This window comes from Harpia harpyja, chromosome 3, assembly GCF_026419915.1.
Source record: "Harpia harpyja isolate bHarHar1 chromosome 3, bHarHar1 primary haplotype, whole genome shotgun sequence".
NCBI classification, from domain to species: Eukaryota; Metazoa; Chordata; class Aves; order Accipitriformes; family Accipitridae; genus Harpia; species Harpia harpyja.
This window is the reverse complement of record NC_068942.1, coordinates 43,262,836-43,544,993: the sequence shown is the minus strand read 5'-3', so window position 1 is coordinate 43,544,993 and position 282,158 is coordinate 43,262,836. Positions and strand designations below refer to the sequence as shown.

At 39.3% G+C, this 282,158-nt stretch overlaps 1 protein-coding gene across 6 annotated transcripts; it reads left to right on the top strand.

Annotated features, from left to right (window-relative positions):
- Nucleotides 1-47,983: 47,983 nt before the first annotated feature.
- On the top strand, nucleotides 47,984-278,544 carry SIPA1L1 (signal induced proliferation associated 1 like 1). Of its 6 annotated transcripts, XM_052782297.1 has the most exons (26): nucleotides 47,984-48,110; nucleotides 48,585-48,657; nucleotides 71,302-71,404; nucleotides 123,429-123,523; nucleotides 141,403-141,479; nucleotides 197,658-199,478; nucleotides 210,298-210,428; nucleotides 211,035-211,223; nucleotides 218,646-218,820; nucleotides 227,167-227,270; nucleotides 228,488-228,645; nucleotides 232,259-232,835; nucleotides 233,855-234,129; nucleotides 237,497-237,775; nucleotides 247,121-247,270; nucleotides 252,299-252,423; nucleotides 255,231-255,349; nucleotides 257,917-258,356; nucleotides 264,264-264,503; nucleotides 265,593-265,758; nucleotides 268,454-268,552; nucleotides 269,089-269,332; nucleotides 272,378-272,524; nucleotides 275,000-275,114; nucleotides 275,600-275,681; nucleotides 276,452-278,544. In XM_052782297.1, exons 6-26 carry the CDS (start codon nucleotides 197,981-197,983, stop codon nucleotides 276,593-276,595), a joined length of 5,457 nt encoding a protein of 1,818 aa, XP_052638257.1. In that variant the 5' UTR covers nucleotides 47,984-48,110; nucleotides 48,585-48,657; nucleotides 71,302-71,404; nucleotides 123,429-123,523; nucleotides 141,403-141,479; nucleotides 197,658-197,980; the 3' UTR covers nucleotides 276,596-278,544. The 6 variants fall into 6 exon arrangements, with proteins under 6 accessions (XP_052638257.1, XP_052638256.1, XP_052638262.1 ...); XM_052782300.1 differs by lacking the exons at nucleotides 47,984-48,110; nucleotides 48,585-48,657; nucleotides 123,429-123,523 and adding exons at nucleotides 48,764-48,864; nucleotides 128,146-128,217; XM_052782296.1 differs by lacking the exons at nucleotides 48,585-48,657; nucleotides 123,429-123,523.
- The last annotated feature ends 3,614 nt before the right edge of the window (nucleotides 278,545-282,158 follow it).

The following is a 282,158-nucleotide window of genomic DNA, read 5'->3' as shown; positions in this document are numbered from 1 at the left end:
GGGATTTATCGCAGCTGTAAGCGCCACTCCAGTTCTTCTGAAGCATTGTGAAAGAATGTGATGATGTAGCTTTATTATTTTTAGCCTATTTTCCTAAGTGAATTATGCTTACACAACTACATCTCTTCAGCCCTACCCTCCCTGCCCCTCACACGCAAGCACTCATAGCTTTTACATCCATATGCTAATTTTAAACAAATTTGAGAGGGAGCAGAGGTCTCGGAGCTGTGAAGGATAACTCACGACACTGGCATGTGGGTAGACGAGAGACACACACCCTGCTGCTGCCAGGTAGGCAGCAATACCTCAGCCCCGGTCTGTGCCAAAGGCAGTTCCCAGCCAGCCCGCTGGCACGGCTGTCCTCTCCGGGCTGCCCTTGCCAGGACTTGCCCTCGCAGGTGTGAAGGGGATGGGCATGGAAAAGACCGGGAAGGGTCAGGGATGGGGCACGTTGGAAATTGTGGGGAAGGCTAAAGGATATAGGATGCAAATCTGTGGCAGATCAGACTTCAGCAGTGCTGGCACCGAGGAGCTTCCTGCTTGGTCTGAGAGCAATCGGTGCCTTCGGCACAGGTCTAAAGCAGCTTGGCTAGAGTAATTCTTAGTAGGACTAAACTCTCCTTGATTGGACTGAGGAAATGGTGGTGGAACTTGCTCCGGCATGTTTGCTGATTCTGCTTCTAGCTTAGACAGGACAAAGGGCAACCTGAACTGAGGGAAAAACAAGGGGAAAATGAATGTGATGGTCATTCACTCTTCCTATGAAAAATGAGCCTGAAAATATAAAAGAAAGGACAAAAGCTTAAAGTCCCGGGCTTCATCCTTCCAGGTGAAGATAGCTCTTTCGTAACTGCAAAGACTACCAAACCTGTGAGACTTTTGTTAAAACACACACAAAGCCCTGGTGAGGTGAGAAATAATTTGCACAGCGGTTGCAAAAGGGGTTGAGCAAGTGTGTGTGTGAGTTGCTGCCCTGCTGGGTAGGGCATCCCAAGCCCTCCATAATACTAGGCCAGCCTGGCAAAGCAGAGATGCTGCCGTATGCGAGGTACTTCCCAGGGATGTCAACAACCTGTCTCTGGTTTCTGAGACTTGACAAGCCAGGGTGAGTGGGTGGTGGGACTCTCTGGGTATAAATTAACCCAAAAAAATGGTTGGTGCCTGTGTCGCTGTTCTAGGCATTTGATATTTAACATCCTCCTGAAGAGTGGTGGTCATGAGACATAAGATATATTGTGTACAAAGGATGAGGAGATAACTAGGTTCAAAGGGCTTATGATGAGTTCATGAGATAAAACATTCAGTATGCATACACACGGTACGCACCATTTATTTATGAACCCAATTAACCAATAAACATCATTATTTTCTCAAAACTGAACCAAATTAGGTATTTATCCTGATGGAAAAACAGGATACAGCATAAATGACTCTTCAGTAATGTGATCACCACTGTAATCTATTACACTGGGTAGCTGATGGCAGAATTACACTTGTCTTCGCCTCCTGCTATTGGTATGGTATTGGCTGTCCAAACAGTTCAAGGCAGCACTTGTTCTTTCAGTGTGGGCTTCTATTTTTCAAGCGACGCAGCTGCAGCAGTTTGGCCTTTTATTTCTGCCTTTGCATTGTTCTTCAAAATTTTCCCTAGCAGAGTGGTCCTGCTGGAGAATTGGGCTCTCTGAGGGGGGTATTTCTTTGATGGTGCCGGATACAAGCTGATGTTTAAAGGCAGAGCCACAGCTAACACTAAGTCTGTTTGGTGGCATTAAAGCCAGCCTGAGTATAAGCTTTTTTTGTCTATTTTATAATTCAGACTATTTTTAATTTATTTTTTTTAAAGTTGCTATGGCCAATAGCCAATCTTTCAACAATTAGGACATTATTTTGCTGCACCAAGCATAAAGCTTAGAGGAAACTCAATTCCATTTGAAGGACCGTAGTGTAAGAGAAAGAGACTCTTACCTTGAAACTGGACTGCTGCTGACTGTCAGGAGACCTGAGCTGCCCATGGGGTCAGCACTGCATGTGCCCCAGAGAAAAGCACTGGGATCAAGCCTTTTTTCTGAGTAACCTCTCATTTTGGAAGTCTCAGTATTTGTGTGCCTCTCCTGAAGGCTCTGATTTCTATTGTCAAAGTTGCTGACAATTTTCAGCTTCTATTATTCTTGGCTGCTTCCAGAAATATAGCATGTGTATAATTCTTTTTTTTTTTTTTTTTAAATTTTTGGCTACACCAGCTTTGTATAATTGTACTGCCATTACTATATTATAGTTGACTTTTATAATCATGAGAAGCTCATAATCAAAGAGAAATGTAAAATTACTAAAATATCAGCTTAGCTATTATTTTTAAACTAAGGCAAGCGCTTACATGAGAAATGTGCTTGAAAACAGTCAACTTACTCTGACATTGTGATTTCACAGTAGGTCAGATCCAAACCTTATTAGAAAACTATAGAAGATGATGCCTTGGTGACATAAAGCAGAAGGGCCATTTCTCAGTAGCTAAGTGGAGTTCAAAGGCAGCCCTTTCTGCATTTGAAATGCCAAAATCTGATACGAAAATATTTAGACTACTCATCAAAATAGAAAAAATCCTCTTTCCCTACCATGACTGCACGATATAACAACTCTTTTATATTTAGTCCACTTAGATGGTAAACTGCCTACCACTGGGCAATGCCATTCCCAGGAAGACAAAATAAAACCCACTAAAATCAGAGCAGTCAGCTCATCAATGACTCAGGCAGCTAAAATCAAGGAATTAACTGAAAGCACAATAGCTTTTAAAGCCATAAACCACTACAAAGATCAGTTTCTACCCATTGTAGAGGATGGTAAAGGGTGATAACGGATGTATGTGCCTCCTGCTATCATTCCTTTGCCAAAGGGGGAATTCCCAAAGCAGCCCAGGGAAAGCTGAGCTATGTAAATGGGACCTGCAGGGATCCCTTCAGGCACCAAGGGGAACAGTGGAAGGTGAGGGCGCCTGCGGAGGAGCAGGAGCTTGGCCGCAGCTTGATCCTGCTGTATCCCATCCATGCTGGCTGGACCTTAAGAAGCCACCTGTGCCAGCTGAGTAGTTTCCAGGCATGAACAAAAGGCAAGCTGTGACTGCTGGAGTTGGAGCATTTCTGAGCTCTGTATCTAAAATCTCTGCCTTTTAATGTGCAGGGAAAACATAATAGCAAAAGCATGTTCCTCTTGCCCTGATCGGTCTGCCCATTCCCATGCTCTGTTGAGGCAGCATGGCCAGATCCAGAGACACCACTTCATGTCAGTGAAACATCACCTCTGAGAGCCCCTGTGGCAAGTCCTTTGAACCAGACTTCAGCTTCCCCATGGCAAGGAAAAGGGACATATTTCTTACTAATGGGGATAACTTCACTGGAACGATAGGTACTCTAACTGTTTGAATGAAAAAATGAGAAAATCCCCTTATGGTCCTCCCATCCTGAGTCCCACATAACAAGTTTGTCTCCCTTTCCCCTTGCAATTATAATCCCACCAGTAACGGAGCTGTAGGCTCATTACCTAGCTGCATTATGAAGTACATTAGCAGGACAGATGGATAGCTGGCAGTAGAGGCTGAAACAGGCTAAAATCCAAAGTGCTCTAAAATATGCCCTTGGGCTTTCTCTGAAGCCTATTTGGTTTTGTAAGAGGATTTTAATATTCAGAAGTTCATAGGAAGCTTGCCTGCTTCCAGAAGGTGTCATTGTCCACAGCAGAGAAGCCCCAACTGATGTTTGGATTCGGTGTTTGTGAGCTAACACTGCTAGTCATTACGCTGCCATTAAGATTTTGGAGTTGAGTCACCCAGAGAGCAGCACCATTAGTGCAGTGGGCTGCACCCTCTGCGCTACGAGTGGTGCTGGGGAGGACTGGCAGGAGGCTCCACGGACACCAGCCACTCTTGGGACAGAAACTTCTCAAAATGATCCTGCGGTCTTCAGACCTCAAAGTAATATTTAAAAAAATATTTCTCTTTTTCCTCAACTGTTTTGGCAGCCATGCCTGTTTCCCTGTAAGGCGGAGAGGAATATCTGCACTGACAGGCGACACGGGGCTGTGTACAGACCAGCCAGGGGACTTGAATCCTGTCATCCTACACATCCGACAGTCTCTTTGTTTAACATTTTCCTACAGCATGTGCTGATTTCCTTGTACGCTTTAAGGTACAGGAATCGTCCTTACCAACGCCTTTGCTCACTACGTAGTGATGTTTCACGTCACTGGCAAAAAACGTACAGCTGCTGGACTATGCAGAAGGTGCCTTGCACAGCGATGTATGAGGCATCCCTCCACTGCAGGATGTGTTCCTTTGGCAGAGCCAGCTTTCGGCACTGCACGTAGCAGGCTGGTGCCTTCTGCCAGAAAGGGGTCCAGCTTGCTGTGCCACTGACTGTTTCTGCTGTCCTGAGTAGGAATGCCGAACTGCTGAATCACATGAAGCTCAGAGGCTACAGATCATGTACCCAGGAGGTGGCTACAGACCATCGTGAAAATAAAAAGTCAGGAAGTAGCAAAGACAAGCTGGTAGCAAAATGGGTGTTACTCAATAGTGTAAGTGAGTAGGGTAGGGATAAGCACTATCCCAGCTCCTGAGGTTGTCTGTACAACCAGGGAAGACCCCAGCTTCTCCTTCTGATCTCACGTGCTATGGAAGAGTGGAGTCTTGGGGCACAGTTCCATCTTTCAGACTCCCACCGCTTAGGCAATCGACTCCGTGGCTGTGCTGGCGTGAGGGACCAGAGGCAAAGGCCTGTTTTGCCTCTCATGTTGGAGCCCGCCCTGCCATGGTGAAGTGTATGGGCTAGGAAGAGGATTTTTGTTACAGACAATACCAGCATCCTGCACTGATGAAGGGGAACTGACGTTTGTCACTGCAGAGAAAGCAGAAAGCACCATCAATTGAGGCTACCCGTGCGTATGTGCTGGCAGTATTGAGACCAGGAAACAAACATTGCACATGTGACAGTGCACCTTCCACCCAAAGGTTTCAAAAAGGTTTGCAAATCCGGCACTGCTGAATTAGCCTGCCTTAATTCCTCTGCAAGACAAGCAAACATGATAGCACCATTCTGCAGATCACTAAAGTAAGCCAGATGGATGCTCACCTGAAGCACGTCCCATTTGGGGCTGATGATAGATAATCCCAATGCCACCACCCAGTTCCTTTGTCATCATTTGACCATATGGCTTCTCAAACTTCCTTTATCTATTACTTCAAAAGTGTTTCTCTTTGCAATGTTAACTTGAGCTAGAGCACAGGTGTTGCCCTACTTTAGCTGCCATCTGCACACAAAACCCTTCTGCAGCTTGGATCGGTTGGCTTAGATGGCCAAGTGGGCGTACTACGCTGCCTTGTAGAGTGGCTGCAGGCTACTGCCATAGACCACCCGTAGTCCTCCATGGCCTTCCAGAATTCCCTGCCAACTGCCCGGAAAGGATAAGCAAGTTCTCCCACAGTGTCATGAAAAGCCCTTATTGTGCATTTCAGCCTACTACATGGCTGCGATTTGTGCTAGTCTTGGTATCGCACGAAACTAAGTGCAGGGCTGGTACGGACCATGCAGTGTTTCTGCTGTCACAGGTGCCAGGCTCACTCAAGGTCAGTGATATGACCATAAGTAACTGAAGTTGCCTCTGCTGGGAGGACTTTGCAAAAATACAGCAGCCAAGAACAGGAATATCTTCATGAATGGTTTGTGTTACATAACTGGTTTAACAAAAAAAAAAAAAGAGGAGGAAATTAAGCAAAATAAAAAAAAAATCACAGAGAAGATTCCTTGAAACGATAGTGCCATAAAGCACTTTATTTTTTTTAACCGAAGCCTACAAAAATACTAAATAAAATGAGGAGCTTGGTCTTGGAGTTTTAAGGAGTGTCTAGGGCACTTGCCCCTCTGCCAAGTGTTTGAATGAAGGACTGAAATAACATTCAGAAAAAAATTAGAAACTGTGTTTTACTTAGGGAGGAGGAAAGTCAGAGTAATTAACCTGCCAGAGGCAATGCTCTTCATTATAATGAGTAAGTGTTTACTGTTCCTGAGTGGGGTATAGGTGATGTGTACTTTACAGCAGACAGTTATGAATTATCTGGAATAGATAGCAGACATTTGAGCGTATTAGGGAGGTGAGGGTTCTGTTCGTTTTATCTGCAATTGATTCTCTGCTGGGCTGTAAATAAACTGGCCAGCAATTCAATGTCATGCTACCTAGTCCAAAGACAATCTAGATTAACTACTTTTACCCCTTACTAAGGCAGTAGTGCATAACATTCGATTCAGTGTTGTCAGGAAGACAAGGGTATGACTCAGGGTTTGTTTTTTTCCCTCTTTCTTTGTTTTGATTTGTTTATGAAGTAGGTGGCCATGTTCCAATCTGCTTGTAATGAACATGCTGAGAGCAAGGTAAAAATAATTTTGGGGGAGTATTTTACAGAAGTCTCTATAACAACAAAACATATAGATATGTCACAGTAAACCCTCGCTAAACATGTTTATTATCTAGGAACGGACAGGCAGCAATAAAGAACGGAATGCAGCCCATATTTTTGAAAGCATTGCTCGTTTGCAAGATAGAAGCTGTACTGATGCTTCTTTCTGATTTTGATCCAAAAGTGTACATTTTCCTCTGTTTCCATTAAACCTGCCACAGAATATCACTTGATAACGATACATTTCATAACTGGCCCTTTTTTTGTTCAAGATCTACAGTGTCATTAAAGGTTTGATGTGACTTGCAGTGTAAAACTTGCATCAGGAATGAATTGACATCATCATGCTTTTACTTAGGAAAAAAAAAAGTTTAGTCTTTAGAAATATTACAAACAAATTATATTTTCAGAAGCTCTCAGGTGGTTCGGATGCCAGTTATGTTGAAAGTCAGTAAGGTTCAGGCCTCTAAATCACACTGTAAGTTTTTTCCCAAAGGCTTTAAGGGCAAAATCTGTGTCCCTACAGAGGATCTGGACAAGACTCTTCATACACTTTAAGATCTGGGCTCAATCTTAGGACCAAACTGTGAGAGAGAAGTCCCAGGGTGATGAACGGAGGCTCCTATCAGCTACAGATAGGCTGACCATAAGTAAGTTTTGAAGAAGATGGCTGAATCCATGCTTATAATGACAGTTTCTCTTGTTAAGATATGTATCAAGATGCACAGTGTTTGATGGTTTTCCTTAAAGCTGCAGTTCTGCAGAGAACTGGTGTGGTGAGCACCTCAGCTCGATTGTTTGTTTCCAAGTTTGAACGTGGACAAGAATGAAGGCGAAACACAATGGCTCAGACAGCAAAGAACACAATGCTGCTTGTTCTAAGACTCTGATAATTAAGCCATTGAAGATTGCTGGCGTTGGCAGTACCATGTCTACAGGGAGCTAATTACTTGTACAACTGGTAAAATACCATGACAACAACAAAGAACGACATTTTATAGACAAGTAACAGTGACAAGTTCCTGCCCTGCAGCATGCAGTTGGAAGGGCCAGCCTGTACCCTCGCAAGTCAGTGGGATGTCTCAAGTGAATAAGAGCAACTTAGAATCCATGTTTCTGCTGTGAAGGTGATTAGGAAGGATGCAGTAAACTCTAATAAATATACAGACTAGACATGCGTCAACCAGTGAGGATACACTGCAGCTGTACAGTCTGCATGGTTAGATACAGCTTCAACAGCAGAGCAATGGGTCCAGGGGCCTGCTGATTCACTCTGTCCTGTTTTTCATTTTGTTCCTTCATAGAGATTGTGGTTTTGGTCTACAAGTCTCTCCAAGCGCATCTGCTTTGGTGGTGGGTTGTTGGTTTTTTGTTTTTTGTTTTTTTTTTAATTTTCTCACCAATACCCCCAAAGGACTTCCACTTATTTCCCTTTCTGTGCAGCAACAGCAGCACAGAGGCTCTAATTTGTTTGCTGGAAGCATATTTTTGTGGTGAGAATGGCATGTCTTCCTCTGAGACCTTTCAAAAGAGCCCCACCTTGCATAATTGCAGGATTTCGGCCGAGGTCTGACTGCTGAAGGATCCCTTTTTACTCAGTAACCTAATATCACTTACATCTTTCCCTAACTATAAAAGCCTTGATTTTTAATTCATGTAATTTTCCCATTGAGAACAGAGACTAGTTGAGGCATCTGCTAAAATCTATTAATCTAGTTATTTGTTGGAAAAGAATTCGAAACAAATTTCTGTGAGGTGGAAGCTTAAAAGCCTTAAGGGGACTGGCAATAAAATATCCAATTTCATTTACAGGACACCTGTCAAAATTCAGGTAGCCTTGGTTGTGGCATTTATATATTTGTTATTAAATTGTCTTATGCCTGTTCTAGAAGGACAGAAATCAACCTTACTTTTGTCCTTTTTGGTGACAATCTCAATGGGGAGACCACTGGCTGGGTAGTATGGAGATTCTGTGGTACACAGTGTATATATATGGTTTGGGGTTTTTTTTTTAGTTGTTTTTTTTTTTTTCCAAGGGAAACACAAGATATGAGAAATGCCCCACTGGGTCAGATCAGCGATTCACCTAGGACACTGCCCGGTCTCTGGCGATGGCAGGAGATCCTGTTCAGGGAGAGTGTGTGAACCTGACCACTTTCGGTAGTTCACTCCCCTTTGAACTTTCCCAGCAATCACAGCTATTATATTTGGGGTGCTAGAGGTCATATAGCTCAGTATACCTTTTGGTATCTGTGTGCGAACCTGTTGTCCATGAATTTGTCTCATGCCTTTTTGAACCTGCTGACACTCTCAGGCTCCACACCCTCCTGTGGCAAGAAGGTCCAGAAGTTCACCACCCTCTGTGCAAAGGTGGACTGTTACAAATCTGTTTTAAATGGATCTCCTACTAGATTCATCAAGTACTCTCAGCCTCAGCTTCTTGTATTGTGGGGTTTTGTGAACATCTCCATATTCCTGTTTTACCTACTGTCTCCATGATTTTACAGACCTTGATCATATTCAGCCTCAGTCTTCTCTCCAAAGAGGGGAGTACTAGCCTTTTTAGTCTCTCTTCATAAGGCAGCTTCTCCATCCTCCCAGCCGTTCTAGCTGCCCTTCTCTAACCCTGCTACATCCTTCCTGAGATGTGGAGACCTGAGCTGCACCCGGCTGCTGTGGGTGCACCAGGCACCAGCAGCAAAATGTCACCTTTGGCCTTGATCTCAGTCCTCTTCCTGATGAGGCGGAAGCATCTTCACAATGTATGGCGGGTGTCTGTATTGCTATATATACATCAGGACTAATAGCAAAAAGCTGCATCTTTTTGCTTATCAAAACAGCACAAAATTCCCTGAAAAATCTATCAGGCGATATATGGATGCTCCTGAAGACTGAATTAGCCATTTATTCTGGTGGTTGCTGTTTCTCAAATGGCGTAAAGGAGAAAAAAAAAAAAAACCAAACAAAAAAACCAAACCCAAACTTGAAAACCTGCCTGAAGCTCTTTCATAAAGTCATGCCTTTTTTTTTCAGCATTGTGGAAAAACAACTCTCACCAGGAAAGGCACAACCTCTGAACTGATGCAAAATTGCTAGGCGCAATTTGAAATGAGGAATTTTTAAGTCTCTGAGACCTGGACTTCAGCCACTTTCCTGCAGCTCTCCTTCCTTTTTCTTGCCCCTCTGCGCAGCATAAGGGATCCAGAGAAAGAAAGAAGCTGTGGTGATTGGGGACCTAACTATGGGCTCCTGTTTGTGGACACCAGCTGGGAATCTGCTTCAAATTAATACCACCTTGTTTTTCCTCTTAAAATGATCCTCCAAAAAGGCAGCAGCCAGAAGCAGAACTCGTGGCAATCCCGCTCTGCTGAAAACCTGGCTTGTGAGCCTCAGGAGAGGGAGAATGGCTCAAAATTGTGAGACAGAAAGCTATTGCAGAAACCACACAGTTTTCCTGGCCCTCTCTGATGGATTTTTCCACCAAAAAAAAAGGATGCTTTGGCCTAGTAGCAATAACTTGAGGTTCTGTGTGCCCAGCAAAGAGCTCTCTGCACCAGGCTTCCTGTGAAACCCACGGGAGGAGAAGCTGATCTGTTCCACACGGGCACATGGAGGGAAGGCTTGATCGGACAGAAACCTGGCCAACTGCTACAAGAAAAACCCAGGTCGGAGGTGCACACAGTGCCAATTCAGCATTGAATTTCAACCATGTTGCTAACTAAACTTCCTGCAACTTCAGCAGCTGCACAGCTGAATCTGCGTGAACTCAGTTTTGTCTGGTCTCTCCTAAATGCAGACCCCCCCTTCCCTCTCCTCTGCCCTCGAGCGGCGATGAGTTCCCGAGGACTCCCCAGCTCAGGCTGAGCGGGCACGGCCGATCGAGAGCGCGAGGTGCCGTTTGTGCTTTTGAAGTAAGTCGTGCAGAGGAGGATGTCTGGCTGAGCTGTTTCTGAGGGTGCTGAGTGTTTGCTGCTCCGGCGGTGATGAGCAGGGCTGGCTCAGACAGCCTGTGAAGGCACCTGAAGGCCAGCACGGTGCCTGCTCCTCGCTCCTCCATGCTACTTATATGGACAGAGTGGGAGCAAGTTACAGGAAGGCAAGCATCTTGCCTCAGAGGCCCACGATCCATAAGGCTGGAAGGGCGTTAGCATTTTGCACCCACGTACAAAACCCCCTTGCAGAGGACACAGCCACGGGAAGGGCTACCTAGAGGGGTCAGAATCCTTGCCTTCTGCGGTTATTCCCTGCAAAGCCTTGCTTTGCCCTGCCTGAGCCTTTTTACCCTACTCCTTCCCAGCAATGCTGCCAACCCTCCTCCCTCTGCTCAATCTCCATCCTGTGGAAACACTTTAATTCTCAAGGCATGGCTGCCTCTGGGGCCACAGTTTCAAGGTTATCAGCTGCTTCATGCATTATGTGCCAAACACCCTGACTGAATCGTTCTTTCCTGATGCTGACAGCTCCAACCAAATAAATATTTAATAGTTTATGGTGGTGGGAACTCTTCAAAAGTTCTTGTCCTTGCTAATGTCCCCCAGAGAAAATGAAAAATCTGCCACTCCAAGGATACTAGCAAATGCTGCAAGCCCCAGGCTTCCATTTCTGGGTTTGCGTGCCAATGCCTGGGTGTGGTGCATGTAAACACGCATGTTCTGTTTTTTGTCTAGCTATGGGGCTAATCTGAGCACTCCTCGCTTTGCAACCTCCTTACATATATATAGATGAGTTCTTACAGTCCATGTTTTACATCCCAGGTGTGTATAATGCCTCTGTCTTGTTTACTGCAGGTATGGAATTTGCAAGTGTTCAAATGGCCTTTCTCCACACGATGGATAGATGGATGGAGTTCCTACTGGATTGGACTCTGCGTGGCAATCTGCTAGAGTCTGGTGAACATGATACTCCATATATTAGTCATTCACAGTGAGAATGTGCACTAACGTCTTGAAACACCTCTGGCTTTGGAGGGTGACCTTCATGCTACACAAAGAAAATAGGAATTGCTTGGGTTTTTTAATCCTGCAGAGTTACATGTGCCTCAAAGCTTCTCCTATTTCACTTTCCTGATAGGTCCCCATTGCTAATAAAGGACTGGATACAGTTATTAGAGCAAGGGTATTTTTTGTTGAGCTCTTGGTTTTTCTATTGGCCAGGAAGGATCAGCACTGGCTATTTAACCTTTGTGTTCAATGACACTATACTGGGTTTCCGTACGCAGACCTGTCTCTTGGTGCTTTTCTGCCTCTTGATGGTTGGGTGGTCAAAGGCGTTCTCACGTTTCCCTTAGACGTTTATAAACATGTGTAAATATACTTTAAACCAATCCGGTCCATCTCATTCTTTCTATAATTGCCCAAAGTGAACAATGCAAGCTTGCAATATCACTTTATGAGATGCATATGAGCCTTGCACTGTGCATGGGCATGGGAGAACCATGGTTAGCAGCTTTGAAGCTTGAAGACAGCCATATGAAAAAGAAATTATACAAAAGAGCTTATAATGCAGGAAAAGCCAACCAGTAATGTTGGAGCTAAAGACCGGAAATTAGCTTTCCAGAAAACACAGTGAAGAGAATCAAGCAGAAATTTAACTCAAACCCCAGTTTTTCATATTTAAAATCAACTCTTCATTAGTTCCAAGCTTTTTAACCCAGCACTTAATCAAAGGAAGAGCCTTTTTGCATCCTCTCTTTTCCTATTCAAGTTAAGCACTGCATCTTGACCACAAACTCTTACTGTCACAGTGATTTACCTTTCTGGCATTAGTTATGGCCTTTGCATCCATTTCCAGCTCACTGGGTGGTTAGTTCAGCCTTCCGGCATTTAGGGGAAAAGTCCAGTGAACATAAGTTTCAGTGGTGGCAAATCCAAAGATTTAAAAAAAGATGACAAAAAAAAAAAAAAAGGAGAGACTTTGAAAAGGGAAGGGAATTATCTGCATTTAATTTCTGCATATGAGCTTTTAGAATTCACGTTACCTAGTCTATCCCCACAACTCTGAGGGCAAAGAATGCAGATTTTATGTTCAACCCAACTAAAACCACATGACAATGCAAAACAAAACACTAGTGGTTGTTTTCTCTCTGATTCTCAGCTTCCTTCCCAAAGTCTGTAACAGCCATACCTGTTGCTTGTAGATGCCCATAACTACTTCATCACTTGGTGACTACAAAGAGCAGAGCATAGTGTCTTGTGGGAGCACTAGTGAGGCACTGCAAACAGCACATAATCCTTTTTTTGTGACAACCTCTAGCACTGGAGTCCCGGGAGGAGATGAACAACTGGTGAGCAACCTTCCCACAACTGAGTGACAGTGATGTGAAAATGGTCCAGGCATCTCAATGCCTGATTTTGCAGATGACTAAGCAAACAGGAGAAGCTAAGCCCTCCCCAAAAGCCCTGGATGGTTGGAGATCTGGCGAGGGATGCTCTCCCAGCTGCTTGCTGCTGGCTCCCTGTACTGAGAGCAGAGGTAACTGCTGTGGCTGAGGCCGAGAGCTGGGATCAGCTTCCCCTGGAGCCCACGTTGCACAGGCACGCAGTTGGTTGGCCCTGAGGCCAACAAGGTTGTAAAAATATTGGACTGTTGGGCCTGTCCTTAGAGAGTGAGCGTATCGATTGCTGTAGCATGCCAACGTATAATTGCGCTCTAGTGGCCTGCAGACAGCGGTAGGGCCAGGAACGTGCAGATGTGGTTACAAATATTGTCTACGTGGGCAGTTTCATTTACTTGCAAACTCTACCATGGCTTTATATTGAATCCCTATTTTAAGGTCACCAGAGCTCAAGGTCACCTGAGTCCTGCTGGAGTGTGAGGGTAGTGCTCCTCCTTCCTCCTATTCTCTGTAGGTCCTGTGTGCCACAAGGACAGAAAAAAGGAGCCAAGTACTGAGCTGGTGTATTCTCATTAATGCCAATCCAAGAGTCAAAAAACCCCCAACCTATTCCACCAATATCCCTTTGCTCAGTCTTATAAATGATCAGAGACTCCCAAGTTGCTTCCAGAAGCTTCCCAGACCTCTGCTGGACTTTGCAGTCCATCTTTCTCTAGCTTGTTACTTTTCACTACAGCCTTGCTTTATCCTTCCCTAGCTTTACCTTTGTCATCAATTGTTTTCACTTTATCTACATTTTGAAAAAGGGAATCCTATCTGCTTTCAAAATCTTCTTCACATGGACAGATTCCTGATGACAAAAAGAAGCATCTTACTCATTCTCATAATCACAAAAAGCCACAGAGGGGACTAAGAAAAGCAGGGAGTTTGCATGCTGAGGGTGTCGTGTGCTGCAGCTTTTGTGCGTTGTCTATGATTTTGGAAGATGCAATATACACAATAAGCAAAGAACAAGCAACAGGAAGGAATGATGTAGTTTTTGTAGACTTAGAAATAGTCTACAGAATTAATTACTTCAAATGGTTAGGCAAGCTGACACAATTTAACATCTGTGGATTTTTTTTTTTTTTGCCTGCCTCTTATCAGAGATAGCAGTGATTGGCCAGGCTTACCACGGCCATGTGCATGTCAACTAAATGCAGAACAGTTGTTAGCTCTAGATATTTGCTGAAGATAGGCTTTCTGAGCCATAGCAAAATGATGCTAACACAAATGTAGTATGCACGAGAGAGAGATGTGCACTCAAAGGATAGGACATCACGCCCATGTACACATATCCAGGGACTTGACATGGACTTGGTTTTTTAACTTGGCAACTTGAGTCACTGGTCTTTTGCACCTTTTGGTAAAGAGCTTTGGGATCTCTGCTATCTACCCATAAAGTGCATTATTACGAAACAGTTCCCTTGATTGCCCTTTCCAGAGGCAGACATTGGTCTTTTTCCAAAGGCGTATTGGATTTGCATTGATCATACTGCTGACTATATGACCTTGTCACTAGGAAAACATGAAACATAAAATACGATTTACTTGGACTCCTTCTTCTAGTATTATTCATTGTTTTATTTTCTGATCTCTGAAAGAGATTGCAGAGCCAGCAGGAGGTCTGTTTGAGACCTGCTGACACCATGGAATTCGTGGTACTTTAATTATCCAAATGATCTAAACAAAAGAAGTTAACAACTGAGTAGTGTATGATTGATTGTTAGCTGTAAACTGGAAAAATGAATTTGGCAGCTGGAACGGTTACATGAAACTCTGGAGGTTGCTCCTCCAACACCCTGACTAGGGCATCAGATTGGATGTGCTGGATGTAAATAAAGCTGGAAGCATTCACAGAAGATTGTTTCTGTACTCACAAGCACCCTTTTTTCTCCGTTATTTTGCTGTAATGAACTACTCGGTCATTATGATGGGCATCCTTATCGTTCTTCAGGTCAGTGTCCAGCCAGTAACCATAACGCTTCTGGGACTGGGAAAGAAAGATCAATATAAGAACACTGGGGAATCAGGACAGAGGGAGACCTGGAGACTGCACAAAGCTAAGAGTCACAGACTAGAAACAACACCCTGAAAATTAGTAATTCCCAGCAACATGGTGATAGGCCTGGGGCTATGAGACCCAGGACTTGTTGCCTATCTGTTGGTAGCAGAACGTCAGTGACAATACAGGACAGTGGGTGAGTTCATGGTCCCTGCATCCCCCTTCCTGTGATCCTCTCAACTGTTTACAATTTTGTGCTCACTTAACATGCACACTGATGCATCAAGCCCAGCTGCTCCGCGCATTCAAAAAGCGCAGAGGGCAGCACTTTCTCCCATAGCACATTAGTTTGTGGCTGTGAGTTCTGGTTTGCCCTGGTTGCTAGAAGAATACACATATTAAAAAAGAAAAAAACTAAAAACAAAAGAAAAAAAAAAAAACCCCAACCCCCCAAAACCCAAACCAAACAAAAGACAACTTCTTGGCTATATTTGTGGTAGAAAAGTCTGTCAAGGGTGGTTCAGTGGATGCAGGTACAGCAAAGCTCAAGAAATCCTTAAGCTGTAGCTTGCTAGAGAGTATCCTGGGGACAGAATAACCTTGTGCTTACCCTTTGCTAAGCATCCCTTACTGGCTGTGAGAGCCTGGCCTTTGCTGGCACCCAGTCTGGCTGCCCCCACCTTCTTAGGTCTTCTTCCTGAAGGTGGAAGCCAGGCTTGGGTCACAAGGACACTTTTCCCCCTTTCACCTCACTACCAGCCTGCTCTCATGAGCCAAGTCAGGGAATGTTAGGAAACACTTTGTCAGGAAACATAAAAACAAATGTAGCTATGTAGTTTGCAGTTTTTAGTAAAAAGTGCTTCGTTCTTCCTTGAAACTGTAAGTGTTTAAGGAAAGCCACATAGAGCTAATTACTTGAGTGCCTGCAGTGATTTTCCTCACACTCAGGATATGCAAAGCATCCTACCAAAAATCACAGAAAACTGCCTTAATGCAGCACTTGCAACAACACCCTGTGACAGGAGTTGATCTCAGGACTTATTTGTGTATTTTTAGCATGTAAAAATATGTTTGTCAAAGTTTGCAGTGCTGCCAGTACATGTGACTTTTAATCCATCTCGCAATACGGAGTATTTTTGTTAGCCAGAATTGCTACAATTGGCTTCTTAGGAGAATATCCATTTTCTGAAAATAGAAACTAATGGGTGGTCATGAAAACTGAATCAGAGGAGGAGATGGGGAAGAGGAATCTGAAGCCGACTTGGCAAAGATAGTCAGTATTAGGAGCTAGGAAGACAGAGCTTACAAGAAGCCAAGATTCAGAGGCAGAGTTCACATTGTTTAGGAGAAGCAACTACAAAACCGGCTGGGATGACTAACAAAATTGTACAAGATGGCCTAGATGGGAAACTGGGCGTTAGCCAGAACATGGGGGTGAAGCTGACAACAGGAACACACATAAAGTCAGAGAGCAATCTGGGCGAGGAGATGGAGAGGAGGAAGAACACAGACAGTTTGGAAAGAAGGAACAGAGGGGAAAAAAACCTGGGCGGAGAATCTTTTTCTGTAAGTAATCACCTTCCCCCAAGAAAGCCAAGATTTCTGTACCTTCCCATTGCTCCACATCGCAAGGGTGAGGGATTGTTACTGCAGTCAGTTATTTCCTTGGTCCAAGTAACAGAGGTCTGTGTAGGGGACCAAAGTATGCCAGATGATGTGTATTAGCTTGATGCTACAACATGGAATTTCTACTTTTATAATCTGGATAACTATATACCGCACCGTCTCTGTCCTCACCAAAAAGATTTCAAAGCCAGGCCTTCAGAAGTTGGAAATGCCAGGGTTAAGATTGCCTGTATGTGTGTGTTGAAAGACCACTGTTAATTTTATGATCACATAGCACTCCACGGGACCCTTGCCTCACCCAGTGCACAAGATGGATGGTGCTCACTTAATGAGCAGCTGCTCAGTATTTTTTCCCTTCATTGTTCAGAGTGTGTCTCCGTGCCTTATTGACTGCATACTATCCGCGCTGAAGGCAATTACTTTCCTCATGAGTTTTTCTGTGCTGCTTATTGCTATAGTAACTGTGTGCCTCACAAATACTAACTCATCTATTTTCTCTCTTCCCCTCGGAGATGGCAGGGCACTCACTACCTGTGTTTCATGAATGCAGAACTGTATTTCATGAATGCAGAGCTGAGGAATGGAGAGCAGAAGCTGAAGAGAAGTCTGTGATTTCAAGTGTCCATATTAGAGTGGGACTTCATGTTTCACACCACTCGGTGATTCACAGCACTTTGCATGCTCTGACTCCAGCTTGCTTTACCTTTAGTTCTTCAGTACCTCCTGCAATTTCAAATCCTCAAGTCAGGCACCTGGAAAATAATGAACACATAACTACTACATGACCATCTCTGAAAAGTTTGATGACTTAAGTAATGCCACATACAAAATCTGTGTCACAGATCGGGACAGTATCTATTCGTGCAGCTTGATGTTCATGTACCTCTAACCACGACACTAGTCAGTCCCTCATCTCATTCATTATGTACCATATGTTCTAGAAGCATTGCCATGGATTACAGGGGCAAGGAAAGCATCAGCTAATACAGGACTACAGTGAACTGAAAAAAAAGTATTGCCAAATAAATGTTGCAAACATTACACAACAAGCCAGTTAGGTATGCATTAGCAGTGCTTGCTTGCACATTTGTCCTTTTTCTGTTCTCCATTAGGTGTTTTAATTCTTTCTATACTACACCCCGTGGGGTCGGGACTGTAATTTTCTGTATTTGCAAAGCACCCTGCATATGCTTGAAATTATTTGAACAGCCTGTGAGGCAGGTAAATTCCACCAATTTAGACAAGGGGAAGGTTGAAGTATGGGGCCTAATTTTTTTTTAAAAAGGGGTTATAATGACTGCATATTTCTTATTTGTACAAGGAAAGAGGCCATCTGTGAGTGCACAATCCTGCTCCTGTAGCAGGTTGGACACACAGCTGAACACAGGAATGGGTTTTTTGGGCACTGATGTGCAGAAGGTGTAAATAATTTAGTGCATGCCCATTTTGGAGGGTATAGATATATGTGAGTCACTCAGAGTAACATAGGAAGTCAATCAATCTTGTCATCTAATCAGTATAACAAAGGAAAAATATGTTTCCCTAAAATAGCAAGCAAATAAGTCATGTGAGAGATAATACTTTAAATTTTGCTGAGAGTCTGTAAGTTCCAATAAGCACCAATCTTTCTCACTTAATTAGCCTCCTTAGGGAACTACATTGCAGGTGTTTTTCATTATTTTCAGCAGAAGTTTAGCAATTTCTCTTCACATTGCCTTTTCTCAGGACAAACCTCTGATTTCCAGCTGGGGATAGTTTTGTTTCTGAATTGTTTCTCTCTTTATCCCTCCCAGATCATTGGAGTGAAAAGCACTTTCTCCTCCCTGATCCTCCTCATGTATCTTCCTGCAGAAGAAAAAGCAAATGTAGGCTAGGGAAACAGTGCTACTGCCTGAAATGTCATCTGTCTGGATGCTTACCACAAGGACAAATCAATGAAGGAAGGGATCTCTTTTTTGTCATTAGTAGTATCACAGTCCCGGCCAGATGCAAGGGAAAATAAGAGTCTCTTGTTAGAAGGCTTGACCGACCCCCTAAAAGATTATATTAAGCTGTTTTCAAGGGCTTATGTCTTATTTTAGCAAGTCACACACTTGCATGCCCAGCTGCCCCCCATTCACACAAATCAGGCTGGGTCAGGTTACTTCGCATGCCAAAATGGGAGTGACCTATTGGCTACAGAAAATATTTGGGAATGTAGTTATGCAGAGCAGTCAGTCACAGGCTTTCTGTGGGGCAGTTCTTCAGTTCATGGAGCACTCAAACTCTATGGTTGACTTTGGTTTTTGCTATTACATCCTTGCCTTTAGGGCGGGTCTCAGACACCCGTTTTGTGCATCCGTTCCTCTCCTCCCAGGATGTTTGGGATTCAAAAACTTACAGCAAGATTTGTTGTAAGAAAGACTTAAAGAAATGAGTGCTTTCCACTGGCTTAGCTGGAAATTGGGTGCCTCTGAGAATGCTACTCCGTGCCCTGTGCTTCTAGGCATGCTGAATAAGTGACCTCTGGAAACTATGGGGTCCAAAGCTGCAAAAATATTCATGGTAAGTTCAAAACACGAACATAAACCCAGCTCTGTAGCTCAGGAGCTTCTCTGAGATCCTTCCCAAGGCAGGTGAAACTCCGATGGGAGGCTTGAAGGACTATGGAAGTGGGTGAGTGTGAAACAGATAAGATAACCGTAGACTTACAGTTAGCAGTATTAATTTTCTTTCCTGGCAAGGACAACAGCAGAAGGTCTGTTCAGTGATCTCCCCTGGGATCTGTGGCAGGAGGTAGCCTGGAGCGGGGTTTAGCAGCTTTATCTCCAGGCACTCCTCAGTATTTTACCACACTGACATTCTGTGAGGGGAGATTTATGAATGCTGTCAGCGGCCTAACTCTGGTCTCAGAGCAGGGCTTTGCATTTACAGTCCTTTCCCAGCCAGAAAACTCTCCTAGCCCATTGACTAATTAGGTCATTTTAATTTACAGAAGCATTAGGCCCTGATTTTTAAATCTGGCATTGAAATGCTGCCACTGAAACGTTCTTGCCTCCACCTCCAAGTTTCCTTCTGCCAACATTAAGCGTGACATAAATCAGTGGATCTCTGACTAGCTGCCTCTTAGCAGTTGCTTTAACATCTATCTGCGTGCTGGCGTGTGGGAGTGGGCAAGAGAAGACGCGTGCCTGGGGTGCGAACAGAAACCGAGCGGGCCAACGTGCCCTCTCCTGTTTGCTCGCTGGCCGGAGGGGCTGGCTCTGCTCCTATGGTGCCATGCTAGCTGAGAGCTGTCAAGGCCAGAAGGAAACGTTGCGAGTAGCTTACGTCCACTTTTTTTGAAATCGTGACACACGTTCCTCTTGCAATGGAAAGGAATGGTGACTACAGCTTAGTACCTTAGCCGCCTTCGCCTCCCCGGGAAGACGCTTTGCAGCCTCTACCCTAAAGGTAAAGATGCACCTCTACCCTAAAGAGAAAGATCTAAAGATACAAATTAAGCTGCTAAGTACTTGATAGCTACTTTGCACGGTGCGTGAGCAGACACTGTGCAGAGGTAAGGCAGTGGAGATGCCCTGAGGAGCAGCCGACAGGAGCTTTTTGTTGGGTACAGCCATTCACAGGAGATCATCCCAGCTGGGACCTGGCCCAGCAGTGGTGTGTAGCTCTCCTGTCTCCCTCGGGAAGCCAGAGAATCCCTGGCAGAATTGGGAATTAAACTCTAATTTTCATTCCTTAGCTTTTCTGGTCTTAGTCTGAGCCTTAGTTTTGTCACATTTTTGTCCACGCTGTTACAATACATTTGTTGCTAAAACCCTTTCTGGATATAACAGGTCTCTTAAAAAGCATGTAGGCAATGTTCAGGAAACTTCTGTGTGGTATTTTCTAGGTCATCTTATGGTATTGGTAAGTACAGTGGGGAAATTCTTTGGCATTAGTTGTTCGTTACACAAGTGATTTAAAGAATGGATACAATATAGGGAGTGTACGTATGTTCACATGTGTATAAATTCAGACATGCTCATATGTACACACATTAAATAAGTTATTAGTAACACAGCGGCAAGATTCACTTTATTTTTCAAGAACTGTTTTATGGGATTTATTTAGGACTGTAGCAGCAGCCAGTCTACAGCAGCTAGCTTCCAGTGCAGCCAAATGAGTCATTCCCACCTACACTAACACATGTCAAAATGGTTCCTACTGTGTGTCTACCTATTAGAAATAAACAGAAAATAACTATATTAGTCTCAAATTCTGCAACTTCTTTTACAAGAGGGTCTTAAAGCAGTGTAGAAATGGAGACCTCCCAGCCCCGCTATGGTGGTAAGGTGTATTATATATATTGAGGCATAGCATATACATTTTTAGGTGGGGAAACTGAGGCGCAAAATAGTTCATTTGCCTAATGTCACGTAACAACTCTGCCAACAGAGTAAAGCTAGACGCCACCTGCTCCCGTAGCTTTTCTGCCTACCTACTGGACAATACTGCCATTAAATTGCAGAAATGTATTTTTTTTGCTTTATTTCCAGCTGGAGGTGGTGGAGGTTTTTTCCTTTCTGTTGCTTAGCTACCCCCTGACCTTTGGATAGTCTTTCTCATTGGCTGTGTGAATGCATTTCCCTCCAGCTGCCTGGATGCGGACATGTCTCAAACCTCCCCCTCCGGCAGGATTTCATCAGCTGCCCTGCCTCGACCATGTGTTTCTCTTCCCATCTTGCTGAAAGAAATTTTGTTATTTTGCTTCTAGCATATATGAAACGGTGCTAGAAGGAATGCAGAAAAAGCCTTCAAGACTGATGTCTATTTTATTGATTCATTGTATTGCTTAACAACACACTGTTAATTAAAGCTAACCCACTGATTACTGTGATTCTGCTTCTCTGGACTTTTCCACAACCTGAAGATCAGTGGGATTTCCTGTTCAAAACAGCTAAAACTAGAAGAGTTAAAACTCTGAACAAACAGGGATTTCAGCTTGGCAACTTGAAAATGCATCCACTTGATACGTGACCTCATTGCTACTAAAAACATCTTGCTAACAAAAACTTGCATGAGAAGTCTACTTGATACAGGGGGCTTCAAACCTTCAGTTAAGACATTTGGGAGTGAAATTTTTGGTCTAATGGTACAGAGGCATTTCATACTACTACTTCTAGAATTTGAGTTCTAAACCTATTCTCGGTTTTGACTCCTGAAACAAAGAATAATCAGAGAACACTTTTTTTTTTTTTTAACCTATCAGCTTCTGCTGGTCACATTAAATAGAATAAAAGCGTGTTCACTCTCATCTGGAAGTATATTGCCAGTAATCACATTTGCTGGAGGTGGTGACTGGAACAGAATATACAAAAGAAAGAGAAGAAACATGCCTTGTCAGGTCATTCTGTAACATTTCTTGAATTATTTAATCATGGAGGATAATATCAAATGGTCTGCATAAAATCTAGAGCCCTGTGCTAGGCATCAGCATCCTACATACAGTGCAAGGACAGAGTTAAATTTCCTTTCTAATGGGACTGGAACAAACTATAAGATGGAGCTTCCTATGTTCAGCCTTTAATGAACCAGCCGGGAAACGCTGAGGATACATGAGCCTTAAATCCATCTCCTTGGGAGTCTTCCAGGAGGCATGTTCATCTGCTTGGGATCCATTATGTATGGCCTTCTCTTAACGAGCTGAGAAGAGGTCACCCTTTTCTTTACCAGAAGGCCAGGTGGGATATCTTCTTTCCCCTATCAGCGCACACTGCTGTGGAGAGGACCTTCCCAGAACACTGGGCTCCTGGGGTCAATTCTCACCCCAGTCAGAAGTGCTCAAAACTCTGTCTCTGACCTCTTAGGAAAGTGTCCTTGCTACCAGGGTATTTGGTATTTATCAGAAATAGCTCACTTGTGAGAGACTGAGCTTAATTCACAGGAATCTGTACAAACAGCCATGATCTTCAGATGGAAGGTACCGCAGAACTGCAAATTATTATATTTAATCATAGAACTCTTGAGACTCTGCCCTTTGAAGCCTAGAGGCATTCATTAGCAACACCGTCATGTAACGCCGAGCTCTTAGGAGAACATAATGAAGATATCCTCAGGATGAGGGGAAAAAAGAAACACCGCATTTCCTCCCATGGGAGAGAGCGTAAGAACTAGATGTGCAATCTTAACAGATACATTCCTTCAGGAGAGATGAGTTCGTGTATTTCTTCCAGCACCAAAATGAATTTACCAGAAATTTTAAGACAACCTTGTGCTCCTGCTGATGAGGCTCTCAGGATGTTTTCCTCTTTGTACAAAAGTGCATCCTGTCTCCCTAATGGACTATGCCAAAATCCCATCTGTAAGCATCCCTAAACACCAGGAAAGTTTAGGTCAGATTTAAATTCAGGCTCCCGTGCTAGCATCCATCCTGTGGTGGGAATGTGAAGCTGGAAAGCTTTCTTCATGAGGATCTGCTTCTCAGCTTTGAGCCTGGAGTCCCCTATGACCCTACACGCTTGCAAACCTGCCTGGTGACAAAAAGGGGCTCGTTACTACAGCAGAATCTTATAGCTGTGGTGCACCAGGGGACGAAGAAGGGACCCGCAGGCACAGGCTGTGCTCTAACCTACTTGGGCCAGAAGCCAAGCAGATGGGCAGGGAGCTGGAAGCAATCAGCAATGCCGGAATGAGAACTAGTCTCATTTTTTCGTGTGTACAGTTGAAAAATGTGGATTTGAAACCGATTTGCTGCAAAGAGCAAAGTGATTAAAGACAGGGTATACCTAGAGTGCCGTTAGAAGTGCAGACAGCATAGGCAAACACAGCGAGTGCTGGTAGCAGAGTAGCTGTAACAGCATAGACTTCAGCTGCTGACATAAACCTGCAAGTTATTTTCTTTTTCCTTAATATTCATCACCTACCCACTCATCCAAACAAAAGAAAAAGGCCAGAAAAGACTGTCAACTGCAGCATGTTTGCAAATTCTCTTCTTATCACCCATCTTTGCGTCTGTAAACAATTTCTGTGCATTATTAGCATTTAAAATACTGTACACATGGAAAAATCATAACTAAAATGTACTAGTCAGGGAACTGGTCCCAAGGACACATAAATATCAATAACTCCTTTGAAGTTTTAGGATCAGCTGGATAAAAAATTATTGGAGTGGCTACGAGCTTTCTCTTGGAAGGAAATCAGTTAGCAGTAGGCCAACGAGGGAGGCTTTGTGAAATTTTTGACCTTGAGGCGGTTCTGGAAAGCAGGGTATTTACTTAGGATTATTTGAGGGGCTTGGCAAATTGAACAGTCAGGGTCTTAGTCATCTTTGCGTGGGAATGGTGTATGCTCTCTGTGTAGCAACCTTGAAATGAAAAGCCTGCCTGCCTGCCTGCGGAGCAATGGGGCTGCGAGCTGATTCAAGATGGAGGCACTGCTCATTCTGGTCCAGATTTGTATTTTACTTCTCTCTCCATTCTTTCATTTTTTGTTAACCTGCAATAAATCAGCTGGTCTGGAAGTATATGTTTTTCTCTTTGCATTTGGAAACCATTACTCTAGAGAACCCTACTTTCAGTGCTGAGCTACATAAGCTGATATGTGTGCGAATGTTACAGATTATTAAAAGTTCAGGATATTATTAATAGAGTTTGGGGATACCTGTAGGCACATTGTCTAAATAGACAGATGAACTGGCAGTATCTTTACTTGATCTTTCTAGGTGGAGATTTAGGGAGTTGAGTGACGACTAGTACCGTGGAGCAGCAGGCAGTGTGCTGATGGCAGGTCTGCCAGCCCCCCCCCCCCCCCCCCCAGTGCTGCTCTCCACAGTTCTTCCACCGCAATGCTTCTGACACCCTGCTTTAAATCTCAGGGATATATTGGTTTGCCAACTGCAGGAAAAGTATTTCAACGGCATTACGGTGCACGAAGAATGTCCGACTTAAACTCTAGCTTGCCTGGCATTTTCTTTCACACCTCTTTGTGAGGATTTTTTTTCCTGAGTGAACAGCACAAAAACATCCCATTATTATTTTTTATTCCTTAAATTGGAATGCCTTGGCTATGTAATTAATAATATGGATAGGGCATGTGTTTATTAATGTGACACATCCTGCTTTATACATCTCCTGCACCTGTTGGAATACACCTTTCCAGCATGCAAAGAAGGAAAGGGGTCTCTGCCTCCCTTCACTGGCTGTTTTTCCTTCTTTCCTTTTTTTTTTTTTAAAAGTTGGTAAAAGTAAAGTAATGGCTCCTGTGGTGCCTCTGACACAGGATGATTTATCATGGTTGTGTAAGGATTAGCTGAATGGGTGGGTTTGGGTGTTATAAATGGGATGTGAAAGTCTGGATTCCCGGCTGTAAGCTTGGCAGGGTTAACTCGCTCAGCCCTTTGTTCTTGTTAGACAAATAAAATGAGTTTCCTCTGAGTGGGTGGTAGAAGGGTGTATTTTGGATGAAATCTCAAACATGAGGTTCTGTGTGGATGTTTAAATACTCTCTGGCATGTTGTGTGAGAGGAGGGATGTGCGAGAGGAGGAGCGGAGCTCTGCGGCTGCAGGAAGCAGTCTAGCCCGGCTGCTGGAAACAGCTTTGGAGACAGCCCACCGGGCAAATATTTGGCTGCTGAGAAACCCATGCCAGTGTGTTATGTCCTTGTACAGTGAGTGAAAACAGAGTTGCGTCCTTCTGTGGGCTCCATCCTGCCTTTCTGTATGTGAGCAGGGAGGTTAGGGAGAAGATGCCTGAAATTTTCCGTGCTCTACAGCCCACCCACAGCAAGGCCAGCTGGGGCTGTGATTAAACATCCCGCTGTTGGAGAGGTGGTAGCTGAACCCTCTCCCTGGCTCGGGAAGGGTCATTCAGCTTCCTGCTGATCCTGCTTTCCTGCTGGCGGGCAGCAACGGGGACTGGTGATCCTGTGTACTGCTCCTTCCTGGACCAGACCCAAGGAAGGCGGCTGTGTGCACTGCCCTCAGGGCCTCTAAACCATCTGGCATGGCTGAGAGATGAAGAAAGTCTCTAGGAACCTCTGCTTGACCACCACAGCTCTACCCTCCTCATTGCTCTGGGCGATGGGAATGGGTTTAGGGTAATGGGAACAATGGTCTGGGAACAAGGGCTAGAGCTTAGTCTGGTCAGCTTGTAAGATAGTTTCTGTGTAGCAAAAATTATTTTAAAAATGAGAACAAGGAGAAATGTGATAAAAATAATATCAACAATGTGCAAATCTTCCTGCAATGCAAGAAGAAGGGGTCGGGGAGGGGGAAAACACCCACAGAAGGAAGAAAATACAAGTTGGAGTACTGAAGAGGAGAGACTATAAAAGTAATGCAATCAATATCTAATAATTAAGAATGAAGAGAAACAGGGTAATGGTTAACTTTTTAGCAGTATGTAGTTGAAGGCTAATCCTTCAAGCAAAAGGAAGGCTGAGCAGAATTCAGTTTTCTAACCTCCATGTGTGGAAACTGGAGCCAGAGCTAAACCAGTCATTTTTAATTTTTTTTCCCTAAGGGTTCATAAATTAAAAAAAAAAAACAAAACCAAAAGCCTCTGAAACCTTATTAAATGTTTTGTAAAGGCTACGATGCTTTTACAGCCATTGTAAAGCTTCCTCTCGCTCCCCGTTCCCAGGTGGTGCTTTATTTAAAGGAATGGGTGACCTCTGCAATCCTGCCAAGGTCATGGAAACCTCCACAGCCTGCTCGTGAGGAGCTGTACTGAACAGGCACCATGGCAGAGTTTAGGCAGGTGGTTGCTCTGTGCTCAGAGGACACGAGTTTTGTTTCCGCACCCCGCTATCTCCTCTGAAGAAAGGGGCTCGAGCCTGCTTGTCTTACTCAGGGTTGGTGGTTGAGTCAAACTCAACAGAATGATCCACGTGAGTCACTGCATTGCCAAGTGAGTTACAGTCATAAATGGCTTATCCCAATTACAAATGAAAGAGCATGAACTGCTTCCATTGCTCTTCATCCTTAACAGCCTGCTACATTTTATTACAGAGCATGTATGTGAAGGAGAGATACACAGGTAAAGGAACAGCTCAATGATCACAGCAACTGAGGGAGGGTCTGATCTTCCAAACTCGTTACCAGATGCAGTGCTTCTCTGCTTTGTACTCTTGAGGCTTCCTCTCGCAATGACAACAAGCGCATGAAGGGTCAGGCATTTCCTGTGGCTTTTCTAAAAAGTGCATCGTATCTATTGAATCTTTGGAGTGTTAAAAAAATCAATGCTAAGCCAACTTCCACAGCCTTTCCCAGCAACATCAAATTAAAGGAAGGCATGGTGCCATCATTTCCCATAGCTGTGTATACTGTGTTACAAATAGAAAGCCTACTCATTATTCATAACCGACCAAATTATAAAATATCTGAATGTCTCACACATTTTTTTAACATGTAGGTTACTGTTTTTGGCTAGTCCTTTTAAAAGCCAGGCTTTTAAAGCAAGGCTGCAGTGTAAGATGAATGATGATCACTCCTCACTGTACTAGCAATTACTTCACCAATTCCTCTCCAAATGTGTAATATACTAATATGTGAAGATTATATTCAACAGCGAGACAGACTGAATGCTGCAAGGGAAGTAATTACTTTTGAATATAATTTTGCAGACATTATGAAGTCTGTGTTAAATGAATTTATGAATGTTATCAGAGCTGACGTAAGCACATCTGTTACCAACTTTGTCTAACTACATGCAAACTGCTTAGTAACACCACTTATACTGACAAATATTTTAAATGTCTGCAATTTTACAAGATAAGTTTGGCCTTGAAGAGGTATCAGTATAGTGATAAACTTTTTCAATAAAAGGTAAAACTTAAAACCACCTATTTTTTTTTTCTTGTCCCAATAATTATTGCTCTGTGTGGAAGACAGCAGAATAAAGGGAGTCATGCCTTAATAGAAAATGTCTGGGTAGAAGAGACATAATTATAATTCTCTTGACTGGAAATCTAATTTTAATAAGGGACTTGGGTTTGGCTAAATTTCTTAGAAAAGATGGTATGCTAAGTTAATTGTTTCCCCCAAATTAAAAACCAACTGAGAGGCTGTTGTTCTGTGGGAATAGAAGCACTTACACAAGATACTCATGGAAACATGTAATAAGCTAAGGTAAGCGATCTTTTGTTTGTGTATAGTTAGCTGTAGTCATAAAAAATGCTGGTATTTACAGTTCAATTATTATGCTATAGAAATAATGAAAAATATATGGTAACAATAAAATAAATTTTTCATCCATAGCAGCGTGGGTTGTCATCACCCCAATCTTTAACAAACTAGGTAGGCTCTGGCATGGCCAGTGCTCTGCCTAAAACAGAGATCTTTCGAAGGGTTTGAAATTCATTAACGAGTCGCTCAGGTGAGGCTCTGAGGGAGCTCCCGGTGCGAGCAATGGGTGTAACCCCTCCTCGGCTGATCACTCCAGGAAGGGGATTAAATAATGAGGTGTCTGTGAAACCTGAGCATTGGGCTTTTCCAGTAGCCCCTTCCAGCCTGGTGTTCCTCATTCGCTTTTGCCTGCGATGCCCTGCTTAACAGGGAAGGAGATTTGTGGGGAGCCTGCCCTTCCTTTGCCTTTGTGAAGGAAGAAGACAGCTATAGTCCTTGTGTTCTCCTGAGAGCACATTATGGCTCGCATTGGTGGAGGAGGCTGCAAACCAAAGGAGAGGTTGCAACTGGAAAGCTTTTTCTATGCTAGTCTGCAAAGACGAGTATTTATTGCAACTAATACCTACAGCACCTTGACCAAAACTGTAGCAACTCATGCTTTTATTTCTGGAGGTGTGTGAATCAGCTGTTCCCTGTTTTGGACAAATGTCCTCATGTGTCTCTACTGTTTCATAAGAAAGCAACACAAGTCTGTCCTGTAAAGATGTTATCTGAGCACTCTAGATTTCTGCCAAGACCATATTTGCAGCATTAAATTTTGTTTTAGATTACTTGCTAAGTAATCCATACTTGCTAAGTCATCCATACTTGCTGTGCTTCCTCTGTTTAAACAAAATATATTGAAAATAATAGAACTGAATTTTCTGAGGCTCCCGATATTCTTAAGGGTACTGCTTCTTAAAAAAAACATAGAAGAAAGGAAATCTTCAGCCAGGCAGCTGCTTTGGTGGTAGCTTTTCGTGCTGGAGTCCAAAAGACTTGAACTCAGATTTCATGAGTCATCTGTAATTTGTTGCATGTTGAGGTATATCTTGCTTTTGGGCTTTGGGTTGAAATGTGAGCTTTCTAATGTAAATAAGCATGCAGGGATTGGCTTTATAACTCACAGGTCTTAGACTGTCAGTGGCTTTGGATTATGTCCAAGTGTGACATACTGTCGGGAACTGAATGCTTGTGATAGTGGATGGTATACCAGCACCACAATACTAACAGGCTTCTAAATGCCCACAGTAGTGAATTTGTTACCAAAACTAAGAGGATATTCTGTCAAAATATCTACAACAACAGCCTTAGCTCCTCACTGCACTGCCTGCAGTGACACTACTTGGCTTCATTTTGCTCTTGCCTTTACTCCGCTTCCTCCTTCACTCCGCTCTATAGCAATGGCGTGCCATTATACCCACGATGTCCTCACTCCAGGAATGGAGAGAGAAGCAGGCAGACCAGAGCTGCTGCATGTATCAGGTCAACAAGTGTCTGTAGGTCCTTGGGGAGGGCTGTGTTGGGGACGTAGATCCCATAAGGTGGGATGGTCTAGGAGGAGAGCCCCATCCTGCTGCAGCCTTCTCCAAAGGATGACATTCTCCCAAGCTTCAGATCAGCTAGAAGTGACCATTAGGGAGAGGAAAGGGAGAAATTCCCTACCCGTGTGGACCACCTGTGGAAAGTTCACTGATTCTGTCTGAAAGAGTTAATAGCATTGAGACAGCTAGTGATATCGTGATACTGTGTTTTGGCATTGTTACTGGGAAAGAATCAGATGTTATTGCCTGTCATTACTTCTTGGTCCCTGGCAGGCAACACTCAGCACATGACGGGAAAAAGAACAGCAATTCCAGCATGGAAAATCTCCAGGACCAATCTTTCCCATACAAGAAACAGAAATCCTAGCTTGAATGCCTGAGATTATAGCTCCAGAAAAATATCTCTAGACGTTACAAAAGTCAAGAGACTGTCAGAAAACGTTCTTCTGCGTGAGACATTCTGTCTTCCATGTGGCGATGAACAGCATCTCTTTCCTATCACACTGGGCCATTTTGAGGCATACCCATTGATGTTGTTCATGGCAAATAAAGTGATGCTAAAGCAACAGACTTGTGCATACATTCAGCACTGGAATTTTTTTTTGGTTATTGCAGCTGCTATGGTTACCAGTCACACAGTTGGCCACCTTCTGTAGTGGAAGTGCAGAGTGATTACACTGTACATTGTGTGAAGAAGTCAGAGAGACCTTGGGGAGGTGTGGTGGGTGTGAGTTTCCTACCCACTGCAGAAGGAGCTGGAAGGAAAGTTCTCTGAAAGAAATACATTTCAATGCTAATACTGCCTAAGTGTTTGTAAAGCATCTGTCTTTGACTTTTCTATTACTTCTAAGGGAAAGAAAAAAAGTAGCGAAGCAGATATGCCCAAATAACTGATTACCCTTGCAATTAATGCACATTAATGTTGACCTTTTTATGCATTTGATGGTATGGTGACCTCACTGGAGCTGACACTATGTGTATTTCCCCTGCCATTCAGGCTAAATAAATAGTTCCCCTAACTGATGGTATCCTCCTATATTAACTAAACACTGGAGGGAAATAATAGATATTATAGCAGGTTATGTGTGGACCTACGTAATCTTGTTTTCTTGTATGTTCCTTCCCTCACCAAAACCCACTTTTTGGTTTGGTCAGCTGTATCTCTCCAAAAGACCTAATTAAGAAGCTTTTGTCATACAGAAAAGGTACTAAGCATTCTGTCCAAAGGAATTACTTATCTTCTGATGTGTGCAGTCGACCCCCAGCAATGAGGTGTATAAAATCTATGGTGTAACAGCCATCCCTGAGTTAACACATAGTTACAGATGGTAACTGTTTAGCAATAATCGGATATTCCTTCACTGTAGTGTAGAAGACTGAATTTTTCTGAAGTTGGTACTATAAGACCTTTGGGTACTAGGGTGCATGCTGCAGGACGAGGAGACCACTGTTGTGTCTTTGTATGGAAATTGGCCCTTAGAGAAAGGATAGAACGAATTTCCTCACAACTCCGTTGGATTTCCTAATATTGCCATAAGTGCGTCTGCACTCCTGGAGGCTCTGGAGTTACTGCAAAGAGCTCAGGATCTCAGTCCCCAGCATCCTTAGCTGTGGTGTGACACTGCACCATCATCAGAGATAAGCTGGCATAGGTGTCTTTCTACCAGTCATGCAACAAACAACTGCCCTTCTTTCCTTCACTTTTTCTCAGCCTAATTGGTCCAAGGCCACTGGAATATGTGCAGTCCTCTTTATTGGTTTTTCTTGTCATAAATAAAACAGCTGACTCTGCTTTGTTGACAAAGGTCCGCTGCTTCTCTGGGCAAGGGTACTGCTGCTCTCTGTCTGATTCTATACAGACATGAAAGCTCGTTCAGGACTCTGGCGTTGCCCACTAGCCCTGCAGAGGCAGGAGGTGCTGCCCTGCCAAGCACTTCTGCAAAAAGGCAGGGACAGCTTCCGCAGTGGCTTCTGGATTGACATGGTCTCTCTCATTTCTGTACTGTGATGTCCCCTCCCAGTTAACCCATCTGTCTCCCCACCTACTTCTGCTGCAGTAGCCAGTCTCAATTTTATTTGTAGGCTCATGGGAACTTTTGGAGTTGGGCATTGACTAGAGCTACAAGAGACACATAATGAGTTTGAATTACCATTGAGTATGTTATCATCCCTTTGGGCAGAGCTTCCCTTAAAAATTAGACTGCCTCCAAAGGTGGTTTTTTTACCTCTATAAAGATCAACTGCAAAATGCTCTTCAGTAAGGGGCCAAGCACTTTGTGCTCAGACTTCATAGTTTAAATAACTGTGTTAATGAATGAGCTGCTCACTTTGCCTATCCATGGATATTCTTCCTGACTTTAAGCTGGCAGCATGCAGTTGCTGATAGAAACTTGAATTTCTTCTTCTTGATGACATTGCAGATGTTTACAAGATAGGCTATTTCCAGGTAGCTCAACATCCTGTCTTTTGTTGCCGTGAACAAATGGTGCTGACACTTGTGCAGCTTTGATTGAACTTTCACAAAAGCTGTCACTGTGGATGAGACTGCCTTTGACTTTTTTATTTGTTTGCCAGTGATGCCTGCTTGTGGTTTTGTCTCCAGCTTATAGTATTTCCTTGGGTTTCAGTGGCTTCCCCCGAAGACTTACACCTGTCATGAGCTAAGTTCAACCGCTGGTAGTGGCTTCTGTGAGCCTGTTGCTGCCAGCAAACCCTCCAAGCCTTCCCATGTTCTTTCCAATTCACTCTTCCATTTCCCATTCCGTTACTGGTACATTAACTAGGTTAAAATGGCCGTGTTTATTAGCCTGCATGACATATAAGATGGCTAGCAGTAATGGGTTGAAGTCTTAAAGTTTCCTGCTTTCTTACCCTACACAGGTTTTCTCTATGTATACACACCCACAAAGGCATGATTTTATTTGCACTTCTACAGCTGCCTGATAATCAAGTCAGTCCATGGAAACTTAAGGTATCCTTCTTGCTAGTAAGCATGTAACAGAGACAATAGGGGCCCTATACTCTAAAGGGTATAAAGGCAAAAATGTAAAGTTATGCCAGTAACAATTTGCCAGACAATGAAATAGCACATAAAATGTTGAGAGGGAAATGGTAATAAATCCAGAAGAATTTTTTTTCATTTGTGAAATATTCTCACGTATTCATCTTGTCAGTTTTCCCTTCTCCATGAGGGTGAGAAAAATCCTTCTTTTTAAAAATTTCATTCTGCAAGTTTATTTTCAAAAAGGCTGCTGGCAGGTTGTCACAGAAGGGGAAGATTATGATTAACTGAAATGTCATCAGCCTGTTATTCTCCACAGAGGCGATATGAATGGGAACTAAGTAATGAACCTCTGCAAACGAATGATAGGAGAAGGAGAAGTAACAGGCTGATTTCTCAGTTAATGCAGGGCTTTGCTGAAGGAATGGAAACAGTGAGATTTTCCTTTTAACTTCTTACACCTCATCAAGTCCTATTACCAAAAAAAGACAAAACTCTCTCTTGTCAAAAAGAAATCTCCAAGATCATACAGAAAGGCAAAGGTGAATTCCTCTTTATTTAACCGAAAGTCTTGTATTTCTAAGCTTTGGGTTTTCTGCTAATATTGCTGTGGCATACATGCTGCTGATCCTCTTTCCAGCGTTGCATGATTAAATCATTGCAATGGTAACTGATGCATTTTCCTTCACAGCACTAGCAGAATGCTGTTTAATTTTATCCCTTGGGAAGCTCTTGCCTGATTCAATCAGGCATTCTTTAACTTTTTTTTGTTGTTTTATCAAAGGAAAGACAGAGCAGTACATGTTAGTCTATTATGTTACACGTTATAACTCGAGATGAGTTCAAGCCGTAGAATCTGGATATGAATTTCAAATGCCCAATACAACGAGAAAGGCCATTTTCATTATGCTGATCTGGGTATATGGCTGGTGTTTGAAGTGTTGGGGGGGTTTGGAGGTGAAGTCTCCAGAACCGTCTGCCCTTCTTTATTGGAGAAGATACCAAACTTTGCAGATGCCGCAAGAGAGGCAGTAACCCAGGCATGTAACACACAATGGGATAAAAAGTCTCATTTCAAATGGCAATAAAATTGCCTTCTGGCCAGAGGTTAGCATGTCTTTGCAAGTCCTTGTTGACGAGTTAGTTCCTCTGTATGTGCGGGAGTGAAGTGCACTTCAATACCCGTTGAAATGTCTGTCTTGTCGTGTGAGGGCTGAGGAGCCCTTTGGTGTGTGACAACCGTGGGCTTGGATCCCGAGAGCCGTCTGCCAGGCAGAGCAGCTTCGCCACGCTGAAGGAGCGTTTCCTCTGGCTGTGTGTTATGGGTGAAAACCACCTTGATGTGGCAACGAAGCTCTGGGCTGATGAACAGGCTGCAAGGTCAATACCGTGGGTTAGATTCCTTCTCTCATTGCTGTCCTTTTAGGGGTACTTGTTTGAACACACAGGCAGGAGAAACCATCTGCAACACTGCTGATAGCATTCTCAGGTACAGTGGAGAACTCATACGGCCGGTTCTTGTGACTGTCCCCGTTTTCCTCCCCCTCCCGGGCAGGTGGTAAAGAGGAGGACTGGCTCACGCACGCTGTGCTCCTGATGGCATCCTTGCTGTGTTTTGCACCAGCCCCAGTTAGTGCACAGCCCTTTGGGAACCAGAGCGGATGAGTTCGATGGAGATCAGCCACACTGGGCCAGGTCTGTAGTGGGGAATCAGCTTCTCTCTGCCTTCCCTTGCTCCTTTTCTTGATGGTTCTGTGGGAAAGGCATTTCCCTCGCCACCGGCAAAACCAATTGGGTTTCCATGTTGCTTTTTTGTAAGACCTCCTTACATTGTATGGGAAGCAACCAGCTGAGTGATCCATCACCGCCATCTCCACTCCCCTGGAGACAGAGAGAGCCACCCGTGGGGACAAGAGGAACCAGCTATAGCACAAAACAGGTAGCCCCAGCCTGCAGCACCACTGGGTTACGTCCGAGCTGCTCCAGGTAAGCTGCTGGTGGTGGACCTTTGTGAGGGGCTCCATATCTCCAGCACGTTGATGAAGTGACAGGGCTGGTTAAATCACACATTTTGAAACCTTCAGCACAAAGTCCGAGGACGTGTTGCAGTTTTGTAATAAGAATGTAATATTTCTTCTCCCCAGTTGAAAGCATACATTTTTCCAAGATCACAAGTGGCCTTGTAGGTCAGAGGCAGTTCAGTGGAGACATGCGTTGACATAGTTAAGAGAATTTTGTTCTAATTACTTAATATAAAATGCTACTAATATTATTTTATATAATAAACTCTTATAATAACACTTTCAAACCTTACTGGATTTAAGTGCCAAGATTCCATAAAAGGTCACTTTTTCTCTGCTAGTTGCTTTCTTTTCTTCTAAGCTGTGGTAATTAGAATCTAAAGAAACTCTAAGCTGAATAGGGGAATTGAAATCTTACAATTTCTCACAATCACATATCTTAGTGCTTTGAATAAGCCAAATCAATTTTTGACAATGTTGTCTTTGTGATCTCTCCAAAATGCCTTCCCATCCTTCCCCCAACCCTAGTGTAACTCTCCTCAAATATTTTTTTTTGTCTAAGTAATTTTACATTCATTGGCATTGCTCGCTTGTAATCAGAGAGCCATTCCAGCAGCCAGCAGATGTTTAGAGACAGCGTCTGCTGTTCTTATTTAAACCGGGGAGGGTTTGATCCCAGGAGATGTCCTAGCAAAATCAATGGGACTGTCTGCTGTGAAAGAAATGCTCAGTGGTAAGATAGGTAGAACTGAGCTGCAGAGGTTTCAAGGGAATTAAGCAGGTATGCAGAAAGAATTGGCACAAGCTGATTTCACAACAGTAATTCACTCAGTGGTATTGATGCAGGCGAACATTTCAGATGTATCGTGGAATAAACTGAGCTACTGGCAACATTCATTCCTGCCTCCTTCCTGTATGCTGCAATGAGAGCAAGACTGTTTCTGGACAAAGAGCTCCAGTTTCCTAGTTCTGTTGCAGTTCCTGTAATATGACAAAGGACAGTATACTGTAAAGTAGTTTACAGCAAGGCCAGGTGTGAAGATTGCGGTAAACAGGACTGCATCTTTGTAGAAGAACGAGGAGCTCAGACACCACTTTTATATCTTTATGTGATGCTGGGTTCTGTAACAGGGCTCCCAGCTAGCTGATAGCCATGTAACTTCATACCTGTGGCTAAAGTTGGTAATATGCAGCGCATTGCAAAGAGGTGCTTGTGTACTGCGGTTGTTGCTGAAATGCATGACGCAGTGGAAGATTTTAAAGATGCCCCACATGAACATCTAATGAGGGATTTTCACTCACACTAGTTGTGAAGATTCAAACAGCAGAGGAAATGAAACGCTATCTCCTCTAGAGAACCTGCTGAGATATATTTAAATCCTCCACTAATACATTACACAGATGCCTGTTCCAACGGTTTATAAGAATCCTCTGCGGCCGGTGGCACCACTCTTCAGGAATGTGATGCCCACAAGAGTTTTTCTTCAAGATGAATGAGATTTCTGTTAAACCAATTTGATGTTACAGAATATCTCATTTGCTGGTGGCATAGTACGTGATAAAGATGCCAAATGAATAATCACCGGGTAAATTTTACTATCACCAGGTTATAGCACACAATTTCAAAGCCCTGTTTATTCAGGTTTACTACTTTGATATTTGCTTGTTGACATCTTTTACTGTGATAACCAGCCACCTGCTAGTCTTGCTTCTCCCTTCAAAGGTTTTTTTTGTCTGATCAGGTCTTACAAAATTTTCAAATCCCACTGCTCTCTTTCCTGCTTTCCCATATTGTTTTAAGACATGGCATCAGATGCACATTATGGGTATGACGGCTTGTAAACACTGAACTGCTCCTTTTACAGCACTCTGGTAATGTAATTTATTCCCACTTTTCAGGCTGTCAGAGCCACAGAGGCATCTTCGTGTAAGTGACAATCAGGCCCCGTGAATCCAAGCATGAGGTCCTCTTGGCTACGGCTGTGTTTTTAGGAGTATGATAACAGAAATAACATTAAACAAAATGAGCAAATATTGGTTCATCTAGTGTCACATCAGCAGTACTTTGGTTGCCACGCAGGAAAGCAGAATGTTGGGGAGACTGAGTTTCAGAGTGGTGGGAAGCCAGGCTCATCAGGGAAGACAAGTGATTTAACATGGCCCTTCACGGTAAGTGCCTGCAGCTAGCTGATTGCTAAAGCAGCATTGAGAGGATCTGTAGAGGAGATTACACAATCAACCAGGCCAGCTAGCAGAAAGTCTGCTGCAATGGCAACACTTGCAGCAGTTTCCACTGGAAAAGAGGCTGATTCCTGCTAGTAGTGCTCTTAGACCTTTAAAGATCACCTAGAGTAAGCGTTACTTGGTTTACTTTGTTTGTAAGCTTTTTTTAGTTTGCTTTTTTTATGAGTCCAAAGAAAGAGGATTATATGAATTGTTGCTCCCTCACGTCTCTATTAGCAATCCTTAAGACGAGCCTTCCCATTTCAGCTGCATACAGTGACTTGAATCCTGAGCACGTGAGTTTTAGGACTAATATTAAATTCTGAGTTTTAGGACTAATATTAAATTCTGTGGGACTGCTCATGATTAAAGTTAAGCATGTCTCTGTTCTCTGGGGAAAGAGATGGGAGAGGATATCCTATCACGAGAACCCATATTTGATCAGCCAACAGAGGTACCTACAGAGTAGCTGCTCTTCAGGTAGCATTCTTAAAATCAAATAACCAAAACCGATTTTTGCGGTAGCTGCACAGAATGCTATCTGCAGACCATGAAGCCAATCCATAAAAGCACAGTTAATGACAATATTTGATTTTTTCCAAATGTGATTTTTCAAACCACCATCCATAAAAGATAATAATAGTCTCAAAAAATAGCAGATAGAGAGTGTCTTGTTCTTGCCTGGTCCTGAGCGTTGATGTTGGAGTGACTGGCAAGCACGAAACCCTGAAGGATTGCATATAGTTTATACAAAATACCCAGACAGAGTCAAGACTGGTTTCTGGGTAGGTTCAACAGCAAGGTTACTTGTGTCATATAGCTTTACCATGTTACCTAGAAATCCTTCTGCTACCAATAAGAAATTACTGTAAATGGTAAAGGTGTGCCAAGAGCCACAAAGCACTGTACAAACCTGATCCTGTTCCTGCCAGGGCTGAGGTGAGTAGTGACTCCCGCTGAACTGCGCTATCATGTGCATTAAGCTGTGACAGTGTGTGCATATTGACACAAAAAGGGCCTAGATCAATATAGCCACTTGCAAAATGAAGGGTATAGACTGATACGGAACTAATATTATACAACATAAGAGAGGAAATTTGAGCCATTAGTGCAAATACTGAAGACAGTCAGAAGCGTTATGGAAAGCTTAATATTCACACAGAACACAGCACTACAGTGCTAAAGCTCTCACCTGGAAGATAACGTCAGGAATATTTTACTCTATGTGCTTGCATTAATTGCGTGTTTACATTTTTAAAAGGGCAGCAGGGACCTATCTAAAAGCAGACAGAAAAGAATCCTCCACTGGCAACCATATCTTACTTCCAACCAAATGCATTTCTCTGATGTTAGAGCAGGAATCTGATTTCTATTAAACCAGCACAAATCTCAAAAATCCCCATCAGTCAAATTTTATGTTAGTGATGGATTTCACTGAACAACTTTCATCCTCCCATTTCTTAGAAGCAATAAAGATAGATGAAAAAAAAATGCTGGAGGATTTGCAGCAGGAAAAACCTGCAAAATTATTGCATGTGCATTTTCAGTTACGATGATCATGTACAATCATAAACTATTTGATTGGTTGCAAAAATATGTGTAGTGTTATTTTTTCCTTACATAATAGTTATATTTGTTTCATCTGGCTTCATCAAGGCTTAAAATCATTAATATAAGTGAATTTTCAAGCAGTGACTGAGTAGAAAAATAATTAATTTTTATGCTATTTGTCAATAAATTGTAATGAAGAGGTTATAAAAACATGAAATAAAGAGGAGAAAGCAAATTAGAAAAGGGGACAAAAAGTACTTGTACACAAAACTCATTTCTTGTAATTTTGAAAGCCCAATCTCAGTAAAGGCCATTTAAGTTTTTAGGCAAGAAATACAAGCTAGGAAAAATGCACTGCTGCATTTACAACTATCACCATCAATTTGGAGGGCATTGCCAACAACTTACAAGGAACTTTAATCTGCTTAAGTATAGATTTTCTAATGACTACCCCAGGGCAACTGCGACAGAGAATGGCCACATATAGGATGTCTAGACAACTAACGCTTACCTCATTTTTACAATACACTTACATTTCTATTCAGTCTAGAGATCACAGGAAGCCAGAATATAAAAGTTACTAATCCATCAATGTTCCCTGTTTGTTTCGTGTGAGGGTTATGAATGTTGCAGTGTTGAAATACAGTGACTTCAGGGGTTATCAACAGATGCCTCAGATTAATGAGTAATAGTTAACTGTGATTCAGCTAGGTTATGTTTTTTTACAGAGGAGAAATTAAGTCCACCACACAATATCATAAAAGAACAACCGCTGCAAATTTGACTAAAATATCTGCCTACTAGGGCAGGAATGGAAGCTTTATATGTATTCCCAGTACAGAAATGAACTATATAAAATAGAAATTGTGAAAAAAAAAGTCAAAAATCATAAAACTTGTAAGGAAGATGTCAAGACAGGAAGTCCTGCAACCTGTGTGCCTCATAAATAGATCAGCAGACCCATCTGTGTCATTAGGTGACATAAGGGACACTGAACTGAAAGAATATATATTATTCTGCTAAATGCATGTGAAATCCTGGGGGTTTTTTTAAACACAAAAGCTTGAAATTTGGAAAAGGAGGATAACATTTTCTTGAAACTCAAAATACCTATAGAGCCAGTGCTGAAAATGTTAGGTGTTTCAGGCCATTCAAAGTGAGGGGAAATGTAAAGTAAGTCTGGAAATGGGAAGTGCAATGATGTCACTAGGATGTCTCATTAAGACAGACAGGCTTAGATTTTAATCCCAGGAGGGCTTTCAGAAAACTGAGAAAGAAACATAAGGATTTATTCACCAGAAACTGGGACAGGGAATTCTACACTTATGACAACAGCCTGAAGTACAAGCGTGGCAGCTGCTCTAGACCAGAACTGCTAAGAATATCATGAACTCTTCCTCCGAGTTTTAATTGAGGGGAATACATACATACATACATGTAAAATAGCTCCATTAATTTCTGAATAGGTTTTGTATGGCATTATGTAGGGTTTTTACCTTTTCTTGAATGAAAATTGAAGACAACCTTTTCTTCGGTTTAAAAAACTTTTGACTCTTAAAATCCACTGTTTTCCAGTTTTGAAAATGGAAAAGATTTAAATATATTTCTTCCCTGCTTTCACCGAAATGAAATGCACATTTTGGCAGCAGGGCTTTGGCTGGCATTCTGAGATATAGTTCATTAGTCCCTCGGCAACTGCAGAAGATTTTTTCTTAAAACAGGGTCTCCAGGCAAATTTTTTTTCTCAGCTCCCTCCCCCAGATAATTGCCAGAGGCCCCATTTTACAAGCTCCTGTGTATTTTTTTTTTTCCTGAGGTTCTAATACCACCAGGATTTGATAGTCTTAAAATGTTGTCAGTACCTCAGGCTCTCAAAGCCCCAGCCTGGTATTCATGCTCAACAAGCTCTGTAGCAACATCTATCTAAGGTTTACGCAAATACACTTGGGCTTCCTCCTGTAAATAATTTTTGCATGATTGTATAAGCTAATTTAAAAACCATTCAGCATTGAACGAACATTTGTATCAACAAACCAGATTTCGGTACTCTGAAACCACAGTTTCCAATAAAAAATTTATTTTATTGATTCTGCTTGTGAAACTTCTGTGAAACTTGAACCTGGACGGATAGGCAAGACTGCATATTTGACCCTTGAGAAGAAAAGGCTTAGAGAGTAGCAAGAGGATATTCTCCCCAGAGAATATTGTTTTCAGGCCACAGGATACTTTCAAAGCTTCCATGATTCAGCAGACCCAGAGGAGCTCTGGGCTAGGCCAGACGCTTCTGTTTTCTTCCTTAGCAGCAAAAATGTATCTATATTGGTGTACTTGTATTACTGAAAAGTAATACATCATACTTATGTGCTTATTGATTTACTTTCAATAACTCCTTAGTTTCTGCAATTATGCTGGCTATAGGTATAGGTTAATATCGGTGTTATTACAACATAACTAGTTAATAAAAAGCTTGCAACACACATTTGTAACCTTACAGCATGTTGAAGAGTCATATGGTGAAGAAGTTCCATGGCACAAGACAAAACTGCAAGTCTTCCTCTTTCATACATTTCATATGAAATATAAACTGCAAAAAAGAAAAAAAGAACTGTGTATATACCTGGCACTTTCCCTTTAGAGATCCCTGCACTTGTGCTTTAAAGATTACTTCAATTTCCTACTTGTTCTTAAGTTGAATTCCAATTGCAGTTGTAAGTTGAATTCCAATTGCAGTTCTAACGTGCTCCTTTTTCAGTGGAGACTTCTTTGGCAAAATACCCAGAAGATGATTTCAAAGCAGCTGAATCCTTATGCACGTGCAGCAAGAGAAGAGGAAAGTGGATACTGAGTTTTGGACTGCACAAAGTGATCTTATGAGATATTAATTTATCAATCTCTTCCAGGTAACCTTCTAAGTCCTGGAATAAGATTTTCAGACCCTGTGGAGGCAGAAAGGCCAACCGGAACCTAAGGATGCAAGGGTGGTGCCTGGAGGAAAGTCACCTGGCTTATGGAAACCCTACAGAATGGATACCGGGGGAGAGGAAATTCTGATTTTTTTTTTTTTTCCCTTTGTGTTGACAGAGGGGACGCAAGATGGGAAGGTCTTTTCCCAACAGAAAAGGTGAGATTCAAGCCTGAGATCTACAGAAAAATCTGGTGACCCATAGTGATCTAGGACGAGCCATGCGCAGCTGAATAACCAAAAGAGAAGTATAGCTACTTAGCATAACTTGCTTTGTTGACTTAACGTACTCTTGAGTATAAATATACTTTTATAATATGCATAGTAACTATATGTGGCTTAACTCTTTCAAATAAGTGTGGAAAATAATTTCATCTTTTAGTCACACTCCAGAATCTTTTTGTCAGTTTTTGGATTTCAAGAATCACAAAATGTTTTTCCCTCTTCCTCCTGCTATATGAAATCCTCAGACAAACAACAGAATGACTAACACCCTTTGCTATGGAAAGAATGAAACTGAGTATTCAGAGAGTTGCCAAATGCAGAATAAACAAACTGATATAACAATTTCCCCCTCTCTATCTATTATGGTGATCTCAGTTTGAGTTTCAACATCAGTACAGAAATCCTCAGACAGAACAGATTTCCAAACAGATAACATCTCTTTAAATGCCATATTAGAAGAAGCAACTTACTCTGCTGAAAAGTCAAAGCCACTGATACCACAACATTACTCTCTCTTGGTAACAGTACCATCTCCTTCTCTGCAAAGTAATTGTTTCTTCCATAACAATTTAAGCCATGGAAGCCTGCGACTGCAATTTGTGATTCTAAGAGAGTTCTCCAAATATATCCCAGAACTCCCGGTGATTGGCAGCTCTGTAAAAAGTGATAGCTAGCCCAACTATCCATCAAACAAATGAGTGGTAAGTCATTTGGAATTTCTCCCAATGCTATTCAGTTTTCTGTAGAATTTAATTCTGTTGTGTGTAGGAGAGGTTTCCCAAAGGTTAATAACTGTGTCATTTTATATTTTTCTCAGAAAACTGAGAGCTAGAAAACCATATTTCAGGCTAATTGCATATAAAATAGTTTAGAAAATAGTCACCTTGAATTATGGACATACAAAAATGAAATGTATCTGAAGGCTTTTTATTTTATATTTTCTTCAGAATGAATCATTCAAGCTTGTTTAAGAATTCTGCTCAAACTGACTAGACATTGCTAAGGATACTGGTTTTTGTTTTCCTCTCTTTTTAAACGAGTCTACTATTAAAGCCCAAGATAAGACTAGGAGGTACCTCTGTTCCTTAGTATTCAGAGCCTGGAATTCTTTGTTGAAGATAAATGCTTACTAGAAGAAGAAAGGAGAGGCCACCCTTTCAGTTTGAGATGTTGCCAGCAGAAGGGGTGCTGCTCTTTTCTGCCTGGACAAAACTTGCCCTGAATACAGGGCACTTGGGTTACATTTCTCTCTGGACTAGATGAATCTCCAGCTACATCTCCCACTTCCCAGGCACATGCTGTAAGCATGCTGTTGTGAGCTGTTCTTGGTGGGAATGTTCTCCGTGACTTCTGCTGAAATTTTGCCATTTCCTAGAAAAGAAGACAGGATTTCTGGTGCTAGAGAAAGAGCATAAAAGTCAGTCCTGAGACACTGTCTTTGGACTGTTTCTGAATATCATCCAGAATGTGTTCTTCATAAAAGATAGAAACAACGCTTGGAGCAAGAACCAAAACACATTTCCTCCTTCCTGCTGACTTGTCTTAAATAGTACACTCTCTTGCAGAATAAAATGGACCTCCTTCTCTAGATATAAGCTGCTCAGGAAAGCTATGAAGAGGAATGCCAATTTAGATATTACATTTGAATTCCATGTGCGAGTCCCATCAGTGAAGAAAAGGCACAGAGAAAGAAGACTCAAGGGAAACAGGCGGTTAAGAAAGGAACAGTTGGGCAGAGTTCAGTAGTCTCAAGATAAAAGGGCAGCTGAGCTGGAGTTGTGTCCTTTCCACCCCTACCACGGTCTGTTCCAGCTTCTGTGTCTTTTCTCTTTAAGTCTAGTTCTTGAACAAAACTAATGTGTTTGTGCCCCTCATGCTAAAGTTCAACAAACACTTCTATCCAGAGCAAGCTGACGCTACCATTGAGCAAAGGAATCCTACCTACCTGCCCTCCTGGCTCTTTCTGTTCTTGAACTGTGTCCTCTCTTGTACCAAGACAAGCATTTATGAGGCCACACTCTAAACTGGATCAGGAAACTCATCTGGCTGAAAGCTAGTGGTGTTTCTCCTGCTGGGTGAGTTTCTGGAGCAGTCCTCTGAGTCAGTTGGCCGTAGAGTCCCATGAACATCCGTGTAGCACAAAGGTTGGGGAGGCACAGGGGTGGGAACGGGCAGCCAGGAGGGAGGAGGAGCAGGGTGTGGAGTAACAGCTCTACTTCTTCCCTCAGCAGTTCCCGCGTATGCTGTCCTGCAGTGTCACTTTGATTCTCAGAAGCATTCACAATTACAAGTGAATTCCTGGGGAGATGCGCTTCCTTGAAAAGAAGAGCTGCCCCTCGCTAACCGTATTGGAAAACCAGGTGCTAGCTGTTTGATCTGTAAAACGGGGATAACAATATCACCTTACGGGAAAGGGGTTAAAATGCATTTGTCGCTGTTCGTGAAACATTCTGTTCTGATGAACACTCTAGATCAACCTAGCTGGCAACGCATCTGCCTGTCTTCAGAGCTAGTGGACAAGAGTGTGCAGAAAGGAAGGTGTGGAGCTGTGCTGATTCCCCAGGCTTCACAGAAACTGTGGAGAAAGTTGTATAATCATGTAATTGCAATTTATATTATAGAGTGTGTGTGCCCAAGAAATCTGAAATAAAGGTATAAGCAGATGTCGTTTGGCATTTATTACTTCTGTTTGACTTTTCCCCCCTAATCTTTTAATGCATGGGAGGGGAGTTTTGTGTTAAACACAGTCTACAGAAGCACTTCGGAATTTTGCTTATGTTGTTTTTAAATACTAGAATAGTATGATTTGATGACTGACATTGTATCACATCACTTGAAAATTTGGAACAAAAGAACCTTCTCTCCACAAATGCCCCTTTTGCATTACCTTCTTGTCAGACGAGGAAAATTTCTGGGTTTTCTTTTCTTTCACTTTCTCCTAAGCCTGTAGTACTACGACTACTTGACACGTTATGCTGAATTAGTGGGCATTGGTCTAAGCAGATATGTCCTTGTTCCAGGTAATGAATTAAAAACAAAAGGTAACACTGAAATAATATGCTTAAGTATTCTGATGTGCATCCAAATAAAATGTGGTGGGGTGTTTTTTCACATTAAGGTTATTAACTGTGCCTTTACTATTGAAAAGCCTTCTTGATTCATAAAGTTATCATCTATGTGCACTGGTGCCTCTCTAAATGCAGACTTGAGACAGGTTCTGATTGAGTGTTTTGCAATTTCTTTTCCAAGGATTATATAGCTGTCTAGGTACTAAGTGGCTCCTGTTAAAACAGTTTCTGGGCCTCTTGTCTCTACTCCAGTCATTTGGCAGTTCACCGAAATGCAAAAGAATAATGCAGATCCTCGCAAATTATGAGAAAGAGCCTACTGACTGCAAAGCAGGACAGACAGGCTTGGCAGGAGGAAGCTGCAATGTGGATGGGTGCCTCTGTGAGCCTACGTACAGCTGAGAGGTCACAATTCTGGCCTGTCAGACTTGACACTGATCATTTCATGTTTTACTTCCTACCTGACAATCCCTTTGCACCAGCCTTCAAGCTCACCTGCACACTTTCTTCCATGCTGCTGCTTTGTTGCAAATGCTCCTCCATCCTTTCTTTCTTTTCAAATCCTTTTTGAGAGAAATTCTTCAACATTTCTACTACGTTAAATATACCAAAGTCAGAAACATTTCTTTGCATTTATTAAAAAATACATTTTTCCCACTTCTAACTAATGTGTATTTCTCTTCTTGAGTTTTAATGACTTCAAATACTTTATGCCCAATTAGTAATTACCCATGCCAATTAAATGGAATCCGTATTAAAAAAAATCCTTTAAAACCCCCAAGCCAGTAATGCTAGAAAATACTCTAAGACCCTAAAACCTTCCCTACATATACTGACTTCCTGGGACCATGAATGAGAATATGGACCTTTTCCATATCCTGAAACTCACTGATCTTGGGCTCTAGCAAATCATCTCTCCGTGAATTACTTCATCTATTTTTCTGGTGCATTGTATATCCAAATCATAATGCTTCTTGGAAGGGTGTGCTGTGCTGTATACAAACTTTCACATGTTCATTGTTCATCAATGAATAAATTATGCACTCTGTGTCAGGGTGGTTCAGATTCCTAGTAAGATTTTCCCTGTGCTTCCATTAGCTCTGGCCCGCCCTAATCAGACACAGTCCTACTACTTACCCTTTCATAAAGCCAAACCTTCAGAGAGCAGCATAAATGTTAATTAATTTACTCTCACCTCACTCCTCTGAGGTAAATAACTGTATCATTTTCCCCTTCTGTTTAAAGGAGAATATTAAAACAGAAATGAAGTGACTTCCCTACGGTAACATAGCAAACTAGTGGCAGAAGAAGGGTTGGCATTCGGAAATTCTTGGGGTTCTTGGGGCTTGTCTACACAGGGAAACCGACTGGAACGCCGACTGTGCATCCTTCATTCTGTAACAGTTAGTCAAGCAGAGGCCGATGTGTGAGCGCTCTGTCAAAGGGAAGAGAGTCCTTTTGTTCTGAAACTAATTGTGCATTATTGAGGCAAGGTGATTATTTTGGAATAAAACCCCTCTTATCCCTCTTATTCTAGATCAGCTATTCTGATGACTTCCTTATAAAGGCAGGAGGTAAACTCTACATTCTCCTCCTCTCCCCCCCACTCCCCAACCTGGTTAATTATTGTTTAATTATAAAGGCACAAAAATGTTTGTACTTCCACATAAAGGAAATAAACGAGTTCTGGATATCCTGAGACCTGTGAGAACATGCATTGTTCCCGAGTGCCGCTGCCCCCCTAACCGCAGCTCTAGCCACCACGCATGGAGACGACGTGGTGAGAACAGCGGCTCGGCCGAGCCTCACGCCGGAGGCCCCCACGCCGGCAGCCCCCACGCCAGGACCCCTGAACGACCAGACGTCGACCTCTTAGACCTGGGATTCAGGGAGGGACCGCAGGGGCCCGGGAGCAGGAGCCAGCGCCAGCGCTGGACTGCGGCCAAGGGTGTGTGCCTGCACCGCGGCCTCATCTCAGATAGCACGTAGGCTGGGCTGGTGCTTCGTGTTGGAGCCTCTCCCTCCCTACGTGACCCTTCTGAGTATCTATCTCCCTCATCTTATGATCTGACACATCAGCAGTGTGTGAAGGAAGATCATAGAAACGGTTTGGGAATGTGCTAGCCTCGTTAACCTCATTAAAGAGCTTGCAAGCCACGGCCTCACTATCTAAATTCTTCTGATGAAGACAAATTCAGTAATCGTGCACCACCGTTCCTGATGCTGCAGTCACATCCAGCGCTGTCGTGTGTGTATATACCCGAGGACTGCAAGCCTCTCGGGACTTCTCTTTGGGAGAGTGGGGCTAGAGCTGCCAATAAAAAACTTTTCATTTATGTAAAATACACTCAGCTTTTTGGGTGGGTGATGTAAGATAAATGTATTTAAATATCGAAAATGTTCCTGTTTGTTTTTCTGGATTGCCAATTCTCTTTTTTTTCATGCCAGAGCAGTTCTTCACCCATCCCGAACGTTCCTTCTACTCAGCAAGATGAGATAAGGAGTGGTTTTGTGACCCCGTAACACCTGCAGGAGTCATGACCTCAAGCTGGGGAAATCTGTAGGAGAGCGACTGCTCTCTGGAAATCCACCCAGGTATTTTTACAGTACTGAGCACTGTGCTATTTAAACACCACAGTACCAAAGATCCCTTAGGAACATCTTCAGAAGATGGCAAGCCATTTGGATCCGTATGTAAGTCTTGTCGGTCTCTGCTGTTCGGGCGTTCCCGGGCAGTGAATGGGGGGGTGAAGCTACCATCTCGGCAGCGGAGCAGCTGCTCACCACAGCTCAGTTGCTCTAGCTATCACCATGCTGCACGCTGCTGGAACGTCGCCAGCCCAAATTGGAGATGTTTTCTGGAGTGTCCTAATTTCAGAGACAGCTCAGGGAAAGCTTCGCTTTTACATTGTTTTAACTGAGATTGTGTTAATGTTGTGTCAAGCCAAGGACGATAATGACAACCAGCAGAGTATCCAGAATGGGTTACCCACAGCTGATTTTGTTCAAAATGTTGGCCATTTGAAAAGGCAGCGGTGTTCCTGCAGAACAAGGGGTGATGTTGATGTATGCTCATTTTTTTCATGTGCCTACCCATGTCGTTAATTTGTTATATCTGTGGTGGATATCTAGAGAGAGAATTCGGTTTAATTTGACTGGCAGTAAAAAAGCTCGATATATACCATCTGTACAGTACCGGAAGGTTTTGGCCGTGTGTCAGCAATTACAGTGACCTTCTCCCTGCGGGTCTCCAGGAGGCTGGAATGTGATGCAATGATCAAAATGGGGGGGGGGGGGTAGATAAAAAGCATTTTAATGCAAAAAGTTCTGAGAGGCGCAACACTAACGCGCATTGGGCATGCCCCAAGGAGTCCAACCCTGCCGACCCTACACATACAGGTCGCTGTTATGAGCGACCTTGGCCCTGTTCCCTCCCGCCGACCCCGGGCCACCAGGCGGGCGGCAGAGGGCCGCCTTGAGCCAACGGGAGGTGGCCTGAGCGCAGCCCCGCCGCCGCGGCCGCCCCGCGGGGCAGACGCCCACCACAGCGCAGCCGCCCGCCCACCTCAACGCCCGGGCTCCCGCCTCGAAACTCGCGGGTGAGGCGGGGAGGGGAGGGCCGTGCCCGGCGCGGGGGGGGGGCGGTTGGAGCGGGACGAGCTCGGCGCAGGCCTCGGCCGCCCGCTAGGCCCGGCGTTTGCCCGTTGCTATAGGAACGCGCGGCGGGGGCCGCTCGCCCCCGCCCCTCGCCGCCGGAGCGCGGGCGGGCGGCGGGGCAGCCTCTCTCGCGAGAGCTGCGGCGGCGGCGGGCGGAGCGGCGCGGCGCGGAGCGAGCGGCGGGGTGAGCTCATCCCGGGCGCGGGTGGGGAGCGCCGCGCAGAGCCCAGCCCAGCCCAGCCCAGACGAGCGGGGCCGCCGGCAGCCGCCGCGGCAACTTTGTTGGGTGAGTTGCGAGCGGCAGCGCCGAGCCGGGGCGGGCTGGGCTGCGCGCCGTCCCCCTCCTTCCCGCCGCGGAGCCGGGCTCGGGGAGCCGCCGTGCCGCTGACCGAGGGGGTGTGTGGGTGGGTGGGTGGGTGTGCGTGGCGGGGAGCGGCCCCCAGCCCCGGGGCTGCGCGGCCCCCTGCCCGACAGCCGGCGCCGCCGCCCCGGAGTTGGCGGGGGCGAGGGCTGGGGACCGGGGCGAAAGTGGCCCGCAGAGCCCCGCGCCGCCGCCGCCGCCTCAGCGCCCGGAGCCCCGCTCCTCCGCCGGGCGGGGGGTCGTCCGCCCCGTGCGCCCCCGGGGCGCCGGGAGCCCGCCGAGCCGCTGCCCGGCGCGGCCCCCCAACCTTGCCGGCAGCCCCCGGGCCGGGCACGGGTCCCCCCCAGAGCGAGCCAGAGCCGGGTGCTATTTTCCCGATTTGTGCCTTTTTCTCCTCAGGAAAGGCAGCCCCGAGCGGCAGCAGCGCGGCCGGCGCCCCGGCGGGAGGGCGGACGGACGGACGGAGGCGGCGGTGAGTGGCGGCGGCCCGCTCCGCTCCGCGCAGTGCCGCTCCGCGGCTCCCCGCGCTGCCCGTCCCCCGGCGGAGGCGGCCGCCGCCGAGGGCGCTCTGCGGAGGGGCGGGGGGGGGGGGGAGGGAACGACGCTCCCCTGCGGGCCCGGGCCCGGGACGCTGCCCGCCTTCGAGGTTCAATAAATAACTTGTCTCTTGTTCGGCGCTGTAAGTTGTACTTCCATCTTTTTTTTTTTTTTTTTCTTTCTTGACTTTTTATAGCCAGCGAGGGTGTAGTCGTGCTGGTTTTGTTCTGAGCCGGTGCGGCGACCACAGTAATGCTAACAATTGGGTAATTTGGAGGCAGCGCCAGTGGGGATGTTCTGAAAGCTCGGCTTATGAGAGAGGGGGTGGAGGAGCAAAATATTTGTGGATGGTTGATTTCTTCACTGGGAGCCGGGAAAAGTGGAAAAACAGGGAATGCCTTAAAACAGCTCTTGCTGGGAGGGAGGAGGAGATGGTGGTGGAGAAGCAAGGAAGGGTAGAAGAGAAGGGGATAACCTTCCTCAGCTGAGTTTGTTTGCTCTTCCCCCATTTTATGTTGCATGGAGTCTTGATATTGATGTTCTCATGCTATGTTTAAAAATAACTGTATTATTTGCACTGGATAACTGTGATGCAGCTTCAGTTCGTTTAATGAGGAATTCACCCATTCGTGTCTGGTAAAGCACTGATACAAAATGGGAATTGCTCAACTTAATGAAGATCTCCTTGTGTAACCTTGGCCACAACATCCATACATTTTAGATGGGGAGGTGCGTATCTTGCCCAAAGAAGAATACAGAGGCATTTTTTGGATAATATTGCTTACGAAATTGCTTTAAAAAATTTTGCCTGCAAAATTGCTTTTAAAAATTTTAGTGATGCTGCTTTAATGAACCCGTTACTGCATACTGAATGAAGTGCATCTGTGAGCATGGAACCTTAGTTGATAATAGAATGCAAATTTGTTTTCAGAGTAAAGGTGTCAGATTTCATTAGGTTCCAGACCTGTATGGATGAACCAAGATTGGCATTTTCTTTAGAAAGCAGTCCTTTCATGGTGGAATTTTGATTGAGGGTTTTTTTTTGTTCGTTAGCTATGGGAATTAAACATTAGTTTCCTTTAATTTAAGGCATAAACCAGTTTTGTAAAAGGGAAAACAGTCTCTCCCCCCCCCCCCCCCCCCCCCCAGCTTTTTGCCTGTTGTCGCTGCAAGTACTAACTGGATAATAAGGATCTGTGTTTTTTCTGGTGGACAGTTTGGTCATTATTTATTTGGAAGGTGTTACCGGACTAACCTCTGTTCTCCTTCAGCTGGGCTGGTGGGAGAGACAGGTGAAAGTACTAAGGTAGAAGCTTGTGGCAGTTGTAATCGCAGAGGGAGATCTGTAAGTTGTGTTTCACTGTCAAGGCTTTTATGCCTAAGGCCATCAGACGCCATACCAGTTATTAATCCAGAAACAGTGTGGGAACTTCAGATTTATTTTTTTTCTTAGTTATAAAAACACACGTGTTCTATTTAGGTAAAGCTAAAAAGAAAAGTTTTGTGATTGAATGTTTCTTCTAAATACTATGTCTTCTCTTTATTGATAGGTAACTAGGGACAGATTTCCACCCCCCATTTTAACAGGGTTTATTTATGGATGGTTGATTAAAGGATGTGCACTTAGTTGCTCAACAGTGTATTAAGAAGGTATTACTGATGCTAATAAAATGCTTAGTATTAATATTGCTACTTGGGATAGGCATACTTAGCTTTCAGTTGTGGTTCACAGAACCTCTTAGATCATGAAGTCAGAAGCAACATGGGATGTCAGCTCTGACTATTGTAGGGCTGTAAAAAGTTGCCTGACTAAAAGACTAGCAGGTATAGAGGTATGCACTGACACACAACTGTGAAAGGGTGGAGCTGCAGTCAGAAATAAAAACTTAATATGGGGACATGTAATTCATAATCTGTTTTTTCTATAACAAAGTGTATGTTTATCATTTCACTCATGCATAAGTGGTTTTAGGAGCTTTTTTCCACCCCTCTCATGTTTATCCAAAATGTTATTTTAAGGTTGGGGATTAACTTTTGGATAGCTGTTATTTTAAAAACGCTGTCCAAATGTGGCTTCTTCCCTACCCGCTCCCCCCCCCCCCGCCAAGGTTTTCAAGACTTTTTTTTTTTACCATGCTTGTAAGCATTCTGCTGCTGTCTCAAGAGCATTTTGTTCTTTTATAGCTCTTTTTGTTCTCTCAGTTTTGTAAATGTGTCTCAAATATATCCTTTCAAATGTCTATTCCAGAATTATTAATTCTGCTACTATGAACACATTTTTTATTTCTAAGATAGGAGAACAAAACTTAATTTTAAGAACATAAAATATTCCTACTAGTTATTTTGAATTTTAGTAAGGTCATGTTCTTCTAGTTAAGGCGGATAATTTTGGAAATACATTGGGAAAATCAGAGCTAGGTTTAGTAAGAGAAAGGGTTGAGGCCCATTTGAATTTCTTTTCTGTTTCTCTGTCTGTTTTGTCCTATAGCATGTCTATTGTAGAGAAGAAAAAGGAGCACTTTTCTCCATATCAGTAGTTTAATCCCTTCAGCAAGGGGGGTTGCTGCAAGCTATTGAGTTCTTACTTATACTGGTTAGACATCCTGGATACCCTACTGGGGTAAAGAAGCAGAGCTTCTGCCTTCATCAAAATTTCAGTCACACAAGTTGGTTTCCCTAATGCTGACATTTTCAGAGGTTTAAATTTATTCTCATTGACCCTATGTGTTGGCTAGCTGGCAAACAGTTTTGATCTGTTGTTTCCTTGGTTTTCTTAGCTTCAGGCAGATTCCTTTTATTCCTCAGCAGCTCCTTAATTTAAATATTTAAAAGCCGTGATTTCATTATCTGTTAATATCTTTTTATATCTTTGCTTTGTTTACTTCATTATCCATCTTTTGGACTTTGATTATTCATTTATTCTGAAACCCATTTGTTTAACTTCTTGTTAATAAGTTTTGACAGAAGTACAGCAATAGTAAGTGCAGTTACGTATTTGTTTTATCAGTGTAAATACGTATATTCTAAAATCTGCTAGGTGAGGCTTTTATTGATTTGGCATGTAAAATTAATCACGTGTTAAGTATCTTTCTGTGAGTGAGGGGGGAAAAAATGTTATATTGTTCTGTGTTTTATGTTTCCAGGGAGACAGGACTCCAATCCCTTGATTTCAAGTATAGCCCTCTAAATAGCAACTAATAAATAGTCTAAGCTTTATATTTCACTGAGCTCAGTTTAACATTGGAATGAGGACTCTCAAGCTGGCAGTTTATAAAGTGGGATTTTATGGGTCTGTGAGAGTTGAGATATCCTCTATTTAATGAAAGGTAATCAATGTTTTCTGGGAGCGGAACCTTACCAGCAATGGTTAACTGAAGGCACAGTTGTAAACCTACAGAATGTGGCCATTGGTGAGGCTGAGTGACAAAAAATTTTGTGGTTTTGACTAGTTCTGATTTTTAATCCTTATGCAGCTGGCAGTGCAATACTAACACAGTCTGTAACAGTTTCGGTGTTAGCTTTGATAATAGTTTTGCACTCTGAACTTTGGGAAACCCTTCAGGAGTCGCAGAGACACTAGAATTCCTTGGTTATTTAACTGTGTTTTTGAACATGAATCAGCAGATGAAATGGTTTTAGATGTCTGTCTTTGCATATGTAAAGCTAAATTATGTCATTGTCTCAGTCTCTTTAATTTTGAATTCTGTGGCACCAGTTTGCTGGGTGGGTTGTTTGATTTAGATTCTGCCACATGTCTTTTATGTGAAGTGCGACGAAGCATTTACAAGTCTTTGTTTTCTTTGTGGAAGCATGTTTTAAAGAACAATTCATTTGAATGTGGCGACATAACACTTTTCATAATCTTGATAGCTGGTGAATTGTATGATCGCTAACCAAGTATTCATCAGTGTTGTTTCAAAGGTCTGAGTCTGTAAGTGGATCCTCTCTTGCAAACCTGTGTTTGATTAGCAGGATCAAAAATCAATCGTGGCTTCATCTCTTTGTACGACTTCATCTCATGTCGCATACTGGAGTGCAATAAAGTAGTAGCTCTTGTTCCCTGCACAGTGGATGGATGCCTGTTTTGAAGAGAGAGATCAAGTTCCTGACAAATGCACGACTGTATAAAACAACTTTTCTGAATGTGGGTTATTTAAAACCATAATACAGAAGGAAGAGTTGTTACTGGGAATAGTGGTTCATGCTTAGGCCTGAGAGGCACTTAGGATTTTTTGTTGATGTTTTAATACTCTTTTGCCTTTGGTCTTGGGCTCTGTAGAAAGGGAAGAGCTTTGTTCAGATGGATGTTATTAAAGATGAGTGAAGTGCTTCTTGAAGACCAAGTTTTATTTCAGAAGTTGTCAAAATTTAAATAACTACTGGCGTATAGCATATAGTTGTTTTAAAGTTGGATTGTTCTTTGTGATTCCTTATGGTTTACCATCAGTTCTCAAAAACCTTTTGATCATGTTTATTTCAATTTTCATGTTGTTTGTTTACCTTTTGAGGTAACAATATTTTTACCTCAAAATACTCATTTAGACCTCGGAGAGACTGGTTTTTACTGCAGCTGTGAGAGAAACATGCTGATGTTGAACTTGTGCGTTAACATGAACTTTTATCTTCATGAAAGAATTTCAAGTTAACCCTGAAATATATCTTATTTTTCCTAATTGATGATGATACAGTGGATTAAAAACCTCAACTAGCCAAAATCAGCAGAAAACAAGCTCTTACTCCAGGCTGCTAGAAAGCATGGGTCAGAAGTTGAGCATAACTTAGCGGAAAGTTGTCTGTTGAGTCTGCTTGGGAGACATGTTTATGTTTAATATACTTGGCTGGTGTTATTTTTGTGAATTTTAATGCTTACATTTCTGGGTGGGGGAAATTGCCAAGCATCTTCCTTTACTCTGTGGCCTGCCTTGCTGCCTTTCTCTGTGCAGTGGATGGTGGGGTTCCAGGAGGTGCCAAGGGCTGGTTTTGTAGCATGGCTCTGCTCTCTGAATTTCTCAAGTCATGATGCGTTTTACAGTGCCATCAGCTAAATCAGTTGTCTTTCAACCTTTGAATTCAAATGACAGGCTTATTGTGTGCTGATGTGATGTGAAATAGGATTAATAAAGAATTTTTTTTTTAATAGCGGCAGATAATATCTGTAAAACAACTGCTGTGGTAGCAGAACTTTCTGTATGCCAGTTGTTCACGTCAGCAGCTCAGATAGATATCTTGGGTTTTCTTGTTGGTAATACAGACAGCTCTCTCTAAAGAGTTAACAAACATTTTAAGACATACATTTGTTGATTTGACCAAAAATTGCATAGCCCCAAGAACATTTTTACAATTGTTCTTGGGACTTTTTGAAATGATTGAAATTGTATTTTCATATTGCCTGGGGTGTGTGGTGTTGGGTTTTTTTTTTTTTTTTTTGGACTTATGATAAGCTACTGGTCTTACTTCACATTCACTCAAAATCGTAACTGTACTTCATACTGTCATCTGAAGTATTCAGTGCGCATCCGTGACAATTGGTGTTTTACAGGAGAGATTATAACTTTCTGGTTTATAACTTTTTTTCTCCTTTCCCTTTGGTTCAAAGAGTGCTTTTTTCCTTCATCTAATTTCAGAATTGCTATCTGTGTGTGTGGCTTTGTCACCTGGTCTTACACTAGCAAAGAATTTGGCAGAGTAGAAGTGGATGTCTGGCTGAAGGTGGGGGTGGCAAGTCTCCCAGATCGACACTGCTAGTATTGCAGTAATTTTACTTCAGACAGAATTTAGTCTGGTCTCCTAAATTGGATGTCCCCAGCACAGATGTGGTTTGTTGGTTTGGACCGTTATGACCATTAAGGGTTGGGCCACATTTGGTGAACCTCTGGGGATTTTTAGCTTAGTTTAGTTTCTTCTAGGAGAAATCCAGTTTATGCACACCAAAACAACTATAAAAATTAAAATAAATCATTATGAAGATGGTTAAGCATTGAATGGACCACCCCAGAGTGACTGGTGAATCTGCATCCATGAAGATTTTTAAAGCTTGACGGGACAAAGCCACGAGCAGCTTGATGCAATTGTGGTAGCCAGCCCTGCTCGGAGCAGGAGGTCGGTTGGACTCCTGGGTGAAACCGCTCTGGGCTCTGCAGGGCGGTAGCCGGTAAGAGCGGGACGGCCTTCTCGGAGGGCACCACTGTTCGAAACGCTGGTGTAGATATGGTTTAAACAACTTTTAAAAATCAAGACCATCCTTGTAGCGACTTTTTTAAAATTTCTTTTTACTAACGTGAAACAGTTTTACTTTGGTATCCAGCCCCTTTCATGTCTTCTGCTTGGGTAGCAGCACTACCGGGGGTGTCAGTTTATCACGGCTTCCTAGTGCTGGCTCTCAGGTTGCAAACCTGCAACAGGAAACCCGATTTCCTTTATCTGTGGGCACACAAGAAAGGGGGGGGGGTGGTGGTATTTATTTATTCATTTTCCCTCAGGGGGCTGATGTAAGAGGAAATGTACACATCTTGAACGTTTGTATTTTGGTAGGGCCAGAGCACAAATTTGCTCTCGCTGAAGAAACTGGCAAAAATCAGACTTTTTTTTTTTTTCCCACATTTCTGAAGTGTAATACGACTTTGTCTACATGTTTAAAAAAAAAAAAAAAAAGACAATGGGTGATGAAACTTAAACTGCAGGCTTAAACGTGTTACTGTTACTCAAAAGTCATTACAGTTCTTATCTCTGAACTATTTAAAGATCTCTTCTTGTTTTTGTGGACAAGGCGCTCTCTTCACTTTCTGAATTACCAATCTGATTTTTTAAAAATGTTTTAAAAACTAAACACTATTTTGGAGATATTGTTGCATGTGTCAAGTAGAAGACAATACTAGACCCCAGCAAGTAAATGTTAGAGGGCCTTCCCTGCTTCTGTTGGATGCAGTTGCGATTTCTACCCCTGTATTTTTTTTCTCAAATTGGAAGGGCTGATATTGGATTTTATGCTTTCAGTCCATGCAGGAGGACTGTATAATTGTGGAGAAGAAAGTTATGGTTTAATGTTCTCATGCCTTGAAAATAAACATATCTTTATGAATGACATGATACTGGCACTGATCTTCTACTTTGCAAATGTATTTAACAGCTTGTTGCATGAATCATAATAAAGTAGTTCAATAGACTGCACTGTATTGATTATACAGCAGCAGGAATAAAGAGTGAAACCTGATGCTTTCCCCCAGCTTTTGCTAAAGCACACATTTAGAAGCGAGAAAAGAAGGGAGATACTTATGTAAAAGCTATTTACATAGTTTGTCTTTTCCTTGGATTTTTTTTTTTCTTTCCTCTTTCCCTTCTTTTGCCCTTCTTCTGCACTCTTCAAAGAAGGCAGTGTTGACAAAGCAATTTTTTTTTTAACCTTCCCCCTGCTGAGTTCTGCAGCATCTTGCAGGGTGGTTGTCGACTTGTACTTGACATAACTCTGGAAATTCCCATCATGTCCCGAATCTAATATTGTTTATTGCATTGCCATACATAGAGATGGTAGGAGAATCTTTGCTAGGATGCCTTTGTTAATATAAACAAAAGGAAAATGCTAATATAATCTTAAAATATGCCATTCATTCAGAATTGAAAAGGCCTTTTTGGGATTTTAAGTTCTGTGTGGTTTTAGGGCATGTCTGTGCAGAGAAATGAATTGTCATGGTACTCTGGGGTACTGCCTGCCACAGACACTTCCGCTCTGCTATTTGAACTGTGGGATAAGCTCTGTGGAATAATTTGAGAGCCATAAGTTAATTCTTGCCTTATTATACAATTGCCTCCCTATCTAGGCAAAGCCAGAATATCCGCAGAGCTACATAGGTTTTTTTTATTGTGCATTAAAATTGTCAGGACTTTTTTTATTTTAACCCTGTACTATAGTACATTTATTTTCAGCCAGAAAATTTTTAAGGTTAATTAATGTGCTAGATAATAACCTCTTCTGTTCTCAAATGTTCTGTCTCCAAACAGCAGCATTAAAATTAGGTGTGAACATGCAAGTGTGCTGTATATTCCAGATTTAATCACTTGTATGTGTAGCATTGATGCAGTAAAGACTTTCAAATTTGTTGGTAATTTAAAGCACATCTCCAGTAAAACAAAGGTATGGTAATAAGCAGTAATTAAATATTTCGAAGGGTGCTCATCACTGTTATTTTAACAGAAGTTAGTCATTATCTGCTGATTGCTGGCATCATTAAATCTCAGTTTTTTGGTATGTAAGTCAGTGCTTACATACCTGAGCAGCTGAACTGAGGTCTTCCATCCTTGCATCGTTGAAGTATCTTTTTGTTCTTGGATCTTAAGTGTAATGACTTACCTCAAACTGCCAACAACTTTATGCCTGCCAAGGGCAAGAGTGCAAATGTTGTGAATGTGCTCTTTAACTAAGAGATATAATGCATCTCTTCTGAAAATTGGGGTGGGGGGAACAGTCAGTTTAATTCAGAACAACTTAGCAGTTGTGCAGAGCTGGCCACATGAAAAATATTCGTATGCAAGGTAAACATTGCCTCTTGTAAAAGTACAAAATGCCCAGAGAGAAAATGTCTGAAGTGCTGGGGGAGGGGAGAGACTTTTCCTGTTCCGTGTTTTTTGTAAACCTGCACTTTGCTTAAAACCAAAAAACCCGAAGCAATTTATAGTAGTTGCCAAATGCTCCTAAATATGATGCAGTCTAACTTCAGGTGACAGGTTTCTTCAGGTTCTTGAGGCAGGGGATTAAGTGACTTGGGGCTAAATAAGACAGGCCTCACAAACTGATATAAGGAGAGAAATTAAGGAACAGTTAAAGAAGGAATTTGTAGATAAATTCCTCATTTCACCTTTCAGTTATGTGTAATAGCAAGAGGTAATTAGAATTAAGAGAACAAGGATCAAACTTGAAATAATTGACATGGAGAGCTGGTGGACAATTTAAAATAAAGTAGCACTTTGATCACTTATTTGTTTGGAACATATTGGAAAGTAGTGCTGTGAACATTAGGGAAGCTGGAGAAGGGTAATAAGAATTGTTAGATCGTTGACTATTAGACAGAAAAATTTGGGTTCAGATGAGGAGGAATTGTAAATGATTGTAGTGTTGTTTGCCTTACAGTTGTCAGTTTTTATAATGTGGAGGACTAAAAGATTTTTGGCGGAACAATGAGCTTCCATTTGACATGGCATTAAAGCATTCAGAATAATCATAACTGATGCTTACTTTTTGGTAGGTAACAGTACTGAAAAAGCAATTTTTTGAATTGTGTTTAAATACTGTAGCTGAAACTGTATGAACAAGTGAATCATAGGTTCTGTTTCTCCCTCTCCCTCCCTCTTTTGCCCGAGTGTTTTAATTTAGAGAAGAAGGGTCCAAAGATTTTTGTGATTTTCCAGCTTTAAAAGTGAGAGAAGAATTGAAGATCTATTTGAAGGGAGGTGGGAGAAGAATCAGCACAGCTCTATAAAGATGAAGCTAAATGCTTAAAACTGTGACTAGTTTCTTAAATTTGATTCCTGCTTTCCTGCAGAATGACTAGCTTTCTTTCCAGGTATTGTCAGAAAACATGGCTAGAATTAATTCTTACTTGAAACTTAGCTACAAATTAGAACTTTATTGCTTGTAACAGATAAGTTGCATGAGGATAGAATAGACAGTGTACCTGATTGTGTGGTCATTCATACTCGCTTTTTTACATGGGGAAAGAAAAGGGCTTGTGGAACACTACTGCTCTACTTGAGTAACATCTTACAGGTTGCAGTAAAAACTCTTGGCTCTGCTACAGTATGTGGGTGTTAGGTGCTTGCAGGTAAAGTCATTTAATGTTAGTGTTTAATAGTACTTTTGAAAATGAAGTAATTGTATGCATAGTATAATGCAAAATACCCTTAAATAGTGGTTGGTTTCTGCATTACACTTGTTGCTTTCTTGTTGCTGATAAAGGAGGTACAAAAAAACCTTTCCACGTTAGAGGTTGAAAGCAATTTTGCCAGGTAGAAAAATTGCCTTTCTTAAGGTGGTGTGTTTTTTCTTTTTGAAGCTTGTGTTAGTGCTGAGTGACTGCTCTGTTTGCACTGAGTTTCTGACTTAAAAATGTTAATAGCAGTAGCTGTCTTGTTTGCTGTAACCCTTCTTCGTTATCACCTTAGTCTTAGCTGAGATGCCAAAAGCCCTTGAAATGTATGGAAGCTTCAGGTAGATTAGTCACTTGAATACTGGCACCCTGGGTTGCAAGGCAATGTGTTATATTATCCCTGTGGTCAAAATTTGGAACTGAAGACTTAGGGTACTATTGAAGTGCCACTGCTGTTCAATTTGTAACCATGTTAATTAGTGCTGAATGTCATTAAGATGAACATATGCAATATTAATAAAACTACTTGTGAAATTGAGCTGTTGTCATTATCTCACTGAATAGTTGTACTGAAAAGTTGCTTGGCTTTTCCCCAGAAGAAAGACAATTGAGAAGGGCTTACAGTGTGCCCCTTGAGCTGTAGCTGTCCCTTGGGAACAGCTCATCTGGTCTCAGCCACCTCTTCTGAGACACTAGATGGTCAGAGATCTGGCTGCAGGGGAAGGGACTGTTTTAATAGCAGTATACAGCTTTGAGAGTACCCTCTTCTCAGGGCCTTTTCTTGTCTTGTGAACAAAAGCCAGTTGTCCCAGTCTCATGATTACATGTGAGGAGCAGGCTGTTGCTTCTGGTAAAGTTAATACGATCTGATCTGTTCCTTTTTTTCATCTGAAAGGCTGCTGGGAAAGAAGGGGTATGTGTGGGGAAGGTCCTGTAAATTCTTTCTACTGGTGGCAGAAACAATTACTTTTGGGATGAAGTTTGATTTCCTTACCCCCCCCCCCCCTTAGTTTTAGACAATACTACCTAACAATTCAAAAAAAAAAATGGGAAGTGAATCAAGCAGGATAATTACAACATTGACAATAGTATTTTATACTTGTGTCTGTACCTTCATGGACTGGAAAGGGCCAGAGCCCTAATCTGACATTTTAGGCAAAATAAGGAATCATCTACATAGCTAATGTGGTGCAGCATAGTTGCATGATAATTGTGCTGCTCTGCATTGAGTGCGCTCCACTCGTTTATAGGTACTAATGAGATTGTATTTTGATGTGACATTACTGTAATATCAGTGCCTCGTATTCATTCATTAGTTTACCTCATTGACTTTGTGAAATAAGGAAATGCAGATGCCCTTGAGCAAGTTGTTTTAACATGCACATGAGAAATCTGTAATAGTGTCAGAGAAGAAGCTGCCTTGGGCTTTAGATTTCATCTTACTATGGATGAATTTATTCAAAACTGTAAAGCTGTGCTGGAGACTCTTGAGCCAGCTCTGAGGAATCTCGTGGCTATGTCCACGCTTGTCTGCAGCCCGCTTTCTGGTCTTCAGAGTGGCTCTGCATGGCTCAAACCCTTACTGTTTACTGGGAACAGTTCTTAACCTTATGGAATCTCCTGTACATCAATGTCTGTTAGTAAACTTGGAACAAAACCGTGACAGTTACGGGTTAGTGCTCAAACCTGCGCCCTGGCCTTATTTTAATTCTTACAGCTTTAGCTCACAGTGCCTACATGGCACGATGCAACACTGTGCTGAGTTTGTAGCTTGCATCCGAATAGCATTTAATAGCAGTAGCATAGCGTTGCATATGAGCTAACTAGTCTTCCTCTTCAGTGGGGCTTGCAGAGCTCACGGACAGTGTTGTGCTAATGTGGCTGTCGCGTTACTGGTTCTGGTGTTAGTCCAGCAGGTTTAGCTCAAAGGTCAGAAGATCAATGGGGCCAGCTTAATAGCTGGCATGCTACAAATTAAAATAATACTGGAATAAATTGCTCTTTGGATTTTAATTGCCTGCTAGACATCCCTATCTTAGTGAACTCTTACGCATCTTGACCTTTAGCAATAGAGAATGAGATGGTCTATAAAATTGCAAAAAGAATAAAACAGACTGCACACAGAACGAGTAAATGAAATGTGCAGAAATTGTCAAATCTAAGGCCATTGAAATGTATTTTAAAGTGTTCCTTTAAATCTGGATTAATATCTGGTGGGGGCTTTCAAGTTGTGTTCAGGAAGAATTGTGTTCAAAAGTTACATGTGAAGTACTGCCTTGCTGTACCTCAGAGAATGTCTATGCTGACACCATGCTGTGTGAGAGGAGGCCAGTGTGCCTCACATCGTCACTCTTGCAGCTTTTCCATTTTAGTTTTTGTCTAGTTCTAGCAAACACATGGACGGTGTTCTTTAGCTCAGAGCTAGCTCGAGTATCTGTGCTGCATGGCAGTCACTGCTGAGGTTGCAGTTGCTGTATCCTAGTTTTCTGATAACAGGTTTGAGGCAAGGTTGCCCTCAAAGTTTTTGGTTTCCTATGGAAACCAACTTGTGTGGTTATGCTCTGTGTGTGCCTGCCTGTTTGCTTTTCTTCTAACACTTCTTCCTTCTCCCCAGCCTCCTAAATATTTTGAATTTGATGGCTTTTGTTCTAGCCCCTTACGCACACCTAGAGTCCAACGGGCTTTGTAAAAGCAGACTACTGGGTGCATGAGATTGAGTTCCAGCGGTGGCAAGAGCTGCAGCATGCACAAGGATGTTGTTAGTCACCAGAGAAGCTGTGTGATTAACACAGTTGCATGGCAGAAACTTCAGCTGAGTGTATGTGTTCTTATATATCAAATCTGGTCAAATATGAGAGAGAGATTTGAAGGTACTGGGCTTTGTTAGTTCATGTAACTACTTGTTCTGTATAGGTTTCTGTCAAGCCTTCCAAAATAAGTGCAGAAGAGAAAATGTGATGGGAGCCTGTAGTGATATCTGTATTTAGGTTGCTTAATAGTTTCTGCTGTTAAGTGTCCTATGAGCTTTCTTCTTTTTTTACCACTTCTCTCCAGAATTGTTAACACTACCATTGTGTGAGCAGCTTTTGTGGTTTTTTTGGTAGAGGAAATCACTTGGTATCAGGGAGACGTCTTTTTCTTTTTTCTTCCTTCCCCCCAAAGTATAACAGTGTTACTGTTGAAAAATAGAATATTGGTTACCAGGAGCTTTCTCATACTAGCTTTTCTCAAGAGGAATCTTGTCTACATGCTCTGAGATGTATGAATGTTTTAAGGTTGGGCTCATCCTGCAAACTTCTATGAACATGTGGGATCCATCAGAGGAGCCCAAACACAAATGGGATCCTGCCCTTTCACTGTACCAATTCACTGTCACCAGATGCTCCTGGCTTCCTCTCGGCTGCCTGGTGCTTCCTGGCAAGTGTGTTTATAAGGCTTTGTTGAAAGGAGGTGATGTGATGAGTGTGAAAGATTGTTCTTGCTTTTGCTTGTCTGACCAGTTAAAACTTGAGCATTTTTCTTGTTCAAATTCTTCCTGTTCTGTTTGAGAAGCCAAGCAGGTTCCTTTGGTACCTAGTCAAGGGACGCAGAGGCTAATTGTCCTCACTGGATATGTGGTAGGGGAGACCATCCAAACAGGACATCCTGACTTTGAGAAAAGGTTGTATCTTCTGCGCTTGTAATGCTTTTGAGTGTCGGACAATAAGGCTGCAGGTAAAGCAGGATTTGTAATGATTTATTTTTAAACTTGGGATTGATTACAAGCTAGGTTTGCAATGTGAGATCTGTCCCTTTTTTGAGAGGCAAAACAAAGTGTATATATCCGAGATGCTAAAGTCTTTGAATAAGTTGCATATTGACTTTGGTTGTCTGTGACAGTGGCACCATGTGAAGCAGTAACTGGGCCAGACTCCTCTTTCTGCCTCTTGATCTCAGCAACTGCCGTATGATGTGCATTCTGGGCTCAGTAAGCTCTTGCCTTCTTCCTCATCGCTCCTGAGAGTGGAGATCTTTGATATCTCTTCCCTTCAAGAGTTGAGGAGGATACTGGTTTCTTCACCTGCACTGACTATTTGCAAGGCCTAATACTAGACCATAATGATTCACGAATCTTCTAGGGTAATAACTTTTTTTTTTTTTTGGCTGCCTTGATAACACAGTTTTGCAGTTTAGGTGACAGTAGTCTGTCAAAGTCTAAACCTTTTTCAGCTATTTGGCATCAGTCAGCACTGGAGCGTTAGGCTGTAGAGCTGCTATATCACACAGTGCTTTTAACTTTCCTCTTGGTAAAAAGAGGAGAGAAAAATAGCACAGAAAGCTATGTTAGTTGGTGGGAAGAGTATGTAATAATATATCCAAACTTATCTTAAGGTTATGAAGTTAGAACACTGGCTCAAGAGCGCTGCAAGCAGGGCTTTAGGACTCCCATTGCTGGGTCAAAAGTATAGTTGTCATACATAAAGTATCAATCTCATAAATTATTCTGTTTGCTTTAATTAAAGCAAAAAAACCCCAAACGTACCAGGTAGCAGCATGACGTATTTGCATTAAGCATTATTTTAGACCACTATGATTTTATACTGGATTAGATATTATGCACTTTCCTGCCACTGATACCAATTTGGTATCATGTTCTGGCGCACTGGATAAAATTTGATCACATACCTAAGTCTCCTTTGGATCAAACTTACCATGGTTGGTGATGTGGTAGTGCAGAGATTTGCTGTTAGTGGTCGTGAAACCAGCATTTCATCTTCTTTAACTTCCTGACAACTTTATCTCTACAAATGTTTGAGAAAGTTTACTTTTCAATTTTATTTGTAACTAGCAAATAACTTAAAATAGTATTTGTTTCTATTCAGTCTTTGAATGATTAAACGAGGGATGATCTTTGTGTATGTTGTACAACCACTATTGTCTAAAGGTATGGAAGGATGCTTTCAGATGTGGTAAACACTGATCTTTGTTACATTTATCTTCATTTTGTTCACCATCTATTTTTAATGTTATGCTAAAAACAAAGCCTATTTCTAATTCTGTAAAAGGGGAAAAAAATAATTCAGCCCTAGTGAAGCGAATTCTTTCTTGAATTCTCTTTAATATTTTTGATACATACAAACCCACAAATCTTTTGTCTGGAGAATGTTTAAAAAAAAAAGACAAGGGGCCATTAGAGGAAAAGATTTTAATGGGATCGTAAATGTTCTATTTGGATCTGTCTTATTAGGCTTGGCTTGGAAATTGAATCTCCTTCTGAAGGCATTCACATATTCGAAGTTCTCAGTTATTGACCTGATTCTACTCTGAGCTGCTATTTACGTTTCAGTTTTTTGACTGAAGTCAAAGTCTTTTGACCTTTCTTTGGAAACGGGGAAAACATACTCTTTTTGGGTTGTGACTAAGTATTTTCTTAAAACTCAAAAAAATTTGACGTAGGGTCTGGGAGCAGTTTTCTACAGAGTAGGAGATGCTGAGGTTCATAAGTAGTGTTGGGGTGCTACAGAACATGTCTGAATCTACACTGTCAAAGAGTGCAGGGTGAGGAGATTCAACTGTTATTATAACAGTGGGAAACTTTTGACAAAATGTTTGATAAGGACATGGTGTAAGATGAATTTTTTTTTGATTTTGATCTGTGGCAGGTTTTAAAAATTTCCAACTATTTGTGTATGCATTCCATTAAAAGTTTTACTTCCCCCCCCCCCCCCCCCCCCCCGCTGCTGCCAGTGGCTTTTATCAGCAATGTTTAGAAAGACCTAGAGAGATTTCTGTTTCTTTTAGTGTTTTTTCATGTGCAATGAAACAGGAGTGTCTTCTGTTTACATGTCCTGGTTTCAGCTGGGATAGAGTTAACTGTCTTCCTAGTAGCTGGTACAGTGCTGTGTTTTGAGTTCAGTATGTGAAGAATGTTGATAACACTGATGTTTTCAGTTGTTGCTCAGTAGTGTTTAGACTAATGTCAAGGATTTTTCAGCTTCTCATGCCCAGTCAGTGAGAAAGCTGGAGGGGCACAAGAAGTTGGCACAGGACACAGCCAGGGCAGCTGACCCAAACTGGCCAACGGTGTATTCCATACCATGTGACGTCCCATCCAGTATAGGAACGGGGAAGTGGGGGGGCAGGGATTCGCCGCTCGGGGACTGGCGGGGTGTCGGTCGGCGGGTGGTGAGCAATTGCACTGCGCATCATTTGTACATTCCAATCCTTTCATTATTTCTGTTGTCATTTTATTAGTGTTATCATTATCATTATTAGTTTCTTCTTTTTCTGTTCTATTAAACCGTTCTTATCTCAACCCACGGGTTTTGCTTCTTTTCCTGATTTTCTCCCCCATCCCGCTGGGTGGGGGGGAAGTGAGTGAGCGGCTGCGTGGTGTTTAGTTGCTGGCTGGGGTTAAACCACGACATTACATCTTCTACAAGCTGAGGAGTCTTTCCTTGGCTTGATTATTGGATGTTTATGGTATGACCATGTCTAGAGGCATCTAGCAAAATATGCAAAATACTATGCAAGTATAGCTCAGATTCTGCAGATGGATGTGTGTATGCAGACCTTCCTGTTTTCATGGAGGCTAACCTTCACTGACTCTGCAGCTGCAGTTACCTTAATGATTCTGTGTTCTTAGTTGGCAGGGAGCTCTGGAGATGGTCTAGTCCAACCCCACTGCTCAAAGCAGGGTCAGCTAGAGCAGGTTCCTCGGGACATTGTCTGGTTGAGTTTTGAACATCTCTGAGGATGGAAACTCTATAGTCTCTCTGTGTGACCCGTTTCAGTGTTCAGTCACCCTTACAGTAAATTTTTTTTAATGTTTATTGGATGTTTTGGATGTGTAACGTTGCAGTTTTAAGTATTTCTGAACAGTGCATCAGCACAGTGCCTGTCAGAAGTCGAGGGAAGAGATTCTCCAGGATACTATTCAAAAATTGTGTTTCATTGTTTGATTTCTATTCTCTTTCTGTTTGTGAGCTACATAGCAACTGCAAGATAGAGCTACTTATTGGATCTCTCCATTAGATAAGGAACAGAATGACAAATTCAGTTTTTGATCTGCTAGTCGGATACAACTCTTACCTAATGTGTTACGCTTTCTGAAAAGCTTTTAAAGAACATCATCCATATTGTTGGTGTTTTGCTGGCCTGTAGAAGCAGGTGACATAGTCCTTCTGCAGGTATGCACAGAAATGTCCAGTCTTTCTGTGGAAGGTTGACACACACATGATTTAGATCTACAGCTTGCATTTAAAGAGTTAGTTTTGATGCATACATGTGAGTCAGAGTCTGCTAGAGGTCTGTTTTTCTCTTTTCTGGAAAGAACAGCGTCTTTTTTCTTAGGAAAATGGGGGGGGAAATGCATAGAAGACAGTTCACTGCTTCATCTCTGTACCTCCAGAAAAGCTTGGTACTATAGTCTGAATTGTACTTCTTCAGGGAAACTGATATTTGTGTGCTTTGCTGTTTGTTCTTCTATTTACCACACTTCTAATGGTAGCTAAAGCACAGCTCAGATTTACAGCAAAATTTACTACTTATTTTTAGGTGATGGCTGTTTTGTATCAAATATGATGCTGCACAGGTGGTTTTGGAAACCCCACTCATTCCACACAAAGCCAGTATTTTGCAGATATATCTCTCTGTTGCACTGTAGTAATTCAATAACTAATTGGAGAGCAGCATCGAAAATTGGGATGAAAATTTTGATGGGTAGTCTCCAGAGTTGTAGACTGATTTAGTCTGAGAGGGACCTCGAACTCATCTGGTCCAACCTGTCCCACTGAAAGCATGGCTAGTGTAAATTGAAGGTGTACAATGATAGTGAGTTTAGCTTAGTCTTTGCTATAATCTCCCTTTAGGTAGATGTAGAAAGCAAGCTGATCCCCCAAGTGTTTTCCAGAGTAACAAACCCAGCTGGCTCAGCCTGTCCTTGTTCCATATGTACTTTGGCCCCCTAACTGCTTGATGGTCTCTCTGCTGAGCTTGCTTCAGTCCATCTTTCTTATACTGGGCAGTCTATGACTGGACACACTCCTTCAGCTGAGATCTCACTAGTGCTGAGTAAAAGTGTCACTTGCTAGGTTTAGACAGAGCACTGACAAGCACTGCAAGGCAAATATTGTTAACTTACCCACAGCCTGAGGTGGTGCATTTTCAGAAATGTCTATTTTTATTCCTAGACACATGAAGGACCTTTGATTGAGTCATTTTTTACCATATCACTGTTTCCAGAAAGGGTTATTTACGTTGTCTAGCTTGAAGTAGACTTTCTAATTCATAGCCAAACTTGTTTCACACAGCTGCAGCTTTAATCAATGTATTTCTCTGCTCTTTGAAGTTTCTTTCTGTCTAAATTGAACTGGGTAGTCACACGACATTTTAGTTATCCTACTGATGTATTTTGCCTTGTGTGGCATGTTATATTGGTTTATATCATATTTCTTCAAGCCAGCCATCAAACAAACCGTCGTGGTTGTCTGAGTGGAAAAAGTAGTTTTCTGCCCGCTTTATTCTTAGTGTCAGCTTTCAATTTATAAATTACTGTTTGTTTGATCTGCATGGAGGGATGCGCTTTGCACCATACTTTAATGTGTCATAGTTAAAATCAGTAAGTCATGCCTGAATAAATGCCTATGGGAGAAATGTGAAAGCGGGCATTCTTAGAAACAGTGAGTAGGGGAACGAAATGGTGATGGGGAGCAGAGACAGTGAATATATTTTTGTTCAGCGTGGATCAATCTTCCATGTGAACCTGTGGAAAGAGACACTGCCCTTGCTACTTGCATCTTTTGCCATATTGTTTGTGACATCTAGCGGGCTGCACGGTGCTGCCAGAGCAGGAGCTAGCTGCGGGTAGAAGCTGTCTTGGTCTGGAGTCCAGGTCATCCTGAATTCAGACCCTTGGCTTCAGTTCAGGTCTCTCCTACAGTAACATTTTCTTTCAGTCATACGACTCTGATTTTTGCCAAAGACTAACTTCAGCTAAAACTTGCTGGAACCTCCACAACATTATTTTTTGGCAACTGCAGCACTTGTGCCATGGGCTATCTGCAGGTTGGATTGCTAGCTTTGTTTATAAGATACCATGTAGTGTTTCAGGACATAAGGACAAATTAGCTTGCAGCCTGTGCTTGTCACAGCTGTCTTGCCTTTCACCTCATGGGAAAAGATTTATCAGGCATAATTATGTCTAATTGAGCCACTCTTGCTATCTTGCCAATGTTACTTTTTTCTTTTAATTTGATCAGTGGACACAGATGAGATAAAAATGTAAACAGTGTGTATTTGAATGGCTTCATGCTTCTTAGATTATTTATATGATTCTTTTAATCTGCCATGGAATTATGTGGGTTGTCACGTGGAGTTTCAGGTAACTCCAGTTTTCTACCTCCTAGAGTTTATTTTATTCCCATGAGGAAGGTTTATTTTTTTTATCACCTGTACAGGACAAACTTATTTTTGTAATGTAACTGCAACTTGCTTTCTGTGGTCACAGGCCTGGGCTTTCTAAACTATGATTTGTTCTTTTAAAACAACTTGTAAAAGTGCGTGCTCTCCATGAGAGACTTGTCTGTGTTAAAACTGCAGTAAAAGCCTTGTCGGGGCCTTTTTTTTTTTTTTTTTTAAACTGTCAGAGTAGTGCATGTCTGCTTTTTCTTTCCCTTAGTTTGCTTTCATAACGGCTTCAGGTGAACATTGACTTCCCCCTGCCCCCCCTTTGCTCTTTTCATGTCACCTGAAGAAAAAGAACATCCACAGTATTTATGGTTACAAACTTTTTTTAAAGTTTGAAACTATTACATGCATTTCTTACAGAAACTTCACTGTTCAGGAGCTTCTAAAATAACACTGGAAGTAAAAAGGCTTATCAGCTAAGATATTAGTATAGCTAATGGTGGTACTTTCTGCTTTTTTTAGTGGATTTTATTTTTGTTGCTCAGATTCCTAACAGTATGTTGAAATAATATTTATAGTAGATGTGGGTCAACTAAAACTCACTAAACTTGTGGCAACCTACTTTTTGGTTTATACATGTAATTCATGAACATTTTGGGAGAAAGCAAAGCTGCATTGTAGGGTGGGGAGTCTCTGCCTTAGTTTATATGAAATAGGGATGGCTTTTATATGGGAAGCTGTACAGACGTTACTGTTTCTGGGTGAAGGTCTGTCTGGTGTCCTGGATGTCTTGAAATACAAATGGTATTTGCATTTTGAAGACTGAGGGATTGGGAGATGAAAATAAAAGGAAGGGAAATAAAACTTGTTAATTCAGACTTGAGTTTCCTTTACATGTGAATTGTTCTGTCTGTGGAATTGCTTGTAGGATGGATAAGCTGAAGAAACTTGCAGTATGGTAAACTTGAATTAATTGTTCTTTCTTTGCCACTAAGTGCATTATTAAGCTTTTTTTCCTGTTAAAAACTGGATATTCTTGGTGGCAAAATATTAGAATAGCTAGAAATATTTGACTTGTAGCCTAAGTCAATCTTTAGTTGGAGAGGGAGGTTTGCATATGTGTGGGAATTATTCTAAAACTGCTTTCTGTCATCATTTTCTTCTAGGACAGTGGTCTACATCAGATAAACATTTAGTATATGTCTTGATTGTAATATGTGAATTATTAAGTCGGCTCATTTTTGCTTTTGCTAAGAAGGTTGAATCTGAAGATCTTGCTGGCTGTATCTGCATTTTCGTATATACCAAATGCAGGTTTAGTTATGGAAACTAAACCTGCTTTAAAGCAACTGTAGCCAAGGTGCTTGCAGTCCTGTTTCTCTTTAGTCCCTAGCTTCCCAACTAGTGAATTCAAAGAAATAATCTAATAAATGTAAATATGTGTTAGTTTTTGATTTCCACATCCTCAGAAAAAAAAAGCCTCAAAAAACCTGAACCACCACCCTCCCTCCCAAAAAGCTGAGAGGAAAAAAGAGAAATTCCTGGTAAAATGCCTTCTCTATCTTGGCAATCATACAGAGTGGTAGTGCTGCTCTTCCTGTGCCCATGTGCTTGTAGAAGGTTCAACATGTCTCACTGACAGCACGTGCAATGCTCTTATCAGGGAGTGCCTGGAAAACAGAGGTTCCCAGGCTGTGATATGCCTTTCACAAAAAGTAATGCATCAGCCTGGATTATTGAACTGAATGCTTTGCCTGTACATCACGCATAAAACTGTTAAGGGATGCCTGTGTTTAGTCTCTTGCACTTGATCATAAATTTGTGTTCTTAGTTGGTTGTGACTTCATCAGACTGATCTAAAATTGCTTGAGCAAATAGGAGAATTGGTTTAGTGCTGAGGAGCAGAAGGCACTAGTGGGGCACTAGTATTTTTTTTGCAAAGGCAACATAAGGTTCTGTAGGCAGGTAGTTGGCCTTGCTGATGCTTTTTTTTTTTTAAGCTGATGCTTTTGAAAAGTTCTGTGAGAATTGCTTCAATTAATGAGTTTCATCTTTTTTTGACAATTCTTTCTTTCCATTTTCACTGATGGGAGAATACATGATACAGAATACTAGCTTGATTAGTCTTTGTTTTCATGTGTTTTAGTAGATAAAATGGAGACTGTTCTTAAAAGCTAAATTCCACTTTGCGTAATTGCATCCACACTAAGTGAGTAGATCAAACAGTAATTAACTGAACCATTGGCTAATGACCACTGGAAGAGGAGAGAAATTAATGGGCAGGAGGGGTGTGCTGCTGTTGAACTCTAGACCTGTACCAGGTTGTCTTTTGGTTGAGAGCCTTTACTAAGAAAAAATGCTGCTGATTTGGCATACTATTTTATAGCGTGACTACTGGTCACTGCGTCTCCTGAAGGGTAAGCCTTAACTCCAGTCTGCAAAAAGAAGTAAAAACTGATATCAGAACATGTGTTCCAGGTATAATCACATTTCCATATTTTTAAATTGAGGCTAATAACAAACACTATTAATGGTTGCAATTTTCATACTTTATTGTGATAATGGCTTTCAGTTAAGTTGTATGTAAGAAGCTTCTGGCTGTATACATTTGTTGGGACATAAACATTTCATTTTTAAAATTTACTGATTCACAGTTCTGGTCATGTGTAAAGAGGGAAACAGAGTTAAACTTGAAGTAGCTCGGTACATCTAAGGCTACTGCTGTACCACTGCTGAGAGACTTTGGTAAAGGTCACCTTAAGTATCAGAGGAGGGTTAATTAGGAAAAACAACAAACCACCAAGCACAAAACCACTGGTTGTTTCTGCTAATAAACATATGGATCTGGCAAGTTCTCCTACCATCTTAAGGTATCCGTTCCTTCGCAGAACCAAGTGGTTCAGAGCGGTGTTATTCCTGTGCTTAAGTTGCTGTTATTACTGTGGGATGTGAATGGCTGATGTTTTCGTCAGACAAGTGTTCAAACTGATGGTTCAGCTAAAGGATGATCTTGCCAAAAGGGCTTTTTGTGTTTTGAACAAATTGCACAAATTGATTCCTTTTGTATACCTAAAGGAATACTGAAGCATATGGTGCATCCATAATTGAACTTGCCATGTAGTCTTACTCAGTTTATCAGTTCGCTCTGTGAATTGCTTATATGGTTACAACTGTGACTAAAATTTTTCTTGGTAAGTTTTTTTTTTTATGAAAGAAGAGAACAAGTTTAGAACACTTACTTTGGAGGAAAAAGGGATTTTTTTTGGGGGGGGTGGGGGATGGTATCATGATGCTGTTGCCATAAAATGAAATCTCCAACTTTTGGTATATTTTAGGTGAAACCCATTCTTTGGACTTGACCAGATATTAACTCTGACAGGAATGAAAATCTGAAGATTTTTGTGAACTTACAGCTATCTAAAGGAATTGATGAGCAGGGTAAGAATTCACTTATCTTGCATAAACCTTACTTTTGTGGATATTTGGCTACTGCAGTACAGAATGTGCCACTTCCTGCTACGTAAGTGGAAAGAACAAAGGAAATTATGAAGGGTAAAGACAGCAGTCAAGTTCAGTCTTTCTCTGTTCCAGCATAAGGCAAAATATCATCATTCTGAATACTTAAACCTGGAAAATGGTGGTGGCAGACATGAAGTGCTTTCCGCAGTACAGATCTATGGTGGCAGAGCACTAAGTTTATTGAGGGAAAGGAGGTGAATTTTTTGGGGTCTGTTTATTTTGAAATATAAGAATAAAGTGAAGTGCCCTGTTGGCTATGAAACCAAGAGGAAGCAGAGCATTTTTTGAACTGTTTTTAGTATATAGAGGTAATGACTATTACTAAAGAATAACTTCAGGGAGTTGCTTTGGATTTGAAATATCCTGAAATGCTTTTCATTTGAATTTGAAAAGATATTTTTTTTTCTTGTCAGATATTAAAGTTTTGCCTGATAATTTTTTGGCATGCAGTAGAAAGCTCACATTGTGAAGAAGCTTGAACAGAAGTGGACTGAGAACAAAACCTCCCATTTCTTTTGAAGATCTATTCCACAATGTATAGTTAAACAATATCTGGATTTCTCTGTGTTATACCACTTGACTTCTTTAGCTTCATAGCTATAGGTGATTCATTGTAACAGTTTCTGACCTTTTGTTCTTGTGGGCTCTGTGTTGTTAATGGACTCAAAAGTAAAATGACTTTTTAAAAAATTACATTGTAGGAATTTAGAAGGGTCTTGATGGACAGGAAGGATCATCCTGTGGCAAAATTGACTTAGTACAGTCACTTTACACTTGGAAGTTCTTTTATTTCTACCAAATAAAATGTAATTCCTGCAATGCAATGCTAGCATGGATTTGGCTTAATTTTTCTTTTTAAATATGAAGAGTTTCTCTGCTTGATGTGGTGGAGCAGGGGAAAGTAATTTGCCTGTGTGCAGGTGGATTTTTTTCATGTTTCCTAAAACAAGGACAACTGAGGGCAGAGTAAAGGTGGTTTTAACATACACTGTGGTGTTACAGGTAAGCTAACCATAGTTTAGGTCCTCTTTGCTCCTTGCGGATTAGAAAATTATTGAAAATGTTAACTTTTTTCCTTAGTGCCTTATTTTGAAGAGTACTTAGGCTCTTCAGTGTAATGAGTTCAGTTTTCTTCCCTAAAATGGTTTATACTTTGTCTTTAATTGCAGTTTGGGCTGGTTTTGATAGAAGGGTAGTTTGTGAATTTTCAAAATTTCTTAGGTAATTGCTACCTAAGTTGAACTGTGCAGAGATATCCCTTGTTAATCTGTTGTGCGCCAAATGGCCCTCTTTTCTGAATATTAGTGAGCCAATCTTATGTGCCCAAAGGAGCAATGCCTGGTTAATATAGTTTGGTTGTGGGTTTGGTGTGTGGTTTTTTTGGTTTTTTTTTTTTTTTTAATTTGAAAGCTCTAAGCTCATATAAACACCTAAGGCTGAAATGTGCTTAAGTGCAGGTTTTGGCGGCCTGTATTTCACTCAATCTCCTTTGCAGTTTTGATATTGAGAGATGTGTCTCCCAAATCTGTTTGCGAGTCCCTTTTCTAGGCTGTCAAACAACTTAACATAGTATACTTAATGACAAACTAGAGTGCCTTATGTGTCAGATCTACACCTGAAAGTACATTATGACTGGCCTCTTTTATTGCTAGATTTTGCTTCTGGGCCTTCCTCCCAGGTACATCACTGCTGCACAAGTCATTGAGTCATTTTGCTGTCTATCCTCCTCCACCTTGTACATGCTTGCACAATTGAGAAGGCAGTGGAAAGGCAAGAAGCTGCACCAAAAGATTTGCTTATCAAACCACATCCTAAAAAGAGTGTGGAAACTTTAGGTGTTTCTGGGTCTTTATATGTTTCCTTCTCTGAAGACCAGCAAAGCTAGTAAATATATTTTTAAAGAGCAGTGGATCAAACTGGAAAAGGAAATTGCTTATCTGAAAATCTGAAAGCTGGTATAACTTTTATCTGTAAAACAGAAAGAACATAGGTTGAAACAAATGCAACTTTGTGAGTGTAGTGCAGCTGCTATCTCATTCTGAGAGAATTCACAGCCACAACAATTCTTCTGTAATTCTTTTGTTTTTATATCTTTCTGCAATGAGGATGTTAATTGAGGCTGCTGTCTGTCATTTTGGGCACTAGAAACTGGGATGAGACAAAGTCTCTTTCTTTGCACAATACGCAGCTGTTGGATGAGAATAATCTAGTTATGTTTTAAGCTGTACTTGAAATCTATAGGTGGCAGATTCCTTCTTCCCCCCCCCGCCCCTTGGGACTGTGTTACTCCTTTCATTTCTGAGCGCAGTTTGGGGTGGGGGGAACAACCCACCTAACCAGAATCAGTGATCTGAGGTATTTATGAATTTTCTGTGTGTTCCTGTAATGAAAGTTACTATTCTGCTTTTTTTTCTTTCCTCTCTCAAATCTGTATTACAATGGCATGGGTAGCACTGCCAGCTATGTGCATAGCAGATTGCTTCTGTGAATGCATTCCAACAGGTGTGTTGTTTTTGTTTTCCTGGCATTTATTTTGCAATTTACTATGAACATAATACTTTACATCTGTATTTCAGTCTAGTTCGAACAAGTTTAGCTCAAGTAGTGGTTGAGCTGTGGTTTTGATGGAATGATTGTTTGGCAAGCTTTGTCTGTAAACACTTTGGTGCTTTCAGCACATCATATTTTGGGGCAGCCATAAAGCAATTGCATAATCTTAAATTATGTGCTTTACAAATAAGAGATGTTTATAAGGATTGCATGCAAGCCTTGAGCAGTTCAAAATTTGGTGCGTGAAAAAGGATCTAACTTCTTGTCAGTATCCGAGGCTTTATTTTAAAAACTTCTTTTTTTTTTTCATTACATGCATAGTTCAACCTAATATGAATCTTCTGATGATACAGGAATGTGTGGGACTTGTTTCAGGTTTTATAAGTGCTGCTTAATGAAGCATGTTATTCAACTTTGGTTGCTAGTCTGTAGTTTCAGGTGACTCATTTGTGACCCTTGTGACATTCTACCCTGCCCCAAATGGTGGCTAGAGAACTTTGATTTATTAAGAGAAAGTTCTGGTAGCATTCAGGAAATGCTGAATGTCATATGTACTGAAAAATGAGAGAACAACACTTCTTTTGATAATCTGAGAGTGACTTACATGCTTATTAATCAAAACTGTTTTACATGTATCAGTTTTGGGGACTACTAAATCTAAGCTTTAAATACTGCTAAAACTATACCTAACAGCTGCCCCTGTCCCTTTTTTTTTTTTTTTTTTTTAATAATATGAGGGGAGAAATATAAGAAACAGGTTATTACAAGCAGTTGTTTTTACAGTGTTCTACTAGCTTCAGGACTGCCAGCGCTGGAGATGACAGATTTAGGGTATTATATTAAGAAGTGCCTGATCTTCAGTGGATTAACTTCTTGAATCAAACCATAATTCTGACCCTGATGTTGTCCTGTGGTCACAATTACATATTGCAGAGAAGAAAATTGCTCTTAAGTTCCTTGTTAAACTCTGGTTATCTTACTGAGATTTCACTAATGCATGTATAGCATGGATAACTATTTCCTGCTCATGTTCATGATTTTAGCTGTGGCTTTTTTTTTTAAAATCCTTCCAAGGCCATAATTGTCGGTAATTTTTGTTTGTATGGAAGCCATGCTGTATTTCTGTCACTTTTTCTCTAGTCCCTCTCTCATCTTTTTGAATAATGTGATTGACAAACAGTAGCCAGGAAGATCCATGGTAGATTGTATGTGGTGATGATTACTGTTTTGTTTTCCTTTCTAAAACAGCCCAATTCTTTTCACTTGCCTTTTGATGGTGTAAAGCCGGTATTTTCGGTGAATTATCCATAGTGACTTCAAATCTTTTTCTGAAGGGTTAACAACAAATGTGAAGCCCGTTAAAATCTAGATTCACTTGAGGTTATTTTTCCCTTCCTATTGTGTTTATTGGCAATGGATTTCATCTAACATTTTATTTCATAATCAGCCCATCACTGTGCAAGCTTTCTGTAGCTATCCACAGTGACTTTCAGACAAGATTATTCTGACTAATTCTGAATTTGAATCTCAAACTTCTTAGCTTTGCAAAGTTTACAGAAGTTTCTGTATTTGTCAGTTTACTCCATGTTTATGAGCATAGGTCAAAGTGTAGATCCTTGAGAAAGGTTATCGGTACATCATCCTCTTCCCTTCTTTTTTTTTTTTTTTTTTTTTTTTTTCCTCCCTTGGTCACCATTTTAAAAAGCTTATTGCTTCTGCTTATCTCCCACTTCATATTTGTTGATGGTTTATAATTTCCAGTAACTTCTCTCGCTCTGTGAGAATCTGGTTTCTTTAAGACCCTTCAGTGAGAGATCTTGCTATTCTCCTAAACTTCCACGTATAATCTTGAACTTTTCGTATGTATTACATTGAATAGTTTTTGTATGCTTATTGTCTCCTTTAGCAAACCCTAAGTGGTTGGACTTCTCTTTATGGAAATCGGGGTGCTTTACTTTGTACTGTATTGTAAAGAAACTATGTTTTTCTTTCAACAGGCAAGCGAAGTAAGATGAATAATAAGAAGTATGTCTAGCAGAGCCAAAAGGCACACCTTGTAGTTGTGGCAATGGCATGAGATAACTCTGAATGCGTTTTAACCTGTTGCATTATGCTGCCTTCAACCCAAGCTGCTGCACAGTAGAACTGGAAATATTTGAAAGACACATGTTCCCTGCCAATTGTAAGGCAACCACACCCTGACTTGTTTGCTACACTTATGAAGGTGCATTTTTAATATATTGTAAACAGTTCCTCATGGTTGCTGTGTAATAAGAAGCTGATTTAATGAAGTTTCTGAAAGGAACCAGTACTGTAAATCTCAGCTTTACTTAACAGGTTCTTTTGTTTGAACACTTTAAACTGTTGAATAAAATGTGTGACTGCAGTTAAGTTTAACTGTGTACGTAGTAGTGTGATACAGCTGAGGCAGCTCTTTGTTTCTGTTCCCTGTGCTCAGGTGGTGGGGAAGTCTCCCAGGGTGCTGCCTTCCCTGAACCTTCCTCCTCACCCCCTCGCTGGCTGGGTAAATCAATATGCTGCAAATACACAGGTGTATTTTAGACCTGTCAGTATCCTGGTAGCTGGCTGATGGTCAGAGCTGTACTATGTAGAGGGGTGGCTAGTATGCATGTTTTGAGAGCCAGTATGGTAATGTGAAGTAATCATTTGCACTAGATTTTGAGGATATCTGAGAGGCATCATCTTATATTTCAGATAGCAAGGGGAAGATGCTGAGAATAATTCAAGTCTGTCTGCCTTTAGAAGTGTTTCTCTGAGACTTCTAAATGACATATAAGAAAGGAAATCTCTGTTGGCTGGGCTCTGGGGTTACAAAATGCCAAATATAATACTTGTGAAGTAGTACATGAATGAAGTACATATTGTATCTCATAGTGTCTCAAGTGATAAATGTTAATTCTAGAAAGATATTCTGAAAAATCACATAATAATCCTAATGTAATTAGTGTTTCATAGGTGATGTTTGTGTAAGTTCATTTTGCTTTTGAAAATTAATTACAAGTACAGCATGATGCTCTGTGATACTTCTGAGATAAATCTGTTCTTCGGTATTGCAGAAAAAAAAATTACATGACTACAAGATAAACGAAACAAATCCTCCAAGGTTTCATGTTGGTATCCACAAAGAGAAAATCCTCTTTTCTGATCTGTTCTTGGGCATGAAATTATGGGAATAACAAGGACACTTACTGCTTTTAGTTGTACCCAAAGAATGATTTTTTTTTTTGTGGTCAATGACTACATTGCTTTCTACCAAAGCATCTAGTCTTTTATTTCTAGGTGCTTTTATAGTTAGAAAATAGTGCCTGATGGAGAAAATATATAAGTGGTGTTCTCTCAAGATGTGCTCCCAGACATAATTATTGCTCAGTAGTAGAATAAGGAGATCTTTGTAATATAAATAATGTTTCTTCTCTTGTTCTGTAGGTTCCTATGGTATTTCTTTTACCAGTCCTGTTACCTTGAAATGAATTTTTACATCCCAAATATATCATTGTTGCAAATAGTCAGCAAGCATACATTTTTATTTTTGAAGTTCTTTGCTGCTTTAAGGGATCAGTCAAACTTTTTCTGATGGCAGCTCAAGTGCTAGAACACAAAATGGCAGTTTCCATAAAAATGTGCCAGCTCATAGAACTGCTGTGAAGTGACCAAATGTGGTTCTGTCTGAAGCCTGAAGAAGATAGGAAACTAACTGGACATGTCATTCTTCTGTGCACTTGAATGCCTTCAGTTTACCTGCTTTATGTTTTGACTACTGCTTGTCCTTTACTACTTTTGATATTCCATACCCAGGTAGGTCATGGGACTCTGTTGTGGTTCAACAGTAGTTCTGAGAATCTGCCTCATCTTTCATAGATGAGGTAGTCTGCAGATAAATGATAGATCTACCTACAATACTTGAATATTTTATTATTATGAAAGTGGGGACCCCCCCCCCCCCAAACTTTTACAGGTAAATTTCCATAATTAAATACCAGCTCTCTTGTATCTTCCTTTTTTTTTTTTTTTTAAATTGATGCTCATAAGGTTCTTGTAAGATATTTGTTGCCACTGACTTGCTCTGCTGATGCCAATTGTTAAGTCGTGACTAAACTTGTGAATAGGGAGGTGACATGTAAACCACAGGCTGACCATAAACTGCAAGCTGACCAGAAGGAGCTGAAAATAATCTGTGAATTAAATACTGTAAGGAACTGAAAATAATCTGTGAACTAACTACTTCAGCCAGGAAGTCACTGGGAAGCAAAATGGTCCCTCCAAAATACCGGGCTGCAATTATTTCTTGAAACAGCGGCTTTGGGTAATCTGGGAGAATACAAAATTTAGGAAGTTACGTGCTATTCCTGGATTTTGAGTAAAGCCCTACTATCATTGATGAATATTTACTGTATTTCTGTATGCACACCTTCCCCCCAATCCTTCTCCCCTGTTATAAAGAGCAGTACTACTTTCTGCTATTTATTTCTTGTTAAACATTGGGGGAGGAAGTAGAGAGTGTGATATGACTAACCTACATTAAAAATAATTAAAACCATAGTTGTATAGTGGTTCTTCACTGATAAAAGAGCAATTTAAATGTATTTCTCTTTGTTGTAATTAGCTTAATGTAAGTAAGTGATTACATTTCCATTACACTTCTAAAGTAATCTGAGTTTTAAAAACAGAAGCAGTATTATCTCAGTATGCCATGTTACTGTGTAATGGGCTATAATAATAAAACAAAATTCTAATTTTGAAACTATATTCAAGAAGACTTTTCTTAGCATTTGGAGTTTTTTGTGCCAGTAAAAAAATTTTAGCAAGTTTTTTGTAGAGGGGGAAGACATTAGTTAATGGATTTGGCAGTAAAAATATTTTAAAATGAATTCTGGTAATCTGAGGCATCCCTGACACATTCAGGAAACAAATAAATATAATGTATGTACATTTTAATTGTGCATGAGATCAAGCCTAGGTACGTGATCGTGGCAGTTGACACTATGTGGGATTTAGCATTGGAGTTGAATCTCTGTGGGCTGCCTGATGCAGAACAGTGTATTTATTTAATGAATGGTTCTATTTCTGAACTTGCCTTGGCAAGTTGCAGTTGGCTAGTGAGGTTGAAAGATTTAGTATAAGGATTTTTTTCTTCTAAAACTACATATTACATTTTGGCGTAGCTTGTAAGATTCTGAAATTGGGAAGTCGGTAAAACAGAAAATAGTGTTTCTTCCTAAAACATACTTGAAGTAGTCCACTTACAAAAAAATTGTAAACACGTAAAAATAGTAAAACTTGAAGCCTGCTAAGCATACATGACTCTTCATCTCCACTGATAATCAGGAACAGGTCTATGTGATATTTCAAGGTCTCACCTGTATAGTCTACTAAGGCCTCCTGACTTAAGAAAAGCAGCATTGTATTCTCAGATTTCTGGAAAGGTTTCATTATTAGATGGCTTTAAAAGCAAAACTTTGTTGCCATGACCAATTAATGTAGTACGGTGCTATACTGTCAAAGGTTATTTCTGTTGTTATTGTTGTTACACCTCATAACAAATTACATTGAGATCAGTATTGGTAATGAGAATTCCAATTTTAGACTCGTTTCATTTTTCACACTTTGCATTTCTAGGCTAGGTGAGTTTTTTTTATTTGACACTTTGAAATGGTTGTAACTAACAGTCTCACAAAAAGTTTTTCTTATTTCTGAGGAAGAATTTTCAAACACATCTTTTAATCTTGAGTAAGAAAATAGTTGAATGATTTGTTATAGTAATTTTTACTTACAATTGTACATTTGCTCTGATTAATGTCTTAACTTGTTTTTGTCAAAAAGTAAGTTATTTTATTGTTGCCTTTTGATAAAAATGGTTTTTCACTACTTTTTTAAAAAATATAACCCATAAGGAGAAAGCTGATCTCACAAAAAAGTGTTATGACTTAAGTCCACTTGTTGCCACAGCATAATTGCATGCAAATATACAGATGTTTACACAAGGATGTTTTGAGTTGATGGGAGCTCTATGTGGATAATGAGCAGAAGACTGTTTTAATATGTCATACAACTGTGGTGACCATGAATGTATGCTTTGAGCTTTTATTTATTGCCCTAGTTCATAACTTTCTGCCTTTTCTTTGTGGGGAACCCAGTCCTGTATTTTGCATGGTAATTTTTTTTTACTTTGCAGTGTAGAGTAGGGGTGGAAGATCTTTTGGAGCCAAATAATTTGATCCAGATCCAATTAGCTTATAGGTGCATAAAAAACAGGTATTAATTTAAAACAGCAAAGTTCAATTAACAAAGAGAATGTGTTGTGTTTTTTTTCCTACCAGGTTCCAGAATGATAGGAACAAATAGTAATGCAAAACCATGTGAGAACTTGGTTCATGTGCTAAACATTATTCCACCAAGACCAGCTTCTACATTATTATAACCATGTATATTATTATAAGCATACATAACCATGTATTTTATATATGTGTATATGCATATTTCAGAGTGCTTATGGTCTTCAGACTCTAGAAAAGAGTTGCTGTGTACTGTACCTGTAAAGGTTATTTACTCTCATGTCTGGTTAATGAGTCTGTTTCATCAAGCAAGTCCATTAGTTCCTGAAAATAGTATCTGCTCATAGAAATCTGAGTAGCAAAGTCCATCTCATAACTTGAGCTATGAGTTAAGCTTGCAGCTGTGTGGATGTACTGGATTTCAGGGAATAAGCTTTTGAGGAATCGGGGAATAGAAGACGGTACATCTCTTACCATGTTTTGTTTAATGTTTCTATACCCTGCTACTAATGGTCCTATCAGAAGTATGTTACTCTGCAAAAGCTGAGCTGAAAAACTTTTATTACTTACTATGCATTTATAAGGGAAAAAAAATTAATGCAGAGACCTCCGGTGCTGTTCTTTTTTAATTCTTATTGTGAAACAATCTTTCTTCTCAAGATACAATTCCTCATCTGTTTCCAATGTCAAAGGATAGACAAAGAGCTTTGAAAGTAATAATTACTTAAAGGCATGTGAGAGAGAAATATCTTGCATTGGAATCTTCATTCTATTTTTGCTCATGCTCTCCATGAGTGGTTTTTGTATTTTCTCGTTTCTTTAGTGCTTTTTTCCAGTTAAAAATGAAGTGTGGGGAGATACAAACTCCATAAATTTTTTTCTTTTGAGTTACAAGGCCTTTGAAGACTTTGTTACTCATCAAGAGAAATGAATTTTCAGAGTATGGATTCTAATGCTTGCATACATTTTATATACTAGGCTTCACTTTGGGGTAATATTTTACTGGCATCAGTCACTGTGTAGCACAGAGCTGCTTTGTGAGGAGCACTGACTTCTTTGTAGCCTGCCAAAAAGTGTATGTGGGTTGATGGCATGAATGCCATCCTTTGGATGAAATTTTCTGATGCCAGGATTAAGCCACAAAAAGTGGAAGTTAAAAACACCGATACTGAGTCTGTTATTTAAAAAAAAAAAAAAAAAATTAGTCTTTCAGTATAGAATGCTGAAAAATAAAAATCAACAGTTGCTTGATGTTTTTTCACATTTAGACACTTTAACTTTTTCCAAAACATTTTGAAATTTGTGGGTGCTTCTTTCAAAAATAAAGTAAGATTAAGCATTTCAGTGGTATGCTGAGTAAGCAGGAAATTTTGAAAGTAAATATTATCTAGTTCTATTAAGTTCTTTGTCTACTGTCTTTAAGTAGAATTTTAGAGTTACTAGATGCTTTGCAATTCAGTGTTTGGTTTGCTACCTCAAGAGGGAATAATACTAAAGTCATTGTCTTCCTTGACCTGAAGTTTTGTGGTGGTTGTATAAGGCAGTTACAGTTTGTGAGCACAAAAAATGGGGTGAAGGGCAAATCATGTAAGTTATTTCATGAAAACAATGGGATTTGAGATGTCTGAGAATATGTTTTCATTAAATATCCCATTTCCTAACTACATAGTTTTCTACTACAGATTCTGATTTCCCTAGTGGAAATGCATTGTTCTGAAACCACGAGCAAAAAAGTAATTCAGCTAAAATTTGACGAAGGATCCTAAAATTAAGTTTAAAACCTGTATTGAAAATGAGATTTGATCTTTGTGGTAGGTTACAGAACTGGCTGATTTCAGACCTTCTCTAAATGTACATCACGTTCAAAAGTCAACTCCCACAATGCGTGTCATTGGAGAATGTCCTGTGTAGTTTTTGTTTCAGCCAAAGCTAAAACAGGATCCCATGCGTAAGGTGAGGCTTCATGATGGAAGCAACCTAAAATTGCACTGCTGCTACATAATTTCTTGTTGCTGAAGCATTCTACTTGCCATTCTTGCAATAGTACTAACAGGTTGGTGTATAGACACTGAATCACATCAGCTCATGGATCTGCACAGATTTTCTTTTTTTGACTTCTTGAGGTGGGGTTTTTTTGTTGGGTTTTTTTTTTTGTTTTTTTTTTTTTTTGCTTCTCAGCCGGAGCAGCAAGTGATCCAACTTGCTGCTTACTACATACTAGTGTGGAAACAAGGGAGGATTGAGATTGTGTGGCTGAGACACAGCATCTTCTGCCAACCAATGCAGTGTTGAATGGTCCTAATGCAGTTGTGAAATTTCAGTATTTTACTGCTTATGGTGTCATAGAAATTTGCTTTTGCATATCTTAATATAAGATAATCCAGCTATAAAAAAAATTAAGCCTAATTAAGTTAACTTGTTCTGAAATCTTTTTAGAAAGGCTTCCACAATCTGAATAGCTCTTTTCCTTCCTTCCTTTTTGTCCTTTACAAAAACAATCTGAACTATTTTCTGCAGTTTTGTTGCATCAACTTCCTTTCTGTATCTGATCATTATTTCCACAAAGCAGAGAACTATGATAGGTGGGTGTATTTTTTTTGATTTAAAAAAATCCGTAGGATGAGAAAATGCTGTATTGGCTGGTACGGCCTGTGCAATTAAAGTAAAAAAGTAAAAAGTTTTGTTTTTCATTTTAAACTAGTGATAAGCACAGCATATCGGCACGAAATTTTTGAGGGAATGTATTCAAGTAAAAGTCATGTAAAAGAATTTTATCAAAATCGTAATTGCTTTGGAAAGGCACGCAGCATTTTCTGCATGTTTAATTCATTATTTTCTTTATATTCCTGTTTGGTATTCTGTTTAGCTTGCTATACCCCCATTAAAGATTACTGTGTTGTACCTTCACTAAACACTAAATGTTGCTTTTTATAAAATGCATTGTGTAACTTGTTTGTTCTTTGGCTTCCTTATGGAAAGGATATCCTGTATTTGTTTACATTTGTGGATTGCCATACTTTCTTGTCAATTTTGTAAATGCCATTGCATTTAATATCCTCATGCTTTCTATCTTATGATAAAAAGATTTGATGATAATGCGTTACCGGACTGTTCCTTATTACAGATGGTTTGAAATGAGAGCTAGACTAAAACTAGAAGTAAATGTGAAGTTAGCAAATATTTCTGAAATGAGTAGTGTGTGAGACTGGGGGGGGGTGTTTGAAAGGGCACGCATCGGCTGTGGGAGGAAAGGTGTAAAGCAGACAAAAAGTCACAACATGTAAGTATTGTTAAGGGAAGGAGGCTGTCATGTACAGGGCCTGTGTGACCAGGACGAGGAGGTGCGACAGCGTTGTGGTAATAGTGGATGTGCATCCTCCTTCTTTCCTGTTTGTACTTGGGGGGGGGGGGGCGGGGAAGTGATCAAGCTATTCAGTGGAGCTTCTTTTAGGCACCAAATATGCTCATTTGGAAAGTAAGAATGGCAGAATGTCTCTGTTTTTGTGTCAGTTTCTCTATCCCTTGCTTCCAGGAGGGTGGTTATCAGGAAATCTTGTAGTCCTGTGTCTGGTAGAGATAAGAGTAAAGCATGAGTGCTGGGAAACAGTGTAAGTCACTTACGTGAAATTTAACTTGAGATTCTGCTTTAGAAAAAAGGGCCATATGCTGAAGAATGTCAACACATGTTCACAGAAATGAGTAATTATGAAGTGGAACTTAGTCTCACATAACATTCATATCTATTTAAAAAACATAAAATTACTTTTTCTGAAGTAAATAGCTGAAGTTTGTTTGTCCAGCCCTTTAGATAGCCAAATCTTGTGGTTGATACAGAATAGTACATTATCAGACTGCGAAATAGAAAAGATAAGTATGATTTCTAAATGAATATGCTAAAAATAATTTTCCAGAGTGTAGACATGAGTGCTACTGTGAAGATGGTGCAGATGCTCATAACTGGATTATTGAACATGATGTATTCTTACCCTATTTAAAAAAAGGCAATGAAATGTGCTCAGTCACTGGTGTTGAATGCACTGTTGCATTAGGAATTCACAGTTTTGTCTCTCAGTTTAGGAGGATCTAGGGCTTTAGTTTGTCATGGAGCTAAAAGGATTACAGTGACTTTTGGATGGTGTGGGACAGACAGGGCTATATCCAGGGTTATCTGGCCTCTGTGTTGGCATGGAAGGGCAGCAGCTGCTTTTTTTTTCTTTTTTTCCCCCAAAGTATTCTTAACAGGCAGTTTACTGTCAGAGCTACTGCCTAGTTTGGAACTGGAGGCAAGAGGTTTGCCTTTGCATAGTAGCTCACTCATAACTGAATGTTTGTATTTTCTACAGCTATTGTGAGACTACCTGCAAATAGATAAGGAGCAGTGAGGAGCAAAATAAGGATTGGATGCTTAGGCTTGTTCTGAGATGCTTGTGTTCATAAATATTTCTTGTTTCCTTGGGTTTCTCATGTTTTACCATGTTTTAACTGCATTTTGATTTATTATAAAAAGTATTTCTAAACTCTCGGTTGGCATATTGCGTCTTCAGTTGCAATGCTAGCTATTTAATAATAGCTTGAACTATAGTGTAGTGAATGTTGTAAATTTTATTATGCATTTTTGAAGTTTTATTAATTTGTTCACCTTCTTTGTCAGGTCACCGTAAAGAAAAGGGTGTTGCCTTTTAATTTTAAGTTTAATATCTGGTAAATTACTTTTAGGCATGTGGTTCTTTTTAAAGTATAAAACTTTATAGAACAGTGAAAAGGAGAGTTTGTCTATACAAAGCTTTATTAGAGACTACTTGCTGCCTGTCTTGAGAAAATTTTATGAAAGTGGGAGGGATGATGTGAAGTGGTTTAAAATGTTGGATACTTTCATTAGCATTACCCTACAATTCTTCATCTTATACCTTTGTGCAGGTGAGAAAGATGTCTATTCCTGTTGGTGCATGCCATTGCAGTATGACTTCTCAAATTCTCAGAGAAAAACACTGTATTGAGAAAGACCAAAGGTGTCTTTGAAAAAGGCCCTGTGCTTATCCCACCACCACATAGTTGCCTCTCCCCATCTTCCCAATTTCAGCTGCAGGGATTGAGCGAGTGCTGTCTATCTAAGATAGGCTGGTTTGGCTCTTTGGCTAACCTGCCTGGCTGATTTTGCCCTTAGTACGTTAAGTCTCTTGTGTCATCCTTGGCTGTAAGCAAGTGGTTTGGGATATTAATATCACCAGCTAAACTGGCTGTGTATGGAACAAGTTTGCCTGGGACCTGGATTTGCACAGTGAGGTTTGGTTAGATTTTTCCTCTCCTCCTCTGCCTTCAGTGGGTTCTCCTTCAAATGCCTGCTCTGTAGGGCACAACATGACAACCAAGGTTGCTTTTATTATATGCAGAGGTGACAATAGCATGTCTAAGGAAGACAGCAAAGTGCCTTGTTTTCAGAATACAACCTTTCTTTTCTACTGTTTTCACGTGCAGGGGATGAATTTGATGTTCCCAGTTTTTCATTTTAGGTAGTGTTAATATTAGAATGGTTCATAGAATGGTTTGGGTTGGAAGGGACCTTTAAAGGTCCCAAATATTCATCAGAATATTGCTGAAATGGAGTCTGGGTTTATGTTTGTTGTACAGATGCGTTTTCCTTGTGGTGTGCTTTCAAGGAAAGGAGGGGGCTGAAACCTTAACTTTCTTTTCAAATGAAGCTAATGTCCGTTGTGGCACGTTCAGTTCCTACAAATCTTAACGTGCATTGCTGGGCTCAAGAGCTTGTTTTAGCCAGACTGGTTTTTAGCAGCGCTGCTGTTCAGATGTAATTAGAATGCTTTCTTTAATATGCTTTGGTCTTAATACAAAGAAAACCCTGCAGTTTATTTGAAGAACAGTTTCTCCACAACTAGATTGGTCTGATAAATAGTTTTAAAGCGTATGTTTAAATGTATATAATAAATGTTTTTAGAGCTCTCTGACGGGGAGCAGAAGGAACATCTAGGTGAGTGCTGGGCAACACAGCAGTGAGGAATAGATACACAGGTTCTGGTTGAGACACGGCGTTGTCTTGGATTGGGTCCCTGTCTGTGAGTCTTCTTTGTTTGGAAAAATGGAAAACTACTATTTCTTTTATAAGGCCCAACTAGATGTTTGTGAAAAGCTTTGAGAAGCTTTTGATTAATGACTGTATGTAATATGTGATTATATCACACAGAATAATAGAGGGTAGGAGGAGAAAAATTGGCAATGTAATTCTCACAGCATTGTGAAAACTTAACGCTTTGTTCTTTTTCAAATGCTGTCTTTACATTTAAACATCATTTCTTCTGCTGCTTCCCCCTAATCTTTAGCTCCTCCAAAACAATAACAAAACAAGAAAGAAGCATATCTACCTTTTAAAAAAAGGAGGAAGAAAAAGTGTAGGGCCATCTGTATGCAGTTTTGGCTAGTTTTGGGGTTTTTTTCCTGTGTGGTTTTTTTTTTTTTTTTTTTTAATACTTAAACTTTTTGCCATATTCTGCTTTTACCAACATTTGCAGCTGGTATATAGCAACTCAATCCATGAAAATTTACTGCTTTTTTTCTTCCCCCTCCCCCCTTTTTTTTTTTTAAAGGCACCAGTAACTGATTAAATTGTTTGTTTACAGGCTTTTCATTACCGGTTGCTTAACTTCATACAACTGTAGAGAAACACTCTACCCCTCTAAGTTTAAAACTGAGCGGATATTGGTTTTGAACCTCAGACACTGATTTCATCACCACCACCCTCCCCCCCTGTTGTTTTTTTCTGATCTTCATTTACCATGGTAGCCTCTTGGCTGGAGTTTTTTAGTTGTTTTTGCCTTTAACATGCACCCAGCTTTTTTTGCAACAGAAAAGGAGTTCCTGAGCAGGCTTATCTGAGGAGTTGTCTCTGGCAGCTGTGGATGACAGAACCTGGGCTAGGATTTGGTAGGAAACTTCTTGGGGGTGTGGTGGAAGGACTTGCTTGGGAGGGCCAAGGACACTGCACTGCAGAAGCTTGCCAGCAGAAAAACAGCAGACAAATGGAGATGGCTGTTCTGCTATCCATAACGTGCCACAGGGCAATGAAGTGGATTTGTTAAATGTGTCTTCTGAAATAAGAGCACTAGGTGGAATGCTTCTTGAAGAACTTTGGTTTCTAATTTTTTGCTATTAAAAAAAAAGGGGGGGGGATGGGGGACGGGGACGACACCCTGTAGGTGCAAATAATGTGCTGGAGGCAGAAGCCAGTGGGAGAAGTTAGAAACTTACCTGCCATGGTGCTGACCGTGGAGTACTTCCCTCAGCAAGAGTTTTGCCAGAGAGATAACACGTGGTTTGTCAGCTGGATGTAGGTGGCTAGCAAGTATTTAATCTGCATGCTAGTATTTTTTGTCAGTAGTAATGCTGGAATACAATGAAAACCAGTAATAATGGAGAACCATCACTTTTATGGGAGCTTACCTGGGGGAGGCTTGTGACAAACAAGAGACTTTCCTCTTCTGAAATTTTGTCATCGGTGTAGTTTGAGAGAAGGAACAGGTTGCTTTGGTAGAAATATTAACTTAGTCCCAAAAGGTTTTGTTTTTAATCTTCTAAAATCCTAAGTTGGTGCCACTGAACAATAAATTCTTGCTTTCTCCATGAAACTCGCCTTTGTATTTTTGAGAAACACACAGCAATATTAGTTTTTATACTGTATTTAAACAATGCCTTTGTAGTGGGTGAAGAAATGAAGCAGCTCAAGTATATGAACCTCTTGGGGAAAAAAGGAAAAAAAACCCAAACCTTTTGCCTTCTTCCTTAGCACATTAAAATTTTCCTTGTCTGAAGTGAAACGCATTTTGGTTTAGTTGCTAAACATTCAGCTCTGTTACAGTGGCACAGTTTCACAGACTGTTTCTCAGAGGGGCCTTGGGTAAGGGTAGAAATCCTGTAATCTAAATAGGTATTGTAGTTGAAGTGGAGGCCAGTAGGCAGTTGTAGATTGTATTTTGGCCATATGATTTAGTTCACAAAAATCCAAATTACAGGATTAGACTTATTTATGTACGTGTATGAAAATGTTTCATTGGCATTTTAGGTTTGTCTGCACTCTTTCTTCAGAGAAGAAACTTATAAAATTGTTAAAAATTAATTTACCATGCAAGAGACAACATTGAGCTGGAAGAGACATCGTTACACTTTTTTTCAGAAGATAAGACTCCATTATGTTTCATGTATCTGGCAATACTTGTGCAAGCCTTTATGGTATGAAGAAGATGTAAGACACCTTTCCGCTTCTTTGGAATATATACGTTCCAATACATAGTGTGGAATAAACGTTCCTCTTAACAAATATCTTGGTGAAACAAGAATTTTCAAGTAACTGCAAAAAATTAAATGGAAAATGCAACAAAGAGGAGGAGAGTATGAGGAAAGTGGAGATAAACTAGACCATAAAGGTATGGCTTAAAGCGTTCTTTACAACAGTTCATGTTCAGAGTCTTTCTTTCAGATTGTGACAACAGGGCAACAGCAGTGACAGGGTTTTTGTTCTCTTGAATGAACTCCAAATCTTCCTTAAAACCTGTCCATTATATTAGTAACAGAGTGCCAAAACCTGTGGTTTCTGCTATGTTGTCATTCTTATTGCCTGCATGGTTAACAGCTTAAGAGAAAGTTGTAGATTTCTTTCAGGTGGAGGTGAAAAAGGTTTCTAGGGTAGATTCACATTTTGATCTGTTTGAAATTTATTCTTTGTTGCAGTAGGACATGGACTGCTTTTTCTTAAGGATCAGTACATTCAGCTGTGATGGACTCAGTCTGCTCGTGGTAGAAGTCAAAAGCAGAGATTGCTTTGTTGTGAAAATAGATGGGTTTTCTATAGTAAGGAAATTTTGGTCAGTGGTAGGACAATGTTTACAGTAATTACAGAAAACAAAATGCATATTCATTCTTGATGAAAGATTTGGCTGATACATTGGAATTGTTGTATATAGAGACCAACAGTAATTACCAACTCATATTTCAATTGTCAATTGTTGTACGATTGTCAGTGGTGCCAAAGGTCAGAGGCTGGTGGCCAAGAGACAATTAGAAGTTTATCGCTTACCATTTCATTGGGTTAGCTTTCTACCTCTTTCTTGACTCTTGGTATTTTTTTTAAACTATAACAGTAATACATTATGTGAAATTAAAATACTTTATCAACCTCTTCATTTACATTGTAATTCTTGGCTTCCTTGCTCCATGCTTTTTTCCTTTTCTGGGAAACAAACAAAACCAAAAGATGTTTTAATGTAAGCTTTATTTAGTAAACTAACAGAGGTACAGTGCTGTAATTCAAGTGTTGAGTTTAGTCAATATTGCTTAAGTCTAGCTGATGTTAGTGTAACAAAATGACTGTGTACCACGCTAAAAACAAATGAGTTGCAATTACTTTCGGATGGGATAAGTCCAGGTTAAGCAGAAGTAAGACAATGGACAGAAAATACAGTATCACATGAAAATTATTCACAGTCTTAGCAACTTTAAGGTAAAATTTGCTTTGAAATATTTGCACTTTTTTTCCCTTCATGAAGTTCAACATATGTAACATATTTGATAAAATGGTAGGAGAAAATGAACTCTGTGTGCATCAGCTACTTGATAAAAGACCACGGAAGTCAGTTTGGGCAGTAGTGATGTCTTGGGGCAATGCTATATGACCAGGGAACAAAACCAGTAAGATGCAACAGAAGGTTTAACACTTGTTGTGTAATGATGAAAAGTCATAAGGTTTTAAAACTGAATTGTTTACAAGGAAGCATGCCTTTTAGTATAAACTTGAGGAGTTTCACAGGCCAAAACTCATGTGTACCAAATAACGCCAAACTTATTTTTAAAAATGAAATGTTTGTTACATGTTAACAGGGAAAGATTAGCTTTTCCCCTGAGCAACATGGGCAGTATTGGTACAGTTTCAATGTGCCAATTGTCCTCTTTGCTGTTAGAAACTTTCTCGGGCCCACTTGGAAAATTTGTTACTTCTTTTTATTTTGTCTTGTAGTCTTTTTCCATTTTTTGAAATTGAAAGGTAATGCTAATACTGTAATCTTCTTAAAAGTGAATCTCTTTTTATTAAACTCCAAGCCCAGAGTGCTAGTCAGTTGAAGCTACTATCACAACAAAAGCCTGAGACTCAGCAGAGTCTGGGAAACATTGCGTTTGTGCCCTCTGAAAGTCAGTCAGAAGCTTTCTGATTTTAAAGATGACCTATCAAAAAAAAACCTATGGAAGTTGGGCTTGTGCAGTTTTAATTCTTTCTGCTTTGAAAACCATTGCTGCTTGCTTTTTTGTAAAACCTTTTTTTAAACCGTGTGCGTCTGAGCGTTTTATGTGTTGGTTCCCTTTTTCTTTACGGGTTACGTGCTTTGTGGAGTCTGTTAGGTTTTACTTGTAAGTGATATCAGAGAGGCCTATATATATCTATTATCTATAAGTAACAATCCCCATTATGAGAGAATTGGAAAACCCCTCCATAACTACTTCTCTCCAGTACCTCATCTTTCCCCATTCTTCCTTTCTCACGACAGTAGCCTCTGTCTGACTTGACACTGTGCAGGTCAGCTAAGCCAGTAGAGAGGTAACCCAGAAGAACAGGGTGTAGGAGGGGAAAGCAGCTGCCTGTCTGGTTACAGCTTGTGGTGCTAGCAAACTGTTAGGTAATGTGGCTTGAATTAATCTGACTTCGTCTGTTTGAGGGTGTGTATTTAACTGATGATATTTCATTCAGATTGATTTTTTTTTTTTTTAATGTCTCCTCCAAGAGAGGGTGGTAGAAATGAGTGGTGAAGACACTGCGAGAGGAGGGAATCACACTTCTCTGTTGTGATGGGAGCTTGAAAAGTCAGGGATCTGGTGTCATCTTTCTTTGCTTCAGTTGTTATAGTTCACAAATACATGAATATTGCTAAATCTTGCTTTATAGATCTCTCTCTCTCTCTCTCTAAAGATATGCCATAACTTCAAGGAAATGCCACCTACCTTCACGGCACCAGGGCCAGCAAAGTATTTTGTGTAACTCTGAGATCGCGTGTGAAAATGGTGCTGCAGCAGTGTAACTGTTAAACTATTTCACTAGTACTTTGATTGCCTGTTATTTCATGCGCTAACACTTGGCTGAATGACTGCTAGCTGGGCATTATTTTTCTCTTATTTGCCAGGCAATAGAGCCTTACAGAGGGGGGGGCTGTGTGGGAGATGGCAGCAGGGAGGGAAAGTCTTTGTGGAGGTGAAATAAATATATTTAAAAGTTCAAAGAATCACTTTTTCTAAGCATAGGCTAATCTGTTATTTTCCCAGAGGGTAATCTGGCTTTCTCTAGTTAAATGGAATTAGCCAACAGTGTTTATGGGGATAAGCTCGAAACAATATGAAAGTTATATAGCTCTTTTTAAAGGTTATTTTCTGATGCTTATCTTAAACTGTTGAAGCATGTAGGTTTTTGGTGTTTTTTTTTTAGCCTCTTAAAAATACATTCTCCCATTTCTGTCAAAGTTTGTATGTAAACAGTCCCAGTGTGGAGTAAAAAGCGTGAAAGATAAATAGGACAGCTGCTACTTATAGCAGAAGGGAAAAAAATGTGCTTTATAATTCTTGCATACATTTAAGAATTGGTTCACTGGGATTTTTCACTGATTAATTTTGTAAAGTAATTTGGCCCTTGGGATAATTTTAGGGGGCTGTAAATACTCAGAGTATTGGAGTTGAAAGAGCATTTTTCATGTGTTTGCAGAACTAATTCATTAAATGTTCTCCTGACAGTTAATTTTTCCACATCATGAATGGTGGTCATAATCAATATCTCGCCTTTCGCAGCTACTCTGCTGCAGCCTTTTCGATGAAATGCGCCCCCCCCCCCCACCTTGAGTTGCAAGAATAGAGTTTTTCTCACTGAGAACCTGTGTACCAGTTACTGGGAAATAAATAATTTTTTTCTTTTTTTGCCTTTCTAAGAAAAAAATACAGTTTTGTTAATTGCCTGGATGATGAAAGAACAGCTTTCTTGTTTCTTGGAGGAAAAAAAAAGGCTCAAATTTTGCAGTATTAGAACAGAGTTTGATTAGAAGATCTGTTGTAACTGATGAAAGGTGAGATATTTGCATATAAAAAAGACTTTAGCAACATCTATTTTGCTAGGGAGTTTAGAAGGAGCCTGTACTGCTTGAGTGTGATGCTTCCCAGCAAGAAAGCAGAATCATCTGAACTTTTTCTGTATTTCTTGTTCCCATTCTTTTTCAAACTACGTATGCAGAAATAGGTGCTGTCGCTTCTGAGGACTGTTGGATGTATCGAATATAGTGCAGTCCTACTGCACCTTTTCTTTTCTGGGGAAATGTTAGCCTTTAGATGTAGTCAGGAGGCATTAAGGACTTGAATGTTCTGCCTGAATGTTAGCAGCAGTATTTGTTGGTATTTATCCAGGGGTCGTCCTCAAAGGGAAAATGAGGTCAGTGACTGGTGCTGGTATGGGAATTGGGCTGTGAGCTGGAGCTGCAGTGATGCTTAACAGCCAGGGCAGAGGATGGCACTGTCCTGCAACATGGGCCATTCAGGCAGTGGTGCTTGAGGACCACCAGGTCACAGTGTGCTGAGGTAGCTCTCAGGGATGCCTTGAGTTAGCCCCAGGTAACTTCCTTTGTAACACTGCTTCTGGTGGGATTACAAAATTGGTTTGGTTTGGTTTTTTCCATCATCAAGCAAGGATGGGTGTAGCAGTTTGGCTTAGGTTGGTGGAAAACACTTCTGAACATTGCTGGAGTGGAGGGGGCTTAAGAGCCTGAGGCTGTGAATTTAGTAATTTAAAGCAGATTTCCTTCACTGGTAGGTAAGGTCTTTTTAAAGTCACTTCCAGAAATTGCTTTTTCCTGCCTGTGTTGCTGTGCCCCAGTGAGTCTTTTCTGGATCAGGTGTGTGTTACTAGGGAGACAGTGAATTCCTGTGCTCTGACTGCAATGGCTTAAACCAACTGAAACGGAGGGATTTGCGTACTGCATAATTAAACGATAACTTTACAGAATTTATGCAGATCAGATAGAAGCAAGCAATCCAAACAAGGCATTGCACAATAGAAAATGAACTTGTACATCCTTAACTATATGGCATCTTTCCCTCTGGCAGAGACAACTCAGTTTCAATATTAATTGCCTAATGCTCGCAGTATGACAAGTAGTTTAGGTAATTATCTCAGGAGCTGGCTTTGGTTTTGTTGCACCTAATACAAAGTAGGGCCTATTTTGATTTAATTTGTTATGCACAATGGTAAAAGAAGTATTTAATAGTGTATAATTCTTACTATGTGTGCTTTAAAATCACAAACATGGGGAATTTTTATGTCCTTTGAGGAACATTTTGATGCTCTTATTCCAGAAATCTGAGTACTGTGTTTCACAAGAAAATTAAACGCCTTTATGCTACACCCTGTATTTCATGTAGCTGCTGTTCCCGAGCATGGTGTTCACATTACCTAATTGGTCAGTGACTACTCAGACATAACTCTTGTACACTTTCCTGTCTAAATCATCTTGAGGGTGGTGGGTTTTTTTGTGGAAATACGTATGGCGTGGCATGTCCTCTATGGTGTGGCATGTCAAAGCATTAATTTACTATCTGGCTGGCTGAAGACAGACTGCCTTTAGACACTCAGGTAGCATAACTTGTTACATGAGATTTTGTAGTTCACCAGAAGAGAGAATCATGATGTGCTGTATTTATGCATGCACACATCCTTCTTCTGGTGTTTGCCAGTGTGATTATATAATGCATTTCTTGAGCTTCATCGGCACGTCGAGGGGGAGTTGGGCTTTTCATTGCAGCTGGATGGATTTGAGTAATAGCCAAGCCTCTCTCAGGGAGGGACCTGCAAGCTAAGCTGCTCAAAGTTGAAAGCAAATCTTTCCTCTTATTTCTGAACTGACATCTGAAAGAAATAAGATTAGCTGGCTCGTCAGCCCTGTTTCATGGATTTTTAAAAATAGAATGCTTGAAGAAAATCCCTCCTTGAACCAAAAGCTCCATGAAAAGATTCTTCTCAAATAACATGTTATTGTTGCTCTTTCTATTCCGTGCTTTAATGGCCAAGGCTAAGGTAGAAGTGGTGAATGAAATGGCCACTTAATGTATTTTTCTGTCATACCCATGGGAAAAAGAGTTTATACAGTAAAATTAATTTAACTTTTTTCAAATAAGAGATTAATTGGTTTCACTAATTCATTTGAAATTGGAAAGTAACACTATGTATTTTTAAAAGGGGAACCAGTCATATTAATTCGGTGCTCGAAGAAGTGATCCTACTTACAGGCATAATATAAGCATTTTTCCCATGAGCCTTCAGCACAAATGCCTTTTAGATACATACATGCCCAATGTTCAGGCCATAAATGGTTATGCTGTGGAAAGCGAGAGAGGTAATAATTAAACACAGGAAACTGATACATGAAATGGAAGGTGAAATTCCATGCTGCTCCTGATGGCTGGAAGCATCAATTATACGATGGATTTTGTGCTTTAGGATGGCTGTGGCATTCTCTGGGTGTATAGGAGGGCCCCTAGTAGAGTGCTTTTTATTTCTGTTTTTTTAAAGCCTGGAGAGCGTAGTTCTCTAGGCTATCTGTTGTAAAGAGACACTAGAAATAAAAAGGCATGCCACAAGCTAACGTTCTGGGAATCACAGTTGGGGGAGTATTTTTTTTTTTTTTTCTTCAGACTATCTCCAAAATCCCCCATGTACCTTCCCACTTCCAAAACTGTTGTTATTCCTGAATCTTTATTATCATAGAATCATAGAATCATTTCGGTTGGAAAAGACCTTCAAGATCATCAAGTCCAACCATTAACCATGCCCCCTAAACCATGCCCTGGAGTACCCTGTCCACTCGCTTTTTGAATACCTTAATTATGTTGGTCCTCTCTCCCTTCTGGTCTTCCCTTCCTACTTAGAGGAAAAACACCATAGTTGTGCTCTTAGGATCCTCAGAATGGATACTCTTCAAAATCTCATGTGGCTTTACTTTCTGTTGTTTTCTTTTTAGACGTCAAGATTCTTCTACCTAACTTAAAAGCCTTGCCTAACTCTTCCTGGCTGTGTTTGCTGTTTTAGTGAGTAAGGCCTTGATTCTGGGGGTAGGAGGATATATATATATATATATATTTTTTTTTTCTTCTGCGAGATATATGCATGTGTGTGTGTATATATATACACACACACACACTTTTGATTATTATGATATATAAAAGTAAAATAAAATAGATCGGAAACTATGCACCTTTCTGTAAAGCATGCAACTACCTAGACAGAGATGCATTATGCTAATACAGGTTTCATTAATGCAGTGATTGTTTAAAAGGCTAGGTCTTTCTTGGTTTATAAGCAGCTATGCTTGATTTTTAAGTGCAAAAGTCAAGGTAATGATACAGTTTTTTGTGCAACAGTGCATGGACCTTCTCAGCAGTACTAAAGTTAAATGAAAATTTTAATTGCTTGGAGGAAACTTACACAAGCTGGAATATGGACAGTGTTTCTTCCTGTTGCTAGTAGTGAAACAAACTGGTCAGTTCTCTCCTTCTGCTATAAGACTATTTAAGGTTTGACAACAGCTAAGCTGATCCGATCCAAGAAGAAGAGCAAGTACTGACCAAAGATGTTTTCTTTCTGGGATGGGCTATTCCCATGAATTTGCAGTTTGAATGTAATTTTGTATGGCTTAAAGCTGAAGTGTATGGTCATAGTAAATGTGACACCTCAAGGCAAAGAGAGAGTTTTATTCATCGTTGCATCGTGAAATAGTGTTGTGATTTGGCACTGGAGTACACATTTGGCATACAACTTAAGTGCGTAAGTCATATTTCCACAATTGCTTTGGTCTTTTTCAGATGTTACAAAATGCATGCTTCATTGGTAACGAAAAATTATAATAAAATGAATGCAGAGAACATTAATTAGGAATGGTTGCTTTTCTAATTAGTTACGATAGAAATCAGAAGACTTGAGCTTGAAAATGAAAAGTCTTGGATCTAGTTTTTCTTCTTATCTGTTCATCTCTTGTCCAACATTTTATATTGTATTAATTAAATCAGATCTAATGTTGCTCTTGCCTTTCTGATGTATACTGGGGCTGTCTAATGAAGACAGTATCTGTTAGTAATGCAGTAAGTTTAAGCTGGGAAAATCCCTTCATATGGTAAGATTCATAACAAATGATTGTAGTAGTAAACTTAGGACTGTTTTGGTTGTAGTCTAATTCGCATTTTTTGAAGTACTGACAGAAGAAAATCTAGTGGATTATTAAGTGCAGTTACATGTGAGTTTACTAATAGTCTGGCTAGTATAAAGAAAGATTTGGGTTGTGGAGATATATTTCCATCATGTGGACATTCAAAATTGAGTATGTTTAAGATGTGAAAAGAATAATGGTTTGAAGGGACTACTAGAAGTCATGTAGTCTAATGCCAAGGTAATCCAGGTTGCTCAGGAGTTTTCCCAGGTAAGTATTGACTATTTCCAAGGGTGGAGTTTCTACAAACTCTCTAGGCAGCCTGTAGCAGTGTGTTTGGTGTTCGTGTTTTGTCCAGTAAACAACTTGCTCTGTATTCATTTCGGCATTTTGCTTCTGTGTGAGTAATGAAGGCTTCTGGATTCTTTGGGTCTGTAAGAACTGACTAGCACTGGACCTCTGTAGTAACTCTTGTTGGGATGCAGGTTTGGAAGACCTTTGGATCCACTGTAGTTGTGGAGAAGGTAGCCGGGGCTGAACTTCAGAGTTTATTGGTTTGCTCAGTGCTGGGAATGAAAGTCATAGCAGATACTTATAATGCATATAGATACAAAGCAATGCACAGATGGAAAGACCCAATGGAGAACTGAAATAAGTAACTGATTTTTGATTACCTGTGGGATGACTTATCAAGGTTAAAGATTACTTGTGCCTTAGCGCTCTTTCCACTTCGTTCTTTGTGACCTCATATTGTCCCTACTTTTGGTAAGGTAAGACATATGCGATATCTATTATATGAAAATGTAGGTTACATGTTTTGTTTTATTCATAGTTACCCAATTTACTATTCCTCTTTCCCCCTTTACTTTGATGCTTAACACCTGACTATATCTAGAAACTTTCCTGGATGCTTGGTACTCTTCTTATTAAAAGAGATGGAGCAGCTAGTCAAAATTAAGACTGCTTATGTCAAAAAGCGTATGCTTAATTATCCACTAAATGTTTCCTCAACTTTGGTCTAAACATACTTATCTGGAAAGTGTCATTGTCTTAATACCATGCTACTCCTTGGATGATTGCTCCCAGCATTTGGTAATTTAGTAGTTAGTTGCAGGAGGGCAGGAATGCCTACTATTTAAAGTAATAAAAAGAAAAAAGAAAATCTATTTCTGTCTTGATTTAGTAGTAGTATGCTTCCCTTTAGATAAAAATAAAAGGGGCTCTTGAGCAATAGTAAGTTGCTAAGTTGGTGTTCTGGGTTGGTGGTCTGGGCATGCTTGTACCTTGCCTGAGACCGTGAACGTGGAAAACCATAGCCCTCTAGCTGTGAACTCCCAGTAACTGGCTTTCTTCTTGTGTCCCAGCAAAGTGCTCTGTTGAGGCCAATTTCAGTAAGATGTGCATCTTTCTTTGGGTTGTACTGTGTTGTCGAATGACTAGGGTGGATGTTCGTGCCCATCTTGGATTGTCTGTTGGTTAGAAAAAGGAGTTGTAGTAAATTGTAAAATCCTTCTGTTACTTGACCTGCATCCAATTGTGTGATTTTTACAATAATCAGCTTGAGATTGCCCCATCAAAAAGCCATTCTTAACCTTAGCCTGATGCCAAAATTCCTATCTGAATCTTCAGTTTATGTTGCCATATCTATTGTGTAAACTGGAGCCCTTGCTCTTGTTACCGTTTGCAAGAGGGGAGTAGTGAAGGCTGTCCAGCTTCCAGAGGTGTGTAAATGTGACTGTGTCAACCATAACTGCCAAGAGATGTTCTAAGAGAAAGGAAGCTGTTAAGCTGGAGAACGATATTTAATTTGGCAGTAAATTTTATGTTGGTATTTCTAGGGAGCTATTAGCTAATATTATGGGGGGAAAAAAAATTGTAATCCAGGAAACACGTCGGGCTTTGAAACTTTGAAACTTAAGTAATAAGAAGGAGCACATCCCCTGTGTGACCAGATGTGGGTGTCCAAGCCCAGATTGAAACCTTGGTTACAAGATGAAAGAACCTGTCTGTCTATAACTGAGAAGGTTTAATCATACCTTTCTATCATTTCTGGAGCCTTTTACAGGTGACTGAGGCAAAGCTCTAAAGTGTTCTGTTTAACTTGGGTATTGCAAAAGTTTCCATAATCCAGATTTTATAGATTTGTAGATACATGTTAAGCTTGTAATACTGGGCATTGCATTCCCATCTATTCATATAACTTTGGAAGACAGAGATGCAGACAGTAATTTTAAAGAGTTTTTGCTTGTAATGAAATCTTTAAATGTTAATTCATCGTGTAGTAGGTAGATGTCCTGGTTTCAGCTGGGATAGAGTTAACTGTCTTCCTAGTAGCTGGTACGGTGCTATGTTTTGAGTTCAGTATGTGAAGAATGTTGATAACTGATGTTTTCAGTTGTTGCTCAGTAGTGTTTAGACTAAAGTCAAGGATTTTTCAGCTTCTCATGCCCAGCCAGCGAGAAAGCTGGAGGGGCACAAGAAGTTGGCACAGGACACAGCCAGGGCAGCTGACCCAAACTGGCCAACGGTGTATTCCATACCATGGGACGTCCCATCCAGTATAGGAACGGGGAAGTGGGGGGACTGGCTGGGTGTCGGTCAGCGGGTGGTGAGCAATTGCACTGCGCAGCATTTGTACATTCCAATCCTTTCATTATTACTGTTGTCATTTTATTAGTGTTATCATTATTAGTTTCTTCTTTTCTGTTCTATTAAACCGTTCTTATCTCAACCCACGGGTTTTACTTCTTTTCCCGATTTTCTCCCCCATCCCACTGGGTGGGGGGAAGTGAGTGAGCAGCTGCGTGGTGTTTAGTTGCTGGCTGGGGTTAAACCACAACAGTAGAATTATCTGTTTAATACATCTTTTCATAAAAATGGGATGTCTGATATTTAAAATAGTCCTCAGTTTGATTTTTCTTCCCCCCTGCTTCCATAAGAGGTCTTTTCTGTCATTTTCCCAATATGGCAGTTCTCAAACTGTTGACTCTTCCTTCTTTTCAGGGAGGTTCTTACTGTCAAGACTTCGTGCAGTCCTTCATGTTAATGTCAGATACTCCATTGAAAAAGAAATGTGTGATTATTTTTTTTTTCTTAAGAAAATGTGTGTGAGTTCCAGGGTGTTCTAGTCAGTTTTCCGATTAAGATGCACCTTAAAATAAAGCCATTTTGTTGGATTTCCCATTTTGGCAAAGCTTCTTTCTAGGAAATATTCAGAAACCTTCAGGTTCTGAAGTGCAAATGAAAGCAATTGCAAGTCAAAATTTCAGGTCTCTTGTTGAGGGGCTGCCCTGTGGTATCCTCGTTACAGAATGCCCCTGTCTCTCATGGAAATGTATCTTTGTACAATTGCATTTCAAAATTTTTTGGCTTGTTTTTGTTATGGATGTGCTGTATGTTGGGTCTACAGGTTATTTATTTGTGGGCTACAGTTTGGTAATACCACTGCAACGCTCAAACATTTAGGTATGTGCTGGGTTTGGGGGCTAGACTGGCCTGTTGGTTCACTGACAATTTTGTGAAGTATCTGATTCAAACAACTAAAGCCGTATGGTGTTTAAGGTCTTCAAGACCAAAACACAAAAACTCCACCCCTTTTCTTCAGTATCTCTAAACCCAGTTTGTTTATATGCCTTAGAAGTTGGCCTTATTGTAGCTCCTCTTCCAAATGAGTTCTGTCACTTTTAAGCATTTTGCCATTCTTTTCAGTGAAAGGCATGTCTTGTTGCCGTTTCCTCTGCAGTGTACATGTGCTTTTTTTCTCCAGGTGTGTGTTTTTTACTTACCGTTTGTTATAAGGGATACAACAATGCAATAGCCTAGGTGGGAATAGACTGCTCTCTAAGGCTTCTTCAGAGGGCTGCGGAAAATGCATGCAGAAGAAGGAAATCTACAATAGTACAGCAGAGTGGTTGTAGTAATGTGAGTGTGAACAAAATAAGGTCATATTTTAGATTACTCCTACATAAAAGCAGGATTTCTCAGAATTAGGGACAAAATACTAAGTGATACTGGAGTTAAAATCATATATAGTATGATGGTGCCTGGAAAGAATCTGAAGTTGGTGGAGACTTCAAGCTAGTTTTCTGCACTAACTAGCCCACTTTTTGGGTTATGACAATCCAAATCTATTGGCTTATTTCCATTACCTGCATTTTTGTAGTTTGATCACTAGGGTTCTTATGTAGATACTGATTTAAGTATTTTGACATAGAGGATGTTAGAAGGACCACAGCAGTCATCTTTTAACATATGTTTAAATCTCCATTCTGAGAGAGATCTGCTTCCTTTTAAAAAGGAGAGTGAAATACAGGCACTTGATATCTAGGCATGGGTTTATTTGTGGTCAAACAGTTATATTTATTTATCTCTCTAACCTGTTTGCTTTTTCTCATGAACAGGAAGGGAATTTGAAATGCACAACAATTTCAAGGAACATGATGATTTCAGTGACTCATCTGTTTACTCTAAAACACACTGTGAATGGGTTCCATGCTAACTGACAGGGTATGGCTTGAATGAAATTCTGGCTATTTGAAAATCAAGGCCTGAGTATACAAAACCAACTAATATGAGATCTGTCTGAGTGTGCCTTGCACGTTCTACTTCTGGGATGCAGCAGAGGAAACTTCCCCCGGTGCACTTAGGAGCACTCATGCACCACTTCCTACAGCTCTGTCATTGCTCCGAAATCTTCTAAGGGTGAGGCGAGAAAAATTAATATGGCAGTCTCTGTTGTTTCATTTCTGTCCAACCACAACAATTTTGCTCTTGAATTTCAGATCAGAACTGCAACCATAGGGAGTGCCATGTCCGATTGATGTGATGGGCACACCCAGGGTGTATGCTGAGGAAGTATCAGGGCTTTATAACTCCTACTCATGATGTTTCATTAGTTTATCTTCGAATAGAAGACTATCTCCTAGCTTGTCTGTTTTTACCCTTAGCTGCCTGGACTGTAGGACTGAAAAGGAAACTGCAGTTATCTCTTAAAAATGCAAAATCTGGAATCAATTATCAGGAAAAAAACACCCCAAAACAAAAAAGCAAACCCAAACCTGAAAATATTAACTACAGTGGCGTTCAGCTGAATCTTATTTATACAGGGCTGGGTGTAGCTGCCAGCTAGGAGAGAAGAGGGAAAGGTGCAGCTGTGCATACATGAGCCAGAGCAAATAGCTGCCCTGGGGATCCTGGTGGGGTTGCATTAGCCTTTCTTATGCCACTCTAGTAAACCTATACGTATCTCTGAACGTACACCTCGGACCAACAGCAGCATGGCATCACTGAAAATGAGCTTTTTATTGATAAATTTAATCTTGAGAGGCATATGAAAGTTGTTCTCAAGCAATAAAGAGTGCTGCTCATTTGACCTGGTATAGCTAGTGGATTTCTCAGGTCGACCCGGAGAGATTTGGATGGGGAAGTGAAGAGATGGTCCTTGCTTCGTTTGTCAGTTAACAGTTACAAAAGAGCTCTTCTATACTGGCAAAACAAGTTAGAAGGTTTCAGCCTCTCGTGAAAGACCCACCATACACTGGTAGGTATTAGACAGGATAATATTTTCCTTGGACTGCACTGTAGATTTTTCATTTTCAATTTGTTTACTAATATATATATATATATTTTTTTTTTTTTTTCCCCAAACCTCATGCTTATAAAGGAAAAACTAGGCAATATACCTGAGACAGTTTTTTCTTTTGTTTGTTTTTACTTAAAAAATAGGATTGGGATGGGATTTTCCACCAATGCTTTAACTGGAGTAGCTAAAATCAGTGTATTGCATTTCTCCTTTGGTATTTCAAATTTGGAGGCAGATTATATTGAAAGTACACCTTCAAGTAAAAACAGACTTTGGATTCCTGCTCTAGGTTTGAAGAAACAGATTGTGAGAAAATGGAAAGGTAGGTTTTATGCTCCAAGTATCTTAGAGATAGTGTTTTCTGGTAGATTCACCAGTTTGATTCCTATTACAGAACATTCAGATTTCTATAGACAACTTGTGTAATCTCTGCCTGCATACAGAATTGGGACATCCTAGGTGTATTTTTTATGTATTATGTAGAGTTCATTAGTACTGAGGAATGGGTGATTGTGTATTCCATGATAGTGGTGATGCAGAAACAACATTGCAGTGCAGCTGCTGATAAGTATTTTTCTTTTAGTCCTTGCACGCCCCTGTTTATGCATTGCTGTTTACCTGAAATATTTAATTTTGTAAATGTGACTTTGTCCTGCAAATATACTTTTGGCTGCATCTCTGATACTACTTCTTGTCAGGTGGGACTAAATACATTGTGTTAGTACAATGTAAGCAATGTTGGAGAAAAGAGGAAAAACTGACCTTGAAAGTATCTGATTTCTAGCTATAAAATGGCAGCCTTTTTTCTTTGAGGATAGGTAGCATTTCCTGAGCAGAGTATCTGGAATTCGTTCTAAATTCCCAATGTTCTATAATATTCTAATCATCTAGGGCTGACCCAAAGCAAAGACGCTTTCTTTTGACCAAACAGGAAAAAAAAAAAAAATATTCTGTTTTAAAATATTTTTCCATTTTATACAGTTTAGCAGAAATTTTATTTTACCTTAACAATCAGCAGCAAAGCTTAACTAGAATTAAAAGCAGGGAATAGCCAGTACAATGTATTAGGAATGAATGAATGTGTTAAAGGTACTCAGGACAACATGTGTCACCAGGTTTGCAAAATGAAACTTAATGAGAGTTTTCTCAAGTCAGGTATACATCTTTTTGCTTATTGTCTATTGATTTAGAGGTATTTTTTGGGAGGGGTTTGGGATTTTTTTTTACTTAGTGCATACTTATGTGTTCAAACCCCAATATGATAACTTTATGGTCACCTTTAATATTTGCTTAGAATGAATGAATCAACTTGTGCAAGACAAATGGATAAGCAGATGACTATTGCAAGATTTGTTTCATCTTGGATATTTTCTTTTTGTTTTTTTCCCAACTGACTTGTTTTAAGATCATGGAGAAGTTACTTAAAGTTCATTTTTGATCAAAGAAAAGGTATCCATCTTGAGGTTAATGTTAGTTCCCGATTGTAACAACGTGAGGGCACTTAATTTGTGAATGGTCCAGTTAACTTCAGCAAGAATATTCCAATAAGTAAAATTACTCATGAGCATTGCAGGCATCTGGTTGTAGGTTTTTTTGATGGTGGTTTTTTTTTTTTTTTAATTTGGGTTTTATTATGTTTTGTAGTAGTAGTTTGTCAAGGATTAAGTAGCATTTTTACCTAATGTTTCAGAGGTAAAAAATAACCTGAATTTGTTTTGTTTTTGGAAGCGAGTTTGAGAGCTGTTAACACCTTGTGTTCCATTCTGGTTTTGAGACATTATTGAGACCGTGAAGAACAACTGGCAAGCCTCTTGGGGCACTGGCTTCCGTCCTTGCAAAGCATGGAAGTTATATGTGCCTGAAGCTTTTATTTAATTTTAATCTGGCATAAGATGAGTGACCAGTTCTTCCAGCCACAAAAGCCAAAAACCTGCAACAGCCTTTAATTTATATTCACACATGAATGCTATGTAATTCTTGTTGTTGTTTGCTTGTTTCAGAACTTCAGTGCAAAGCTTCTTCCCTTATGCCTTTCTCATGAGACCTGGAAATCTAACCTTTTATAAAGGTCACGTGTTAAAGTGATGATTGTTTCTGGGGGTGTACCTTTTATGAGTGCTTTCTTAAAAGCAGGAAGAGTTATCTGTTATTTAGTCTTCACGCTTACATAGCAAGTAGCTTTCTCCATGTACTGTTTCACAACTTGCTCCAATTTAACCTGCTTTCTTCAGGCTTGTCCTCTTTACTCTGAGCTCAGAGTACCTTTTAAGGTGACCGCATGTAGCATGTTGTAAGTTGGAGGGAAAGAAAGATCAGACACTTTGTTCGAAAGAAAGGTATTTATGGAATCAATGCAATATACAAGTACTTCATCTCTAAACTCTAGTGTTCCCCTTGAGACTGGATAAGATTTTTTTCCTTGAACTTGGTTTGCAGAATTGTATCTATGCACTTCTTGTCTCTTTCCTCTGTTAGATGTTTAAGTGTTTCCAAATTCCTGCTTGGCTTACAATATGTTATTCCTACCAGTGGCTTGGTTGGTAATGGCAAGATCAATATGTGGCAGGCATAAATCTTCAGAGGCACGGATATCAGTCTCATGCAACTAGAAGTGATTTTGGTAAACGCAAGCTTTGCCTTGCTGCAGATGTGTAAAGCCAGGCAGGGTGGCTTGCCTGGTCACATGGGATTCTAGTTATGTTGAGTAAAGCATATGTGAAATTGTTTGTAACTTTACAAGCTATGGCACTTGAGAAGGCTGCCAAATCCAGTATTTGCTGCTATGACTTTGGTATTTTTAGTTCTAGGATTTTTCTGCTTAGCTTGTGGGAGAAAAGACTGTGATCACCAGCTACTCTAATGCCTTTTTGTTTGGAGTTTGGTATTAGGAATATTATCTGTTTTGTCTGCATGGCAGAAGGATGCATTTTGAATTGATGTGATTTTTAGATTTCTGATTAAAGGTTAGAATGACACAGCCTGAGGCTAAAATAGTCTTGTGTGATTTAACTTTTTGTTGATATTTAGCCTTTCTCCCTATTGTGACAGTAATGCCTGTATTAATGCACATGTTTGAGTAAAACTGACGGGGGTTACAGGAGAATTCAAATAATTATTTCCCTTCTTTCACCTCCCCAAAAGGAAAAAGAGTCAGTATAAATGAGCCACAGCAGTGTCCTGCAATGCCCTCCAAAAATCAGTCACTTACTGAATGTTTCTATTTTATTATGTAGGTAAAAAGGAAGATGGCAGTGTGCATTTTATTAACATTTGAGGAAATGGTAAAACTAGAAATGAGCATGGATTTAAGTCAATGTAATGTAGATTAGGTTATATGAAAAAAAATCTGGGAAATAAGCCCCTTTATTTATGAATAATTTCTTTGGATATGAGAAATAGAATAATGAGGAAAGAAACTTGATTTTGTCAGTGGTGAACTGATAGTTGACCAACCCATAGTTTGAAAGGTGGTGAGAACAGCTTGGTTACTATAAATGTCTCGGGCAGCAATGGCCATGTGGAATGCAGTAGGGTGCAAATGAGAGCTGTGAATGAAATGTCTAGGCCATCTGAAATGCAAGTGTCCACCACGTCTGGACTGATTTGTCAGCATCTTGTGCATGAATATATTATATGTCGGTTTACAAATGTAAGCGAAAGGTATCTGAAGGAAACATCGTTGTTCCAGAACAGAGAAATTAGCTAGTGCTCTTCCGACAAGATAGATTGAATGCTTCACCTCCAGCAAGAACTGAGACTACAGCTGAGCTGCAGCTTCCATCTCGTCTTGAAGGCCAAGCATTCTTCTTGCCAACAGCATGCAACCAGAAGATCGTACATGGATCTGTTTGGCAAAGTTTGCATTTGAGTTTGCAAAGTTCATCTGGTAACTTCTTGTGCTCTGTACAGGTCCTTGATGCTAACTCACTGCACTTGTTGCCCTTAGAACAAAGCAAATGCTGTTTCATCAACAAGCACTGGGTATGAAACATTTGGAAAAAGGTGTTAAAAGTAGAAGCAACAAAATAGGAAAAACTTAAAAATTTGAGGGTCAATTTGTTTTATGTATGCTATAGTCTTTGCACCTAAAAGAAACTTTTTTTTTCTTGATCACTTTTGATTTATAACTTCTATCACAATGGTGAGATTTTTTTAGTATTTTTAATGCCCTGTTTCTACACAGATCACTTCTTTGAACTAGCTCTCATGTTAATATGCCCCAATGTGCCCCTTCTATCCGAATGATGCACAATCCTTGCCTGTTCCCTAGAATCCAGTCCTCTGTTCTGGCCAGATCTGCTGGAATACGATGCTATGAGCACCTAACATTAGAGGAAGGTAATGCAGGAGTCTGAAGTTTTTTTTCTGAGACCTGTTAGCTTGCATGATAACTTATTCTTTGGGAGGCTCTTTTCCATGTAAGCTACACTTCAGCTCTTTCCCCATGACTGCATCTAGTTAAGAAATACAACATTTTTTTCACATGCATGGTGTTTGTGGTGTCCTGGTATGCCTTTTGTTCTTCTGAAGCACCAATAATTCACTTAACTAAACCTATCATATTCTCTTTTGGTACACATGACAGTCAAGTTCCTTCAAATACATGTCACTTCTCAAGTATGAGTAATGGTTCTTGCTGATGTGAGCCCTCTATTGAGTGTACTTACAGAATGTTTTCAAGTGCTTGTTAAACTCAATTCTATATTGCTATAACTTTGACATATGACAACACTGCTTTTTTCTCTTTTTTTTTTTTGTTTTGTTTTCTGCGTACCTGATTTTGTCTGTCTTCATCTAGTATTCTCTTTAGGAGCACAGATGAGTATGGAACTGTACAGGTGTCTGTATGTGTATGTATTTTGATCTGTGGAACAGATTTTGGATTTCTGGTTCCCTGATAAAGTGCATCTGCTGCTTAGGTGGCCTTCTGTATCTTTGTTACTGTGGCAGCTATGCTCCCAGTTCTTTATATGAAAAGGCTTAAAATTTACAGATTAATTTGCTTCCCTTTGTAAAGCCAAGTCACTCTTTAAAAGGTGTAACTTGTTGTCACTAATTTCAGAGCTAATGATGCCTTCTAGATACGAGGGCATTGACATGATGTGACTTGCATGGAAGCTTTCTTTTAAGAGCTCTGTATCTTCACATGGGAGCCTGCAAGTCATTTACCTGTTTCATCTGTCTATTGCTGGTAAAATTGGTGACAGCATACTGTTCAGAAGCAAATTGCAATTTGTTGATATCGTGTATTCTTTTTCCACCTTCCTCCTCCCCCCATACAGTATCAAGTCACTGGATACCATTATTAATTTATGGCCTCTTCAGGGCATAGTAGTCATTTGATAAGATCTGCTTTGGTCTACAGGGAAATTACTGGTGTTTCAATCAGTAAGAATGATACCCAGTGAGAAGTATACTAGTTATCCTTGCTAGGTCACAGACAATTAAAAATCCTTGATACCCTTTTGATTTCCCTTGTTTTAAAGACATGAATTTGTTTCCTAGAGCAAAATATATTAGATATTTACGATTAGTATGCCATATACATGTGACAATTATGCTTATAATCCAATTTGAAAGTTGCTGTACATGTCACCTGTATAATTTCATGGCTTTCTATATATGTTATTTTTTCTTTTAGAAGTATATTAAATTTAGAAGTTATTTAGAAGTTTCTTTTTCGATGTATATTAATATAATTCATACAAAAATGTACAAAGTATTTTATAAATTAATTTTGGGGGTGTTTTTAGGAGCTAAAATATAGTTTAACATATTTTAAAGGTGAAAGCCTTTAGTAGTTTTGTGAGCAGTCACTTTGTGAATGGTCAGCTCAATGCATAGTAAGTCTTAGTTCATTTATTACAGGACTTGGATCTACTGTTTTAAGGAAAAAAGAGTATGTGGGGCGGGGGGGAGGAATCAATTGCACTGTGTCAAATCTGAGAAATGCTTACTTACCTGTTGTAACTGGTACTACCCTCACCCTCCTGAAGTTTTAACTAGCAGTGTCTGTATTAATTGTTTCATGTGGATCATAGTCCTCTTGATCTGTGTGAGATACGCTTTTATTAAGCTCTGGTTTAATGGCTACGTGTTGGAAGTGCTGGATTAGGCCCTGGTGTACCTGGGGGTGTGATGGAAGAGGATTGTGTTTGAAAACCCAGATCCAATTTCCTGGTTTAGGTGTTGTTGGGCATAAGATAACAACAATTCTCAACAGGAACAGAAACTTGACTTGTGGAAATGTAGATGATTAATATTGTAGCTCCCCGGGCAATTTTAATCCAGCCTGAATTGACTCAGTTGCTGCCAAAACCTGTGGTCTTGTACTCCTCTGCACTTTCCCATGTAGCCTCCTGCTAGCATGGGCATTCTGGTAGCCATTCAGCAAACTTGACTGGAGATTGCTTTTTGTTAAAGCTAACCTTCCAAAGAAGACATTTCAGATTCCAGTTGAGTTGGCTCTCTTGATCTGGTTCACCGTGTCACCAGCTGGCTGTTGGTGACAGCACGTGAAAGGGCTGAGAGAGTGGGAAAAGCCAAGACTCCTGTCCTCTGCAGCTCCACCTTCTTCCAGACTAACACATGCATGGTGTTACCCTCTGACAGTTTAACTCTGAAGGGCAAAAGCAGGATTTTATGTGTCACTTGGATGTATGTGTTCAAGGGCTTTTTTAAGCAAGTGCATCCTCTTGGGCAGTCAGGCCTTAGTATGTGGTGGGTTAGTTTTGTTTTTTTGTTTTGTCTGGTGGTGGGGGTTTTTTTTGGTTGTTGGTTGGTTGGTTTGTTTTTAAAGATGATCCCTTTCCAATAGTGAGTAATTGGAGGATGAGCTGAAATCTTGTTGAAATGCTGTAGCACAAAATGGAGTGTGATTCCATAGCGGTGACAATTAACTCGTGTGTATGGTACTGGGCTGGGGGCTGGCTGCCTTGGGGGGGGTCCCTGAGGGGGCTGAGTGTGCCCAACGACAGACCCTCTGAACCTCAACTTGCCTACCTTGGTTATGTCTCTCTGAAATGGCATAATTCTTGTTTCACAAAAGGGCGATAAGGAGGTGTCCTGGTTTCAGCTGGGATAGAGTTAATATTCTTCCTGGTAGCTGGTACAGTGTGTTTTGGATTTAGTGTGAGAATAACTTTGATAACACGCTGATGTTTTAGGTGTCGCTAAGTAGTGCTTATCCCAAGTTAAGGATTTTTCAATTTCCCATGCTCTGCCCGCAAGCAGGTGCACAAGAAGCTGGGAGGGAGCATGGCCAGGACAGGTGACCCGAACTAGCTGAAGGGATATTCCATACCATAGAACGTCATGCTCAGTATGTAAACTGGGGGGCAGTTGGCCGGGAGGGGTGGATCGCTGCTTGGACATCGGTCAGCGGGTGGTGAGCAATTGCATTGTGCATCACTTGTCTTTTCTTGGGTTTTATTTCTCTCTTGTTTTTTGTTATATTCCTTTTCATTATCATTATCATATTTTATTATTATTGTTATATTTTATTTTACTTTAGTTATTATTAAATCATTCTTATCTCGACCCATGAGTTTTACTTCTTTTTTTCAATTGTCCTCCCCATCCCACTGGGAGGGGGTGGGGAGAGAGCAGGCGGCTGCATGGGGCTTAGTTGCTGGCTGAGGTTAAACCACGACGGGAGGAACGCTTGAAGACTCCAGTAAGGAAGTTATACGTAGGATATGGATTAGTCCTGGCCTGTAACCCATGCAAATCCAATATGCTAGTATAGCTTCTGTTTTTCTGTGGTTAGTGTGGTAAAGTTTATGCTGTGACCTGGTTAATAAGTTTACCAAAATTTCACTTTGTCTTCAAAAGAAAAAGGATGTTTAATCAAAATTGCAAAATGAAAACAACCAGAAATTCATAAGTGCTTCATTCTCAAACCCCTAAGTCATTGGGGACTGTTTACTCCATGAATGTTGTCGAGACTTTCTCTGAATTAAAGTAATGCTTAAATATGGCAGAGGTTGAGTGAAGACTGTATTTTGGGTATTTAGACCCACATAGGTGTAAGAAGGCAGCTTTGCAGGTGTGAGTTCAGGATCAGTATTTTCCAAGTATTTTTTTAATAGAATTATTTGAATGTATTACACGTTTGGTACTTTGATTGCTAAAAGGCATTGTCAAATGTTTTTATTAAGGCACCAGCCTCTTTAACCCATGAAAGCTGGTTGATAAACATCCTCTATTACTATAAACATTGTTTTGACCATCTGCCAACTAAGGCCTGAAAGGAAGGAGGAGGAAGGTGGAATGTTTTACTTGAGAGCTTGTTTTAAGGCAGATATCCCATTATGTATGTATTTTACTGAGAAACAGATGGTTTGTGAAATGAACCTAACAAAAATATAGCAGCAAAAAAAAAAAAAATCCCTTTGTGAGTCCTGCAGTGTGGTATTTGTGCTGTGAATATAAGCATGATTAGGACAATATTAACAACTGTAGTTAAAGGTAAATTGTTTGAAAGCCTTAGGTTGTATTCCTCAAATATAAGGACATATTTATAAGCTTTTTGAAGTCCACAAAAATTTCTGAAAAAAGAAAGTAGGCTTTAGCCAGTAATTTCTTTAAGTAAAGGGTTTGGCATCTTGCTGTTCTCCCATTTCTTCCTCTTTTCTTCCAGATCTAGGCACAATTGTTGGCAAATTAGTGAACGTGAATCAGAATTTGCATTGGTGGAAAAGTGTAAACAGAGCACACATATGCTGGTAGCCAATTTCTAAGAGGAGAGTTCCTATAATATTTTCTCAATAGCTAGATTTATTTTGTGTTCGTTACCATACAGCCAAATTAGTCTTCCATTACACTAAGCATGTTTTTTCTTGGTGTGAACTGGCTTGAAATAGAGTTTTTCTTGGTTTTGCTTAGAGGGTGAGGTCACCCCAGGGCCTCACAGGTGTCTCTGGTGCTTTGTCTCCCTGCCCGCTGCAGGGAGGAAGGGTTTCAGGACTTGGGTTGAGTGGTGACATCACTCACCTGAAGGGTTTTTTGTTGTTAAGTTACCTTTATTTTGAAGGGGTATTTTGTTTTAGTTACATTCATGTTCTTTATTTACCTCTGTTGTTAGTAATTACAGCTATTTCTTTTTCCTGAAATGGTCCTTTCATGTAGGCTCTAATAGTTTTTCTCCAATTACCATGCACAGTTAGTTAAGATTTGATTTGCAACATATTAAGATTTACTTTCTGTAACTTCTATAGCACAAGACTAAGTGACATGCTTGAGTGAGAAGAGCAGCAAAGCACTGAATCTATGAGCACGTGCTATTCTGGCAGCATGGTTTGGTGAAGGTAGTTTTCTTTTGGAGCCTTGTGCAGGGTTGATATTCCTGTCCTCTCCTCAGCAAAACCATGTTTGCAGCCTGCTGCCTGGTGCAGGGATCACAAGGAGCATTCTTTTGGGTAAAAGCAAACACTTCTCTCTGGAGAAGTGCACTCAAGTAACAGGTGGGTTTTCAGGTGAGTTTGGTGACATGAGTGTTTTTCATGTGTTGAGTCTAGATAGGAGGAAAGGAACCCTTACTTGTGCTTCACTGATACCAAAATATTTCAGAAAGCCAGGGAGGTGTGAGGAATACTTATGATCAAGGTATTTTTGTGTTTGAAAGCAACCCGAGACTGTAAATCGAGACCCTATTGCATTGTAAGGGAAGAACTGAGTGAACAGTGTAACAGGAGTCTCTTCTCCTCTGGAGTAAACTTTGTGTTATTATTGACAGCTTTTCTAGGGTATCTTACCAGCTATTGGGTATGCAGTGTGCAACCAATCTATCTGGAGATAATGTTTGTAAAATTCTTAGAAATGTGTTAAAGACCTGTGCGTCTTAGAGTGCTGTATAAACATGGTGATTGCAATCCTGTGCTGAGTATGGGTTTGCTGTGTGGTGTGTTCCCTGTGCAGCAGAGTGCTGTTTTCTTAACACTGCAGCTTTATATGGCTGTGGTGGTTGAGACCCTGGTGATGGAGAAGTCCTTTTAGGTCATTATCTTACAAAGTATGTGGTACTCTCTGAAATAGCATAAAAATGTCTTTAGATTTGGAAACATTCCCTTGTCAAGAAAAGACCTTTCTGTTTACCAAATCAAAACTACAACTGATAATTATTCTGTACCCAAACACTGAAGTGATATGTGGGATGGTGGATCTCTTTATCCTGGATTTCAAACACCTTTTGGTATAGCATGCCAATAATGCTGTGTTCTCCAAGTATTTGAAACTGGGCAGCAAATTGTTCATGTATGTAATTGCTAGATAACCATTTGTGACCTTTCTTAAAAACTAGTTCAGCAGAGCAGTTTTACATATGAATTATGAGATTGCTTGCTACAGGTCAGGAGGAGATCCATTAACAGAGTGCACTAGTCTAGGCTTATTTGATTTGTCTCCCATCTACGGGACATCAGGACTGTGGAATCTCATCTTCAATTCCCCTTACATCAGTCATGCTAAAAAAGGAAACTGTGCCATGTGGGGTAAGTAGATCTGCTGTGTTTTTTTCAAATGCTTCTGCTGAATCTCTTGGAGTAAGAGTCAAACTACATCTGAACCTAATTTTGGAGTCTATTGACAGATTTTTAAGCTTGCTTGTACCTGATAAAATTAGTATTTTAGCTAAAGTTCAGGTGTGTTTTTTCTCAAAGCAATGAATAATTGCCTGGGGAACTAGTAAAGCCAATGGGATGAGATTTTTTTCATTTGGGTGTCTCAGAGCTCAGCCCTCTCTTGGCAATTGCTGTTGTAGCAGTATTGGACAGGATCTGCATTTTCCTAGCAAAATTGAGAATTTTTCTCTTTAGAAGCTCAGGGTGCGGAGATGTGGCCTCGCCAGCCTGGCACAAGCCCATGCAGCCCATGGATCTTGCTTTTGTCCTCCCCCTGCTCCAACTCGGCTGTTCCTTCCTACCTCTTCTGCTTACAGATGTGTGCAGCTGCAGGGTGGGCTGAAGCGAGAAATGAATCCTGCTGAAAGTCAACACTTCCAAAGAAAGGGGGTAAGAGAGCTCTTCCCCACCAGCAGCGCATACATGCTTTATAATGGGTTTGACTGGCCCTGTATGGCCTTAGTAGCATGTTTCTGAAATCAGCTGCTACTTACGGTATGTCTGGTTTTCTTATAAGCAGGATTTGTTAAAGTTGTGCTGGTGCCCCACGTTCCTGCCCTAGATTGTTTGAATTCCATGTGATGCATTACTGACGTTTTCTTTCCCATGCTTTTCCTAATCCCATCAGAAGCTAACCATCACACATTTGTAGTAATGACACTGTCATATTATTAGGATTGGATAAAAATAATTTAAGACCTGCCTTAGGCTCTTTGTAGACGCTGTCAGAGGCATCATATAATAATGCTATAGATTTTCAAAATGGGTCTCCAAATGTATGGGGGGAAAAAAATCTGCTGTTAGGTAATTCCAATGGCCACAATACAGCTGAGACAGTCTTTTCTGTGAAATATTCTCCTATTTGGGAAACAATTTGAAGCTTTGTCCCTGTGTTCTCAAGACAGTGCTTTCTAAAGCTAATCTTGAAACAGAAAAATTTTAAAAAAAGCTTGCTGGGTTTCACTGCAGGCATGCAAGCAAGCTTTTTTAGATAGAAATAATGTGGACAGTCTCTCAGAATGATTACTTGTCACCGCGTTTGTTTGCTCTTATTTAATGTAAGAATAACTTTGTTGTTGTTGTTAAAGACATGTTCCTATATCTATGTATTCAAAGGAATGACGTGTCATGTGGAGTCCCTAGCTTCTACTTAATGGTGCTGATTTCTAGCTCTTCTGTTAGTATAGGTCACTGAGCTGTGCAACATTTCGGTTGTCTGATACGAATGGACAAATATTTTTATGAAAAACTAAAGAACAAGGTGTTAATTTTTTCCCTCAAGATTTATAGTTACTTTTTATTTTTACAGTCAACGAGTGGAATGTAAACCTTTGCTGGCATGTTTATTTGAATGAATCAGTGGAACAGGCTTTTTTCAAGGCTTTTATTTAGAAGAGTAGTCATGTTCTGCCCTAAAGATATAGGGAAGCAGGTGAATTGATTTGTTCCTGTGTATTCTTGACTGTGACGGACAATGACTCCAATGGACTAGAGCAGAAGATGCTATTTGGATTGTGAAAGTGCTTAAAAAGAAATGTTCATTTGCAATGTGTATGGGTTTTGTGCTTCTGTTACTAATTCTCCTTTTACATTTGAACTTTTTAGCCTGGCGTAACATTAGAGATTTTTTCCTCTTTAATGGAAATCTCTGGCATACAGAGTGTATTTGATTAAGAAACAGATGTGGATAGTGGGTGCTTCTGGGTGGTGGGCGAGTCAGGTGCTTCCGCTGTGACTATGGCTGAGCTGAGCTGCCGAAAACACTGTGGCTGCCTTCTGGGGGAGTGCTGCTGCTGGCGGAGCTGTGGTGCCTCCTCCACCGTGGTTCTGTGGCTTGGGGGAAAAAAAACCCAACATTATTTACTGGCCTCTCTAATTGCCAATGTTATGCCCCTCCTCCCTTTTTAGTTTTATGTTCTTTAACATCTGTAGCTTCTGCAACCTCTGTAACTGCTGTTCGATTACGTTGGCCTGGTGCTGCAGGTTTGCAGTTACTAACATTTGTGAACTTTTCCTTAAAGAGTATCTTTCTGTAAAGTGAAAGTAAACTCAGTTTTCTGCATCTAAACAAACAAAAAACCCCCAACAAAAGCTATGTTATCACCTTTTATGCTATGGCATTATATTAAGTTACTTTTTTCTGCTCTTGTACTTCTAGGTTGTGTTGTCTTCCCCAGCACTAATGAATACATACTGAAGTGCAGAATCTCAATTTGTGGCAATGTGGAAATGTTTCATGTACTTCATTAAGAATGGATAACCTTGCTGTTTTGTTTCTTCATAATCTAATTTCCCGTATTAACAATTTTCTTATTTTACTTTCTTTCCCAGAATTGCAGTTTCTTTAGGAACAAGGGTGTCTAGTTTTTTGGTATTCCTATTAAAATCATGAGTTGTTCAAAAGTGTGTTTTTCTCTGTATCCAAGGGTGTTAGTTACAAAGTATTTTAACTGCAGCATATGTAGATAAACAAATATGCTATTTTAGCCCCTTCCCACTGCCAAAAATAATAGCAAAAAACGTCCCTGACTTCCTTATAGCTCCATCTCCTAATTTGGGTTCAATATTATATCTTGTAATTACTCATTTACCTTCAGACCATGGTACTTTTAAAGGTGATATATCTAGTGTCAGAGTCTGTGTCAGCATGGTATGTATTGTACAATACGACGTCCCTCAATGCTTTGACAAAGACCATTTTTCTTAAGACTCTTTACTCTCTATCAAACATACTCCAGAAATAAATTCAAAATACCCAAAGTAATCTACCTGAAGTAGCCTAATTTCTCAGTGTTTCTTGTACTAAAAAAAGCAGGATAAGTATGTATTTGTGAATTCATACTTCTGTATATTTACTGATAAATAAGAGAATCCTATGTTGAGAGCCAGACATTCAAAATCACTTCATTTTTAACAAAAGAAGAAAAGGTGTGGACCAGATTCTCAGCTATACCTGGTCAGCCTGGGTGCAAATGGTTCTGTAATAGTGAGACCACCTTAAAAATAGTGTTTGAATAATTATGTAGCACACTGGGGTGGACTGAGTAACTTTTCTGGCCTTGAGTTGAACAGTTGAAGCTGGGAATAGATTTTCATGAATCCTTAATAGTTAGCTATATTAATAGTCTCTCGATTCATGAGGTACTTTCTTACATTTCTCTTTTGGTTTGGGTTTATTAAAACTAATATGTTCAGAGTGTTCTGCAACTCTCTTCCCTTTCTTCCGACGGATAAATGAGCACCGGGTTCTCAAAATGTTACGTCTCATTTTATTAGTGAAACTGCAGCAACTTTGGAATGGACAAGAATCAAGGCAGATTCCAAAACTTGTCTGTTCAGATAAAAATCTGGTGTTGAAGACTGCTGCTGTGCATGGCTGGGCATGTAGTTTGAGAGAAATTATATTAGCATTGAATTTTCTTTATTGTGTGTAATTTTGCTAGTATTCTTAGAAACGCAAAAGTAGCGGGTTCTGCTGCAACTCAAATACTTTCTCATTTGAAAATGAATATAAAATCTAATTTGTTTTTCGTTCACCCTCTCTCCTCAGAGATCTATCAAATTACCCTCTGTTTTAGATTCAAGTTCTTCATGGAAATTAATCGTTCTGACCCCTATGAAGTAAATATTACTTTCATTAATGGGAACATTGCAGAACAGACAAGTAAAATTGCTTGCTTGAATTATGCAGAGCTCTTAGACATGTGGTCAAATTGCTAGACTGTGCCTGTTTTCAATAAATTCTTTACAAAACTTTTTTAGTGTAAGCTGTAGTAATATTGATGCCATCTAAGCAGACAGAAAAATGCTTTTCTTGTTTCCTGAAGAGTTCTGTGACCAAAAGGATAACTGTGAAATAACTGCTTATAGAACAGTATATCTTGAAATGTGGATAAACGAGCTATCTACTGAGAAGAGGACAAAATAGTTTGTAATTTTCCTAGGGAAACAGGCAAAGAACCCTTTTAAATTTTATCTTAACCTGGCAAAGAGCATGAAGGTCCTTGAATGGGCAGAGAAACCCCCACTCTAATGGAAATTACCAGGTCTGCCAAAGGAGTCAAATGGGGATGGAGATGGAAGGTGCTTGTGTTTTATGGAATAACATATTATTGGTTCCCATGAAATGCAAGTGTCAAAGAGGCTTCTCCACTGAAAGTGGATACCTTGGGTGCGGCAGGAGAGAATATCTTGAATTACTTTGTCTCTTTCAGTAGGGTAGAATTAATGAGTTCTGCTTTATCTCAAAGGCAGTGTAGATGAATGTTTTCTTTTCCTTGAAGAAAGGCTTGTAACATAGGAAAGCAGAAGTTTGATTACATATGCAGTAAACTTTCTAGCTAAAGAATTGTCTTTTTATTATAGTTGAATTTTGAATTAGGGATAGAAGAAGATACGATTTATGAAGTGTCAAACTTGTTAGAGATTACTAAGATTTTCAGTTTGACACAGTTTCAAAGCTTTCGAAGACTGAATTCTGCTCAACAGAGTGCAATTTTTTATATTCTGTTGGATATTTTGAAACTATAGTGATGAAGTTAATGCCTCTCAATGAATTTTATGGGCAGAAGACATCTCTACAACTTTTATTGTGAAGCTTCCTTCTGTAGCAGATGTATGGTGTATGTTTCTGGTGTGCTGTGAAGGGGACTGGAGGCTTACAGAAGTGGTGCTCGCAGCACATATGCAGTTAACGGAAATCTACGTTTGGATATTCCTGGCTTCAACATTTTTTGAGGTAAAGGGTAAAGTAGTGGAGTTTCTGCAATATGCTGGTTTACTGTGAAAGATTGGGGAAATGTGATTTCATGTTTTGTTCGTTGACAGATGTTAGTACACGTCAATGGAAACCCACGGTGATTGGTGTGCAGGGATGCTGTTCAGTAACAGCGCTTCATGGCTTTTAGTTTGTTCACTATAAGGCAGTTCTCTGCCTTCTTGTTTTGGGTGTCTAATTTGTCTAGCTAATGTATTGTTGCTTACATTATGTGTATTATCAGTTCATCAAAGTGCTGATGAAAGCCTTCATATAAAGAGAAGTTGTTGTGGTCCTTCGCCATGGATGGTAGAAGTTGGAAGACTAATATTTCTGACTGCCACTTGGCTGCTGGATGACCTAGAGCAATACCTTTTCTTTCTCTTACCTTGATTTCCCTTTCTTTGTATTTGGTTTAATGATATGTATGTTATCTGCAAAGCACTTTGAACCCTTATCAGTGGAAAGCTTCCTAATGGTGGCAGATTCACTGCATCTTCCTCTGTTTTCACTGACAAACAGCTTTAAAATTCCAAATACAGAAGTCATTCGAGATGCCAGCTCAGTCTTTCATTTCTTTCAACAGCAGTCACATGGATTGAAAATATATGGCAGGCGGGGAATGGAAAAATAGTGAGCTTTCAAATTACGAATTTGCAAATTCTTTGCTGCATGTGCCCTTTATCCTTTCTCCCCCATTTTTTTCAGCCACAGACAGATTATTAGTTCTTTGATTGGCAGGATTAACTCCTCCTACAGTGGAAAACCCTGTCCTTCTCTTATAGCTTAGCTGTGACAGAAAGCTAGGCTGAAAAACAAGCAATAGGACAACTTTTCTGAAGAGAAAACTTAACTTTTGAAGAGGGAATATTGGACAGCAAAAAGGGTGGGTCACTACTTCATGTAAGGGGGGAGAAAAGTGGACTGTTTGCATTCGTTGTTGGTTTTCTGCATTTCAAACTTAAGTATTTGCATTCCTTACTTTAAAGTGCTTACTGTTGTCAGCAGTAACTCCAAAGTTCACATTTTCATGGTTGTGCTCTGTAAATGCCTTGATGTTTTACTTTGGTTAGTTCAGGACTGGACAAAAGCATTAATTCATAGATGAGAAGCTCTTTCAACTCAGCAGTATCTTCTTGGTATAGGTATTTTACTTGTAGGATGTGCAACTATATTAAAGGTAAACATAAAACTGTTTATATGCTATTACAGTCATACACTGTGTGGCTAGAAAAACTGCCTCAGTGTGAAAGTGTGTGAGCCATGGTGGTTGTGAGTAACCAGGAAAAGTTATGGCTTGCTGTACTAACATGATGTTGTGAACATCAGAAGAAGCCTTTTCAGGTTAAATGAATTTAAATGAAACTTTGTTCCATTACCCCTTTTGAGAAGAATGTGAAGAATTACAGCAATTGACTCCTGTTGACAGGGCAGCAAAGTAGTTAATGAATTAAATGCAATGTTTCTAATTTTGATTGATACTGTATAATTATGATGTCAAAGGTATTTGAATTTGTATCAGGCTGTAAACCTGCATCAGACTTCCAGTTTACCCTTGCTGAGAGGAAAAAACCAACACACAGAACGAGAAAACCTAGACAACCCCCCCCACCTGAGCCGAATCTCCCTTCACTCAAAAATTGAAATACAATTCAATTTCAAATCTCTTTTTCTATACTGCTATTTAGCAAAAAGGTATGAGAAGGTAAAAAGGTTTCACTAGTTCAGCTTTCTTCCTTGTTAGTAGCATATCTCTGAGAAATTCCTGAAGGTCTTCATTTCTGAAAAGCAAAAGATAAATACTTTCTCTGAATTTTGATGGCAGCAGCAGCAGAGAATCCCTTGACAGCCTTCCATGCTCTTCTAGGGTTTTTTCTTTCCTAATAGCCTTAGTCTGACTGGAGATCTTAGAGCCTGAAGGTAAAAGGCAGCCTTCCAAACTACTTGAGCTGTTCTGTTCTCACTAAGAAGAAATAAAACTTCATTTTACCTAAAAGTGAAATTTATGGAAGAATACAAGAGATCAGATCATTCTGGCAGTGACTCGTGAAGCAAATGTTCTTTAGCTTGACAAGCTAAGCATGAAAGGATACACTTTATTAGGATGCAAATTCTATGTATGTGATTCATTTGTTGTGTAATATTTTCCTGCACTTTTTGATTATTAGAATTATATGTGTATTACTATGTAGAGAGGCTTTATAAATGTGTCAGAAATAGTATTTCACTGTTTACCAGAGTGAAAGTCAAGATGGCTATAATTTCAAAGTTTAGTAGTTTATGTACCTTCTTTTATAATAAACAACTCCAATTTTCCTAGAATAAGGGACTTCATTTCTTACTTTTTATACAGCTTTTTTTTTGTACTTATTTCTACATCACCTTCTTTTCTTTTTGCTGTGTTTTTCAACATTTCGCATTTATTGTTTCAGATCCTCCTTTTTTCTGGAGGTTCTACTGCTGATGAGTTTTATACCTCTGTTTGATACTTCATCCCTACCTGCCTTTCTGACCCAAAAGAATTTGTGCCTCAGTAAGTGTCAGGAGCAGCTGTCTGTTTGATACTTCATCCCTACCTGCCTTTCTGACCCAAAAGAATTTGTGCCTCAGTAAGCGTCAGGAGCATCTGTCTTGTGTTTTAAGAGTAATTTTTAGAGCTTAGCTGTGACTCTGAGTGTGCTGCTTTTGCTTGCCATATAGGTTTGTGCAAGTCAGCTGGCTTGGTGCTTTTCAAAATCCTGTCTTACCTGTGTTTCTGATGTGTATGAGTAATAGCCATTAGTGCGTAACAATCATATAGTTGAAAAGATGTATAAAAATGGAGTTTACTTTGTAGTAATGTTATTTATCAGTTTCTAGCATTCAGCATCTTCAGTGACAGCATACGTTTGGCTGGTGATGAAACTTAGAGCCCTGCGAAAGCTTTGTTTGGAGGTGGCCTTTCCAGACTACTGCTCTAGGCTGTTCTCTGTTGTGGCAGTGTACTGTGGGTGCAGGAATTGCGTCATCTGCTAGGAACAGCGCTTTGAAAATACCAGCCCAAACACTGGAGGGAATTGGGTGCTGAAATCCTATCTTCTTGTGACTGGGGTTTGCAAAATAACTTGCAGGCTGGTGTCCAAAGCCATGGGAGCAGCAGCATCTTGTTTTCCATGCAATGCATCATCTCATGTTTGTTGAAGTTCATTGGTGAAGCTTGTCCTGGCTGTCTTCATTCCTCCGGTAGTAATTACAGTAACAATCAGCTAACGCATGTACGTCAAAAGCCTTTTGTTTTTATTATGAAGGGAAAGACAGACCTATTAAAAATATTTTCATTGGTTTATGATGGCACAAGAACACTTTATGTAGACTATTTAGAAATTACAATGGGTATAGGTGGTGCCTTCCTAAAGAAAACAGGATATTTCCAATGATGCGTGTTCCTTCTTTCTTTTGAAAATCTGGATTAGTTAATAATCCTGAAAGGCCTGCTCACTTTCCTTGGGGGATGAATGGACTGAAGGCTGTGTGGGCTAGGGAGGAAAATGGGTTTTTTAAGTGTCTATGAGAGAGAAACATCTGAACTTCTTGTAGCTATTTTTACAGCAGTTTCAAATACTGTTAGATTCTGCTGAGAATAAATGCTAGTTATTCTTAGTGTTGCTGAAGAGCATTCTCTTTCCCTTTCTTTTTTTGAAAAGGCTTTGGCTACAATTTCAATACTTCCTAATGCTATTAATTATATAAGGCTTCTGAAGCTTTGGACTGCTGTTCTGCAGGTGACTTGCTGCTCCATGAGAACAGCTTTTGCAGGATGCGGCAGAGATGTGGGGGAGGTGAAGCATTCCTTGGGTAGGTGGTGGATTCTGAAATCAGGGGGACGAATCTGCAAGGACTCCTAATCTTGCTTGTAGTACTGCATATTGACATCTGGAATGTAGCAAACAATCCTTTGAATTCTCTTTAAGTAACACATTTTAGTTCTTTCAAGGGTGATGTAAGAAAATAGCCTTTTTTCAGTAAAACCAAGTTCTTTCTTCCCTCCCTCCTTATGTACGCCTACACCAATGTTTTTTCAGCTCTGCAAGTGTGTTTTTTCTCACTCTCTCTGCTGTGTAGGCGGCCTTCCCAATCACAATTGAGCTTCGCAGGCAATCTTTAAAAAAAAAAAAAAAAAAAAAAGAAGAAAAAGTTGTCTTTACACAGCAGGTGTATAATTTCAGACCAAAGAAAATGGAGAGTTCTGGGTTAGAATTATGATGCATCTTAGTAATGCTTGAATAGGTGAAGAACTTCACCCTAAAGAAAACAAGGAAAATTTTTCTTGATGAGAAGGCCACCACCTGCAGAAATTATTTATTTACCTTCTGTGCAAATGACTTGCCAAAATGTCAGTAGCAATCACAAGCAGATAGATTTTAAACCTTTTACTTGCTTCATTAGACTGAGTTATAATTGAACTTTTCTACCCCAAAATTACAATGTGACTACTTGACAGAGACAGGTTCAGTTGGTTAGTAATATGAAAGTTAAAATGCAGTTCTTCCTGGAATGTTACCATATTTTATACATGAGTTCAGTTCTCTACCTTTTGGAAACTGCTTTTGCTGCACTTGATGACCATTTTTTTGTGTACTGCAGCTCTTTTGATAATGCTGCTCATTTTTCCAAGCTCTTAATTTCACACAATATTTTGTAAATAAGCCTAAACTTCACTTGCAGTAAAAAACCCAACTCTGAAAGCTATATTTTTAATTGCTTAAAGGAAGATAGCGGTATTTACTTTCTTGAGCTCAGTTGATAATGCTATTTGGCACTTAAAGAATTTTGGTTGATGCTAATGTTCTTGCCAACAGGTATTCAAGCTTAACTCTGTCTAGAAGTACTGTTGAGAGAGTAGCAAGGGGTGACTTGAAATTATTTGCTTATCAACTTATCAAATTTCAGAGATCATTTTAATAAAATAAATAGCAATTGTACCATGATTTTATGTGCAGCTTATGCTGGCATTGCAGCTGAAAGCAGCTGTCCTTGTCTGGTTATCCTGTCCCATACCTTTTCTGCCTCATGTCAGGACAAGTTCTTATGAAGCCATGCAGTGAACTGGATTGGGGAAAACCAGGTTGGAGAAATGATCTAGGTCTTTTCCTCCAGTCTCTTTATTTGGAATCGGATTTTAACCCGTCTCTTTGATATGATTCACCACGCGTCTCCTCTAACGTGTGAGCTTGGTGGGAGTAGAGGAGGACAAAAATTCATTGGTGGTATGTGCTCTACCTCCAGCTTGTGCCTCTGCGGAGTTCTCGGGACTGCAGCATAAATCTCCATGGTTACATCTGCTTGCCCAGTCTAATTTTAGAGGGCTCCTAACATCTACAGTTGCAAGCGTTTTGTAGCAACAGACAGAGGTCAGATGTTAAGGCTAATGCTGAAACAATACAGATTTTATTACAGGACCTGGTAAACAGGAAGGACCAGTTTCGAGACTTTTTTCCTCGCTACTCTTGGAGACTTAGAGGACTGCAGTTGGTGACTTAGGTAAACTCATTCCTGCTCTTGTGTTTGACAGGCTCTATGTTGAGTAGTGAGGAGAAAATTGGGCCACAGCACTGCTAGATGTCCCCCTTCTTTCAGGTGCAACCAAATGTTTGGTTAATCGCCAAATGCCTGGCAGAATGTGTTCTGGAAGAAAATAACTTGGTTCAGAGAAAGGTTGATAAAAGAAAGGTTGGGATTGTTTTAGTGAGAAACTTCTTATGCAGGCTTTCTCAGATGAGTAAGTTTGCTGCAAAAACTTAATAGGTTCACGGTTTTATAAGTCTTCATGGTTGCTTCTGGCTTCTTACAAGCACAATTTCCACAATACCCTTTACCTTTTGAAAAAGATTTCACTTGTTTGTTTCCCATTCAAATTTTGTTCATACCCATGGTCTTTCTAGGTTTCACTGTGGTGTTTCATCTGAAGCTGGTCATGACAGCCACCAGGAGTTTTTGCTAAAGCTGCATGTGCCTACCTTCGCAGGAGTTTGGATAGGTAAGAGTGCGTGCTCCGCTTCCTGTACCACCCGACAGACAGTTCCCCTTTGGAGTAGCACTAGTTGCCACAAAAATCAGCGTTGGCTTTGTGACTGCGGATAGCACGTAGTGTTTCACACAATATAAAAGGGGTGGTCTCCAGTAGGTTGGTTTACCCGGGTAGGCTGGCTGCTGCCGAGTGCCAGACTGTATCCCAGTCTGTCGCTGAACGCATCTTCTATATGCGAGAGCTTTTTTCAGGAAGGAGATGCAAGGGGACTAGATGGCTACTCCCTCCCCCCTTTCTACTAGGTATTTGTAGAAGTGTTCGTAAAAGCGGGTTGGACTCTGTTCAGACTGTGACAGAATGCCTGGTTTTGTCACATTTTCTAAAACACAGTAGTTCTTGTAGGTGGCTTCTTTTAATCTACTTGTGAAACTAAACTTGTGTTGTAAGGAAGAAACGGATGATTATTCTGAATGTGCCTCATTCTTGAAAAGGACTGGCTTTTAGTACATGATCTATCCTTTCACAGAGAAATATAATATGCTTTTAGGGAGGTTGTGTAAAGATAAAAAGGATGCTGCAAGCGTGAGATGCTGCCATTCTGCCCATGCAGCCTTGCCCTCTGTCTTCTATCAAATGCAAGCCCTTTGCAGGTGTGTAATGACCTGGTTCAAGAAGGCATATCAAGAAGGTTGGAAAACTGTAGCGTGTGGTTTTGGGGGGTGGGGCGAGGAGGGATAGGGAGCAGTGGTGTTGGTTTTGCAAAGATGGTCAGGGGTGGATTTATTTTCAGGTGGATCGGCTTCCTGAATTAACATGTTGCACAAGCTATAGTGCTGCCTGAAGGGAGGTGACCAGAGTACTTGCTAGGGACCGGACCACAGGGAGAACAGCATTAAGATCTGAACTTAGATGAGTTTAAACTGATTTGCAGCCAGGCAGTAAAAACACAGCCCCCTCCACTGAACAGATTTTAATGATCTGTTTATTAACAAATGTTGAAAGCTATAGGTGTAGGATATGCAAAGGAAGTCCAGTCTGGAAGTGACAAGCAGTGTAATAAACATTGCTACTAAAGAAAAATACCTCCCTTGTAACATCAGTTCATCAGTCTGTGGGATGTCTACAGGAACAAATATGTTTCTTATTTGAGAGAATCTGCCCTGTAGTTGTTGCAGTTGTTTTGGACAATGTTGTTGTATTGAAAGTGTCAATTTAAATCTGTTCTTCTGAAATACTGTCAGCAAAGCTGCATTGTGTTGGCAGAGGGCTGCTTAGCCTCTGAGGTTTGATTTATTGTAGCAGCAAAACCTTTTCTTCAGAGGACATATATATTGGAAACAAACATGTTTGTTTGCCGATCTAGAGAAGCCCTTGGAAAAGACTGTTTTAATTATTTTATCTTTCCCCTTGAGTCATCTTACCTTTTCACTTGGCACCATCTTTAGTGTTGATTTTTACATGCAATCGTTATTGTGGTTTTCTTTGATATGTAGCTCTCAAAGTTCCAGACAGAGGAAAAAAATGTTGTGTCCGTCTCTTTCCCACCACACCATGCGAAAGTTTGTTTTGTTTCGGTTTTGCAGTTTGTGGTCCCAAGAGACACTTTTTGATCTTAAACACTGTGTAGTGGGGCATGGACAGTGAAGAAGGGCTGTCTTGAGTGATGAAGTAAAAGCAATCTCTTAGCTATTCATTTAACTTACTAGTAGAAAGTAAGTGAACCAATTTTCCCCTTGCTATGTTTGGATTCCACAGTTTGGTTTTTTTGTCATATGCTTTCCATAAAGAATGTCCACGTAATTAAAACTAATTTTGGCAGTGATGGTGTCACCATGTTATACAACTGAAATACTTAACAAAGGTGGTAAGTTCCTTTTTATTATAATCATGCAATTTTTGTTCACTAATGGAAATTGTTTTGCAGTGGAATTTTTTAAATTGTTAAATTCCAGCTCGTAACAAATCTTTTTATACAAACTTATATTTAAAACTTAATTTGTTTCCCTAGTAACATTTCTAATTGTTTATGAACTCATAAGCTCATGGTCCTATAGACCCTGTCTTGTTTACTGAAATTCATGAACAGATTTTACAGTTGGGAGTTAAACGTTTTAGTAAAGCATATCCCTGTTAACAGGTAGTTTTTTTTAGAAATAGTAACGTGCTCCAATAAAGCTGATTTTTGCTTATGTTTCAAATATGGAATCTAATTGAATTTGTAAAGATATTTAGGCACAAGACAGCAGCATGAACTTAGTTTTGTTAGATTCCCCAGATTCTTCTGTTAATATTGACAGAATAAAACTTGTAAAATTCTGCATATAACTTAACCTGAGACTGCTTATTTCTCCTTGACCTGCACTTAAGATAAAGTGGAGGACTGGGGGAAGGGAAGAGGAAGGGATGGTCACTGTGCCTAAGTGGCTGATGTTGACCTTAAGTTATGTTTTGTAAGATAGCGTTTAAAACTGCTGGTTTTATCTGTACTATTGTTTGCCTTTTGACAGGTTGAAGCCCCGTGGCTTTGTTTATCACTGGTAATAAGGCCTGGTTGCCTGAGGTGGAGTTGCGGTGGGAAAGGTTTTGCCTCGGTGATCCTTGCTCTTTCACAGGGACATGTTTAAGAGTATATACATAGTGCCGTGCTCCCTGTAATGGGAGATGGCAGCTGTATGGGTACCCTTTCTCTGAATGGCCAGGAGGAGGTGTACAGAGTTGTGTTCCCTTCTTGCATTTTGCAGGTTTTCATCTTTTTGCAGAAATTTCCCAAAGGTTTAGTTGGTGATTTGTACAAAGGGTTTCTTTTATTAGGGTTGTGTAGGTCTGTACAGCTGTTTCCCTGAGGAGTGTGAAGAAAGTTAGGAACCCCCCCTGCAAGTAGTGCTTATAGTCTTGGCCTCATTATAAAAACAGGGTGTTGCTTGAGGAGTGCATGTATGTATTTTGTATGCATGCATGTTCCTGTGCATGCATGCACATGCCTGAGAGACAAAGGGAATAGGAGTATTAGATGCTGTTGTTGCCAGCCAGCGATTAAGCACCATGCAGCCACTCGCTCCCCCCTACAGTGGGATGAGGGAGAGAATTGGGGGAAAAAAAGGTAAAACTCGTGGGTTGAGATAATGACAGTTTAATAGGACAGAAAAGGAGGGGAAAATAATGATAATAGAATATACAAAATAAGCGATGCACAACACAGTTGCTCACCACCCGCTGACAGATGCCCAGCCAACGCCCGAGCCACAGTGCTCCCCAGCCAACTGCCCCTGGCTTATATACTGGGCATGGTGTCATATGGTATAGAATACCCATTTGGCTCCTTTGGGTCAGCTGTCCTGGCTGTGTCCCTTCCCGGTTTCTTGTGCACTCCCAGCCTCCGCTGGCAGGGCAGTATGAAAAGCTGAAAAGTCCTTGACTTAGTTGTTGCTACGCAATGTTTATACTAAAACATCAGTGTGTTATCAACATTGTTCTCATACTAAATTCAAAACACAGCACTATACCAGCTACTAAGAAGAAAATTAACTTTTTTTCCAGCTGTAACCAGGACAGAGGATAACTACATTTGTTATCTTTAAATGGAAAAGAAATAGAAAGAGCTTAGTGGTATATTTTTACCTCCTTCTGTGTTTAAAAAACAGTGCGGTGAATTACCAGAAGTTGGCACGTGATAGTTGGGAGATTATTTAATGTACTCTAGAACTGGAGAATTGCAGTTGGACCATTCAGCAAAACTGGATAATGTTCTTAATAGCTGAATATGTCCATTATAATATGAAATCGGTGTTCGTGAGAAAAGTCTCACCTTCATCTCATTGTTTATGAGGCTGAAAGAATTGCATACTCAGAAACTAAGTGTATATGAGTGAATGAAAAGAGAAAAGCCTGGATCCCATTAATTTTTGGCTACCTGTAAGCTGGTGAGGGTTTTAGGCTTTGGCTTTGATCACGGTTTTCTTGGTCCAGAATGACTGAAGACTCAGTGGTATGGATTTTAATGATCCATGTTCTTTTCTGTTATGGGCACGTGTTGACTAGGCAGGCCAAGAATGAGGGCACATACGCTATGTCTGCAGACTTCCCAATTTCAAAATGGTTAGGCACACCCAAGTTAGCTTTAATCTAGCTAGCCTGGATTAAAAAAGATTGCAAGGATTTAACAGCATGGATTTTAGCATAGCTTCTTTGAGACTGTCGGGGAGTTTGGCTGCTTAATCATGGCAATCCTATGCCCTGAAAATTGAGTGGGTTTTGTAAAACTCATACTGTTGAGTTCCGTAGCTTGCATAAATGTGGAGAGCTGTTGGTAGATTAAACACATATATTATTCTGTGTATGAATTTTTCCTAGTTTTACCTTTAAAATGTGGGATGTAGTATAACTTAGAACTAGTTAACTATGTACTTAGTACTACATATGATTAGAAATGTACACTGATTAACAAATAAGATGTTTTCTGTAGTTGATCCTGCTATATTAACATTTTGTGGGACTGGCTGGTGAAGAATGAGCAACCCTAGTATTTTGATTTTCTGCATGGCTCAGGTTGCATATTGCTAAAGTACAATGTGCTGTGCTTAAACTTCAATAGCAACAGACTTCCGCACTTAAAATATTTTTCGTTGTTGCAGGTTAGTAATAAGAATCAGCAATTAAATCTGAGACACTGAACAGAAGTGGAATCTGTGAAGCAGGAAAAAAAAGTAAGTTCATGGACTGAATTAAATAAACCACAAAAACCCAGACCAAAACAAACCAACAAAAACCAAACCACGCCCCCCCCCCCCCCAACCCAACAGAAGGGAACCATAGAGTAGCAAAATTGGAATTAGGTACTGTGAATTTCATTCCTGTGCTGCTCTTGGCTATTAGTGTTATTTCTCTGCTTTGTTTTTTACCTGTAGAGGGAAAATGCTTGGTTCCCTTGTAAAGTGTTTTGAGAACATATGCAACTGCTGCTACTACAGCTGCATTGACCATTAGATTTCCTAAATTAATGCTTCAGAACAGATACACCAAGGTGAAATACAGCTTTTGTTTGGAAAGCATCCAGTTTCAATGAGAACATTTCTGGGAATTTGGAAATGAGCAATGCTTAAATGATTCCATCTATCTGAAAACAAAAGAAGCTTCGTTTCTAGCCTGAATTTGTTTAGGTGTAGTTTCCAGTCACTGGTGGTTCTTTTAGATCTCTGCTTGATGAGAGATCAAATTCCTTCTTTCTCTTGCTCTCTATGTTCCTGTAGGCATTTTAATTTTTTTCCTCCAGTTTTTCAGCATCCTTCTTGACCTGTAAAATCAAGAACTAATTGCAGTTTCTCTGTGCTGAGCAAAGTAACGTAACTGCTTTGCTCTCTTATTTGGTATTCTTGCTTGCTTAAACATTAACAGATTATGTAAGATTAGCCACAACTACGTGTTGCAAGTTGTCTATTGCGTACAGATTCAAGGAAGCTAACTAGTAAATTGGAGTAGTGCACAGAGCTGTCACCTGTGAAGATCAGAGTTCACGCTTTCCACTTGAGATCAGAGATCAGCTTGCTTTTCAGTCTAATTGTATTCACTGCTTATGCATAATGCAAGACCACAACTTAACTCTGCTCCTTTTGATGAAAGATAAAGATCAGTGTCTACTAGACAGCGTGATGCTAGTTTTATAGATCCCATCAGCATGAGCCATTAGTCATGTCTTTTTATGTATATAACATAGCATACATGTATATACACATCATAATGTGAATGATGCTGTGTAATTTTCGCATTATCATAGAATACCGGGTTGGAAGGGACCTCAAGGATCATCTGGTCCAACCTTTCTTGGCAAAAGCATAGTCTAGACAAGATGGCCCAGCACCCTGTCCAGCCAAATCTTAAAAGTGCCCAATGCTGGGGAATCCACCACTTTCCTGGGGAGATTATTCCAGTGGCTGACTGGTCTCATTGTGAAAAATCTTCCTCTTGCGTCCAATTGGAATCTCCCCAGGAGTAAGTTGCACCCATTACCCCACGTCTTTTCGATGTGACTCCTTGTAAAAAGGGAGTCTCCATCTTCTTTGCAGCATTAGTAGTAATGCAATTAATAAATAGTGCTTCCTCTTAATTTGTATAAGGTTTTTTAGCATGTTGCTTCCTCATCTGGTTGTTGGGCCAATCTGTTTACTTGGTCCTGCACACTTGGAATTGTTTGGAAGCTTCTGGTTGTGTAGTTGTGACACAAGAAATGCTGGAGAAGACAGATCTTTTTCTTCTTATTTGTGGTTTTTTTTTGTGTTGTGTGGTTTTTGTTGGGGTTTTTTTGTGTGTGGTTTTTTGTTTTTAAACCAGCCTTGTCAGTATTGGTGTAGCATGGCTCCTAAAGACCTGCATTTCTTTGCGTGACAGTCATACTTTAGGGGAACAGCCACACCTTATGGGAACAGCAACTGCTGTTCTCGCTTCCTCATGCTGTTGTGCTCTTGGTAATGTGTTTGTAAAGCCCATAGCCCAGAGGTGCAGTTAAGTGTGTGTGTATGTATGTGTAGTAGTATAGATTGGGTTTTTCAGGATATGAGGAAGCACTGAATAATCATTGTTTAAACTCCAAATTAAGTTTAATATTATTTTTTCTTTGTGTTCTGTTTTCTTTTATTTTCTTATTCTTTTTTCCTTTATTTTCTCTACTGCTTTTAGGCATTTATTTTCTTTAGCATAACTTTCTATTTTTATTCCTCTCTTCCTCCCTTCTAGCACCCATGCTAGAGCTCTTGGCAGAGGCTGGCTGAGGAGGAAGGATGAAGCTGAGAACCAGTGTACCCTTCCTTCCTCTGAGAAAGGGTAACTGCTGCTCTAGCCTCTCTTCTCTGAAAATGAGTGGCTGTTGGGAGGAGGTTGTTTGGAAAGAGGATGAGCTGCAAAATGACTGGGGCCTGAGTGCTTTCCCAGCTGGGATTAATTTGGAATCAGAAGTTTGTAGCATTCTTTAAACATTTACATGCTGGGAGGGAGTGAAGGGAGACAGATGTGTTTTCTTTGCAAATCTTTGCTCCTTGCATCTGTCCTTGACTATAAAAGGGAAGCAGAGGTAAGTTTGGTAGATTTTGAAAACTTGAGGGAGAAGAGCAGGTAAAGGCAGTGGCTATTTAATGTTTTGGCTGTGGAATTAAGTTGTGGGCCAAGCATGCTCTCTTGGATTATTCTGCAAAGCAGTTGTCATTTCTTCATTAGTAAAGGCTAATCTGGGTGTTTTAGCTTTGGTTTTATTAACATGGCTTGGAAATAGAAAGGAATGTTGAGGCTCAAGACCATCTTTATAGATACTGGAAAGATATTCAAAAGAGCAGGTTAAATATTTGGACAAGTTGGATGCATTTTCTCATATGTTAAAATCTTAACTGTTGTCTTTCATCCAGAAATCCAGTGTTACAGTTAGCTTACTGTATTTGGTCAAATCCAAGTTCTCTCTAGCATGCTGGTGCTGCCTCTGACAGAGCATGGCAACAGATGTAAATGGAGGAATATAGGACAGCTTTGTAGCTGTTGGTTTAAGGTCTGGTGATTTCTAGGTCAGGACTTCCTGTATCAGGAAATCTAGTACGTTTTGCTCTTTGTTGCCTTCCTCTTATTCTTTCTAATTCTGCAGTAGCTTTTTTTAATTGGGAAGAGCAGAATTGCATTTGGTACCAAAGGCAGAAATTTAATACAGTGGTACGATAAAGGACTGGTGTTCTTTTCAGAATAATTCCTAATGCTGTCTATGGCTGGTTTTTGTGGGCTTTTTTTTTTTTTTTTTTTGAGCATTGGAGTATAAATTGATGGACACAGATATTTTCATAGTCTTCCTATGCTGACGCCAGATGAATAATACCTCTACTGACATGTCCAAAGGCGTGCCTACTGCATTTTTATTACCTATTTTTACTCTTACTCCATGTTCACCAAATAATATGGCTCTTCATTTTTCTAGGATAGCTATGCAGTTAGGTACCTTCAGTCCATAGGGACCCTCAGAAAATGAAAAAAAAAAAATGGTCTCGGTGCTCTAAGGACACTTCTGGAATTGTTCATCCACAGAGCAAAGAGGGTTGTGGCTGACCCTCTTCTAACATTTTTATATAATCAGGATTTAAGCTGTTTTCTAATTTTGCCTATTAAATGAAAATGGAGATTTAGCCTTTCCCTTAAATGAGTGAATTCTGAAGCAAATCAATGTAAGAAACCTTTTGAGACCCTTAGAGCTTTATGGTGCGTGTGGGAAATTGCAAGAGTGCATTAATACATACTTTGAAATTCTGGTATGGAAGGTGTCAACAAACATCACCATTAGACAGAATTTTAAGGTGCTACAAAAGCTGCTTAGTCTTCTATAACTAAAGGACTACAGTTACTGGTTTTGTTTTTTCCTGACAGACTTTTTTTTTTTTTGGCCATAATTTCACTCTGGCAAAAATATGAGAAGTTTTCTTCCTTGTCCTTTGGTAACCTGTAGAGAACTGACACTTTTCTCTTCCCTTTTTTGAACAGAACCAACCCTTGAGGCCAAGGTTTGGGTTTGGTGCTTCAGCTATGAGCCTTATAGAGACTACTGCCTATTCTGTCACCTCAGCTGCAAATACAATTTACTATAAAACAATTTTAATCTGTGTTAATACCTATGCAGTGATTATGCTTCGGTTCTAAATTGATCAGTGAGGCATTGAAATAGTACCTCTTGCTTGGCATTCAGATTGTCAGTGCAGCTCAGGATCATCCTAGTTGTGGCCAATATGAATTTAAAAATATCTTTCTTTCATGCTTTTTATTTCAGCTGATCTGTCTAGGCATAAAACATACTTTTCATCATCTTCTTATTTAATCTGTATTTGCTTGCTTTTTTACAGTTTAGCTTTGTGGCTTACAGTATTAGTTTATTTTTAGCACAAGTGCACCAGACCTGCAATTTCAGATTTTGTGTTTGAAAAACAGCGTTTGTACAGTAAGTACTTCTGACAAGGAATTGCAGAACTATATTGAAATGTTTTATTAGTAAGTATTATAAAAAATCAGAAACAGCCATGTCAAAATGTTTTTGCATTTTGTGGTAGAGGAGCATATATGAGTACATTTGGTTTCTTTTCAGTTTCATTTTACCAAAAATGCAAGGTATATTAAAACATAGAGGGCACAGAGATGTTACCATGTATCTTGTTTTCCTAAAATATTATACTTTGAATTACACAAGAAGGTGGTGTTTGGAGAAGTCTTGTTCCTGGTTTGAGCAGCTGATAAGCTCATTTATATCTCCAATCTAGCCAGCCCCCCCCCCCTTTTTTTTTTTCCTCTTCTGTTTTTTTTGCTGCTCAGAAGTAGGGGAATCTCCTGGGATTTTAAAATAATGATGAAAACACTGGAGGTAATGTCCTGTTTATTTAAAGTGTTTGTTGTAGATTTTGAATCTGGAGCTTTTATTCCTGTGGTTCATTTTTTTTTTCCTGAATCAACTATTTTATTTTTTATTTAAAATAACACAGAATTCCTTTCAACAAGGCAGTGTTTCTGAAAGGGGAGGGTGTGGGGGAAAAAGGGGCATCTTTTTTAACTGGAAAAAAACCCCAACATTGCACAGATTTGTTTTATGAGGTGCTGCTTAGAAGGCAACAAGGCAGGTGTCGTGTTTTGTGGTGGTGATGTTTTCGCAGTGTTGGTTACCATGCCATAGTACGGAGGTGCCAGTGTTCGTGAAAATCCATACTGCTGTTAGTACTTCTTTGCTGATGCAGTTCAGTTACTGCCAGGCACAGCTTGCCCTTTCAGTCCTTGCTTTGCAGAATGATAAATGTTGCACACTGTGTCATCGTTTTACAGTAGCTCTTCATTTGTTATGGTCAGGGAAACAATAACCTCACATTCCTGCATTTTTCCATGTGGCTCTTTATCATGAAAGTATCCCACTTGTCATGCTACTGACTTCTGTGCATCTCTAATTAAACTCTTACAGCCATTTAAGAATTTATGAGAAAGTAATTCTGTAAAATGTTTTTTCCTGCAAAACAATGGATAGTACACATTAAAATGTACCTGTGTTCTAGTGTATATTCAGGATGAATGTCCAGGATGCGTTATTTGACTTTGTAAATATAGACAATTCAAATCGAAGAAAAAATAATTGCAAGGTGCTTTCTTTTGTAGCTTCAGGGTTTGGGAGTACATTGTCACAAAGGTGAACAAATAAAACATGTTTTGATTTGTTCTCTTATTTGGTTAAGATATTTTTGATAGGGGAAGTCTAAAACAAACAAACAAAAAACATAGTTTCTGTGCTGGACAGAAATACTCTTACTTCGCATGTATGTGCTATTTTTAAAACGTGCTTTAATGTTGTCTAGGCTTTCCTATCGCTTTCAAACCTGCTGATTTCTGTCAGTTTGATGGATAGATACAAGTCTCAATGACATTAAGTTCCAAATGGTTTGTGCAAAGTGGTAGCTTGACAGGAGAGAAATCCAATGTATTGTCCTGATGGGGTGTGCAGTGTGAGCAGTTCTCGGGGAATGGAGCTAAAAGTATTAAGTTGTGGAGATGGAAGATGCTTTGGAGCATAGGGCACAAAATCAATTAAGAAACTGAGTTTTACTAGTCTTTGTTAGTCATGATAGACTCATTTTTATTACTTTGTTTTTCCTTTTACCCTGTGTTCACCAAATAATTTGGCTCTGCTTGTAATCTAGTGTTGCTCTAGGATAGCTGTGTAATTAGAATTCTTACTAGTGGCAAATGTGCATCCGGATGATCTTGGAGATGCTTTGATTATATAGGATACTCTTTAACAACAGATAAACAAAGTTCCCTCAAATTTTGGCAACAAGAGTCATGTTGGATGTTGATTTGAATAAAAACACAAAGAAATTGCAAATTGTACTGAAGATGCAGAGGCTATAGATATGTCAGGTAGTAGAAAGATATTTATATGCCTTCTCCACCTCTCCATGTTACGCAGATCTGATGCTTTTTAAACAAAAGCAACAGTTTTACTTGTCTTTAACAGTAACACTCTACGTTGTGAGTTTACATGAATCAAAGATGACCCTGAGTGTTAGATAGTGCTGTAAATTCCTTTCTCAGGGAAAGTGCTTTGTATTATCAACTAGATTTAGTAAATATTTTTTTTTTAGTAAAAGTCCCTTTTTTTAGCCTGAAAGTTTTTGCAGTGTGTGTTTTAGTGTATGAATTTTATTGATAAGAGTATACAGGGTGATGATAGATCTGTCGCAGCCAAGAACAGGAGAAACCTCAACATTGTTTACCTTTATCATAACAGTACGATCGATATAAAATGTAACACATAGGCCAATATTTTGTGGTTTTCATATAAACTAGATGGTGCTTCTTGTATTTGGACAGGTACAGACTTCTAAATCCACTAATAAACTAATTTTTATTTGTCAGAATGGGGTCTAATGTAAAGTCATGTTTATTCTGACAAAATACTTTGAAAAAGAAGCTTAATTACCCCTACCCCTATCCCCAAAACAAAAAGCAAACACCAGTCCTATGGAGTTTTATTGATGATACTGTGAGGCCTCTGGCTAATCTTCTCAAGACTGAAATCCCTCACAATGATATAGGATTTCTTTTTGGGACTTCAGTGGATGTTTAGACGGCTGTTTATTCTCTAACATGAGTATTTTCTTCTTTTTTTTCCTTGGTGTTTTGTGGGTAAGAGGGTGGATTCTTAAAGATTCACCTGATATGTAGAAAAAGTGTTGTCTAAAAATGGAAATGTTAGACCAGGAGCCATGAGCTTGAAATCATGCTACTGATTTGACACAGATTAATAGTACTACTGTCTCTTAATCATCGGTCTCTCCATATAAAGTGGTTTTTTGCCTTCTAGAGGCATTGAGGCTTCACAAATTTCTTTTTCGTACTTGGGAGCTGGTGGTTATGAAGTCTTGTTGGTGAATAAGATTGGTGTTGTGATATGTAAGAGCTCACCACTGTTTGTTCAGTCTCACAAGTTCCCACACAATAACAAAATATAGGAGAGAAATACTTCAATAATTTTCTGATGGAAAATGCTATGTTAGGAGAGAGATCAGCCTTCTGTAGGGCAATGATATCATCATCACTATTCCCTATTTTCCATAGCATTTATCTCCCTTCAGGTGTAGTGGTGCCACCCCGTTCAGGTGGATGTGGTAAGTTGTGGTGGTAACTTGTTTTGTTTTACCATGTTGTTTTATGTTTTTCTCCAACTTGTTTGCCAGATTCCTGATGTTTTTTCTGTTAATGCAGATGTAAGGCAAAAGAGAGATGTTAAGAAGGTTTGTTTTTAGAACTTTACAAAATCTATGGTACCCACCAAATAGATAATTGGGGTGTTTTGAGTTCTGTTTCTGAAAATGTGTCTGAATGTATCTAGTGTATCTGAAAACACTGCATTCTGTCCACAGTGTAAGAGAAATAGCACTCTTTCGTATGTATGCCAGTGGTTACCTTCTTTCCTCTTGCAGCACTGCAGGTACTCTTCCTGTAAGTGGAGGAGTTTTGCATTCCTTCTCGTGCGTGTCTGTTGGACCCAGACTTCATGGTCTAGTTTCACAGATGATTTAGAATAATCCTGGAGATGTAATCAAAATGTTGTTCTGTCCTTCAGCAAATATTTTCACATGATATATAAGGAGTCTTGGGTTTTCAAACTGCTTTTTTATGTTATTCTGGCTTTTAGATCTCTGAACTAGTAAATATGCATACATACTTTTAAAGCAAAAGGGGAATGCTGTCCATTTCTAGTTTTATGGCCCTTAAGTGTGTTTGCCACTTTGTTTCGATCTACTGGTTCATAGAAGCTAACTTGTGTATGTGAACAACTTACTAGTATTAAATTTCTGGCAGAAAGGAATGTTGATGAAGGAATTGCGGGGGGGGGTGGTGGTGTAAAATCTAAACAAGAGTTGCTGAAAGTCTGAATTCTTTAAAAGGCTGAAAGGTGGTGTCATACTTTGGTATGTGCTGTTGACACTTCAGCTCTGATAGATGCTGTGAGTCTGTGTACTGATGTAAATACATGTTAGTCTTTGGTGAAGTATGAGTTGGAATATTGCTGTTTCACAGGAAAGCTGAAAAATAAAATCAGCTAAAATACATGCGTGATCAGAGCTAAAATAAATGTGTACATACAAAACTATAGGTAAAGTTTAAATTCTTTTATATTAAAGGTGTAAACACAGCGTATGACATCAGCTGGGGTCAGAACGTAACTACTTTCTAAAAGGAAAAAACCCTCACATTGAAACTTGGTTTAAAATTGTGACTGCTTAGAGATAAATTGCCAAATGTGAAAAAGCAGTAGAATTAGTATGGGTATCAGCATTACTGTAGAATGTATAATTTTTTTGGTAACTGCACTGATTAATTCTATATAAAGTATTTCATGTTAGTTTTACAAGAAGACCAAGAAAAGAGGGGACTGAAGTTGGAAGGAATTTTTCTATTTTAGGAGGGTCGAGATGCAGGGGAAGAGAAATCTGTTCATGTGCGTTGTCGTTTAAAAGTAAGTCACAAAAATGAGTTTCTACACGAAGACCGCTTTTTATATTTTTCTTTTTTTTTTTTTTTAATTTACTGTAAACACCTCTTGGAAAACCAAATATATGTAACTGTATTAAGATGATGAGGTTTTGTTTTCAGTTGCTGTCAACCTGTTTTTAATAACCTTAGAACCAGATTTTAGGATCTATTCCTTAGAATACATAAGAATGATCTACGTGGTATTTCATAGTGAGGACAATGGTGTTGAGTAGACTTGAAATACTTTAACTTCTTGTGCTCAGTAGTCTCAACACCTTGCAGAATGATACTTGGCTTTCAGGAATAACATCAGGTTTGACTCTTACTTAGTCTGTGATCCAGTATAGCTCCCCAAGTTCTTTTCTGCTTGATTACTCTTTAGATGGCTAATTCTGTGTGTGTGCGTTTTATTACTTTAATTATCTTTTTCAGTCTTAGAGCATTTTGTTTTGCTTTTACCTGCATGGACTTTTATCTGGTCAGCTTTAGAATCCCTGATTTCCCAAGCTCACCTGGAATCAGGATTGTTTCCTCCATACTCCTTGCAACTCCTGCCCCCCAGTTTGGTGGCATTTGTGGATTCTTCAAGGGGGCCTCTGTTTGGTCACCCAAATTAATAATGAAAATATTAAGCAAAACTTGCTGCAGGTCAAGTTCTAGCTGGACTGGCCTGAAATGCTTTGTTTTTTATACTGAGCCACTGCTTTAGTTCTCTGAAAGCAAATTTTTCCAGTAGTTATGCTTATTTCTACACTGATTATTCTGGATCTACGTCTCCAGGTCATGTTGAACAGTGTCGTAAGTGTCATTTACACTACAGCTGCTGCTTCACTAAGACATGTACTGAAGCGAGAATATTATATTGGTTTGATGTGGCTTCCTGACTGTAATTTATCTTTCTCCTCTAACTTAAATTGATTTTTACCCTTCTTCTTTTTCCCCAGCAATATATCCAAATCTTCCTAAGCATCAGAATTACATTGTCTTACCATTCTTAAGTTGTCTCCCACTTTTTTACTATTGTTAAAGGACATGTATCCTGTTTCATATTGCTCTGGGATCTCCTGTGTTTTACTAGCTCTCAAAGCAAATCAGTAATAGTTTAGAAATTATTTAGACTGGTTATTTATATACTCTAGTACACATTGTTAAATAGCTGGATTAAACTGTGTGTTAATTTTCCTAATTCAAAGATCAGGGTTTTTTTTAAAGGAGAATGTATTTTGAGTGTTACTTTTGCTAACTTTCTTGCTGCTTCCTTGTGGAGCCCTAGAGTATTGGGGTCCCTCATTATCTAGACCAGATCCTAAAATTGGCTGGTGGTGCTATGTGCCACCACAAGTTTACTCGTCTCTGTAGGCTTTTATGGCCTGGGTGAGATCCAGAATCAATGTGGGCTGTCCAAGCCAGCATGCTATTGAAAAGCCGCCATTAAGTAAGTAATTCTTAATGAATTTGAGAGCAGTGTTGGTATTTTTCAAAATTAAAAAGATAACACCTCTCATTTTTTGTTGTATGTGAGTGTGATTTGTAGCCCACCACCCCCAAAACTATCTTGCAGAGCTTTGCTGGACTGGTATTTCACTCGGGAAGACTTGGAGAGAATAACTAATTCTGTGTTGGTATTGCTAACCACCTACTTGCATGTATGATGTTTTTCTGCAGTTCCTATCTGGGCAAGACTAGAACTGACTTAAAGGTCTTCTTGCCTGAGTCAGAACAGTATAAAAGAGCGCAGAGAAGGAGGTTCTTGGCTTGCAAAGATATAAAAAGCCAGACAAATGAGTGGCCTATGTGACTATTTTTGTTGTACTATATATGTCATTTGAGCAGACTTGCTGTAACTTCAGCAACTTACAGCATGGCTAGGTGTTTTATAAATGTATGCTGTAATACAGATCTTGGGACTGTCTGGCTGATAGGTCTCCCCATGTGATGACTGGAACCACTCAGCAAAGGACCATAGTTCAAAAACTCTGTTCAAATAGCTGTAACGCAGCTACATGTGCTGAAACCTGAAGCCATGGTGACTGGAGACTATCCAGAAATCTCTCATGGCTCTTTTCCTAAATTATGGCTGTTCGTTAAATTTCTTCTGTGAATTATGGAACCAGTATTGAACATCCTTTGCTGGTGCTGTCAATTACACCACTCAGTACACTAAAAACCCGTACTCCAAGAAGATGCTGTATCTCTTTCCTTATTTATTTCTATGAAATAGGCTATACTAGTAAAATCAAGACATTAAAGAGCAACGGAAGAGAAACAGATGCAAATTCAATCTGGTTCAGTATTTTTTTTCCATGCAGGTTTTCTGATAACTTCTACTTGACGCATAGGCTTCTGTTTAATCTGTTATGTCTCGGAAGGTGTTTTAAGTGCAAAACAAGTAGAAAATAATTCTAAATGGCTGGAGGACTGAAAATGTAGTTGCGCAGCAGAGTTTTACATTAGTTTGCCTTTTTTAACTGGAAAGAAAATTTAAGGATATTTGCTAAAAATAAAAATTGCAAGACCTAAACCTACAGAATTAGCTACTGACCTTAGGAAAATGTTACACTTTTAAGTGAAGGTTGATTTTTCTTTTCTGTGTTCTTTTCCCCATCATTAGTGGACTTAATCTCACTTATGAACAGCTGTTGAAATAATAAATCCTGCTACTCAAATTGTAGTCATAGTTGTTCTGTTTTCTTGAAAGTCCCAAGCAGATTTAAAAAGCAAAACCAAAAGCCTCAGCTGGTAAAGCCATCAGAGGATACAGTAGGCAGCTTACACAATAGAAGTTGCAAATAGAAAAAATTATGACGTTAAATAGAACATCCTTAAGTTTGGCCTACACATTAATTCACTGCTTTTAAGCTGGTGCTCCCTTTGGAAGGGGTGGTCCTGGCTTCCCCCATCTGCTGATTTGATGGTTGTTTGAGGGTCTTTCACCCAGGAGTAGTGGGAGAGGATGGGGGTGTGACATGTGCACAGCACATGCGCTTGTATTGCCTTGTTAAACACAACGGGCATCTCTTAGATGTCTTGATTAGTCCACCTAATCAAATGTTTCATGGTGGGTTGTGTTGCAGCACAGGTTCTGATGTGTTTGGATAAAACTGTCCCGCACAGTATGAAGCTGTACAGTTTAGTTCTTGAAACTGTTACGTTGGGGTTTGCTCGAGATTTTTTACTACTTAAAAATGATCTCTTTCTGTGTGACTCTGATGAATGAGGGTAGTGTATCTTGAGTTGGCTGCCTACAGCTGTGTGCCCTGTCCTGCCCTGCTGAACAGGAGGCGGAGTTGCTCATTAGTCAGTCCTTAATCTGCCGAGGTTCACAGCCTGGTGTTGGAAGGCAAGTTTGCATTGGTGATGGTTTGCCTTAAATGCCATTCTGGAAATGTTAGTGTCTTGACTCATTGGTCAGAGCTCTGGGACTTGCAGTGCTGGAAAAAAAATCAGTATTTTGTTTAGCTTAATCTGCAGTTATTTAGGTGAGTAGCTCTAGTAGACCCATCAGTTGGAACTTACAGAGGGGCTGTTGCACTGTGAAAGAGCTGTCCCAATTTAAGCCCTTTTTGTCAAAGACTTCTAGCTTGGACGGATTTCACACGCTCAGTTTAGGTTTACTGTTCTGGCAGCTAAGTTTGCCAAGGGACCCTCACTTTGCTTCGCTCACCGTTTGTAACACCGGCCCCACTTTCCAAGGGCCGGTAGGGCACCTGAGCTTACCCCGGTGTGTGGCTGCAGGGCCTGAGTGTGTCTTCTCCTTGCATCACTTTCCTCTGAAATACTGGCCTCCGTGAGCTGTGGGTCTCTGAAATGAGAGTGCGGGGACAATCTGTTCGGTACTGGTAGTGCTGTCTGTGTTGGCATCCAGTGCAGCGCAGAGGGAGGAAACGACTGTGATTCAAATACCACAGGGCTGAAGAACAGAAAGGAAGGAGAAGATGCTAGGCTGGGAGACAGAGGGCTGGGCGCTTGAAGGGGAGGAAGGAAAGACTGTTAAGAGCCAGAGACTGTTTAAAAGAAAAAAGGGGAAAGAAGAAGAGGGAGGGAACAGGACAAGGAAAGGTGGGAAGAGTTGATTTATAAGCAGCGAGTGGGAATCGGTAACAAAAGGAGGTTCTGAGGACAGGGAGAATGCAGATAATTACTTGTTTGGTTTTAAAAAGTCCTGGATGGCTTGGACCATTCTTCTGTGAAAGTACTGCTGTTTGGTACTGCTGAGATTTTGTGGCCGATGCTATCAGTGGAAGGTTCTTTTTTTCAGGAATACTGTTCTTCAACTCATTGGCTATCTAGATCTCGAATTAGTTAACTCTGAACAGGAATGTTTTATCTGTATATTTTCTTTAGTTTTGTCTCTATTTTACCAGCTGCTGCATCTTTGAAGAGAGATTTCCTGTGCCCTTCTTCAAATGCTTGTGATATTTCCACGAGGAACCACCTTTCTGTAAGTGGAGGTCTTTTCTATGAACATAAAATTCATAATATGAATTAGTTGAATGCATTAGTAGGAATGTGGGTGTGCAGAGAAGTCTGAGCAGTTTAAAAACTGGATGGTTTTAGTACATAATATGATTTTCGTGATTCATAATTGAGAATAATGATCGATGCTCAGGGAAGCTCCTTTTTTTTTTTTTGCTTTGGTCATTTGAAATGAATAGTATACTTGTATTATAAGCTTAGACAGTGATAATAAAAGCAGTACTTGTCTCTGTCAACATTTGTGAAAAACAAGTCTCTGGAGATTTCTGAATGCTTTATTTAAGCATGAGAATAGTAAATCTGTCCTGTGTAGTGTCTGGGTGAGCTGTCTTGTATCAAAACAGTATTAATTAATTTTTATACTTTACAGCTGTGTTTTGGGAATAAGTACTGGAATGAAAGCCAAAAAGCTCCATTCTGGATTGTAAGAACCATATTGGGGAAGAGTTAAGGGATTGATTTATTTTTCTGGTTTAGAAATTTTGAGCAGGAGGAAAAGGGACGGACTTGAGCTGCCTACTTAACTTGGTTTGCCAGCAGGCTCAGAACTAGTTAGGTCATCACAGGAGTACGGCTAGCCAGATCTCTACAAATTTCTGGGTGTATGAAGACAGGCACCCAGTGAGATCTTCATTTGCACTTAGATCCATTATTAACATTGAATTGTGGAAGTAGGAATTTACTGGGATTGCTGAAGAACTGTGTATTTGCTGCTTCAGATATGAACAGTTTTCAAAGCTTTTCTCTTCTAGAAATACTGATTTTTACACTGTGGATGCATTGTATATGTTAATCAGTTCCTTAAACATTGTGTTTTGTCTTAACTTTGTTCTGAAACTCATAGTGTAAGGTCAGCAGTAGTCAGTGGCTATTGAGGTGGTGTTTGCAGTACATGGTACAGTGTGCTTATAAGAAAGCTTGCTTCAGCTTGAGTAAGAGGAATTGTGAGAGTTTTCTCCTCTCCCCAATTTAGAAACGTACATTTTCAGGGAAATAAGCAGCTTCACAAATAGCTATGTAATAGGAATTTGTGGGGTAAGTTGACCCTTAAGTGTATTTTGCTGTCACAAGGAGACATTCCTTTGGGTGTTGTAATGCGGGCTAGTTTCAATTCAGTTGAGCCACGAGTTTTCTATATACATGTTCTATATTCTGCTTTTTCTCCTCTAACTTGGAAGGCATGGACAAGTTCTTAAAATCTTTAGGGTATAGTAAAGTTTATTGAAAATGTCTGTAGACTTAAATTACAGCTAGTGGTTTTGCATTACAGGTAAGCAGTACCCCAAAAGACTGAAGTCTTTTTTCTGCCCCTCCTCTCTCTTCGTTCCTCTCCCTAGTTCTCACACTTAGCGTAAGTTCATCTGTTGCATCATCTCAGCAAAAAAAGACTGATTTAGTTTTTGTTACTGGATTAGTTTTCTACTGCTTTGGAAGCTGAATGTGTCTGTAATGCAAGGAGATGACTGTGGGGCAGAAATAGAGAAGAGAGGAATGGAGGAGATGGGAGGACGCAGTCTCCCTGTTGCTGGCAGCGGCAGGCCATCAACTGCGCTGAAGCTGTAATGTTAAACTGCAGCCCCGGGCTTGGCGTGGCCCTCCAGCTCAGTCCTTGCAGGCCTCGTAGATGTCAATGTCTGTTTTGTCCCTAACACAGATTGGATAGATCAGTGGGGTGGCATTTAGACAGCTCGAGACTATCATAGACACGTACAATCAATGGTGGTTTGCAGTGCAGAAAAACATGGAAATCTAGGAGACTACAGTTGCGTATTTTCCCACTGTAAACTAATTCTCAGAAATCCTGTGCTGCAGCACATTTTAGGAGACTGTTTAGGTGAAACATTGAATTCTCTGGAGTCGTGGCTATTCAAAGCTTAAGACTGCGTGTAGTACCATAATTACTTCTTTTTGCATGTGTGTGTTGTGATGTAGGTATCTCATATTTCCCCAGCTGCTTATATGCTTATGGAAGAGTCTTCCCGTTAGGACCCCATGTGGTCTCTTGAAAATAATACAGTGTTTATCTGATAAAACAGCAATTCCTTTATGATAAGGTGGGCCTACTGAAGACATGCAGCGTGTACTTGTAAAGGGTTTTCCCTTCTCTCCTCTTCAGCCCTTAGTCTTTTCCTTTCTGCAAGCCAGAAGAACAACGCTGAGCAGAGTGGAGCAAGGGACAAGTAGGGCCAAAGTTTGGAAGGGGGGAGTTGGGTTCAGAGTTCTAGGGATTGGGGTAGGAGAGAGAAAAGGGGTACAGAAGGCTGTTTGACTTGTTAAATTGGGGGGGTTTGGGTGGGTGGGGATTGCAAAGGTTTCGGGCAAACCAGAAACAGTCCTGCTTCCTCATCAACTATGGTGTGAGAGGGAGGACAGGTCTGAATGTGAAGGTTTTGGGAACTGTGGCGGTAATGGATTGATGTTGTGCTGCTTCATACTTGGATTGAAACATCTGTGGTTGTATACTCTGTTCCGACCTTTCACTAACAGCTTCTACCCAATTGTGTTTTTGTACATGTGCTGATGTTTGGAAAGAATTGTGTGAGTGAGGTTTTTTTTAAATGAATAGTGGCTGTTCTTTATACTAAGTTTCACATAGAAAAAGAACGGAAGGGTGTTTTGTACTAAAAACAGGCCCTTGTATTCATCTGTTAATAGGAAGGATTTTCATCTACTATAATGTAAGTAACAAAAATAATTAAACTGAACAGTTTGTGCAGCACCCATAGCTGAAAACTGCATCCAAGTGGCTTAGAGAGTAGCTAAGGAGTAGGACTTGCCTCTCTAAAAATCAGAATCACTTTGCAGACTACTCCAAATGGGGAAAAAAAAAAGGTCTATCTGTACTAGCTATCCTTTGAGAGGGAGCTGGCCTGTGGTTATGAAAGCAGATGTATGAATTTAGTAGTTGTAGTAGTGGTACCGTAAAATTGCCAGTTGTGACCTCTGTTGCTTTTTATTGTAGTTCAAATTTTAAAATCCTGATCAGGCTTTTTGGTATACGGAATGAATGACAAATATAGGTGGCTTACTGCATAAACCTCTCAATGGTAAAACCAGCAAATAATAGCAAGGTTATTGAAGCCTCCAACACAGAAACTTTGACCTTTTGTCCCATCTATAAAAAAACCCCATCCCATGTCATTAGTGACAAAACAAGTTGAAGCCTTAGTTTTTGGCTTAATTGCTCATATTTTATATAAAAGGATTTCATAGTATTTCAAGTGATCTGGTTTTCAGATGTAAAAGTATAGGAAATAATTTAGGTGAAGGAACTTGAACTAGGAGTGGATTTGACAAAAGGCTTGTTTTCAGTGCATCTGACAAAAACTGCGTAACTTCCTTTTTCTTTCACATGCTTTATGTAAACACTCTGTGCTTGTACCAAAACTGTGTTGGTTTCATGAGTATAATTGTCTTACCTGCAATTTCATCTAATCATTCAGTGTTACTTTTAGTTTTTAAAAAATGCACTAAATTTATGGTTAGAAGTTCAGACTTACAAACTTGAAGATATCAAAGGAGTAGGCCAGTGATTGGGGAAATGGCCACAAACAGTCCAAAGTATGGAATAACAGGAGAATGGCTAAGAGCCTGTGCTGTTGCATTTCAGTTTAAAATAACTGGAGACTTAAGGAAATAAGCAATTATTTTATGGGTTAGCAACGAGCGTACTGCAGCAACTTGAAGAGAAGCAAGGGCAGCCAACAGCTTGTCAGTTTGATGGATTACACCCCAAAGTTTACTGAAAAAGAAATCATTAAAGTAAATCCATTGCTTTCATATGGTTTACCAGTGTTTGTTCTCACGTTGTGGTGTGTGAACCAGCAGCAGAATTTAGAGCCTGTCCATCATCAGTAGACCAAAGTATTTTTGATAACCATGCAATTGAGCAAAAGGATAGGAGTAATTCAGCATGTCTTACAAAATGCTGAACAAAATAATCGGAAAGAAAGAAAATAGAAAACCTGAAGGTCAACTTGGAAGCATCTGATAGTCATCTAGGTGGTCCCCAGACTAGGCAGGATGACAGCTGATATCTCTTGACTTCTCATCAGTGGCCCTGCTCCCATTTAATGTCAGGCATCAATCTCCTTCCTTGTTTGTATTTTTGCATCATATTGTGTAGCGCTGGTGTTGTGTATGCTTATGGTGCTCTGGTTGCAGAAGGTGCAGAGGGTTGTGCATGTTCCCCTCCCGCCCCAGAAACTTGTCTCTGATGCTTTTCGGAGCTCTGCCCTTCGACCTTTGTGTCTGATTAATGAGGCCAAGGTGTTGCTTCATGGAAGAATTGTCTTGAAAGAAGGCAGGTAGTTTTTCAGGAGCTGGTGCTAACTACCTATTTCCTCCCAGAATTTCCCTGGGGAAAAGAGACCTCACCTTCTGAAGTTTCTGACAGTAAAACAGTTTTCCAGAAATTGAGTGGCTGAGTGAAGAGCGCTTTACAAGTTCTTAAGAGTCCTGAGAAGACTTTTCCTTTTGCTAAGCTCATGTGCACGTTAATGGAAACTGCCTTGCATATAAAGATACAGGAGAGGTTTCTTTTAAAATACTAGTATGAATCACAGATATTAGTAATTCTGCTTTCCAGTTAGTGTTAGCTGAGACATCAAATATACTTAAAATTGCTGTGTGTTTAAGAATATAATTTATAACTATATAGTTTAATAATACATTAATATATAGTAATACCACTATATAAGAACATGTTAGTTATATAATATATTATATAACTGGGTTTAACCAATTACTCCTGTTGTATGGATATTTTCTTTTTTTTAATCACTGTAAAATATTTTTCTTTTCTTCTTTAAAAAGGTCTGCTGGCTGTCAGTATCACCATAGCTCTTTTCACGTGTGCACATTAGAAGTTACTGTATCCGTAGGGAAAATATTTTAATTGGGGAATTTCCATTTAAAGTTTTATGGTTGAAAATGTACCCATAAATTGCTCCCTCCTTAAAAATAGCAAATACAATAAGGTGTAGGCTAAATCAGAAATGTGGACTTAATTCATCTGGGCATCAAGTCACAATATTTATATTTTACTGTGCTATAAAATCTATATAGAATTTACCTTTTGTGGCTAATACAAATTTGAGAAGCAATAAGAACTTTCAAATGCAAGTTTTATAGCACAATTTCTGCATCAGCATAACAATGCATTTTAACTGTGAGTATGTATTCGGTGTGTGCCAAGAAGAGGACCTCAGAAAGCCTTAAAAAAAGAACAGAGGGGGCGGGCCACAGTGATTTGTATGTTACATGAAAGACTTATAAATGAGGCTGGTGTTGCATTTTATTAGTTTGTTATTGCCTTATGGATTCATATTTTAATGTTAACACTCTTAAGCATTGCCTTAAAGAACATGCTGCAGACTTTTTGTTTTTTCTTCCTTTTGCAGAAGTTTATTTTCCTTGATTAGATCTAAAGGCCTTTCTTGTGTCCTAAATAACTTAAGAACTGTTAAACCTCATCTTTTCCTAACTCTGTTTTCTAGCTCTTTGATGAGTTGTCTATTGCTCTGTTTCTCTTTTTACTGATGCCCTCAAGGGAGAGAGCAGGGGGTGAAGATGTTGCAGGCAGCGTAATGTCCTCAGAACTTGACCACAGTGGAGTACTACTTTACCAGGATGTACAGTGGCAGTTTGAAAACCCATATTATGGGGTGAGAATGTAGTCAGCTATCCAAAAGGTGCTTAGGTTCAGAGGGAGTCTGTGATGATTGCAGATATCTGTATTTTCTTAGAACTCTCTGCACCAGACTGCCTGAAATGTGCAATCACAGCTTTTGCTTTTTCACAATAGTCTCCTTTTTATGAGTTTCAGTAACGTTTTCTGTTATGGATGCATTAAGCTTTTTTTACTTTCTATTTTTATACTCACTGGGAAGAACTGGAAAAATAAAGACTTCGTAATTTCAGAAATGCGGCATTATCAGACCTGTCTTTCTAATATCATCCAATAATTCAATACTTAGTGCAGGTATATTTAGATTGATACATAAATCTGTAGTCAACCAGCTGATTTCTGCATAGTAATTTTTTCAGCTCATATAAGGTGCCCAGTTAATTGTGTGTCCATGCTGTGGAATGGCAAATCATAAATCCACTGTAGAAAATACATAGGAATGTCTTGCGTCTTTTTTTGTACAATTTAGAAAAGATGAGATCAGTCCTGAAGTAAAAATATTCCTGGTAAATAACAAGATAAACTGAGAAACGGGGTTAACCTTATGTAAGAGCACTCAGGCACAGGGATGACATTGGTGTAACTAAGTCAGCACAGTGTGACTTCATATATTCAATTGCTGTCATTTGTACATATTGAACTCACTTTCCCCCAAGGTACTTTCGGACAACCATTTGATCTGTTTTCTCGGTGTCAATTTTTCCATATTTAAGAATATCTTTGAATATTTTTCAATTAATGAAATTAAATAATGGATTCAAGCCAAATGTAATTACTTCTGTATTGTTCCTCCCGCTGCGTGTGCCCCCATCAGGTACGCACAAAGGGGATGCTTAGCTTCATACAGTGGAATGAATTTTTGTGAGGTTTGGGGGTTTTTAACTTCTATATAAAGTAGAAAAGTTGCTCTTCAGTGGTAAATGATTTGTGAAATGTTCTTTTTAACTGTCACCCTGGTGAGTTACCATCCCCGACACCAGAATTTGTAGCTCTAGTAAGTGTGTCAGGTAACCAAACGATGGGGAACTTGACTCGAACCAGTCACATCTAGTGGTCTTCCGTATGTGAGAGTACACTTTAAGTGACAGCCATACAAAAGTTGATCACATCACAGCTTACTAGTTATGTTAGAAGTAGATTTTAAATATTAGAATAATAATGCTTGACAAAGTAAATGACTGGTACAATGGTCTGAAAAGAAAAATGGCAGTGAAAAAAAGTTTCAGTAATGTATTTTAAGGCTTTGTTAATATACAACCTTAAAACTATAAATTAGTTCCAAGATTGTGGTGAATATTATGTTAAAAAAAAAGCAGATAAATTAAATTAAGCATTATGAATGGCTTGACTCCACCTCCCCCTCCCAAGCACTGAAATTTTTATGAACTAACAAATGCAGAAAGTTGTGGGCAGTTTTTCTGTGGTGCAGGTTAATGATGTCTACGTTTTGTGCCCATCACCCCTTCCCTACTAGAGAGTAGCCTTCCTCTCTGCACCTTGGAGATCTGCATGTCTTGGAGACTTAAACTTTCCTTTTGAGGAATTGTCTGGAGATTTTTCATTAAATTCTTCATGTGCAAGAAATCAACTCATCTGTCTGGTTTATTTAGAGAACATTAGTAAGATTCATATAGAATGCTCAAAGTACTTTACTTTCCTTGGTAATGGTATCATAAAATTGTATTAGCCATAGAAGAGGTGCTTTGCTGTCATATATTGCAAGGAGGCTCTCTTTTTTTGACTAGTTCTCTGCTGTTGCTGGTACCAGATGAATGCTGCTGCCGAGTTAGGCTGAAGAGCATCTTTCTGGGGTCTTTACACAGAATGCCCTAGTAACCAGCTTCCTTGTTGCTTTGGTCTCCTTCAGGTGATTCTTAATTTAAGAACATGTGTATTAGCTCATTCCCTGTGACTGTTTCTAAGTGGGAAGGGCAGTTTTTATTTATTTTGCTACCATAATAATATCTCCTGACAACTTAATGAGGTTAGTATGCACATTTTCAGAACACGGGCTCATCAGAAGCTCCCATGACTCATGAACATACAAATTTTCATCCATTTTAATTTTTTTTCCAACAGAATATTAAAAAAAAAAAAAATCCATTCAGGCACATACTACCAGAAGTGCCTTTTTTAACAGTAAAGCTTGAAAGATTTCTTGAAGAAAGAGGGATATCACTCATCTTAAAGAAAAGTGTACTTTCTTTCACATGCTACTACTGCCTTATTGGTTAACACCTGCTTCACTCAGATTCTCTTCTTGTGCAGATTAATTATTTCAAGCTGTCGTCTTCTTTTATCAGATTTGGGAGTGCAGCTTTCCACAGTGCATCTGCATGTTTTCAACCTGCACTTAAAACATACAGGCAAAAGTATACCTTCTTATGCTTTTTATTTCCTTTGCCTATGTTATTTTCTTTGTTTCTTCTACTGGTGTGATGACCTTATCAGAAGTTTTTACTGAAAATGGCCTCTAGCTTTTATCTGAACATGCTGACTTCTTCCACTTCTACAAATTTCGCTGTACAGCTGGAATAGCTGTGCTTCACTAGTTTAACGTGAAAAAGGATTCATTTATTAGCTCAATCTTCTGTGTTTCTGAAGTTAAGTCATATTTACATCTGGTGGAGTCTGTGGAAGACTGTTTTCTCGATACAGAGACTGTGGAAAATATATCGTATGTGATCTTCAAGAATATCATTTTCAGTAAGTGTCATATACCAGATGGCTTTGAGACCTGTTTAGCTATCTGTTTTTGTTAATCTTGCTTTGCTTGCTCGAGACCTCAAAACTTAATTTCCCCACCTGCTGATAAATATAGGGTCATAGGAATTGCCATATTGGGTCAGACCATCTGTTCTTTAATTAGGAGTAGTAACAGATGCTTCGGATGATGATGCAAAAAAATCTACAATAGGCAGTTATGGCAGTAATATACTCCAGGGTATATATCTCTAGGATCCTGTTAGTTTGGCTTGTGTCATAAAACTCAAAGACATTTGTATCTTTTCCAGCTCTTTGTTTTTAAATATTTTCTATTACAATGTAATTTTATGTTTTATTCTCTCCTTTAATGCTGCTAAGCTTTTGCCTTTGCAGTCCTGTATCCCTCAGCAGTGCAGAGGTATGAAGAAGTATCCCTTTTTGTTGATGGTGAACTTGTCAGCTTTCAATTTAGTTGAACACCTTCTCTTGCTCTTGTAGTATTCTGGGAAGGAAATTCTTGCTCTGCCTTTTGCGTGCCATTTTCTGTGCTTTTGGGAGAGGGGGGGCAGATCTTATTCTTCCTGACATTCCACTTCATATTGATATTTCCATGCTGCTTGTTATTCTTGGTTCCTGTCTCTGCAAGCCTTTCAACTAAACTGCAGTAACTGGATGATTCAAATTTCCCACCATGCTTCAGTTGAGAAAACACCATTGATTCCTGTGAGAGAGAATTTTTCTCATTTTATGCCACTGGAGATACATAATTTGTAGGAAATACTTACAGAATTTTAGCTTTTAGTTGAGGAGTATATGCTTCGTTGTAATGGTGAAGGCGGCTTTGCAGGGGAATGTTGGCTAAACCTGCAACAGGGCTGCAGCAAAGTGCTGCTCTGAGCAGAATGTGGCACAGGACTACAAGACTGGGGGAGAGTCCCTTTTTGGTGATATGGGGGTGTCTGTGCTTCCCTTGGCAGTCCTACATCCAAAATGAGAAGCAGTACTTTTTTTTTTCTTGCTGCAACTAGAGTGGTATTTAAAGGATTAATGAACTGGGGGGCAAACACTGTTTGCCGGTAGTAGCAGCAACATTAATATCTAAACAGCAGTTGCCAAACTAGGGGTTATGGCAGCTACTGATGGGCATGGAACCCACAAGAAATTAGTTTGCTGTTTTTTGGTATCCTGTGCTGATCAAGAGCAATTGGTATAGAAACCAATTGATGTAGATTAAGATTATAGCTTTAAATATCTCTGCAAAAGGGGTCTTAGTTCTCTTCATTCTTGCCAGTTTTGCAGGGGGAGGCTTAATTCTTAAGTCAAGTATTGCTTGGGTATTGCCAGCCTCCTCAAATTGTGTACGTTTTTCTACATAGATGCTTAGAAAACTCATTAAACCTCAAGGTGAGTGCAAGTTAGTAGTGAAGGAGTCGATAGGATTTGAGTGAATGGCTGTGAAGACAAGTAAGAAAATTAACAGGTGAGAGAGATGGATTCTTGTTAGATACATTAGTAAAGAGAAATGAAGTGTTGAACCCTATCCGAACTAGCAAGGGAATGCAGTTCTTTTTCTAATCTGCTTCTAAGCATTAGAGCCAGCAGTCTTTGTTGTGTTGTGTTCAGGTTTCCAAGGAGATGTGAGATATTTTTGTGAAACTGAGAAATCATGGGAAGAGGAATTTTAAAATGCATGTCAAACCACAAAATAGAGTGGCAGGGAGGACCTGTAATGTGCAGTATTTTAAGGGTAGAACTTAAATGCCATATGACTGAAATTGTCTTTTTCACCAATGGTAATGATTAGTGTTTAACTGAGAGCTATTTTAGGATGATAAACAACATTCCTTTCATTTTTAACTGCTTGGAGGGGAGACTAAGTGCCTAGTAATATATGCTTTTTATTCCAAATTCTGCAAGAATTCTTTACTGGGGATCAAAAACCTTAAAACATTACTAAGAAATTAAGTTTGTTTAAAAATATTGGAGATTTAATTCTTGAGCTAGCTGTTTGGATTGAGAGTATTTAATTAATAGATCTTACAGATTGAGCAACCCAGGAATGTTCTGTGTCTAGGACGTTAAGAGCTGCGTAAGACTATATGAAGTGCTTAAGTGAACTTCTTGAGGAAACTGGAAGTTTTCAGTTGATAACAGCATGTGTTGCGTGCTATTGTATTTTGCATGCAAAAAGTACGCAGATGCTGGCTTAAGCTTAGGAGTTCTGGGTAGTAGTAAAGTCCTGCGAAGCTGCTGGAAGAGTTGGCTAATTTTGCTAATTGTGAACACATGCCATGTTTTGTGAAAGACCTCACGAATTAATAAGCAAGAGATAGACTTCTGTATTGGTGGTGGCATGACAATTTTTATGGTATAGAATATTTTAGTTCAGCATTGTTAAGATTAGATAAATGAGTCTACAGCTGACACCAACAAAAGGAGACACTGAGTAGCATCTGTGCTTACGTAGTGCAAATTATGGACTTGCTGCTGTATGGCCTGTTTGGACTTAAGATTTATTCTATTCATACATTGCTGTAGATTTGTAGTGGTTCTCCTGGCTGTATTTCTATTTCATCTGTGTATTTTAATTTTCTTGTGGTTTCACCTAAGCTTTGGCCGATCAGTGTCTTTATCACTCTGGTTACAATACCATTCACGGACCTCTTGTATGGCTGGCAGGTTGAGCGGACAGGTAGGGCATGTAGCAGGAAATCATTGGGAGATTCACTATGAATTTCTATGAATATTCAGGAGGAGGAAGGTAAGTGGAAACTAAAAATACTGCCATGGGGATTAGAATTTGAGCTGGAAGCCTGCAGGGATTGCAGTAGGGACTCTAGGTGGTATTGGTGAGGGGGGAAAACAGAGGAGATTTAATGGACCTGGGGAAAACACTGGCTCCAATTTAAGTATAATTAACATAGTAAATCAATCAACAATGAATGATATGTCTATTGGAAATTAGTCTTCCTCAGTACTACTTGTTTAGCGGAGCCAGCAACCCATGGCATTGTTGGATCCCCAGCTGTCATAGTTCTGCTTCTTGTTTATTCCATAGGTTAATGACGGTTTTCTTTTCAAGCAGGTAATAATGTGACTTTTAAAGATACATGGAATACCTGATTTATTTAAAAAAAAATATATATTTTTTAGAACATCACAATGTAAGAAAAAACGCAAAGCACTGTCTTAAACTTTTTGGTAGAAGAGTCCTAACGTTTTATATGTTTAAAATCTCTATTCTGTAAAATATGCTTTTAGTTGGCATATCTCTTTGTGGTGGTTTCATGCCGATTTTTACTTTTAAGACTTAGGTTGTGTTTTACTGAATATTCTAGGAGGAAGTATTCACCTACGTTTACTTTGTAATGTGTCAAACCTTAATTTCACCCATTAAGATATTTGAACATTGATGTAAAAAAGCAAATGAGCTGAAAACTTATTTTGTTTGCATTAGTGAAAATATTTGTAAAATTATATTTGAAAATACTGTTGTTCTTGGGAAATCATAGAACACAATGAACTGCAGAAGTTTTGAAGAGTATGAAATGGTTAAAGGATGTTTTATTGATGCAGAAAACCAGACATCTTTACCAGCTATCTCTGTGGTTTTCACTTAAACAGACTGATTTCTTAAAGTAGCAGGCCTCTGAACTGCAAAAACGGTGATGTGAGTTTTGTCTTTGCTTGAATAATATATGTTCGAGACCAAGATAATAGAAAAAAACTTGAGTAACTTCAAAAAAGGATTAGTGGATGAGGGAAAGGCTGTGGATTTTATCTTCCTTGACTTCAGCAAGGCCTTTGACACTGTCTCTCATGGCATACTCCTTGAGAAGCTGGTGTCTCATGGCTTGGACAAGTGTACTCTTCGCTGGGTGAAAAACTGGCTGGATGGCCGAGCCCAGAGGGTTGTGGTGAATGGGGTGAAATCCAGTGGGCGGCAGGTCACAAGTGGTGTTCCCCAGGGCTCGGTGTTGGGCCCTGTTCTGTTTAATATCTTTATTGATGATTTGGATGAGGGGATCGAGTGCACCCTCAGCAAGTTTGCAGACGACACCAAGTTGGGAGGCAGGGTCGATCTGCTTGAGGGTAGGGAGGCTCTACAAAGAGATCTGGACAGGCTGGATCGATGGGCTGAGGCCAGTTGTATGAAGTTTAACACGGCCAAGTGCCGGGTCCTGCACTTCAGTCACGGCAACCCCATGCAGCGCTACAGGCTTGGGGAAGAGTGGCTGGAAAGCTGCCCGGCAGAGAAAGACCTGGGCATGCTGGTTGACAGCCGGCTGAATATGAGCCAGCAGTGTGCCCAGGTGGCCAAGAAGGCCAACGGCATCCTGGCCTGTATCAGAAATAGTGTGGCCAGCAGGAGCAGGGAGGTGATTGTCCCCCTGTACTCGGCACTGGTGAGGCCGCACCTCGAGTACTGTGTTCAGTTTTGGGCCCCTCACTGCAGGAAAGACATTGAGGTGCTGGAGCATGTCCAGAGAAGGGCAACCAGGCTGGTGAGGGTCCTGGAGCACAAGCCCTACGAGGAGCGGCTGAGGGATCTGGGGCTGTTTAGTCTGGAAAAAAGGAGGCTGAGGGGAGACCTTATTGTTCTCTACAACTACCTGAAAGGGGGTTGTAGTGAGGTGGGTGTTGGTCTCTGCTGTCAGGTGGCTGGAGATAGGACAAGAGGAAATGGCCTCAAGTTGAGGCAAGGGAGATTTAGGTTAGATATTAGGAAAAATTTCTTTACTGAGAGGGTTGTTAGACATTGGAATAGGCTGCCCAGGGAAGTGGTTGAGTCACCATCCCTGGAGGTATTCAAAAAGCGAGTAGACGGGGTACTTCAGGACATGGTTTACTGGGCATGGTTGATGGTTGTACTCAATGATCTTGAAGGTCTTTTCCAGCCTAAATGATTCTATGATTCTATGATTCCATGAAAATCCAAAAGCTTTGGGAAATAGTAACAATTAAATATTACTGAAAATTACATTACCTAGGGTATGGGGCAATTATTAAGTTGTTTCTCATTAATTTGGCTTTATATGTGTAGAAATGGTGAAAGTGTAGGGGGGGGAATTATATAGGTGCCAACTGGTGAGGAGAATATCTTTTTTTCTATTGGTTTTGGCACCTGAGTTACCTGGTGCAGAGTGAGCTTCAGTCAGCACTTCAAGTTGCACAGACATGGTTTCCCAGCTTCACTGTAGACAGCAGTGAAGATTTTTTTTTTCTTTCTTTCTTTTTAAGTAAATAAGGTTCCAGTGAAACCTCAAAGCTGAGAGGAATTTCAAAATGAAAATAAAACGATCATCTGTCGGGAGAGATTAATTGGCTGCTATTCAGTACAGAAAACTGTGCAAAAATGCTTGTGGCCAGCTAAATCAATATGAATGTGTTACATTATTTTTATTCTTATTTCCCTTGCATGCATAACGCAACATGCCTAAATCATTTTGATTTAGGCATGATTGCAGTTCATTAAAGCCCAATTTGTATTTAAAACCTTTCTGAAAGAAAATATATGCTTTTTCTGAAAAATCAGTGTTAAGCTGAAGGAGTGATAAAAACAATTTTTTACATACATGATGAGTTCTTGTTTCTTCAGTTATCTCCCATATAAAACTGACATCAAGTTTCATTAAAGGTATGGTTTGCTGCTGTGAACATTTAGCTTGTTAAAGCATGTGGGGACAGCCCTTCCTAAATGTAGTTCTTTAATAATTTTATCCTTGATGACCAGCACTTAGGGTATCTGAAATAGCACACATCTTGTCCAAGGAAAAGTCTTGATTGTGGTATGTATTTTGATACAAAGTCAGCAGATCTGCTGTCTGTGTTAGATTTAGTAATTAGTAAATATAATTCCGCCAAATGCTTTTATTCACTCTAGAAATCAATGTGGTGAACGAGGCAGGGATTTTGCAGCAAAAAGTGGCTATCTGAAGAGTTAATTGAGCATTTGTATAGTAATAATCTATGTATGGAAGAAAAATTTGTCTAAATGACAATGCAACAGCTTTTCCAGATTCGTCTTTTGGTTGTGATGTTTTAGAAGTTTTACTTGATCTCTTGTTTTAGAGAAAACTGAAAGTGGATTGCAGTTTTAATTGCTAGGCTTCAGCAAAATGCGGTGGTCCCCACAAAGGGTGTATGTCAAGCAGATCTTCTGACAGGCTTTTTTTTTTTTCTTTGATGTGAGAGAGCTCTCTGCTCTTACCTGCGTGCAGGTGTTGTACAGGTGAATGAAAATTGGTGTTCTGAACAATGAATGCTAATTGTGTAATAATGTATCAGCTGTCCCCAAATCTGCCCATTCCCATATGAGGTGCTGTCTCCTGCCTGCGTGCAGGTAGGCATGCACACCTGCCTTCTGGTGACAGAGCTGTGTCCCGGGAAGTTCTGGGAATGCAACAGAATTCTCAAGAAAATGGTGAACCCTTCAATTTCAGAAGGTGGTTATGCACTCCTCCTATAAAACAGAGGAGAGAGGAGGTCTACCTGTAAGTGGTATTTTTAACAGGCACAGGAGCTGTAACAGTATAGGCTTAGTGCTTTTCCCCTCTGTCTTTTGGAGAAGATAGTGTGTACCTTTGCACAAGCATTTGTCTTTGTTTTCAGTTGAGAGAAGGGGGAAGGCAGCATGCTTTCCAGCTAATTGCATTTTATACTTTGCACAGGGACTTTTGTGTCATGTCGTACTTCCAGGTGCATTTCAGAGCCGCACTGTGGCTGTCGCTCTTGTACAGTCACTTCTCACCTCTGGCTCTGTCTTCCTCCCTGAAATGCTGCCAGTGGTTAGTTGAGTGGGATAAGAATTGAGCTCAAATTTGTCTTCATAAAGCCATTAATTAGGTGCATATTTCAAATCTGGATCAGTTCTTCAGTCTATGCCCGTATGTATAGCTGACAGTAGAGGAGAGGGGGCATATTATTTGGCTGCTGGTTTTGGTGGTAACACTGGCCTATGCTGGTTTGAAGGGCTTGTGGGGTGGCAGCGCACAGGTGCTGTATTGCCTCCCTGATAGTGACTGGTGAAATGCAGTGCTGTCGTATCCTGGGAATTTAGAAGAGGGATGTCCACGGATCACTGTGTCCTGTGTAGCTGTTAACGTGGCAGCTGTTAAGCAGGTATAGCGTATACCCTTTGGTACTTTGGTTCTGGTGAAAGGAGTTTTGCTGGGCCAAGCAGGATTGCTAGCACTGAAGTCCAGCCAAGATACTAGAAAACTTAAAGCAGCTCTGAGTTTGTCAGTGTTTGGTCAACTTTCAGATTCTTTGTAGATAAAACTTTAAAAAAATATAAAAATGGAGGATTTTAAGAAAAAAGTACTTTTTTGCTTCACCTTTATTTACTAGAATTTGGGGATTATGGTTCTGCAAGCGGTGATCGTTCTCTTACACTTTCTGTCAGTGAAATCCTCCTTTTTCCTTTCTAGCTGTTGTAATCTTATTGCAGCAATGTCGTGCTCTTTACTTGGGACTAATGTCTAGTTCTAAACTCTCATCAGCTGTAGAAACGTGATAGAATAATGCTCTTTTTATGAAAAATGCTATACAGAGTACTGCATAGTTAGTTTCCTCTTCCTTTCTCCCACTTCTTTTCATTTGCTGTTGTCCTTTTAGTGTGAACTTGATGTATTGTGCTTAGTCCAAACAAAAAGGTGGTAGTTTGCAAAAATTACCTGCTACTTATTTATATTTACTTTTTTTATTTGCAGGAGCAAGAACTATGAGAAAGGGTCAAAAGCAGGCTAAGAACAAAATATCGATCCCTTTTTGCTTTCCTGATGTCTGATGTGATTTTTTGTGTGTTTACAAGCAAAGATGTAACCCTAGTCTGTCTGATGGCTCTGAGTCATGCGCATCTCTGGCCCTGATAGAGAAGGCACTGAGGAAATTTTCCCTCTTGGAGAGCTCCATTTTGAAAGGACTGGGAATTTGGCTATTAGATATGTGTTATAATGCATAAGGTTGTCACTGGGGAAGAGAAATATTTAGCTAGGGCACATCATAAACTTGCCCATTGCCAGTGAAATCATCTATAAGGTGGACTTTACTGGCTGCTGGCGTTAAAAAAATGCCAACGGATTATGAGGAAAAAGGAGGGAAGCATACCTGTTATGACAAAAAACATGTCATATGAAGTAGTGTGATACAATAATACAGAAAAGATTGAAAATGCAGTGTTGTGAGTCAATGCATATAAAAAATGCTGGTGAAGCAACATTGCTTTCTTAAGTAATAGGACATTGTCCCTTGAGATCTTGAATTTGGCCCTAACTGTGGTGGCACAGCATCTACATCTGCCTTTTTCCCTTGTCGTTCTCCTTGAGGCTTTCCACTACTGTGCAGTGCAGAAGTCACCTTTATGGTGCTCCACATATAGGGTTACCTGTGCCATTTGCATTATTATTCAGTTTGTAAAACAAGTACCTCGTTGGATGTCTTTGGAGCTAATTAAACATTGTCCTTCCAGGAACCAATTCTCTGTAAGCAGAAACAGCAGAAGCATGATACTGTGCTGTGTCCCAGCGAAGATGAAACATTTCCCTAACTGCTGCTTCTGCCTTGGCTAACAAGTCATATGCATTTTATCAGTCTCATTTACATGTGAGAGCTCTAAGCAGAAACCTCAGGGCATAGTAGTGCTTAATGTATAATAAATACTATTTGCTTTTTTTAATGGCTAAATGAAATGTGCATTTTAAGCTTTTAACGAGAATCTTTGTAAACATTTTATACAGCTTTAAAATTAATCTTTAATGTGTTTTTTAAGAGGTCTGGTTAATAAAATGTATTTTCTTACTAATGCTATCGCCCACAGATTTAAAGAAAAAAAAATTGGCTGCAGCTGAAAGCTGCTTAACAATTTCCTAATGGAGTGGTGTTAAGAAGAAAGTAAGAGTATTCTAGCAGTTCAGACCTTTGGCAGTTTTGGAAGGTGAAAGTAAGTTAATCAGTGATGCCAAATCCAGAAGGTGACTATATGCAGATCAGGACTGGGGCATATCGATGGGGCTCTGAGAGCCTTGCAGTATTTGTGCACTGGTTCCAGTGGTCTGTTTCCTCTTAAGTTAATCAGATACTTAGGACTTTTTACAGCTGTTTAACCTGCGAAGGGCTGACTTTAGCTGCTTTATGACATACAAGAGGCATGCCACATACCACTCTGGTTCTTTCTTCTCATCTTTACATTAGGGAAGTATTTGACTGAGTCTTACCTAATTCCCCAAAACATGTTTTGACAAACTGTTACTGAACAAAAAGCAAGCTTTTTTTTTTTCCCCTAAAAGGTCTCCCTTGGCTATTTACTGTTCACCCTTGTCTTGTTTGTCATCAGTCCTCCATTTGGTATGACACCATACAAAATGCTTTCAGCTGCTAATATGAATAGACAGTGGAGAAAATATCTCCCTTGTTCTATTATCTATTCCTTTCTATACCTGTAGAGAAGTGTTAAGATCTATCTCCATATTTCATGAAGTTTTTAAAAAATTAATGAGACTGTTGTTTCTTTGTAGGGAAATGGCATTTTCATTTTCTGCTTTTAGCTCAGTGTTACGCTGCTGTAATGATTACTCACTGTTAGCCCTGTAGGTTGCTCTGTTGAAAGTGTGTTTGTAGAACTTTTTAGTGCATCTTAAAGAAGCTGCTTGAGAGCATGTTTCAGGTTTGTGTGTTTGGTGTTTTTTTTGTTGTTTTGTGGGGTTTTTTTTTTCCCCCCAAAGATACTGCACGCTTCATCCACAAGAGTTTTCAGTGTTTGAAACTGTAGATTCTAGCAAACAAAATGCAGTACTTATGTAAAGTGGATAATATCTATAATGGATGGCACGTGTTATGTCATGGTGTTAAGGAAATCGATTCCACCAGATGCTCAGCTGTCTCCTAGCCTTCAGCTGCTGCTTTCCTTATGCTTCACACCCAAATTGCTTGGAAAGTATTTGTGGTAATAGGGAAGGTGGACTTTGGTGTATTTTAGGCATCTTGGACTAAAAAAAGAATTTGGTATTTCTTGCTGGCCTGTATCACTTTAGAATTGTTTGGTCTGAGTCCATTTTTAAAATAGATGGTATCATTAGAAGAAAAACAATAGCAACAATCAAAAAGTCTATCTATTTCTTTTTGATATACTACAGAATTTCTTCTGACACATCTTCTTATGGGATAATCTTTTTTCTAACATGGTTCCTCTGTATTCTAAAAACAAACCACAAAAGTGGTTACTGTCTTCAGGGTTGTGTATGTGCACAGTTTCCTTGCGGACCTTAGAGCGTTCAAAAATATTTTCTACCAAATAAAATATCTTTTTTTTTTTTGCTTTTATTTTAAACACTATTCTGTACTAAATCTTACTGACATTAAAGTTCTCTTGTGATGTGTTTGACTCTAGTGTTTTTTTAATATCCAATGAGCTATTAGTTTAATACAAAAGTGTCTTTAAAAAAATCTGTGTCCTGATTATCTGTTACTGTCATTCTCATTGACAGTCATGAGGGGTGGTGAAGTAAATAGTTGAATCCCTGAAGATAGGTGGTTTAATAATAAATTCAGTGATGGCTTTAATGATAATACTGCATAGGCAGTCTTTTCGCAAGGAAATTCGGTTCAGTAGTACCAGTAAAATTCACAGCACAGTGGAATAATGAAAACTGACAGTTGCTTGTTCCAGTGTAAGTGGCATAATAAAAAATTATGATCCGTGCGAGAAATTTTAATTGATCTTTTTATACATAAGTATTAATAATTATCCTGACATGCTACCAAAATGAAGGTGAATATGAATGAAATTACTAAGGTTTTTAGTTAAATGTGTGGATTTATTTCTCATACCCTTCTCCCTGAAACAACGCTTCTGCAGAAGGGTGAATTTAAAGATGCTTACCAGATTTTTGGGATTCTCCTTTTATTTAATTATCTAAATATTATTATATATACAAAGGTATGGTTTTATATATATTTATTTGAGAGGTTCTTAAATTGGCTTTGTGCATATGATTGTCAAACATTGGAATGGGCTGTCCAGGGAAGTGGTTGAGTCACCATCCCTGGAGGTATTCAAAAAGCAAGTGGACAGGGTATTCCAGGGCATGGTTTACTGGGCATGGTTGATGGTTGTACTCAATGATCTTGAAGGTCTTTTCCAACCGAAATGATTCTATGATTTTATATTTGGTAAAATCTGCCACCTTTTTCCCCTTTGGTAATGTGTTATTTGTGACTTTTTGTGGAGCTTTTACCAATACTGTACTGTACTGAAATTGTTGTAGAACTGTTGCTGTACAGTGATGTTTGTCTAAGTCCTTCTTCCTGGCCAAAATTTTCTTTTAGGTGTCCAGTGAGCTATGTAGGATATCAGCCTCCATGTAGATAATTGATCTACCTTGAATATATATATATATATATATAAAAAAAAATAAAATTTACATGGATGTATCTACATTGATATATCTGTGCAGAAATATAGTCGTACATATTATATATTTCATAGGTATAATATAAATATCTTAAATTTTTTTCCGGAAGCTTCTCAAATTGACTTCTTCAGTTATTAGGTTTGTCTCTCACCTGCCTAATTGTTGTGGTTTAACCCTAGCCAGCAACTAAGCACCACGCAGCTGCTTACTCATGCCCCCCCACCCAGTGAGATGGGGGAGAGAATCGAAAAAAAGTAAAACTCATGGGCTGAGATAAGAACAGTTTAATAGAACAGAAAGGAAGAAACTGATAATGATAACAACAACAACAATAAAATGACAATAATAATAAAAGGATTGGAATATACAAAACAAGTGACGCACAATGCAATTACTCACCACCCACTGACAGATGCCCAGTTAGTTCCCGAGCGGCGATTCGCCCTGCAGCCCCACTCCCCCCAGTTTATATACTGGGCATGACATCACATGGTATGGAATACCCCTTTGGCCAGTTTGGGTCAGCTCTCCTGGCTGTGTCCCCTCCCAACTTCTTGTGCCCCTCCAGCCTTCTTGCTGGCTGGGCATGAGAAGCTGAAAAATCCTTGACTTAGTCTGAACACTACTTAACACACTGGTGTTTTCAGTTGTTGCTATCAACATTCTTTTCATACTGAACCCAAAACATAAGACTATACCAGCTACTAGGAAGACAATTAACTCTATCCCAGCTGAAACCAGGACACCAATCTTTTGCCAGGAGTTGCAATAAATGTCAGTATCTGGTGTGCAGGAAGATGGGAAATTACAAGAATAATGTATAGAGAGGAATTTTTTGAACTGCTCTTACTGTGCCATGTTCCTTTAATGAACCAGAATTTACAAGTATGTCTACTCAGAGTGGAAGTTGTAGTCAACTAAAATGAGGTTCTGTACTAGAATTTTTTGACAGTCTTCACGATACATGGTGTTGATATCCCAGCTTTTAATGCTGCAGATGTATTTTTTAGAATGCTTTTCATGATGAGTTATCCTTAAAATGTTTATCCTTGTTTAAAATATTGATACGTTTGGCAGTTCACAAGGCTAGATAAGCATGCCAACATTTCACACTCTCAGACCTTAAGATTCCTCCAGTTCAAAAAGTAGAGCATGTTAGAAGTTTTGGTTACTTCAAAGAGTTAACTTCCTTGATTAAATGGATTTTATGGTTTTGAGATTCAGAAGCTGAAAATAACTGTACTTTAACACATCTACCTAATTTTCTCTTCTGCTGTACTCATCACTTGTGGAGCTTCACAATTAAACTGAACGTGTCTCACATCCAGGTTCCCATTGCTGCTCTTTTTCTGATACATATGGATTTTTTCAGTGTAGCTCATATTGCATGGAAAAGCCTTGGAAGGCAGCTACAGACAGGGTGAAGGATTTCATGTTGGTGTGAAAGTGATGCTGTATCTGCTAAATAAATAGCCACCGAGCTCATTTATCACTTTCTGCTGTGTGATAGCTATGCCAGCTAGAACAGAGTGAGTATCCCTGGTTAAGTCTGCTGTTTTGGATGCGCTTCTGCTCTGTTCTCTGTGTTACTGTGTCAATCTCGTGTGTCCTTCACCGTGGCTTTCTGCATTTCTCTTTGAAACACTCTGCTTTTCTCTCTTCTTTTTGTGCTTCATCTCTTGCTGCTGCTCGGTATTTCTGAAGGGTGTAGAGTTACTCACCCCAATGTGTACTCACTGTTTAAATGGATTCAGCTGCCCACTTAGAACATCAGCTGTCTGAGCTGATCTGTGATGACTTTTCTAAAAGGGATTGTACTGCACTATGCTTGTGTCTGTGCATGTTTGGAAAATTGGCGAACTGGTGAATGGTATGCTCTGTTATATTTCAAGTGTAGGTTATATAGTTTTTGTTCTGTGCTCAGTTTTTTTTTTTTTTTAAATGAAGTTAATTCTTCTGTTGATGTGAACTGTTGGTAATTTGGCATCAGTTAAATATTTGTGCTGCGGGATTTAAAAGCAATTTCTATTCTTGCCTTGCTGTGCTAAACTTGATCATTGCTCTAAAAATATGGATTGTATTTTTTGTACATTAAAAAATCCTGTAGTTGTGTCTATATAATTGCTTGTTGACAGAGAGAGGATGCCGGTGATTTTGGAATCCTTTCTTAGTGCGGTAATTTGATCTTCAAACTCTGTTTTGTACTTGGTGTCTGAAAATGACCTTTTGGAGTCCTGTCTGGAACCTGGAGTTTTGCATCCATCTAGAAAGCAGTGGCCTAACACGGGTAAATGGACCTGCACTTGGAGATTAGATACCTAAGGCACGTAAGCGTGCACTGTCACGACAGAGGAGGGGAAGGAAGACTCTAGCCACCTGCAATTCTTCTTCAGCTAGAGTACACAGTTACCTGCAGCACCGTCACTTTGTGCTGTCTCTGGGATTAACAGAACTATGGGCTGCATAAACGTACAACTGTATGCACCCAGTCTACAGTGATATGGTTTTACCCAGGACAGTAGTAAATCTAGCAAACTGCTAAAAGCTTGAAAATGCATCTTGAGTATACACCATTTTTAGTGTTTTTCTTTCCTACGTTTCCTTGCATATCATTTAACATCAGGAAAAAAAGACCAGATTTGAATAGAACTGTCTGTACCACATGTCTGAAGTGCTTAGGAGGAGAAAGAGCTTGTGAAATGTTGTCTGAGCTAACTTCATTACTCAGGCTTTTTTTGGTGGGAATTTCTATATTTTTTTAGGGTTTTCTTAACAATTCACTTGGCTGGTATCTGTTACAATTTTCTTCCACTGTCAGTGAATCTGCTCGTTCCTGTCCAAGACTGTATCAGATAAAAATAGTCCCAAATCTACCAATTTGATACAGGAATTCTGCGTGATCTGGGTTGTCAGGTCTTTGCTCTGCACCCTTTTGGACATCTCAGAGTTGGGACTGAGTTTTCTAAACAGGGCTGTTACTGCTCCTAATGTCTCAGAAAGAAACCCATTACGAGTATTTTTACATGCCTCAAATCAGCGCATTTTTTATCTCTGTCATGCTTCAGGGTCCTCTGAGTTGGTGGTTTGTTGAAATTTCTGGTTTTGATCTGGTATTCCAGTAGATGAATCTCAGAAATTTCCTGGGAACCCTGTAGAGCCAGCGGTCTCTGCTCTACTCTCCCTCCGGACTGATGGGAGGCAGTTGCACCTTCTCTTTCTCTCCTTGGGACTTTATTTTTGCAGGGTAGGAGCTGTCGTAACTTCCCTGGTACCTCACAGGATGACAGCATAGCTGCACAACGCTGGCTGAAACATCCGTCTAACTCTTGTTTCCTTTCTAGTTGGTCTAAAGGTTTCGCTTCAGGACTGCTGGATTAATAAGTCTGGTTTTAATTCAGAAGGATGACTTTGAGTTTACAGAGGCTCATTGACTATTCTTTTGTAATTTGAAGAAATTTCCTTTCCCTCAAGTGAATCAGAGGAAACTTCACCTTCTTTCTATCTCCCAAGGATATTTCTCTCATCTTTTTGATATGCTCTAAACCTACTTGAATCCTACATTTCTGCCCCTGTGTAGCCAAGTCAGTTATGCAACTGTTGCTTTATTAATACAGCGCTAGAAAATCTGTTGTTTGAGCTCCTTAAAGCATGTGAGGCATTAATGTTCTTGGAAACATATCTTTATTTGATCATCATAGGTAATAACCCTTCCAATATTTCATGAAGAGAAATTAAATGTCATGCCTAGATGAGATTTCTCTGCCGCAGGAAATCAGTTTGTTTTGTCATTCAGCAATGACTTCAGTCTCCATTTCTAAGGTTTGGTTTTTCCTAGAGAAGACCCTCCTTATCTATTCTGCTAGCAAAGTAAATCAGCCAAGCTGTTTAATATGTGTGAATTAAAATAACATACTGTTTTTTCTGATCGCTGGGGAAATTACTACAGTCAATAAAAATTGATGAGTTGTTCCAACTTTTACATTTTTGACAGAAGAGCAAAAATTGTTGCTGATTTTTATTTAGCAAATTCAATGCTAATATTTGACTAACAAGTGTGGCCGAACTTCATGATTTTCCAGCTTTCATTGCATTAAGAAATGGACAGCACTCTTCAACTTTGTATGAAAGTATTCCAGCAAATTAAGAAAATTCAGGAGTCCCCTGGGAGTTTTGGCTGAAGTGACTCTTCTAATCTGCTACAGGAGTCCTTTGGGTTTTACTAAATACTTTTTTCCTGGACAGAAGTCTCTTTATACCATTGAGTTGTATGCTCTGTTATTAATTTCATGATCTTTTTTACAGTTGTCTTGGTTTCTTGATCACTTAATGGGATAAAGTAAGAATCACTGAGGTTAGTACTGTTTCAATTTTCAATCCAACTCCAGTGGTTTGGGGAAAGCTATGTGGTGTGGTTCAGAGTTTAAATGGCTTAACCCTTTTTTGCCAATGTTTAGTTGTATTGAGAAGTTGAAGCTGTTGTATCACTTCCTTTTTGAAAATGGTCTTTACCATAAATGTTTTGCTAAATAAAAAATATTAAATGGTCAGAGTAAGGAGCTCATGTTTGAAATGTGATTAAATGAAAAATCCTGTCACTTTCCAAGTGATAGGGAGGTAGTAAAATATTTACATGTAATGTGGAACTGCACTGACTGTAAGGGGGCAGGTGGGATGGTATCTCCCATGATTCAGTGATGGGCAGAAACCATTGCTTGGTGTCATTTTTTTGGTATACTGACTTCTCAGAGCTTTGAGAACTACTTTAGTTCTTTGAAAATAATTGCTTTGTAAGATTGTGCCTTTGGGGGGCTTGGGTCAACAGCAGTAATTTGAAAGAATATTAAGGTGACTGAGTAACAGTTTAATAGATTGAGTTAAATCTTTAGGAGTTGATGAGCTCTGCTTAATTTACTCTGTGTGATTTCATATGCGTATAATTGCCTGGACCACCAAACTCTTGTCAAGTTAAACACTAGCTTCCCTCCATCCTTCACTTAATACGCCTTTTAAAATCTGGCTGTGCTACCAAACAAAATTACAATGACAGGGCCTTTTATACCTTTTTACAGCTATCTAGCAGATCTAAAAGGGTTACCAGAACTCAGCCTAATTTGTAGTTTTTAACAAAATTTGAGAGAAATTCTGACAATGAACAAGTATACGTCAATGGTAAAAGAGTATGTCTGGCTTTACAGCTGAGGCAGTCTTTGTAATCTTGTGAGCCCCAGAGATGGAGAATGTCTCATGCTTTATGTCCTTCAGTTCTGGGTCCAGTAACACAACATCTTGGCCAAAAGATTGACCTCACAGTTGAAAAATATTTATAAATATATTCATAATCCTTGCTCTCAGCACCTTTGCTGTTACTCACACCTGAGTCACTATCCTTTTCCTAAAGCATCCCCTTGAAAAATAATTTGTATCATAGTGAATGTAAAGTGTGAGTATATTTGTAATCTTCGTGAGTTTTGCAAAATGACTGTTCCCCAGAATTTGTATGTTTTGCTTAGGATTCAGGTCAGATGATGTTCTGCCCCAAAGACACAAGGTTTATGTTTTCACTGTGGTCTCCAGGAAGAGAGGAGAAAAAAGGCAAACTGTAGTAGTTTCATGAAACTTCCCTTTGGTAATGTCAAATTGTCATTAAATGCTGCTTTCAAGGGCCTGAAGAATAAACTCTTCCAGATTCAAAATGCTTTAAAGATTCCGAGAATTTTTCATGCTTGTCATCATCAGCCTAGATGGAGCTCTGAAGGTACATTGTTGATGTTAGTGAACTTTGACTTTACTGCAATTTTGTGTATTATGTAAAGTGAGACTTTAGCCTTCTATTAATCGTTGTCTCTTATTCTCACGTTTCAAGGTTATATTTGTCATCAGCATTTTTCTGTCTTAGCTCCAGTTGCTGGAGTATCTTAAGGGTCACGATTAGGGATGCTGTCTTACCTTTTTCATTGTTTAAATATGCTTTCTATGGCATACTTTATCTACAGTGTGCAACGTTATCGTGTTTTGGAAAAAATTTGCCTGAAGTTGTCCCTAAACCGATGGCTCTGTAGTCAGTTCACTGAATGGCAGCACAAAATGCGTTAAGTGGCAAATCATGGTAATCTTCCTAAAGTTCTGGGTAAGTTGGATGACAGTACCTGCTGTGAATGTTAAAAACAGTAGCTTCCCCTCCCCCCCCGCCCTGATGAATGATATTGCGGGTTTGTAAAGCACATGCCAGGTACCAGGTTAAGCAGTTAAAACAGCAATTGGTAGACAGTACAAATGATATACCATTGCATTTTTTACAAGGTTAGTAACATTGCTTTTTACAATGAAGTTTGAGAGTCCCCACTGTGAGTCCTTGATTGCAGTCACTTAAGTGTTTCAAGTGACTTCAGATATGATCCAGCAACTTCCAAGAATGAACCTCAGGGTTTTGGGTTTGATGGGGGTTTTTTTTTGTCTTTAAGTTCAAAAAAATATGTGCTGTTCTTTGAACCTGGACTGTAGTTGTTTAAAATCTGAAGTAGGAATTTAACATTTGGAAGATGCTGTAAGGGATGTGACTTTTTTCAGTTTGCCTCAGTGAAATTTTTCCAGAAAAGTGGTAATCTTCGTAGGCCTTAAAAAATTGTTTGCATTTATGCAAAGGGACTCTTGAGAGTTGAAACAATATACTGGCAGATACAGTCTCTACATATTCTGTCTTTGATTCTTACTATTGACTGTACTGTTAACCTAATGTCCCCTCTGCAGGAAAACTGAGCAACTTTCCTTATGTGTAGTCATTCAGATGTGTTTACTAGTAATTCTGTAATGCAAAACTTTCTGATACTTGCTTTAGAGATACTGAACTTAAAACAGAAGACTTCTAATTCCAGAAAAGGACACCCACCCCCCCCCAACCCTCTCAGACACTCAGAATGGTTCTTGGTTGGCTAAAGCAAATATTTGAGTCTATGGTTGTCGCTTAAAACCACAAACTTCTGTCCCCATCCATCGTTGATAAAAATATATATATATATATTTTCAAATAAATCTTCTTGACACTTCATCTTAATTCTTGCAAAACAGACTCTTGATTTGCTTTGTATTTTGTTAATTAGGTTTTATGTTTTCTTGGATACCAGTTAAATCAGGATAACTTCACCAAAACTTTTGGAAGCAGGGACATAGAGGGTGGGAAGAGAGATCTTGGCTTGTCCCTCTTCTGTGTAGTATTCTGTAAGAGAATAGTTTTGCCCCCTTTTAGCTGTGCTAAGCTTTTCTGGCATTTTCCAGCTGTGGGCTCCAGAGAAATTGCAGGACAAGTTTCCTTGGGAGCTTCTTAGAGGACACCTGGATTTGGGAATTTAATGGTCTCATGGAACAGCTGATTCGAGCAGCCACCCTCCTTGTAGAGGAATCAAATTGTGCTTCAGCTTCATGCTTCAGTATCTCCATCAGCATTTTAAAATGTTTACCTACATCTTGGAGGGGATGTGATGCTTAGAGCAATACTGCATTCCTTTGAATCTACAGTGGAGAAAATATTTATATGTACAAAACTTACAGGAGGATTTGCAGTGGGATTTTTTCCATTTTGTTCTTGGCTTCTTTGGAGATGTTTAGTTACCATAACAACACAAGCTAATTGTTAAATGCATGCTTATGTTTGAAAGTATATTATATGTAGAATGAAACCTCCTCAGTCACTCAGGAGCAATATGATAATTCTGTTAATGGCTTTTATTCTGAAACTAAAATATTGAATTGATAAAAGTGATGAAATATTTAGGAATGGCACCATGCTTTTTATATTTTGAAGCTAACCTTTGGTGTAGTGCTTATTAATGTGTAAATCTGGATTGAGGCTAAAAAAGGACGTAAAAAAAAAAAAGTCTGTTGTCAGTCTTTCAAAAAAGTAGTCTTAAACTGTCTGAGATGTTACTAGGGCTTACACAACCATAGCATTGTGATATATTACAACTTGAATAGTTATCTCCCTGACTGCTTTTCAGATGGTAGTGAAAACTGCCTGTCTGAAATACCTATCCAAAAAAGTGATGAAAGGGACTTCTACATTTATTCTGGTTTCCAGCACATGCTGTCTGTGTCTTTTGGTTTGTTAGGGTAGAAACTGCAAGTAATTGTCTCTAACAAAAGTAAGCATATTGTTGCTGATGAAGAAATGCTTGTGTTTATATGCCGAACTCTTTGGCATTGGCTTATGAAGGTGAGGGGAGCACAACTGGTTACTACACTCAACAGTAGTTAGAGCAATCCACCATGTAGCTGAATGGAGCAGAATGTGATGGTAGGAAATACATCTGTTCTTCTTTGCGTGACTTGGTAGTGGGTAGACTGCTGCATTGGCTTAACTTCAAACTTCCAGAAAGGACATAAGTATTGAGAATTCAAGCCAAAACGCTAAGTTATGAAAGAAAGCAAATGTTGCACTTCAATTTCTGCTGGGTGCTGAAGCTGAGGAGCTGACATTTCAGCAGCAGAATGATGTCTTCATAGAGATGAGTACAGGCTGAGTCATGCAATCTTCAGCTTCAAAAAATAAAATTAATCTGCCATACATAAAGTTTTTCGTCGCTGCCAGCCCACTCTGAAAACTTAGTTATGCCATATTTGTTAGTGTAATTGCAAGTTTTGGCTGGCTTTTCTGTTTTTGTTTGGGTTTTGCTTTTCTTTTTATAAAAGAGAATAGTGTACATAATTTTTTTAGCAACTTGCCAACAGATTGCATCTAAACAGCCACATTTTTACCTTTTCTTTGAGTTACTATGCCAGTTCTGTATGAACTTTAGGCGTTTCCTCTCAGCAAGCTTGATTGATAGCTAATTCCAGCTCATCAAAGTCCCAGTGAACATTTTCTCTTTGTGGGTCAGTTACAGTCACTTTGAGCTTAAACAGTAATGTGGATTTGGTTTTGTTTCATTCTGGGATTTTTTTTTTTTTTGTAGTTTAAGCAAATATATTTTATCCAACATTCATATTTTGCTACAGGTCAGTAATATAAGGTGGAATCAAGTTTTAGGGTGTTTGATTTTTGCCTGAAATAAGGTACACCCATGTCTATAAATGACTGGATAATCAATTTGGGAAGGGAAGGGGAAAACATGTTCCTCTGAGTCTTATTCTATGAGGTATAATACCTATTGGTCTGCTGTTTCTGAGGTGGATTGTGTAGTATCTTTGTACATCAGGGTGTGTTAGAGGAACAGCTAGAGCGTGTTGGATGTATGGAGTACTTTTGAAATCTGGGTGGCCAAGGAAAACAAGGAAGGATAATTTAGTGGTTCGAGATTTGGACTGTCTAGTGTAGGAAGTTGCTTGTTGTGTTTCCATCATGGTTTTTAAGAGCAAAACAAATATGGAAAACAAAAACCAATCTGGAGGAAATGGTAGCAGTAAGGATCAAGATACAAGCTTGCTTTTAAAATCTTTTGGCTCTGTCGGCATTTTGGTTTATTTCTTATTTCACTTACAACAGAGGTTCTGTTTTCCTCTCAAGTTGTTTAGATGTCTTAAATTCCTGATGGTTCCACGTGGTGGAGGTACCATATACGAATTTCCTGACACTGCCTGTGTGCCTGGGCAGTGTTTCCAAATTCTTGCTTGCTAGCCTCTGCCTGCTTCTGCCTCCTGTATACTGTTTTGTTTTGCCCTGGAGCTCAGTCAGGGCTTCCCTATTTAGCCAAGCTGGTGTCTCCATTTCCTGTGGGGTCCTACCGACTAGTTCCCTGAGTAAGGTGAAATCAGCTCTTCCAAAGTCCGGGATCTGTGCTCTACTACTCTTCTTCCTCACTGTCCTCAGGCCATTAACCACCTCTGTTTGTGGTCACTGTAGCCAAGACTGCCACTGAGCATCACGTCCCCAGCCAGGTCTTCCTGGTTTCTGAACAGCAGATCCAGCTGTGTACCAACACTGGTTGGCCTTTCCAGGACCTGCATCAAAAGCTTATCCCTATTGCTCTGTAATTTTGCAATTAAGTTTGAAATAAAAACATTTTTCCACTGTGTTAGATACTAAAATGAGTCCTAGTTGATTAAAAAAAAAGTGATATTGTATACAAAATTGAATATAAATTGGTATATTCTGTAGCCATTTGCTTTTCTGTGTACAATAGAAATTGGGGACACATCTTTGTATGATGGTAAAATACAATAAAGGGACTTTCTTCGCACATACCAGTATTTTATGAGGCAGAAGCAGAGGCAGATTATCTGGAATCAATACAAGCTTTAGAATCAACAAATTGTTTTTCATGTGTGTTAAATAATCATGTGGGAGACATTCATTGCAAACAAGCTGGTAATATTTTTCTTCACACAATTCTGAAAAGAAATTTCTGTGGTAACAGTGCCATTTGCCAATTTGGTCTTAAATTCCTTCTTCCTCTCTGGCAAAATGTAGTTTGTCCCAATAGGGATTACACAGCTATTCTGTAGAGGATCTTTTTATGGAGAGATGAATGTTAGCCTTGCAGGCCATTTAAGTTGTGTTTTTCTGTTGTTCTGGTGGGTTCCCTTTTTTTTTTTTCTTTTTTCAAATCTCTGTCCTTTTAATTGAAAGGATTTGAAGAGGAAAACCATGAAACGTAAAATTTATCTTTAAAACTTGATTATTTTACCTCTTCAGTTTACCACCAAATTTACACAAGAATTGTGTGTAATCTGTGGTTCACATTTTCAACTGTGGCTTCCTCAGTGATGTTTTAATGGAGGCCATCAATAAATGGCTCACTGCCAAGAGGTGTTAGCATCATACTAATGCAGTTTATTTGGTGGTTCTTGCCTAAGTGTAAATGCTGAGGTATAAATAAATAACCTAATAGTTTCTGTGGGATTGAAATTTATATAGGTTAAATATCCTTATCACATGATACCTTCACCTCTCAGTTGAAGCTTGCCCATAATGAAAGATCCTCTCTCTATGATGCATTAATGTTAAATATTAATTATCTTGTTTCTGATAATTTTTAAGTTTTCTATTTAATAAATATTTGCTGACTATGAGAGGTGGATATTTTTCACAGGCAATGATTATTAAATTCAGGATATGTTATGATGAGGAAAGTTCTTTCAGTCTGTTTGGTGTTGGGCATCACATCTCAAGGCTGGTAGGGGAAGAACGGTGAAATGCTGTAGAACCAGTCATTTAACCTATACATCACCCGTTGGAGATGAATGTATGGAAAAAGTGAGCCTGAGATAAGGGGCAGCTTTTGAGCCGCAGTTCTCTTGTCTCTTAACCACCACCAAATCTCCTTTCTCTTCTTAAGGAGTTGTCCATATTTTCTTTAGGTCTTCTGTCTGATCTCACCTTTTGACAACAGCACCTATGATCTGGTGATATACTAGTTGTACAGGACAATGTATTTGTTGCCAGTGGTCTCATCCATGATGTCTTCTTTTCTTTTTAAAATTTAAGTTTTTCGTACAACTGAGTAACAAACGGAGTTTTGGCTGGCTTTTATCTTCCTAGGCAGACAGAAGTTTCCTTGTTATCACCTTTGAGGGGGAAATCCAGACCTGTAGTTCTTGGTATCTTTTCTTAATCCTAACCCGCTTGACCAGGTAGGGCAGTAATCATCTTGTATCATGGCCTCTCTCTTTTAAGAGCAACTGTAATTAATGTAAAGTGTTTCTTCTGTGTGACATAGGTCAGCTATCTTGTAGACTTGAAGTATGGAGTTCATTTGGCTTGCCTACAGAGAACAGGCTCAAGGTTGTTTGTGGGTTTGGGGTGGGTTAGTGGTGTGGGGTTTTTTTTGTATACAGCATCTGACTTATCCCATGGAGCCTTTTTTTTTCTTCTGTATTGGAGAAAAGATGAGAGTTTTCCCACTGTAAACTTAGATCCTTTTCTTAGTATTTATTATAAGGCACAACTGAAGAAAATCTGTATGATTTTTATCATCTAAGACTTTTTCTTACAGAACTAATTAAGACATTGTTTTTTAAAATACTTTCTCATCTATTGGTTGCTTTTGTGATCTGTTAGACTACTCAGCTTTCATTTAAAATGGGTAAGAACAATTCTCTTGGAAGACTGATACTTAGTTACTTGCATCCTACATACAAGCTACTGAGTGATGTTTTTGACAACCATATTATGTATCATATTCAGAAAAATTAGTAAAGGTACTTTCTGCTCTTTTCCCGATCCTTCCCTCCCACCCTGACCTGTTAAGTCTGGTCTGCTTGCTAAAGGCAAGATTCACATACTAGGGAAAATGTCATGAATTGCTGGAACATTTAGGGGGTTTTCTGTTCTGCTTTGTCATCTCGTGTTTATTGACAACTTCAGCTTTTAGCAGCTGCTATACACAAATTGATGTTGGTACTGAATTATTCCCCAGTATATAAGTATGAACATTATTACTGCATGCTGAGATGCAGGCTGTGGAAAATAGTAAAATGAACAAAAAGTAATATTGCATGCTGCCGTTTTAACCAGACACCTAAATCTCTAGATAGGAGATTAAATCCTCTGAAGTGAAGTCTGGACATCAGCACACCACAAGGTTGATTAATATCGCCTTCTGTCAAATAGCCTCTCAGGCAGCTTGCTGTAGATGCTAATCTCCGTTTTATTTTTAGCAAACCATTAGTCTCTCACAGGGGAGTGTGGGAGTAATTGTCAAAGCTGCTGAAGGACTGCTATTAAATCGAATTGCTGTAGCAGGTGTTGGGTGGGATCTCCTTCACTCTTATCAGTTAGCAACTAGTGGCTTCACATCTTAAAGACATGTGAAAAGCAGCCCTGTCATGCAAAGATTTCCTAGCCTTCCTTTCAGCGTTGTTAGATTGGGTCTTTTGACAAGTATTCCTTTTGAAGTTTCTGTTCTTTGTCAACATACAAGAATTTGTACTATGTAAATCCTTTTCCTAGTCTTTTGGTTCATTTTTTGAGGGGATCTTTTATAGGGGACTGCGTTTAGCCTGCCTTTGCTAAGGAAGTGAGGCTTTTGTGACTAGACTTGCCCATCCAGCAATCCCTTTCTTTTACCCCTCCTCCCTCACTCCAAAAGGAAAAAAACCCACCAACTTTTTGGGTGTTTACTGGCTGCTGATTTCCATTGGTGACAGAGGTGTGAAGCCCTCGGCATAGAGTAAATTGTTGTGAAAACTGGTGGTTAAGTAGAGGTAGGTAAAATCTAGACCATACCTATCCTGGGTGGTCACAGGTGCTGCTGCCCCTCGCTTTGCCAAGCAGTGTGCATCTGCAGGCTTGGTTATAGCTGTAGTGTTTCATGGTATGGAAAGGATATACGGATGTATGAACTGGGGAGAGTGCTAGGAGTGTACAAATAAATGGGGCCTGTTGGTCTCAGCAACCCTCGGTAATGTGAGTTGAGTCTGCAGGGAGGGAGGTGATGGGTTAGTTTCTTTCCATCCTGCACGTTCTTTTCATACCAACGCTTGATTTGTACATCTTTTTCAGTCCACTTTGCTCTTCTGAAGCCAGTGGTGTTTGGGGACTTCGTTCCTTCAATTATCTTGAAAGTTGGAGCCTACTGCTTTGTTAAAACAAAACAAAGCTGTGGTTGCATAGAAACTCCTCAGTTATCTTTGATTTACCGTTGTTGGAGTCCAGTTAAAAAAAAGCAAAACAACAAAACACTGAGTTTGAGAGGCAAGATAGGAGAGGAAAAGATTGTACAAAGCAAAATGCAGGCTCCTTGCTTTGTGTATACCTACTCCTAGTCCTGCAGTTTACCCAAACGGCTCCTCCTTTTGAGAGTACTACAATCATGACCAATTATATTTGACAGGAGACTTCTGTAACTTTATTGATTCCTTTATTCCTACTTTCTCTGAGAAGCTTGTTACACAGATGCGGATATGCAGGAAGCTCATGGCAGCACAAGACAACAACTCAAAATAAACACAGTTCCCAGCAGGGGAACTCTTAATCAAGCACTAAGTTGAGAAATCTTCTGCAGAGTGATGATCTGGCTCTTCTTGGCGATGGGATCAGAGCTAATTAGGATTGATGCTCTCCTCCAGATCGTAACTGCCTCAACTTCTGTAAAGGAAAAGCAGATGTTAAAGCACCATAACCATTTGTCAAATAATTACTGCATTACTGAGATTTCACACATGAATGTTCCGAGTAGGATTTTAACGGTGTGCAGGACTTGTGCTTCAGTCTCCTGAATCTCTGTAGCAAATTCTCGCTCGGTTCCTAAACCAGGGCAAATAATAGACTTCTGCAAAAGGCGGAGAAAAATTTTAGTTTCATGCTGCTGTTCTCCAGTTTCAGTGGGGTTTTTCGCTCTTACTGTAAGTTTTTTATCCGCATAGCCATAAATGTTTGAAATACCACTGGCTTTTAAGAACTTTCTTGTCTCTTCCCACTGAAGTAGTGGATACATGGTGATGAAGACATAGTACAGGAGTACTAAAAAGTGAACCTAAAAATGAAGGTGGCATGATACATAGGAGGATTAATGCCCCTATTGCTGTAATAGTATTTTTATATCATTTTTATTTTGTTCTAATGAGACATTAAGGTTGAAAACATACATTTCATTGGGATTTTTTTTTTTCTGAAACAGATTACAGGTTGGTTTTGAACGTTGTCAGGTTTACCAAATGTGAGTAATCAGGCAGAGATATTGACAGTGTTAGTTTATCTGTTACGATATATGAAAATACCCAATTTCACAATGCGAGAGACACCTGATTCTTGAGGTTTCTTGAGATAGTTTAGTAAGAGGTTACTGGACAAAGCAGTGTTTTCTGTTTTCATTTCTAGTACATTCAAGTGCTATTATTTTGTAGAATAAAAAAATTAATCTCCTAATTTGGAAGCAATAGAGGAGGAGGTTACATTTGCAACTCATTGCTCCATCTTTCAAATACATGGTTGTCATGTTTCTATTTTGTTTTTTTACTTGGTAAGTGAATCAGAGTTGTGCTTTTGCCTATTGTGAAAAGCTTTGATACATTACAGCGTGCATCCTTAGGAAGGACCATGGAAAGAAAACCAGTTGCTGTGCAGGTCATCAGAGCCACTGGCTAAAGTTTCTGTCTATACTTCACAAGAAACTGTATCGTATTCTTGGTTTATTAATGCTGTATGCACACCTGCATATGCTAATTGCATTTCTAGGGCTTGATTGTTTTGTTTTTTCTACAAAGGATTACCACTAAATCCATAAAATATTTTATGGATATAGAAATCAACTTTGGCCCTTGATTTTGGAGAAAAAGGAAATAACACTGTGGTTTTGAGGTAATGGGAAGACTATTGAAAATAAATGTATGTAATTAAATTGAGTATACCTGCATATTTGTTTCTTAGGTGGAAGATGAACTTGTGGATCGTTTCACGCTAGATTTTTCTGTCTTACATTAATGGCTGACTGTGCCTTTCTTCCTATTTATAAAGTGAAAAGATACAGAAGGGACCCCTATCTTGAAGAGAAATCCATACTGCTAAGAAGTCTGTTTTTATTTTGGCTAATGACTTCATCAGAGAAGCACTGCATAGCATGCTGCATACCACAGTAGTGCGTTCTTTGGCCAAAAACATAGCCTGTTGATAATGGGAGCGCCTTAGTAATGAACATTTTTTTTCCATTTGCTTAAAGAACTTAATACCTATCTATTGCATTTCTTATATGGCACAGTCCAGTGTACTGCTTGCTTTGGTTGTGTACAAAGTGGTTATTTTTAAGTAATTATTTTACTTAAAAGTCATCTTTGTTATACTAAAAAAAATAACATTTTTTTAACAGTAGAAGACCTGTCATTTTCATCCTATCCCCACATTTATATTTTAAAGGTTTAACAAGTTAGAGGATGAATTACATTAATTCAAGTTCTACCAGTGAGGCTTTTTTATGCAGAACAGTAGAGTGAGTATGGGTTGAAAACAAATCAGTCCACTTTTTTAAAGCCAAGTGCTTATGAGCCTGAAGTTTGATTTGGACTTCTTAACCTGTCAGTTCCTAGACGCTTGTCGTGACAATCTGCTCTCAACAATTAGAAATGTCTTTTTTTGGCAGTGCGTGATAAATGAGGTTGCTTAAAAAGATCACCAAGTCATAATGCAGTTATGAGTGTAACCAGAAGAAAAAAAAGAATCTTTGTATCTTTTCTTCCTCTTACCCAAATCAAGGCTTTTAAAGCCACTTGCAGGAACTGTGAATTTTTGTAGTGTCCCTCAGTTGTGCAGTCATAACCCTTTTACCTGACAGCATGGGAGTGTTTGAAAAAGACTTAAAGAATTTCTCAAAGCTTCTAAAAGGGCAGAGGAATCTTTTCAAGAGTTTCCACTGTATGTGAACTGATTTTAACTGCAAAATAATTGTAGTACTATACTGTCTGGTTACTTATGTTCTGGTTTGAATACTGATATGGATAATAATAAATTATTTACATTACCAGTTCATGCATAAAAATACTGTGTTTTTTACGAGAGTGCTGTTTTCTCCCCCACTCTTGTTGCCAACATGTTTCATTTTGCGCAAGTATTTCAAGATATCTGGTAATTCTCTCTATGCACCAAAGGCTTCTCTCTGCTCATTTTCTCCTCTGCTGATTAACTATTGATCATTAGCTGCAGGAATTATGTGCTAATACAGCCTCTCTGCTGGAAGTTAGGCTGTTGATCTAAAATAATATTTGTTGGGATCAATACCGTAGAAATACAGCACTTTACTGCTGTCACTTCTTCTCATTATCAGTCAGCATCTGTTCAGACTACTCACCAGATTGTTACACCACTATATATTACTAGCAACTCAAAAACCAGTAGAGTAATTTGTTATCCACTGATTCTGTTTCTCACAAATGCAGGTGTAATTTTTTTTGGCCTCTCGATATAGGAATTCCTATATAGGAGTGATGATAAAGGTGTATTTTTTATGGTGTTTTAAGTACGTACTCTTTAGCTGCTGTGCTGATATATAACTATTTCAGTTAAGAAATATTTTTCTTATTAAAATTATTAAAATTTTAAATAGTCTTCTATTTAGGAGCTTTACTTTTCATGCTAGATTTGAAAACTGGAAGCTAATCTTTCTGGATGTATTCACACTCCTTCACAACTAGATCTTATCATAGTTTCTGTTTCTCAGACTTTTACTTAATCTCTGCACTGTGGGTTGCCTTCTGTCTTTGTAAAGTTCAATTTTAGGTCTCTGGTCTATGTTCTTGATGCTTTTGGTTTTCTTCTGTGTATATATCTTAGAGGGAGCTCTGACCACTTGTTTGAGGGCACATGTGAGTTAGGGGTGGGTGCGTTATTGTGGATATGAGTTGGGTTCTGCAGGTATCACTAGCGCTGCGGGTTAATGTACTGCAGCAGAAAGTGTATTAAAATGAAAACAGTGTCCAAACAATGGAAATAAATGAAACTTTTGAATTATTGTACTTTAAACATTCTTTTTTAGAGTTAATTTTATGCCTTCTACAAATTATGTAGTCAGATAGGATTGCCTTAATTTACTTTGGGTTTGTAATTTAGATGAAAACACAGTGCTAAGTAAGAACTGAAGAATTAAAATATTCTTCCATTCCTCAAAAATTTTTTTTTTAATCTGTACTAGGAACATGAGTAGTTTTCACAAAGATTTCAGATGTAACCAGGCTCAATAAAACTTAATTCTTACAGGAGCAATAATCATCATATTCATTCTATAAAATGTAATGAACTGGAAAATTTTAACATCATGTAACTGAGGTTATTACGTATATTCAAGAGGATGTTCTTCCATGATTCCCAGATGCTGTAATATCTCAGTGATCATTTGCAGGAGCAGTGGAAGGAGATCCATTGTCTTTATTTTCACATATATTAGCACTAATGCAGCATCCCAGTTTCTTTCCATGTGACTTTCATCCAGCTTACATTCTGCTTTTTTTCCTCTCACTGCACTTTCTTCCTTTGTTCACATTCCACATATAGTTATGACTAAAATATTTCCTCATGCCATACTTGGAACTGATGACTTTTCTCCTTGAAGTTAAGTAAAATAGAGTTAGTGGGGGCTGATGCAATGACTTTGTAAGAATGGGAAGTTATGATACCAATTCTAAAACAATGTGGTTTGAAAAATGGTAGTATCAGTCTGCTCCCAGTGCACTGTTTGCTCAGTTCATTTATAATATGGCAACATCACAAAATGGTTTGGTTTTTTTTAATCAGTTATGCAGTACTGTGGCATAGTAGCAGTGCACAGCTCTGTAACATCTCCTAGTGTATTCTTATTTTTCCATTTAAGATAGGTGCTGTTGATGATGTAGGTAGGTATATAATGTACTTTTCACCTTGAAATCAAAGCTTTCCTTTCTCTTTTAGAAAGAAAGCTTTGTAGCAGCTTCACTATTAGCTGTGATAAATGAATGGATGGGATAAATAACATTAAGGAAAAAAAAAGCTATTATGTTTCAGTCTTCCCCAGGCACGTCCTTTTTGTTCTCTGTTTATTTTCTTATTATCCAGATCCTGTCAGACTCTTAAAATAATCTTGTACCTTTCCACTCTTCTGCTTTTGATTTCCATCTTTCTATTACCTCACATGGCTTTGCCAAAAGGTTTGCTGTTTGGGAGCTGTGGGTGAAGGGTGCCACTCACACTAGCTAACGTTAGGCTAGTGAGTGTGGTTTTGTGGACTTCATCTATAATCAGTGAGGAGAGAGCCAAAGTCTCCTTTAGGGGGCAATTCAGAGAAGACCTGACTTAGATGCTCATGTTTTAGATTCAGTAGGGTAAAGACAAGATTTTCAGGGAAAGAGCTTTTTGTTAGAGCAGTTGCTGTGATAGGAAAAGTCCTCAAACTAGCTTTTAAAACACCCTGCTAGACATAGTCCTCTTACTGTGATTGCATGCATTTGCAGATTGCCAAAACATGAAAATGCTTATTTTTTGTGATTTGACAGACAGTCTTGTGAATAGGTGACATCTGAGCAATGCATCTTAAATGAATATTTTGAAGTCAACTTAGTTCTGAAAGTAATTTAGCTTCCAGAAGCTGCATGGTCTATACCTCCCTAAACCTGCTGTTGGCATCCTTTTGTAATATGCTCCTTACCTTGTTTCTTATTTTTCTTCCTTAGTTTATTGGCTGCTCTGACCTAATGACCCCTTTTTTTAAGTCACTCCAGTAGAGTAGCACGATGATTTTAGGAGATAAATTTGCAAGACAGAAGTAATAGCCAAGTTTTTAATTCAAACTTACAGCCAATGTAAGTGTAACAGTCTTTAAGGGCTTTACTACTGCTTTTCATCTGAGATAGTAATATAAAGAGCATCTATTCCTTTAAGCTAGTTTCTCATATTAATAAAACTTGATAGTTTAATAAATCTTAGGTAAGAACATAAAAATAGCTGTTCTGAATCAGACAACTGCTATGTCTCTTTGTATGGAAGAGAAAGGTGGGAGCGAGCAAATAGTTACACATCTTGTGGTATGTTTTCCTAGTTTCTGGAAGTTTGACTGAAGAACTTCCTCAACTGCATGTTGAACTATTTGCACTTGAAGGCCTTGATGAGGTTTTTCTTATATGAATTTATCTGACAGCTTTTTCCTCTAAGTTTTGGCATCTATAAGTCATGGGTATGAGATTCATAGTTGAATTATGCATACTTGTTGGTTTCTTTATAGAAATTCTCTGTTTCTAGGGTAACAGAACTGCTTGTAATATTTCAGCAGACACACCGTGACTTCGTAGCACGTAACTTCCCCTCCCCTTTCCTTTCAGAATTTCTAAGGTTCTTTTTGCATTTTGGTGCCTAGGAGCATTGAACTAAGGTTTTCAGAGATCTGTCTGCAGTATCTGCAAATGTTTTCTTAAGTCACAAAAAGTTGATTAGGACTTACGATTCCATATGTATAGTTAGGGAATGTCTTTCTCCTCTGTGTATTCATCAACATTGAAGAAGCAATAAAGTGATATGCAATTCAGCCATTATCAAGAGCTACCTCTGCAACTCTTTGCATTCCGGCTGTTGTTGAATCTCTTCGCTGTTCAATCTTTTTTACCAGCTCAAATAACTGTACGTCATCAGCAGACTTTGGTGTCTTACTGTCTTTTCCAGGTTATACACAACAGTGTTGAACTGCATATTCCCCAGTGCTGGTAACCTCTCTCCTCTGTGGAAGTGATCGTGTGAAAGTGCTTTCCCTTATAGCCTGTCCTTATTCATTTAGTCATTCAGGAGGACTTCCCCTTTCATCTTCTAATAGTCCTTTTTTCTTTCACAGTCCTTTAGCAAGTTATCTTATTAGAGGATTTAGGAAATCAGTCACATATGAAACAGATGTGTCTCATACTGAATGATTCTTTGCAAGAATTATAATAGATCTGGAAGGCCAGGACTTCTTTCCCCATTATATCATTCCATTTTGATCTACTGATTTTGGTGAAATTAATTACTGTATTTATTTTTCTTACGTTTAGTTTAATGATCACATAGGACACTTGCAACAATTTTTGACCAGTCAAGAACATCCTGGGCAGTATAAATGTCTTGTGAGAAATCTTACTCTATGTTATATTACATTCTGAAGCGGTAATATTTTCAGTTGCTTTCTTGGTGAATCTTATCTTTGCAGTATAAAGGACTATGAACTATATGTAAACAATCAAATTGTCTCAGGACTATGAATTCCTCTTAAAACTACTTGTCATTCCTGTTAGCCTATAAGAAAGGATGACTTGCAACTGTTAGCCTATGAACCAAATAAAATAGGGTTAGTTGCCCTGAGCAGTTGTTGCATCTTTAATAAAGATTAAAATGAATTGGAAACATCTTGTCTGGCTGTAAATAGTGATATTTTTACTCTGGTGATATTTTTACAGCAACAGTTTACAAAGAACAGACACTTATGTATGTGAAGAAGTCAAAAGACTCAAAAATGTGTTTTGCTCCATTGCAGAATTTCTGCCTTCCAGTAATTGTATTTTTTTCGTTGTATTAAGAAAAAGATTCAACTTTACTCCCTCTTCTGAGGTAATGAACTACTCAAGAGTATCAGAAATTTCAAGCATTTAATTTCAGAGAGAGATCACTTATTCATTCCTCACAGTTTATATGTTTGAAATTTGCAACTAGAATGATCGCTTATCCTCAGTGGATCTTCTGGCAAGTCTGTATTAAAGTACAGGTGAGCAGAAATTTATCTAAAAGCTTAACTTTGGGGAAAACAAATATTTTCATTATAAAAACCAACATTTTGAAGCACTAATGTGATCTTAGGTATCCATGCTCACCAAGCAGTTTTAAAACTGTGGTTTTATTTTGAGCCATCTCTAACTACCCAGAAACCAATTTTTTGGCTCACTGAATTTGGTAAATGATGACTGGATGGTTAGGATGAAGGACAAAGCAGAAAGAAGAAAAAAGTATCTGTAGAACTAGCCATACAATGTTCTTAGGTGTAACAGCTTTTTGCTGCATGTGACCTACACATAAGTCAGCTTAGTTACACTGGCATCTTTGCGTAAAATCCTGGAGACTTAAACTTATGGAGGTATGGAAGAGGATTGCCTTCAGTGAAAAGAAAAAAAAAAAAACCAACAAAAAAACCAACTTGTGGGTTGAGATAAGAACAGTTTAATAGAACAGAAAGGAAGAAACTAATTAGGATAACAACAATAATAAAATGATAATAATAATAATAATAAAAGGATTGGAATATACAAAACAAGTGATGCACAATGCAATTGCTTACCACCCGCTGACAGATGCCCAGTTAGTTCCTGAGCAGCAATCCCTCCCAGGCCAACTCCCCCCAGTTTATATACTGGCCATGACATCACATGGTATGGAATACCCTGTTGGCCAGTTTGGGTCAGCTGCCCTGTGTGATGGGTTAACCCTGGCTGGATGCCAGGTGCCCACCAGAGCTGTTCTATCACTCCCCCTCCTTCTCAGCTGGACAGGGGAGAGAAAATATAACAAAGAGCTTGTGGGTCGAGATAAGGATAGGAGAGATCACTCACCAATTACCGTCACGGGCAAAACAGACTCAGTTTGGGGAAAATTAACTTGATTTATTACAAATCAACCGGAATAGGGTAATGAGAAATAAAACCAAATCTCAGAACACCTTCCCTCCACCCCTCCCTTCTTCCCAGGCACAACTTCACTCCCGGATTCTCTACCAACCCCCCAGCGGCACAGGGGGACGGGGATGGGGTTTACGGTCAGTCCATCACACGTTATTTTCTGCCGCTTCATCCTCCTCAGGGGGAGGACTCATCCCACTCTTCCCCTGCTCCAGCGTGGGGCCCCACCCACGGGAGACAGTCCTCCACAAACTTCTCCAACATGGGTCCTTCCCACGGGCTGCAGTTCTTCACGAACTGCTCCAGCATGGGTCCTTTCCACGGTGTGCAGTCCTTCAGGCACAGACTGCTCCAGCGTGGGCCCCCCACGGGGTCACAAGTCCTGCCAGAAAACCTGCTCCGTGGGCTCCTCTCTCCACAGATCCGCAGGTCCTGCCAGGAGCCTGCTCCAGCACGGGGTTCCCACGGGGTCACAGCCTCCTTCGGGAACCCACCTGCTCCGGCGTGGGGTCCTCCACGGGCTGCAGGTGGATATCTGCTCCACCGTGGACCTCCCTGGGCTGCAGGGGGACAGCCTGCCTCACCATGGTCTTCACCACGGGCTGCAGGGGAATCTCTGCTCCGGCGCCTGGAGCATCTCCTCCCCCTCCTTCTTCACTGACCTTGGTGTCCGCAGGGTTGTTTCTCTTATATGTTCTCACTCCTCTCTCCAGCTACCGAATACCTCCGTCCCAACTTTTTTCCTTCTTAAAAATGTTATCACAGAGGCGTTACCACTATCGCTGATTGGCTCGGCCTTGGCCGGCGGCGGGTCCGTCTTAGAGCCGGCTGGTATAGGCTTTTCTCGAACACAGGGGAAGCTTCCAGCAGCTTCTTACAGAAGCCACCCCTGTAACCCCCTCCCCCCCCCCCGCTACCAAAACCTTGCCACACAAAACCAATACACCCTGGCTGTGTCCCCTCCCACCTTCTTGTGCCCCTCCAGCCTTCTTGCTGGCTGGGCACAAGAAGCTGAAAAATCCCTGACTTAGTCTAAACACTACTTCGCAGCAACTGAAAACATCAGTGTGTTACCAACATTCTTTTCATACTGAACCCAAAACATAAGACTATACCAGCTACTAGGAAGACAATTTACTCATGCTGGTTTTGGCCAGGATAATCTGGTTTCCCCATCTGCTTGGGTTAATCGTCTGTTGGAAATCTCCCTTCCGCAGGCCTGTGGAAGTTCAGAAATTGCCCCCACTGGCAGCGAAGGGCCTTTGTTCGGTCTCATCTCGTGAGAGACACCTTTCATGTATCTGCTTAGATTCAAAGGCTGTGGCTTGACACCCTGTGGCTTACTAGTGAAATAATGGTAACACGACAGAGTTCTTAAAAGTATGTCAAATGTGAAGTTTAGAAGTCTGCTGGTGTTGTTGCTGTCTCTGTGCACTCACAAAGCACCGATTTAAGTGTGACATTATTACGTTTGCCTGTGTTCAAACCCCCCATTTTGGGGGTAGGTTTTGTCAAAATAGACCCTACACTGCTGCTATCCCAACCAAGGGGAAATTTTGCTTTATGATGAAGACTTAGCAGTGCTAACATCACACTGGTTACTGAATCAGCTACTGAAATTGTCATAAAAGACAAGCATTTTTCTTAAAGGTTGTCCCCAGAAAAAACTGTGTTCTAGTGCAGAAAGATGAGTTGCTTTCAACAGTGATGGTATCACTGAGGAAAGTTTCCCTAATGGAAGGAGATATAAAATCATTTAGTCTTTACAGGGTGAAATCAATACCTAATTTATTGTGAAATATAACAAGCAGATTGTGGAGCACAGGTATGATCCCTTTCTGATCAGAAATCCTACCAATAAGTTATTTGCGTTGCTTCACAATTGCTGACATTTTCAAGTAGTTTTCAGATACTGATGTGCCGAACAGGTAGTATGTGATATTGATAACATTCCCATTTCAAAGTAATAGAAGAGTATATAAAAACCAAAAAAGAAAGTGTGCGTGCTTAAGAAAATGCAGCCCTGCGAGTTGAAGAAGGCACATTTGGCTTCAAAGTACTGTTTGTGTTGCTAAAAACTGAGAAATCTTAGCAGGGCCTTCAGCTTGTGAACAGGAGATGTGGCTCCAGCTGGTGCAGTGGGAATTATTTCAGCTCTGTGAGCGGGGAGGGGAGGTGCGTTAACCTTCAAAGTCTGCTTGCTGTAGAGGCTCTGCAAGGACCTGCGTGTTGCGGTGGCAAGCAGAGCTGAGGACTCTGCAGCTGTCACCGTACTCGGCATAGGGACGAGCCGCAGCCTTTATACTGATGGATGGTTTAAACCGATTCTCGCGGTTTGAAGTTGGCTGTTAAGGCTTTCACAAAGCTGTGCACGGCTGGGGAAAGTCACCCCCCATGTGCACACCTCTAGGGTGAAAACTGGTGCAAAAATGTATTTCTGTTTTTCAGAAAGGGTTAAGAAACATTCTTGCTGTACTGTTATCAACGTGATTTTATATAATGAACCATAATCAGGAATAGTATGCAAGGCTGATTAAGGCTGTTGATGCAGTGAAACAGGAATACACCCACACATGTACTTTCTGTAGGTAATTTGCTTTTGAAGGGTTAGTATTGGAATCTAAATTATTTCAAATCTATTTTCATTTTATAAAATGTTTTGCATGCATGTAAACAGGAAACAGATGTAGATATTTCCCTGTACTGACCGTGGCCGGGGAAAAAAAAATCACATAAGGAGAAAAGGTTTTCACATCGTACTTCCTTAGTTTTTAATGCAAAACCCTCAAGTAGACATGCTGGACTATGTTTGAGATTCAGTTAGAAAGAGGTAGCTTTATTTTTCTTGTTTCTGCCAGATATTGTAGCCCAACTTAGAGAAAACACAATAAATCTTCTAAAGAATAAATTTACTGGTCTTGGGCTGGAAGGGCAGTTGGCAGAAGACATCTATAGTGTTGTGAAACCTGAGGTGTACCTGCATGGAGAGGTGGACAGGCTGGACACACACAAGTTTACTTATGCTTTGAGATAACTAGCAACATCCAACCATCCACCTAAATTTGTGCCTTATGTTTAAAGATGTCTGGATGAAGTGCCAGTACTGCTGGCATATGTGTGCTTGTAATAGACTGATTCTTATTTAAATTGCAAAGTGTGTTTTTTAGGTGTCAGTGCCACCTTGCTTGCTCTTTTCAGTTTGTATCCTGCTTTGCCAGCTTGACTGTCTGGATTCGTGACCAGAATTGCTTATGTTGCTTCTTCCTGGTATTCCAGTTTGGTGTAGGTTGCTTTATGCAATGGGTCGTGCACAAATTTTCACAATCACTCCTTAAGAGTTGATGTATATGGCCAGCTAGGTATTATTTTCCCTTTGTAGTTGCTGGAGATAGCTGTGTGCCTTCAGTGGGTCACTTGTATAGCTATCTTTAAAACTTAAGTACTGCCTATTTGGATGTTTTCAATTGCTTTTATTATATAGTATATGTTAGAACTATAGAACATAATGTACCTATGCCATCAAACCAAAGGGTGTCATCTACCTGTCGGTCACTGCTGAGATATCTACATGAGAGAGAATTTCTAAATAATGAAAAAACCTTTCTCAGGCATGTACAGAGTTCTTCCTCTGTTTAAGTCTTCTGAAATCCAACCTGAACACCCACTCATAGCACAGTGCTCACAAGAAATGAATCAACCAAAATATTTATATCTAGCTTTATTATTTTCAAAACCATAAATGTTGCAATCCTGCAGTGTGCAGATTTCTGCTGAGTAACTGCGTATTTTGGCCGGTAATTTTTTTTCTTCTTTCCACATTGTTTTATTCACTCTTATTAGAACTTGAAACATTTTAAATGTAGAATAGTAATTTATGTACAACTAGTCTGGCTTTTGTCTTGTGTTCTTGTGTACATTCCCATATGTAAAAGGAGAGTACCATTGGAATATTCATTCATTTAGCAAAGTACAAGGCTTGTGTAGTACTTTGCTCTCTGCTAGGTTTTTAGAGCTGTTTACTGGTTTATCCATCAGTCTTCTGCGTTTCACATTGAAAGCTTCAGACATCTCTCTCAGTTTTTAAGGTGATACCATTAACAGATGCAACACACTCATCTTTATCACCAGATGCTTAGTGCTCAGAAATTCATTTCAGTTGTTTACAGATCCCATCCATATTTTTCTGATAGATTTTCATACCCCCCCAAATTGGTGAGTGCTTGCTTAAAACAGTGTTTGTTTTAGTTTTGAAGGATGTTGGAAGTATCTACAGGAAAATTAACAAGAAAAGCTATATAGAGTCCTATGTAGAGGCTGAGCTGTTTATTCCTTTATAGCCATAAAGATGGTATTTTTGAAAATAAATGTATAATACATGTGGTTGTCAAAAGGACAAAAAAGCTCTTTATATGTGTTTTCTTAAAAATAGCAAAGTGAATTATCTCCAGGGATCTCTGATGTCGTGCCTGCTTGTGTTATATAAGAAGCCTAAAAGTTTTTTTTTTTTTCTGGTGGATTTATGGTGCCTCATAAGTTTAGGTATACACAGCATGTGTGTCAAATGGTAACCTGACATGGTTTTCTTTTTTTGGTCTGTGGGATGATCCCCATGCTTAGCTCTGAATGAAACCAAATACAGTAAAAAATGTATTCATTGTACAAAGTTCGCAACCTTTTTAGTTTAGGAATATCCATTATATCAGAGGACTGAGAGGGGTTGCCATAAGCACTGCTGAAAGAATAGGTAGTGACTTAATGAATCGGTTGCCATGCCTTCTAAGTGAACAATGTAATTGTCTGAAGAAAAATGTTATTTCCTCTGGTTATAGTTTTTATTTGCATGTATGCATAAAGTAGGCTTCAGACAACACAAAACATTGTTCCAGAAGGAAGATTGGGCCCCATGTTTAGTTTCCCCCTTTGGGGTGGAATACATTGGAGAAATTCAGCATACAGTAATCCATCAACTGGTCTAGATGTTTCTTAGTGGTAGTGATTTAGAGTCCTTTGCAAATTAATCCATAACTAATTTTGAAGCCTGTTTCAGTGTTCCACTGAAAGGACACCAGACTCCGGCTTGTAAATGGGATTGCATGTTTGTGAGTTAAATGATCACAGGCAAAGTATGAAGCTGATGGTCTAAGAGAAGAATGAAAAGGCTGGAAAACATGAGAAGGTGAAGAGTTGCTGGAAACTATTCTTGCTTTCATATAAAATCTGTTGCTTACTAATTTTTGGTTTTATGTTCTAAGATCAGTATCTAAATAAGAACACAGTTAAAACTTTTTTATTTTTTCTTTAAACCCTTTCTTTTAACCTACTTTTATTATTAAGGGGGGGTTATTTCTTTGGGGTTTTTTATTCTACACTTTCAAATCAAGTTCTTTACACTGATATACCAGTATTCTTTTGAGGGCTTATAAGTATAGTAATAAAAAACTTGTCATTTAAAAAAAGTAAATTGGCATATTGTTGAAAAGAATATTACTGAGCTTTCAGGGTTTTTTTTGCCAAAAGGATTTATAGTGGAAGGCTGTGGAGAGTTCAGCTGAGTGCATTTCAATTTGAATGTTCCAGTTGTCCACAATCATTTAAAAAAAAAAAAAAATTCCAAGATATTGTCCAAGTTTTTGCTTGCAAGTCTGTATCTTCCTTTAAGGTTTTTAAATGACTTCCTTTCTTGGTGTTGCACACTTGACTGAATGTGGCAGTCACTTGAAACAGAAGCCGCTGTACTTATTGCAAGGATTATTTGAGGATTACATGCTTCCTTATCTGTTCGAACATGTGAACTGTTAAAAGGATCTCTCTCTCTCAATCTCTGTAGCCCTTGTGTGACTTTATAGTCTGGACTATGATTTTTCAGTATTGTTATTTTTATGCTGTCTTTACATGACCAAAGTTGGAATAATCTGAATACCTAATACATTTCTGCTGTGGACCCTATCGCAGGGTATTAGGTTCCGTAATTCAAAATTTCCCGTAGAAACATACAATGAAAATTCAGTGGTGTTAGGTTTATATTTGTTTGTTTTTCTTCATATAACAGTAGTGAATGCAGATTCATTAAGCATGTAAACCATTAGTAGTTGTGGGAACTATTGTTTAAATGACATGAGGATTCATTATGTTTGCTTATGTTATATTTATGTACTTCTGTCTAGACTATTCTCAAACTTGCTTTTGAGAGATAGCATTAACATCTTGTGTGTAAATACATGTAGATATATGTATACAAAAATATACATGGTATATATACCTACACACAAAAGCAAAACATCTTTTTTAGGGGAAAATACTTTGTGTGTGCTATAAAAGAACACCATTTAGATAGACCAATGGACATTTTTTTAATAGGTTATATGGGGGGGGGGGACCCACTTGTTTTTTAGCTGTGTGCTTTCAAAATACTGTATTTCAGTGATAGCTTGAACTTGTTTTTCACTTTACAAACATAGTGCTGCATTTTATCTGTGTAACTTCCAGTTGCTTTCTGTTAGTTTTTCTAATATACAGGAACTGTAATAGACTTGAGTAATGACCTACTTTGTATTTTCAGGTCAGTAGATAAGGAAGCAAATTCATTGAACACCTATTATTTGGAAGCTTGAAAAAATGATCTTTTGCTTGATGAGATGCTCAGCTGTCTTTGGAGTGGGTTTTGTTGAGGGAGCAAACTGAGGTTTGAAATTCAAATCTGATGTTGTTTGTTCTGTTCCACTGGGGGCCGTGGCCAAACAGGCTGCATGGCAGAAGGAAGGGTCGCTGGGTTGAGAAGGAAGGATTGTGGAGGGTGATAGCTGAGTGTGTCAGCAGCTGGGCTTACACTGAGAAGTCAGTGTGTGTCTGGCTGCTGAGGAGGCCTGGGGCACAGATGATGGAGTGATGGTGATGCAGGAGTCAGGAACACCTTGTGTGGGCATCTAGTAATAATCTCCCTGCTCTTCGTTCTCCTCTCCAGCACTGCAGCAGTACCTTTAAAGCAGGAGCAATAGTCGCAGGGGCATGTTCAGGAATGTGAATATGAAATACTCTCTAGATGGTTAATATGGGGGTTGTTGGAAATAAAGGCTATTAATTTTAGGTAAAATTTAACTTTCACTTCTGAAAAGCTGCTTTTGTTTCTCCGTTAAACACATGACTGTGTGATCAATCAGCCTATGGAGAAATGGTGCTCTGTGGAGGTTTGGGAGCTGGATGACTGTCACGAAGACAGCAGAACAACTCTTTGCAATTCTTTTGCCAAATCATGAGTTTAGGGAGAAGCAACTGCAGTGGTAGAGCAAAGGAATAAAACAGCGTTGGGAAAAATATCTTAAACACTAGCAAAATGATGGGTTTGTATTTTTTTAATAATCCTATTATCAAATTAGTGACACGGTCTAACACCTGTCATAAAAAAATAAGCTTTGAGTTGCACTCCAGACTACTTAGAAGCAGCTGGAAGTTTAGAGGTAGTAGGTTAAACACCCTCTTTTCCCCTCGTCCAAACTGAGGTCTCTCACTCAGCTCTGATATTTGTGGGATGTCATGAGACATGTGGTGATTGCCAGCATTAGCATGCCAAGTGTGGCCAGCAGGAACGTAGCCAGCGGTGCAGCACAGAGACCACAGGCTGAGCTCTATCTTTGTATTGGTACCAAAGCTATGCCGGAAACAAACTTGTGGCCAGGCTGGAGGAGGAGGGCAGTGTACGAGCCTTTCTGCTATGGAAGTATGAGAAAGGATGCAAACCTCAGGAAAGTGCGTCCATGGTGCTTACAGTAATGTACGGCAATTACACTGAACTGTACTCATACCAGCAAGTATCAGCCCATTTCCTTTGGGGTTTGTTTCTTGGTCTGGGTTTTTTTGTGTTTGATTTTGGTTTGTGACTATTCATAGGTCAGAGTCTTGCAGTATGAGAAATTAGTCATTGATTAACTTGGGCACTTTGCAGGTGAGTAACTTTTACCAGAGTCCACACACCAGAGAGAGCAGTCTGTTTCTGGAACCATTACCCAGGGATGCAATATATCAACAGCTAGAAACTGAAAAAGAAACACAGAAGAGAAACATTCTTTTTTTTTTTTTTTTTTTTTTTTTTTTTTTTTTTTTTTTTAAAGGGGTGGGGGACATAAGTGGAACTCTCTTTTGTAGTTGCTAAAAATTTTCTTTCTTGAGAGATGGTATCTGTGAGCTAGAATATTTTGCTCTCATGTTTTGGCACTGGTTTAGAGTTGCTTCCTAGAGAGCAAGCGCTGCTATCAAAAATAAACTATTGCTGTTAACAGTCTCATTCCAGCAACAGAGTACAGTATAGCATACGGTAAGACTTGTCAGCATCTTTTTTTCAGATCCTGTAAGTTAGCTTCCAGGAAGGGGATTCTGCATTTTATTAACCAAATGAGTGACACTGGTACCAAAACAGAACATGAGTGTTGAAGTGGGAATGACCACGTGCAGTGCCTTTTCTCTCTCTCTCCCCCTCTCTGTCTCAGTTAAAAGGAATTTTAAAGGGTTTGCTTCAGCAACAGCTACTTGTACACTTGAGTATTGTGATATCCTTGTCTTGATTAGTGGTTACAAAATCGATGTGAAAACAGAGGACACAATTCTGGCTTGAGGTATTGTAGTGTTTACATGGAGAATAATGAGTGGAAGTTCATAATGGAACAAAATGTGCTGAAATGCGTAGGTAGGGGATTACTGTCCCGTGTTCCTATATCTGTCTCAATTTGGTAGCTTTTATTATGCTTCATTTACCATCCTGTTACGTCATGAACATTCTACCACTGACTGCAAGGGCGTATGACTATTGAGTGTGACTTCATGGTCTTCTGCACAGGGAGGCCAGCTGGTTCACTGTGCTCCGAGATGACTGATGCTTTATGACTGTGGTTAGCAGGGCTCGAAACCTGAGGGAGCAAATTCTGCCAAGCACCACAGCGCATGAGCTCAACCTCTGCACCCTTCTCTAGTGACCGCACACCCTCCAGTTGTTTCACCATATTGCAGAGCAAACTTGTGTTTGCCTGTAGAAAGGCATACTGCAAGAGTACAGAAACTGATGGTAGTAATTCACATTAATTACTGTTGCATCTTAAAATCAATGTAACTTTGCCTAAGTTCATATAATTTAGTGTGAGCTACTTCAGCAGAGAATGAAGTTAAGAATAAAGCTCTGTTAAATCTCAGCAGATCAGTGCAGGTGATTGTTGTGCCATCTGTTGCCATATACACTCAGTTTCCTTAGAGCAAAGGTTTTCTTCTGAGGGTTAGGGACCAGGGAAGCATTCAGAAAAAAGGCAAAAATGCAGACTTGCTGATGTATAGATCAGTGGCAAATTTTGTAGATAACATAAATTGGGGAGGTGGGGAGAGAAGAAAGAAAGGTTAGGGGAATCTATCTTTCATCCTATGCAGAGCTGACAATTGTTGCAAATTCAGTTAACGCAAAACCAGCAATTCCTCTAAGTGTAACAAAAATAAAACTGATAAGCTAGTAAAATACCAAACACTATTCTTCAAAAAGCCTTTCAGTTGATAAAAACTTCATCTGAAAGATGAACCTTCTAACTTTCCTTCAATTATAAAGATGAAAGTAATCCTGTGAAGAAAAGGATAAAGTTAATAATAGGTAACCACATAAAGCAAAGTATTTCTAAAGACTAATTTGAATTTTTCTCCTCTGGAGAATTAATTTTATGAAATTAGATGTCAATTTGTACCTATAATAACTTAATTGGCTGATAAATTAATATTTTCCCCCCCTGTGATTTGATCTTTGTTGTAATTCAGGTAAGAATTTGTGACAGAAATAGATAAGCTTCCATATATAAAATATTTTTTGTTGTTCTCGTTTATTTTTCTGGTTTCAGAGGACCTGCTAGTTTTCAGGTTTTATGGCGATGCCAGTTTTTTTCCCAGTAAAAGTTAACAAGGGTTACTGCTAGTAACATGTGTGTGTTGCATTGCATTTCCTAAGTTGGCTAAATTTCAGTAAACCATGTGGAATAGAGATGATTTCATTTACATTTTTAAAAACTGCTTGCTGTAAAATGTTAATTCTGAGCTCTTATCCTACAGTTTTCAGCATTTTAAAGTATCCCTGGTAACGTGGTCCATTTACTATCCTCTGTTATATTTTATTGTTTGGCGTGGGGCGGGGGAGTGGTATGGAGGCTTGGCAAAAGTGAGACTTTTCTAGAATTTGAAAACCAATTCCCTCACTCCCAAATTTTTAATTATAAAATGGCACTTTTTAATGAGGGCTGATGGTGAAGTATGAAGTCTTTCCTCTGGAACATTATGAATCATAAATAATTTGGTGCCCCCCAAATCTATCACTGTCAGCATCATAGTATTAGGATCACTGGCACCTGCAATCCTACAATCTGAAGTCTCAGCATGTTCCCAGCAGATAACAGAGTAATTATTAAATCTCTTCAATAAGACTCGGTTGTGGGTAAAGTCACTACTTTGTAAGGAAAAAGAGCATGATCTCACATAAAGGTAAATCTAGGAAAAACTGTAATAGAAGGTCTCTGAATTAATGTGTCAGTCTTGATCTCCTTTTTTCCATTCATCTGAACAAGTAGATGTTGTATTATCTTATTTGGCTACCTGAATCCAAGACAGAAACTGATTAGTGTGCTGTAGTTGAGGATTTTTTACTATCCTGAGCTGATTTGAGCGAGACATTTCTTCTTAATCAACTGCTTCTGTTTGCTGCTTTGTAATCCAAAGGCCTCTGGATGAAGTCTTGACTCGTAGGTCTTCATTTTCCTGGTGGCTAAATTCAGTCACGAGGAATAAGAAACTAAGAGTTACCTGCCTTTTAAGAATGACGTAGAACTGCAAAACTATCTTGGGATTCATCTACAAGGACCTTTTAAGTTTGATCAGCATGGTCCTTTGTCCTACAGGTGGAACCCCAGTTTTGGAGGAGGGAGCAAAGTGATGAAAGAGGTATGAATAGAAAGGGAAAGAATGAAAACAGGTTAGTTTGTAGCTCATTTTGAGTTGAGAATGGACACAAGGTCCTCTGGTGCTGGTAAAAAGGAATGAATAAACTTTGTCATAAGGATTTGAGACCCATTTTGAACAGATCCTTGGACTGCTTTTCTAGTTACCGCATGCAATCTGATAAACAGATCATTGGTTTTCCAAGCTTGTTCTCTTAACAGGTTTTTAATTGATACAATCAGTACTAAATTTTCATGTATCTCTTTTTTTTTATAGTTTTTTGCATATGTTTTTCATTTACAGCTTTTTATATGTAGCTCTTCATCTGAATATTTTGTTGGCCGCCTCAGTAAATTCCGATGAATTGGAGAAGCACACGTTTTCTTGGTTATGCTAGTTTGTCCTCACCATATTCTGTTCACGTAGCAATTCTGCTACTTAAATATTTAACTTCCTGCAGGTTTTCCAGTTCATAATATCATCTGATTATTGGTAACTGATGGTCATTTAAATCAAGTGTAATTCACCCTGTCTTTGATGCCTTCATGTCTTGCAAGTAATGAATACAAGAAGAAGTACAGATTGTCATTATATTGTTCCTTTTCCATTAAATCTGATGACCAGTGTACCCAGGACGTATGCATTAGCAGTTTTTAATGTTATCAAATGTAATGTTTTTACTTTATTGAAGCTAATCGAACCTTTTAGATCAGACTGTTAGGTCTCAAATTAGACACCAGGACAGGAAGGTCTAGGGAAGCAATCACAGACAGGTAGTTACTGTGTCCAGAAAATCTGACTGAAGTGATTTAATTCATATAAAGATAGACACAGGCAAGGGGGGAGTTCAGTTCTTCAGACTATGATATTAACTATTACCTTAATCATTTATTGCCTGTATTCCAGCTGCTACAGCAGATGAAGTAGGACAGTTGCAAAAACCTGCAGAGCATGAAACAGCTGGTCCCCAGGGTGAGACATCCTTAATGCTGAGTCAGGAACAGAGAAAGTATTTTCTTTGGAAAATGTACTGTGTGGTCATGTAACTAATGACTGTACTACACATACAGAAGGTCAAGAATAAGTTCCACATACCACTTAGTTATATTTTTTTCATACATGATTTTATATATAGGTGTGTGTGTATATATATATACACACACACACACATATCTCCTTAATTATTTAGGATTGTTGTCCTACATTTTTAAAGGGGAAAAAAAAAAATAATTTGGGGGTGGGGGGAACTGGTAGCATTTGGGATGCTTATATGGTTAGCACCAAGATTGGCAACTTTTAGAGCTGCTGCGTGAACTTGTGCCCTTAAGTTAATGAGAAACTTGTACTAGTAGGTTATCTGTTGCTGTAAGGACCAGCACTCCAGGGGGAGGAGATGTATACTTTGCTGTCAGAGATATTGATGGTGGAAGGGAAATGGTGAGGGACAAGAGGTCTTGGGTTTCATTGCAGGCTATGAAGAGGAGCATGTGGTAGTGGACACACTTCTGCCTGTTTTGTGTTCCACCCTCATCTTGACTCTTCCTTCACTATCCCTTTTAGCCTGTCTTCCTCCTGCCCTAAATCCTTACCAGTTTTCATACAATTTTCCTTCCATTCTGCCTATAAAAAGCAAGCCTGTATAGCTCTTTAGAAAGGGCTATGCAGTGTTCCCATTTCACAGAGCTTATTGCATAAATGATATTTGCTATGGCACTGTTGAAAAGCATAGACAGAACATTAGGTTATGTGATGGCGCACAGTGTTTGCATTTTTCCTTCCTTGATCTGATTTGTGCACAAAGTTGTTTCACCAGCTTCATCACTTCTTAGACTGGAGAGTGTTTGAAATTTGTGAAAAGTTACAGCTGAAAATTCAGTAGTTTTGCAACAGCTGCATGGATAGACTGCCTTTCTAAAGTTATTCTAATTATATAGGTAGAAAAACCTGTTATTTCATCAGTATCATTGTAGCAGAATTACAAGGAAAGTAACTGTAAATGGCTGTGCAAATACAATAATACTCTAGATCACTTGCGCTGTTCTTATGTGTGATGCAGTCAGCTTGCATTTTAAGTATTCCTTATGTGTTCAGCTTTATATAAATAGCAGCTATTTCAAAGAGGTGCTGCCTATGGCAAGTGAAGTTAAAACATGCTGCGTTTGGAGGCAGAATGTGCCCTGGCCTGATATTTAATTGGTGTGGAGGAAAGTACTCCATAGTTTTGAGAAGAGACTGCAGAAAGTACTAGTTTCCCTGCAAGCATCAGAAAGCCTTGATTTGTAGACAATACTGTATTGTCAACGCGGTGCTGGTTCAGCAGCATCTCTCTGCACACATTTGGCAAATATTTAAAGGCCACATTTTGTGTAATTGGTTTAGCCTTTGAAAATTATTAACCTCTTCGTTAAAGGATGCACACAGCAGTGCAAGATTTTATCTTGACAATCTCATGTTTTTGTCTTCTACTAGCAAGGATGTATTTGTGGATTATTTTTTTTAGCTCCTCAAAGGGTAGTATACTAAATGCTTTGTAATCACTTCGGTACTGATGAGGTATGGGAAAGCATTTAATTTGCATGGCTTTGTAAAGCTGAATTATACAGGAGCTGTGGCAGACAATATTTTGTTAGACAGGGAAATCAATGGAACTTTTCATATAAAGTTATTTAAAAGTATGTGTTTCTGTTTAGCTTTAGTCTTTTTATATGTTGTGAAATCTGGGCAGAGGTTAATACATGCTTTCTGGATCCAGCTAATCTGCAAATAAGGCTGTGCAAAACACAGAATAAATGTTATTGACAGCCATTCTATTATCATTTGGTAATCTTTTTGCAATTAACTTCCTTCCTTTTTTTTCTTAGCATATCATAGTTATTTACATTAATGGAAAAGTTGAGTAGGCATTGTTAATACCTAATTGTGACCAAGGATGTATGACTTGTAAATGGTAAATTCTTTAAAGCATTTATAAACAAAATTTGGAGTACTGATCTGGCTCCTCTATAGTTTCTACAGGAGATGTATGCTATATGTGTCCTTCAGCTGAGGAAATTAGCTCCCTACTTGTGCTTTGTAAGACTGTCCACTAACACGGCTAAAAAGTATTACTTATCAGTCCATAAGGAAAAGATTGTATTTAGGTGTGGAATCCAAATGTAAAAGTATTTTTTCAGAAAGCAAACCAACAATATCTAGAAAACTCTTCATCACTGTATAACACAACAAAACTCTGCATTTTTGAGATGATCAATGAGATTTAAAAGTGTGTTTGTTAGAAATATTAATTCTGTGTAATAATTACTTTGATAGTTTCAGTTATGAAAAAAGTTATATATGAAATGATTAATGCATTTATCTCCCTTTTTTTCTGTTCTAGGCTTAAAAGAAGTTTAAGCGATTGGATTACAACTCTGACATTTTGAAGCACAAGTGATGTTAAAACAATTTGAATGTAATAGAGCATGGCTACTTCTTAAAATGCAGAAGTTAAAGGAAATTATTGCTTATCAAAACCTACTGAATATCTGAATTCTCTAGACATCCTGCATTTAACTGTGTCCTTAAATGTCAATGATTAAGATCTCATGCAACCATTGTATATTTTGGAGACTATTCTCCAAAAGAGAACTGTGCATTTAAAAAGCAGAAATGACTGTTTTCTCTCTTGGAACTTACTAAGGTTGAACATACTGAAAGATCATGACCAGCTTGAAGCGGTCCCAGACCGAAAGGGCCGTTGCCACTGGGGTATCGGTTGGAACAGATGGCACCTCAAAAGTCCACTCGGATGACTTCTATATGAGGCGCTTTAGGTCACAGAATGGCAGCTTAGGATCTGCAGTCATGGCGCCAGTTGGACCTCCTCGCAATGAAAGTTCCCATCATGTTACCTCTACGCCTGGAGTCCCTAAAATGGGGGTCAGGGCCAGGATTGCTGATTGGCCCCCAAGGAAGGAGAACATCAAGGAAACAAGCAGATCTAGTCAAGATATTGAAACATCAAGTTGCCTTGACAGCATGTCTTCTAAAAGCAGTCCTGGGAGTCAGGGAAGCTCTGTTAACCTGAATGCTAGTGATTCTGTCATGTTAAAGAGCATCCAGAGCACACTTAAAAACAAGACCAGACAATCTGAGAATCTAGACTCCAGGTTTCTTACACCTGATGGCTATCCCAGTTCCCCAAGGAAAGCTCTTCGCAGAATAAGACAGCGCAGTAACAGCGACATTACCATAAGTGAGCTTGATGTGGATAGTTTTGATGAATGTATTTCACCCACTTTTAAATCTGGACCATCTCTGCACAGGGAGTATGGCAGCACATCTTCCATAGATAAGCAGGGAACTTCAGGGGAAAGTTTTTTTGACTTACTGAAGGGCTATAAAGATGAAAAGTCTGATCAGAGAAGCCCAGCCACAACTAAGCTCAGTGAACTCCTGATTGCCAGTGGAAGCAAGGGTTCAGGATTCTCTCTAGATGTGATAGATGGACCTATTAGTCAAAGGGAAAACCTGAGACTCTTTAAGGAAAGGGAGAAGCCACTCAAGAGACGCTCAAAATCAGAGACAGGAGATTCATCCATTTTTCGTAAGCTGCGCAATGCCAAAGGTGAAGGGGAGCTTGGGAAGTCTTCAGATCTTGAAGATAACAGGTCAGAAGATAGCATCAAGCCTTGGACTTGTCCAAAGTGTTTTGCTCATTATGATGTACAGAGTATTTTATTTGATTTAAATGAAGCGGCAATCAACAGGCATAATGTTATTAAAAGAAGGAACACAACCACAGGTGCATCTGCTGCTGCTGTAGCATCACTTGTCTCTGGACCCTTGTCCCATTCTGCAAGTTTCAATTCTCCAATGGGCAGCACTGAAGACCTGAATTCAAAAGGAAGTCTCAATATGGACCAGGGGGATGATAAAAGCAATGAACTTGTGATGAGTTGTCCTTATTTTCGTAATGAGATTGGTGGGGAAGGGGAGAGGAAGATCAGCCTTTCCAAATCTAATTCAGGTTCCTTCAGTGGATGTGAAAGTGCCTCATTTGAGTCGACTCTGAGTTCTCATTGCACGAATGCTGGAGTAGCAGTTCTGGAAGTTCCCAAAGAGAATCTTATTTTACATCTAGACAGAGTAAAAAGATACATCGTTGAACACGTAGACCTTGGTGCATATTATTATCGAAAATTCTTCTATCAAAAAGGTAGGTAAATTTTATTTCTCCTTGTGTTTTATTGATGATTTTTTTTCTTACCGACATACAAAATTCAGCTGATATATAATAGTATTTGCAAGATTTTTTTTTTTTTTTTAATCAGCAGTGCTTAAACATGGTATATTTTACCAATCAGTACATGCTCTGTCTAATAGAGTCTTTCACAGTGCTGGAGTAAAAAAAAAGTTGATGATTTTTAGTACTGATACACATAACAGTTAGCAATGGCTATGAATTATAAATGTCTTGAAACACAGCTTTGGTATCCATGGGAGTGGGCAGGGGTTGGCACTTGAAAGATTAAAAAGGAAAGTAAAATCCTAAAATATGAGAACTTTCTTCCTTCCACGTCAAGGCTTGATGTACTGAGGTTTTAATGGAATGTGCAGCTTGGAAAGTTAGCATTTACAATAATCTTTGGACATTTTAATATCTTAATTATCCATTTCAAAATGGGGGGTCTGTTTATTTTAAGTCTATGATACCATATAAATAAAGATTAAAATCTTACTATTTTCATTATAGCCATCACTCTAGAAAGAAAATTCTAATTTGTCAGATTTTGCAGAAAGAAACTATCATTGTACATACATAACTAGATATACACACACATATGGGTTGCAGTGACAACAACGTGTCTGAAAAAACAGAGTACAATTCTGTATCACATGGCTCTTGAAACCAAGGATTGTAATTTCCATCAATGCTTTTTGACCTATAGAAACAAGCAAAACTCAAACATTACCCAGATACCCCCCTCACCAAAATGATGCTGGCACCATGAGATGCAGTTCTCACTGTCTTTTCTTCCTGATTCTGAAAATGATCAAAAAGGAGTGCAGACCAAGGTCCTTTAAAAGAGTTCTGTCTGCAGGATTGTGTACCTTGCTATGGTACGTTCTGATGGACAGAACTGGTTTAATGACCAATGCTTGTTCCTTAGCTACCAATGATCAGGATTGGGTTTCATCTCTTCAGTGAAAGCAGCTCAAAAGAGCTCATTTCCTGCAGATTAAAGCAACAGTAATGCCTGGTTAAAATAAGTGGATGGCCAGTTCAAAAAAACTTCAACTCATTAACTGTATGTTACATACTGCTCATCTCCCATTTTTCCCTTGCCTTGAAATGGGTCCATCTCTTGCCTCTTTTTCCCTGCATTGTCCCTTGGTTGGGTGGCTCTTGTCACACTTTCCATAGTCTCCTTTTTCTGCAGTCTTTCTGGGACTGAGAGATAGCCTTTGCTGCATGGTTTTTGAGGGTGGTGATCCACATCCTTTGGAGAGAAAGGAGTGAGGAAAAATATTGGGTTTCTGAGAACAGTAGGCCAGATGCGCAATATAGGATGAGGTATGTTTGGAGGGTGTCCTGGTTTCAGCTGGGATAGAGTTAACTGTCTTCCTAGTAGCTGGTACGGTGCTATGTTTTGAGTTCAGTATGCGAAGAATGTTGATAACACTGATGTTTTCAGTTGTTGCTCAGTAGTGTTTAGACTAATGTCAAGGATTTTTCAGCTTCTCATGCCCAGCCAGTGAGAAAGCTGGAGGGGCACAAGAAGTTGGCACAGGACACAGCCAGGGCAGCTGACCCAAACTGGCCAACGGGGTATTCCATACCATGTGACGTCCCATCCAGTATAGGAACGGGGAAGTGGGGGCAGGGATTCGCCGCTCGGGGACTGGCGGGGTGTCGGTCGGCGGGTGGTGAGCAATTGCACTGCGCATCATTTGTACACTCCAATCCTTTCATTATTGCTGTTGTCATTTTATTAGTGTTATCATTATCATTATTAGTTTCTTCTTTTTCTGTTCTATTAAACCGTTCTTATCTCAACCCACGGGTTTTGCTTCTTTTCCCGATTTTCTCCCCCATCCCGCTGGGTGGGGGGGAGTGAGTGAGCGGCTGCGTGGTGTTTAGTTGCTGGCTGGGGTTAAACCACGACAGAGGGGAGAGCCTGAGATTGGAGACCGTGGCCTGCTATTACCTTCCTTTCTGTCTCCCTCCAGAACAATTTGATTCCTTATCACTCTGGTGAGTTTTGTAATCAGCAACTAAGGGTGCAGTTTTGTGTTACAGCTGACCTGATTTAACAGCATTTCAGCACTAAAAGGGGAAGACTTATTTCTCCCCCTTCTTTGTACTAGTACTGTTTTCTGAAAACTTGATAAGCCAGTTTAGTTCACTAACCAGGCAGAAATCTTGCCATCACAATAAATTTGCTTTTTGTTGCTGGGTTATTTCTCTGCAGTTTTAGTGAGTCAAATCAGCTTTCCTTGCAGTCAGAGAAGTGCTAAAGCCTAGTGCCAGGTAAGCAATGAGAGTGAACAGCAGAAGAGGAAGGAGGTGTGAGTGGGATTTCAGCCATTAGGCAACAGCAATTTATTAGTTTGGCTTATCCTTAAGGGAAACCCTCACCCTCATGCTACTACAATGCCAGTCACCATTATATCTCCATTTTTTTCTAGTTGTAATTGAGATTAATTAGATAAAATCAACACAACCTAGTCCTAAGGGTATTGGTGAGGGGTAACCAGATATAAAAGTGTCAGTATATGTATGGAGTGGGTTTGGAGGGAAAGAAGCATCTGTGATTTTTTTTTTTTTTTTTTTTCCTTAAGCCCTAAAACTGGATTTTAAATTCATTATGCTCATGTTCAGTCCAGCAGGCACAAGCCAGGGGCGTTGTTCCTACCATAGATTTTTTGTCTGAAAAGAGATGTACTTTAGAAGCCTCATCAGATATGCCCAAACCCCACTTCTTACAAGTACCAAACACATTTTGTTGACCACCCAGTGTATCGTCTTTCCGCAAGCAAACTTTAGACTGATCTGAATGTGATGGGATAGTGACAAAACTTAAAGGAGCAGGAAAAAAAATCAAGTTAGTTAGTTGTAACTGGAAGTTTTTATACCATGAAGCAAGTAATGATGCAGAAACTTCCTTGTTTAAAGAGGTTTGATCTTTATGATGTTATGAATGGAATAGACAGTGACGAAAGACAGTTTCAGTGGGATCAGCTAGTCGAGTCAGCAGGCCTTGGGTAATTTTATAGTCTTGAAAGCATGAAGCAAAGAATTCTGATTCAGCAACGATAACTTTTAAAGATCTGAAACCAGGAAAATTTCACAGAATTTGAGAACTACTGACATAATCCTAGAGCTTGTAAAGAATAAAGTGATGACCCAGAGAATTGTAAGCCTTTAGTTTGTTTTCATGCCAACTTGAAATAACAAAGCAGGTAACTATCAACAAAGAACTGCCAGTTAAAAATCGTTAATGATGCCAGTCAGCATGATTTAATGAAAAGTAAGTCTTGTCACAAAACCCCCCCCACACACTGTTAATCTTTTGTGTCATAGAAAAAAGAAAAAGAGTGAAAGCCATTGCATTGATATAGTCCATTTTAATTTCTCCAAGGTAATTTGGTGAGATGCTGATGGTGACTTGACTGAAATCTTTAATTATATGGAAGTAATAGCTCATTCTTTACAGGTATTGTTACTTGGATGATAGATGCATCTCAAATTTTAGCTGTGTATGGGGGAGGTACCAGTGAGCTGGAATATTACTAACATTGTCCAAATTAATTAAAATATCCTAATCTAGTTACTGTAAAATATTTGCATGTGACATTTATGGATGAGTCTTGTGTAAGTTCATCGATGAACGCAAATGGATGAGCATTTGTATGTGAAAGAAATACTAAGGTGAAATCAACATATTATTTGACCCTTTACAGAGCAGTGGTAAAACTATTGATAAATAATATTCTGGCCTGGTGTCCAGACTTCTAAATGTGAGAATACTGGTGGAGACAGTTTAGAGGAGGTTAGAAAAATAGTACAGATATTGGGAAAAGAACCTTATATCTGTAGTTCCCAAGGTTGGATTCGGCTCCTCTACTTTATATCTGAGCTAATTGTGCAGACTTCGTTTGTACTGAGTGGAGAGAAATGAACCTTGCAGGATGATACGAGTTGCAGTCTTACTTCCCTCAATTCTCTACAGAAGCCTTATACACAACTAACTCATGTGGAGATGTTTATGCTTACAGGAGACGAATGCTACTCTTATATTGCAAAAGATGTATTTGCAAGGTGACTATTTAAAGGTCTGTTTGATAGGGGGACTTGTAATTAGAAATCTTAGTCTAGACGTTTATAAGCACTGAGGTATGTGGTAATGCTAGTGCTTAAAAAAACAGGGGGGAGAGCGAAGCCAGCAGAAGAAAAATTTGTGAGGGTTGCACAAATTTGACCTTAAAATAAGATTAAGCTTTGAACAAAAAGGATAACTATACATGGGAAAAATTTATTAAAGTTGTTCATTTTACATGGCAGTCATGGGTTTTTGTATGATATTTCCCTTCTCTTAACTTCAATGCCTGAAAGGACAGTTTCTGACCATTTGAGTTAAGATAACAAGGTCTATTCTGGCAGCTCTGTTTCTTAGTCTGACAGAGTCCCATCTTTTAAGATGCCTCTTTATTGGAGGGGTTTGCAGTTCGTATAGATGTAGTAGGTAGTTGGACAGAGTGAGGTTGGCTTCAGTTCAGTATTGGTGTGCTTTCTCACTTGTGCCATAATGTATATGTGCTTTCAGCTCTTACTGCTTGGTTGTGTCGAAGGGCAGCTTTGTAATCTGGACCTTCTGGAGTGAAATCAGAATACTGGCTGAAATACACAAATGAGATCATTAATAACAATAAAAATATTTCAAAGTATGCTGGTACTGGGCTGTCCTGGTTTTGGCTGGGATAGAGTTAATTTTCTTCCTAGTAGCTGGTACAGTGCTGTGTTTTGGAGTTAGTGTGAGAATAACTTTGATAACACACTGATGTTTTAGTTGTTGCTAAGTAGCGCCTATCCTAAGTTAAGGATTTTTCAGTTTCCTGTGCTCTGCCAGCAAGCAGGTGCACAAGAAGCTGGGAGGGAGCATGGCCAGGACAGCTGACCCGAACTAGCCAAAAGGATATTCCATACCATAGACCATCATGCTCAGTATATAAACTGGGGGGAGCTGGCCAGGAGGGGCAGATCGCTGCTCGGGTATCGGTCAGCGGGTGGTGAGCAATTGCATTGTGCATCACTTGTCTTTCTTGGGTTTTATTTATCTTTCTCTTTGTTATCTTACTTTTCATTAAAATTATTATTATTCTATTTTATTATTAGTGGTGTTGTTATTATATTTTATTTTACTTTATTTATTAAACCATCCTTATCTCAACCCACAAGTTTTACTTTTTTTTTCTGATCCTCTCCCCCATCCCACTGCGGGGGGCAGTGTGTGAGCAAGTGGCTGTGTGGTGCTTAGTTGCTGGCTGGGGTTAAACCACAACATGGGCAAAATTTAAAAAAAATTGTGGTTATTGAAATAAAAGATTTTCTTTCTAAACGTGGTGCTTTTAGAATTAATCAGAAGGAAAACAGGTTGGACTATTTCGTTCTTTTTTTTTTCTTTTTTTTTTCTACACAGTGGCACCAAATGTAAGGGCTGGGAGGGGGAAGGGAAGATTTCAAGAAGCTACCTGTGAATTGTTTTGGGGCTACTTTCTGGACTATTTTTTTCCTTGTAGAGCATTCTAACTTTGTTTGTCCTATGATTGTGATGAGTATAAAACCTTGCAACTACTCTTCTAAGAAAATACATGTTAAGACAGCTGATGAACTTCAGTTTTGATGAAAAGTATATTTTTTGACAGAAAGGAGGAACAAGTTGTTCAGGCCTTCTTACTGAAATGTAAGAGAAGATGTCTTTTTGTGTGAGACAGTGAGGTTCTTTCTTATATAACTTTCTACCCCCCACAATTCATTTCGTACTATGGACTGCAATGCTTCAGTTCATTTAAAAAAAAAAAAAGGCAGCAAAACCCTCAAACTCATGGCTTCTGGACATAAAATTACAGTTGCCAGAGAAAGGGAGAGTCGTCTTAGGTCAATCCAAAACTTCTAGTCCTATCTTCTGGCAAAGGCCAGCAACAGATACTGAAGGAAGAGTAAGAACAGGGCAAAGGCATAGTGTTACTTTCCGGGTGTACTTTGCCAGCCTCTGGACATGCCTAGATAATGTACTTCATAACCTGGTGATAGTATCATTTGTATTTAGTAGTCTTTGGACTTACCTTTCAGGCATTTATCCAGTTGTCTGTTACCCTGAATAAACTTTCAGCCTTCACAGTACTCCTGCAGCAGCAAGGAGTTCGGCAGCTTGACTACAGCTTGGTCATAAAGAGCCAATTTTTACTGGCTTTGTCTACCGGCTTCCAGAATGAAAACTAGGGTCATCAGACTAAACAGTCTCACTGCTAGGTGAAAAAGTTTGGTTTTCTCACCTTTCCTTGCTATGTGTTATTTCATAAGCCTCAACCATGTTTTATTCCTCTCAATCATGTTTTGTTGCCCTTCTCTGAACCTTTTCCGATTGAGATCAGGGCACAGTATTTAAGACAAGCAAACGACAGATTTACATACTATCATAATGTTTTCTGTTTTCTACTTAGAAATTCTGAATGTATGGCCATAACTTATAATCGAGACTTGAATTTCTTTCCCATACATGGGTAAAAGCTTTGCGTATGTATTCTGGATGAAGTCTTATAAATGTTTGTACATTTAGGGAATGGATTAATTATTAGCAATAAAGTATTTTTCAAGGAGAACCATGCTTATTAGCCTATCTATAGCACTTGATATTAAAGACTTATTTATTAACAATAATAAAACCATGGCGATGGAAAAAAATTCTTCCATCAGCTTGTCTAAGTGCTGCTTAGAAAAGAGACCATATCACTCTGGAGGAGCAGTCTAATTCTCTCTGTGTCCCCCCAGTTGTGTCTGGGAATTACGGTTCTCATGGAAAGAACCTAGAGCATCTGTTTAGCTTTGGTCATCCTCAGGCAGTAGTCGCTAGCATTGTTACCATTTAAGACAAATTTGAGTTACTGGCTTAAAATGAAAGACTTGACTGAGAAGTAAATAGTTTCCTGAGGTGGTTTTATAATGAATGAGCTGTTGGTCAGCTTTCCTTTAACTGTTGGCAGCCAGTAAAAAACCCCTTTGCTCTAATGCTTTAAATTTCTGCATATTCTATCCCCAAAACAGTACCTTTCAAGTATGTGGCTAGACTTAAAGAAAATTTACAGTTAACAGTCTGGTCATGAGCAACAGTCTGAAGACATTAGGACTGAGCTCTAAAAATGCTGCTCTCTTGTTCCCGGAGAACTACTGGGCAGAGTTTTCCAGTGCCGTAAATGCTGCGGTAGGATTAGAGGAAAATGCTTGATGCAGAGTTTCATTCTGAAGCGAAATGTTTGGGATTTTTACTTCTAGTCTGATTACAGAAAATACATCAGTTGAACACGATATTCAAAGGTAAATATGATAAAAGCACAAAAAAACTCACTCATATCAAGTGCATTTACTTGGATTTCCTTTGCAAGGGAACTCATAGATATCTGCCAGGAAAATGAGTATTTACACTTAGGTTTTTTCACTGGAAGTGTCTTTCGAATTCTATGATAAATATTTAACTATTTTTAAAAGTATATATAATCTGTTCTAATGACCAGGTACAAGCAATTAATTACTTCTTTTTGGCATGGATTTATAAATTAATTTATGACTGTTGCTAGTTGTCTCCTGAATGTCTCTTAGTTAAATAATATTTCAACAGTAGTTTAAATGAAATAATGTCAAGCTTGAGAAGTGTTGCTTTCAGTGAGGTTCTGTGTGGGGTGGAGGAAAAAGCTGTCTTCTATGCTATTCATGTTTGGCATAAAATTCTTGAATTATAGTTGTGAGGTAGCCCTTGTTTTGACAATAAAACTCCTTATTAATTACCTTTACATTGGATATTGAGCTTTGTGCACTTAAATTCTGGTACTGCTTTTCCTGCTACAGGAAAGAGAAAATGGTTGGATGCAAGGAAATTCAGGATGTAGTGGAAAATCAGGTGGAGATGCACGAAACCCTGTACCACAGGGAAAAGTAGTCAGATGCGGGGATATATACTGTAGCTTGCAGAATGAATACAGACGCGGGGGTAGAGGAGGAGAAAGAGAATAAAGACAAAGGTGAAGATTGAATGACTCTGTAGTAAATGTGAATGGAGGTAAGGACAATGTGAATAGAAGAGAGGACTGAGGAGATGCCTAAGAGAGCAAGACAGACAACTGCCCAGTGTAAAGTGAAGGGAAAGAGGATAAAAGACATTTCCTATTAGCAGAGAAGTGTACAATTCCACACTGTGCGTTTTTCCAAATAAATAGGAGCTAGATAAAAAGCTTAATCAAATGATACAGAATTGTACATGTGTGTTAATGCAGCTTCAAACATTCCTCTTACCAGCCTTCCTAAATGTGTTTTCAAGATGTAGAATAATTTCTCCTGAGAAAACTCTCTATCTGAATTGCAGGCTAGACTGGTTACAAGATACACAAATTTTATCATCTGTGCAGTTGTCAGTACAGAAAACTAATATAATTTTTGGACCCTTCTAGTATGTATTACCAACACATCTTTTTTCTTTAAAATTTTCTATTGTATAAACAAAGGTACATCAATGTTTTTAAGTCACTAAGTAGTTTAGTGTGGAGATGGCCAAACTATCTCAGGTTTTGGAAGCTGCATAATATGCTGATAGAAAATTGGTCTCACATTCTGAATGACTGTGCAGCTTCTGCATTGACCATCTCTGCCATAAACCAGTGAGCTATAAACATCCTGAAACAAGCAAGTTAGTTAGTGGGGGAAGAAGAAATGCTAGGGTGCTAATAAGATGGTTTGGGTTTTTAAACAGTGGAAGATCTCTGTCGTGTTTACAGGGCTCATATCAGTGGAGTAGTATAAAGATTTAATTAGGCTTATGTGGATGGTCTAATTTATTCATAATTTCCCCACTCATGACTAATTCAGTCACCCAAAACTTAAGCCAATATTATTCCACAAGATATTAAAAGAATTTTGAATCTTAATTACCTCTGTGCAGAGTATTGGCTTTTGACGACTTGCGGAGGAATTTGGTAGAAAGCAAGCTTTTTAATGCTGTGAGCATGTTTCTTTTAAGTCTTGCATGCTCTGAAATCTTAAATGGAAGACATTGAGGAAAGGGTAATAAAATACCAGATACTCAGGAATAAAATAGAGCCCCCAAGGGCTTAAAGGGGTGGACAGCTGTGTGAAGACAAAGGTGTAATTCTAGGGAGAAGTAAGTTCATAAGGAGAGAGCACCTACTTGAAAAACATATAGTGTGTTGGAGGAAAGTATAGCAAGAACCAGCAAGTATAATTTTAAAAAGAAATTGGATAAAAAATGAGGCACTCAAATTTTTAATGCCGCAAGTGATTATTCATTGGAAAAATTACGGCCATTCACTTTGGCTGGAGTGTATTTCAGTATCTATTTTTTTGGTATTTTTAAAGATGCAGTTCTTGGTGATGACATTATAATATTTTACATTTTATCTCTATAGCAGAATAGTTCATATTAGACTGCTTTGAAAGTTCTTGGTAAGTTCTGGTTGTTCTAAGAATAATAAGTAATCTGTATATAGTAGATCAGGCAGTATGGTTACGTTTCCTTTCAGGGCAGTTACATCTTTTTTTCATTCCACTGAATTTCACATTTCTTCTTTGAATTGTTGAATTTTCAGATAGTTCTAACTTTCTATTTTTGTGCATGTTTAAATTCATTCATATATGCAGATATGCAGCGTATGGAAAGTGATGACATAGGACTTATTTTTCTTGTACAATGCTTGACTTCCATTTTCTGACAGTTTCTCTTAAATTTTCCTTTCAGGTATTGTACGCTTAAATTCAGTTGTTGTCACTTGAGATATGTGCAGCTTTATTTGTATGTTGCTGCATTCATGGTGATATACCTCTGTCATCAGTCAAGATAGTCTGTAACACTCAGAAGGCTCAATAGAAGAGCCTTCAACACCAATCCCTTAAATTGTTGAGCTTTAATTTTTGTAAACATACTTTTCTAATACTTTTTCACATAAAGCCAAGCTTTACGTGGGTATAGTTAAACAAATATAAAAATGTATCTCAAATAATCTACTGTTTAGTTAGTGAGCAATTTCTCCAGCCCTGTAGTCTCCTTTCTGCCACCTTCCCAACCAGTGTAGTTTTAGACTCAACTCTTAGCACTTTAAATTTACTCTTAGGGTTGTTTGACATGTTACTGTTAAATATTTATGCTAGTCAATTTGTTTCTTGTGCTTTGTTCTATTTTTCTATGATATTGTGCTTTGCTGCCTTTTTTTTTTTTCTATGAACAAGTCTTTAACTTCTTTTTCAGCTTCATCAGTTTTTCCCCTTTTATAATTGAGTAACTTGTTTGACTGTTCTTTGCTTTTTCCATGCAAAAATAAGTAAGTTGCATCCTTTGCTAAGTACAATTGTTTGTTTGCCACTCCCATTTTAACAAGGAGTGGCGAATTTCCCACCTCGGTGCATTTGGCTTCTTTGTTTTTATTTTTAAGGGGGGTTGTACTTATTTAGCTCAATGTGAATGAAACAGATTTCGATAGAAGAGCCAATGTAAGTGGTGTATCCTGTTTTAGGCCTCTTTAAGCAGAGATGCAATGTTGAATTTCAGCCTTCCTGTATAAATGGAGCTCATTAGAGAACTGAAGCATGAGAATGAATTCCTGAAGACATGCTCTTACTGACTCTAGTGGAGCTGGCAGTTAATTTCCATTATAACAACTAAGCATGAAAATATAGTTGAAGTGTAAGAAGTAAGATGGACTTTTATTTGTGTGTTCTTTTTTGTTTGGTTTTTTTTTTTTAATTATGCAAGAACACTGGAACTATTTTGGGGCAGATGAGAACCTGGGTCCAGTAGCTGTGAGTATAAGAAGAGAGAAGCCAGAGGAAATCAAAGAAAATGGACCTCAATACAACTACCGGATCATATTCAGAACCAGTGAGGTAAGCAGTTCAGGAATGATAGTAAAAGACACTAGAAGTCAGCAGGCAAAACCAGGTGGTATGTGTGAGGTTTGTGTGCTTTTCAGCAGAATCTCCTGACAAAGTTATGCCACATGTTTATATTACACAGAATACAACTAAGTGTATCAGTGAGTGAGTTATTCCATAACATCCAATACAGAGGAAATTGTGAAGGTTGTTTTAGTTAAAGCTTGAGAAACTTACAGAAGCTGTATTAGCTAGAAACCAGCAAAGAGGAGGGAAATTACTTCCTCCACTTTTATACGTGACAGTGGGTAGACCTGAGAAGCGTACTTTTACAATTTGAAATGCTTTGCTAGAAATGCTACTACTGATCTTTTCCAGTTATTAGTTTCTTGTAAAACTTAAATCTGTTGAATCATTTGAAATATTCTGACTACTCTTAGCTATCAGTGAGTGACATTTTGTGTATCAGTGTCTGTTTCATGCAACATAAGTTATTTAGTGTCCTCAATCTCTATTGTGAATTAGAAAAATAGTACGTTTTGCTCTACTGCTATTGCTAATCAACCTTTTCTCAGGGCATAATTCAATATATAAGCTATTTTTGTTTTGTATGCTTAGCTTATGACACTAAGAGGCTCTGTGCTGGAAGATGCTATCCCTTCAACTGCAAAGCATTGCACAGCCAGGGGACTACCCCTAAAAGAAGTGCTGGAGTATGTGGTTCCTGAGCTGAATATACATTGCCTAAGGCTGGCCTTCAACACTCCGAAAGTCACAGAACAGCTTATGAAGCTGGATGAACAAGGGGTAAGTGCAGAGTTATAGAATGAGACAAATTGTCTTAAACTGTCAGATTATTGCCAGGAACTGCAAAATTACCTTTTAGCTTTAAGTGATTATTGTCAGTGTATTAAAATGCCTCATTTAAACTAAAGTTTGTCATCTGCAGGGAGAGTTATGTTGCATGTCTTTCCCCCAAGTTTTGCAGAATCTTTGGTATGTGTCAAATTAAGTTCATTGCTCTAAGTAGTCTAAAGTTTTAGATTAATGTTATGGCAATTGTCCATTTTAGTTTCCTTTAAAAGAGACTAAGTGATTTATCAAAGACTGTGGGGAAAAGGGAGTTCTGTTCTGGTTTTCTTATTGCTGTTGTAATGAGAATAGAAATCTCCCATGTTACTAAATGTTCTGTTGTAATATTCTATTGGGACAACCTTTACCAGGGTGCTGCCTGTCTGTCTGTTCCCCCCCCTCCTTCCCTCCTTCTGAAACAAACTACATGGTGAAAGATCGTAAGCCTCCTCTTCATACAAGTGTTTTTCAATTAGGTGATAGTCCCCTGGTCTCTTAAAGATGGAACCGAGGCTCGTTAGCTATATAGCTTAGACTTAGCACAATGAAAGTCCATGAGTAAAGTGAATTTTATGATTAAAAACTTCGACAGTGACATTTAACAGCCCTGAGTAGAGACTGTCTCTTTCTCCTGGTCATTTTTGCTTCTCATGATCAGCCTTTCCTGCACAGAATTAACATCTATGTTGTTACTTCTTCTTGCTGTCAGTCTAACATTGCCATCATAAAATTGAAAAGGACTAATCATTATCTGCTCCACAAGGGACAGAATATAGCTATTCTAAACGGGTTTATGAGTGACTATCACGAAGATTTTGTCAGCCTCCTTGTGGTTTGGTTATTAAAATGGACAAGGTAGAGAATCCCCAAATAAATACCTACCACAAGCAAAACTTGAGCAAACCACTTTGTCCTCTAGTTAGTTTCAGAACCTCATCTATTTCACTAAGAACACAATAGAAGAGGATGAAGAAATGGGTAGCTGTGGCTCACAGAGCATCCAGGCTAACATGGGAGTGGTTATGTGTGATCAGCCCAAGGTAGGTGCAGCACAGAATTGTCACTGACCATGACCAACAGTGCCTGGCTAAGAATATGAGAACATGACGAGCATGGAGTGATACCTTCCTAGCTCCTAATAGCTTGTAGGCTTTTATAGGGCTCTCCATCCTACCCCTCTGCTTTACCAGTTTCATGAGTCCTGGTTTAGTTAGTTCTTTCTCATGTCGAAGTTGTTCTGTACTTCTGGTCATGCTTTTGCCTCTCTCTGGAGTTTTTCCAGTTGCCCTTCTCCTCTCCCACATCCATTTTAAAACAGTGCAGTTTTGAAAATGGGGAAAAATTTTGGTTTAGTATGCTTTCTTATCTCTTCCCTCTCTAATAATTACTGATATTTTATTTGCTTTATGGCTACTACTGAACACTGGAAGTATCTTTTAATGAACACCTAGGATCCTGTTCCTTAGGGGTATAAGTCAGAGCTCATTGCTGTGGATATAAAGTTGGGTATCTTTGTACCACATGGATCACTTCAAGCTTTACTTGCCCTAACGTTCATCTGCCATTCTTTTGCCCAGTTATCCACTATCAAAGGTTCCTTTGGTAGCTCTCATAGCCAGTCTTCAACTCCAATACTGTAGAGTAATAACTCAGTAATGTTCGCTAACTTGGTGACCTTACTGCTCATCACCTCTATCAGATTGCAGAAGTGTATGTTGAATACTGTATGTCCAAGTTCGGATCCCTGCCTTACTCTACTGATCATTTTCTTCAGCTCCTTTTTGTCCTTTAGCCAGTTACGTGTCTAAGTTAGTTCCTTTTTCTGTACCCTGGCTAATGAGAGTTTTTAAGACTTTTTGAAGAAAAAGCTTTGTTAAATGTCTCTTGGAAATTCAGGTATACTCTGTATCAGCTGTATCCCCTGCATGTGCCTATTGGCTCCTGCAGAGAACAACACTGCAATGATCCAGCAAACATGTAAAGTTTGAGGGGAGATGGGTTTACTGTATAGCCTGCTAAAAGAAGGATGGAATCTTTAGATGCTTATGCTGCTCAGTATAACTATTCTCTTTCACATGATGAGATCCTAATAAGTTGGAGGCCTGAGTGTTTTCCTTGGATGATTAGAGCAGTGATTCCAAATATGCACATATTCAGTGTTTATGATTTGTTACCTCAGCCTAAACCTAATCTGCACTTCATCCAGAATCAAATTTATCAGGCTCTTGGATACTCAAGGATATCTTTCAAATCTCTTTCCAAAGTTTTCTGTTTCAGCAGAGGAAGAAATGGAATTTAATTCAACATGGCTCCATAAGTGAGCCTTTGGATTCAAGGATCAGTACCTTCCAGATATGACCATCAAGAACTGCAATGGGAAAATTTTCACAAAGAAAAAAAATCTAGCAGAAAGTTCTACTTAAAATAATAAATTCCAAAGTTATTTCTGGTAAATATCTAATTTGAAAAGCAATTTAGCATAATTTGCTTCAGGAATCGGTTATCTAAAAAAGTGTGAGATTAAATTATCCTTATTTCATATCCTATATGTCATTAAGCTCCCACAATATGGTGTATAGTATAGTTTTCTGTTACTACTTAAACTTTTGAAAATCATTAAGGATAAGCGATAGTTAAAATTGTATTATCTACATCAAAGTATTTTCTGTTTTCGCAGTAATGAAACAGTTTGACACTTCCAACAGAAAAAGATAAGCACGCTCTGTACTAATTAGAAGCTGCATTTTTTATCAATTCCAAGCTAACAGAAAAATTTGGGTAACAGCTGCTCTACTAATTAGGTACACAGAATATTTATCACTTCTTGCTGAGTGTCACACTGTTTCATTACAGTACAAACAGGTGCCTGTTTGATATAACAAATAAGATGTCTTGTAATTTTAAGAGTTAAGACTATAAAGTGACATTAGCCTGACTTAGCCATTGAATTTCACCCAGTAACCCCTTCATTGAGCCAAATTCACATGCGCCAGTTTTCATCAAGGTAGGGAATCTTTTTTTTATATTTGAGTGAGGTTTTAAAGCAGTTGGTTGTTTTCATATTTAAGAATTTGCAGTTCTTTATTTGAATTGATCTGCTTTCGGCTTCCAGACTTCTGATAGCTTTCTCTGCTACATCTTAAGAGTCATTTTGGTGTGAGATTTTTTCCCAGCAAAGGTTTTTGTGTGCAGTGATTGAATCATCTGTTGGTCTTGTTTACGATAAACTAAACAGATTGCACTTTTCAAGTCTTTCACTGCAACATATTTTCTCTGAATTTCATATCACTTTTATGGCTGAGCTCTGTCTCTTCTACTCTTTCAGTATCTGCATATGATATCCAGTGTCAGAATGGGAATATTCTTCTTGCCCCAATTTTGTACCAGTGTTGTATGTCAAGCTGCATGTTCATTACTTCCCCTTAGACTGCTAGAGTCATAGTAACATCTGCTGTTCTGTACATATGGCCCCCATTGTCACCTAGCTGTTCTTTTATTGGCTTTATTAAAATGCATTCATTTGAATGGTTCTGTGTTAAAAAGCAATGCAATTGTTCCATAGGGCTGTGCTAACTTCCTGGCTAATTACCATCTACTAATCTTTGCCTTGAATGCAGAGTTCATGGTAACTTACTTTAGGTTTACTTCCAAGTATTATTTAAAAATTTGAATATCAGGGCAGTTACTGATTTATTTCAGTAGAAGTTTATCTTTATGGCAATTCCTCATTCACAGAAATACTGTGAAACTTCAGTCGGTTTTTAGTATAATTCCATATTTGTAATATAAACTTGCTGACTGGTTAAATCCAAGATATGCTTTCCGCTGTCTTGCACTGGGTGCTAGGCAAATACTTGAAGTGTACTTTTCCCACATATATAAATATGTAAATACTTGTAGATTATTAAAATGAAGCTGCTACTTTAGGAGGTTTACCACAGCAGAATTCATCCTTCAACTCCTTTTTTTAGCTTTTACTTGGAGTTAATACACTTCTAAGGACCCTAGATTTATCAGAAGGAGGTGTAGTAATGGGGACTGCATGCCTTTCTTCCCCCAGATCCGCTTTTTTGAATCAGAAATACCAGCTTGTGTTGTCCTTATGAAACTTTTTTTGACGTTCAGCAAATCTAAGAACATAGCTAGAAGGCATATCCTGCTCTTTGTGTAGTCCTTATTTAGCTTCTTCGCTAAATTTTCATTTTCAAAGCATTTTTCAAAGCAATAAAGGACAGTTGTTTGGTTGCTTGTGGATGCTGTGGATCCTGTTTATGTTTATGCCCTTGAAACTACTTCCTTCACCAGAAATTGAAGCTTAAATAGTGTAGGTGTGCTTGGTGAGAATGGTTTTCTTTGTCCTTATTTATTCAAGTAAAATTACTAGAAACTATTGTAATTAGCAGTGCAGCTAAGGCATTGTGGTCCGATGAAACACTTCCACCCATTTTATTTCTCTGGGAGTGGACAAAGAGCATTATCTGAGCAGCAAACATTGCCTGAACAGTCCAAGACAGGATCTGCTACTAGTGATAGAGAAATTGATGGCAGTGGTTCTGGCAGGAGTGGCAGCAGTGCCACCTCTCACCACCCTTCTTCTCTCCCCTCCCGTCTCCTCCTTTCCAACATGTCAGCAGTAGCTGGTCCAGGTTCTCTGTGAGAGCACATAGCCCTGTCGGCAAAGGCACTAAGTTTGGCTGCTGTGAGGCAATAAGCTTGCAGTGAGTGGGATCACGTAGTTTGCTAGCTAAGCAGAAATCATAGAAATGTACCTGCAAACTTCATCTAGCTCCCATGATTCCTGAGCAAATTTAAATCTTAATCAAACAGTCGTCATGCAGAATGTTTTATACCAAAAAAAAACCCAAAACCAAACCAAAAAGCATGAGCCATCCATCTGTATCTGGGTTGTTTTGAGCATTGTGTACACTGATGGTTGTTTTGATTTTTTTTTGTATTTTTTAGTGAATGGAGAGTTGAAATAATAATAATAATAATAAATTGTAACATTAATTTGCATGTGCTCAGTATTTGTTTTACAAATAAGTATCTTTGCTTCAAGTCTTAATACTTCGATGCCCAAAATATGCAGTTTTTATTCTTAAAGGTGAATGTTTTTGGTTTGGTCTCTAGTGCTGAAAGAGCATATTTCCTTTATAGTTACACAGAAAGCATTTCAAATAGTTAATGAGAGAAAAGGAAATAGAAACATTACTTCAACGCACAAAATTGATTCCCCCCGCCCCCCCCCGCTTTCAGTTGAAATTTTGGAAGTTGGCCCGTGAATGTTTCTTTCATAAGGAATAGATTGAGATGAGCATGGGTAGAGAGAGTGGGGGTTGTTTAGCCTAGAGAAGAGAGGGCTCCAGGGAGACCTTATAGCAGCCTTCCAGTACTTAAAGGGGACCTACAGGGAAGACGGGGAGGGACTCTTTATCAGGGGGTGTAGTGATAGGATGAGGGGTAACGGTTTTAAACTGAAAGAGGGTAGATTTGGATTAGATAATGGGAAGAAATTCTTTACTATGAGAGTGGTGAGACAGTGGAACAGGTTGCCCAGAGAAGCTGTGGATGCCCCATCCCTCGAAGTGTTCAAGGCCAGGTTGGATGGGGCTTTGAGCAACCTGCTCTAGTGGAAAGTGTCCCTGCCCATGGCAGGGGGGTTGGAACTAGATGATCTTTAAGGTCCCTTCCAACACAGACCATTCTATGATTCTATGCTGTACTCATATTTTATTATAAGAAATTTAGATATATTTAGAAGGTGCAAGTCAGGTAGTCACTGTGTCGAATGATAAAATAAGGGACATTCTGGAGGGGAAAAAAGAAGCCTAGAACTGTGACTTATTACATATGCTTAACTTCTCCAACAGGAGTAATCAAGCCAGGTTGCTCTTCACCCTTTTTTTTTCCCCTCCTTATTTTCCTACTGCTAATACTTTATCCCTGTCACCATTCATCCTTGGTAGTAAAAGAAGAATACAGTAAAGTTGCGATTTTCAGAGGTTTTTTAATTTTAAAATTTACTTTTAGAGACAGAGTAGGATGACTTCTGAGGGCTTTTAAATTATCCCACCATAAACATAAGAAGTTAAAATCAATGAATTTCAGTTTAATTATGTGTATTCACATCGTCCCAGCAAGTTCCAAAACCTTTTGTCTTGCGACCTGTGATAGAAGCTTTGAGAGCAAATCACAGTATATTCAGATGACACTGCTTCCAGTGCCCTTGCAAATAACTGTTTTCACTTCCCACTAACCTGTAGCCCAAACTTGCAAATCTCATGTCAGTTTCGAAAGACTTTCTTATGATGTTGCTCTGGCAGATCTGCTTGGTATTTAAAATGGAGCCTCTGCAGAAATTTGTGTGGGGGAGGAAAGATTATTTACCCTGCAATAAGTATGCATTTTTACTAGATGAATTTCATGCGTAAACTCCAAGGCTCTCCTTTGTACTCTGCCAGTCAGAGCTCCAGCCTGTGAAATTGGTTTTGGTGATTGCAGTAAATGGCTGTGGGTGCTGCTTTCTTCCCTTCTGTTTCTGTAGTCCAGACATGAAGGGCACAGATATGGTCCTTTTTGCGTGTGCATCAATTTGGAATTGGTGGGAATAGTTTGCTTTGAAAAATCACAATTATGGTTGAGTAAAAAATTACTTTATTCACATCTTCAGTTTCTGCTGTATTAGGAACATCCAACATCAAATTAGAGGAAAAATGGAACTAAAGACCACAAATATATTTGAAGGTCTATGCTAGTAAATAGTATCTCTAAAGTATTACCAGCATTTCTCAATTTAGCTGTTCTCTTTGTAACTGCATTTCTAAGTCAAAGGTGGCCAACTGAATGCCATGGCTTCTTTCAACATTGCTAACAGGTGAATGCACTAATAGGTGAATAATTTTTATCTTGTCTTTGAAGTGAGAGAATGTTAATTTTTTCACTTACTATAGAAATGAGCACATGCTGTGCCCTACCCTTCTGTGTGGAAGGTTTAGTATAGGATAGTAACCATGGTACCAGCCTAGGGGTGAGAGTCAAGTTCTGGCATTACTGAGCCCAGCGCTTTCCATGTGGCTCAATGCAAGACATTCACCATTGGCAAGCTGCAGTGTTGTCTTCCTGAAAATAAGGAACATAAATGTTTGTTTCACTTCAGAAAGCATTTTGACATCTTCAGATGAAATATGCCATCATCGAGGCAATTATAGTGGAAGACAATGAGAATATTTGGAACTAGGCTAACATTTGAAATCAGACTGATAATTAGGTATTTTTTCTTTGTGAATTATGAGTTTATTAAAATATGTGAAGAGAATTCAATAAGTTGCTGCATAACTTGGTATACATATAAGATTTTTAACCTTCTTCTCTTTGCAGTTAAGTTACCAGCTTAAGGTGGGTATCATGTACTGCAAAGCTGGGCAAAGCACAGAAGAGGAAATGTATAATAATGAATCAGCAGGTCCAGCCTTTGAAGAATTTCTTCAGCTCTTGGGAGAACGAGTTCGACTCAAGGGATTTGAAAAGTATCGTGCTCAGCTGGATACCAAGAGTAAGGCTTTTTCTTTTTTTTTTTTTTTCTCTTAAGTGAACAAAATGCATCATATGGTTGCTAACTGACTTTTTATAGAGAGTTCTTAAAAATAACCTCTTAGCTGTAGGAAGACAGTTGCTCAATATTAGAAGTGAAAGCAGAGCAAGTACGTAATTTGACCCATGCCCATATGGTCTTTCAACTCTGGTAATTATTGGGTTTTTATACTAATTTGGTAGGAAATTATCACTAAAGCTGCAACAAGAAACCAGTAACTATGGAACCATTAATGGTGTTGCAAATCCATCATCAGTGTCTCATCTAAAGAGTAATCAATACAGTTGGTATGTCATAATTTTTTTTAATGATACGCTAAGAGACTGTCACCAAAAAAGTTTTGAGAACCCATCTATGTAACTCCACCTTGACAAGTTGATCTATTGCTTTTGTGCTGTGTCTGTTGCATGTAGTTTTTCTTCTAGGCAGTTTTGTCTTCCTCCTGCTATCAAATGTATTCCTCTGTGATTTCTTTCTTCTGAGTTATGGAAATTAGACTGGATTTGTTGGTTAGATTATCAGCTTTAACTGTAAAACATATTGGAACAAAAATGCAGCGGAAAGATGATCTTAGGTGACAGTATCTATAAAAGAAAATCCCTACTTTTGGAATCAAGCTTGTGAAATACCTGTTTATCAGCTAGTGCATGCTATATTCAATTTGTAAATCTATGTTAAATACTTGGGGGAATTTTTGGCCTGTCTTCCTTTTCTTTGAGTATTGGAACTAACCAATTCCTGTGGAAATATTGCTATTTTGCTCACTTGCAGCAAAGGAAAATAATGAGTTGATTTGTGAAAGCTGAAAAGCATTCATCAACTTCAGTGCAGCAAAAACTGTGCTCTTGTTATGGGTCTCCTATCACAAAGACAGTAACTTGCTGTGCTTTAGTGCTGCACCATTCTACCTTGTGGCCTTAATTCTTACAGGGATCATGTTGCCATCTCTTCAGGCTGTTCTCCATCAGTCTTAATCATCATTCCTCATAGGGTTGTTGTCATGGTTTAAGCCCAGCTGGCAACAAAGCACCAAGAGGCCACTTGCTCACTTTCCCAGTGGGATAAGGAGGAGAAAATATAACGAAAAGCTCGTGGGTCAAGACAAGGACAGGGAGGGATCACTCACCAATTATTGTCATGGACAAAAAAAAGACTCCACTTGGGAAAAAACCCAAATCAATTCAATTTACTACCAATCAAACCAAACAAGGATAATGGGAAGTAAAACCCAATCTTAAAACGCCTTCCCCCCACCCCTCCCTCCTTCCCGGGCACAGCTCCACTCCCCATTTTCTCTCCCTCCTCCCCCAGCAGCGCAGGAGGACGGGGAATGGGGGTTGGGGTCAGTTCATCACGCGCTGTCTCTGCCGCTCCTTCCTCCTCAGGGGCAGGACTCCTCACACTCTTCCCCTGCTCCACCGTGGGGTCCCTCCCACGGGAGACAGTCCTCCACGAACGTCTCCAACGTGAGTCCTTTCTGCGGGCTGCAGTTCTCACGAACTCCCCTGGCGTGGGTCCTTTCCGCGGGCCGATCTTCAGTCGCAGGCTGCGCCAGGGCGGCCTCTCCCACGGAGTCCCGGCCATCTTGGGGGGCATCCCCCTGCTCCGGCGTGGGGCCCTTCCACAGCCTGCAGGTGGGCGTCTGCTCCCCCGCTCCCCTCCGTGGGCTGGGGGGGACAGCCTGCCGCCTCACCACAGGCTGCAGGGGCATCCCCTCCTCCCCCGCCTTCCTCACTCGGTGCCTGCACAGGGGTTTCTCTCACATCCCACCCCTCTCTCCGCTGCAGGTTTCCCTCTTAAATCCGTTCTCCCAGAGGCACTGCCGCCATCGCTGATGGGCTCGGCCTGGGCCAGAGGCAGGTCCGACTTGGAGCTGGGGAAGCTTCTAGCAGCTTCTCACAGGAGCCACCCCTGTTAGCCCCCTTGCTCTGCTACCACCACCCCCCCCCCCCCAACCCAAAACTGTTATAAAACTTTCAGTGGTTTTAAACCTAAATTAATACCACTTTTGCACACATTTACCATTGAGCCTGCTTTCTTTTAGTTGCAATACTTATATTCCCTCTGTTGTATTTACTCCCTTGAGTGCATTTACACATTATGGTTGTATCCTCTATGCTTTTATGATGGTACCCTTAATAAGCCAAGTCTTTCTTACTGGTATGGGAGGCGTGGATTTATCTGCTTCCCACACATACGCACACATGCAGTATTGCCTGGTAGCCTTCCTCTGCACTCATCCAAGTCTGAATTCAGTCTCTTTAATTCTAGTGGCTAGGATTATATACATGGTTCCAGATGAGATCCAGGCAGTTTATTGCTGTAACGGTTTCTTCCCTTTACTGGAAATGTATTATACAATAATTCTCAGGCTGGCTTTTCCTTTTCTGTAGCTCCAAAGTGTTATTTTATCAGTTATAAACATAAGCTAGGTCAAAAATCAAATGTGTATGGAAAACAGAGAAAATGTTTATTATTTCATAGCTTCTGGTTTTATATTGTGACCTCCTTGTTACTTTCAGTAGTTAAAGTAAAATCCTTTCTTCCCTTTCTTCTAGTTAAGACACCTGAAAAAAAGCCCTCTTTTTGGTGTCAGTCCGCACACACTGCTTTCTAGTACATGTAAATGCTCTTATGATTAAGGGTTGATTCATCTGTTCAGATATACCCATGAAAGCTGTAACTGTGTCTTAAGTACTTGCTTGAAATTTTCTTCTAAACAGCAGAATTTTCCAGTAATGTTTGTGTTCCTTCTTGTTGCTTCTGAGTCGATGAAAGAATTTTGTCAGGTTTTCATTCTGTGTACTACAATCTAGCACCTGTTGAATGGACATTTATGTAAACTTTTAGTTGACTGAATCTCTCCTGGTTTTAGGATTTGTCTTGTTGTAATGAAGGTTTTCTACTCCATGTTGAGAGCCTACACATCTTTTTACATTGCCCCCTAGACCTGCCAGCTCCATTCTGTATCAAAAGATACAAAAAGGCTTTACATGAACACTTCACTGTGGTCAGAGAGGAAGGAGGATGCTCTGGGTGGAAACTGCTGCTTTCATGAAGGGTTTCCTACATTCTCTTTCACTCAAGGTTTACAAGCTCATGTGTGGGACTGTGGGACATCTAGCTGATGTGGGATCAGCTAGAACTGCTTAGGAGCTCCTAAGTTGTCTGAAATCTTTCGGGTTATGTTTTCTGCAGGCTTGCTGAGGAAACACGTGACTACACAGCATACATGAGTTCTTAACGAGCAGGTTTAGACAGCAGCAAACGTTAACAGTGGCAATAATTTTTTTTAATTGATCTTGATGGTGCTATGTTTTCCTTTCTGCAAGTATACAAAGCACAGACTGGAAGTGGTGGAAGAGAAGGTGGTGTTTTGGGGCCACAACACTAAGCTCTTTGGATAGCTACGTTCAGAAACCCTTATTGCGTATTCTGCATAGGAAATGGCAAGGAAAAAAAAAGCCACCTTGTGGTAGGCAAAATGTTAAAGACCAGAGATGGTCACAAGAGCTGCACCTCCGGTGTGGGGAATATGTGAACAGCAGAATACATACAGGTAATACATCTTTGATAGCTACCCTAAGTAATCAGTCAGGCTTTTCTGCCTTGGCCCTAACACAGAAAGGCCTGCATAGGAGGAGATTGTGGTTTATACCATGACATAGGTTTCTAGGGTTTTGTTGAAATGGCTAGGTCTACAGCTAGGAAGCAAGCTTCTCCCTTCTCCGGCTCTGTGCTCTTCTCTTGCTAAAGATTGCTATCATGAAATAGTTCTTGCGGTCTCATTACTCAGGAAATTTTCCTGCATAAAAATTCTGTTTAATGTCAGCACAGTTGATTGCAAAGATGCTCTTAAAAACAAATGTATGTTCATTAACTTGCAAGAAAGGTCAGAGCTATGTAGGCTACTTTACTAGTTCCTATACCTTTGACAATACTTTGCAACCTATGAAAAGCAGATGTATGATGTAAGATATGATGAAGGATTTTCTCAGCATGGAAGGAAGCTGATTTGTATACATACTCTGGAAATTTTCACAAGATGTTTTTAATTTATGCAAATTTAGAAAAGTAAAGTTGCTCTAGCAAAAGGCAGTTTCACAACAGTTGTTGTTCTTAGAAATTTTTAGAATTAGGGGCCTAATTGGTAAGTATCTGTAACAGAGCCAATTTTAAAAGGAGGAATCTCATGCATCCTATTAACTGAAAGCCTATTTAAGTATATTGGATCCTTCAAGGGTTTTAGCTTTGGATCTCTGCCAGTGCCACTGTGGAAAAGAGCTGCTACTTCTAAAGTTTTGTTTGTATATTTCTAGAATTACCAGAGGGGAAGCAGTCTATCTCCTGGCAGCCTGCAGACTTTGGATAGGAAATAGAGCTTGAAAATGTCATCTATCCCATGGTTGCTAGGAAGTTTATGGGCATCACTTTAAAGTAATAAACATCACAGTAATCTTTCAAATTATAACTTCAGTCATTTTACTTTATTCTCTAGTTGTAATGCATGCTTTATTTCCCTCCCCCTCACTTAGTCTTATTTCTCAATGTTTTAAATTGGTAAATGGGATCAGCTGGATAATGCTAGGCCTGGTAACCTGGCATGTGTCCAGCAGAGTGGTAGCATGGTTGGTGCAGGAAATGAAGGAGATTGATTAATGTGAGTTATAGGAGTTTATGAATTATCTGTTTGATGGGATTATATATATAGCTAATAATGGTAGATTTCTGTATTAGATGTTTATACTGCATGACTTTTTGGTTAAGACATGAGAAGAATATAAAAACTACAGAAGATACTAAATAGATTAAAAATCTAGGGAATTAATGGACTTCAAATTGACATTTCATTTAGGGGTTGTCAATAACCCCCCATGTTTCTAACGAAATAAATCAAATAGATTACCTTATCTTGTACTATTTAACATCTTTCAACCACATGGAAGTAAGAGTAGACTTACTGTTGGGTCTGAGACATCTGCTGGGAGAACAATAGCCAATGGAGGTCAGAGGTTCCTCAATTGCTTAAGAAGCAGAAATGGGTGTGTGGGAAGTCCATCTGCATTTCTCTGTATTTGTGTTACACATATACTTTTGTATGTTACAAAATAAAGGATTCTGTCCTCAGAAATAGTGTCTGGAAACAACTTGAATATTACAGAAGTTGAACACGAGTGCTTGGTGTAATCCTTGTGTGTAACAGAAAGGAGAGCAGGTTTGACAGGTACTGAATTTGGGCCAAATAACTAGGAGAAACTAGAAGTAAGGCAGGGCTTTTTAACAGCAAAGGTAGACAGGAGCAACATTAAGCTCTGAAATGACTTGTTCTTGTGCCTTTTATTGTGAGCACTGCTGCAGTTTGTAGCAATGGCTGTTCCTTCTCCTGACTCATCAATATAATTTATTTTTTGTTTTCCTGGAACTCCTTGCAACATGTTTTCCTTTGAAACACTGAGTTAGATTTTCTACTCATACTGGGTTTTATACAGTTTTCTAGTACGGAGGTTTTAAAAGCTGCTGTAGAAGCAGGATGACAAAGTCCTGTGGCTTCAGTGAGGTGAATTGATCAGCAGTAGTTTGTTAGTGTCAATCACAGTTTTCAGCACTGTTGGTGTTAGAAAAAAACACTTAAATGGGAGTCTGTTAAGAAAGTCCTTGTGAAGATAGCTGGGAAACATTGGAAGGACAGAAGAATAAGGTGAATTTTTAAAGGTGAATAATGATGGAAGGAAAAGAAGATCAGATAAGTCCTCAGCTAAGTAACCAAATCCAGCAATGGGACAAGACTGAGAAAAGCAGCATTAATAGGTGCGCCATAAACTAATGGCAGGAAGAGATGTCTTCAGTGTAAAAAGGTGCTAATGAATTTGTAGATCCCTCGGGCCTCTGTTAAATGTAAGGAAATCAAAGTAGATTGTAGTGCTGGCTTACAGTTCTGACCTTGAAATGATGGATACTATTCCAGTGCACAGTCTTGGATTTTACTGCAATGGCAGTGATTTGATTTAAAGCAAACACCTGTAATTATTGTGTTGTACTTCAGAAAAAGTATTCTAGATTTGTAAGAAAGAAAACATTTGAATGGTGAGAAAGATGCACAGTCTGTAGTGGATATGGACTTCTGTTTGTAGTTGGATTTGAATAACGGATTTAAGCTCTGCAGTACTTGGAAGTAATTGGAATCATTAAATGTGTCATTTGGATTGTAGCCTTATTAGTTAGTTTGCAGAATTGGTGCTGTTCTGATGAAGAACCCTTTTCTGCCTGAAATGTAGTCCATCCAGGAAAGTTGAAAGTTTGGTTTAAATGCATAGGTGTTGTTCTAGCATATTATTTGTCAAAATTGCTTCATTCTTTTCTTCTTCCCCTCTTTGGCACCTTCCTTCCCCGTCTGTCATCTGACCCACTTCCATTTCTTTTTTGCACCTGCTCCCCCTTTCTAGTTCTTCATAGTATTTATGTATGCTTTGTTTATGAAAGGTGGTGTACAAATTAGCATATTTACAGTTAAACACAAAAAAGCCAGTAAGGAGTTATGTTGATGTTTAGGTGACTTTCAGGTACATCTGCCTCCTTCAGCGTGCATTGTAACGATCAGGCAGAGGATGGAGGCTGCTGTGAACTGAGTGCAAGATGAAGTTATTCCCTTTCAGCCGTTGTGCTGTTGTAATTAGCATTAAAAAGAAAATGTTTAGCAGGTAGCTAGTTTTTCATAATGGCAGTGTTGGACGCTGGAAAAGAGAGCCCAATCTCCTTGAAACAGTAATTGGGGGGGGGGGGGTTTATAAGATTCCAGGATTTTTTTTTTTTTTTCTTATTCCCTTTTTATTCTATCTAGATGATTTGGAAATGCAAAATCACTATGCAGCTATAATGTAGAAAACTTACTATTTAATTTTATGGATGATGTTGCAGGTTTTAATTTACAGCAAAGCTACCTCTACTTTATTATTACGAATTTGACAGAAAACGAAAACTTCTTGTCAAAAGCTTATACCCCAAATCTGGGTAAATAAACTGTGTATTTATGCTATTGTAAATGCCTCGCAAATCTCAGAGCTATTATCTCCTTAGTAACATGATCTCTCTGCTTATAGAAACTGCCAAGGTGTCATACTTAACAGCTTTTTAAAATACATTGCTATAAATAGCTGGGATTATATAATATAGTAGCATGTTTATATAACTTCAAATAACCAGGATGCTTTTTTCCATATATAAATCTAGTTACTTTTAAAATTCTCTTTGAAAATGGGCTTTTTTTGCACTCTGGACAGCAGTTATATTTAATAGAATATATTCAGTATTTCAGCTTTAAGTGTGTTACTACTTAGATTTATGGAACATTTTTCAAGGCCTCTTTTTTTTTTGTGAGAGAAAGAAAAAGTAAAAACAGAAGTTCCCAGTTTGTCTGTAATCAAGTGTTGTCTTCAACCAACACTTTGTAAACTTTAATAATATCCCCTCTTCTTTTTTTTCTTTCTAAACTTCATAATCCTAGTTTTTATCATTTTCTCTCCACATGGAAGTCTCTCCATCCACGTATAATTATTTTTGTGGCCTGTTTCTGGATCCCTTCTCTTTCTTCTATAACTTTTAAGATAGGGTGGCCAGAACCCAAAACAGGTGAGAGTACCTTTGATTAATATACCAGCATCATGATGTCATTGTTGTGGGCTTTTTCCATCATCAGCTGTAAGCATGCTAGCATCCTGTTTGGGTTTTTGACTGCTCCTATCCATAAAGCACCTGTTTTAGTGAAGGTTTTATCTGACTTCATTACAGTTAATGTAGAGTCCTGATATTTATGTTTAAAAGAACCCATTCTGTTCTTTCATATATTGTGGGTTATATGTCCATTGATATTTAATTATGCATGAAATCATGGTATTCATTTGCAGTATCTGTCTACCTTCCTTTCTAAAGTCCTTTTCACATTCCTTACAGTTCAGTTTCATTCCGATTAGCTTGAGATATTGGGTGGTGTCTGAAAATTATTTCAGACTTTGTTATCACTTTTCTATGCTTAAATAGGCTTTCTTCAGGGTTTTCTGGTATAAATTCCCTATTCCTAACAAGTTCTTCATTAGGAAAAGTACACAAAATTATACATGCCATCTGTTTGTGTCATTTGCTTTGGCAGGTGAATAAACTCTGGGTAAGTTTTTACTTGCTGACATTTCAGCTAGGATCAAGGATGAATAGGAATTCTTGTCTTGCCTGATGATTTTCTTTGGTAATAATGAAGCTTTGGTTTTAAACTTTTTTAAACAATGCTTTTATTTTCTCTTTTTTCTTTAACTGAAGCTGATTCAACAGGTACTCATTCTCTATACACAACGTACAAGGACTATGAAATCATGTTCCACGTTTCTACTATGTTGCCATATACTCCAAACAACAAGCAACAGGTAAGGTGGACCATGACTATTTAGAATTAGTTTTTCCTCCATCTCAAAAGTAGCTGAACTATTGAACATTTATGACAACTTTCATTTGTAACTAGCAAAGAAAACACTTAAAGAATCAAAAGTATCAAAAGTAAAACTGGCCATCTTTGTGTCAGGAAGATGAGCAAAGCAGATCATTGTAGGTACATCATAGGTAGATTTTCTGCATAGGACTGTTTTCTATTTAAAATGCATTATTTACTGAAACTTTGATGTAAATATTATACAATAATGTCAGTAGCACATCCGAGTTACATAAATAGGAGTTCATATCTTATGTCAGAAGGACCATAGTGTACTTTACATGATTTTTCAACCTTCTGCGGCAAAGTCCACTGTGCTTTAAGGATTGCATTCAGCAAATTGTAATACACACAGAATCAGAGGTGATGAGTGGGTGGTTCAGCACACTACACAAGAAGACATGAGACAAAATACGTTTTTTGTTTTAAATTTTTTTTGCTATACTGAAGAGCTGTGTAGGCTGACCTTCTTTGTTACTCTGAAGGACCTGGTCTTGTTAAATACTAGGCCATCTTGTTGTGTGTGATGTATATGCATTTTACTCTAGAAACTATGTTATTTTGTGTTTCTGTGAATAAAATAGAATTTTCCTTTAACAATAAAAGATAACACAGCATTCTTTTTAGTTTGCTTTTGTCCACTAAATGTTAGACTACTTTGTAGTTTACCTTTCTTTTTTACTGTAGTCTTGGATGTACTGAAAGAATCCTATCAGAAAATTATTATAGTGTGTCTTAAGCACAATGACAACTATTTTCCACGTGAAATAGAGCCTACTTGTGGCTTGTAAAAATGTGTGAAGTGGGGGATGTTTTCCAGCTTCCATGTATCACTAACTACTCTGATACTAGCAGGTTTTGTTGTTGGTTTTCCTCTTTCTTTAGCTTAAAATTTTCCTTAACGAGATCTTCCTGTATGTTACATGTAGAAATTAAATTGTTATGAAAATGAAAATGTCCATGCCTGAAATTTATTAGATGAGTAACTAACATTCTGGTACTTGTCATATAAATCCTCAACTGTTTTCGTTTCCGGCTTGAAGTATCATTTGAAATAAAAAAATTGAACAATAGTAATTTATAATAATGAGAAATAAATAATTGAAAATTGTGAACAGCCTGTGTTTTAACCTATGCATCTTTTTTTTGTTAAAGCTTCTGAGAAAACGACATATTGGAAATGATATTGTGACAATAGTTTTCCAGGAGCCTGGAGCACAACCATTCAGCCCAAAGAACATTCGATCCCATTTCCAGCACGTCTTTGTCATTGTAAGAGTGCACGGTCCCTGTACTGACAGCGTTTGTTACAGGTAGCTATTGTTAGTTGCACTGAAAACATGGAATTTGAGTGCAAAGGGAGGTGTCATTCCTCTTTTAAATTCTCAGTAGAGAAACATAGTGAAAGATAGGGGTGGAGGAAATTTGGGGTCATGTGAATTTAGAACACTTTAAAAAGTCAATAGACACACATGAGTATGGAAAGGAAACACACCCAATAAGGAGATTAATGCTGTCAGTATGTGTGTACACACACACACGCGTGCACACACAGGTGCACGCACATACACACACATCAAGCATTTGGGAATGATTTTGAAAATCCGTTCTCACTTCTTTTTTGTTCTCTTCATTAAGAGTATGCTAGAAGAGTATTTCTGTATTGATTCTTACGAATTCACTTTTTGTTCAGATAATTGGGCATCAGCTTATGTTCCATTTTTGAAATTTAGACAGTGAAAAAGTATGACTAACCTTTCAGAAAGCAGCTAAGCTCTGAAATATTTTGTCTGAAATATCTTCATTTATTCTCTCATTTCAGTCCAACAAATAAATTCCGCAGCTTTATGCAGCAAAAAAAAAAAAAAAAATCTTAGTGTGACCTTAAAGTCAATATGATTAAAATGGAAGATGGTAATTGATAGTAACATATAGTAAAGAATTGCAAGATGAGATTCGTATTCAGCATAAATTTTTTAACCAAATTGAAAGCATAATGTTTTTGAGTTACAGTTCTTTTTACAGTCAATGAAACTTTTTACCTTTGGTGTATCCTGAACTCTTAATGTATTTTTATTTTAAATGTTGACTGTCCTCAGCAAACTTTTCTAAATCTTCTTTATTTAAAATATGAAGTATCAGAGTAATGGATTTAGAATGGTTATCTTGAAATGAGGTAGCCTTAAAATTAGCTTGTCTTTACTGAAATACAAAGGTTCACCTAAGTGTTTCATTTAGTCAAGTGCTTATTTAGAGGAAGAGCTAAAACTGCAGTGTCTGAGATGGTGTATTCATGTTTTTCAAGTAAGGTTTAAAGGCTTTTCCCTCCCCCTGAGTTTTTGGTAAGGCTCACACAGCACTTCTGGAACTAGTGCTGAACTTTGTACATGTATTAAACTCTCCTGGAGTGGGCATGTTTGTGTTAATACTCATTTTAAGGCAGCTTATTGACAGATTCCACTGCTACATAATTTATGTGGACATACCTTGTTCTTAAACTTTTAGACATATGTTTCGGCTCTTATTCTGTACAGAAGCTGATTTTGAAGTAAAGGAAAAGTAGGAAATATATCCACAAGGGCTACAGATGCATTTCCCATTTGAATTGGGTATTACAAACACAAAGAAATATCTGCTTTTGGTTATTATTTTAAATAATATAACCACATATTTTCAATTTCTTTCTTTTAAAAGGCATAGGAAAGATTTATATACTGTAATAAATTTAAATATGTCAGGGTTCTATTTCTGACCTTCAGACTTCTGAATTGCTTTCATTTTTCAAGTGTTCACAACTACAAGGACTGGAACCTTACTGGTTACTATTAGTAAATAAAATTTGAGAATTTCATCTTTAGTGATGCTACAGGCTTAAATTTTAAGGGGAGGGGGAGCAGGTAGGAAAAAAAATTGTGAGAGTGTCAGTGTTCATTTCGATACAGGAGACCACCAGAGCATTGTATGTTCTGTGTACTGTCTTTAAGATTAAAATCCTTTCTTTTTTTTTTTTTGTCCTCTCAGTGCAGACACTTCATTTAAATTTATAGAATTCCATTATAAAAAGTTTTTCTAGGAAACTTTTCAAAGTAAGTTTGACCTCTTTTTCACTGAATTATTTGGAACTGTGTCATAGATTCATAATTCTAGACAAAACAGGAAGCCATATAGCATAAAAATGTACTGGAATTTATATTAAAAGCTACATAAAAGGAATAAAATCAAGCACTGTCTTGGCCAGTGATTCTCCCTCCCAACTAAGATAAACAGTATTTCAAAAGCCTGGGTTCTCTGTCGGCATCATTCACTTTTTAAAACTTCTCTAGCATATGTTAAAGATTAAATTCTTATCCCTATGATTCATGATACTCAAAACCTAATCAAACAAAATGTCACTGGTAGATTTCATTACATCCAGTAATTGTGCTTAATGCTTAGGCTTCTATCTCTTAATAACAGACCCTTTAGGACCACTGGAGATGACCACGATTCAGGTGGTTGCATCATGAGCACCCCCTGTTGCATACTTCTAGATATATTGGCATACATTTGAAGGAAATATGACAGTCAATGACATCTTTCAATATCAGTTGCCAGAAAATATAATTAAAAACAACAAAACCAAACACACAAATAAAACACCCCGCCACCCAAAACCAGAAGATACGGTTAAAGATTGGGCAACTTAATTTTTATTTTTGGTGTTCCTGTGTGTGCCCCTGCCCCAAAAGCTTTAATAGTATTTCTGCAATCTCAGTTGCTGATTTTTGCGGGGGGTTCTCTGATTATGTTTAAGGATTCAGATAAGTTAGAGCAAAGCGCGAAAATAATACCAGCCAGTCTTCCAAATGAAACACCACATACATTTCTAGTATGTTCAAGTCCCACCCTATTTTTCTTTATAAAACTCCATTACCATGAAATTTTTGCCAAAATTTGTTAATGCTTTTTCAAATCTAGTTAATAGATATGTGGTAAATCATATTCGAACTGTTGGAGCATTTCTTGTCACAAAACTGTTGAAGTGCAGTTGTCAGTCTCTTCTTAGGACAGACTGCCAAGGGAATGATACTGGACTGGAATGGCAAATCTTCAGTAATAGCAAACAACTCTCATCTGCTCTGTATCAAAAGAGAATTGACCATGGAAAATAGCTAAGCTTGTTGGCATTGCCTAAGGCAAGCTTATTGTCAGTCCATCATTTGCTACGGAAACTAAAAGGAAGAGTTGAAAATGAAAGCATCTATTTCTAATATATGTCTCCAAACTTCTAAGAGATTTCTTATTTCTAATCTTTTTGGAGTCTGCTTCTATCACTAGCATGCAGTATCAGCTACTGCAGTTTTCGATCCAGAAACTTAAAACATAATCAGTAGCGTGATGTATATATGCATTCAGTCACCAGAAGATGATTCTCAAAGTGAAACTGGCCTTGTGAGATGACTTTATTGTCTTTATCTTTTTAATGTGGCCATTTTATCTGTATTTCTAGTATTGATCATACACTTCGCATTGCTTTCAGATGAGCCTTTCAGCTTTAGGTAGCTAAATTGTAAGCTAGCCTTTGTAATAGTGTGTGTTAGAAATTTTCTGTTTATAGTAAAAACAAAATTCAGAACTACCATACATGAGTGCTTACTTTGTCAAAAAAGCACTATTTTGCACTTGAAGCTCTCTTTAAGCTGTGGTACTGAGGATGACTCAAAAATGCCTAGATGCAAAAATAAGTGGCCTTGCGTTTGTACAGTAAGGGGGACATAATCTCCACACTGGCACCATTAAAATGTAAATATAGGCATATTACTGAGAAAAGGAGAGAAAAATTGAGGGCTTAAGGAAAAAAGGAAATGTATTTTCTGTATTCAAAAACTGCTGAATTTGCATACACTGAAACGCTCTGCTTCTTCCTTATTCTTTTATTTCTTTTAGTGTTGCTGTGACAAGATCCAGAGATGTACCATCCTTTGGACCACCTATTCCAAAAGGTGTCACGTTTCCTAAATCAAATGTGTTCAGGGACTTCTTACTAGCCAAAGTCATTAACGCAGAGAATGCTGCTCATAAATCAGAAAAGTTTCGTGCGATGGCCACCAGGACCCGTCAAGAGTACTTGAAAGACTTGGCAGAGAAGAATGTCACCAACACACCTATTGACCCTTCTGGCAAATTCCCCTTCATCTCACTTGCTTCAAAAAAGAAAGAAAAGTCCAAGCCTTATCCAGGAGCAGAGATCTATAGTTCTGGTGCTATTGTATGGAGTGTCCATGCAAAAGACTACAGCAAGGGTATGGAAATAGACTGTCTCCTAGGCATCTCTAACGAGTTTGTAGTCCTCATTGAACAGGACACGAAAAGCGTGGTGTTCAATTGCTCCTGTCGAGATGTGATAGGGTGGACTTCAACAGACACAAATATCAAAATATTCTATGAGAGGGGTGAATGTGTTTCTTTGGAGAGCTTCATCAGCAACATTGATGATATCAAAGAGATCGTCAAAAGGCTGGAGGTTAGAATGTGTTCTCTTGTTTGGCTCCCCTTCTTTGCTTTCTCCTCTCGCCCTCTGCCAAGTAAGGCTTCAACTTAAGTAATGCTTGGGATCCCTAAAACTGTTCTGATTGTCTTTCATGAAATCTATAAGGACTTTCCTGATTTTATTTCTGAAAATCCAATATTGCTTTCACTTTTATCAGGTATCAGCCAACCTCAGCTGGTTGTGTGTGTGTCAAAAAAGTCTCAATATATTAAAAAAAATAAATAAATAAAAAAAGCAAGCAGGGCCTTCAGTTGCTCCCACACAATAAATACAGAAGTATCACCTTATTTCTTTTCCTTGTTTTCCTGCCCTTTCTCTGTTTTATAGGCTTTTTGTATCTTGTTTCAAATGAAGCTGTAATATCTTTGATACTGACTATGTTGCCAGCAGGGTGCAGTCCCAATCCCTATTGCAACCTTCAGATATTCTCTGAATGCATGTGATAAACTAAAAATGCAGTGAATCATGGTATCTGTCTATAAAACATCTGTCCATGCGCATTTTTTATCCGATTAAGTTCTGAAAGAATGTGTTACGTTTCACTGTCTTCCCTGTAATTTCACGACTGTAGTTGTATAATGACCAGGAAAAAGGGAAGACCAGGCCCCATTAAATTGGTCTTGACAGTTTTCATGCTCATGGTATGTAGAAGAGTTGTCATAGACCCCGGTTTACTGTGCTTAAAGTAGAGGTGCTTGTGTAACTCCATGTGTTTTTCTGTTGTGTGCTGCCATGTATCTTCTAAAATTCCTGTGGTTTCAGTAAAAATTTCAAGGCAGAACTTGGGTAACGAGACTCTACTGAAAATAATAGTTTGAGTGACAAGACCCATTTCAGCTGACTATGTACCCAGGACTGTGATATGTATTCCTTGATTGTGTCCCACCATTGTCTTGGGATTTGGTTGATAGTACAAAAATGGAGCCCTTAAACCTCTATTAGCACTGAAGGTCTCTCCGTGCGTTAAATTCTGTCCTCATTTCAATTCACAGCTTGTGACTAAGGGCTGTGAAACAGTGGAGATGACTCTGCGTAGGAATGGTCTGGGTCAGCTTGGTTTCCACGTAAACTACGAAGGCATTGTGGCAGATGTTGAGCCCTACGGCTATGCGTGGCAGGCAGGACTGAGACAAGGCAGCCGGCTGGTGGAAATCTGCAAGGTGGCTGTAGCCACTCTGAGCCATGAGCAAATGATTGATCTTCTCAGAACATCAGTAACAGTGAAGGTCGTCATCGTCCCTCCATATGAGGACTGCACACCACGCAGGTATTGTATAATAGCTACATTTGGTCTGAAATTACATCTTGATATATGGGATCGGGGGGGGAAGAAACACCACAGAATAAGTGTTAACCTCCAGAAATCATGGTATAATCATAATACAGCATCCAGTATTGTAAGGTGAAAGAGAAGGGCAGGAAAAACTGCTCATATCCAGACTCCAGACCCCACAAAATATTCATTGAATACCACAGTTCAATAAAATGTGTGAAGAATCTTGTGTATCCTTTAAATTCCAAGGAATTTAACTTGGAAATCAAACAACTTTTTGTTGACAGTTGCATGTTTATGATGCATCAAAATTAATTGTATATTTCCTTTCCTGCTTTCCCGTTTGTTGATAGTTTGCAATGTCTGTGGATGTAATTCTTGAAAGCTATGAATAGACTTATGTTCTTCTACTTCTGCAAAAGAGTAAGGCTGTAAATGATGAGAGTTTATCAAAGGTATGGATCTGGCCAGAGAAATTGCTGCAAATTGCAATTCTTCTTTACTCAGTAGTAGATCTTGCTGCATCTCTCTTGTATCCCATCTGTGTTAAGCTTGAGGCTTGTGTCAACTGTATTACTGCTTTTATAGCTCTAAAATGTTGTTTGATCAGAAATAAGCAGTAATACGTGCTTTTTTGTAAGTTGGACATTGTCCCTCCATTTTTCCTGAACTCACACTAAAGCTTTTTATAATTTTTACTGCTCCCATCTCAACTCTCCACAGTTGTGTGTAGCATTCAGCCACATCACTAAATCTGATTCCCGTATTCCTGACATCCTGTGTTAATATCTTGCAAATGCTATATGATTAAAATGGAATGATCTTTAATAGACTGAATTTGCCTGCAGGCTAGCTCAAGGTTTATGCTAGATTTGCCAAGAAGAAGCAAGTATAGTTATCAAAGTTAAATGTGTTCCTTGCAGTGAGAGACTGGGAGAGCGTTTTGCACTGCTGTTTTCTAACCAAGCAATATCTTTGTATACTTAACGTTGGGGCTGAACTTAAATGCATATTTATTACATTGATATGAAATTGTGTCTCCGAGCAAAGACTTGTACTTGCATAAAAGAAGAATCGATGTTTGTTTTTACTGTGAGCCATGTTAACTCCTTTTGTCACTGGTAGCAAAACAGGAACATAGAGAAAAGGAGTTTTATTTGTCCTTTAGCTGTCAGTGGAAAATTGAATACATGTCAGAGATTAAAATGAGCAGTGGCATAAGGTCACCCATGAGGTATTTGGAAAGCTTTTGTACAGTATTTAGCGGTCTGAGCAAATGGAAAGTTCAGCTGCAATCATAGCAAAAGGATTAGAGCAGAAAAATCTGTGTGGAAAGCACAGATCCTATTATTCCTGAACTAAATTAAGTACAGCCAAAAGTAGGCTTAGCTTTAGTGTATCCAAACCCATAGCAGGAAGAGAAATTACTGCACTTTTTGAAATACTGTACTCGGCATCAGAGAGTGGTGGTGTTGTCCAGTAGTGAGCAAATGTTCATGGTGGATTATTGCCTAGTTATAAAATTTCATAACACAACTCTTTGTCCTGCTTTTGGTATCCAAAATCATTAAGGTTTAGGAACGGTGTCTTGAATTTGTTGCTATCCTACATATATTACTGGAGACTTGATTTAAATCTTTGCACAAAGCAATTTCTCTTTTGGCAATCAGTTTTCCAAAATTGGAGTCCTTTCATTGTGTCCTCTGGAGGTCATTCAGTATTTCTACTACAGTAACTTCTACAGACCGTAATTAAAATGAAGATCAGTTCTGCTTGGTATAGCACATTCATATGAGAACCAGTCCCTATCCTAATGAATTGATTGGCATGAAGTTGGAGGAAGAGCAGGGGTGCAGTTAGATAAGATGACTTGCGAACACTCACATGTACAAGGTCAGTAGCAGACACAAAAATATATCCAAATACCATGATTCAGAATCTAATGCCCTACACAGAGGCAGGCATTGTTATGGTAACATCTCTACTAAAAGATGGTCATTAAAATATTGCCACTGAACTCATTTAGTGGACTGATTGCTGACCTTGAAGTAGGGACACAGCAGCAAGATGAAATTTTGTCTTCTTGCTTCTTAAACTGTAACTATGTCTGCAAAAAAAGAAACCCAAACTACTAAAGTGTATAATCACTAGGGAAAGAATAGCAGAGACATAAAATATGAAAAGAAAAGAAAAAACAAGGGTATCGAGATTTTAGTTAGGTTGTGAGTGGACTTTGAAAACAAATCTCCTGATCATCCCCATCTACCATGCAGTGGTTCACATCAGAATGGCCTGGGAGCACACAAACATTTCCTTCACATGATGCTGAACTACATGTGCTTCAGAAGCACACCGTGTGCCTTCGAACTGCTAATTTAATTTGCAGATGAAGACTAGAGGGTAGGTCAAAGTAAAACCACAAAATGTGTATATTGTGGACAGCAAGACCTCAGCGCTGACTGTTTTGCTTTGTTTACTCCTATTAGACTGCACAACTTGCTAATGTCAGCATAGCCAGATAACAAGTTATCTGTTTTGTTTTGTATTTTACCTGGGAAGAGATATTGATATTTCTCAGCTCTAATGGTGTAATCACTTAGAGGAAGAGCTAGAAGTAGAAAATTTTGCACTGGTTGTTTATTTTTCCTTCCCATAGATAATGTGTGTAGATAAAGTAATCACAATAAAAAATTCACTTAAATAGAGATATATACATTTGTCAAGAGAAATACCAAAGTTATCCTCGCTGAAGCTGAAGGCCACATCTGCTTTCCAAATCTCTCATTTTAAATGTATGCAGAAGTTTGTCCTGCATCTTATGTGGACTGCATTAGCTTATATCCTGTTTTACTCCAGTTTTTTTGCTGTCCTGTTCCTGTACATCCTCAGGAAGCAATGGGCATCTTTTGGGCTTGGCATCTACAATTCTTAGCAAGTGTTTTGTTTTCATAATATGCTAATTTATCAATTGAGGTACTCCAAAGGCAAAGATGTTTGAAAATGAAGCGTAATGTATTATTTCATGGAAATCTTGTCTTTTCATGGATGTTTGTGCATCAGAAAGATTTATCTCAAAAAGAACAAACATTTCACATCTTATTTGTCTGGGTGCAGGTAAGTTGTAAAACCCATTAATTTTTTAAATAAGGAAGGGGAGATACCCTTCTAGCAGATTTTTTTAGCTTTTATAACCCAGTAATCAGATGAAGAATATCAAAATTTGTTAAACATGTTTCTCAAAAGCAAAATCTTATACTGTTTCATAGAATTGATTCAGCTTCTGTCTTCAGATTTCTATCTGTGTGAACAGTATATATTCATTTTAATTTTTATAGCAGCATGTTAAATTTCTTCATTCCAGGAGTACTTCAGAAAACTACCGTATGCCCGTGATGGAATACAAAGTGAATGAAGGAATGTCGTATGAATTCAAATTTCCCTTCAGAAATAATAACAAATGGCAGCGAAATGCAAGCAAAGGACAGGGACCTCATGTGGCTCAGGTACCATCCCAAATACAAAGTCCAGTAACATCTAGGATTGGCTCTGGTAAAGGAGAAGGGAAAATGCCACCCCCAGAACGAGCAGCCAACATCCCCCGAAGCATCTCTAGTGATGGGCGCCCGCTGGAGAGCCGGAGGTATGTGTCTTCTCCACAAATGGCTTTTCATTGCTGCTCAGAATCTTGTCTGGAACAAAGCACAGTAGATTTATCTAAGTATCTGAAGACTGCTTTTTACCTTGGTTTTAATTAGTCAAAAGGCAACATGAATATGAGTGAAACATTAGCCAAAAGGAAATACCTTTCCTGGCATGATTAACCACAAAATAAAGTATTATGGGATTGTTAGGCTATGTTTCTCTGTGTTTGATGGTATTCTAAAACTGCTGTGTTGTTATTTACATTTTAAATGAGTAACAGTCAAAGTTTTTTAGATCTAAGTGTTCCTGAACTTCTGCATTTTGAAGAAGTAAATCAAAATTTTAGCTTGTTTATGGGCTTGGTGGAATTGCCTAAAGCTCCCAAGGCAGAAATTGCATCTAACATGGTGTTTAGCAAGAGAACTCTGACCAGCACAGAAAGCAAATTTATCTGATTGGGGAGTATTCAAACTTTTTAGGCTAGAGAAGAGATTGTTTTAAGTTTGCGTTTCTCCAGGGTGGTTTGGGGTTTTTTATTGTTTTGGTTTTTTTAAACAGGAAAGCGATTATTATTAAGATAAAGGTATCAGGCACATCCTGTCACAGTATTTTCATTCTTTCATGGAAGAAGGTGTATTTGACAGTATTCAAATGAGCTGTCATTGTTTTGATTATCTATACAAATCTGTCACTGTCTCTGCATTTACAAAGAGATCTGTAGAGGGAAACAAGCTCGTAGCTTATATTTCTTATTTTGGACAATTCCTTAAAAAAAAGCTGTAGACATATTCTGATCGTGCTCTATGTTGCTGAAAAATATAAAGCAGTGGAAATAAGTTGCATATTGTAGAACAATTAGAGAGTTCTAATGAATTAACTTAAAAACATTTTTCATGTCCTGAAGAACTGAGGATAAAAAAAAAATAAATCAAAGGCGGTACAGCCAAGACCAAGGAAATTACCAAGGTGAAATTGAAACTTCTGAGTAGGGACACCTTGTTAAGAAATTACAATAATTGGTACGGACTTCATTTTCTTACTTTCTTTTTCATTAGACGCTATCGTATTTCTGCACTCAAACTGATTAGAGAGTGCCCCCCCAGTTATAGCTTTATGCAAGTTCAATTGATGTATACTTAAAGCTCCCATCAGTGTGAGTTGCAAAAGAAAATTTGCAACACTGAAAGCTCTAATAATTTCACAGACAACCTGATAAGATTGACTGTGAAAAAGGTTGCAGAAGCCAGTGAGACACTGGACTTAGCTCTCTAATGGTATATTTGGACCAACATAAAAATTGCATGGCTAGGCCATATCTGCCTGCTACAGCTGAAGAGATGCAGATGCTGAATTTGAAGGAATGGGAGTTGGGGTGGTGTTTGATTGTTTTTCTCCCTCTAGCGCTGTAGAATCTCACTGTAATTATGGAAGGCATAGTAATACCTGGGCAAAGTTTAAGGCAGTGGCAGAAGCTTAGATTCAGCTGAGTTGCTGTTTTTTTCAGACGCTTCCATCTCTTTGTGGTATAAACCAAAGAGTTTTGTCTAGAGCCTCAAGTTGGCTGTTCCACAACTCATACTGAGAGGAGTGAGCCTTTGACTGCACTGAGAGACGGGGTATTATTAACTGTGTTTTTCTTGTGCATAAAATCGTATGTGGGCAACATTGCACACCTAAAGTATCCAAGATTTATCCAGTCACTGGATGCTTCTAAAGGGGGGGTTATGGCCTGACAAATGTTTGCAAAGTGAAAATTACATTTCCATATACTCAGTATTTGTTTTCAAAAAGCGAAACTTTGACTTTCCATTTCCTTCATTTTCAAGGCATGTAGCTGGGGTTTTTCTCCTCCAGACATTCTTTTAAGTATTTTTTTTATTATTATTATTATTCAAAAAGGGTTCTATTGGATCTTTTCACCCTTAAAAGTATATTATCAAAGTAGCTTTTAAGTTTGGCTGGGGATTTTTTTGGATGCCTGAAAAATGTCTTCTTTCTTATCTTTCTCTCTTGTCTTTCTGGTCTGCTAAACATGTTAGTCTTGGCTGGATCAAGTTTAAATATAACAGCAGCTGCATAAGGTTAACGTGTTTCCAGTTAAAGTAAAGAAAAATATATTTTTGTCATTTTAAAGAAATACTGGAGGGAGGGGAAGCAATAAGCTCACTCTGAGACTCATTTGTCTTTTCTCTGCGTGATAAGAAAGCTTTGCTTTTGAGGAAGCTCAGATACTTCTATTCTTATTGTGTTAAATCTATAAAATTAACAAAGATGAGATTTTCATAGCCCTCTTAACTACTGTCTCATTTAATTTTTCACCACTAACTTTCATACTTCCCATAGTGTAAAGATCACACATCAGGGAGGTGCTGGAAGCTGTGCGTGTTTCTGGTGCAGGTAGCAGCAATGGTGCTCCGCCGTGCTTTGCTCCCTACGATTTGTTCTTTGCTCTGTTCTCAGTTAGTTGGGGAAATGGAGGACCAAGGGTAACCTGGTAATATGGGTACCGGGATCTGTACTGGTGGTCCCTGTGATCCAAAAAAAGCCCTCTTAATTAATATGTTTATAAACATGACCCCACCGTATACAAGATGGCTACCTGAGTGTCTGTCTCTCTGCAGCATTTATGTTCTATCGAGCAATTTTAAAGGGTTTTAGAAAAAAACACCTGGCATGGCTCATTAGCAAAGCGGTACAGATACCCTAGATTTTCTTACTACATTAGAGCTTTGCTTTCAAAAAGAAGGTACTGCCTAAGTGTCAGTGGGGCTGGAAACCTATCTGTGAAGATCAGCATCAATAATTTCAGTACTAAATTATAGCTGAAATCTCAGTTTTAATCTTCGGTTGTGGTCTACATATCCCTAGCTATCACTTGTGTTTCTGTGGTGCTGAGCCGCAGCTGAGACTTGCTGATGTTTGACTGATCTTAATACTTAGTTGTTTTGAGACTGGAGCTGGCATTTATCCCTCTCTGCTCCTGCCTTTTGACTGTATGTTCTTCATTTATTGAGCTGGGCGCTGTGACAGTGATGGCAGATCTCATCTGCCACTAAGAAACAGCGATCTATAGTTTGTGATCTATGTTTTAAGGGACGTGGCAGCTGAGAAACCCATAGTAAATTGATCCATGTGGCTCTTTGAGCTCTGAATCCGAGATGAGTTTTGGAACTAGCATGATAGCAGTCACCCAGGACTACAGGTCAGTACCATCGTTAGCTGTAGCTCTAGTAGGTGGGATTTCAAAGAATGGAATAGAGGCATTATAATATTTCTGAGGTATCAGACCTGACATGGTACTCATTTTAATGGTAACATATCAGCAATAAATCCATGAATTAATATATATTAAGTATTTAGAAAAAAACTGAAGATTTGAGGGATTTAATTTAAACAAAAACACCCTAACAGACAAGTGTTTCCCTCTTCGAGTACAAAGTGCTCTCAGAGTATAGGGAGTACAGGTGTAACTCTTTTTGAATTACACACTAGTGATATTTGACTGATGAGGTTAGAGCCTCTAAATGTGCATACTGAGTGAAATAAATTTATTTTTTACCCTTGCTGATATTTCCACTTTAGTCAATTTAACTATGTTAAAAATAAATAAAAGCTGCATTACCGGTCCTGAGAACAGGAGGATTTCACTTCATATACCTAAAAACATCTTGCCTCCCTATGGAGACTGCTGTTAGTAGGTGGGAGAGTAGCTTGCTTGACAGTCCCTGATTCTGAGAAGCCAGACAAATGCCCAGTCCTGTGCCTAACTAGCAGAGTACTTAAATTCGCCTTTATTGGATTGTCTTCATGTGTCCAACTCACTAGCTTATACTTAAACTCTCCCAGTTTCTTGTAGTATCCTGGGTCCCTGAATGTATTTGTGATTGATGTCCACATTTGTAGGCAGGAAAAATAACCCAAAACTTTATAAATCTTAAAATAAATCTCTAATGTTACTGCAACATTAAGACTGAAAAAGCTAACAATATAAATGCAATAGTCCCAAGGTATGGCTTCTTTCACAATATTAATTAGTCCACATGGGACACTATATAGCCTATAACCCAGAATAAATATCAGTGATACATAAAGTAAAATAACAATAAACCACATATATGTGAAGTATGTCAGAGCTAATGTTATTGGAGAAGATGTAGTCTTAGACCTTGATTTATTTTTTTTATTCCCCTCCCAATTTTCAGTTTGTATTTTCTACACTTGGTTTCCAGACTTTATTAAAAAAAAAACGTACAGGGAAAGGAGATGAGATAGGGTTAGATGGTAATTGCTTCTTAATTAACTTATTGTAAGCTGGAACCACTCTTAACTAAAACTTGGTTCAACAAACAGTTGAAAAGTGTGAAAACTAGTGAGCAAAGCATGCTGTTGGACTTGTGCAGTTCAGTACTGTTCTGGATGAAAGCTCAAGGCTCTCACTAGAAGATTTCTGAGCATAGTCAATATTTTAAACCAAATGGAAAACTGGATTATGGCACGACTGCAGTCAAGCACTGGCTGTAAAATTCCACAATATGGAAGTATTAGAACAATATTCATTAAAGCTGGTTTTAAGTCTTATTGAGGACTTCGGAGCACAGTCTTACCCTAAAACTTCATACTTCTTTGAACGATGCCTGTGTGTTGTCAGTGACAGTAACTGTGCCAGTAGTAGTTCATAGGTTAATTTCTGCAGATAGATTCTAGTTTAAACTGTTCCCATATTATATGAAAATACTAATCTGCTGCTGCTTGGCTTGGATCAGTGATGTTTTTCCTAATATAAACAAGCCGGTGTCTGTGCTCATCTCACCACTTGTCAAGTGAGCATTGTAGCACATGCATTGCCTACCTCACAGGGTTTGAGGATTTGTTATTTTAAAGTTTTCATAACATTCTTCAAATTAAAAGATGTACTAACATGAGATTATATATTATGCGTTTCCTGCTGGCATCAGGACCTAGAACTGGGTGTAGCAGTGGAAAACTAAAGGTTTGTTGGTACACCCGACTGTACGGCCAAACTCTTGTGTTCCAAAAACATCTGAGAAGAGCCATGCTGTGTCATGTCAAGAGTTGGTCTCTCTTGTTTGACTGGCCATCAGCAGGGACCAGGGAAAAGCATAAGAAATGCTTACAAGTATAAAGGAAGACTCCTTACCAGCTTTGACAGTCTCCTGGCTGGCTGCTGTTTAAGTTTGCCTGGAGCTGGATGCACCTGTACTGCTGTGTTTAACAGCTGTGGATGGTATCTCTTCATCCAGGTGCCTGATAATTGGTCTCTTGATAGTTCCAGGTCACTTGCTTGCTCTTTTGTCATGAGGGATAATGAATAATCATTGTTTGCTCGATCCAATATAATTCACGTTTGGACAGATTGAAGCAGATATGATAAAATTCTCTATAATCTGTGGAGCCATATAGCCTATTCAGTGTTTCTTCATAAAGAAGCCATTCTGTACCTCTGGTTGTCCTGTTGCCTGCCTCTATATCTTTTCTTGTTGTAATACATGTTTTGATGATCAAATTGAAGAAAAATATTCGAGAAGGTATACAGTGTAGTGTGAGAAGGTACAATATGACAGCATAATTACATTTTCTGTTCATTCGCTATCCCCTTCCCCAAAATTGCTGATGTTCTTTTTTCCTTTTCGAGTGGTTCGGTTTCCTTTTTAACATGAGAGCATTGAGTCAGTGTTTTCAGAGAACTGTCACATCTTGCAGTATTATCAGGATTGCAAAAATCAAACACGTGGAAGGTAAGCATGCCAGAATTAAGATTTGCTGTGCAATTTTATTCAGAACTCTTGTGTAACCGTATTTTCTGATACTTCCTTTGATTAAATTACGAGAATTTAACAGAGGACATCTGCCTCGTTCGGTTCACACAGTGGATGCAGCTCATTAAAGAAGACCTATTTAATATTTCATTTTCCTCTTCATTACTTCATCCCTTATTTACCGGATAGCACTCAAATCCTGTTGTAAAGATGCAATTACTAATTCCTAATTCCTCTAAGCTTTATAGTGGTGCCCATATAGTTTCTGAATGCTTCACGGGTATTAATTAAACTTAATTTTCAAAATTCTTGTGTGAGAGATGTCTTTGGCCCTCTTCAGATTAAGAACAAAGATAGAGAGAGAAATTATGTTCTAATCATTTGCTCTGTCTTATTTTGGGCATCTCGTATTTGGAAGTGTGCCCAGCATTGTTAATATTGTATATATTCAAATTACAGCTTCAGTTGACTTCAGCTGCTTTGATAAGTTTTCAGCTCAGAAGTAAATGGGGCCTTGGAATCAAATAAGGCCTTTGCAAAACTTGCAATTAGTGACAATGAACGTAAAATTTTCTTTAATGAGTATGCCAGTGGTCATATTGGAGTGCTGCAGCAAGTGCAAGATAAGAATTCAGTTTGCTAAGTCAGCACTGAAATGCCTTGACTATAAGGCCATCCTTTCTCTTTTGCCAGCTGGTGCCTCCTTCACTTCTGAGCTGTGCAGCTCTTGCAGGAGAAGTTGTAGCACAAAATAAAACTTTATGGGGCAAAGGTCCTAAGGGAGAAGGCACCTGTGTGTGATCATATAAAGACTAAAGACTGCCTTAGGCCATAGTCACAAAGCATGCTGGACTGACATTTTTCTTATGATGTGTATATTACATACCTATGCATACTGAAGACATGGGGAAAATTACAGCTAATGACATGGAAATTAATTTATTAAGAGCAAGATGGATGCTTTCGTTGTCTGTGTTGTCATACTAAACAAAATAAACATACACCCATCCCACTCACTGCCTTCACAAAAGATCAGTTTCTTCCCATACTTGGCAAGACTCAGCCAGTCCTTTCAGGATGAACTAGATCTGTTAGAACTAAATCATGCCTGGTATAATCCCAGTTCAATTGACTGCAATGTAATTGTATCTGTTTAATGCAATGGACGCTTGGCCTATTTTTAAATTCAATTATGGGACTCATGCACTTAAGAAGAAATTCCAAAATGGTTAAAGCTGTCTTTTGAAATAGATAATAGCTTGTTTTAGTTTGGCTTTTAATTATAAAAGACAAGCACAGAATATCTTAACTATAGGGGCATACTGCTAACACAATAGTCCTTTTGTCTTGGGAAGTGCCTTTCATCAATAGATTTCAAAGCAGCTCAAAAAGTCAATTCAAACTAATTTGCTCTAAAGTTCTTTTGTCTTATTTATGTGTTTCACATAAAATGAAACGTCTTTCACTATTAATGCTTTTTAGTGCTATTGTGAACTGTACCAACAAAATGTATTGCTGCTTTAAATAATAGGGTGTCCTATCTGACTGGTGGTTCATTGCTGTTGTTCAGACCACATTTATAATACAATTCTGTTTGCCCTCGAGGTCTTTCATCTTTCTAAATGAGTTATAACTCCATGACGTAGTTCTGCAATCTTGACATTTCCTTCTGAACAGCACTGTCACTTTTTGGTAAGGCATAGGAAGTAAAGAAAAGGCATAGCTGAATCTGAAGTGAAAATGTAAGCATTTTCCAACAGGAAATCATTTTACAGAAATTATTTGAGAAGTAATTTGTTTCCTTGCCATAAATGCTAATTTAGCATTGGGGAAAAAAGTTCATACTTTTAAACTGTGTATTGCTTTGCAAGCATAACTGAGTTTAAATGTGTGTGCCTATATAGGTGGGTGAATGCTATTGAAAGCACATACTCTTGTTGGCCGAATTTTTTTTTTTTTCCCTCTTTATAACAGTTCCACTGGGAAAATGAACTGCTTGGCTCACGGTTCCCCAAGTTTCCAACTCTTGAACTGTGTTCTTTGCAATCAAATATTTCAGAATTGTTACTTGATAAATGTGAGAAGTTAAATTCAGTTTGGTAGACTACAAAGGAATTACTGGATTTGGTATGGTACTTCTGATGGTCAGGCGTTAGATCATTCCTTTCTTGTCTGGGAAAAAGAGTTACTATTAGTCATATGCACTTTATGAAATTCCACATTATCAAGATGTTTGATCCATTCCTACTGCTCTTTCCATTTTAAGATTTTGTTAGTTTACTGCTTTTTTGCAAACTACTGAAGGGCGACAAATGCACATTTGGTATATATACACACGCACGCACTCTTTGGATAGATACGCATACATAAGTAACATTAATCAGTGCAATATTTTTTTCATTTTCAAAAGAGTTTTTGAACTTTAAAAGTTCTTACAGTATTGTGGTGAGAGCTGATTAAAATCTGCCACTCCTTTACAGGTAGAGGTGAAGTGGCTAGGCTAAGATCTTGTAAATCCCCAGACCCAAGTTGTGTACTGAGGCAACTATCTGTGTTTCACTGAAGTCAATATGCATTTTTTTAAATGTTAAAAGTTAAGTTGCTATTTAACTTGTGTAAGTTATAGTATTTTTCCTAGTTAAAATAAGTAAAGGTTTGCGTTCACAGTAGGATTTTGATGTTCATGGATGGCGTAATTCAAACTCCATTTAAATCACTGCAGAAGTTCTGAATGCCTTCAGTCACCACTGAGTAGAACAAAGAACTAGGTAGCAGCAGTGAATTCAGCTGGGGTTTGGGAAACGAAATGCACAAAGCAGAAAATGATCTAAAAAAGCCTTCAACTACAGAACAGGATATACGAGTTGAGCAGTATAAGCCTGCTGCTTCCAGCCATTCTGCCCATGTGTTGCAATTCTAGCCCATTTATTTGCTGTACGGTTATTCTGACAGGAGAAGGCTTCATATGACTCAGGTGTGTATTTTCAAACAAGAGTTCTGGTATGTTGAGATAGTTTTATATTAGAATGTTAAGTTTTTAGAGGGGAGGTTAAGGTATTTATAAATAACATTACATTTTTTAGTCCTTGTGATTTAATGTGGACAAGTTTGGTGGCATAGAGATAGGCTTGATACTCTTGACAGAGTTTGCAAAGACAGCCACTACAGTTAGTTTAAATTCCAGGCAAGAGTTTGTTTTGAGAATTGTTAATATTTTGTTCTGTTTGGTATTTGGGTGAGGAATGTCATGCTTCATTATTCATTACAAGCAATGTGTAAAAACAGATCAGGACTTTAGAAACTGGGATGTTTTCATAGTGTGTGCTGGGATTTTCCTCCCACACTTGCCTCTCTTCGTTTACTCCCCTGCATCCAGCTTTTTACAGCTGATTTTCCACGGTTTCCAATAGATTAATAAGGGGAAAATGTCTGATCCTTCAACTGACTTAATTTCTACTGTCTTCGTGATGCCATGTTGTTTGCTGATGTGACAATTTGCAGGATGTTGTCCATCATGCTTTGCGTTATGCTATTGCTGATTCAACTGGTTCATTTGTTCTGAACAGGTTGTCTCCCAGTTCTGATGTCTACGTCACAGTTTCATCCATTGCCTTAGCACGATCGCAACAGTGTCGTAATTCTCCAAGCAACTTATCATCCTCAAGTGAGACTGGCTCTGGTGGGGGCACATACAGACAAAAATCTATGCCAGAAGGGTAGGCACCAGACTTTTTTTTCATATTTTTTTAGGCAGTTTTTTTGTTCTCTGTTCCATTTGTTGTAATGTATATTAAACTAAAGGACAGCTTCCAGCCTCCTGTCAGCTGTTGTTTACATGCATTAAAACATGTTTGTTTTCAAATATCACTGTCATGCTTCTTGAAAAAGTCAGTTTTAAAAATCCCTTGCTTCCACCTTTTCGCTTTGCGACCTAACCTCTCTCTCTGATCTTAGTCTACAACTGCTCAGGTTACTATACAAAGGGACCATTATGTATTTAAAAATCTTCATTAAAGGTACTGGTTTCATGTTGCAAATTGCTTCATTTCACAGATTTAGATTCTAAAATAAACTAAGTAATAGGTTTGGGACTTTGCAGTCTGTGCTAATAGTTGAAGCAAAGTAGTGTTGAGTGCAACTAAGACTTCAGACATGTAGGCACAAAAGTGTTAAGTAATCTACAGCTAGCATCTTTTTCACATATTCACAGTCATCCTGTTTTAAGGCGTGCTCTTCCAACTTTCCAGAAAACTTCAAACTCTCTGAAGCAATCCAAAGTCAACGTAAGGGGCAACTTGCAGAGGAGGAAATTAAATCTGTATCATTTTCAGAGAGCACTGAAAGGAGCAATAAATCAAGCATCTCCAAGTAGGGAAAAAAATAATTGGCAGCAGGAGAGCTGTCTACCACATTCCAAATTACTTCCTATAGAGAAGATGAAGGGGCAAAACTGCTGATAGTTCACACTGCAAAGCTTCCCTCTGAAGTCATCTTGAGTACGTTGCAGGTCATTGTGTGTAATTAATTCTGGTTTGGGTCTTTTATAAAGTAAAAGTATCTTTTTCGCTATTATATAAAAATATATTAGTAGTAAGATTAAATACCAGTTGTCAGGAACTGCTTAGCACAAGGCACTGTCTTCTGCCTGTTAAGGTGCCTGTAAGGGGACACTGCTCTGTGTCAGCCCTGAGAATGCTCGTGGTTCTGAGCATGTGTTTGAACAAGTGCTGCTTCTTGCTCCAGAGCACTGAAGATTTGTCCTCCCTGTCCTTCTCCTTGCAGCTTAGTTTGAGTTTTTCTGAAGAGGCCATCTCTTCTCTGCTGCACATCTTCATGAAGGCTTTGATTCATGAGACTATCAGGCCTGTTCAGGTCATTATTTAAGTTTGTGCTTAAGTCCTGCTGACATCAGGAGATTTGCTCTAAACCCATTAAAGTTTGCTGTAAGGAAACTAAATAGAATTGTGTCCAGAGCTCTGCAGCTGGAAAAAGCACTTAACCTCTTCATACACTGCATACTTCCTGGCTCATTCATGCCAGCAGCACTTATATGTTGCCTTGAATTCTGAAGAGCAGCTTGTGCTCCCAATAGCTTGTCTGCTCTTTTCCAACTACCTCATTTGCTCTACAAAAAAGGTATTGCTGCTGTATGTCCTTAGACCATCACAACTCTAACTGCTTGAATAGGAAGGGATTTTCAGACACGCTGGGGTTTTTGTTTTGAGTTGGCCTCAGAGCACACCAGCACCCATACCAACCCTTTTCCATCTTTTAAGTTAATTATACACATATGTTCACTACAGCATTCTTTGAGCATTTTGCAAGTTCAGCAGAGATGTGTCCTAGAAACATTGCCTATACAGTCTTTTTGGTTTTGAAGTGTTAATTTAGTGCAAGGAAACACTGCTTAAATGGAATAATGAATGAAGTAATTAATATGTGAACTTTGTATGTTCCCTATTGGATGCTTTTTAAAAAAAGAAAAATCACTTATTAAACTCCAGTTATTTGACTATTATGTTCTGTTCTTATAGGAAAAGCACTTTGCCTCCCATACTGTCCTTGTACACATGAATCATATTTACTCAGGACTTTCCAAACATTTTCTGCTAGGCTAAATGGAAAGCATGAAAAATGTAATTATGAAGGAAGCTTTACCTTGCCTCAATAAGCAAAGTAATGTCTGTCACATTACTAAAAATCATTGCAGTTCCATGTGCATCTTCTGTTGAGATTCGTCTGAGACACCAGATTGCCAGATGTAGGGATGTTGGATGTACCAGGTAGCGCTGGTCAGTGATTAACCCATATATGTTGTTAAAATAGGGGAGAGAGATTGTAGCATTCAATTGCTAAGATGTTGGAGAGAAGGATGGGCTGGAGTAGGGGCCAAGGGGCACCATGTCCTGAAGGTAATCTTCTTGAGGTGAGGCTCCAGTGTGCTCTAGGTATGCCAGTCCCTGAGATTTCCCAGTGCAGGAAATCTCAACTGCATAATTTGTGTATACATTTCTTTCTTGTTGCATGATCTGACAGATTTGGAAAGTTTGTGAAACTTAAATGACTGGAAGCATGGGTGTGAGTCCAACTTCTGTCAGACACTGGTAAGAGCAGTAACTGCTGCCTCTTCTAGATTATTGGCCCATATTCTAAGCTGGGTATAGGCAAAAACTTCACTGCCTTTGAGAATATCCAGATTGGTCTTGATGTATGTATGTGTGTTTCGTATACTTATCCTGTGTTTCCCTGAAAGTACATATATGTAACAAATGATTGTAGAATGTAAAATTGAAATTCAAAAATACCAAAATAATGAGTTTCTTCTTATGACACACAGATATATATATAAAATGTATATTTAAACAATTTCACTGTTCTTTTAATCCAGATAGATTTCTCCTTTGAGTTTTTGGGTTCATTCCTACATACCCTAATGGGCTATATATTTAAGCAGCATAGAGTATAGCACCATGTGCATTTATTATTCCTGCTTTTAAATAGTCCACTTCCTGTAAAAAAGGCAATCTAAAGACATTTCTTGCTGCTCAATTAGTAGAGCAATGATTTTAATGAAATAAAATTAGAAACATGGTGGTTTTGTACACCTCTAATCTTGAAAAAAAGATCCCACATCATAAAATATGCCAAATGCAGAATTGACTGATTTTATACATATGAACATTATGGAGTTTAGGTAAGAGGGCAATGCATAGAAAGTAAAATATTGATGCAGCGCAACTTTATTGCATCAAGGTTTCTTGGGGTTTTGACTTTTTCTTTTAGGTACAAACTTCTAGTTATTTTATCATGAAAAGATAATCTTCCCAAAATACAAGTCTTAGGAGTTCAAAAATTACCTCAGATCAGTGCTTAAAGAATCAATCAGCTTTTGAAATGTTGTGTTCAGACTTTTTATGCATCTGTTGAATTGGTACTGAGTCATCATGTTTAATTTAGGTATTTGATTAAGTGAAATCCTAGCTAGTCTGTGTGAATAAAAAAGGAAAAGCATTACTCACTTCATGCAATTTCAGTTTAAATTGTATTCAGAAGGCAGATATATCCAGGTGGTGTTCACTTTTTTTTTATTCATCAAACTGTATGTTGGCTATACCAGGGAGCGGTGAACAAAAGGGAAGTAGAGTCATGTTTGGGTAAAATTTAGAAGGCCCAGATTTCAGAATGTGGCATTTTGGAGCTGTGCTGCATGTACAGGCATGTTCCAGCTGCTTATCTTTAAGGATGGGAGTGGGATTTTGTTGTTCTGAGTCATATGATGTTTCTTCAGCAGGTTCATTTGAGTTAACGAGTACGTGAACTTTCAAATGGGATAACCACATTGAGCTTGTTCTGACAGCTGGGCAGATGTCTGTTTTACACTGGAGGTCGTGTGGGGCAGTCTGTAGCTAGTAGAGTGAGTAGAAAGCGCAGTTTGGGTATTTTATTTTCTGTTATTATGTTAGACACTTAAAGCTAGAGAAACTCCTTTATAGATATAGAATATATCAGCTTGTTGTAATTCTTTTGTGTGTTACTGTGTGCATGTAGAGTTTGGGGAATTTTTTTTCCTTCAGGGTATGTCTGATTAAAAAAAAAAAAAAACAACCTCAGAAATGCATTATTCTTGACGAATTCTTAATGATTGATCTGCTAATGCTGAATCCAACTATAATTCTTATAGACTTGTAAGTGTTTTATATGTAATACAGAATTATAGATGTAACTCTTACAGGCTTTTAGGCATATGAAGGCATGTAAACTTCGGTACAGCACAGAGACACTGTGTATCTCCTTTATCATTAGATTGTTCCCCTAAGTTTACTATATCTTTATTGAGCTTCCGAATTCTATCTGACTAATCTAGCAGGATTTACAAAGTCCATTGAACAGAGTTTTCCTTTTGCTCTGTATGCTTTATTCTACAGCAACAGGTATACATGTCTTGCTGCTTTTGTACAGCTGTATTTAGTTTACGCTAGTCCACTCAAATTATTTTATGATCAAATAACTTAATAATTTACAGAATTTATAACCCCCACATTTTGGGAATCCATAACCAATACAGTCAACTTTATAAATGGTTATTTAAAATATTTGGCCGTGTAATATTGTCCCAAATGAATCTATGTTGTTTGCATGTATGTCTGTACTACCTAGGTATGACCTTACTAGTCTTCTGCTTAGAACCCAGGAAAGTGGCTGAGATCCATGGGATTGTCCCAACAAACTTTCTGATGCTCACTTTGACTAGTTTGACGTAATGCTTTCACAGTTAAAAGGATCCATCCTTGGTATCTTTTCCCGATAAACACACCTCATTTCCCTATGTGGCTTTTATCCAGACTTTCAAGTTTTACTCATTGTGGTCAGTTTTCTGTAACCATGTAATGGTCTGGTCACCTTTCCATGTAAACATCTATGTAAATGAAGACTAATAATTTTATTTCTGGATGTTTTGGTCTGTTTTATTTAATTGCATGTACTGTAACCAGATGTTCTTGATCAAAGATGCTCAATAAATTAATGTGTACTGTAATCTTATGCATTAAAGGTGCTAAATGGGTCCTGAGAGCTGCCACAAAAGTTAAATGGAAAAGCCATATAAATCCCTTAAGCAGTTGTTCTATGCATTGGTCTGCCCTGTTGTTTGCCACTAGCTTCTTAGAAGTGCTCTTTTTCCCTTATGTGAGATTTATGCATGTTTAAAATCATTATCTGCTTTGTTTTTTGGGGTGTTACAACAGGTTTGGAATTAGCCGTAGATCCCCTGCTTCCATTGACAGGCAGAACACGCAATCAGATACAGGTGGTAGCGGCAAATCCACACCCAGCTGGCAAAGAAGTGAGGATAGTATCGCTGACCAGATGGGTAGGTAATTAATTCTTTACAATGTGAGCAAGTGGTGCTAACCACAAGGTGACTTTGGCAATACTTCTCCATGCAGAGCGAGAACCCTCTTAAGCACTGTTTTTTCAGTGTCTTTGAAAGTTAACCTTGTTCATCAGGAGGAATAATTAGGTCTGGAACATGTACTAGCTTGGGCAGTCTGTTTCCTTGAGACCTATGAGTATCACCTGAGGAAGAACTGATTTCAGTTCTTCATTTGATTGTGGGACTAAATCTACCTTAATGCTCTTACCCTGAAAAACTCTGTCCTTTTAGAAGCAGTTGGGTACACACACTTACTAATTTGTCTTGCTGTCGAGGACTTGTTTGACCTCACCTACTCTACCGAGTGACTTGGCTTAGTTTAATTTTTGCTTAGTTTGTCTAAAGTGCTTGTGATGCTCCCTTTCAAATGGTGCTATATAAATGCAAATTGATTGTTTGATCATTGAAGCTATAAAAATAGCATGTACAAAATGGAAAAAATGCAATTAAAGTTTAAATAGTGAAGTAAATCTATAGCTTGGTAATCACCTTCCACCAGCATATACATTTTCATTGCAGTTGGCAATTAAGCTGTCAGCTGAGGGAACATATTAACTACATAAAACAGCTGGGTGCTGAGAATTTGCATTGTTAAGCCTTCATTTGAAGTTTTTGCACATAGACCTTTTGCTACAGCTATGGCTTGACTCGAGTGGATATCATTGAGAGAGACTGACACCAATGGAAATGTCCTGTCTACAAACAGCGTTGATCCAATGTGATGACCATGGTCAAAATTGCTAGATGGGTTTTTTCTAACTTTGTTACCATAGATTAAACAATTCGATACTTTTTCTATTGCGCATATAGATAGATCATTTTACTGCATCACAGCTTTTGTTCTATATAAGTGGCTGGTGTTGAACACAGAATAGGGTTCAGGGAGATCAGCAGGAGTTTGCTGAGGCACATGCCAACCTCAGGTTCTGGAGATGTACTTTGTTCACACACCTTCACAACCTCAGTGAGCTGTGCCTTGTTATTGAAGCCATCTGTCAGTCCCTCCGTCACAACTCCCCCCATACTTCTCACTACAAAGCTGTGATTATACTGATCTGCAGTTCTCATTTTGACAGAACGATTTTTTATCACATATGTTTTGATACTGTGTGATGGTGACGACAAATCTAAAACTGATCTTTTGCTCAGCATGACTTTTGCAGACAAACAGTTGGGTGTTGGTGCTGGCACTGAGTGGAGCTGCCAGCAAGTTCTGTTCTACAATGTCAGGTGTCACCATATTAGCAAAACAAATAAATAAGGCCAAAAAGAACAGGAAAAATTGTGTGGTAGAAGAGATGGCTCCGGCATTTGGCAAAAGCTGAGAAATGCATACTGATATATAATCCCTATATTTTATCTCTTGTTTATTGTCCTACATTCATAGAGTTGCAGTTGGAAGCTGTATCTCTGACTGGAGACTTTAATGCCAGTCTGGTGAATCTAGGTGAAAGTTTGGTTCTGTGACAAATAAGCACATTTCCACTTGGGATGATCTGTCTCAAGGTAAATAAGGCATTAGGTGCAATGAATCCACATGCTCACTCCTTCCTGGCCCATTCTTAGCTACAGAAGACCTTTGTTCTGTGTACACCGACACTGCTTCCTACCACTTGCTAGGGGGAATCAAGTTTGGGTTTGGGGGTTTTTCTACTATTATTATTTTTTTATATTAAAACCCCACACTTTTTCATTTGTTTTTATAAAAGCTAGTAATGCTGCAGATGAAGATGAACAAACTGTAGCTGTGTTGGGGAAAGCACTGCTAATTACCATGGGTATTGTTAAGTACTTGATGTTCATAATAAGCACATATTCTACTTAAAATCAGCACTTTTAGAAGTGCAGAACATTGCATAACCACAGGAGGGAAAATACATGTAAGAAGTCACAACTGAGAGAGATTCTTCTAAAATACTGACCTTGGGCTCCAAAAAGGCAAATACCTACCTGACAGGCTGTGTCTGAACACTGTCTAGACCTCCTTATTTATCTCCTGGAAAAAAATAAGTTTAATTGGCAAAGAACACCCCTATGAGTGTCCATGTAAGACGAGTGATTTGAATTCCATCCAATTTTGTCAGGTTTAGTTTAATAAGTATTCCTTTTGTACATCTAGGCAGTTTCCACATTCACAGCCAGCAATTTTTAAGGGGATATTGTGATTTCAACACATTTTTGCTGTCTCTTCAATTAGAAAATGTTTATTTAACTCACCTTAACTTTGACAAGAAATATGCACAGTAGTTGTATTGGAGAAAATGTGTTCATGTAAGTGATCGCTGTAGACTTTTGCTATTGCTCTGCCTTGTGTAGAATACAATTTAAGGACATGTGGATCTTCAGGTTTTTTAATCTCTGGCCCACAGGCAATGTGCATATAGAGATGCAATGTCAATACACTGTGAAAATGAATATTCCGCTGCTTTAATGCTCTGATACAGTGCTGTTGGAGGACAGTGGGGGCATGATACCATTCAAGTTGTCCTAACAAAAGTCAGGATGGTGGCTGCTGGTTTTTCGTGAAGTCTTACTGATTTACGCCAAGCAGGAATGGGCCCTCACTTACCTGTGTTTTGTCACAATATGTATTTTTTTATTTGGAATGAATTTCGTATTAGGTATCCAAAGTTTTTGGCTAATGGTAGTATTGGAAAAATTGCAGTGTAAAATTAGGTTACACATTTTCTTAGTTTGTTGCACTGCATATGCTCTTCAGTACATCATTGTGTGCTGTATTGCAGAACCAACATGCCATCTCCCAGCAGTATCAAAAGTACTGCCATCCTTCAGAGAAAGCCCCAGTGGAAGACTGATGAGACAGGATCCTGTGGTTCACTTGTCTCCAAATAAGCAGGGTCATGTAAGTTATCCTAAAAAAGGAATTATTTAATGTTTTTGCCTTTGCTCCGCAAGCTCTTGATACCAAAAGTGTTGTTCAAAGTTATATTTAGAGTGTCAGTTAAAAAAAGAAAGAAAAAAATCTTCAAGCCCTGTTCCCTACTAGAACATGGAGGAAGCAGTAGAGCAGACCTGTTGCTCCCTGAATCCTACAGAAGCTAAGCACAGCCTACAGAAATACTTATTGGTTAATAAAGTTTTGTTGCCAGTTGAACAGCAACTTCTTATCTGTTATCTTGTGATAAGTAGAGGATTTGTGGGAGTTTACAAAGCTATTCCTAGGCCTCACATACAAGACTTAAAGTTTACTAATATATTTTATAATGCAACACTCGGAAAGCTGCTGCTTTGAAACAGAATAGTGATCTTGCTTTGGGGTCTGTATTTTCTCCATTTTCCTCATCTAGTGTAACTATTATTTCCTTTCCATAACCTACCTTGCACACTGTTGGAAGACTTTGTCTGAAAGGTCTGCTGGAATCCTGCTGAAAAAAAAATCTTTCTTGTTTTATTCATGTTTAAGGTCTAAATGGTAAATTCTGCCTTTCTGTCTCTGCAGAGTTAGAAATGAACACCTTGTTGGAGACTGTTACTTCCTGATTTACATACAGAGAGATAGATAAATGCAGTAATGCTCATAAAGTTAAAATGTCTTGAAAATTATTTAGATCACTAGAATAAAAAAAAAAGCACCCTTTAAACTTTAAATTACTCAGCTGTATGGCTTGTTTTTTTATTTATTTGTACAATCAGCTAAAAGATGGAGTTGTGTTGCGTGATTATACTGAAAGTATTAGTTGCATTTATTTAGGTGTGAGAAAGTCTTTAATTAGTTCCTGTTACTTGCTCCTGCTTACCAGCATTCTTCTTTCAATACGATTGGCAGTGTTGCTTTTAGGTTATTAATTCATAACAGCACATCTTTATTATTTTAAAAAACAAAACAAAACAAACACACACCCCCTAAAAAAAAAAAAAAAAGAAAAAAAACCCAACCAAGAACAAAGCACCAAAATATCACCACCACACCTCCACACCTGTCTTCATATTCTTTGGAGCGCAAACTAATTTTTATATTTAGATTGACCTGTTTTCCATGAGATGTATTTGACCATATAATGATGTAATACATAACTCATTAGCTTGCGTGCAAAGTGCAGCACTGGAATTATTAATGCTTGCATTCTTCTCATTTAGTCATTGTTAAAGAAGATCTTTATTATGTGAACAGATGGATGGGGGGAGTGATGTAGTTCCTAATGAAGAGCAGTAACTTTAACTGGAGATAACTAGGAGTCCAGATCAACTTACTTAATACTCCTCCTGTTTTTCTGTCAATTCTTGCTTTAGTATAATAAGAAGCGTGGATGCTGAGACTTCTTGCTCTCAGTATACATCCATTCTCTGTTTTCCCTCTTTTCCAGTGAAAACAGAAACAGTATCTTTGTATTTGGCTGGGATCTCTGCCCATGGCTGTTCAGTGAAACTCCAGGGGTAGACAAATAGGAAAGGTGGTTCTAAGTCTCCTTTCCATCCCATCCCTTATTCCTAGGCTATCTGGTCACCAAACAAGTCCATTGCCTACTGAAAAACGCTTCAGTTCTGATTATATAGATGATCAGGACTTAGATAAATTCCGTAGATGGAAACTAAAATTAAGGAATCCACATGGATATAAATACCCAAAGGTAGGTGAGCTACTAAGCAATGATGAGTGTATGGCAAGAAATTCTTCCTGTAATGGGGTGTTCCACCCACTATGGAATTGAGGGCGTTCAGTTTCTTCGTAACAGCAGGCTGTAACCACGGTCAGAAGATACAGACCAGGCAGTCACTGGCATGCCCTGATAGGACAGTTTAAAAGCATTGCATTAAAGCTTCCTTTCTTGCAATTCTGCCTTTTGGAAAACAATTTCAGATTAGTTAAGTGGCATTTCAGTGGTCATTTGCAAAGGACACTCCTGCTGAGGAGGAGATATACCCTACTACAAAGGGGTAGGATGAGCAGTGGTTATTTTGCCCTACTTTAACCTTTTGATAGGCAATTGGATTATTAAAATAATATATGCACTTTCTGTGGATTTGTTGTGTTTCATGTTCTAAAACATTGGAGTCTTAAAATTAGAATATTTTTAATTATAGTAGTTATAAACCAACTCAAAGTCTGCACAGCTCAGCCAATTTCATTGGACTGGGCTGAGCAGAACTGTGCTTGAAAGGAAACGGTGTCAAGTATTTTGGGACAAAACACAAACAACTCTGGCTTTCCCTGAATAGTTAAGACATGGCTTCCAAATCCATATGAAAGCTTTTTATGTGCACCCAGAACAGAGCATATGCATTGTATTGGAATGAAATCTTTAGCGTTTATTAGTCTCCTCAATGTATCTATCCGCTACCTCAAGGGAGAAGAGCTCCTATTGTGCAGTGGTGACTTGTGTAACCATTTTTTTTCCTCCTCTTTATTGCCATAATTCTGAAATAAGCCTACAGGTGTGGTTTTTTTTGGATTGTTGTTTTCTTCTGTAGTCTGACAGCCACTACTCCAGCCATTCCAGCAGCAATACTCTCTCCAGCAATGCCTCCAGTGCTCACAGTGATGAGAAATGGTATGACAGTGGAGAGCGCACCGAATCAGAGCTGAACAGCTACAACTACCTTCAAGGGACTTCAGCTGATAGTGGCATAGATACCACTTCCTACGGACCTAGCCACGGCAGCACTGCCTCCCTGGGAGCAGCAACATCTCCCCGTACAGGGCTAACAAAGGAGAAAGCGGCACCTCTGTGGCATAGCTCCAGCGAAGTGGTCTCCATTGCAGACAGAACATTAGAAAAAGAGAGCCACATGGACCGAAAGACTGAGTCTTCACTGAGCCTGGATATTCACAGCAAGAGTCAACCAGCCTCCAATCCTCTAACGAGGGAGAACAGTGCTTATAGTCTTAGTGATGCTGTCTCGCATACAAGGTAATTTTCACCTCTTATGAGACTGACCCCTCCACACTTGTTTTCCCATTCTCACTCTAACTTGTCAGAAGTGAGAAGTGGATGTTAAAGAGAGAGGTTTGAAAGATCTTACTGTGCAGAAGGCTTGAAAATTAAGACCACCTTTAGTCTTCCCATCTGCTACTGCTTATAATACTAAAGAATGTCTTTGAGAGCATATTCCGTACTGCTGCTACTAAACTAATGTAAGACAGACATGTCTGATGTGTTCATAAGGAATATTTTGCAACAACTGTGGTTCATATGTGGATCAGAAAGGAGATCAGTCCGTTTTATTAATGAACAGTTTAATATGGGCTTCTTTTTTAGTCTTGCAAGTACACATTTCATATGTTTTGCATTTTTTTCCTCAGTCTTTTTATTTAGAAATCTGCTTGCAGTCAGTATGATCAATACGGAGAGCAAGTTGCTTGGGAGTGCTAGCATGTAGATTTTAATCTCATTCTGCTGCAAGCTTGTGGGTATGACACATTACAATCACCTTCCCTCTCCCTTAGTTTTGCCACTTGTAAAATCGGCAATATCAAGTACGTGTATAATGTGCTTGAACACCTCAGATGGAAGATACCCACTTTACAAGTTAATCAGAGCTGCTAGAGGCAGAAAATATTTTAGACCATTTTCCTAACCCATTTCCCAAGAAGCATCCAGTGGGTTTTTTCAAAAATACTCATACTGTGTCATACTAGCAACAAGAAAAAAAAACAGCTCTCAAGGAAGACGTGTGATCATCATAATTTGTTGGCCTTGTAGAGCCTGACTGTTGCATTTTTATTCTTAAGGTGCCTCTGTTTTGAGTGTGCAGCTAAAATACCTACAGACTGGAAGTCTGAAGCAATTTTTACTAATCATTTTGAGCAAAGCTACATTTATGCAAGGCTAGATGTTTATGAGACAGTTTAACAACTCCTCATACAGTAGCTGCAAATAGGGGGTTGTCATAAAAACTGTAATGTAGTGAATGGTCACCATGTGCTTTGTCATGGTAATTTTGACTAAGTAATCTCTTAATGGTAGTCCTGGTCTGGTTTTCTGCCTCTCTTGGTTGACCATTTTTGGCACTAAAGCTGATATTCAGTTGGTATAATTCCCACCCAGGTCTTTGAGACTGGTGTTTCTAGTAGCTATGCGTGCATGAAGGACTTAAGCAAGTCTGTAGAAAACACTACGCAGAGGGATTTACTTAGATTTTGGGCAATGTTAGCATATGCCCCTTTCTTGAAGGTAAAAATCTATATGGTGGTTATTTACAGGTGTTTATACCTTTTATTTTAAGACAAGCATGTTTATATGCATTTTTTTAACATTCATTAGAATTTACCATGTGCCCTTGCGGTACTTGTCTGAATGTAACTAGCAGTAGCATTAAATGTGAGATTCTTATACAAAATGCTGCTTGTAATAAAGTTGTCAGTAACATTTCCATTTGGAAGGATTTTTTCAGAAGTGACTCGAAGCCTGGAAAACTTACATGTAACTCTCGGAAGCTTTATTGTAAAGGTGTGCCTAATGGGAATGGCGCCTTTGTACATCTGAGATGCTGGTTTCCTCTTCTCTGAGCACAAAATAGGGTTAGTTCAGTAGAAAAGCCAAGAAAATTTAATAGAAGGAAATGTATCTTTGCAGGGCAGGCATACCCTGACAGCTCTCATTTTTGTCTTCCATGGATATTCTTTGCAACTTGATTGAAAACTTAAGTCCAGGATGTTGTCTCATTATTTATTATATGACAGCATTGTGTCTCCAAACATGGTATTTTCTCTGGTTGACTTGGATTAATTTACGTGATGTTTCTCTGATAGTACTGAAGTGATTCTCTGCATGTTTGGGGGGGGCTGTTACTGAAATTTCCAGATTAAGGTTCCCTAGACTTTATGCTAGAGAAAACAGTTGGCAGGTTTTTTCCAGTTTCATTTAAAAATCAGATGTTAAAAGTGCAGCCCTTTGCAATAAGGAGTAGTAGTAGCAATTTGTAGAACACATGGGGCATGATACTTGAGAAATACTGCAATCCTTGCACCCACAACATTTATTTTAGTGGAGAAAAAAGAGACTGACTTGTGTTCCTTCTTTATTATTTCTTATTTTTGAAGACTAGAACATGTGTTTGATGCCTCACAATAAAGCAAAGGCACAGTCTGGGCTAAAAAGCTTTCATTTTGTTTCTCATGGCATCCTCGGTTGGTGGTTGCACACTGAACAGCAGTGCTGACCTGAGGAAACCCTAGGTCCAGCTGTTTGCTCCCAACTCTCGCATCGCTCTTTCTATGGAGATGGAAGCTTGTTAAACTGGCACTTGCAAAATGTAACCACAGCTGACTGCTTCAAGGAGGTGAAGGAGGGGAGACTAAAGGGTGATTCTGAATCAGGCTACTTATTGTGAGAAATGAACAGCTTAATTGGTGTGTTTCTCTATCAGTTTCTAAATTGTTGTCCTTTGTTGCTTCTCACTATTTTACCTTTTGCCTGTGGATGCCAGAATGTCTGTAATGTCTTTAGAGCTGGGTTTCTGAGCGAGAAGAAAAGGAATTTGGCCCTAAAAAGAACTCAGTGACAAAAGAAAAGAAAATAACCACAAATTAGAGTGTTTGTGTCTGTAGAAGACAGGAGCGATAATTAGTGTTCAGATCATTTGATGGTGCATAAAAGAACTTGTACCTGAGAATTGGTGGCAAAATGTAAATTATAGTGATTAACTTTTACAGCAGAGCTTCTGGCTGGTTTTTATTTTTCTTCTCCACCCCCATTCCCAAAGTCCTTCCTGATGATTGTGCAGATTTCTCTTAGCATCCCAGGAGAATTGCATTATGTAGGCCAGTAATTATACAGAATCGTTATAGCTGAATGTCATTAAATGAAGCCATATGCACTGATGGCATGAATTCCATAGGAAAAAAATAAAATCAGACTTTCATTTCCACCTAAACTGTATGGTGTCTTATGGTCCTCTTACCAAAACTTAAAGGAAAATCATGGCTATTTCTAATCAAGTATATTTTTCCTTAGTTGTAATAATTTTAAGATACTTAAAATATTATTTAATGATTGTAGAATACTTTTATGAATGGCTCATCTGCAATTCTTGTAGATTGTCATGTAATATTTGAATTTTTCCTTAATTTAATCCTTCATGTCTCAATAATTGAGGTAGGAGGTGGGGGGACTGTCAAGCTGGTCCAGGTGTCTGTTACAGTAAGAGGAATCTTCTGCATGCTTCCTGGTGTCGAATACTCTGACAACTTCCCATCACTACCATAGGACTCCAGCTCCGATTTAGTTTTTCTAGAGTTTATCCAAAGCCTTTTGCTCTCCAAATATCCTCTCAGTTAACAAGTGTGTCTCTCTATCTGTCAGTATCCTGTTGGCCTACATGTGTTTACTTCTAGGATGAAAAGCTTCAGTTGTATCCACAGTTCTATGCATAGTTCCTGAAGCAGAATATCCTCCCAAAATACCATATTGTAAAACCACAGCTCAAAATATGCAATACACTTTAAAGAAAAGTGTATATAAAACTGTATGCTAATTTTCTTGCTTATTTGCCAGGCTGCTCATGGCATCTATTATATGATACATATTATAATAAATATTAAAGTAATAATACTTAAAATACACAATATGTGTATACAATATGATATCTAATAAAATAATATTTTATTAGATATACATCTGCATTTTATGTATAAATTTTATGTAGAGCATACTGAACATAATTTTTTACCCTCTTTGCCTAGTAATATTAAGGATCAACACTACCAACCTATCTAGGAGTTGTTACTGGTTTTTATCAAGAAATGTTTTCTCACAGCTAGCACTTGCTTGAGAACTGCCTGATGGATTAAAGAATTCTGAAATGTGATTGGAACTTCCCTTTTCCTACACTGAAGCAAAAGACTTCTCCACTTCTTGAATATATTTAGAAGGGGGTAAAGATGAAAAAAAAAAATAGCCCCGTACGTTTTCTTTAAAGATGTGCATCTTCCCCAAATCTTGGCGGTTTAATTTTGCGGTGGTGATGCCTGACAGATGGGCTGGTTTACTTAGCATGTGTAGGAGTTTTCTTTCAGTATTGAAAAAGAAGAGAGAAGGGGGAATGAAGAGAAATTTACTGCCTCTCCCCCTAGCTCTTCTTTTTCTCTGCTTTCTTGCTATAAATTCTGTTCACTGTTACAAATACGAAGTTTGTGATGTGCAGCACCAAACATACAGGCTTGATGGACAGGAAAATCTCTTCCTATATTTTCCCAATCTGCCGTCTTTTGTATAGGCCTTTCAAATGTACAGATGGAGGGAACAAAAAAAATAATTATATAATAAAAAAATCTGTAGTATTGTCATTTGATTTGCATACATATGAGGAGGTGCCTATTACCCCGATGTGAGGGACTTCACAGCCATCCCTGTGTACATTAGATGGAAGCATGGGCTGCAGCAGCCAGTGCTGTTTGAGGTGGAAAGACTACAGTCCGCTCAGACTCCTCATTAAATCCACAGCACTTAACTCTTGGGACTCATGGTGCTTAACCTGAGCCATATGAAAATGAAACATGCTTGAAGATGATTTTTTAGACTCCTTCTGTTGTTAGTGGAGAGAGAGGAGAAACTCCAAAGCATTAATTCTCCCTGTGTATCTGAGACACCTAATTTAAGATGAGGAGAATCACCTCCGAAGGATATTTCTCCATTGACTACAGCAGAAGCCAGACAAGTGGCATAGATTAGATAACTAACTGACTTCTATAAGGCTAAATGTAGGTGAGATTATTTTCCCAGGTGGCAACATAAATTTAACCTTAAATTCTTTTTTCTCTTTCAGTAAGAGAGATGTGAAAATGCATTGTTTTATCAAGATATGAAAAGAGTGGTGAAGAATTTTCTGTTAAGCTAAGAAAGAAGAGATCATTCAGTGACTTTATTCAGCCTTCCAGCTAATTTTTATTTCTCAGTCAGAAACCGTTCTTTACCACAGGGCCATCTGTTTCAAATTCCTTCCTTGCAGTGTTGGATACAGGGATGAAAATGTGGCTAAGTTGTGTAGAGAGCTGATAGAAAACTGGTCTCCAAATATATAATGCTATTTCAGTACCAAGGCTGTACACAAAGTTTTCCTGTAACTGTACTTAGAAATGCCTGACCTTTTAAGGTTGTTATAGTAAATACTGTCTTAAGCCCTAGTGCTCCTGATACTATGCAAGTTGCATCAGATTTTAATATCAGCATAACCAAAGAGTAGCTCCCATCTAAAGCCCCCCTCCTTCTTCCAGCAATAAGCTGCAGTTGGTCATCCCAACTCTTTTTTTTCTGTCTCGACAAATTGTGATATATGTTAGAGACCTGCTCAAACTTCTCAATTTGAGTCTTTTTTTGTAAATGGTAACTGATTTTCAGGCAAAATCCAGGAAGCCCTCTTTTGAAAGGTGTATGGGTTTCTTCTCTGGTTTGTTGTGGGGTCTTAAAGAGATGTTTCCTGTTGCTTAAGTTCTTTCAAAATGTGGTTTTTTTCCACAGCCAGGAATTCCAGCAAGAAGTTGGACTTGGGTTCTTTTTTGCTGATTCAGCTACAATCTCTTGTATTACTCTGAAGCTGCCTAATGACCATTAACCCTAGATTTTCCATTTATGAGGGGGAATGAGGGGACAGTGGTTGCATCTTTAGAGGTTGCTTACAAAATTTTTCATTACTATGTGAGATGTTTTTAATGAAACATTGGTGGAAGGCTCTTAAGAAGAGCAAACTAGTTTTGCTACTCTACCCACTATTGATAAGAGTAACATCTTGCGCCCAGAGTTCTGCTTTAAAAATAGTTAAACAAGGTGCATATATACACATTTGAGGCAAATTTTGTCTTTATTATGTTTTTCTCCTAGTACCATGAGCTCACGACACTCTGCCAGCCCGGTTGTTTTCACCAGTGCCAGAAGCTCACCTAAAGAAGAGCTTCATTCTGCTACTTCTCCCCAGCTCGCACCTTCTTTTTCCTCCTCTTCTTCCTCCTCATCTGGTCCTAGGACTTTCTACCCTCGCCAGGGTGCTACTAGCAAGTATCTGATCGGATGGAAAAAGCCAGAAGGGACAATAAACTCAGTGGGGTTTATGGATTCCAGAAAGTAAGACTGGTTTTTGGTTCTCTTGTTTGGTTATTTGCTTTAATTGTAAAGAAGCATTGAGATTTGTGACACTTCTCTGTACAGCAGAGCTCAAGACTATTTAATAGAATGCTTAGTCTTGTGTAGAACTTAATCTCTAATCTAGAGTTCTGCAGTTAGACTTAAATATTTGATAGTTAGCTAATCTCATTCCCTTGTAACTTGTAAAAGATATTTTTTTAATCATTTCTAGAGAGCTGTGTGGATTTCAGTCCTATTAAAGCTTATCTTTCCTTGGGACTTCTTAAAGGTGACTCAAAATGCTCTTTGAGCAAATATTTAAAATCCTCTTAATGTAGAGCCTGAGTTTTCCTTAAGCTTCTCATCCATGTAGTAGTAACATGCATGCTGTGCATTAGCTCTGTGGCACTCCATGTTGCCTTGCTAAGATTGCTGCCACTATCCAGTCTAACTGGCTTAAAGCAAGCCAAGATCTCTCTGCATTACAATCTGAAACCATCTCTTTTGGAAGAGAAATTGAGAAACAACTTACTAGTGAAAATATTGTTCCTTTAAGAACAATGGAAAACAATGAAAAAGAACTTGGAAAGCCAGTGGTTCATCCTATTTCAAAGTAATTTATTCAACCCTTCTTGACTTTTCTTGGGTCAAGCACGGTATCCCTAGATGTTACCAATAACTGGCTGTCAAAAGGAGATAGTGAAGCTTTGTGATAACTGCATTATAAAAAGCCAGTTAAATGATTAAAGAAACATGGGGATTTGCTGCTTTGGGGCTCTTTGAAGACATTTACATTATTTAGTTTTGTACAGAATACACATTATTTTAATAGATTCAGTCCCGTATTGGGAAAATGTATTATGATAACCTTTAAGTGTATCGGTAGTTGACATTTTTAAACAAGTTTATTGCTTCAACAGGTATTCATTAAGATGAGGCTCTACTGTATTAGCGAAACTCCTTTCCTCCTCTGTGCCCCCACCTAGGTTTTTTCTTTGAAAGTCTTGAGGGTGCTATAATTCTTGTTTCATTCATGCCTCCTGCCCCAGGGCTTTGAGACCTGAATGTGTCTGTTCCATTTCATTTAAGACGTCACCAGAGTGATGGCAATGAAATGGCCCACCCTCGGCTGCGTGCTTCAGCAAGAGATCTACGAGCATCACCGAAACGAGCATCCAAGTCCACCGTTGAAGAAGAGCTGAAGAAATTGATAGATCTTGATAGCCCAACACCTGAATCCCAGAAGAATTTTAAGGTATGTTAAAGAGAGAGTCTGTCATCTGGCTATCTCTTGTCCCAGTTAAGTGAAATCTGAGAATACGTGAAGAGCAGTGTAGAGGTCCTCTTCTGATCCGAGTCATAGTTCTGTTGTTACAAAATAGAAATGTGTAAAGTTATATTTTATAAGAATTTAATGATTGAGTTCATTGCTGCCTAGGCATATCAACTAATAAAGCAAATGCTTCACAATTTGGAAAAGGATGAAGGCCATGAAGCTCTTAAGATTTCTGTTGTAGAAAATGCTGAGTGCTTTCAAAGCAGTCAGAGCTGAAGCGTTCATTCATACAGAGCTTACTTGGTTGGACTTTGCATTGGACTCAAGAGTTTCTCAGATAGGATCTTTTCTATTATCACCCTTAACAGGAAGCTAAAATGCGAGGCATTTCCTCACTTCTCATCATGGACAGAAAGTCATCTGTTTGTCACAGACTTGCCTAATAGAGAAATACATTTGGGGAACAGTTTCATTATTACAGTCACTGCAATATTACAGTTCTGTGTGAAATTTAAAGAGACTAGTATGCCAAATTGCAAAGAACATTTAGGACTGCTGGCTCATGGAAAATCCTGTAGTGTCGTCTTATGCATTTGAATTGTTCTTCTCTGATTGCATCACTAGACAGTGACTTCTTGACAGTATTGAAACTCCTTGCAAAAAGCACGCTTTTATGCCTGTCTAATCCTGTTACTGCACAAGGACCAAGAATGCTCCCTAAACTTAAACAAATATTTATACAGAATAAATAGTTAGAAATATTTCCTGATGTGTTTCAAAATATGTATAACACAAAAGTGCATATATTAATTTTAAAAATCCATCATTTTGAAGAGAACATCTTGATTTCTTAATCAGCTTAACAGCCCAGGCTCATCATCTAGAGTCCAAACGGTTTCCACAGCAACCATGCAGAAGAGAGAGCTGCAACTTCTTTCTTTGCTTGTAAAAACCCAAAGTGGCTTATTGAAGCTTGTAAGTGCTAGGTTCCGTACACAGATTATTTCAGATATTAGCTTTGAGGACAGAGGCAAAAAAACCCCTTGCCAATGGCAAGACATCTTTTTCTTAGATTTGTGGTAGTTCTGAGGGGAGTGGGACATGGGCGATGTGAGCATCTCCTTTTGGTTGTTTTGAGCAAGGGGATTGTTCTCTTTCCAAGAAATTCCATTCTGTTTAAAGAGGTGACATGAAGGCCATGAAAAGTGTGTATGTTCCCAAGTTTTTCTGCTTTGGGGTTAGTGAATCAATTCTTACCCTGATCTTTGTTTCCTGGTGACTGTAGAAAGTACGTTAACTCAGGTTACACTTTTGGTAAATTCCAGCAGGTTAATAACATTCTATCACATGAATAAATTAAATCTTTACCATTTTAAAAGTAACTGTCATTTCTGCCCACTGCATGATTTATATTTCATCTTACAAAAAAGTTGCTCTTGCAGCATAAATTTTTTTGACAGTTTAAAAAAAAAAAAAAAAAAGAGAATGATAATAGCCATCATTGGTTCACTGCACAAAGACCAAAAATATTCCTCCTTCCTGTCTGTTGGTTGCCAAAGGCTTTGTTTGCTAGTAGAATTTGTTCTAGGCTGTGATTTTGTGTTTTGTGTGTCTTTTTATTATCTTGCCAGCCTTCCTTATCTCGTTACCTACTACTTAAGCATTATATCTTCTCAGACAAGTCACCCTTCTTTTTCTCTTCCCTCTGCTCTATTACCAGAAGACAGTTCCTACTCATATTGCCTCTGTTCCAACTCCATTAGATGTTCATATCTGTGCAACCTTTTAATCTCAACATCTGATATTAACTGGTGATTCCAGCTCCTAATTCTTTAACACTAAGTGAACTATACCACCCTCGAGTAAATGCTGCTTGACTTAGCAGCTCTTTCTTTTCCTTTGCCACTTCAGGACAAGTACTGGGAGATTTCACTGGATCATAACGTGAACCTGCTGACTGAGCTTTTGAATTTCAGAATAAAAAAGCAGCTTGATCCTCAATGTAACATAGTGACAACTGTGTACCAGAGTGTATATGCAAGCTTCATACTGTGATGGACATGTCCTGAGGGATGCAATGCAGAAGGGAAAATTTGATGTATTAGAAAGTTCGCATGGGACATGGCTTCTCTTTCCTTCCTTGTCTTTTGATGATAGCAGGTTTTTTGAAGTGATGTTAGTTGTTTCTGATCCTTAATCATGAAACCAAAACATGCGGCAGTCTTTTAATATTAAAATTTGTAACATTTTGGAAAAAAAAAAGACTGGCAGATCGTCTTCCACTGTACAGTACCAATAGTCCCTCCTCCACGCTCTTCTCCCACCTTGTAGTGTAGGATTTTGATCACAGGAGTAGAGTACCGTCTGTTTAAATGTTTTTTTTTCCTCTTTCTGAGAAGAGAGAACTATTTTTTGTGCAAATGAGCAACTCTTTATAATGTTTAATCACTCCTTCAGGAAATCTCATTATCTCCTTTTTTGTTTAAACTTGCTTACAGAGCAAATGGGGGTGTTGAGGTCTTCCTTTTTGTTTGCCGTTTCTTCATGAAAGCCTTTGGACCAAATTTTAACCAAACCGTAAAGAAATGTTATGTCTTAGAGATAGTTATGGTGCTACACGTTTCATGAAAATCAGTGTCTCTGCTGATCGGAATGGTTATGTGTTCTTTGATAGCAGCTCACTGGCACTGACCAGAGAGTATGTAACTCCAAGCTAACCACAGCATTTCTTTCTCCGATGTGGAGCATGGAGGAAGCTGGGATGATGGTGGGGGTAAGACACAAGTTCTCTTACTCATGGGACTATTTACTTAATTTTGATTCAAATCCTTCTGAAGAATCAAAGCGGTGGTGGGCGTTCCTAGTTGTTCAGTAATATGAGACTTTTAATTAGTTGGCATTTGCTGGTGCTCTGCCTGCAGGAAGGCAGCCTCCGCTGGGCACAAGGGAGAGCTCTGGTTTATGCAGCATTCAGTCTGTTTCTGTAAACGTTCTCTCTGCTACACATCAGCTCTAGAATCCGCAAGGGCTGCCTGAGATTTCCACTTCAGGGGAATTTTGACGGGTATTTAAAAGGTAGAATGTGAGATAGGCTAAAAAAGACCTATATATGTTATCTAGTTATAATCTCCTTCAAAGCAGATTCCTTTAGACCTTTTTCCTATCCACTCTGAAAAAATACTGTGTTAATACTTGCTTTCTTATTTAAACAACAAAAAAAATTAAAAAACAATTTCAACATAGACCTCAAAAGTTTCTTTATTGATTTTTTTTTCTCATTTCTTTTTATTTGTTTTTATGAATGTATAGTCACACACTCTGTCCTGTCAGTCTCCCTTTCCCAGCACTCCTACCACAAGGCGTGCCTTGCAAAGGACTTTGTCAGATGAGAGTATTTACAGTGGTCAAAGGGACCACTTCTTCAGCTCGCGGGCCTCGCTCTTGGACCAAGCCATGCCAAATGATGTACTATTCACCAGCACGTACCCTTCTCTCCCAAAGTCGCTGCCACTGCGGAGACCATCATATACTTTGGGAATGAAATCACTACATGGTAAGTGTATTTCCCATTTTTCTACTTTCAGAGGAATCCTTTGTGAGTCATGTTAAGGGAAAATGTTTGTTACAGCAATTAGTACTTCCATCTTGATCTTGCTAAAATGAGGAGAGTCAAGTCACATGCCTGAAAACATAAAATAGGATGGGAATTTTTTTTTTTCTTTCTCACTTCAGTAGGTATAGTAAGACTGCATGACTGGTCATGCAGTTACCTTGTGGAGGGAGCACAAAAATTTGCCTCATTGGCTGTAAGTTTGCACCATTTCTTCCAGGAGTCATCTGGACCAGTTGGACCAATCGGCAAATAATGTATGCCTGGTTATCCAGCAGTGACAACTTCAGGTGTCAGTTCCTTTAGTGTGGGGTTATGAGAACAAAATACTATTAGGAAAATAATGATATAAAAGTGGATAAATACTAGTGGACATTTGGATGTACAACTACACCAGATACTGCTTTTATTGCACCAACTGTTTTTAAATTCACTCCCTTACCCTATTCATTTTACAGGACTTGAGTTACTTATTTTAGTCACACATCAACAGCTAACGAGAAAAAGTTACTTGGTAAACTGCTGTCAAGAAGGCACTCAGCTTTCCCTCATCAGTTTACTGAAAAATCTCAGTAGGATTATCTGATAGGTTGTGTGTTGCTGCATGTGAATGTCTCGGTGAGAAAGGGAATTTTCACAGGTTCCCGCTGTACCTCATAATTAAATGTGTACTAAATGGGTTTTCCAGAAATAAAGCTAGATCTCACAGTGTAGGATTCTGCAATGTTTTCTGAAGAAGTACATGTCTGCTCTGATTTATTCATGTCTTGGTATGTTTCAAGAGGAAAATGGAAGGCTATCAATAGATTCAACTCACTATAGTAGGCCCTAAGCATGGTCTGTATTTAGATACACCGGATACATTTGACAGTGAAGGCTGCTGAAGAAATCTATTTTAAATTCTTTTCATCTGTCTGTGATCACCAGGCATCAGTTTTCAGTGTTGAACCTGACATTTTCATGAGCTGTTGTTTCTGTATAACGTTTCTTGCGTAAGAGTTAGGAAACTGAGCTCTCTTCACTTCTGCTTTTTATATGCACTAAAATAACTTTGCAGACTTGGTTACATTTGTAACTGGCTGGTGGATTTGGCTTCTTAGGGTTTGGGGTCAGAAGATTAATGATGCCATCTGAGTAGCAGCACTTGGTCTCTTTAATTAGATGCCTGTATTTTCCGAAAAGAAAACCACAAAACCTTCTTTCACTGTCACATTCTCTTCCACACCAAACCAGTTACTCCTCCTACCACATAAGCTTTCTACATTTGTCAACAAAATAAGATTTTCTGTTTTCTATAAAAGGTAGGGCCTGCATGATAAAAGGACCACCTATTTGAGTGGCACATGAATTGTCTCCACCCTACACATGCCTTTGCTGAGAGAAGGATTAAGTACAGTTGGATATTTAATACCACAAGTATTTGTTGGCTATTCAAAATTCTTTTAATTCAAAGATCTTAATAACAAAGAACAGCTATTCCAGAGCACCTTCATTTGTTTTGAAGAGGGAAAACAATGAGCTAAAAATATTCTTATTTACTCCTCTGTCTTAATTAACAATCCAACTCACACTTTTAAAATAGGTAATTTTTCATATGGTTAGTTTTTTCTTCTAATTCTGTGTATCTTTTCACTAATTGTAAATATTTTTATGTTAAGAACTTTTCAAATAACTGCCCTCTTTTTGGAAGATGATGCAAGAATCCTCAGTGTTAATATCAAGCTGAACTTCCATTTATAAAAAGTAAACACAGACAAAAAAAAAAATTCAAGATTTTTGAGCAAAAAAGTGAATGCAGCGTAGCTTTTCTGGTCATTGTTTCCCAGGCAGCAATATTATTTGGCTAAAGTTACTAGAAAGATATTCTAGTTATTGAAGTTATATAGTTATTAGACTACCAAAAAAAAAAGGCAACAGTAAGCCACACAACTAGTGGCATTTGTCTTCTAATGGGCTTGTATCCTGCCCACCACGCTGTCTTTCTGTTCTCTCTGGTCCAAATGGATTCTTCACTATACCCTTCTTCTCTGCAGCCTTCTCCCAGGTGCCCAGTCCATCTTCTCACCCCTACGTCTCTGGTGCTTCTAATACCACCCACAAATTTTTCAAAACTTTCTTTATGCCTTGACAGAGGGCATGAGGAAGTGAGTTGTTGCTGCTTCTGAGCTTACACATGTGCTGACTGACCAGGCATTGTGCATTTTTTGATTGTCCAGCCAGTAAACTGAAATAAAGTAGGTAATTGTTGGTTCACAATTTGGTCTTTCCCTAATTAGCGGCAATAATTCAAGTGTTTCACTTTGCTAGGCACCAGTTTGCACAAAAATTACAGGGACCTTATATCCTTCTTTCGAGCTTGCCAGTGTTTTTTCCGTAGTGGGCCATGTACCACCTTATGGATGGGTGTGGGTATTTTTCAGTAAAGATCAAGAGGTTTCACTAAAGTGCTGAGAGATGTGCAGTGCTTTGGAAGTAATTTTAAGGGTTTTCTTGTTCTGATTTATCTTGGTAGGCCTTAGTTTGCTCCCATTGGTTTACGAGATTGTAAAGAGAGGGGGAAAAAAACCCTCACAATTTTGTATGTTTACAGGAGCAAATAGGTGCCAGGGAGTGTAGAAGCCCCAGCAAGCTGCAGAGCCCTCCAAAGTATCTTCAGCTTGTGTAGAAGCAGGAATCGTTGGGTAGAAGAGTACTGCCTCTGGCCCCAGTGCTGGGGGGGGGGGGCAGAGATTGGCTTTTGAAGTGCTAAGCTGCAAAGATTCAGACAGGTTAGAAGGGAGCTGAATGTCCTGGTGAGAAGCACTGTCTCAGAAACAGGCTTGTAACATGCTGTACCTGGTCAGTTACAGTTGATCAAACATTCTACTGAGTTCTGGTTCCGAAAGTGCTATCCCAGAAAAATTAAAAATAGGGATGCATTAGTATTAAGAAAGGAATTTGTTTGGGTTTTTTTCAATGGAGTTTATAATTTGTTCCGCATTACTCTAGGAGAGTTTTCTGCCTCAGACAGCTCCCTCACAGATATCCAGGAGCAAAGACGGCAGCCCATGCCAGACCCTGGTCTTATGCCATTGCCTGATTCTGCCTCTGATCTGGACTGGTCAAACTTGGTAGATGCTGCCAAAGCCTTTGAAGGTAAGTTTGCAGAATACAATATTTAGAAAGCTGGTCTTTGTGCATGCTTCATTAAGGAGTGGGTTTGGGTGTTTTTTTAATCTTGACTCTTGCTTTTTTTGTTGTTACTGTTTCTACTTAGGCTGAAGCTTAAGTTCATTTAAAATAGCAACTCAAGTCTTAAGAGCCTAAAACTTTGTATGTAATACTCAGATACCATTTCTTCATACTGTAATCCCTCTGTGCTATGGTTCAGCCAAATCTCAGTGAAGCTGGCTACTTCTCATTTTGAGCAGTTGCAGACATCACAGCTAGAGTGGAAAAGACATCTGACAAAAAAGTGCAAAAGTAAAGTCAAATAGCAGGGGAAAAGCATATGAGTACACTAATGATTGCTTGCTTACTGCACTAGCAAGAAGTTTCTGTAGTACAGCAAAGTGCGCTGCCAAGGTAATTTGGGAAATATGCCTTGTTGTTATATACTTTTCCATTGCTGTTCTTCCCTTTGCATACGCTGAGTACGTAGACTTGCACATAAGTGTCATTTCATCCTATGGCACTTTCCATGTCCTTGACACTTAGTAAACTGAAGAGAACTATAAGCTGCCTAGATGTATTTGAATTTAAAATTAAATAGACTTCAGCCCAAAGGGAGTTTACCTTACAGTTAATATAATCCAACGGAAAAGTCTTCTAGGTGCATTAAACAGAAGTGCCTTTTCCTAATCTCTGCATAAATGCTGTCCCACCTTCATGAAAGTGTTTTCGCTGATCCTGAATCTTTTAGACATTATTCTGCATGGTTGGAGAAGGCTGTGAAGTAACTTCCTTTCTTGGCTGTTCTCTGATAGTAGCCATATACATCATTAAGGCAGTGCTTGTCTAAGCTGGTGTTCAAGATGTACATGTGTGCTCTGCTCTATTGCTATAGGAGTTGTAGGATCAGCATGTCTCATATTTCCGCTCTGCAGTCTTGGGAAAGAGTATTCAAAGTAAGCCTTAGTCCTCAAGAGATGAATTTGTTGTGATTGTTTTTTTACCACCACATAGGGATGAAACCCAGGTTTTAATGCGTTTCACAGTGGTCAGCAATTTCTGTTTAAAAGATCCCCTTTTTTTGGTTAGATTTATTTGACTGTCCTCATTAACCTGAATCCCTCGCTTTTGTAGGTCCCAAACTCACTTGTGTGTCTCTTTAGACGTGTGAATAAAGTCAGTGTGGTGAAGGTAACAAACTGACAGCTCAGATGAAGAAAAGCTGGGGTAATGTGTTGGCTGGCACCTTTATCTCACAGCTGTAAAAATATATTCAGATTTGACTTGGAGAGGGAATAGCTGTCTGATGTCAATATAATCCCAGTCTCTAGTCTCTGCCAGGTGCCAGTAGGGGTTGACAAGTACCAAGCAGCCTAAATTCTGATTTGTGATCCTGGACACCTCTCTTCTACATTGTTCGTTGGTGTCCTCAGCACAAGCCCCTGCAGTTACAAATAGTGGTATCTGCAACCAGCTGAAACAAAAGCTGCCTGGATCCCTGAGCTACACCAACCTTCAGTATTTTCATTCAAAGGAAAAAAGAGAGGAGCAGGAAAAATACCATCAAACACCAAGGCATGTTAATTTTAGCCTTGTTGAAAGCATAGAATAAAAATTTGCCCAGCAGAAAAGGATGATACTGTTCTATTTCCAGTGAGAGACCAGCAGCTGCTGAGGGAGAGAGATGTTAATTTATTAAACTAAAAAGTGTTTATGTTACTGTTTGTGCTAGGAAACTCCAGAGGTAGGCCCAGTTGGGAGTTCACAGTCACACCATGTGACAGTGATTTAGAGATGTGTTAAAACATCTGAGCAGTTACAGGACAAAAAAGTGTAGACATAAGGCAGGAAAGAGGTTTCACGTTTCAATCTGAAAACGTTTTCTAAGGCATAAGGAAAAAATTTCAGGTTCTAAAAAATTACATTGGTCATTTTACTTCCCACATGTAAGTTGTGCATAGTGAGCTTTTCTTTCCTCAAGATAAACCGATCCTTTACGGAGTGAAGGAAGCTAAATGTAGTTACTGAGTTATTGGGTAGTGTTATGCAGTTGTACCCAGGAAGTTCGGCACAGCTCTTGTTGTTCCAGCTTGGCTTCTTGCCTCTCTTGGAACTGGCCTTGGGTGGACTCTGTGAGCACTGCCAGAGTATCTCTGCTTTGCCCTCTTTAGCATCTCCCTCCTGGAGAGCTGCTTAGCCTGAGAGTGATGCATGATCTGTGTGAGCATGCAGTGCTTGCTTGTTGAATCCAATACAGTGGAGAACCTGGTGCAAACACTTGCAATGCCTGTTTGCTTCTGTCAAGTGGATATTGGTATGTCGTATCATCACTTTACCTTGCTTGAAACAGACTTCTTAGATTGCTTTGAGATCCTGCGGTGTAGCTGTTGCACTGTAGCATGCATAAACAGATAATCATTACTGCTGCCGTTGTTTTTCTCTATATGTTTGCCTTCTCAGTTCAGCGAGCTTCATTCTTTGCTGCTGGCGATGAAAATCACAGACCTGTGAGTGCTGCCTCCAGTGGTGATCAGGCTGAGGACCAGCTTACTGCACAGATAAAGCCTTATACAGGGTAAGTAAATACACCAGATAGGCAGGCTTCCTCAGCTACAAACCAAGGAAAAGAGTAGCAACACCTTTATTTGGAAGCCATCTCCAGGCTTCACAGAACTCTTCGCAAGTTCTCACGAAGATGGTGGTGGGAAGTGAAACCAGAAGAATCTTAAGTACAGTTGAACCTTTTTGCAGGTAGTCTGAGACGTTCGTGAACATGTCCAAAGCAATGGTAATTCAAGGCACATATAATGAGTAGAAGTAGAGAGAAGTTAAGTGATAGGATGGCCCCAATTAATAACGAGTTAAATTTGTTCCGTTGATTAATGTGCTGCATGTGTTCCATGTACTCTTTGTTAGGTTCTTTTTGTTCATTTTGTGAATTCTTAGTGTACCTGAGTGCATAGCTACATAAAGCCACTTGGTATAGACAAGGCTGTTAGCTACCCTATGTGAAGATAGTAAGTCATATCAGTACCTATTCTTGTTTCCTTCTTTCAACAGTAAAGAATCTCCTCCAACTCTCGCCTCTAAAGTGGACCAGCTGGAAGGTTTGCTGAAGATGTTGCAAGAGGATTTAAGGAAGGTAAACATTTCAGCTACAGAAAATCTCTAAGACATATATTTAGTGCTGGTAGGTGATATTAATAACTATGTAATACTGCTTTACCATGCCTGTGACAGTCTCATCCTTGTATGAGAAAGACATTTCTTTGCTACTTTTCGCAGGCCATACTTCTAATTACGCAAAGCTAGGGTGGAGTGTCTAAATTTGTAGGCATCTGGTTCCTCCACTTAAATTAGGAGGGTGATTCAGAGTACCTCCAGGCCGAATTCAGGTGACACTGCGAAAGGCTTTAAGTTAGTCCATGTAAATATATGCTGCTGATGTTGAAAAGTGAGAGTATTATCTAAACATATAATTCCTACTGTGGAAACTTACTGTATTGTATTACTGCCTGCTTGGTCCAAGAAGGATCTGCTGTGATCAGACAAAAAGTCTCTTAGCTGGGGAAGTATTTGCAGGAATATTTCCTATCCCTTATTTAGTTAGCCATCAGCAGTTGTATATACACGTTGTACATACAGAACAGGGCATGCCCAATTTTATTTCATCACTTGGGGAGCCATCTTCTGTATTAGAATTTAATATAGAGAAATCCTACTCATTCAAGCAAAAAGTGAGGAATGAAATGTCACAAATGTCCCTTAGATATAAAACGATGTGTTACTGCACATAAAATCCTTATAAAAAAAGAAACTTATGCTCTCTTAAGAGATTCTTGCCTCTCTATATAGTTAGGAAGCATGACCTAAAATTTCCACTAAGATCTGTATTTTTTCCTCATGCCTAAGGAAAAAGAGGACAAGGCCAGCCTTCAGGCTGAAGTGCAACATTTGCGGGAAGACAACTTGAGGTTACAGGAGGAATCCCAGAATGCAACCGAGAAACTGAAGAAATTCACCGAATGGGTTTTCAACACAATTGATATGAACTGAGAACAGTGTACGGGGAAGGAAACTATCTGTTATGAATATTATTACTGGGACTTAAGCTTTAATGCCACCTTAATCATGACATGTGAAAGTATAGTCAGAGCACTTCCCTGCCCTTCATCCTCCAATAACCCTTTTTTCGCATCTCTGCGCGCACTCAGAACAATTGCAGATCAACAATCAATGTCTGCCTTTTGTAGAAAAAAAAAAGTAAATAATTTTAAAAAGGTAAAATAAAAGTTTAACTGCTAAAATGTGAATGTCTATTTTTTGCACATTGTCTCTTTATCTGTTATGTACAAAATGATTTGGAGGCAGGATCAGACTTGCTGTTCCATCTGCCTCTGTTTCCATTAACTTCTTTCTCTCTGTTTCAGGTAATCTGCTTTTCCTTGCAGCTTTGGCAAATATTATGACATCTAGAAAATTAGAAAGACATGTTTATTTTACTGCTCTTCTTACATTGTTTTCTGAAGTATGCCACAGACAAGGGGATGTAATGCAATGTTTTAGGTGTCTCCTTAGCAATTTGCGCTTGATTGCTAGTGCTACCTTCCCATACATTACAGAGAACGCGTGTCCATAGTGTATGGTACAGTACAACCAGCATCATAACATTTGGAGAGAGACTAGAGACGTGGGCCATGGGTGAGGCGTATTATCACACATCTATTGCATTAGCATTTCTGGTAGCCTTTGTTTCCCGTGGAAACAATGGCTGCAAGTAACTTTACAAACAGCAAAACTAGGCATGCTGCAGTTCATGCTGTATCAGGCAGGCTGAGAGATACTGAGTAGTGTTGCTGTACCACTTAAGTATAGTCCCCTTCCCTTCCAGGGGAATCTGTTACTTGCGTATGTGCAGAAGACTTAGGCTGAAGTTGTAAAGAGATTAAGATTTCTTTCCCCTGAAGTGTTTCCATAAAAATCCACATAAACCCTCTCCGTGCACCTGCCCTCCCATTCCATTTCTCTGGACTTCTCAAATCACAACAGATTTGAGAAATGTTTATTCAACTTGTGTTTTATTACATGAGAGGTCTTATAAATCTTTTACTATGGTAGACAGATGTAAAGGTAAATTAGAGAAGTGTGTTTTTCAAAGTACTGGGATAGGATTGGAGCTCTGAAATCCCCAATCCCCAGTGAAACTGTGTAGCATGAGATTTCCCAAACTGCCTCATGCCAAGAAAGTTAATTTCTTGTTCTTTGAAGGAACAGCTAACTTGCCACAACATGTTACCTCTCTAGAAAATACCTTTTAGGTGTCAGAATACGACTTTTAAGCGCTGCAGTCTGCACAGGCATTGAACTGTGCAGCATGCTGAGAAACCTTTTCTACTCCCTTCTGAGTATACAGTCACTACCTTAAAAAATATTGCCTTGCATAAAGTGCAGTATATTTGGAGGTTAATTTCAAGAGCATCCACTCCCTCCCCTTTACCACATTCTCAAATAGACAGATTAAAATCATTGGGCATAGTCTTGTCACAGAAACTTCCACGCTCTTTTCAAATCCTTTTTTCATGCTCTTTAATCTTGCTCCATACAAGTACACACTACACTTCAACCTCAAACTTAATTTGTGATGCTAATCCCCATGGAGTTCTTCTCTGATGTTTTGTCATGGAAATGGATCTCTTTGGAACTATTTCTGGAGTGCTTTTGTAAAGGTTTAGAATGTCTTGGGTTTTTTAATGACTTGTATGAAGGAGATTTATATAATGCCTGATATTATTTGTAAATGGGAAATATTGCTAACATCTCTGAGCATCCTGAAGTCTTGCTTTTATTCTCTTTTAAGTTTGGTTTTTATTTTATTTCAAAAAATATTTTGGGACTTGGGGCAGACTATTTATTAGAGTTTTGCAACAGAGTTCTTCTTGTATGATGCCACTGAAGGCTACTTGTAAAATTCTGACAATAAAACTCATTTTAAAGGCTCTTCTAAACCATTTTCGTCTGATTTTGTTGGGTTTGTTGTTTAAGACTTTCCAGAGTGTCCATTTGTTCCTGCTTTCTTCTTCTACCACTTTTCTCGGCACTTAGCGATCAAAGAGTTTAATTCTCTATCAGATTTCTACTTTTTATCCCTTTGAAGGCCATTACTTGGTATGTATACACACACTTCATCCCTTGACTTTTTATTTGTATTACTGCACAAATGTATTTTCTTCCGCCATTTACAAGGTTTGCTACCTTTAATGGTGATTCTAAGCTTCACCAGGCTGATATGGTAAAGGAGGAACAGTGATTTTTTTTTTTTTTTTTTTTTTTTATCATTTATCAGGATTTTAGAACTTACTTGGAAAAATTGAAGCTGATTTAGGTCAAAACTAAATTTGCCTGGCCCATCTGCCCAAGGGCATGCACAGCTTTCAGCATCCCAGAGCCAAACCTGTGAGCATGCAACATCAGGTGTTAGGTTTGTTTTGTTTTCCAGATCCCTTCCTTTGACTTGGGAGATAACCTTGGATTGGACATGTTTTGAATACACCTTTTTTTGGTCTGGTGGATCACCGTTCTGCATGGCTCAAAAATGTGGAACTAGGTCAGTCTGCAGGAAAAGTGTCTTCCAGGTTCACTGAATGGATCCTTAAAAGGCACGTGGGGAAAGAAAATCCATCTCTTTCTGGCAGTGAAGGTATCTGACCAAGAGAGCTCTGAAGCAGCAAGAACAAATAGAAGCATCTGATTGAAAAATAGGGGTTGAATCTTGGGAAGAAAACTAGATGCTGTCTTACCATTTGTAATTGGATACTGGCAATTGAGTCAAAGCAGAAAGTTTCCTGCGGGTCAAGGAGTTACCCTGCCCACGTTAATAATGAATTTGCGCCAGAGGTTCCCACGCTCCACCGTGTGCACTGCGACGTCAGCCTAAACCAGGGCAAGATCTAACTTGCAGGCATCTCCTCACAGCCTGAGTAGTTACTGGCCTAAGCAGAAGGTGGGTGGCTGTGGGAGGAGCGTGGGTAACCTTCCGGGGCTGCCTTCCTGTTTCACCCTTTTCTCCCAAGAAAGTGATGTTTTATATTCCTGGAAATGGTTTGTATTCCTTGTCTACGTTCTGGTGCAAAGGTACTGGTCTCCCTGTGACAGTGTTTTGGATAGCCAGATGCGGCTGGTAGAGCAGCAGAAGGCTGCCTTCTCTCAAAATGCCCAAATCGGGGAGGTCACCACAGGGGGACTGAAGCTTGCATGATCGATAATACTCTTACCAGAAGTGAAGCAGGGTGTAGGTAACAGGTCAGAGGGTATCGGGCTGTGGTAAGAGGCGAGCTGTAAGGCAGGCAGGAGGTGGGATTGTGAGAGGCAGAGGGTGGTGGGAAGGGGACTGGGGAGCCAGTTACGGGGTTAGGGGAGAGATGTGGGGATGAAATGCAACACATCCAGGTTTTGCTCCTCTAAAAGTGTGGTTGCTGTGTGATAGGCTGTTGTTTCTGTAGGAAGCTGTGTTCCAGACCCGATGAAGGCATATTGTGAGGAAGCCTTTTCCCCAGCTTTTCCTTTTGTGGGAAAGGTCCCTGTGAACCAGGCACAATTTGGGAGGGTTGACTTGTCTGTTTTTAAAACCTTTACATAATTCTCTCTTCTCCTAGTGCCTTCTTTTGGGTAGACAGTTAACAAATCCTCTTTTAAAGCAGTGGGCTGTCTCCTAGCAGACACTTAAGTATGGTGTTAGTCCTGTACGTGAGCAACTTGCTTTGCTGCAAGACAGCAGGGAACAGAGGGGGTTGCTGTTTACCAGCTGGTATGGCATCCAAAATTGGATTCCCTGGAGGAGAGATGACACTGTCCCTCCTCCACTGCTGCAGCTGGAGCAGAGACATGGGCTTTGCTGAGGCTGTTCTTAATGGACAGGACCTGGGCGATGAGATGATGAGGCTTGTACAGGTGCCTTCACCTCTTCCTGGTATTAGCTGTGGTGAGGAAATCCTTGCTGTGCTGTTTGAGACAGTGCTGGCGGGGGAAAAAGCTAATAGAAATTACTTCAGAGCTCTGCAGTAAGAGCCCCTTCCCCTAGTGGAGGTTTCAGCTTTGGCTGGGCGTGAGGGGAGCGAGGCTGAGGAGTTTGCGTGAGTCGGACTTGTCGGAGGCCAAGGTCTGGATTTGGAGCCCCATATCTCTAAGGCAGGCAGTGGCTGACAGCAGCTACCTACAACCTCTTTCTGCAATGAAGACTGGCTGCAGCCACTGGCTGGGAAAGGCAGGCCTTCTCTCGCTTTCTGCTGCAGCAGCCTGGGGGAGTCGCACTCAGGTTTGGGGAGACGCAGCTGGCTGCTGGGGGGCCTGGCTGGGTTTTGCCCCACTTGGTATGCAGGGTCACAGCAGGCAAGTCCCTCTGTCCGCCTTCTGCTCTTGTGTGGACCCCTCTCCCCGCAGAAGGTGATTTCAGTGTGTCACAACCAGCTTGTGTTTTTCCCAGATGTTTGATGTCTGAATGATTTAAAGTGGGCTGGGCTGTTCGTGGCACAGCAGAGTGTGGCCAACTCAAGTGGGAGCTCGTATGGGTTGCTGCAGCAAGCTGCGTGGCCTTCCCAAACAGCAGGGCTGGGGATGCAGAATTTGTGGTCTATCACAAGGTAAGTCCAGTTGGAAGGATCCTCAGGAAGCGTCTTGTCCAACCTCCAATGAAAGCAGGGTCAGCTCTGGGGTCAGACCAGGTTGCTCAGGACGTTATGCAGTTGAGTCTTGAAAAAAAACCTCCAAGGATGGAGACTGTACAGTCTCTCTGGGCAATGCATGACTGTCCTCATCATGAAAAAGTTATCATCAGGGTTAATTTTAGAAATGTGTAGCCTCAGCAGCAGTTGCAGGCTATGTTTTGCCTACATTCCTGCAAGAGCTCATGACATGGGAGTCTCTACCCTCCTTGAAAGCCTGCGAGCTGTCCCCTGCCTGGGGCAGGCAGCAGAGCACCCACATTTGCTTTCCCTCTGTTGAGCCTGGCAGGAAGGAGGCCCTGCGGCTTGGTGTGTGCTGAGCTTTGCTCCACTAATCCACTCCCTACAGTACAGTTCTGATTTTTTCCTAGAGATTTCTCATTTCTGTACTCAGTACCACTTACTCGTGCTTTAAGGCCTGGATTGAGCCCCCTGGTTCTGCTTCCCTCTGCACTGCCTGTGAGAAGGACGCACATGCTGCGAAGTGGGGAGGCACAGCTGCGGGGCGGACGATGGTCTCAGCAGCCGAAGGAGGCCCATCAGCTTTTGGCACACAGTCAGACACTGAAACTAGGATGTGTTCAAGGACTATAACTGAAAGTGGTTTCCTAACCTCATGTTGTGACAGTGCCAGATGTCACCAACTAGTAACTAAAAAGAGGTTTCACGCTACAGGGGCAAAAAAATAGGGACTTGGCCTGGTACGGTTTTAAACTTCATTCCTGTTCTTTCCTCTTGCTTCCTCCTACCTGCTCCTGCACTTTTCTTCCAGCAGAGTTTGTTCGTTTTGTCTGGTGGCTGGTGACTGCTGTTCTGCCGCCCGGGATCTGGTGCAGCAAGAGTGACTGCTGCGCCGAACCTGGCGCCGAACCTGGCAGCGAAGCTGACTGCCTGTGGCTGAG

Coding starts and splice junctions, on each gene's coding strand:
- SIPA1L1 (XM_052782299.1), top strand. CDS start 197,981: ATGACCAGCTTGAAGCGGTCCCAGACCGAAAGGGCCGTTGCCACTGGG. Junction 247,271..252,298: donor CAAAAATCTATGCCAGAAGG/GTAGGCACCAGA, acceptor GTGTTACAACAG/GTTTGGAATTAGCCGTAGAT. Junction 255,350..257,916: donor CTCCAAATAAGCAGGGTCAT/GTAAGTTATCCT, acceptor TTTCTTCTGTAG/TCTGACAGCCACTACTCCAG.